This window comes from Oncorhynchus tshawytscha, linkage group LG19 (assembly GCF_018296145.1).
Source record: "Oncorhynchus tshawytscha isolate Ot180627B linkage group LG19, Otsh_v2.0, whole genome shotgun sequence".
NCBI lineage: Eukaryota > Metazoa > Chordata > Actinopteri > Salmoniformes > Salmonidae > Oncorhynchus > Oncorhynchus tshawytscha.
This window is the reverse complement of record NC_056447.1, coordinates 20,307,017-20,547,790: the sequence shown is the minus strand read 5'-3', so window position 1 is coordinate 20,547,790 and position 240,774 is coordinate 20,307,017. Positions and strand designations below refer to the sequence as shown.

The 240,774-nt window shown below is 42.9% G+C and overlaps 4 protein-coding genes across 12 annotated transcripts; 2 read left to right on the top strand and 2 right to left on the bottom strand.

Annotated features, from left to right (window-relative positions):
• Positions 1 to 38,999: 38,999 nt before the first annotated feature.
• Positions 39,000 to 139,714, bottom strand: LOC112218424 (A-kinase anchor protein 13). Of its 8 annotated transcripts, none has more exons than XM_042301445.1 (39): positions 139,403 to 139,714; positions 116,782 to 116,825; positions 106,501 to 106,654; positions 101,955 to 102,278; positions 97,686 to 97,872; positions 93,444 to 93,639; positions 90,822 to 93,129; positions 87,969 to 88,048; positions 70,463 to 70,550; positions 66,813 to 66,937; positions 64,557 to 64,933; positions 63,820 to 63,876; positions 62,994 to 63,053; positions 61,784 to 61,952; positions 61,498 to 61,597; positions 60,418 to 60,528; positions 58,357 to 58,399; positions 58,120 to 58,234; positions 55,893 to 56,049; positions 53,322 to 53,389; positions 52,979 to 53,042; positions 52,460 to 52,613; positions 52,103 to 52,215; positions 51,618 to 51,764; positions 51,160 to 51,413; positions 50,907 to 51,032; positions 50,581 to 50,698; positions 50,149 to 50,400; positions 49,860 to 49,936; positions 49,147 to 49,328; positions 48,641 to 48,723; positions 48,330 to 48,530; positions 44,110 to 44,274; positions 43,932 to 44,002; positions 43,353 to 43,397; positions 43,073 to 43,120; positions 42,480 to 42,944; positions 41,874 to 42,210; positions 39,000 to 41,738 (listed from the first exon to the last, which is right to left on the bottom strand). In XM_042301445.1, the coding sequence occupies exons 2-39, from the start codon at positions 116,812 to 116,814 to the stop codon at positions 41,680 to 41,682; spliced, it is 7,713 nt and encodes a 2,570-aa protein (XP_042157379.1). In that variant the 5' UTR covers positions 116,815 to 116,825; positions 139,403 to 139,714; the 3' UTR covers positions 39,000 to 41,679. The 8 variants fall into 8 exon arrangements, with proteins under 8 accessions (XP_042157379.1, XP_024234972.2, XP_042157380.1 ...); XM_024379204.2 differs by having other exon boundaries at positions 43,073 to 43,123; positions 139,403 to 139,713; XM_042301446.1 differs by having other exon boundaries at positions 43,073 to 43,123; positions 52,985 to 53,042; positions 139,403 to 139,713.
• A 3,796-nt stretch (positions 139,715 to 143,510) lies between these two features.
• On the top strand, positions 143,511 to 180,719 carry sv2bb (synaptic vesicle glycoprotein 2Bb). 2 transcript variants are annotated; one of them, XM_024379195.2, is made up of 13 exons: positions 143,511 to 143,608; positions 170,291 to 171,015; positions 173,379 to 173,559; positions 174,624 to 174,775; positions 175,414 to 175,547; positions 175,755 to 175,844; positions 175,974 to 176,087; positions 176,196 to 176,284; positions 176,485 to 176,649; positions 177,172 to 177,305; positions 177,625 to 177,825; positions 178,160 to 178,319; positions 178,492 to 180,719. In XM_024379195.2, exons 2-13 carry the CDS (start codon positions 170,553 to 170,555, stop codon positions 178,673 to 178,675), a joined length of 2,067 nt encoding a protein of 688 aa, XP_024234963.2. In that variant the 5' UTR covers positions 143,511 to 143,608; positions 170,291 to 170,552; the 3' UTR covers positions 178,676 to 180,719. The 2 variants fall into 2 exon arrangements, with proteins under 2 accessions (XP_024234963.2, XP_024234962.2); XM_024379194.2 differs by lacking the exon at positions 143,511 to 143,608 and adding an exon at positions 155,721 to 155,901.
• Positions 180,720 to 207,116: 26,397 nt separating this feature from the next.
• Positions 207,117 to 208,279, top strand: LOC112219221 (mesoderm posterior protein 2-like). Its single transcript, XM_024380411.1, has 3 exons — positions 207,117 to 207,137; positions 207,354 to 208,037; positions 208,220 to 208,279. Exons 1-3 carry the CDS (start codon positions 207,117 to 207,119, stop codon positions 208,277 to 208,279), a joined length of 765 nt encoding a protein of 254 aa, XP_024236179.1.
• A 2,285-nt stretch (positions 208,280 to 210,564) lies between these two features.
• Positions 210,565 to 237,340, bottom strand: LOC112219219 (aminopeptidase Ey-like). Its single transcript, XM_024380410.2, has 40 exons — positions 236,645 to 237,340; positions 236,397 to 236,539; positions 236,134 to 236,282; positions 235,843 to 235,969; positions 235,470 to 235,624; positions 235,104 to 235,217; positions 234,762 to 234,905; positions 234,511 to 234,576; positions 234,243 to 234,308; positions 232,424 to 232,605; positions 232,140 to 232,216; positions 231,810 to 231,943; positions 231,650 to 231,705; positions 231,390 to 231,537; positions 231,169 to 231,260; positions 230,891 to 231,001; positions 230,335 to 230,502; positions 229,955 to 230,095; positions 229,743 to 229,824; positions 229,460 to 229,615; positions 225,353 to 225,888; positions 222,618 to 222,760; positions 221,971 to 222,107; positions 221,617 to 221,743; positions 221,360 to 221,514; positions 221,143 to 221,256; positions 220,830 to 220,973; positions 217,468 to 217,533; positions 217,176 to 217,241; positions 216,550 to 216,725; positions 215,252 to 215,328; positions 214,981 to 215,108; positions 214,826 to 214,881; positions 214,580 to 214,727; positions 214,374 to 214,465; positions 214,163 to 214,273; positions 213,846 to 214,013; positions 212,319 to 212,459; positions 211,612 to 211,693; positions 210,565 to 211,410 (listed from the first exon to the last, which is right to left on the bottom strand). The coding sequence occupies exons 1-40, from the start codon at positions 237,295 to 237,297 to the stop codon at positions 211,258 to 211,260; spliced, it is 5,784 nt and encodes a 1,927-aa protein (XP_024236178.1). The 5' UTR covers positions 237,298 to 237,340; the 3' UTR covers positions 210,565 to 211,257.
• Positions 237,341 to 240,774: the final 3,434 nt, after the last annotated feature.

Genomic DNA, 240,774 nt, shown 5'->3' with positions numbered 1-240,774 from the left:
GCAAGGTTTTTTGGAACCACACTTCAGTCCATATTTTATTTTGCTATAGGAAAACACTAACTATTGCAGTATGCAACCTCAAATGACTCCTGTACGTGTATATACAATCCTTCCTTCATGAGCACCAATATAAAGACCCCAAGACAAACCTAGCGAAGGCAACGGTAAGTTAGCCTGGCTCTGCCTGCTGAATACATTGTCTGCGTAAATGAATGATTTAAGGTTTTATTCATAACTCAGTTTGCCTAACGATCCTCTCCTCCCCAGGATACAAGGGTCTTCTCCTGTAATGTTTGCATTGCTACAGTGAGAAGCTATTAGCACGACACATTAGGATGGGAGTGACTGGTGTGGACGCAGACCACATCAGTGATATTTCCTGCTTCTTCATGGCCCCTCAGGGTTAAGAGAAACACACGTTTGATTCTCTCAGCTTCTTTTTTTTTAGCTGAAAGGAACAAGTCTAATCCCTAGGCTCCAGCCATAAAAAAAAAAGTTTAAATGGGTATATTCCTTTAGACGTTCACTCATCCTTATGTTTGTCCAAATAACAACCACCCGAAGTCATTTAGTCAACCACCCATTCACCAATCAGTGACAGTATGGCCACAAGGTTGTTGCGTTGCTGTTTTATAGCCCATTACAGACATATTTTCCCCTCCCCTCTAATCAGCCCAGAAGCTTTAGCAGGAGTTCCAAAGGCAGCCAAGGGCACAGGCAGGCGTCGGCAGGCAGCATAGCAAGCCCCCCCCCTGGGCAGGTGGAAGGTGAGTCCTCTGCCAGGAGACTGTCCGACCTGCCTCTCAGCCGTCTGGACAGACCACCTGCTGCCCTTTGTCGTCACTGATATCACATATCATCCAAGATCACCCTCCTTCCAACACACATACAATGCCCTTAGGGTTCTACAAGGGAGTGCTACCATCGCACCCCTTTTACATAATGAACAGTTAAGATTGGATGTTTTCAATTACCTAGTAGATCTCTGGGCTTGTTCTGCATAGCAACTACAGCCAGGTGTTGAATTGGGATGGAACTGATTCTTCCCCCCCCCCCAAAAAAATGAGTTGCTTTTCCATACTTATTTTACTGAGAAAACAATTTGCCCGTATAGGCCTATGCTGTTTTCCATTCTAAGATGATGGCAGAGGTGTATCACTGTACTACATAATAAGCTACTCCACCTAACTGTTTTCAGGCTGCAGCACCTCCAAACTCCTAATGGGATAGTCTGTGTATGACAGTAATAGCATGCTAGCATTCACAGGGAGCTGACTCTCATTGAAATGCAGCAGCAGAGTTGTTCTGTTTTTTTTTCCTTAGCTGCTTCATGATTGAGCAATCTTGGCGCATCCTTGCTCATGTATATTTGAGCATATCCACACCTCTCTTCCCAGTTCACAAAATCCCTCAAGCAATACTTAAATCTCGCTAAACTTCACAGTGGTTCAAAGTACAATGAAGTGCAACAATTTTATTTTCATGAAAGTCTATTACATAGTACATTGAAGTCTTGTTGTCTACTGTTTTTAATAACTAAATATCCTTTAGCCAACAGCTTTTTTACTGTTCCCGAAAAGAGAATAAAGAATGTCTTGTTTTTTCAAGCTCATTTCTTGCATTTTCTGCATTTACACAATCACTTCACATGACAGTTCATCCCCAACAATAAAAGAACCAGCTAGCAATAAATACATATCTCTCGATGTCCAATTATGTAGGAACATTCATCCATATCAGTTCTCTCTTGTCTCTCCTTTAGTGTTGCCATGTGCATCACTTTGAGATAACTGACATCTAGTAAATCTCTTCTGAAATGATACTGTTCATAAGGCTTGAACATGAACAATCCCTTACCCCTGCAAGCTCCATGAAGCTGTTCACAACTCTGGAACTCTGTCGACTAGAGCCATTGAAATTCTGAAATGCTTTGGTGTTTTAAAAGGCTTTTGCTTTCTGTAAACTTGAGTATCTCTCAATGAACAAGGAAAAGGATCCGACGTATACTGTGAGCCACACTGTGTGACCACCATACTGTGAGCTATACTGTACATATAAAAGGCTAATAACCTGGCAGCTTCCCAGAGAGGTCATGGACACAGTACAGTTGAGTGGAGGAGTAATGCATGCTGGACAGAAAATCATCCCATTAAGAGCACAGAGTCATTCACACTCACTTCACGCTGTAATGCCAATCATAGATCAGGGCCTGTCTGATATGCTCCACCAACTCATCTTTTATTTACCGCTGATTAACAGACGTGAAAAAAAACAAGTTCCATTAGCCCCGTAAGTCTGTGTCATAATAGGTCAACAACATGAGCAGCTCATCTCCCTCCCCACCGATGGGATTGGCAGTGGTCTGCTGCTCTTAACCTCAATTGCTTAGCATGCAGTTCTGTTCTGCAGGATGTCTTATCGACCTTCTCTCTGAACGCCTTGGATACACAGACTCTCCTGGGGGGTTGAGAGGTCAGAGGTCAAGCTGATGGTTGGCTGCAGCCGTATTGTGTGTAAGGGGTGGCTGATGTTTCTGTCGTTGTGGAGAAGAGAGCAGCAGGATTGGACTGGCCTGACTGCACCACTGACTGGGACAGACAGCTGATAAACAGGAACTGCAACACACCTCCACTACGAACAGTACTACAATTATAGTGTATTATATAGCTATTATAAGAGTTTATCTTAAATGTACTCAACCTACTGGTACCAAGTTCCCAATGGGTAAAACAAAATATTTAAAAAAAAGGTGTGCTGCATAAGGTTGAAAAGCCTTTGAAAATACAATTGTGCAATCTTTTTCAACTATCCTTGGACTTTAAGCTGAGCTGGAATTCAGAGCTAAATATTATAAACCCAGTCAAAGTTTCCATAAGGACACAACTGTTGCCCCCCTGTATTGTAAATAATGTATAGCAGCATGGTTTTAGATTCTAGATTTTTTCCAAAAAGCTGAATTTATCCATTAGCTCCTATTTGCAGGTTTTCACATATCCAGTTTTCATGAATGTCTTATTAAATTTAGGATCAGGAATGTGATATTGGAATTTTGAGCCTAGTAGCTATTCATGCAGAGGAATGGAGAGGGGAATGTCTAGTGGATGGATGACTGAGATCACCTTCAAAACAACCCAATCAAGCTTGAGAATGGAATTACGATGTGTCAAGTGAAGAGCGATGGGCATCTGTGAAGCCCCACACTGCACGAGCGATAGAACAGCAGAGTATGTTTTGTGAATGCATTTTCTCACAGTGCTGGAGGCGCCTCTCCTACATTTCATAAACAAAACAAAAACAATAAGAAATGTGCTGGAGCAAACGGTGGTGTTTTTTCACTTAATGCAGATTCCAGCTTTAATGGACATTTGTGTAGGGATTGATACATTTTTAGTTATGGCAAATCAACTCAGACATTTTAAAGTAGATATTACAGACTTTAGAATCCTTTTTAAAGGAAGTTTCCTGCAACAACAGGGTGGTCAAATTAAGATCCTACACCTGCACCTGTTCAGCGAATCATTTTATCATTATTTACCGTTATGTGAATCATTTTATGTAAACCTGCTGAGAACATCCTCATCTGACTAATGCTGTACTGTTTAATTCCAAAAAGAGGGGAATGTAGGAGAGAATATTACAATTCTACAGAAATGTGTGTGCTTTCCGGTCAAGCTGAGACACGCTCCACCTAGGTTCTATAGAAAGCCCGACTCCTTAAGATTTTAAGTTTACATAACGGAGTCTGGAGCTGCAGTACAGGTAAGCCCAGGGCTCGCCAACCCAGGTGCTCTGTCTGCATTACTCTGGGGTGATGTCATCTTTCTGTCTGTCTGGTAGTACAAGTGCCAAGTGTAGGAAGAAATATGTGAAAAAGGCTACTGTAAAATCGGAGGTGACCTCCCAGAGCAGTGCTGAAACATGTTAGCTGCAGCAGCAGTGAAAAACTTGGCAATGACAACAAAGCTTGTGCCGGATGCCACAGACACACACTCATAAGCCACGCGTACACACACGTGCATGAACAGATCCACACACACACAAACTACAATATACAGTGCCTTGCAAAAGTATTCATCCCCCTTGGCATTTATTTGTATTTCATGTAATGGACATACATAAAATAGTCCAAATTGGTGAAGTGAAATGAAAAAAATTACTTGTTAAAAAAAAAAAAAATGAAAAATGGTGCATGCATATGTATTCACCCCCTTTGCTATGAAGCCCCTAAATAAGATCTGGTGCAACCAATTACCTTCAGAAGTCACATAATCAGTTAAATAAAGTCCACTTGTGTGCAATCTAAGTGTCACATGATCTCAGTATATATATATAAACACCTGTTCTGAAAGGCCCCAGAGTCTGCAACACCACTAAGCAAGGGGCAGCGCCAAGTAAGCGGCACCATGAAGACCAAGGAGCTCTCCAAACAGGTCAGCACCATGGAGCACCATTAAATCCATTATTAAAACATTTAAAAAATATTGCACCACAACAAACCTGCTCAGAGAGGGCTGCCCTTCAAAACTCACGGACCAGGCAAGGAGGGCATTAATCAGAGAGGCAATAAAGAAACCAAAGATAACCCTGAAGGAGCTGCAAAGCTCTATAGTGGAAATTGGAGTATCTGTCCATAGGACCACTTTAAGCTGTACACCACACAGGGCTGGGCTTTACGGAAGAGTGGCCACAAAAAAAGCCATTGCTTAAAGAAAAAAATAAGCAAATACGTTTGGTGTTTGCCAAAAAGCATGTGGGAGACTCCCCAAACATATGGAAGAAGGTACTCTGGTCAGATGAGACGAAAAATTGAAAAATGATGAAAAATTTAGCTTTTTGGCCATCAAGGTAAACCATATGTCTGGTGCAAACCCAACACCTCTCATCACCCCAAGAACACTATCCCCACAGTGAAGCATGGTGGTTTTTCATCGGCAGGAACTGGGAAACTGGTCAGAATTGAACAAATGATGGATGGGGCTAAACACGGGGAAATTCTTGAGGGAAACTTGTTTCACCTTCCAGCAGGACAATGACACTAAGCATACTGCTAAAGCAACACTCGAGTGGTTTAAGGGGAAACATTTAAATGTCTTGGAAAGTCCAGAACTCAATCCAATTGAGAATCTGTGGTATGACTTAAAGTGGAACCCATCCAACTTGAAGGAGCTGGAGCAGAATGGGCAAAAATCCCAGTGGCTAGATATGTCAAACGTATAGAGACATACCCCAAGAGACTTGCAGCTGTAATTGCTGCAAAAGGTGGCTCTACAAAGTATTGACTTTGGCGGGGAGAATAGTTATGCACGCTCAAGTTTTCAGTATGTTTGTCTTATTTCTTGTTTGTATCACAATAAAAAATATTTTGCATCTTCAAAGCTGTGTAAATCAAATGATACAAACCCCCCAAAAATCTATTTTAATTCCAGTTTGTAAGGCAACAAAATAGGAAAAATGCCAAGGGAGGTGAGTACTTTCGCAAGCCACTGTACAACTCTTTAATCTTTGCCAATCCTTGAGAGATAATCTTCTAATGCACATTTCCTGTAGCTGAGTGGAGGAAGCAGCACGCCAGGGGAGAGCAGTGTTCACATGTCTACAGCACACAGAGGAATGAATCTGAGCACAGGGATTTAGCCACTTTGCTGCACTACCTTTCAAAATAGGACTCTGTTTGTTTGTTGTCATTGTTTGCGTTGCTGCTTCCATTGTCTCGGATGTGAGAGGCACATTACGCAATTATGTTCGCTGGTGAAAGACGGGGAGAGGGGGGGATGTAAAGATTGCAGGAGGGAGGAGGGTTGGAGGGGGGAGTAGTTTCTATCCTCACGCCGCATGGAAGAAAGCTATTTTGGAGGCAGTCATGTCAGGCGTGTGAATGGGGCACAGTGGGGGTTTGATGGGTCCTCCTAATACTCAGAGAGAGCATAACCGTAGCAGCACAGCACAGCCTGCTGTCTTTCTACCCCCCAGAGGAATACTATACAGATAACATGGCATCAGTCATCATTTATTTGTATTGTTCCTTTTTATACTGTAATCTTGTTCTATAGATTCCCCCAACACATTTTGTACTGATGCAATTGTAATACTTTGCTGTTCCATAGTAAATTTATCACTGTGAAATATTTTCTCTAGATACACAAAGGTGGATGGAAGGTCAAAGGCCTCCCACCGCTTCCATTCCTGGCGACATTGGTGTGACAGGACCCGTTGTTAGTCACAAGAGGTACAAGTGTACAGTGCGGTGCAGGGAGCAGGCACCAGGTAGAGCACTGGGGCTCCCAGGGGCCCTATGTACAGATATGGTTAAGACAGTAGAGGGGAGGAGAGGAGAGAGGTGTGGTCCCCTGGACAGATGATTCCTCCCACCCAGGGCTCATCCATTTTAACAGCACAATTAACAGCCTGTGTAATGCTGGAGTCCTGGCCTGTTGGAGGGAAATCTCTGGTGTACGGAGCAGTGAAGAGAGGAGAGGAGAAGAGCATCTACCTGTCTCCTCTCTGCGAGGAGTCGCTCTACCTCTCTCTGGAAATCAATAGCAGGCAGCCATGGGGTCAAAGCACAGGCAGTGTGAGTCAGAGACAGGATGTGCAGTATAATGGACCTTACCTGGCACTCCGGTCCTTTATCGAATCACTCTGCACTTTAGAACCCAACCCTGCTACCCTGCTATATACTGAATCACTCTGCTGCACAGAGGATTAAAGGCACCATGCCTCTCAAGAATACAGTAGGATACCGGGTCATAATACAATATAACAATAAAAGCTCTTTAACTATGTTATATTACAAGTCACTGCAAAGGAAACCTTAGTTTCAAGCTTTGATACAACATATTATCCAGTTATTTCCTAGATATAGTACATGGTAAGGTGTTGTGACAATAATATTAGATTTTCGTTCCAAAACAGTAATTTACTTGTGATTGCTTATCATCGCCTTCATGTGTGTGTAAATATTGCTGTTGTGTTTTAAAATGGGTTATGTTCCAAAACACTATATATCCATTGTTTAGCTGGAATAGAATGCCTGTATCCTGTATATTTGACTGTGATATGTGGATCTCTCACCTAGGTATCTTAAGATGAATGCACTTACTGTAAGTCGCTCTGGATAAGAGTATCTGCTAAATTACTAATATTTTACATACAAATCTCATATTACTATATTGATTTATAAAATTTGAAACAGTTCTTTGCAACAAACTTTCTGAAATGAAACCTTCAAGTGACAGATTTCAAACAAATACATGTCTGTTATCGACCAACCCCATAACATGAATAGATGGTGAAAAAGCACACCAATCTCTTTCAGAAGTTCTTTAAACAATAAAAGCTAATTTACCAACATTTTTGAAAATGGATATATAGAGTTTCAGTATGAAACTGTTATGAAAGGTCACGGTTGGTGCTAGTAATAGTAACTGTTTGCCCTGATATTATACCCAGATAGCATAGCAGCCAAACTTCTGTTATTCTCCAGTCTAGTCTTATCTCCCCTGCTCTCTCCTCTTCTCTGAGTGGCCTTTCCTCTCTCCCTGGTTTCCCCTGACAGGACTGCAAGAAACACATAACCCTGGTTTCCCCTGACAGGACTGTAAGAAACATATAAACCCTGGTTTCCCCTGACAGGACTGCAAGAAACACATAAACCCTGGTTTCCCCTGACAGGACTGCAAGTAACACATAACCCTGGTTTCCCTGACAGGACTGCAGTGAAACACATAACCCTGGTTTCCCTGACAGGACTGCAAGTGAAACACATAACCCTGGTTCCCCTGACAGGACTGCAGTGACAGGACTGCAGTGAAACACATAACCCTGGTTTCCCCTGACAGGACTGCAGTGGAACACATAACCCTGGTTTCCCTGACAGTACTGCAGTGAAACACATAACCCTGGTTTCCCCTGACGGTACTGCAGTGAAACACATAACCCTGGTTTCCCCTGACAGTACTGCAGTGAAACACATAACCCTGGTTTCCCCTGACAGTACTGCAGTGAAACACATAACCCTGGTTTCCCCTGACAGGACTGCAGTGAAACCCACCTGACAGTACTGCCTGAAACACATAACCCTGGTTTCCCTGACAGTACTGCAGTGAAACACATAACCTGGTTTCCCTGACAGTACTGCAGTGAGAACACATAACTCTGGTTTCCCTGACAGTGCTGCAGTGGAACACATAACTCTGGTTTCCCTGACAGTACTGCAGTGAAACACATAACTCTGGTTTCCCTGACAGTACTGCAGTGAAACACATAACTCTGGTTTCCTGACAGTGCTGAACACACTCTGGTTTCCCTGACAGTGCTGCAGTGAAACACATAACCCTGGTTTCCCCTGACAGGACTGCAGTGAAACACATAACTCTGGTTTCCCCTGACAGTGCTGCAGTGGAACACATAACTCTGGTTTCCCCTGACAGTGCTGCAGTGGAACACCTAACTCTGGTTTCCCTGACAGTACTGCAGTTAAACACATAACTCTGGTTTGACCCTGCTGAAACAGGCCTGCAGTACTGAAACACATAACCCTGGTTTCCCCTGACAGTACTGCAGTGAAACACATAACCTCTGGTTTCCCCTGACAGTACTGCAGTGAAACACATAACCCTGGTTTCCCCTGACAGTACTGCAGTGAAACACATAACCCTGGTTTCCCCTGACAGTGACTGCAGTGAAACACATAACCCTGGTTTCCCCTGACAGTACTGCAGTGAAACACATAACCCTGGTTTCCCTGACAGTACTGCAGTGAAACACATAACCCTGGTTCCCCTGACAGTACTGCAGTGAAACACATAACTCTGGTTTCCCCTGACAGTGCTGCAGTGAAACACATAACCCTGGTTTCCCCTGACAGTACTGCAGTGAAAGACATAACCCTGGTTTCCCCTGACAGTACTGCAGTGAAACACATAAACCCCTGGTTCCCTGACAGTACTGCAGTGAAACACATAACTCTGGTTTCCCTGACAGTACTGCAGTGAAACACCTAACCCTGGTTTCCCCTGACAGTACTGCAGTAGAACACATAACCCTGGTTTCCCCTGACAGTACTGCAGTAGAACACATAACCCTGGTTTCCCTGACAGTACTGCAGAACACCTAACCCTACTGCAGTGCAGAACACACATAACCCTGGTTTCCCTGACAGTACTGCAGTGAAACACATAACCCTGGTTTCCCTGACAGGACTGCAGTGAAACACCTAACCCTGGTTTCCCCTGACAGTACTGCAGTGAAACACATTACAGTGCTGGTTTAAACCCCCTGACAGTACTGCAGTAGAACACATAAACCCTGGTTTCCCTGACAGTACTGCAGTAGAACACATAAACCCTGGTTTCCCTGACAGTACTGCAGTGAAACACATAACCCTGGTTTCCCTGACAGTACTGCAGTGAAACACAAACCCTGGTTTCCCCAACAGTGACTGCAGTGGAACACTTTAACTCTGGTTTCCCTGACAGTACTGCAGTAGAACACATAACCCTGGTTTCCCCTGACAGTACTGCAGTGAAACACATAACCCTGGTTTCCCCTGACAGTACTGCAGTGGAACACCTAACCCTGGTTTCCCCTGACAGTACTGCAGTGGAACACATAACCCTGGTTTCCCCTGACAGTACTGCAGTAGAACACATAACCCTGGTTTCCCCTGACAGTACTGCAGTAGAACACATAACCCTGGTTTCCCCTGACAGTACTGCAGTGGAACACCTAACCCTGGTTTCCCCTGACAGTACTGCAGTGAAACACATAACCCTGGTTTCCCCTGACAGGACTGCAGTGAAACACATAACCCTGGTTTCCCCTGACAGTACTGCAGTGAAACACATAACCCTGGTTTCCCCTGACAGTACTGCAGTGAAACACATAACCCTGGTTTCCCCTGACAGTACTGCAGTGAAACACATAACCCTGGTTTCCCCTGACAGTACTGCAGTGAAACACACCCTGGTTTCCCTGACAGTAACCCTGGTTTCCCCTGACAGTACTGCAGTGAAAAACACATAACCCTGGTTTCCCCTGACAGTACTGCAGTGAAACACATAACCCTGGTTTCCCCTGACAGTACTGCAGTGAAAGACATAACCCTGGATTCCCTGACAGTACTGCAGGAAACACATAACCCTGGTTTCCCCTGACAGGACTGCAGTGAAAGACATAACCCTGGTTTCCCTGACAGTACTGCAGTGAAACACATAAACCCTGGTTCCCCTGACAGTACTGCAGTGAAACACATAACCTGGTTTCCCCTGACAGTACTGCAGTGAAACACGAAACCCTGGTTTCCCTGACAGTACTGCAGTTGAACACCTAACCCTAGTTTCCCCTGACAGTACTGCAGTGGAACACATAACCCTGGTTTCCCCTGACAGTACTGCAGTTGAACACCTAACCCTAGTTTCCCCTGACAGTACTGGAGTAGAACACATTACTCTGGTTTCCCTGACAGTACTGCAGTGAAACACATAACCCTGGTTTCCCCTGACAGTACTGCAGTAGAACACATAAACCCTGGTTTCCCCTGACAGTACTGCAGTGAAACACATAACCCTGGTTTCCCCTGACAGTACTGCAGTAGAACACATAACCCTGGTTTCCCCTGACAGTACTGCAGTAGAACACACAACCCTGGTTTCCCCTCACAGTACGGCAGTGGAACACATTACTCTGGCTCACGTTGCCACCCTGTCGCATTGTCTCCTGCGGTGTGCAGGGTAAATACAGCTGCTCCTTACCTCCCTCCTGCAGTAGGTTATATAGGCTGGCAGAGCCAGCTGCTGGGGCCAATGGGAGTGACAGGGTGGGGGTGGGATGGGCTCAGGCGGTCAGTGAGGGGGCTCCGCCACATGCTCCTGTTGCCTGGGAGTCACCTTGTTGCTGTATGTTTGTGTGACATTCTTAGGACACTGTGACTAGGTGGGGGTGGAAAAGGGTATAAACCCCATGTTTAGAGGGGTAACCATCACTTATGTCTGGGAGAGTTATCCCCCTGAGGTGGTGCAAGCTGTAATTTTGGTCCCGTAGAAGCTAGTGAATGACAATGACAGTAATCACAGCCAAGGCTGAGATATTAGGTTTCCATGAAGGGCAAAGGAAGGTGTTTGGGCAGGTGTTGGGTTAAATATATGACACATTCTCATGAGAAAAGGAGAGAATATAGGAAAGGCACACGCAAACATTGAGTGACAAAATAAGGTCGCTAAGAGGACACTTTCTAGTAGAGACTTTCTGTCGTTTCACAAGTTAGGTGTTGAGGATTGCAGCACAGGGTGTTACAAATCCCATTTCACAGCTTCCCGATTAAATCAGAGAGAGAGAGAACACGCTGTACTGTCAGAGGGAGGGGGAAACAGAGAAACAAGGTGAACGATTCACCATAAACCTGTATACACATCAAAGATACTGTATTACTGGTCTGGCATGTATGTTAGATTCCCTCAAAGGTTACTCAAAGGTCATGTAACACAATGAAATTGATGTCTGTCCTCCCTCAAAGCTTACCATCTTTTATCCATGGGGATCAGAAGAGTATATATGATGGATATAAAAGATTCCTGTCATTCTATCATAGTACCATTAATTCTTCATTAATTCAGTGCCATCCATCAGCTGTTACCATTCCAGCAGAAATCTAAAGTACCATGACAGTATCATTGAGAAGCAGTCAGATCTGACAGATGGATGGAACATTCATGTGCAGCAATTATAATCGGCAGTGAAAAGAGCACGCTTCTATGTGTCACTCTGACTGACTGCACAAGAGTGGTTGTGTAGCGTACTGTATATTTGAAATTGTCGTTAACGTATGGCCAAAAACATATTTGCGTCAGTAATACATTCAAATTGACAACGTGACATGTAAACTGTTTGAGCAGGGGTCTGAAAAGGAAGACAGTGCTTTTATGTTGTATTTATTTAACCTTAATTTAACTAAGCAAGTCAGTTAAGAACAAATTCTTATTTACAATGATGGCCTACCAGAAGGCAAAAGGCCTCCTGCGTGGACCGGGTCTGTAATTAAAAATAAAAAAGGAGGACAAAACACACATCTCGACAAGAGAGACACCACAACACTACATAAAGAGAGACATAAGACAACAACACAGCATGGTAGCAACACAACATGGCAGCAGCACAACCTGGTAGCTAAGCATAATGCTAAACATCCAGATATATACAGCACCAGCACAGTAGCTGGGTTTGGCTGTTTCTATGTGGTGAGTGTTCCATCACTGTTATAAACCAAATCAATAATATCATATGCAACAGCAACAGACTGAGAATGACTGCTAGGTTAGCCTTGAGCCCAACCATTGAACCTATCAGTGATCCTTATTGATCTCCAATAGGTCATCATAAATGACCATCAGAAAGATGGATAAAGAATGGGTGGCACTGTATGGGTTCTCTCTCTCTCTCAGGAATTTTGTGGTCAGTGTGCACATAGACTGTCTTCTCTTGAGAGCCAGGTCTGCCTACGGCGGCCTTTCTCAATAGCAAGGCTATGCTCACTGAACCTGTACATAGTCAAAGCGTTCCTTAAGTTTGGGTCTGTTTAGGGCCAAAAAGCATTCTAGTTTGCTCAGTTTTTTCGAAGTTTTGGGAATCGCTTCCTTTTAGGTTGTTGTACAATTTAGGCTCTTTTCTGGAATTTGATCATTAGCGGGCATCGACCTAATTCTGCTCTGTATGCATTATTTGCATTATTTACATGGTACATGGAGGATATTTTTGCAGAATTTTGCATGCAGAGTCTCAATTTGGTATTTATCCCATTTTGTGAATTCTTGGTTGGTGAGCGGACCCCAGACCTCACAACCATAAAGGGCAATGGGTTCTATAGCTGATTCAAGTATTTTTTGCCAGATCCTAATTGGTATGTCGAATTTTATGTTCCTTTTGATGGCATAGAATGCACTTCTTGCCTTGTCTCTCAGATCGTTCACAGCTTTGTGGAAGTTACCTGTGGCGCTGATGTTTAGGCCAAGGTTTTTTTTGTGTGCTCTAGGGCAACGTTTTTATGTGTGCTCTAGGGCAACGGTGTCCAGGTGGAATTTGTATTTGTGGTCCTGGTAACTGGACCTTATTTGGAACACGATTATTTTTGTCTTACTGAGATTTACTGTCAGGGCCCAGGTCTGGCAGAATCTGTGCAGAAGATCTAGGTGCTGCTGTAGGCCCTCCTTGGTTGGTGACAGAAGCACCAGATTGTCACGCCCTGACCATAGTTTGCTTTGTATGTCTATGTTAGTTGCTTGTGTCAGCACAGTTGTTATAGCTTCACGGTCGTTTTTTGTTTATTGTTTTGTATTCAGTGTTCAGTGCTTTCTTTAATTAAAATATCATCATGAACACATACCACGCTGAATGTTGGTCCGCTTCTTACGACGATCGTGACACAGATCATCAGCAAACAGTAGACATTTGACTTCAGATTCTAGTAGGGTGAGGCCGGGTGCTGCAGACTGTTCTAGTGCCCTCGCCAATTCGTTGATATATCTGTTGAAGAGGGTGGGGCTTAAGCTTGATCCCAGTCTCACCCCACAGCCCTGTGGAAAGAAATATGTGCGGTTTTTTTTGCCAATTTTAACCGCAGACTTGTTGTTTGTGTACATGGATTTTATAATGTCATGTGTTTTCCCCCCAACACCACTTTCCATCAATTTGTATAGCAGACCATCATACCAAATTGAGTCAAAGGCTGTTTTGAAATCAACAAAGCGTGAGAAGACTTTGCTTTTGTTTTGGTGTGTTTGTCAATTAGGGTGTGCCGGGTCAATGTGTGGTCTGTCGTATGATAATTTGGTAAAAGGCCAATTTGACATTTGCTCAGTACACTGTTTTCACTGAGGAAATGTACAAGTCTGCTGTTAATGCAGAGGATTTTCCCAAGGTTGCAGTTGACGCATATCCCACAGTAGTTATTGGGGTCAAATTTGTCTCCACATTTGTGGATTGGGATGATAAATCGTTGGTTCCAAATATTCGGGAAGATGCCAGAGCTAAGGATGATGTTAAAGAGTTTAGTCAATTGGAATTTGTTGTCTGTATATTTTATCATTTCATTAAGGATACTATCAACACCACAGGCCTTTTTGGGTTGGAGAGTTTTATTTTGGTCCTGTAGTTCATTCAAGGTAATTGGATAATCCAGTGGGTTCTGGTAGTCTTTAATAGTTGATTCTAAGATTTGTATTTGATCATGTATATGTTTTTGCTGTTTCTTCCTTGTTATAGAGATAAAAAGATTGGAGAAGTGGTTACCTGTGCATCTCCATTTTGGATAGATAACTCTTCGTGTTGTTGTTTGTTTAGTGTTTTCCAATTTTCCCAGAAGTGGTTAGCGTCTATGGATTCTTCAATTACATTGAGCTGATTTCTGACGTGCTGTTCCTTCTTTTTCTGTGGTGTATTTCTGTATTGTTTTAGTGATTCACCATAGTGAAGGTGTAGACTCAGGTTTTCTGGGTCTCTATGTTTTCGGTTGGACAGGATTCTCAATTTCTTTCTTGGGTTTTTGCATTCTTCATCAAACCGTTTGTCGTTGTTGTTAATTTTCTTAGGTTTTCTGTTTGAAATTTTTAGATTTGATAGGGAAGCTGAGAGGTCAAATATACTGTTAAGATTTTCTACTGCGAAGTTTACACCTTCACTATTACAGTGGAACGTTTTGTCCAGGAAGCTGTCTAAAAGGGATTGAATTTGTTGTTGCCTAATTGTTTTTTGGTAGGTTTCCACACTACGTTTCTTCCATCTGTAGCATTTCTTAATATTAATGAGTTCCTTTGGCTTTGATGCCTCATTATTGAGTATTGCTCTGTTCAAATAGACTGTGATCTGATAGGGGTGTCAGTGGGCTGACTGTGAACACTCTAAGAGACTACAGTACTACTACCAAGAGATGAGCTATAGGTGTACCTACCATAGGAGTCCGCTCGAAGCCTACCATTGACTATGTACATACCCAGCGTGTGACAGAGCTGCAGGATTTGTGACCCGTTTTTGTTGGTTATGTTGTCATGGTTGTGCCTATTGGGGCATATGGGGGAGGGAATGCTGTCACCTCCAGGCAGGTATTTGTCCCCCTGTGTGCTGAGGGTGACAGGTTCTTTTCCGGTTCTGGCATTTAGGGCGCCTTTTGGGGCTGCTCGTCTGTGGGGTTGTATAATGAAAAGTCTGGTCTTACCCGCTCGGGGTTGGGGTATCTTTCTCAAGGGAGAGCTTCTCCTGCTGAGCTATTTATTTGATTAGGGGAAAGTCCAGCTGAAACTGTTTGGGGTTGCCCTGTACCAATACTGTTCCAGACTTATCAAGATTTGTATTAGCTGACTCAGAGTCCTCGTTGTCTACTATCCTGAGTTTCCACCAATCGGTAACACCCCCCCTCTTACAGAGGGCTGGTGTGCTAATATAGCACTGTGCCATGCCAGGGGATGGTGTGTGTGGAAGATAAGGTTGCTCATGTTCCCATTTTTATAATAGTCAGCAAAAAGTGTCTCTTGATTTTTCATAAGGAGCTTCCTTTTGTATTCTTTTTGTGTCTTATTATTCTTTACATACAGAGGGTACTGTATGTTAATTAGGCTAGGCAGCTTCTAAGGCCTCTCCATTTGGCTGGTGCTCTCCTGCCATTGTTGGGCTCAAGGGCTTGGACACCTCTCGCTTCACACGTCAGTGCTAATTGATGTTGTATATTTTTGTCCTAGCAAGCTTCGTAGCCTTAGCATTCAGTCCTTATAAAGTAAAATGTATCATTGTAATGTATTTTTCTTCTTGGCTTTTGAAAGTAAAACATTCCAGGTTGGACGGTGTTTTCAGGTTTCTGTTTGTTTGCCAGAACATTCGCTGTATAGCTTGGGAATAATAATCCTTGGGTGTAGGAAGCGTTCCAGGTGATACCAAGTAATTCCTTCCAAAATCAGGTTGATAGCGGGATCTGCTGTTCTGTGAAAAACAGCAGATCCCGCTATCTATCTGAGTTGCTGCCATTAGGATGAATTCTTCACACAACCACAGGAAAGTAAGTATGTTCAAGCACTTACTGTAGCCTACAGCAGCCTGGACAGTATGTGGAACCAGAACCAATATGGCCTACTATATATAGTCTGATCTAGTCACATTTCCTGCGGAGCAGATTAGCCTGCAACCTCACATACAATGTAATCATTAAGAGCAGAATTAGACGTTCACAGCACTTCTCTCAGACGAACATGGACAAATAACACAATTAAACTACAAGCAATGAAAGTATACCCTCTTTTATGAATGAAATGCATTTACCTAAGCCTAACGAGGTAAAGAGAACCAACGGAGAGACCTGAAAACATGTGTGGGGGTAACCAACGCTGTCAGGAAGAGGACAGCTGGTTGAACTACTCAACCACACAGCTGTGTATCACTCACATCAGTCATAAGTCACTGCCTTGACTCTTACAAGGTCAATGGCACATCTAAAGAGTTATTTTGATGCTGCCTGGCAGCCTGACAGCCTGATTGGAACACACAAACATGACCTGACAGCAAATGTTGGGCCCTTATTGGATGTTTTGAGGTTCCCCTCTCCACACTCCAGTGCTCAGTGTAATTACACCCAGCTTTCTATAACTCACCTGCCAACTTCCCTCGGTGCCAGGGACTGTAAGGAGAGCAGGTTGGGGGAGAGAGAGAGGGGTTGATAGGCATGGTACAATCATTTTGGAGGAACAACAATCTAATAAATACAGTAATCCTTCCAATGTGACATGGGGAAAAGTGTTTCATCTTTATCAACATCCAGCATAAAAAAAGTACTCGGGGAAATCAAAGGCTGACCATAATTAAGCATAACGTTTTGACACTCTGGTCTCTGTTTGTACTGAGACACACTCTCTGTCTGGATTTACAGTCCAAGAAGTAATTAAGGGAATGGAAACACATCCGTAATCACAAAGGCACCCAAAGCGAAGAGACAAAAGTGAAGCAGTAAGAGAATGCCATTGTTTAGTAAGGCTCTCCAGAATGAACTCTCGTCTTCAATAGTCACACCATATTAGCCGGCTTAATTACTCCTGTCTCCCAGGTGTAATCCATCACGCTCTGGACACGGCCTGGGATGGGAGAGGACTGGCTTTAATGCCTGTGTGACCAGACTGATCATTGTAGATGATTGTAGATGATCACGTTCTAGATATATGGTGTCAGATGCATTTCAATGTCTACAGTATATGCAACGGACTCACTAATAATAAACTCTCTCAAATACAACGTTTGATTCTGAGCTGCTGCAGGAGCTATAACGACTTGTCTTCCACCTCTGTGGTGAACCATAGCTTATATATAGAGCACATTATAGCATGTACATTTATTACTGTTGGGTAATTACAGCCAGCTCTGGCCTCAGACCAATAAGGGTTTCAGTCAGTAGTTGTGGTATAGTATTGGACTGAACAGTGGGAAGGGTTGGAACCCTCATAGCCTGTGTCTGTCTGGATCACTATAGTCAAGAGATAAATCTGTTTCCACCACAGATCTATAATTAACAAAAATATGAACGCATCATATGAAGTGTTTCATGAGTTGAATTAAAAAGATCCCCAACATTTTCAGGAAGCACAAAAAGCTTATTTCTCTCAAAATTTGTGTACAAATGTGTTTGCATCCCTGTTAGTGAGCATTTATCCTTTGCCAAGATAATCCATCCACTTGGCAGAGTGTCATATTAAGAAGCTAATTAAACAGCGTGATCATTACATAGGTGCACCTTGTGCTGGGGAAAATAAAAGGCTGTTTTATTGTGTGCAGTTTTGTCACATAGATGTCTCAGATTTTGAGGGAGCGTGCAATTGACATGCTGACTGCAGTAATGGTCACGTTTGATGGCCACTGACACATTGGAGAAGTGAGCTCTTCACGGATGAGTCCAGGTTTCACCTGTACTGGGCAGATGGCAAACAGCATTGTGTGGGCGAGCAATTTGCTGATGTCAACGTTGTGAACAGAGTGCTCAATGGTGGTGATGGGGTTATGGTATGGGCAGTCATAAGCTATGTACAACGAACACAATTGCATTTTATTGATGGCAATTTGAAAGCACAGAGATACCGTGACAAGATCCTGGGGCTCTTTGTCATGTCATTCATCTGCCGCCATCACCTCATGTTTCAGCATGATATGGCACAGCCCCACAATCGCAAAGATGTGCACAATTCCTGGAAGCTGAAAATGTCCCAGTTCTTCCATAGCCTGCATACTCAGACATGTCACCCATTGGGGTGGCAGGTAGCCTAGTGGTTAGAGTGTTGGACTAGTAACCGAAAGGTTGCAAGATTGAATCCCAGAGCTGACAAGGTAAAAGTGTGAGTAAAATCTGTTGTTCTGCCCCTGAACAAGGCAGTTAACCCACTGTTCCTAGGCCATCATTGAAAATAATAATTTGTTCTTCACTGACTTGCCTAGTAAAATACATTTTAAAAAATGTGCATGTTTTGAATGCTCTGGGTCAACTCGTACGTCAGTGTGTTCCAGTTCTCGCCAATATCCACCAACTTTGCACAGCCATTGAAGAAGAGTGGGACAACATTCCACAGGTCACAATCAACAACCTGATCAACTCTATGCAAAAGAGATGTGTCACACTGCGTGAGGCAGTGTCACACCAGACACTGACTGGTCCACATCCCTACCTTTTCTTAAAGGTATTTGTGACCAACAGATGCATATCTGTATTCCCAGTCATGTGAAATCCATAGATTAGGGCCTAATGAATGTATTTCAATTGACTGATTTCCTTATATGAACTGAAACTCAGTCAAATCTTTGAAATGGTTGCATTTATATTTCTGTTCAGTGTACTACTGTAACAAAGACACAGACAGTGAGTTCCATAAGCGTGAATACACGGATAAGCGTAGCATATGAACAGAAACAATACTCCTCCAATGGGTGATAACAATGGAGTGCTAGACAAAGGGTAAATAATCAGGGAAGTGATGAAGTCCAGGTGTGTCTAATGATGAGGCACAGGTGTGCGTAATGAAGGTTGCCAGGTGTGCATAATGATGGGTTTGCCAGGACTGGTGGTTAGTAGACCTGCGAGCGCCGGAGAGGGGTAACGGGAGTAGAAGTGACAATTACCTACAGATCTACAGCCTCAGGCACAAGTTCTAAAACACAGGCCTGAGGGAACTTCTGGAGCTTCGGGCAGAACATTAGTTCACCAAACCCTTTCAGGAGTCCAAATAATCATAGCCCTATACATTATATATGAGGACTCCATCTCGTCTGTAGGTTGCTGTGTCTATAAATGTCGGATGTAACTAATAATGTAGTTTCTAAACTCACAGGAGAAACCACATCTTCTTTTTTAAAAGCGTTCCTGTGAGTCTAAGTCGCGAGAGTTCCAGTCAAGTGGAATGGGTGCAGGAACTGAGCGGAGGAGCTATTTTCAGCCAGCCAAGACCCAGCAGTTGTCCGTCCTGAGCACAAGCACTACCAGCCGTCTGAAAACTCACAAGAACCCTGCAGCCCACTGGGACTGATCACTTTTTCAAACTGTTTCAAGATATGCACTCTCCATGCCATAGGGTTCACTGAAAGGAGGGGGATATAGCAGGAGCAGTGTACCCTATAGGGACAGTTTTTAATGACTATGAGACTTACATAACAGAAAAAACTGCCCTTTCCTGCAGTCAAATTACCTATGAGTGGAATGTTATTCATATTTTTCATCATTTTATAATTAATAAGCTTTTTCGTTTTAAACCTGCAGATAATCCGGTGTTTCTATGTCAAACGGCTTTGTTTTAGAGCAGTCTTCTGTGATGTATATAAAGTGTAATATTGGGATGCAAACTCAAAACTACATTTCAACTCCATATCTGACATGGTACAGGTGTCTTCTTTTTTGTAAGCCCATAACCATGTGTGTGAGGTGTATACTTTTGTTCCAAAGTATATTTTGTTTAAGACTACCAAAAAACACTCTGTTTGACCCTGATTTATCCCACTGTAGTAAAATGTAACAGCTAGTTTTGAATTATTATCTAAGGCTATAACTAGGTCACAGAGGTTTTTTCTGGTTAGTTTTCACGTCAAAGAAACACTCCTAGCCCAATGGAGAGACCTGTCCATAGTGGTTGTAGCTGGTCATTAAAGTTCCTGTCTGTGACTCTGGCATAGACCGAGTTGGGACGTCACATTGAGACATCAGAGTCCCAGCTTCCTCCCACAGCTCCCCCAGTGAAGGTGACTCCTCTCCTCGCTGCATTCCATTCCAAAGCATTCAACTGTGAAGTTCAGCAAAGCGGACACTGATTGGCTTGAACCAAGAGCAGCTTTTAACCCTATTTTTTCCCCCCAGAAAGGGCCTCTGAAAGTTTACCAGTCAGTCAGGGAGCACACTAGAACTGATGCTCTCAAAGCAGGGCCAAGTGGGGGTTTTTCTCCTCTAGATTAGCATTTGAAAGAGCTGGAGGAGGCTAGGGCCGAGGAGGGGAAAGCTAGGAGGACTTTGCCGGGTGGTGAGAAGCAGAGGTTTCTCTCACAGCCGAACTATTCTCCTGCCCCAGCCTTTGAGGGTGGCTGAAAAGGGCCTTTTGTCAGTCAGTCTCACTAACCTTATTCATCCCTATTATATAGAGCAGGGGCCAAGGCCTCTCTGTGCATCACTTCATCTCCCCTACTTCATCTACCTGTCACTACATACTGTATAGTACCCACACATTAATCAACAGGTTTCACTTTGAGTTTCAAGATAGTTTGTCGGGGATCCTAACTGCAATTATTAAGCATGAAAAAATATATTTCTTGAAAGAGAAAGGGGAGACTACCAGTGTATACTGTACATACTGTTAGAATTAATACAATGAACAATCCCACTAGTTCATTTGTTTGTGTGGTGACCTTCTGACGTGCAGAAGACAATTTCTCTACCCCTTTCAAAGTAGGCTAAAACACTTTCTTTCTGGTCGAATGCCTCATGATGAGATGTCTCGAGTGGTCAGACCATTGAAATTCCAACTGACTAGTCAAGGTGCCCTACCCTGACTATGGCTCTGGCCTCCAGCCAAGATTCCCCCAAACTACATGTCTTCTTTCCCTCCTCTTTCTCATTACAGGGCGGTATTTGCCAACCAGCTGTCACTGAGGAGATGTCGGCCGCTGTGTGTCGACAGCCTTGTAACCATGGAGGTATGCCCAATAGGAAGCATCTGAAACACAGCCTACAAAATATTCACATTCACCACTTTTGGCTGTGGTCGACAAATGTTTGTTTTAGACAGAGGCCCTACTTACACTGAGCAAAAATTATATACGCAACATGCAACAATTCCAAAGATTTTACTGAGTTACAGTTCATGTAAGGAAATCAGCCAATTGAAGTAAATTCATTAGGACCTAATCTATGGATTTCACATGACTGGGAACACAGATATGCATCTGTTGGTCACAAATACCTTAAAAAAACGGTAGGGGCATTGATCAGAAAACCAGCTGTATCTGGTGTGATCACCATTTGCCTCATGCAGCGCAACACTTGTCCTTCTCATAGAGTTGATCAGGCTGTTGATTGTAGCATGTGGAATGTTGTCCCACTCCTCTTCAATGGCTGTGCAAAGTTACTGGATACTGGCGTGAACTGGAACACACTGTCGTACGCGTCAAGAACATCCCAAACGTGCTCAATTGGTGACATGTTGGGTGAGTATGCAGGCCATAGAAGAACTGGGACATTTTCAGCTTCCAGGAATTGTGTACACATCTTTGTGACGTGGGGCTGTGCAATATCATGCTGAAACATGAGGTGATGGCGGCAGATGAATGGCATGACAATGGGCCCAGGATCTCATCACAGTATCTCTGTGCATTCGATAAAACGCAATTGTGTTCGTTGTCCATAGCTTTTGGCTGCCCATACCATAACCCCACTGCCACCATGGAGCACTCTGTTCACAATGTTGATCAGCAAACCGCTCGCCCACACAACGCCGTACACGCCATCTGCCCGGTACAGCTGAAACCTGCATTCATCCACGAAGAGTACACTTCTCCAACGAAGGTGAGCATTTGCCCTCATTTGCCCGCCGAACTGCAGTCAGTTCAAGACCCTGGTGAGTATGACGAGCACACAGATGACCTTCCCTGAGACGATTTCTGACAGTTTGTGCAGAAATTCTTCAGTTGTGTAAATCCACAGTTTCATGCGCTGCCTGGTTGGCTGGTCTCAGACGATCCCACAGGTGAAGAAGGCGGATGCGTAAGTCCTGGTCTGGCATAGTTACACGTGGTCTGCAGTTGTGAGGCTGGTTGGACGTACTGCCAAATTCTCGAAAACAACTTGATAGTTTATGGTAGAAAAATTAACATTCATTTCTCTGGCAAGAGCTCTGGTGGACATTCTTTCAGTCAGTATGCCAATTGCATTGTCCAAAACTGCACATTTTAGAGTGGCCTTTTATTGTTCCCAGCACAAGGTGCACCTGTGTAATGATCATGCTGTTTAATCAGCTTCTTGATATGCCACACCTGGCAGGTGGACGTATTATCTTGGCAAAGGAGAAATACTCGTGAACAGGGATGTAAACAAATGTGTGCACAACATTTGAGAGAAATAAGCTTTTTGTGCTTATGGAAAACTTCAGGGATCTTCTATTTCAGCTCATAAAACATGGGACCAAGATATTACATTTTGTGTTTATTATTTTTGTTCAGTATAACATGTCTAGACAGAGAAGGAGTTTCTTCATAGAACTACATCAACAAACTGGTGGAAAAAATACTTTCACATAATTAGATTACAAACAATGTCCTGTGAGTGAGGATGAAAAAGCTGACTACAGCGTTTGCGGCACAGTTGTTTTTGTACTCAGTCCATGGACTGTGGCGTTCGCTACTCTATATGCAGCATTCTAGGGGTTTCTATACATCTGCATTAATCCACAAACCCATTACTGAAGCCAGTGCAGCACAGTAGCAAAAAAACAACTTTTAGGGTAGAGTGGGGTAAGTTGAATAAGTGGTATTTTTGCCACCCCCTGTTTCTAGGAAACTATACACAGAATCATGTGACCAAATATTTAGAAAGAGGTCATCCTTTCATGGAGTCTGTAAAGGAAGAAACCACATGGAAAAAGTGGTAAGCAAGTGGTAATGCTTGTATCTAAACCAATGTAGATAATTTGATATAAGCTACAATATGAGGTCCTAAACCTAGAATGAAAGTTCATCCTTGTAGCTGTGTGGGCTAATGTAGTCAAAACGCTTGGGGAAAGTTGAGCTAATAGCCATGGGGTTGGTTGAGCCTATGGCCACAATACCCCATACAAATGATTATTTCATTTTGTCAGTTTTATGCATAATATTTTTACAATGTGTCATGCATATGAACTCAAGATATTGAATTGTTACTGTTACAAAGCCGACACCATCATGCCAGTGTATACAACTGTAAAACAAGCAGGGTTGCAGTCCCCTTGAGACAGCGGCGTAGCCACGGGTAGGCCTGTAATAATAAAAAGTTATTATTATTATTCAATATACATTTTTATTTGAATTTATTTTATTACATTTTTGAAAGAAATGCATGTGAGATGTATTTTCTACGGGTAATTTTAATATAATGTAATAAATAAATAGTCTGCGACAATCAAGTTGGCTTCCGACTATTGGTTAAAAAAAAATTACATTCATACGGTGGTTTACCTGAACAACGTCACGTGGATAAACTTTGTGGCGCATAAGCTAGCTAGCTCTATCTATCACGCTAGCTTACTCGAATTGACTCACCAGCTAAGGTAATTTAGTAGTTCTAGCAATGGCAAACCAAATGTTGATCGCTAGGTTTTTCCAAAAAAAAGACGTCTGGAGGAAAAAGAGTGGGTGCCAGAAAATGATTTGGATCAATCTACCGATAGCTTCCAGAATGAGACATTTAACAGGTGGCGCCAGGATAGAAACAACCGCAATCGCCATCACAACCACCAATACCATGTTGAGCCAGGCATTCTTGCCTACCCCACTGTCTCCTCTCGTTCTTGATGCAGCGGGCGGGGGTGAACCTGCAGTAGGTCCACCGACAGATTTGTCTGCCGTTGATGAACCAGCCTGTCAACCAAAGTTAGCAAAGTTCCCTTTGAGTATGATAAATGGCAAATCACGCTGCTTCTCTTCAAGGTGGTAAGACCAGTTCGTGTGGATTGAGTATAGTAAAGCAAAAGATGCAATTCATTGTAAGTTTTGTAGGCACTTTCCTGGGGCAAATGTGAAATTCAGATTTGTACGAGATGGATTTAAGAACTGGACACTCACAAGAAATGCTTGCTGCAAACACAAGAATAGCAAATTACATGCTAGCTAACTTTTTTAGAAATCTTCAATTTCATCTCAAAGCATGACTCAGAAATACAAAACAGGCTTAATGAGCTACCTCGCAATGCCACGCTTATGAGCCCTGAAATTCAGAACGAGTTGCTGGAGTGTGCAGGATCATTGTTACTGTGCAGGATAAAAGATGAAGTTCATTCTGCTCCTTCCACGTATTTTGCCAAACTAGCAGATGAATATAAAGTTCAATCTAAACGAGAACTTATTGCTGTGTCCATCCGATACATTAATGCTGGAATGATTAAAGAGGTCATAGAAAATCTTTGGAGGGAGTTGAAAGTCTGTGTTGCTCAGCAACAGCCCCAAAACATCACTGCTCTAGATGAGATCTGCATGGAGGAATGGGCCAAAATACCAGCAACAGTGTGTGAAAACCTTGTGAAGACTTACAGAAAACGTTTGACCTCTGTCATTGCCAACAGAGGGTATATAACAAAGTATTGAGATAAACATTTGTTATTGACCAAATACTTATTTTCCACCATAATTTGCAAATAAATTCATTAAAAAATCATACAATGTGATTTTCTGGATTTTTTTCCCTCATTTTGTCTGTCATAGTTGAAGTGTACCTATGATGAAAATGACAGGCATCTCTCATCTTTTTAAGTGGGAGAACTTGCACAATTGGTGGCTGACTAAATACTTTTTTGCCCCACTGTACATTGGATTATGATGAAATCATCACCATATTCAACTCAAAGCCTCGCCGTCTGCACCTTGTGATGTAGGTCACGCCTTATGACACGTCTACTAAAGGTAAGGTAACTTTTTATAGTACTACTGCCCGCCGTGGTATACAGTTGATTTCGGAAGTATACATATACTTAAGTTGGAGTCATTAAAACTAATTTTTAAACCACTCCACAAAGTTCTTGTTAACTAACTATAGTTTTAGAAAGTCGGTTAGGACATCTACTTTGTGCATGACACAAGTAATTTTTTCCAGCAATTGTTTACAGACATATTATGTCACTTATAATTCACTATCGCAATTCCAGTGGGTCAGAAGTTTACATACACTAAGTTGACTGTGCCTTTAAACAGCTTGGAAAATTCCAGAAAATGATTTCATGGCTTTAGAAGCTTCTGATAGGCTAATTGACATCATTTGAGTCAATTGGAGGTGTATCTGTGGATGTATTTCAAGGCCTACCTTCAAATTCAGTGCCTCTTTGCTTGACATCGTGGGAAAATCAAAGGAAATCAGCCAAGACCTCAGAAAACAAATTGTAGACCTCCACAAGTCTGGTTCATCCTTGGGAGCAATTTCCAAACGCCTTAAGGTACCACGTTCATCTATACAAATAATAGTACGCAAGTATAAACACCATGGGACCAAGCAGCCGTCATTCCGCTCAGGAAGGAGACGCGTTCTGTCTCCTAGAGATGAACGATCTTTGGTGCGAAAAGTGCAAATCAATCCCAGAACAACAGCAAAGGACCTTGTGAAGATGCTGGAGGAAACCGGTACTAAAGTATCTATATCCACAGTGAAACGAGTCCTATATTGACATAACCTGAAAAGCCGCTCAGCAAGGAAGAAGCCACGGCTCCAAAAGTGCCATAAAAAAGCCAGACTACGGTTTGCAACTGCACATGGAGACAAAGATTGTACGTTTTGGACAAATGTCCTCTGGTCTGATGAAACAAAAATAGAACTGTTTGGCCATAATGACCATCGTTATGTTTGGAGGAAAAAGGGGGAGGCTTGAAAGCCGAAGAAAACCATCCTAACCGTGAAGCACGGGGGTGGCAGCATCATGTTGTGGGGTGCTTTGCTGCAGGAGGGACTGGTGCACTTCACAAAATAGATGGCTTCATGAGGCAGGAAAATAATGTGGGTATATTGAAGCAACATCTCAAGACAAGCTTGATCGCAAATGGGTCTTCCAAATGGACAATGACACCAAGAATACTCCCAAAGTTGTGGCAAAATGGCTTAAGGACAACAAAGTCAAGGTATTGGAGTGGCCATCACAAAGCCCTGACCTAGATCATACAGAAAATGTGTAGGCAGAACTGAAAAAGTGTGTGCGAGCAAGGAGTCCTACAAACCCGACTCAGTTACACCAGCTTTGTCAGGAGGAATGGGCCAAAATTCACCCAACTTATTGTGGGAAGCTTGTGAAAGGCTACGCGAAAAGTTTGACCCAAGTTAAACAACTTAAAGGCAACGCTACCAAATACTAATTTAGTTTATGTAAACTTCTGACCCATTGGGAATGTGATGAAAGAAATCAAATATTCTCTCTACTATTATTCTGACATTTCACATTCTTAAAATAAAGTGGTGATCCTAACTGACCTAACACAGGGAATTTTTACTAGGATTAAATGTCAGGAATTGTGAAAAACTGAGTTTAAATGTATTTGGCTAAGGTGTATGTAAACTTCCGACTTCAACTGTACATGGTAACATCAGATATAGGCTTGTTTGCCCACCGAGATTAAAATGCGCCTGAAGATGAATTTGATGTTGTTGGCAACTGGTCTAAAGTTACTGTCTTATGTTAATATGCTGGGATGGGTAATTATTTGTACATGTAACGAGGTTACTCCAAGTACTATGCACTAGTATAAAACGATTGTATTATGAAATAATATACGGTGCACATCGCAAATGTAATAAACAAGTAGACAAAATGCCTATCAACAACAACAAAAATATTCTGGCTTTGCCCCTGCCTTGAGGTTCTTGAGAGAGCAGCCAAGGAAGTGAGAGAAGGGAAAACCATTAGAGCAGCAGCAAGGGATGAAAAAATAGACTGAATGACACTGAAGAGGTATATTGACAAAAGATGTAATGGAACTGTGCAAAAGAGAGGCTATGGTAGAGTAGCAGAGGCACACAAGGTCTTATCTGATGACATGGAGTCTAGCTTGCTAAACATATTAACAATCTCGCGCACCAGTTTCATGGGCTTAGTTGTCTCAAATGTAAAGAACTACGAATGGGCACATTGACACAATATCCCTGTCCCAGACAACTGGTCAAGCAATGGAAGGGTAAGTGATATTGAACAGAGTTATCTATATCTGAATGTAGGCAGACATTTAAGATTTAAATATACCACACCCCCATTCCATGAATTAAACTTTGACCTACCAGCACCATCACCCACTTACCCCAAGGTGGCTCAACTTACCCTGTCCCTATGCTCAACTTACCCTAACTAAGTTGTGCCAAGATACCTTTTTTCGGGACAAGCTATGTTTTCAAAAATCTTATGTTTACATGCATTCTGATCCAGGGATACACAACATCCTGAATGTGGATATCTTTGTTAGAAAGAATATTACATTTCCCTTGATGTAGTGATGCTGAATGTAAAAGAATAACTCAACATACCCCACTCTCCCCTACTCTGTGGTTTTGCTTCAAAGACACCAACAATTTTTTAATATCACAGAAACACCTACCAACCGATACAACATACTGTACTGTGACAGGCATGAGCACTTCCTCAAAATACTGTATATTTACCTACAGACAGACAGGCACAGAGGGCTGTGGTAATTGGTTAGAGGACACCCAGTGGGCTGTGAGGTGCAGCTCCCCCAGGAGGCCCAGTCAGATCAATAAACGGTCCGTTTGATCTGTCCAGAGCAGAGCATGGTGGAGCCCCAAGCCCATGGTTGGCATGCGATGAAGTCATCCTCTCTCTCTTACAGAGCAAGTAAAGCATGAGCCCATTGGACTCACATTTTCACCCGGCCCGGCGGCCCCTTTGATCTATTGTTCTGCCAGAGCGATTTCCTGCCTGCTCACCACTAGCTGGCTGCTGGGCCTGGTCAGCCTAGTGCTAATGAAAGCACACACAATCAGCCCAGAACCTTCCACTAGTCCAGCACCAACGGCCGCGTGAGCGCTAAGCTCCCAGTGAACGGGCACATTAAAAGACACTTGTTGACATCCATAATGGAGCAAAAAGGATTTAATTGCTTCAGCTGCGGCTACAACCCATAGGTCCTATAGTGGCCTGTGTCTGTGAATCTTGCGTTATATTCCCAGCCTCCAATTTTGGGGAGGGTGAAGAAGATGCTCTTTTAATTTCACTCCCCTCCCCCACCATGTTCCCCCCCTCACCCTTTGTAGTTGCCGCCTCAAAGCTAGGCGATGTTGGAGGAGAATTAGGAGAGAGCCTAGTCGTGGTAGGCTGGTGAGTAGAAGGTGGTGGTGGAGAAAAAATAACAGCCAAATGACAAAGTATGCTGTGAGGGGCAGCATTTACTGGAGCACAGAAGATGATGACCGCACCCCCCCAACTGCATGCCTGCCCAACCTAGTCTCAGAGCATTTCGTACTTTTCTATACAAAAATTTGCACACTCCATTTAATATTATATGTTACGTTTCGTATGGTATGTATCAATTTGAGGATTTACATCATCCATTTCAAATGATATGTTTACGAATTAGAATTTGTATGATACAGTGCATTCGGGAAAGTATTCAGACACATGGACTTTTTCCACATTTTGTTACGTTACAGCCTTATTCTAAAATGGATCCTCATCAATCTACACATACAACCCCATAACGACAAAGAGAAAACAGGTTTTTCAAAATCTTTGCACATTTATTACAATAAAAAACTGAAATTCCTTACTTACGTATGTATTCAGACCGTTTGCTATGAGACACAAAATTGAGCTCAGGTACATCCTGTTTCCATTGATCAACCTTGAGATGTTTCTACAACTTGATTGGAGTCCACCTGTGGTAAATTCAATTGATTGGACATGATCTGGATAGGCACACACCTGTCTATATAAGGTCCCACGGTTGACCGTGCATGTCAGAGCAAAAACCAAGCCATGAGGTCAAAGGAATTCTCTGTAAAGCTCCGAGACAGCAATGTGTCCAGGCACAGATCTGGGGAAGGGTACCAAAAAATGTATGCAGCATTGAAGGTCCCCAAGAACACAGTGGCCTCCATCATTATTAAATGGAAGAGGTTTGGAACCATCAAGACTCTTCCTAGAGCTGGCCGCCTGGCAAAACTGAGCAAGGGCCTTGGTCGGGGAGGTGACCAAGAACCCAATGGTCACTCTGACAGAGCTCCAGAGTTCCTCTGTGGAGATGGGAGAACATTCCAGAAGGACAACCATCTCTGCAGCACTCCACCAATCAGGCCTTTATGGTAGAGTGGCCAGACGAAAGCCACTCCTCAGCAAAAGGCACATGACAGCCTGCTTGGAGTTTGCCAAAAGGAACATAAAGACACTGAGACCATGAGAAACAAGATTCTCTGGTCTGATGAAACCAAGATTGAACTCTTTGGCCTGAATGACAAGCGTCACGTCTGTTGGAAACCTGGCACCATCCCTACGGAGAAGCATGGTGGTGGCAATATCATGCTGTGGGGATGTTTTTCAGCGGCAGGGACTGGGAGACTAGTCAGGATCGAGGGAAAGATGAATGGAGCACAGTACAGACAGATCCTTGATGATAACATGCTCCAGAGCCCTCAGGATCTCAGACTGGAATGAAGGTTCACCTTTCAACAGGACCCTAAGCACACAGCCAAGACAATGCAGGAGTGGCTTTGGGACAAGTCTCTGAATATCCTTGAGTGGCCCAGACAGAGGCCGGACATGAACCTGATCGAACATCTCTAGAGAGACCTGAAAATAGCTGTGCAGTGACGCTCCCCATCCAACCTGACAGAGATTGAGAGGATCTGCAGAGAAGAATGTGAAAAACTCCCCAAATACAGGTGTGCCAAGCTTGTAGCATCATACCCAAGAAGACTCAAGGCTGTAATTTCTACCAAAGGTGCTTCAACAAAGTACTTAGTAAAGGGTCTGAATACTTAGCTAAATGTGATATATCAGTGCTTTTTTATGTACATTTGTAAAAAAATTCTAAACTGTTTTTGCTTTGTCATTATGGGGTATTGTGTGTAGATTGATGAGGGGGAAAAAACTATTTAATCAATTTTAGAATAATGCTGTAACTTTACAAAATGTAGAAAAAGTCAAGGGGTCTGAATATTTTCGTAATGCACTATGTGTTACGAATTTGACAAACGTACAATATGTTATGAATTTGCAAACATATGATACGTTACGAATTCAAATGTTTTGTTGCAAACGTTAGCAAGGTGGCTAACGTTAGTTAGGCTAGGAGTTAGGGTTAAGTTAGGTTAAATGGTTAAGGTTAGGGAAAGGGTTAGCTAAAAGGGTTAAGGTTAGCGTTAGGGTTACGGGAAGGGTTAGCTAAGTAGTTGAAAAGTTGCTAATTAGCTCAAATACTAAAGTTATCCGTGATGAGATTCAAACACAACCTTTGGGTTGTTAGACGTTTACGTTATAGACCCACCCACCTTACTTACATTTTTTACCTTAAGTAATCTTCTGCCTTATGTAACCGTAACAACCAATAGATATGGGATTTTATCCAAATTTGATTTGTTTTCAAATTCTTTGTGGGTCTGTGTAATCTAAGGGAAATATGTGTCTCTATACATTTGTCAGGAGGTTAGGAAGTGCAGCTCTGTTTACACCTCATTTAGTGGGCAGTGTGCACATAGCCTGTTTTCTCTTGAGAGCCAGGTCTGTCAAAGTCAATCTTTCTCAATAGCAAGGCTTTCCTTAATTTTGGGTCAGTCACAGTGGTAAGGTTTTCTGCCACTGTGTACTTACTCTCTGTTTAGGGCCAAATAGCATTCTAGTTTGCTCTGTTTTTATGTGAATTATTTGTGTGTCAAGTAATATCTTTTTGTTTTCCCATGATTTAGTTGGGTCTAATTGTGTTGCTGGCCTGGGGCTCTGTGGGGTCTGTTTGTGTTTGTGAACAGAGCCCCAGGACCAGCTTGCTTAGGGGACTCATCTCCAGGTTCATCTCTCTGTAGGTGATGGCTTTGTTATGGAAAGCTTGGGAATAGCTTCCTGTTAGGTTGTTGTAGACTTTAACGGCTCTTTTCTGGATTTTGATAATTAGCGGGTATCGACCTAATTCTGCTCTGCATGCATTATTTGGTGTTTTACGTTGTACATGGAGGATATTTTTGCAGAATTCTGAATGCAGAGTCTCAATTAGTTTTTTTTCACATTTTGTGACATCTTGGTTGGTGAGCGGACCCCAGATCTCACAACCAATGAGGGCAATGGGTTCTATAACTGATTTTATGTTTCTTTTGATGGCATAGAAGCCCCTTCATGCCTTGTCTCTCAGATCGTTCACAGCTTCGTGGAAGTTACCTGTGGCACTGATGTTTAGGCCGAGATATGTATAGTTTTTTGTATGCTCTAGGGAAACGGTGTCTAGACTGAAACGGGAAACGGTGTCTAGATTGAAATGGGAAACGGTGTCTAGATTGAATTTGTATTTGTGGTCCTGGAGACTGGACCTTTTTTTGGAACACCTTTATTTTTGTCTTACTGAGATTTACTCTCAGGGCCCATGTCTGACATTATCTGTGTAGGAGATCTAGGTATATATATTTTATAATTGAGAGTCTTAAAAGTAGCCACCCTTTGCCTTGATGATGTCTTTGCACACTCTTGGCATTCTCTCAACCAGCTTCATGAGGAATGCTTTTCCAACAGTCTTGAAGGCATTCCCACATATGCTGATCACTTGTTGGCTGCCTTTTCTTCACTCTGTGGCCCAACTCATCCTAAACCATCTCAATTGGGTTGAGGTCGGGTGATTGTGGATGCCAGGTCATCTGATGCAGCACTCCATCACTCTCCTTCTTGGTCAAATAGCCCTTACACAGCCTGGAGGTGTGTTGGGCCATTGTCCTGTTGAAAAACAAATGATAGTCCCACTAAGCGTAAACCAGATGGGACGGTTTATCGCTGCAGAATGCTGTGGTAGCCATGCTGGTTAAGTGTGCCTTGAATTGTAAATAAATCACAGACAGTGTCACCAGCATAGCACCCCCACACCATCACACCTCCTCCATGCCACACATGCGGAGATCATCCGTTCACCTACTACAAAAATGTCAAATTTGGACTCATCAGACCAAAGGACAGATTTCCACCAGTCTAATGCCCATTGCTCGTGTTTCTTGGCCCAAGCAAGTCTCTTCTTATTATTGGTGTCCTTTAGTAGTGGTTTCTCTGCAGCAATTCGACCATGAATGCCTGATTCACGCAGTCTCCCCTGAACAGTTGATGTTGAGATGTGTCTGTTACTTGAACTCTGTGACGCATTTATTTGGGCTGCAATCTGAGGTGCAGTTAACTCTAATGAATTTATCTGCAGCAGAGGTAACTCTGGGTCTTCCTTTCCTGTGGCGGTCCTCATGAGAGCCAGTTTCATCATAGCGCTTGGTGGTTTTTGCTACTGCACTTGAAGAAACTTTGAAAGTTCATGAAAATGTATTGATTGACTGTCCTTCATGTCTTGAAGTAATGATGGACTGTTGTTTCTCTTTTGTAATTTGAGCTGTTTTTGCCATAATATGGACATGGTATTTTACCAGATAGGGCTATCTTCTGTATACCACCCATACCATGTCAAAATTCACCTGATTGGCTCAAACGCATTAAAAAGGAAAGAAATTCCACAAATGAACTTTTAACAAGGCACACCTGTTAATTGAAATGCATTCCAGGTGACTACCTCATGAAGCTGGTTAAGAGAATGCCAAGAGTGCGCCAACCTGTCATCAAGGCAAAGGGTGGCTACTTTGAAGAATCTCAAATATAAAATATATTTTGATGTAACACTTTTTTGCTTACTACATGATTCCATGTGTGTTATTTCATAGTTTTGATGTCTTCACTATTATTCTACAATGTAAAACATAGTAAAAATAAAGAAAAACCCTGGAATGAGTAGGTGTGTCCAAACCTTTGACTGGTACTGTATATGTTTTTGCCAAAAAAGATTGGAGAATTGGTTTATCCATGCATCTCCGTTTTGGATAGAGAACTTTTCTTGTTGTTTTTTGTTTAGTGTGTTCCAATTCTATGGATACTTCCATTCCATTGAGCTGATTTCTGACCTGCTGTTCCTTCTTTTTCGTAGTGTATTTCTCTATTGTTTTATTGATTCACCATAGTGAAGGCGTAGGTTTTCTGTGTCTCTGCCTCTACTGGGATCAATACAGCCCTAATGCCACAATTTACGAGTAATGTAAAAGGCTAAAAAAAAATGGCCTATTCAGCACATCAGGTATAGAGAATCAATTAGCAGAAATTGAGATTGAAAAGGCAGAGGGAGGAATGGTGGGGAAGGGAGAAAAAGATGGAGGAAACAAGAAGAGAAGGAGAGAGAGCGCTGCAGAGCGGAATCAGCCTAGTTCTGAACCTTTAAGAGTCCAGGTGAAATATGATTTGCCGATGATGAGAACCGCTGAGGGGGTAAATTATGAACCACAGCGCAGCCATCTCATCATACTCACCCCCAGGGAGAGGAGGTCCTGAGATTGATGGAAATGGCTTCAGTCCCTCTGCCTGCCATTTACATCAGACAGTGACTGAGTTCAATATTAACCCATAGGCAGGGTGCTGCCTGCCTGGTGCGTGGGGGGAAGGGGAGAGGCAGGGAGGTAGTGTGAGCCACTGAACTGTGGTGCTTCCAAGGTGAAATACACAGAATGAAAAAAGAATGTGAGACCTGTGAGAGGCACAGGCTTGTATAAACCCAGGCTGGCCAGTTCTACAGCTTTCATCATAAAACAGACATCAGGCAGCCATCCATCTGAGAGGACTGCCTGTCTCATCAATGTTGTCATCAGCAGACTCAATACCAGACAGGCTGTCCTCTTACAGTCTAGGTATGATATATCTTAATATTTGATAGTCTTTCATTGATGATGCCTCTACATTTTCTAATAGCAGGAGGATATGCTTTATCCGGTATCAGGGTGTTTCCCAAGTCATGTAGGCTATAGGCCTATACTCTACTGAGGCAAATCATAAAACACTGTACGGGAGAGTGGGGTAAGTTGAGCCACCCTTGTTTCTAGGGAAACATACACAATATTAATAATTTGACCAAATATTATTAAGGAACCGTTCATAATTTCATGAGTCCGTGAAGAAAGAAACCACATAGAAAATGATTTTCACAAAGTCAAATGAATTTGTGCTAGAGGTTTCATGATGGTTGTATCTAAACCAAAGTAGATCATTTTAAGATTGTTTTATACATCAGTTGGGTTCTCAAAGTTTCAATATGAGGTCCTAAACCTAGCATGTAAGTGCATCTTTGTAGCTGTGTGGGCTAATAAACTCTAAATGTTTGCCTTGGGGTAAATTGAGCCTATGGTTGAGACAATGGCAAGTTGAGCAAAATGACATGTTTTCATCCCAGGGCATTATCACCAAGGCATTATCACCAAGGCATTAAAGGCATTATCACCAAGGCATTATCACTGGCAGCAACCGTGTTAAAAGTGTAATTAAAAAACATTTTTGTTAGGTGTGAAGCACGTGTTAAAAGATGCTGAAAATGATTAAAAGACAAAAAAGTGATTGTGATTGTGTTGAATTGTGTTTGGGAACTAGACATGGTGTTAAAAAGGTAGTGGTAATATTTCATTCAGTACAGAAATTTGGTGACGGCTCAACTTACCCCATACTTAGGATAAGTTGTGCCAAAAGATCACTTTTTTTTGGACAAGCTACGTTTGTAATGTTGTAAATGAATGTAATGTTTACATGAATTCTGATTATTTCCAGAGATATACAACATCCTGAAATATATGTGTCACGCTTGTCATAATGAGTGGACCAAGATGCAGCGTGGTATTTTTCCAATCTTTTATTTAGAAGAGAAACTTAAAGCACAAAAACAATAAAGTGAATAAACAAAACATGAAGCTACATGCAGTGCAGAAAGCAACTACACACAAACATAGTCAAGATCCCACAAATCACAATGGGGAAAATGGCTACCTAAATATGATCCCCAATCAGAGACAACGATAAACAGCTGTCTCTGATTGGGAACCATACCAGGCCAACATAAATCACTACTCACCTAGATGACTCACCCTAGTCACTATCACGCCCCAACCAACATAGAGAATAAACAGCTCTCTATAGGTTCCTGACCGCGGACCGTCGCCGGAAGCTCCGACGGACCGTCGCCGGAAGCTCCGGACCGTCGCCGGAAGCTCTGGACCAGCTCCGGACCGTCGCCGGAAGCTCTGGACCAGCTCCGGACCGTCGCCGGAAGCTCTGGACCAGCTCCGGACCGTCGCCGGAAGCTCTGGACCAGCTCCGGACCGTCGCCGGAAGCTCTGGACCAGCTCCGGACCGTCGCCGGAAGCTCTGGACCAGCTCCGGACCGTCGCCGGAAGCTCTGGACCAGCTCCGGACCGTCGCCGGAAGCTCTGGACCAGCTCCGGACCGTCGCCGGAAGCTCTGGACCGTCGCCGGAAGCCCCGGACCGGGGACCGTCGCCGGAAGCTCTGGACCGTCGCCGGAAGCCCCGGACCGGGGACCGTCGCCGGAAGCTCCGGACCGTCGCCGGAAGCTCTGGACCAGCTCCGGACCGTCGCCGGAAGCTCTGGACCAGCTCCGGACCGTCGCCGGAAGCTCTGGACCGTCGCCGGAAGCCCCGGACCGGGGACCGTCGCCGGAAGCCCCGGACCGGGGACCGTCGCCGGAAGCTCCGGACCGGGGACCGTCGCCGGAAGCTCGACCGGGACCGCCGGACCGCCGAAGCTCTGGACCGCCGCCGGAAGCTCCGGACCGGGACCGGGACGGACCGTCGCCGGGACCGTCGCCGGAAGCTCTGGGACCGGGACCCGGGAGCTCCGTCGCGGAAGCCGGAAGCTCGGCCGAAGCTCGGACCGCCGGAAGTCGCCCGGAAGCGCCGGAAGCTCCCAGGGACCGGAAGCTCTGGACCAGCTCCGGACCCGGAAGCTCTGGAGCTCTGGACCAGCTCCGGACCGTCGCCGAAGCTCTGGAAGCTCCGGACCGTCGGGAGCTCTGGACCAGCTCCGGACCGCCGGAAGCTCGCCGGAAGCCCCGGACCGGGACCGTCCGGAAGCTCCGGACCGGGACGGACCGTCGCCGGAAGACCTCCGGACGGCCGACCGGGACCGGGAGCTCTGGACCGTCGCCGGAAGCTCCGGACCGGGAGCTCCGGACCGTCGCCGGAAGCTCCGGACCGTCGCCGGAAGCTCGGGACCGTCGCTCTGGACCGTCGCCGGAAGCTCCGGACCTGGACCAGGGACCGTCGCCGGAAGCTCCGGACCGGGACCGTCGCCGGAAGCTCGGACCGGGACCGGGAACCAGAAGTCGCTGGAAGCTGGAGGCCGTCGCCAGAAGCACTCGGGAGGCCTGATGCGGAAGTGGGACCGGGGACCGTCGCCAGAAGCTCCGGACGGGGAGGCTCCGGACCGGGACCATCGCCGAAGTCCCGGACGGGGACATCAGCTCGGGCCGGGAACTGTCGCTGGAAGCTGGAGGTGCACTGGAGGCCTGATGCGTGGGACCGGTACAGGTAGCATCGGTCCCACGCATCAGGAGGCGCATTGGAGGACTAGAGCGTAGAGCTAGCACAACCCATCCTGTCTGGATGCTCACTTTAGCCCGGCAAGTGCGGGGCGCTGGCACAGGACGCACTGGGCTGTCAAGAAACACTGGAAACACAGTGTGTAGAGCCGGCACAGGATATCCTGGTCCGAGGAGGCGTACTGGAGACCAGGAGCGCTGAGCCGGCACAACCCGTCCTGGCCGGATGCTCATTTTCGCACGGCAAGTGTGGAGAGCTGACACCGAGTGCACCGGGCTGTGAATGCTCACTGGAGACACAGTGCGTATCACCACATAACATGGTGCCTGAACGGTCACACGCTTCTTAAAGCGAGTGCGGGGAGTTGGCTCTGGTCTGGAACCTGGCTCCGCCAACCACCCCGTGTGCCTCTCGTGCTTGCGAACCCCGGAGTCGTCGTTGATGCTCTCTTGCTGCGTCCGTCTGCTCCCATGGAAGGCGATCCTTTCCGGCCATGATTTCTTCCCACGTCCGTTATCCTTTACCGTCCAAAATATCCTCTCATGTCCATGATGTCTGCTCCTCCTGGCCATGCTGCTTGGTCCGTTTTTTGGTGGGATCTTCTGTCTCGTTCATCATAAAGAGTGGACCAAGATGCAGCGTGGTATGTTGCCAACATAAATCATTAATCACCTAGATGACCCACCCTAGTCACTATCACTCCCCAACCAACATAGAGAATAAACAGCTCTCTATGATCAGGGCGTGTCAATATGTAGATGTCTTTATTAGTATGCTACTATATTTCCCTTGACGGGGTGATGCTGAATGCAAAAAAATTAACTCCAGCTCTCCACTATGTTTACTATCACACAGAGCAGCTCATTGAGGTTTGTCCTAAAATACTGTATGTAAAAGGAGAATAATGACTCATGTCACCAGGCTGCCACTATTGTTCTAGCGAACATACGGACGATATTTATATGCCCATCGTCACGCAACACAACAAAGGCTCAGGTTTCTTTTGATTGTTTGTCCCTTTCCTTTCTTCCCCCAGATGGAGCAGAATGGCTTGGCTCTTTCACATTACACACCAATCTGCACCAGGAGCTGGAGAAAGGTCACTACTGATTGTGAACAATGCATGATAATATCATCCTTCACAAGCCAAATCTTTGCTGATCTGCTCTGCTCACATTCTAATGGTGTGACAGGTTGCCCAGTCATTCTTCCACTGCAGTGGAGGGGGAGAGGGAGGGAGGTAGGGCCAGGGGATTTGGAAACACTTTGAAAAGGTCATACTAGCAAAGATTAATATGTGGTTTGGTGAAGTTACAATGGCAGACATCTTGTAGGCTGGAGCTTGGGGGCCTTTCGGAATGTATATAGATCTGGAACCGAGTGAGTGTGTGACATTTCAGAGAATCTGCCAGAGAGTGCTCATTACAGCCAAAGACAACGGTCTGTAATCCTTATCCAAATACCATTATCAATCTGACTTTAAACGTCAAATATGGATACTAATTTGGACAACATAAAATTCAGTAACACAGAAGCTAAGGGTGGTTAATGGGTTAGTTATACCACTGGTATTTTCATGAGTTAAAAAAATATTTGGAATAACCGTTCTTTTTATGACAAACTTGAGAAAAATGAGTGCACATTCTTCTGTCAACACTTGGGATAAGATGAAGATTGGATCTGATTACAAACCATTTTCTTTTCTTCTTCCCCTCCTCTTACCTTAAAGTCTTGTGTTCCTCCTCTGCGCAGTGCGGTATGGTGCAGGCCAGCTGGGCAGGGTCACTTGTCACGGACAAAGGCAGAGCTAGTCACGTCCAGAAGTGGGCTCCGCCACATCCTCTCCCACAGAATCCCTGCTGAAGCCACTCTCAGCCCAAAGAGCTAGCAGTGAGCTGGATGAAGAAACAAGCTTTAGTGAGAAAAAACAGCATATTTCTAAGAAGAACGGCAGAGAGTGAGAGAGAGAGAGAGTGAGTAACAACAGGTGGCTAAATCAAACATACCCTCCATGCAGTTGGCATCAGTCAAGTCAATTAAGGCATACATTCACCCAATAACTGTGAAACACGATCCTGTTGACTGACTGGCCATTATGTGTGGTCCAGAGGTACACCAAAGCCATTCTATTCTAGTACAAGCTATTAACACATGAAAACAAGGGGAGAAAATAGACACAGACACACATCTCAGTTGACAAACAATAATAGTTATTTATTAAGGGGAAAATGAATGTACATTTTATGCCTCCAAAACAGGGAGGACACTGATAAATAAAGCCTCATTATAAAAAGCTTAAATTGATCCAAAAATCCACAATCAATACTTTAAAAGTTGAATTTGTACATGACACATATTTACATAATTGTTGCTTTGCCCTTTTTTTAATTTTATTTTTTACATGGAATTCAGCAAGAAAATAAAAATTGTACCTTTTTAGTACAAACAACATTTTTACCTTAAAAGCACTGGTTTACAGTATCACTGTCAAACACACTCCAACCCCTCACAGATGCTGGTTAATAGTGCATTTCAATTTGAGCATAATATCTTTGCATTTGCCACAATGCGTCATGTACAACATTTCAGAGCTACTGTAGCACTGCTCAACTTCCACACCATAAGACGGCCATGACAGTTCCTGTTGACGGGATCATTAGCATATATTCCTGGAGGAATATAAAGTGGTAGGGTAGGATCTACTGTAGGTGCGTTCACACCTGTCAAAAGTAGAATCTGTCTATTAATGCAAGTCAGAGTGTGAATGACCCAATCAATCAAAATGCCAAATGATCCCTTCCTATGCTTTCACTTTTCTAAAATCACTAAGCAAGGCCATAATACACCGTGTTAACGTGGTGATTCACGTTTTATATACATGACCAGGGGGAATTGTTGTGAGATATCAAGATGGCAAATGCCACAGAGTGAATAGTGGAGGGAGAAATTGACAAAGCTCTGTCTGATGGTCAAAAAAAAAAGAAGGCAAGATTAGCCAAGAAAGAAAAAAATAAGCAGAACAGTTATGAGTTAGTGATTAGCACCATATTTCAGTTTTACAGACAGTCAGGAGAGGGGATGGCCTTGCTGTGCTTTCGCTTTCAATTCTGCTCATCGGAAGAAAAGAGAAAGAACATACCTCTGCTGAAATATTAGGCTTTTATGCAGCTCTGGTTATACGAATCAAAACCCGAAACTGGAGCGTGGATGGGGGAAAAATCAATGAATAAAATCCAGGGACATTAATTATTCTGGACCATTTGAGAGGCACAAGAGAGTTTATGGCACCACAGTCCATCAATACAAGAGCAGACTGCAGGGAAAATAGGGAAATATGGGGTTGTCCAGAGTAAAGGTTTGGTTTGGTTTTAATAAAAGAACAGCCTGTCCCGCAGGCTGATTTATCAGTGTAATTCCAATGGGATTAACAAAGGGAATGGTTGGTCAGGTCTAGATTAATACATTCCAATATCAGCATTCAAATATTACTATGGGAAGATAATCAGAATTTCGGTCCATTCTTGTAAAATAGCTATTCCTTAGTTTCGACTCAGTCTGGGTCATTTGAATGATTGTCACTCAAAGTCAAGGAGAAAGTCTCTTCTCTTGTAACAGAGTGAATATAATCTAAAGTGCTCATCACCTTCAAACCGTGTGTGCCAGTATTGCATTGCAGTGATTGACAAATAAAATGGTTCACAAATTCAAGTGTGCAGTGGAGGAATACAACAAGTACCGCAAATGTTTCTTCTACCCATTCAGTCTGCTGGAACCGTAACAAACAGTTTTCATCATTACATTCAATTGCAAAGTGGACAATTATCTCCCTTACAGACTCTCTTTCTTCCTCATTTGGCTCTCTCGCTCTCTCTGAGACATGCTCATCTTTCTCTCCTCTGCTATAAGCTATTCTTTCTCTTTGCTTGTCTTCCATTTCTCCCAGACTCATTCATCCTCCTCTAATAACTCTGAGTCAGTCATGTTTCCTCTGCCCGGACCTTGAGTCGCTTTTCTTGAGAACTTTTAAAATGTTACCTTTTAGTCATTTAGCAGACACTCTTATCCAGAGCAACTAGGGTTAAGTGCCTTGCTCAAGGGCAAAACAACAGATTTCTCACCTAAGCAGCTCAGGGATTCAAACCAGCAACCGTTCGATTACTGGCCCAATGCTCTTAACCACCAGGCTACCTGCCACCCATTTGAGTGATTACATTGCATAACTTTTGATGTAGAGTTGATGGGAGAAATTAGCCTTAGGTGGGAGTGAAGCATTATGGGGCCCTGTGTTAAGCAATACCTTAACAAGTATGACAAGAAACACCATTGTATAAGCTTGACTCACTGAACTGGAGTTGTAAAATGGTGTGTATGCTCTCTTTTGTCATTTTGGCTATTAGGGTATACTTGAATTTGCAAAATGCAGAACATTCTATAACAGGTCCCACGGCACCTGTAGATCTTCCCTTCGGATAGAAAATGAATGTTAGCTACTGTATACTTCATGAATGATAAAACTTCCTCTAGCCATGGTATAACTCCTGAAACTGTCCAAATCATATCTGAACACTATCAAAGCCAAGGCAACCAACCCATGCAAGCCAGTCCAATCCATGCCACATCAGACTTGCAGAATCCTAATTCTGTTCATCCAAAAGTCACAACTCGACACTTCAGAATTGCTGGGAAGCGTCTGCATGTTTCCCTATAAAGGTCACAGGAAATGCTCTAGTTGTACTTCCTGTCCATGGCCATCCCCTTCAGGTCAATGGGGTGCATATCTATCTTCCCACGCTAGTACAGAGTCTGGGCAGTCAGCTGATGCAGTCACTGTGAGTGTGGGGCATTGTGGGATAGTGGAGGACCAAGGAATCAGCAGAAGAAGATCTCTCCATCGGCTTGAAGCTCTGTGACCCCAGTGTTCTGGGGATCTGTGGAGAAGAAAGATGGAGGTATAATTGAATTAAGACTACACTGTAACAACATCCCTCAGTGTCTAGCACAGGTAAGTAGACTTTTACCATGGCTCTATTTTCCTTACAAAGACTGTGTGCTGCTTGTTGTACCTGGCTGTGACTGCTGTCCCTTCCCCTTCTTCTTCTTCTTCTCCTTCTTGTCCTTGGTCATGGCCAGCTGCATCAGGCGGTTGGGGATTTGGTTCTGGCCCTCTGTGCTGCTCTGGGCCTTAGAGCTGGCGTTGGAGGAAGAGGACGAGAAGGGGTTCAGGTTCTTCCCTTTCCTCTTGGAGCCCATCCTGAGAAAGGGTTCTTTGGTGGCGGGGGAGGAGGACAGCTCTGCCTCCCCTCCACCAGGCTCTTTATCCAGAGAGGTGGAACTCTGGAACTTCATGGACTCCTCTGAGGTGGAGGAGGGCGTCCGCTGGGTCCTGTGTGCCTGCTCTGCCTACCGATCAAATCAAACACCACGCAACGAGAAAAATAGTTAGCTTTAGGATTAGAAGCTCAGGCTTGAGCCCGGGTGGAGGTTAGGGTAAGCAGTAAGTAAAGGGTTATTCTAAGGGCATCACTAAATAATGTATGTGTAGTCATTTGTGGTAAAAACGCGGTCACATAATAGCAGTTACGTCCTTTCTGGAGCGCAGTAGTATAAGGTGGCAGACGGAGAGCAATGAGCAGCACGGTGGGATTGCAGAACCAACTGTTCTAGCTCACCTCAGCCTTTTTCATCTGCTCCACCATCTCAGCCTCCCGCCGCAGAGTATCCCTGTCTCTGTCCAGCTTCCTCTGGGCGTCCCTCAGCCTCTCCAGATCCCTCTGATACTCCTCCTTCCTCTTCTGCAGCTCCTGCCTCTCCTCCTCCAGCTGCCCGCGCCTCCTCAACGTCTCCTCGTCCTGCTCTTTCACCTGCGCCTCCCTGTCGCTCAGCCCCGACTCCCTCACCTCCCACTCCCTCTCCCTCCTCCTCCTCTCGTCGGCGTGGGCTGCCTGCTGGCGCTGCAGGTTGGCCACCTCCTGCCTCTGCTTCTCCAGGCTGCGCTGCTTCTCCTGCTCGATCAGGGAGTTGGGCCGCGAGGAGGAGGAGGACAGGGAGGAGGTGGAGGAGTGGCGGGAGGCTGGCCGCTCAGCCAGAGCATGACGCTGGTCCTCGATGAAGGTGTCCTGCTGAACCACCACTGCCTGCAGACCACACACGGATGTAAACAGTTTTATCCCCTATACTAATGGATCGCGTGTGTGTCTGTGTGCCTGGTTAGCAGCTCTTTGTGGTCTAACCAGACAGGAGATGTGAGGAAGAGTGTCCGTACCTGCAGTGTGTTGAGGAGATCATGGAGATATGTGACACTGTGGAGGACCTGCTATTAGTCAGGAAGAGAGATGATAAAACACTTCACTTCTGCATATGGTTACACAGTAGGTACACATACAATAAAATACTTCCTATGAAATAACCTACTGCATAGCGCTGTCCAGCAGAGACAAGAGAGCCGTGGGAGCAAGTAGTAATGCCTCTCTCACACAGCCAGTCAGCCAGTCAGGGATGTACAGTATGCTGGTAGTGTAACATAGCGTGGGAGTCAGACCTACCTCACTGTTCCTCTTGAGCAGCAGCAATAGGTTGTTGTTGCCCCCCTGTGGATGAAGACAAGCACAGCTGCAGTTAGTTACTGAGATATTAAGGAGCTACTGAGGCGAGGGGCCATGTTAATCACCCCCTCGGAGGAAGAGCTTGATCCCACCTGCCTGCCGGAGAGGCCTGGGCCTGAGCAGAGGAGATTACAGGCGTTCAAAGCACAGGGCTGCTCCCACACAGCCCGGCCCAGGGGCATCACCTAGCCTAATGGAGCCTTAACGATATGGACTTCCTCAGCTTAGCTCAGACCTCAGTCCAGGGCCCAGGGCCGGGCTAATGTCTGTCTGTTAATGTCAGTGGTGGTGATGGGCAGAAGCAGGCCTATTGAGACACAGCTCAGTTTAAATCCCTCCTGATGGCATGGGTTAGGAGAGTTCAAAAGAATGTAAAGTTCATGCACAAAGTGCACTGTGTGTGCGTGGTGTGTGTGTGTGTGTTTATGTGTGTGCATTTTGGTGGGTGTGTGTTGTGCGTGCATCCTTTACTGTGGCTCACTCACACACACACACATCTCTGAGCTTAGTTGTAATTACCTTCTTCAACACACTGTCTGACTCAGTCCTCCGAAGGTCTAATGAGTCCTCCCCCTCTTCTTTCTCTCCGTCTGGAAAGAAAAAGAGGACACCTTTAGCCCACAGCTACTGTTAACGACAGTCAGCTGCAGTACGACAGCCAGTCATGGTACATCGGGAGAGAGGGAGGTGTTCTTACTCTTGGAGATGTTCATCTGGTGGCTGTCGAAGCCTCCGAAGGTCTCAGCGCGACGAGGCAGACAAACCGGCCCCACACTACCCCCCGATGCATCCTGGGTACTGGACACCTGCTGCCCCACGGCCCCACCTAGACTGCCATTCACCAGCACATGGAGAGTCTCCACTGAAACGAAACAAACAAACCACACCCGTGAAGATAGGTCCTGCACTCTGGTGTAGAGGGCTACAGAGATCATTGCGGCGTGGTTTGCATTTTTCATGCTGAGGGCGGGAGAGGGCAGGCGCTCAGACAACTGCAGGATTAATACTTTTTTTTTTGGTGCAGAATATTTGGAAACGATAGTATTTCTGCCTTGTATGCGTTAGCCTACATATTGTATTAAAATAACATATTTTTCACGTTATTCATACACTCTCAGAATTCGCTGCTTCAACTTCAGTAGCCTACCTCTCCTAGTGTGGCATGTGAGATCAAGTGTGCCTAGTGTATGTGTGGTCTCAATGAAATAGAGTAGGTTGCCTATGCATGGGCTGAACATCAGACAGCGGTTATCTTTCCAAGGAAATTAACTTAACTATGATCAGGCTGTGGTTTACTACAGTGTCTGTAAATAAATATTGATAACGGAAAGAAGTGGACGGCGCTCAGCCAAAGTGAGTCGAGCTGCAGTCAAAACATTTGATCATCCTATTCATGTGGTTTTTCTGCAAGTGGGAGGACCATGTTAGGATTTATGTAAGATGTTCTCAAGACATTTGTTTTACCAGATGTCAAACCATTATAAGTAAAGTAGTGGTATGGTGGTTTTAAAGTAAGTTTATCTTTATCTCATCTTCAAATATGAGGTAATCAGTTCATCTGAATATTCTCTCATCATTGATTTCATTGACTAATTTCAGCAATTTGAGTTTTTCTTGAGTGTATCTGGTATTTTATTAGGATCCCCATTAGGTGTTGCGAAAACAGCAGCTTCTCCTCCTGGGGTCCACAGAAAACATTAATAGACAAGAACAGCCCAGGAGGAGCTGTGCGCAAAGCATGCATATGGGCTACCATGGTGAATGAGTGTTTTCAATAAATATTGGTTACTCATTTATCTGACTCTGGCTATATCCAAATATGCCAAACGTAGCGCAAGTGTCCCGCACTTATCAAACTTGCTGCTTCAAGTTCAGTAGCCGTACAGCACGTGCGAGATCTGGTGCGCGTGTGGTCTCAATCAAATAGCCTACAGTAGAGGCTATAGCCTATGTATGGGTGGAGAAGCATCGGGCAGTTATCTTTCCAGGGACATTAACTTCCTAAATATGATTAGCCTATAGTTTACTACATTGCCTAGACATACATATTAATAACTCACATTTGTCCCCGTCTGGAACTCACTCCGCACCTAAAAGGTTGGCTATAAGACATAGCTCTCGTCTAGCCTATTGGCTGATATAGCCCAGTAATACCGATGGCCTAATATAATAAGCCACGTGAGAATATCTGGTAATTTAACCTATTTCTTTGGTTATTTTTCCACTTTTTGTTTTTGCATATTTTGTATACATTTTATATATATTTTGCCATGGCTGGCAAGTGAGCTGCGTCACATATGCCCTAAATAACATTGCGAGACAGCAGTTGGGTTCGCGACAAGTTCTTGCGGGAGCGGATGGGAGTTGGGCAGAAAGCCAGCAGGAGGGAGCAGGCGGTGCGGGATGAAAAGCAGTGGGAGCGGGCGGTGCGGGATGAAAAGCAGCGGGAGCGGGCGGTGCGGGATGAAAGGGGTGGGAGCGGGCGGTGCGGGATGAAAAGCAGTGGGTGCGGCGGGTGCGGGATGAAAAGCAGTGGGAGCGGGCGGTGCGGAATGAAAAGCAGGAGGGAGCGAGCGGTGCAGGATGAAAAGCAGTGGGAGCGGGCGGTGTGGGATGAAAAGCGGTGGGAGCGGGCGGTGCGGGATAAAAAGCAGTGGGTGCGGGATGAAAAGCAGTGGGAGCGGGCGGTACGGGATGAAAAGCAGGAGGGAGCGGGCGGTGCGGGATGAAAAGCGGTGGGAGCGGGTGGTGCGGGATGAAAAGCGGTGGGAGCGGGCAGTGCGGAATGAAAAGCGGTTGGGAGCGGGCGGTGCGGAATGAAAAGCGGTGGGAGCGGGCGGGGCGGAATGAAAAGCAGGAGGGAGCGGGCGGTGCAGGATGAAAAGCAGTGGGAGCGGGCGGTGCGGGATGAAAAGCGGTGGGAGCGGGCGGTGTGGGATGAAAAGCGGTGGGAGCGGGCGGTGCGGGATGAAAAGCAGTTGGTGGGGGATGAAAAGCAGTGGGAGCGGGCAGTACGGGATGAAAAGCAGGAGGGAGCGGGTGGTGCGGGATGAAAAGCGGTGGGAGCGGGTGGTGCGGGATGAAAAGCAGTGGGAGCGGGTGGTGCGGAATGAAAAGCGGTGGGAGCGGGCGGTGCGGGATGAAAAGCAGTGGGAGCGGGCGGTGCGGGATGAAAATCAGTGGGAGCGGGCGGTGCGGGATGAAAAGCAGTGGGAGCGGGCGGTGCGGAATGAAAAGCGGTGGGAGCGGGCGGTGCGGGATGAAAAGCAGTGGGAGCGGGCGGTGCGGGATGAAAAGCAGTGGGAGCGGCGGTGCGGGATGAAAAGCAGTGGGAGCGGCGGGTGCGGGATGAAAAGCAGTGGGTGCGGCGGGTGCGGGATTAAAAGCAGTGGGAGCAGGCGGTGCGGGATGAAAATCAGTGGGAGCGGTGCGGGATGAAAAGCAGTGGGATGGGAAAAGCCGTGGGAGCGGGCGGTGCGGGATGAAAAGCAGTGGGAGCGGGCGGTGCGGGATGAAAAGCAGTGGGAGCGGGCGGTGCGGGATGAAAAGCAGTGGGAGCGGGCGGTGCGGGATGAAAATCAGTGGGAGCGGGCGGTGCGGGATGAAAAGCAGTGGGAGCGGGCGGTGCGGATGAAAAAAGCGGTGGGAGCGGGCGGTGCGGGATGAAAAGCAGTGGGAGCGGGCGGTGCGGGATGAAAAGCAGTGGGAGCGGGTGGTGCGGGATGAAAAGCAGTGGGAGCGGTGGGAGCGGGTGCGGGATGAAAAGCAGTGGGAGCAGTGGGAGGCGGTGCGGGATGAAAATCAGTGGGAGCGGGCGGTGCGGGATGAAAAGCAGTGGGAGCGGGCGGTGCGGAATGAAAAGCGGTGGGAGCGGGGATGAAAAGCAGTGGGAGCGGGCGGTGCGGGATGAAAAGCAGTGGGAGCGGTGGTGCGGGATGAAAAGCAGTGGGAGCGGCGGGTGCGGGATGAAAAGCAGTGGGAGCAGGCGGTGCGGGATGAAAATCAGTGGGAGCAGGCGGTGCGGGATGAAAAGCAGTGGGAGCGGGCGGTGCGGGATGAAAAGCAGTGGGGCGGTGCGGGGCGGTGCGGGATGAAAAGCAGTGGGAGCGGGCGGGTGCGGGATGAAAAGCAGTGGGAGTGGGTGAAAAGCAGTGGGGGCGGTGCGGGATGAAAAGCAGGAGGGAGCGGGCGGTGCGGGATTAAAAGCAGGAGGGAGCGGGCGGTGCGGGATGAAGATATCAGGCCCGCGCAGACCTCTACTCTGGTGCTGTATTCTTGCAGTGCCGTGACACAAAATCATTCACAGTTGTGTGCTGTTTATCAATGCTATTTGCGAGGTCTTGTGACCATTGCCTGGTTACATGTACGCACACGCACACACATCGTACTGTACGATTTCAGTAAAGACTACTACACACACTACTCTATCAGCTGAAGCAACCCGGTCAGACCTACATAAACTGGCTTACTTAGGGAGGAGAAAAGGAGGAAAATATCAATATCTGGCCCATTACTCAACCTGCAGCATTAAAGCAATCAATTTGTTTTCTTTCTACACAGCTGAATCAGATTACACTTATGCATTGATTCCATCCCTGTCTGCAGAGGAAAAACAAGGATATAAATAACTATGACAAGTAACCATATATCACTCTGATTTAGGTCAAAAACGTGTTTTCAGCAGTATTCTGTAATCTCTCTGCCCTGGTCTTTCAGCTGCTACTGGCATTATATTATATAAAGGGGATTTTCAGGTAATTCCCTGATTACTTCTGATTGGTTATGTGTGTCTTCAGGGGAAAATCACTGGTTGTGCCATGTGACCAAGTAATTCAATAGGTCACCAGTGATTGGATAAAGGGTCACCTGTGTTGTGTGTGTGGTCTCTGGGCAGCCGACCGTCCACTCTTGACTCACCTTCCCTCAGGGCATCCTTCATGATGGGCTCTCCCTTGGTGACATAGTCTGGGGTGGCTCTGAACAGCATCTTGGTCCTGATGGACTGGGCTGGGCTGGTCTCCTCCGCCGGGCCGCTGCCTCCCTCACACATGTCCCTGAACACCTTAACCTTCTCCTCCAACAGACACACGATCTGCTCGTCCTTCTTCCTCAGCAGCTCTGAGAGGAACAGACAGAGAGAGACCCACTGTGGTTATTACCCGTCTATCACGCCACTGACCACCGCTTTGGGACAAATGGTTAGCAGAACAAAAGAGAACAGGTTTTACCTCTCATCTCCCGTGCTTTGGTCTCCAGCAGTCTCTTGTCTTCCTCCGTCTCACTGGGGATACCCTCATCGTCATCCTTCTCTCTGTTCACATACACAACCAGTTATCAATCAAACCATTTACACTGCATGGGAAAAAAACTATATAAAACATTTTTTGTTGTTGTAAACTAACACTCAGGTCTTTACTTTTTTCCCTACTTGCACTGACTTTGCTTATAGCTTCTTTATTGAGGAGAAATGTACTTACAATGACTGTGATATGTGGTTGTCCCACCTAGCTATCGAAGATGAATGCACTAACTGTAATTCACTCTGGATAAGAGCATCTGCTAAATGACTAAAATGTCAACGTAAATGTAGTGTCAAGCTAATATGCTCTATACTGTATCTGTGGATATACAATGTGTGTGACATATTCAAGAATAATAGAATTGCTGTGGTCTGAGGGGCTTCTCCCATTCAAGTATTTCCATATCCATGTGTGTTCCTGTCTAACTGACTCACATGGAGTGCATGGCGTCCTGTATGAGCTGCATCCAGGTGTTGCGTTCCTCCTTGGTGCTGGCCAATACCTCCACCATCTCTGGCTTCTCTATGCCTGCTGTGATCAGGAAGAGACCCCTCTCCTCGTTAGCCACCTCCCGCACAATCAGCTTCTGCAGGGAGATCACCGTCGACCGCTGGTCCTGAGGGATGGGTGGAGGGGAAAGACAGAGGGAGGAATGGAGGGAGAGGCGGGAAGAGAGAGAGGGAAGGAGCAGGAGGAAGGAGAGGGAGGAAGGATGTTTTTAGACCAGAGTTCTATTGAAGGATGTATAGACCAGTGGGAGGTTTCTATGGAAGCTACTTTGGGGAAATGCAATGTTTAGCCCAAGGAAAAGGGAACTGAATGAAAACTCCAATCTCCACTGAACGATTTAAAAAACTGCAGGATAGCAAAATTCTGCCAAGAGTGTAACCATGCCAATGTGATTAAAACGCACATCTACCATACAATAGCCTTGTGTGCCAGTCTTACACAATATAGCTGGAAAAACATAGTTACACCAGTATTGTAACAGCAGAGCAAGCTAATCTTGCAGTAAACTAATACTTGTATTGTAAAAAAAAAACATGTTTTTTTTAAAAATGAATTCTTAGAGGTAGGAATACTACAACGTGTGGCACCATAAGGGAACAATGTGCATAATACATAATGAATAACAAACATAACATACCAGTGAGGCAAAGACATATTTCTGGTCTTTCTCCTGGAGGAACACAAACACGTCAGACAGCAGCATGGCCTGGACATCTGTGGAAAATAACAGAGTCGGGATCAGTGGAGGAGAGAAGGGGGGGGGTAGAGCGATAAAAGAGAGAGAGAGAGAGAAGGGCAAGAAAAATACAGATAGAGAGGAGAGGATGAGAAAGGGAGGAGATGGAGAGAGAGAAACGGATTGAGAGGATAGACAGGAGAGAGCAAGAAAGAGAGGGAGACCGTGATAAATGAGGCTGGTGCCGTACCCTTTAGCCTGCCTGCAGAGTTCTTGAGCTGCAGTGGTCCGTCATGCAGCAGCCGCCTGCCTCGCACCAGGTCCTCCCGTGCAAACATCTGGCCGCTCTTCATCCTCTGAATGGACTTGCTGTCCGTACGGCTGTACACCTCTTTTAACCGTTTCTTCTTGTCGTGTTCGTTCACCTTGCTGTCCACCGCATTTAGAATCTCCTTCACCAGCCTCAGAGCCTGGGTTATATCGTCATGGTCCTCCTCGTTCTCTGCACATGTCAAAGATCAGCATGTCACTTCAATACATATTGTACAGAGGTCAAGACTTCCCAACAATCTCCATCGCGGTTCTTTCTGCTACCAAGTGGCATTCATAGCATAAAGAATAACACTATATAACAATGCTCAGTAGAGGTGCAATTATAAGACTCACAGGTGGTGTCTCTCACCTTTTGTGTGCTGCAGTATCCTCTGTAGTAACACAGGGTACTTGGTTATTCGCTGTGTCACTAATAAGATGCACTCTGGGATGCCTAGTCTTCGGACGATTGTGCTGCTCATCTTTTTCTGATAAACAAATAAAATAGAGATACTCATATAGTGCTTCATACAATGTCTTAATGATGACTTTAGCAGATGTCAATGTGTGTTTAAATGCAACAAAAAAAAAATCACAACAGAGTGTTGGCACCCCCTGGTGGAGAGAGGGATTATTTTCCATACATTATAATGGTGAGACTAGGATGGGTAAACAAACATCATGCTGACACCATACCTTGATAAAGGCTTGGAAGCGTTTGTCTTTGGTGTGAAGCTCCTTATAGAAGTTGACCGCCTCGTTGTGGCGGCTGCAGAATTTCCCATAGACTTTCTTCATGCGGTCGGCATTGGGACCCGAGAACTGAACACCACACAAGAAAATCCCGTGAGATTACTACCAACAAACCGATTAGCCTAATAATCAACATTTCCACAACATTTCCACAGCGTCATCTAAACTCCCGAGTCCCCCCACCCCCCATGCTGACCTGTGAGACGAGCACGTCTCCTATCTTGCGGATGAGGAAGCTACCGTCGTCCCGGCCCTCGATGGACGATTTCCGCTTGAGTTCCAGGAGGTGTGCGAAGAAGTGTGTGTGTAGTTCCAGGAGCTCGTCCAGCATGGGGAACACTCGCTCCACCACCTGGGTATCCAGTTGCACCTCCTTCTGCAGGCCCTTACTGTACACCTCAGACATGATCCTCAGTGTCCGCACGTGGTGCATCTCTGTTTGGACCAGCTCTGGAGAGGATATATGGTTAAAGATGAGGGGTTATAGAGTGAATTCCCAATGAACAGCACCCTACGATTGCGTTTGTACTGAGTAACCGATATCCTAACCCGCCACGCTGATGATATGATAACATCTCAAATAAATTGCGTGAACGAAAACAAAGTGTATCCCGGTGAGATGGCATGAGTGGTAGCGCGACAGTGTCCTCCTACCATAGATGACGTCCTGTCTCTTGACCACCTCCTTCTTGAGCCCCTTCACATACTTCTTGTCCACAGTGAAAGTCCAGGAGTCCGCCTCCAGATCCTTGGACTCCGCCTCAAACTCCCCCATCAGCTGGCTGTCCATCATTTCAGTCCCTACGGCAAGAGACAGGAGCACATGAGGGCTTGCTGTACGGTGTTCACCGTGAGCAGACGAGCACGCTCCTACACATACACGGTTCATTATTGAGCGAGGATCAATACAATGCATTAAAACATTGAAATAAAACAGCTGAAAACATCGGAGGCAATCTGAACATGTATGTGTTTCACATTTGCTCACTCATTTGAAGCGAGCCCTTCAATGATGGGGGAACATGATTAGACAATACAGGCAATGATGGGGGAACATGATTAGACAATACAGGCAATGATGCGGGAACATGATTAGACAATACAGGCTCTGTGACTTGGGGTCTCTCAGGGTAACTCACCTTCATCGGTGAGAGACTCAGTGGACTCGTTGACCTTGGAGATCTTGTGTAGTGAGTCTGTGGACTGGGACAGGTACTTCAGGCCCTTCAGAGGCATCTCGTCCATCAATGGCCTGCGCGGACAGACAGACGAGGTGAGAGAGAAACAGAGTTAGTGAAGGAGGGGCTATGAGAGTGAAAACATAAGTCCCTTACACACTCCGGCTGCACAATTGCGGTACAATGCATTAGACACGACACTTGTGATAGAACAGGTCCAGTAGTGTTAATGAGCGCGTCGGCATGAGAATGTACAAGCCGAGTATGTGAAGGGGGCGATGGTGAACTGGTTGCTGGTTGAGTGGTGTTGTGTCTCACCCTGCAATGTTGCTGATGGAGATGCTCTTGGACAGGTTGCTGGAGAGGATGCTGGTATTCCTGCGAGGCACCACCGGCGCCACCATGACCATGGCCTGGTCGTCAGGGGGCAAGATGGCAGACCACGGACGCTCCCGAGACGCCGCCGACGTGGCTGATCACAAACACAGAAATTAGTATATATATATTTCGTAGAGGTGTGGGTGCACATAAATGCACAGGCAGCCTACTGCACATGGACACAAACGTACTATACTTACAAATATACATGCAGTAGTTGCGAATACATACATGCAGTACTTGAGAATCAGTGGAGGCTGCTGAAGGGAGGACGGCTCGTAATGGACTGAATGGAATGGTATCAAACACATGAAAACCACACGTTTGATACCGTTCCATTAACCGCATTCCGGCCATTATTGTGAGCCGTCCTCCCCTCAGCAGCCAGATCACAGACATGGACACAGGTTTGATCAGAAAGACAGACATGGAATTAGTGGACAGAGAAGTATGTATTACATTTACTTCTCAACATGACTCCGGACACGGACGCAGAATCTACCACGGTCTGCTGCTTCTGCTGCTGAAAAACACAACGGAAATGCAGTGTCACGTATCACGCTAAATCAATGCCAATAACAAGCCTGTTACCCATTCATTCACACGTTAGACAGAGACTGATCAAATCAAATTGTATTGGTCACATGCGCATGTTTAGCAGATGTTATTGCGGGTGTAGGGAAATGCTTGTGTTTCTAGCTCCAACAGGGCAGGCACATTCTGTTCCTGTGTGTGTGTGAGTGAAGACGCATTGTAGATGTGAGTTGAGATGCATGACAGACAGAGCAGAGCCAAACGTTACCTTCATTTTGACCTGGACACACACAGGAAGACTGTCTCTGCAGCCCTTATGGACCTGTGCATTGCAGTCTGAAACGATCAGAAGAAAAACAACATTAGGACAAAGAGTTGGTCAAACAATCGGTCAAACACTGCAGAAAAAGCCTCCACTCATCTCACAGGACAGAATACTGTGATTCTAATGTAAGTAGAAAAAATACAACCTTATACCTGCATCGCGTGACTCATACCAAGTCAACACAGCTTCGTTTCACCTGCATCACGTGACTCATACCAAGTCAACACAGCTTCGTTTCACCTGCATCACGTGACTCATACCAAGTCAACACAGCTTCGTTTTACCTGCATCACGTGACTCATACCAAGTCAACACAGCTTCGTTTCACCTGCATCACGTGACTCATACCAAGTCAACACAGCTTCGTTTTACCTGCATCACGTGACTCATACCAAGTCAACACAGCTTCGTTCACCTGCATCACGTGACTCATACCAAGTCAACACAGCTTTGTTTCACCTGCATCACGTGACTCATACCAAGTCAACACAGCTTCGTTTCACCTGCATCACGTGACTCATACCAAGTCAACACAGCTTTGTTTCACCTGCATCACGTGACTCATACCAAGTCAACACAGCTTCGTTTCACCTGCATCACGTGACTCATACCAAGTCAACACAGCTTCGTTTCACCTGCATCACGTGACTCATACCAAGTCAACACAGCTTCGTTTCACCTGCATCACGTGACTCATACCAAGTCAACACAGCTTCGTTTCACCTGCATCACGTGACTCATACCAAGTCAACACAGCTTCGTTACACCTGCATCACGTGACTCATACCAAATCAACACTGCTTCTTTGAACCACCCTAAACTATAGAAACAGGAAACTCTAATCTGAAAACGCTGAGAAAATGCAGGCGCCATCAAAAAAACAGCTCATCTAACCACATAAAAGCAACACAATGACTAACAGAAGAATCCGGGATTAATGTGGAGTATGAAAAGGCCATTGAGTTCAAAGAGTTCCTCTGCACCTCCAGCCCATCCAACAAACACAACAACAACACATTGGGGAGGGAACAGAAGGGAAGGAAGACAACAATGAACAGGCTGTTGCGCTCTCCCAGATGGAGGTCCTAAACAGTGAGAGGGGATTGTGTTGTGCAACAGGGTGTGTGCCCTTCAATTTTTCTGTGGCCAGCTTGTGGGAGTTGTTTTGATTGTGTGTCAAACACAGATCCTGACAGACTGAATCTCTCAAAGTTAAGCCGAGAGAACAGAGAGAGGAGGCAGGTGTCCATTAGAATAAACTCTATTTGTTTATATTTCAGACCAAACTCCCTCACTCTCCACAAAGCCCTATTTGACTTTCTAGCTAGGAGATAGAGGTGAGGATCTGTCACTGATCAAGGTACCTCTGAATAACTAGGTCAATTGTCAAAACTAAGGGCTTGTTTCAAATCTAGGTCCGTGCTCGTCAAACCCTATGTGGGCCGCAATGCTGTGAAACACTGCATGTCTAAAACTAAGTCACTTCTGAGAAATGTGCCACGTAAACCTAACTTAGGGTTTACCGTACAGGATCCTCCGCTAGTGTGTGAGACAGACAGACAGACAGACAGACAGACAGACAGACAGACAGACAGACAGACAGACAGACAGACAGACAGACAGACAGACAGACAGACAGACAGACAGACAGACAGACAGGATGTTCGTCACCACACAGCAAAGTGCAGAGAGACAGAACCGAGCTGTAAGAGCAGAGCTGACTTCTCCCAGCTGTGTCAGGGGCAGGGTGATGCAACCCGGTGAAAGACTGAGGGGACTAGCTGGGCCGGGGGCCACATCCGTCCCCTGTCCCTGGTTCCATCTAACCACCCACCCCCTCTTCACTGGGACAGACCCACCCAGTCCATCACACTTCAGAGAGACTGACAACAAACAAAAGAGTTTGAGAACTAGGCTTGGGAACTAGGCTCTGCTGTTCTAATGCAAGCTGCTGTCCATACAAAGATGGTGGCAGGAATGTACATACTGCCATGTCAGAGAGGTTCTATACGTCCACTTCTGTTGGCCCCAAAATAAACAACATCCTCTTAAGTTCTCCTCAGACAGACCCTCGGCGTGTAGGATTTCCTGTGTTTTGCTTAGTATGGACTTTCTCAACTAGACAAGCTGACTAGGCCGTTTCAGGGAACTCAATATAGTAAGCAGTCCCCATTTTATCACATGGCTTGGAGCCAAAGTAGGATGTTCCATCACCAGATACACAATGACTGCAAACACAGCTTGGGCCCCTGAAAACCTACAGGTAGAAACCCAAGGTAATTGTCCAGAGCAGCACCAATCATAGGCCTATATAACCACCATGTAAAGAAATAGGGGTTTTGGGGGGTTAATAAAACTAGAGCAGTGTCTCTTACCCCGGAACAAAATGAATACGTTGTGTACTGTGGAGTCTGGTCTCTCATAACACCTGACGTGGGCTGGTTGAGGAGGAGGAGGAGGAAGAAGAAGAGGAGGAGGAGGAAGTGGTTTACAGAAGAGGAGGGGGTGTCTTACTGGTACAGAGGAAGGCTTCTTTAGTGTTGATGGGTTTGTTGCACTGGTGGCAGGTTGTGGAGGGGGCTGGGTTCACAGAGCTGAAGAGATGGCCGTTCAGGGTCTTCTTCTCCTTGGAGTCTTTCTCCTTACCCTGACTCTTATCTTTGTCCTTCTCCTGTTAGAGATACAAAGACAAAACGCCATCAATTATCTAAGTCAAAGCACAGTGATGCTTTCGGTAGTTAAGCAATCAAGGTCTTACAAATAGATCTCACGCTTGGATAATAGTTAGCCAAAGACGTGATGCATGAGTCACTTGCACAAAGATATACTGAGGAAGTATGCTGACATCATTGACCACTAGTCAAAACGGCATGTGTTTTGGCAGTCTCAAAAACCCATTCCTAATATTTCTGTATTTTCTATCTAGAAGTCTCATTCACAAACAGAAACTTAATTCCGACAAACGGTTACAGTATATCAACGTTTTTATTTTTACCTTTATTTTACTAGGCAAGTCAGTTAAGAACAAACTCTTATTTTCAATGACGGCCTAGGAACAGTGGGTTAACTGCCTGTTCAGGGGCAGAACGACAGATTTGTACCTTGTCAGCTCGGGGATTCGAACTTGCAACCTTTCGGTTACAAGTCCAACGCTCTAACCACTAGGCTACCCTGCCGCCCCAACGTAACCACATACAATACACCGGGCTGACAGAAAACACACTATCGGGTGTATTGTACGGATAGACACTAATTCATGACGGGTACAGGAAACAACCAATATCCTATGATTCTGACTCAACCTAAATACGATTCTAAAATCAATTCTCCTGAAAGAGGGAAGAATGTGTGGTGAGAAGAGAGTGTATCATGATGTGTTCCCGTCTGAGCCGTGAGCCAGGCACTAGTCAACTCTAAACAACGAGGCTGGAGACACTTCTTTCCCTTCTCATCAAGACACAAGTCACAGGCTGCCAACGAAAACCCTGCACCGTTCGACGTCATAGAAATAAACTAGTAGATATGATAAACAAATACAGTAAAAAGTGACATTGGGAAAGTGCGAGGCACACCTTCGACATGCAGTAGCTAGTGACTAAGTACATTATGGTGACTAACAACTCCCGGTTTCTTCCTAGAAGTCCCAAATGACCAATATCCCCTACCTCATCCTGTCCTGCCTCAGCCCTCAGCTTCAGGGAGCGACCGTGTGCCAGGAGACGTCTACACAACATTACAGTAACAGTCTGTCTCTTCGCTGGTCTGGAACAAAAGGCGCTACAGCCTCTACAGACAGAACACTGGCGTTCCCATGACGCCAGCCATCAGCCCACCAGGAGGAAGTGAGATACCATGTGTAGGATGAGGGGGGTGGTGGAGGGAGGATCTGTGCTGTGCCTCTGCACTGCTGTATTCTGCCGTCTCTGTTACACAGCAGCCCCACTGCAGCTTCCGGCCTCTGGCTCGCAATCTCAGCAAATATTTCTACAGTATGTACAATGTACATACTTTCAAGTATGAACAAGTCTTAATGGAAATAAAATGTATTTTTGGGGATACAATCACAGGGAAATAAAATCACATGAGAACTGTGTTGATGCATGATCTGGGCGTGACTGTTTTTTACTGTAATGTTATCAGGAAACATGGTAGAATTAAGTCTAAGAGAGTGGTTTGTTTTCGCAGAAGCAGTGATGCCATACAGACGGCTTTTTGAGAAAGACCACAGCATGCCTCTGTTTCCTGTTTGACTTCCCTACTGCGTGCAGAACAGGCGCCTCGCTCTGCTACTCACACCTCACAGACGGATACACTTACCTAACAGAAAGATACTGTAAATCCCTTCTGAATACATGTACTCTGTATAAATGTATGCATAGAACTGTATGTATTGAGAAGCCTTTGAACACCTAATAATCCATTTGATTTAACGTCAGAAAGACCAAGAGGGAACAATAGCGCTAGGGTCAGAGTGAAAATGTACTACTGGGGCTTCTTCAATTCAATTAACCAATACAACTTGATTTATCCTCTCACATACAATTCTGAGCCAGGCTCTGTGCTCTGCTAGTGCAGGAAGTGGAGGAGAGGAGGAAATGGAGGAGGAGGAGGAAAGGAAGAGAAGCAGGAGGAGGAGGAAATGGAGGAGGAAATGGAGGAGGAAAGGAAGAGAGGCAGGAGGAGGAAAGGAAGAGAAGCAGGAGGAGGAGGAGAGGAGGAAATGCTGAATGGACAGACTCACCTTGTTCTTCTTAGTACTCATTTTGCTCTTGAGGTAACTGAAAGTGCGGCTGACCTTGGTCCCTTGTCTCCCCTCAGTGTAACTCCGCAGGGGACCCGGGTCCTCCTCAGAGATGCTGAACCAGACAAGGGAAAATGCACTGAACATACGGCCATTTACACTTGTTCTGCTGGAGAAATAGCAATCAGAGTACACATTGTAAGAAAGGCCCCATTGAAAAGAAAGCCTCTGTCGTACCTGTACTCTAGTGATCCAGAGGTGCTGGAGTAGGATCCCATTCCTACGGTAGAAATAGAGAGAGGGGGTGATGAGCTGGACCAATGGAAGCATGTTGAAATAACATGTTGAAATTACAGACTGGAATTCCTCTGTAAAAAATCATAGACTTACAGTATATAACCATGAAACAGGCTTGTCATATTTTTTTAAATCAGAATTGTGATTCAGTACATGTATAAATGACATATTACATAATCATTACAAGACATTTCCAAGCAGAGGTGATATCACATAACACGTTTGTACAAACATCCAACTGAACCAGTGGGTACTTGGTAGGACGGGTTACATGTGGAATTGCACACTGGGTAATATGGTTAAGGACATCAAGCCCCCCAAAAAATACATACACTACCGAATGTGAACAATAGACAGCATATATTTAGAGTAGTAGTCATGGGCGGCCAGTAATAAAGAAAGTTACTAAGGGCAAAACACAGTCCTCCAGCAAAGCTCAATAAGGCACACATCACGTGACAAACACAGTCCTCCAGCAAAGCTCAATAAGGCACACATCACGTGACAAACACAGTCCTCCAGCAAAGCTCAATAAGGCACACATCACGTGACAAACACAGTCCTCCAGCAAAGCTCAATAAGGCACACATCACATGACAAACACAGAGACATTTTCAAAAACTGCCATGCAACATCTCTTACAATTCTTAAGCTGCAGCTCTGAAACGCTAGAGCCGCGAAAGCCCTCTGAAACGCTAGAGTCGCGAAAGCCCTTCGAAACGTCACGTCATCCCCCAGTAACGGCCCGGCCAGGGATTTTCTTCCTATCGTTCGCCCCCAAAATAATATACAAGCCGTTCTTACGAGGCTCAAAGGAGTGTGAAAGCAGCAGTGAAATTTCCTAAAGGAAACTCAATCCTTTTTAGCAGCTGTGAAGCCCAAAAGGAACACTTTGAAATGTGTTTATGTGGATTTCAAAGAATGGAGGCTAGAGGGAATAAATAGAAGTGATGGAAAGAAAAAGGGGAAGAAATATGTGGAAAACTCACAGGAGGGACATAATATGCATGGCAGCCATGTCAAATACAATAGGAAAAGGGCTACTTGGGGACCTGGGGAAATCTGTGCTAGGAGAACGCTGATTCTTTAGCCTCCGTTCAATACCAATAGTGGGAAATAGATTCTGGGGTCATGGGCGTCTCCTGCAGATATTCATTAAGGGCTGAATGATGAATGATGAATGATGATGATAATGATGATTCCAGATGGCTGACTGGACTGCAGAGAGCTTTTTACTCTGAAGCTGCAGTATTTATTCGTATAAAAGACTCTGCTGCTGTTGCTAGGTTTTCAGCCGTGTACAAATCGTTCAGAAACACAACGCTCTTAAAAGGACAAAAGAGTCAATCTTGTCCTTGACTGTTTCATGAACATTTAATAAATATGGGAACATCTTGGCGGATTTTTATTTATTTATTTTGAATTAGACTGAAATGAAAAACATGGACATGGTTTGGCATAATCCTTTCATTCTTCTTCAGTCCTGGTCTTGGTAACCAAGATTTTCAGAACTAAGCTGTAGGCATTTCTTTCATAAAATAGATGAAGCCATAGTCAGAAAATAACATAGAGCACAATAACTTAACAGACACAATTAGTGCACTGGTCAGACTCACCCAATTTACAAGACCTAATAGTCTATGTGGAAGCAATTGTCTTATTCTATTCACAAACACTTTGCTTGAATTTTCACTAGATCGACTTTCATTACCAGTGCATATCTGATCACCTGTTCAGTGTTGGTGACTGCAGATGAGAACCTACTTCTTTGAAAACAAAGCTATGTACATGTTGAATTTCTCTCAAACCAAATGACTACAACTTCAGAGACATTGACCCTGTTAAGGGAAGGGGACCAAACAGAGATTAGGGTTGGATTTAGAGTTTAGCGGGATGTGATGTCCGTTTAGTGACACGGGCAGAAGAAGAGGCACACTACACAGGAAGCAGCCAGGGGCTAGGTGGGAACTCAGGTCATTCTGGGAGCTGTACAGTACTTACTCACAACCTCCTCCTCATCACTGGAGGAAGAGCCAATAGAAAAGAATGTTCTAGATTTGGGGATGCTGAAGGAGAAGGAGATGCGTCTCTTTGGTCGAGTCCGTCCGCTCGCTATCCAGTTCAAGGGTACAAAAGACATCAAATCACGCGTTAAATGAGCACAAGAACCTGGGCCGAACCTCAATGCCTTCCAAGTGATCAAATGAGCCCTACACAGACTTGACCTCATTCCCTACCAAGTGATTGAATGAGTGACACCCCACACAAAGGGACAGGGAAACCAGAGAAGGGAGAAATCCCCGCCCCCAGTGATAGTGAGGATAAGCTGTAACAGTAGCCTCTGTTAGCCCCAGAGGAGATTGGGATTGAGAGAGTGAACTAACCACCTGATTGGATGCTGTCCCTGTCAACTGTCTGGAAAATGAACAGCAGAGGTACAGAGGGAAAATGGACCTGAAGGATGAGGTTGGAAACAGCAGGTGACAGGAGACTTGATTGTTGGATAGATAGAGGCCTGGCCTTTTGTGCCACCATGCCACCACAGACAGAGAGAAGGCTGTAGGGCAGGGGGGTCAAACTCATTCCACAGAGGGCAGGGTCTGCAGGTTTAAAAAGGTTTCCCTTTCCTGCAGTCACATGACCAACTCGCCCTCTAGTGGCCTCATGGGTGGAACGTTATTCATATTCTCCATAATTGTAAACGTTGTTTTTTTTAACACTGAAAATCCTGTGTTTCTATGTCATATTTCAGTCTTCTGCAATGTATATAAAGTGTAATATTGCAATTCAAACTCAAAATTGAATCCATTTCAACATATTTTTTTTAAGCCCATAACCATATGTGTGAGGTGTATACTTTTGTTTCTAAGTAGATTTCTGTAAGACTACCAAGAAACACTGTGACACTAATGTAGCCCACTTCAGTACAAGGTGAGGGGAGTTCCTTACTAATCAGTGACCTTAAGTACAAGCGTGGAGCGAAACACTCGCATACACCAAGGCCCTCCGTGGAATGAGTTTGACATGTGTGCTGTAGAGGGGAACCCAGAGAAAGTGTTAACGTGTTAGAGTGAGCCTCACCGTCCAGGTCTCTGTGACTGATGGCCAGCATGGACACCGACTTGGTGAGCGCTTGGTGAGGTATGAGGGGACGTCTCACAGGCAGAACTCTCCCTGATAGCTGAAATAGAGGAGAGAGAGAGTGATCAGTGAGCTGTCTGCAATCAAATAAAACACAATTTCACTCAACTACTGTGCATACAGAGAGCCACTCTACACGGGAAGTTGCAAAGATTTGGCGATTGCGCAAGTCTTTGCGCAAGCAAGACACAGGACCCCTATGGTAAAGATAAGCCTGGACACATACCTGGCTGTCGAGGCTGCTGCAGTCGCCAAGGTCTGACTCCTGCTCCTCTGTTAGGGACAGAAGCGAGCCTCTCTCCTCACTGTCCAGGCGGGTCACACGTCCAGCGCTCCCCACGTCGGCGGAAGCCTTCCCAGCATCCTCCTCTCCAGCCAGGCCCTCCAAACTGTAACTGCAGCCACAACACAACAAAACTGTGTGAGTTACTGAAAGCATTTTGCATCGGGACAATATATACTAACGCCCCGAGAGATGTTTAAACCACAGGCAGGCAGTGAATTCACACCCAGCAGATCCTCGTGCTCCAGGCAGATGATCAATCAGCTGGTTCAAAACTGAAACCAGACAAGTGTAGGGCACGAGTACATGCACATGTAGACACTGAACTAGATCCCTGCAGGACGGCAGTGAGGAGGTGATGGGAGGAAGGAAGGAAAGCATGTATAGCCAAAGAGGAATAAATGAACACCAGCACAAACAGGAAGGAACACATACATGCAAACCTAAACATAATATAAAGGGCAAATAACTGAAGTATAATACATATTTCCCCCCAAAGCTTCAAATTTCAGGTTGGCAACCTTTAGTTTATTTGATTAAAAAGTGTAGAACATTTAAGACAACAGAACAATTCATGTTAAATAACAGCTATCAAATAACACACTTGAGATCATGAATGTATAAGAAATCAGCATTCAGTATTGGTGTACAAGAAAACTAGCACCTCGTTCCCGACTGTGTGATGATTGGTCCTCTTACTGAAGCTGCCAAGCGAGGTAACTGAACTAAAACCATAACTCACATTTACGGCTCACTGATGACGATGCTTATACTGGTTGTTTTAAGCTTTGCTATAGTTAACCAGCAGTGTAGCAGTAAAATACGATTGTTCGAAAGATGCTTGATGCTTCCTCTCTAAATTCTAGCTTCCTTGTCTCTGAGAGTGAGCCAGAGCGAGAGAGGCAGAAGAGAAGTGACTGCATCCCTGAGGTCGACCACGACCGACCAACAAAGTGACAAAGACAAAGAGACCACAGTGAAAGCAGCAGTGACACACACCAAGCCAGATACAGTACATCTCGCACAGAGCACAGAACATGCAGGGGCTCCCGTCTCTTTTGTATCTCTCATCTTGTTAATCCTCCTATACTGTCAGTGCATTCTTTCCATCTTTATTTCTCTCCCAGTTAGTTGACACACAGGGATGGCATACCTTCTGCTGTCAATCTGTTCCGGGTGAGGAGGGGGGATGTTGGAGGGACACCAGCTCATACTGACAGGGAGATGCCAGGGAGAGGGATGGAGAGGGACATGAGAGATGGGTGGACAAAGGGAGAAATGGGGTGACGTTATTACAGGGTGAAGGGGGGGTCAAAGGTGAAAGTGGTGGGTTAATGATTAATCCTGCAGTCGGATGTTATTAATATTGTTCATTATTTCATCATTAATAAACATTATTTTCTTTTTTTACACAAGAAATCTGATGTTTCTTCTATGGCAAATGGTTTTGTTATATTTCAGTCTTCTGTGATGTATATAAAGTATAATATTGGGATGCAAACTCAAAATGGAATATATTTCAACTCAACAACTGACATGGTAAAGGTGTCTTCCTTTTAAGCCCACAACCATGTGTGTGAGGTGTATACTTTTGTTTCAAAGTAGATTTGTTTAAGACTACCAAGAAAAACTCTGTGACCCTGACTAATTATTTATTTTATTTATTTAACTAGGCAAGTCAGTTAAGAACAAATTCTTATTTACAATGACAATGATTTAGCCCACTGCAGTAAAAGGTAGGCTTTTTTCCCCCCTTTGGGAGTGGTTTGATAAAGTATTTTATTGGGGGGGAAAAAACTTTTTGCTTGGTTTCCACTCTCTCCAGACATAATTTGACAGTACTCTCATACTGTTTTAGAAAGGACTTTTCCATAGCATATGTGTGATAGAGGTAAAAGTAGTTTTAGCATTTTCTTCCCGTAATTGCAACACACCAGGGAGAGTCAGAATGGAAACATTGAGAAATAACAGTGTGGTACCTTCTCCTATGAAACGTTGGCTTTCGAGGCTTCCCCTCCCCTTGACTTCGCAACGAACTGAGAAGATGAATGGAGAGATGATCAGAAGACAGGAGAGGTGGGATGGACAGAGAGAGATGGGAGCACTGACAGTACAATACATGACCAAATGGGTGAAAATGAGCGAGAAGTAATTGGTAGCAATAAAAACAAAGGCTATTCAAGTCAAGCCTCTGGATAGTGTCTCAGTGTCGCAGACTGAAACATTGAGCAGAATGAGTGATGTTAGAGGAGTGATGGTACAGTACTTCGCAAACAGCTCGCGCAGCTGTTGAAGGAGGTCAGAGGTCAGTGTTTAACCTTTGACCAGGACCAGGCCTTTCCCACAAAGTCCACTTACACAGAGGAGCCTCCAGGCTGACTATACTGTACACAGGCCCTCTGAGGGACAAGCACAGAACACACACACACACACACACACACGGCCGTATGAGGACCACTCCTCTGGGAGCCAGTCTCTGTCCTAGTCTCATCTCTGTACACTGTACTTCCCAGGCTACCAGAGTCTCAAGTGGCTCCACAATAGATATAATCATACTGAGGACAAGTCAGAATACTGTAGGAGTTGGCGGTGTATGGTTCACACAGATGATGACGTTTTACCACCATAGCTATCCTTCCTGGGGAGTACTGTATGTTTATGTGAGTGTGTGTGGGGTACATGTAAGAGGTCAGTGTCTGGGTCTAAGAGGACTCACCTGCGTTGGTTCACGTCTGTTTCTCCTTCGGGATTCTTCCCTGGGCCCCAGCTGTGCCGGCGGAAAGGAGAGAGCGAACGGATACACGGGCGCATGACGGCAGAGCATACAGGCACCTCTGTCAGCTTGTCTTTCCTCTCCTCCTCCTCTCCTCCCTTCCCTGTTGTCTGCCAGGTGTCTCCAGAGCTCCAGCTGGTCCGAGTTCCCACCGCCCCCGCCCCGGCCCAAGGAGGGCCCACGCTGCCCAGGGAGGAGACACTTAGGGGACCTACACTGCCCTGAGAGCTGGCGCTGAGGGGACCCACACTGGCCACGTCGTCTACGGAGGAGAAGGACACTGACACCCCGCTGGTGCTATCCCTTGGCCCATCCACAGCCTGGGGACAGAGAGGACCCAGAGAGACCCTGTTAACCACTGGAGTCAAAGTCAACACAACTCAAAGGCATTATATTTGGGTGCAAAAAAGAGGGAGCGCTTCTTTTGCATCAAGTATGAAGACAAAGAGAGGTGGTCATGGGAGAACGGGGTATGAATTAGTGATCAAATTAAGTTGCAGCTGTGTAAAAACACCATACTTCAAAACCATCCAAGGTAACTTTATTTTAGGGGATATTGCAATTCAAATATAAAACGGACCAACATGTCGGGACTCACAGATCATCTTCAGTGTGTGTGTATATTATATATTAGGGTTTGGAAAGTCTGTAGGGGACTTTTTTGCTGGAACAGACTTATTTTAGCTGGAATTGCACATTATAACCTAATCTAACAAGTCTGGTAAGCATGATGCCAAATGTGTCCCTAAATGTCAAAACAAAAATGTCCTGTCTCATTGTCTCTCAGGCTGTTTCTCACACATGCCAGGCCTGGGAGGTTAGGCCTGATGATGACTGGCCAGAGCTGCCATTAGTCTGAGCTTACTGCGGGCTTCAGACTGGCGAGAGGAAAGGGCAAGGCAGGGAGAGAGACATACTGATGGGAGAGAGAGTTTTTTCCAGCCCTATAAAGGTTACATAACAACTGAAACACACACCCTTTAGGGAGGCAGGCTGGAGATGATCTTCATTGGGAGTGTATCATTAGTTTTCACATTCTCCAGCAGTGCCAGCACTGGGCGGGGTGTTAAGCTAACGGTCGGCCGCAGTGGCTCGGAGCATAATAACCATACAGGCCTCTTTATGAGGAGAAGGCTATGGAAAATCAACTTCCAGAACAAATGACTCAGCCTGCCTGAGATCACGCAGCAGGGAAGCAGTCAGCCAGCTAACACGCTCTACACAAACACACACCTACACTAATCACACGCAGTAACGCAGTCACGCACACACACACACACACACAAACGCACATTTCGAAAATATGCTCTAGAGAAAATTGGACTTGGAATAGGATCGTTTTAAAAAGAGCCTTCGAGGAATGAAAAGGCTAGTAGAATCGAGTCATGTTACTCAGGTCCTTTTTTGGTCACTGCCTGCCTGTCTCTGTCCAAAGTGCTGAGGTCACCCGAAGTTTCAAAACCTGTTGCGTAATGACAAACCTCAAGACGGGAGGCGGAGTGGCAGAGACTGGTCTGGGAGCAGTTAGAGGGGACTTGTGTAGCTTTCTAACATTTGACTCATTAACTTACTCTTTTTTTCCCTTTTTTTTTTTACATACCAACATGAAAACCTAATGAAATAAAACATGTAGCCTACAGACTGAGTTGAAGTTACAGTGTGCATGTGTGGTTGAGTGCTAAGTAGATGCCCGGAGAGGAAATGACCTCATGAGTGCAGAGAAACCAAAGCCTGTTGAAACCAAAGAAATGAGGACCAAGGCTGTAGTGGAAAAACAGCGTTGGAGTGCTGTTATGCCTCAACCGCCCTCCACTGAGTGTACACTATGAAAGAAGGGTGGAGGAGGAAGGGTGGTAAAGGAGAAAACGAGGGGGATGAGGTCATAATGGGGTTTGCTGGCCCAGGAAGGGGTGCTCATGGGAGCCTGCTGATGTCACATGGTAGAGGAAGCTAACCAGTCTGCTGTGGTCTGAAGGTGCATTAACAAACAGACTAGCTGGGAAAATCAATGGAACTACATCACCAAAAACATACAACAGGGAAGACATAGACCGTGTTGCTTGTTTTCTAGAACTGACTCATACGGACTCATAATGTACTCATATGCTATCATGTCACAGCCGATGAAGACTCCTACTCCTCTCCTTACATTGTATTGTGACTGAAAGCGAGTGTCTGGGTCCAGTCCAGTGTGCTCACCTTTCTGAAGACACTGTCCTCTCCCAGACTTTCCACATCACTGATTGAGTCTCTCAGGGCACCAGTGGTCGACAAGGAGCCTCCAACACTCTCAGAGCTTTCAGAGCACGGGGACACAGGGAATTCTGGGAGAGAGAAAAGGGGTATCAAGATGAGTGTCCGATACTCACCATGGCCTTGCCTTGTTTGTGTGTGTGTTGGAGTGTCAGTGTGTGTGTGTGTGTGTGTGTGTGTGTGTGTGTGCAGGGGTGTGGTGGTCACTAAAATTTCATCAGCTGGTAATTGTCAAGCAAATAACTGTCTGTCTCACGGGAATTGACCGTTAATTAACATAAACACATTCAGCATCTCCTGGCCTCCACACATAGCCTTACAAGCCACTGATGCAGTCCTTTGGAACATCTACATTTTAAAAAGTCTAATAAATCCATGTAATATAGCCTACACCATCACAATGAATCCATGATTTATTTTAGACAGGTCTAAAGAAACATGATATGAAGAAAAGAAACAAAGGAACAGTAAGAGGAACAGAAAAGCATGCTCTGCGTTGTCCTTATGTTAGGTCCTGATCTGGCTATGCCATATGGCTGTGGGCTACACTAGCTCATTAAGCTGACAAGATTTGCTTAGAATTCCGTGGCATTATTTTATAGTACGAAGAATACAATTAAACATAGCTGAATAAAACAGAAAGGACATTTTCTCCAAATGATTTGAGGGAATGTGGCTATTCTATGTTGAGCGGTTAATAAGAAATAGGTACTCCTATATGCTGAATTTAGAGTTATTAATGTAACTTTAGTTGTTCTACAAACGGTGGGCTATATGTTTTGATTTTTAATACATTATAAGGCTGCATAATGAGACTCCAAGGATGATTTGAAAAATGTCGCTTGAAAGGCATGAGCTCTGCTCTGTTTTTTCACAGGCTGTACACACTACATCAGTCACTCATTCACAATTTGACAAACACTTGATAATGCCTACAATTTCATGCCAGCATCCCCTGTGTGTGGCCATAATGCACCCTAAAAAACTCTATGCATTTTGCGCTCGTTGTGCCCTCCGAATCACCTCTCAGTCACATGGCTCTCCTTCACGTGATCATGTCTTTCTCACAGGCTACAAGTGAAGACAGACACATCGGTTACGCAACTGAGCGCATCCTAATCTAATTCCGAGGTGCATATTGAAGATATTGGAAGAACTGTCCACATTTACTTTTCGTCAGCCAACAAGATGAGTAGGCCTAACGAACAGCAAAAGTACTAGCCTATGTCAATCTACTATCCCCCATAGCACAAAAATCAACCTATTCTGTTCTCTGAGAGAAATAAATATTAAAAACATAGTCTGGGACAGTTATGGGATGCGATAGATCCCAAATTAATACAACCACGAGCATCCCAAACATTTTTTACGCAATATAGCTGACGCAACAGATCAGAACGTTAAGCTTCAAATGTTGATAAACTATATAAACTATTTCTTCACATTATAAGCGCAGCAATGTGCACACGGCAGTAGGCTGTAAGCACAAATGTTCCATTAGTGGGAAAACACCATTATCAAAAGTGACCACAAATGTGATTATTCATGTAATGCTTTTATTATAAAATGTGCATTTTAATGGTGAAAATGATCTTCCCCAAACTTAACTCACGTGCTGCCAGTTAGGCTCTATGCCAGTTAGGCTCTACAACCCTTGTAAACAGATTAAATGTGCTTCATTTTAAGAAGTTATTTGGCCACTTTAGTTACTTTAGATACAAACCGTATCAAAACGTATAGGCCTATGGGCTAGGCTACATGAGGTCTGTGGCTATGACTGGAAAAAGTTGCAAAAAAAGGCATTGTTTCTTATGCTGGGCATCATTCATACGTGATAATATATAATTCACAATTGATAGGCTAATATTGTCACCCATCAGACTATTCTTGATTTAACCTTGTCTTACATATATATATATATATATATATATATATATAGTCTGTGTGACATTTTGTTATGATTTAGAATGGACCATTATCATTCACCTGTATCGAAACCGGGGCAGCGGAAACATAAATGTAATCTATGCACTTAAATAGCGAATGGAGGACGCTTTTCCTGTGGTTAATGTTCATGCCAGCCAGGTAGGCTATACTCCTGTTGTAAAGAGAAGCAATGTGCTTAATATTAGGAAAGTTGAGAAATAAAGGTAGTAAGCCTAGCCTATAGAAAGCTGATGGGATCTTCCTCTTTTTAGTAGAGGCCATCACTGTTTTCTCATGCAATTGCACAGCCTACAGAAACCTTGTGCAACATGAGCTCATGGGCTCTCATGAAGTGTTTGATTAGATTTTTGATTAGATTTGCATTGATGTCAGAGTGATTAGAGGGACAATAGAGTGCTGAGTACCAGGCAGTTAGCGAGTTTGGTAGGCTACTAATGACCCTCAGCAGCATCAGAGCTTGGAGAAGCCTAATTACCGGGACTAAACGGTCACATGGAGTTTGACTGCATAAAGACAGTGAAAAATAGGGCCAACTCAGATTGTCCATGTAGCCATTTTGTTAGCTATTAAGTTAGAGATAGAAGCTGTTCAGGGGGCCTGTTGGTGTCAGACTTGATGCACCAGTACTGCTTGCTGTGCGGCAGCAGAGAGAACAGTCTATGGCTTGGGTGGCTGGAATCTTTAACATTTTCCCCGTGTCTTCCTTTCACATGATCAGGAAGAAAAACGAGCTGATAGTTGCGATCCTCTTGGGTATGATGTTGATGACGTCAGATGCCGAAAAAATGATAAGCTCTTTTTTTATTTTAACAAGAAGGATTTTATTGTTTGAGTGGGTTGCTGTTTTGTCATTGTTTGGCCTAGCAACCAGAACGATGGGACTGGAAGCATCTCAAAGGGAGGGGACAAAGATACAGAGATGCTAAGGACAATGCAGTGGTAAGGATACCTTTTAAAGCTATGATGGCAACTGATCTCTGCACAGATGTGAACACTATCTTCTTCAGACATCAAAGGTGGTAGGGTTCCACAACATGCTAACCTAGTCTACATGTACGAGATACATTGATTGATACTATGGGGACACATGGTACAGTAGGGATAGAAGTTCAGATTAAAGCAGGTCCATGCCATCCCCATCTTATCTGAATCAATGACCTTGCCATTTTAAGCCTTTCACTACTCTTACAGAGAGCTGCTCTCTTCTCTACAGTACATCTTAATCCTCTGAAATTAAGTTACAACCTGGTCTTTCCAACTGAGATCTTCCAGAAATCAAATTATATTCTGACATGTGCTCTTCCATGATCCAAGCAAGGACCTCCATACCCCTGACAACCCTCCCAATCTTAATTTCTGCTCTTCTCTATCTCATATAACCTGTATGATAACTGACTGCCTGGCAGAAATAAACTGCCTGGGATTGGTCAATACAAATTATTCTGAAGAGTTCTTTTACTCTGCTGTCCCCATAGGAGAACCCTTTTTGGTTCCATGTAGAATACTCCGTGGAAAGGGTTCAAATGGAACCCAAAAGGGTTCTACCTAGAACAGAAAATGGTTCTTCAAAAGGTGCTCCCATTGAGAAAGCCTAAGAACCCTTTTAGGTTCTAGATAGCACATTTTTTCATCATCATATTTTGACTTACCTGTGGATTCTGTTATGGTAGTCTTCACCTGTAATGTAGGATCAGTGCAGGGCTGGGCAGGGTAGAATGTCTCCTTCTCTCTGTGGATCTAGAAACAAAAATACATTTGGGATCAACAAGACCGAACTTATACAACAGATGTCTTTAGTAAAGTAGCGGTAAGCATATTTTTTTGGTGGAGAAACAAAATGACTACTGAATATACACCAACCACACGTTTTCTAAGTACTTTCTATTTTCAAAAACCTAAGAATCTGGGAAGAATTCCTAGTATTCTCAACCATGCTGTCTTGGCAGGTTGGTGTTATAGAACAGTCAGACAGATATACAATAGTATCAGTCTCAGGACATTAATATTGATGGCCTCTACTTTGGAACACAGAAGACCTACCACAGAACACAGAAGACCTACCACAGAACACAGAAGACCTACCACAGAACACAGAAGACCTACCACAGAACACAGAAGACCTACCACAGAACACAGAAGACCTACCACAGAACACAGAAGACCTACCATAGAACACAGAAGACCTACCATAGAACACAGAAGACCTACCACAGAACACAGAAGACCTACCACAGAAGACCTACCACAGAACATAGAAGACCTACCACGGAACATAGATGACCTACCACAGAACATAGATGACCTACCACAGAACATAGATGACCTACCACAGAACACAGAAGACCTACCACAGAAGACCTACCACAGAACATAGATGACCTACCACAGAGCACAGCTTTGCATAGAAGGAGAAGAAAATACATGTCTGCAGGTAGAGAGAATCTAATCACGTGAATGAAAGACCATAAACAGTGTGACTGTGCCTCGATCTGACTCACCAGGCCCACATCTGGCCTATTCCCTGGGCCCAGGTCTGCTACAGTCAACCTTCAGTTGGCTCTCTCTCTGTGTGTCTGGAACTGGCTGTGTTGAGCTCTAACTGCTGCTCACCATACGTGCTGCTGCTGGGAATTTGGACCGGGAGTCGGAGAGGAATTCTGCCCACATGTAAACATCAGGCCTGATTGACATTCAGCTGACAGCTGCTAACAGTCTGAGGCTCTAGGCCACACTGGGCACCCAGGGAGCTGTTGTTGTGGGGGCTTAAGTGCCTTGCTCAAGGGCACAACAGCAGGCAATGGCATCTAGGCGGACCCAGGATTCAAACTGGCAACTCTCAGGTTGCTGGCTCGCCTCTCTGACCTCTGGGCTACCTGCCGCCTCATGATCAGTGTTCACTGTTCAGATGGCAGTAAGAACAGAATGGAGGAGGAAGAACACCACCCAACCCTCAGATAAAAACAAAGAGACTGAACAGAGAAGAACTATTACTTTTTCTAGTAGATGCCCTTATTAAAACCCAAATACATTAGTTGAAGATTTCAAGAGTTACAATATGGTAACTACAACAACTACACCTCTCTAACTACAACAACCACACCTCTCTAACTACAACAGCATCTCTCTAACTACAACAACCACACCTCTCTAACTACAACAACCACACCTCTCTAACTACAACAGCATCTATCTAACTACAACAACTACACCAACTACACCTTTCTAACTACAACTACACCTCTCTAACTACACCAACTACACCTCTCTAACGACAACTAGACTTATCTAACTACAACAACCACACTTTTCTAACTACAACAACCACACCTCTCTAACTACAACAACTACACCTCTCCAACTACAACAACTACACCTCTCCAACTACAACAACTACACCTCTCCAACAACCACATCTCTCTAACTACAACAACAACATCTCTCTAACTTCAACAACCACACCTCTCTAACTACAACAACCACACCTCTCTAACTACAACAACTACCTCTCTAACTACAACAACAAAATCTCTAACTACAACAACCACACCTCTCTAACTACAACAACAACTACACCTCTCTAACTACAACAACATCTCTCTAACTACAACAACCACACCTCTCTAACTACAACAACCACACCTCTCTAACTACAACAACCACGCCTCTCTAACTACAACAACTACGCCTCTCTAACTACAACAACTACGCCTCTCCAACTACAACAACTACGCCTCTCCAACTACAACATCTCTCTAACTACAACAACCACACCTCTAACTACAACAAATACACCAACTACACCTCTCTAACTACAACTACACTTCTCTAACTACAACAACCACACTTCTCTAACTACAACAACTACACCTCTCTAACTACAACAACTACACCTCTCTAACTACAACAACTACATCAACCACACCTCTCTAACTACAACTACACTTCTCTAACTACAACAACCACACCTCTCTAACTACAACTACACTTCTCTAACTACAACAACTTCACTTCTCCAACAACAACTTCACTTCTCTAACTACAACAATTACACTTCTACAGGGAGGGGTTTATTGAGAATGAGGACAGAGAGTAGATTCCATGAGGACAGAGATTAGATTCATACAGCTCACTGTCTGTTCCTCATCATCCATCATCATCCCCAGACATCACACCCATTGGCAGACCACTCATCATGTGATCAGGTCGCCAACTACAGAGCCAATCCTCCCACGCCTTGTACATGTGTTCATGTACGTGTGTTTGTAATAAGTGTGTGTGTGTGTGCCTGCTTGCGTGTGTGTGTGTGCGAGTGTGTTTACATGAGTGCATATGTGAATGTACTCATGCATGCAAGTGTGACTGCGTGTGTGTGTATGTGTATGTTGAGGTGTCTGCGTGTGTATCCAGGAAATTCTCCCCTCACACACACGGCTGCTGATACAGGGCCTTATTGTTCCGCCCCTGCTCAGAGGGACAGGGTCTCAGTGTCGTGACACAGGGGGGTGTGGGCGTCGCCCCTCTCTGTGTCCGTCCAGTCACACACAGCTGCTGCTGCTCAGAACCAGAACAGGGGGACAATACGGACAAGTGACCTAGAGATACTGTCCTCTCAGACCACAATGGCTTTATCACAATTCCCACCCATGGTCAGATAGACAGACGACCCACAATCACTTACAGATTACCCACGTTAGAACATAAGCATGGTTTATCACAAAACAGAGGATACTTTAAGGCCTTTACCATTCCTTTATCGCCTATAGATGGCCTTAGTGTTAACTAGGCTTGGGGAGGTATACTGTATATACCGTATACAGGGGTATTTGGAAAAATGTAAATACCGTCAAAACTATTTATTTTAACTTTTTTACCTGCAGTCAACTTGTGCAATTTCTTAGGAGATAAAGCAGATTTCGTTCTTTATTTCACCTGTCACAGATATTATGAAGCTTACTGTAGTTCCCCAGTTGAGCCAGTCACAGGTTTGTTTGGAAATAGCGCAAGGGGAGAAAGCATTAGCACTACTGGAGAACATGTCAGCGCAACAGGAGAACGCGTTAGCGCAACAGGAGAACGCGTTAGCGCAACAGGAGAATGCGTAAGCGCAACAGGAGAACGCGTTAGCGCAACTGGAGAACGTGTTAGCGCAACAGGAGAACGCGTTAGCGCAACTGGAGAACGTGTTAGCGCAACAGGAGAACGCGTTAGCGCAACAGGAGAACGCGTCAGCGCAACAGGAGAACGCATCAGCGCAACAGGAGAACGCGTAAGCGCAACAGGAGAACGCGTTAGCGCAACTGGAGAACGCGTTAGCGCAAAAGGAGAACGCGTTAGCGCAACAGGAGAACGCGTTAGCGCAACAGGAGAACGCGTAAGCGCAACAGGAGAACGCGTTAGCACAACAGGAGAACGCGTTAGCGCAACAGGAGAACGCGTTAGCGCAAAAGGAGAACGCGTTAGCGCAACAGGAGAACGCGTAAGCGCAACAGGAGAACGCGTTAGCGCAACAGGAGAACGCGTTAGCGCAACAGGAGAACGCGTAAGCGCAACAGGAGAACGCGTTAGCGCAACAGGAGAACGTGTTAGCGCAACAGGAGAACGCGTTAGCGCAACAGGAGAACGCGTTAGCGCAACAGGAGAACGCGTAAGCGCAACAGGAGAACGCGTTAGCGCAACAGGAGAACGCGTTAGCGCAACAGGAGAACGCGTTAGCGCAACAGGAGAACGCGTTAGCGCAAAAGGAGAACGCGTTAGCGCAACAGGAGAACGTGTAAGCGCAACTGGAGAACGCGTTAGCGCAACAGGAGAACGCGTTAGTGCAACAGGAGAACGCGTTAGCGCAAAAGGAGAACGCGTTAGCGCAACAGGAGAACGCGTAAGCGCAACAGGAGAACGCGTTAGCGCAACAGGAGAACGCGTTAGCACAACTGGAGAACGCGTCAGCGCAACTGGAGAACGCGTTAGCACAACTGGAGAGCGCGTTAGCACAACTGGAGAACGCGCTAGCACAACAGGAGAACGCGTTAGCACAACAGGAGAACGCGTTAGCGCAACAGGAGAACGCGTTAGCGCAACAGGAGAACGCGTTAGCGCAACTGGAGAACGTGTTAGCACAACTGGAGAGCGCGTTAGCACAACTGGAGAACGCGCTAGCACAACAGGAGAACGCGTTAGCACAACAGGAGAATGTGTTAGCACAACAGGAGAACGCGTTAGCACAACAGGAGAACGCATTAGCACAACTGGAGAACGCGTTAGCACAACTGGAGAATGCGTTAGCACAACAGAAGAACGCATTAGCGTTAGCAGAACGGGAGAACGTCCATAGCCTTCTATATCTATTGGCGAGTCTCTTGTGCCGAGCGCAGAAGGTGATGAAGTTACAATTGTGCTGTATGCAATTCACAACTAAATGTTTGCCATCAGATGTCTTATATTGGCTTTCTGCCAGAAGTCAAAGCCCTCTGGATCAGTTCTCTCTACAGTTGTCATTTTTTCCCTGTGCTTTCTTCTAGTGTTTTTTTCCTTCAGAAAAGCATACATCACAACTTTGTTAAGTTGCACAATTTCACTTTCGCTTGTAAATGTCCCCACTCACCGAAAATTACATTCGGTAGCTACAAGCTACACTTATATATATATAACTTTATGAGTTGGATTTGCCTGTCTTTGCAATTAGGTCATGTTAGTTTTTAATCTCGTTAGCATTTAGCTAACAGCGTATACGTGATTTTGCAATTAGTTTGTGCTAATTTTCAGAGCGACGGTAATCAAGAGATATGGAATACAGAACACATAAACCTCAGAGGTAGCACAGTATATATTCGCTCCGAAGGCTCAAACAGACACTATGCAGTACATTCTCAAAAAGGGCAGACTTGTAGGTTACGGGGTCAAAAATGATGAAGTATAAAATTCTAGTTCACTGTCTATTTGGTTTCCACCAGCAAGAAAAGAAAGCTCAAGAAGGGTTGGGATATTTTTGTTATAGTGGAAATATATCAGTCAGTCAGTTATCTGTCTGGACTAAACGGTTTAGCAGACAGATTGGCCGGAGAATGAAACAGACAGTACAATGGAACTATTAAGAAACCCTGAACAAGGGATCCATTGGCTACTATGATTTATGACCTGACGATTAAGTTATGGAGTAATTCCACTGCTTTCTTGAGCAATAAAGACAAGTGCACTGACGTTCATTATTAGTGACAACTGACCTGATGGCAGAACTGATTGAGTCTTGTAAAAGTTCATTATATTTAAAAGCATTAAACTCATTAAAGACCATACGCATTTTTGTTATGTGTGCGTAAGAGAGAGAGAGAGAGAGAAAGAGAGAGAGAGAGGAGTGGGAAAGAGAAGGAGTGGGAGAGAGAACAAAGTCTATGTGTACATGTCTCTCGTCTGTAGGGAATGTGAAAACATGTGGATTTCCCTAGGCGTGTGGTTAATTGTCTTTCCCCCACTAGTAGAATGTGGGGGCAGGGGGCTCCTTTACCAGGGTTCTGTACAGTCTTAAAGTGGCTAGTGGACAATGCACAAGGCCTCATTGATGGGCCTGCCTACAGCCCAGTGCAGCACTGAGCAGCCTCTGTGTGCCCTGCAGCGCTGGGCGGAGGGAGAACACTACACTCTTATCCTACAGAAGCAGACACACACACCAGACAAACACATGTAACGTACAATATAGAACACGTGTACATACCGTACACAACATGTTCAGGTACGGACACATTTCCCTTCTTATCCAACAATGGATAATAGTTTGTTTTTGTTCAAATCTATTTTATTCTATTCTACAATTGTCACTGGTACAAACATAGATGAGCACATGCATTTATAAAGTAGATCAGTCTCCTGCGCTGCCTAGTAGATCAGTCTCCAGTCTCCTGCACTGCCTAGTAGATCAGTCTCCAGTCTCCTCCACTGCCTAGTAGATCAGTCTCCAGTACTGCCTAGTAGATCAGTCTCCAGTCTCCTGCACTGCCTAGTAGATCAGTCTCCTGTGCTGTCTAGTAGATCAGTCTCCAGTCTCCTGTGCTGTCTAGTAGATCAGTCTCCAGTCTCCTGTGCTGTCTAGTAGATCAGTCTCCAGTCTCCTGTGCTGTCTAGTAGATCAGTCTCCAGTGCTGTCTAGTAGATCAGTCTCCAGTCTCCTGCACTGCCTAGTAGATCAGTCTCCTGTGCTGTCTAGTAGATCAGTCTCCAGTCTCCTGCACTGCCTAGTAGCTCAGTCTCCTCTGCCTAGTAGATCAGTCTCCTGCGCTGCCTAGTAGATCAGTCTCCTGCGCTGCCTAGTAGATCAGTCTCCTGCGCTGCCTAGTAGATCAGTCTCCTGCGCTGCCTAGTAGATCAGTCTCCTGCGCTGTCTACTAGATCAGTCTCCAGTCTCCTGCACCATCTAGTAGATCTATCTCCTGCGCTGCCTAGTAGATCAGTCTCCTGCACTGCCTAGTAGATCAGTCTCCTGCGCTGCCTAGTAGATCAGTCTCCTGCGCTGCCTGGGAAAAGGAGATGATCAGCTATAAATGGATACATGTGGGTAGAGAAGGAAGCCCCTGGTGAAAAGAAACCCAATATAATGAATGGCAGACTTCAGACTTGCACTTTCCACAGTGACAGCCAATGTCTGGCATGACTCAGAGGTACAGCAAGGGAGAGGAATGTCCTTGGAGAGAGCTACATTTAAGTGCTTTGCTACAGTACTTACATTGCAGACAGAAACAACAACACTCCCAAGCTTAATTTAGGCCCAAACAATCAATACACGCCCTTGGAATAGGTGGAGTTGTTCTGAAGCAGAGACATAGCTGGAGAAAAAACATTTCAGACATGTTTTCTCCCAGGAGTTGGACTCGAGAGACGCTCTACCCTCGTCTATCTGTCACCAAGTTCACTCTGCCCTCCTCGCCCTTCAGGGAACACAACACACAGCCTGAGAGGGAGGACCAAGGCTAAGGAAGGGGAGATTTGATCTGATCACAATTCATCTTCATTTTTGGGGTGGAATTGCAATAGGGCCATCTAATATGGACCATCTTGTCTATTCCCTTTGAAATCTAACAAACCTGTGCATAATGACATCCTTTAGGAGGAAGTCATCTCTTACGCAGATCTCTTCCTCGCTGTATTGAAGCCATCCAAATCTAGTCCAGCCTCATGCCTGTCCAAAACAAGTCTGGCCTGGGTTCTGACACCCAGAGATGATGGAGAGCAGAGGGGAGAATTCCCAGGTCCCATGCCCAAAGATAGAGCCTGACGCCTGGCCCCAGAGATGCAGCCTGGCCTCTTATCGCAAACCTCAAATCCACAGGCCACTCTACTCTGTCCAAGTGCTCCAACATGCTCTGCTGTTCTGCTTTGGTCTGGGCTCTCTCAGATACAGATACAGTGCCCTTCCTTACCAGTACACATATGTATATATATATATTCACCAACCCAGAGCCCACATCCCACATTCCATTGGAATTCCAGTGCTGTTCCCAGTCCCACCCAGCTAAAGTACAGAGAGATGCTCAAAGTGGTGGTGAAGAGATGCTGAAAATATGACTTAAACCTGAGCGGTTTGGTGGAGCACTGATTTGTCACGTCACTGAAACACCTCCCTCGCCCTATGCTGAAAGCACCGCCGTGCCATTGTATTTCGCAGGAAAAACAAATTCAGGGTTTTCCTGAGTTCAGAGCTTGTAGCTGTGTGTCTGTGGAAAAACAGGATCTGATCGAATGAATCGGTTGAGCTAGATGAGGCAGGCTTTGACGTGATACTTGAGGCAAAACCGATCAAAATCAGGTATGGTGCCACTAGTAATAGACAACATTTGGAGACAGAAAACAGACAGAGGAATTTACACAAAGTTTACATAAATTATATACAATCCCGACACGCACAGACAGCAGAATATGCATCACATTCAGAATCCTAGCATTGTATTCAGTGACTCACATTTTGCATACAGACGAAGTGTCATCCAAAGTAAACAGAGGGAGAAAGAGTTTGGGAGGAGGAGGGAGCGAGAGGAGAAAGAAAGAGAGAGGGAGAAAGAGGGAGAGAGAGGAAATGAGAGAGAGAAAGAGAGAGAGAAAGAAAGAGAGAGAGAGAGAGAAAGAGAGAGGGAGAGGAAATGAGAGAGAGAAAGAGAGAAAGAAAGAAAGAAAGAGAGAGAGAGAGAGAGAGAGAGAGAGAGAAGAGTATGGACCACTTCCTGAGATCTGGCCAGCAGGCCTTCATTCTCCATCCAAAGACAAAGTCCACCCTGAGAGCGCACTGCTCAAGGCTACTAACGGCTCAAACACTCCACACCTCCTGAGCACACACTGAAGAACGGCTAAAGATGAGACACATCCGGACAAATACTAACACACACAAAGAGAGTAAATGACTCTTCCGTGACACGAAAGGTGACAGTCATCTTCCCAGTGTAGATGTGAAATCTCAGTTGTTACCACGAGGATACAGCGGAGACGAAAGGCTCCATGAAAACACGTCATGAAATTTGCTAAGATAACCTACAGCCTGTTTTTTTTTGTTGGTCTCTTCCACGACCACATCCACAGGCGTAGAGCACTCTCTCACACATGTGGCAAGTAAAAAGATTCTCTGTCCATTCGTACCTTTATCAAAACGACATCCACTGTTCTCTCCCCCTTTCCACGCAGACTATACCTCCGCTTGTGTCGCTCGTACATCTTTCCAGGCAGTGAAAAGTAGTGGTTATTAACAGAAAGGCGCTAGATTCCAACATGAAGCTCAGGCTTGTGGAGTCCTTTGTGAAGTTTGGGGGAAATGAGCAACTCTTCCCACATCTGCTCGCAGAACCAGCCCCTCAGTCTGACCCTCCCTTCTTTTCCTTCTCCCTCTCTCACACACACACACTCCGCCCTCCTCTCCTCTCTTTCACTGCCATTTTTTCTCTCTTTTCTCTCTCTCTCCCCTATTCATCTCTTTCCATTTTCTGTTCAATTTCAACTCCTCTTATCCTCTCGTCAATCTGCATCTATTCCCCCCCCCCGTTTCTCCCCTGTGACGAGTTGAACAGCTGTACCCAGTGGGTGCTGTGATGCTGAGCGGCAGGGAGAGAGTGTCTATGGAAACAGGCTGATAAGGAGAAGCCACTGTGATGCATGACCTGCATACAGGCTGGCTCCAGAAGAGGGAAGCTCTCCTACACACAGTGAGGAGCAACAGATCAGATAAACTATGACTAGAGACATAGTCAACTGCTGTTGCTTGTCCCATAGGTTTGATGTAATAACACTGCTAATAAGGACAATACCTTTAGGAATTAAAATCATACGTCTTCTATCTAATTACAGAAATTAATTACATTAATTACAAACATGGTCCTCGCGATGAAAAACACCCCAAGCGTATCACGTAGAATTGGAATCTCAATGCGTGTAACATGTTCTCAAACAGTGGGTGTCCCGAAGCAGAGGAGAAAGCAGAAGTGTCCTCTGTGTGAAACACTTGAGCAGGGGAAAAAAACTCCACATCTGCAGACAGTCATCAATGGAACGGACAAACAGTTGGAACCATGGCAACCATTACAAACTGTCCACATGACGCACAGAGAGAGATACAGAGAGAGAGGGGGGAGAGAGAGAGAGAGGGTTGGGGCTCAGTCGGTCCTAACACGTCTGGGCAGCTTAGTGGAATGAAAGACAACCCCTGGAAACAAGAGCAACTTGCCCCAATTCCTACTATTCCCCAGGGCGCACGGCTTGTAACATTATGAGAGGAAAACAACAGACCCAGATACATGACATGCTAATCATGTTTAGGGGACTTTTCTAAAATGGCAATTCTCATTGGTTAAAACCACTACGGCGGAGGAGGGGGGGTTCTTCCAGCCTCTCTTTGTGCTAACCAAGGACTGGCTTCTATTCTCATACTGTACAACCACTGTGCATACCACAACAAACTCTCAACCCACGTCTACAGTAAATAACAACCTATTCCAAATAGTGAAGAATGCAGAATTCTCTGAAAGCTACCTAAGAGTCTCTGAAAGCAACCTATAACGTGGTTGTATGACAAAATGTCAATAAGTGTACCATGTTACGTGCTGCCTGCTCAGTAAACATAGTGGTGAAGCATGTGAGCTCCTCCCCTGAGAGAAGGATCAATCGACATAAAAGGCTGTGGGTCAGGGTGAGTTCAGAGAGGTGGTGGAGGGGAGAGGGGGTGCTCCGTGAAGGGCCCTTTGTAAGGCCCTGATGCATACAAACACAGAGGGTCTGAGCCTGGGCACCTATGGAGTTCTGGGCTGGTATCGGACCTGTAGTCAACAGGACCTAGGTAGGTAGGTAGGGGGGAGAGGGAGAGAGGGAGGGAGAGAGGGAGAGAGAGAGAGAGAGAGAGAGAGAGAGAGAGAGAGAGAGAGAGAGAGAGAGAGAGAAACTGCACGGTTGCGTGTGTCCTCATATCCTGCTGTACAACTACAGAGGGAGGGGAAGAGAACCCAGAGAGGAGGATGAATGGGAAAGAAGAGGGACGTGGGTAAAGAGACACACAGACAGCCAGACCCACCCTAGTCAGGTTCAGTGAGCGATGAACAGACTCACTGAAGAATTCACCGCAACCAACTACCCCCTGCTTCCCCCCAAACCAAAACAATATGGAGGAAAATATCCTTCCTTTTATGCACTGAGCAGCCTCAGGACCTACAGTGCCCAGGCAGCCCATTCCACTGCAGTAGGGAAGCACATTTATAATCATGCTTGGTTTGGTAGCCTGTGAAAACTCAAAAATCATAAACCATGACAATTCCTGACTAGAATGCAGGCTGTCAAGCACACCTCTGCAAGATTAAGACAGGCAATATATTACTGAACCAAACATTCTGGCAAAAATATGTTTTTTATGTCATCTGTATTTTTCTTGTTATTAACCGTTTGAAATGCTGTACACATCGGGAGGTAGTTATACCAGAACACAACACTAGGGGGTGCCTGAGGACACACAGAGCTGGCAGGAACATTCATTATGGTTTTGGCAGGCAGCAGCAGCACAGTCTGTCTGTATGTCAGGACTTCCTCCTTTCCTGGCTGCTCTCTGCAGTACTCGCAGTTCTGTTTTACGAAGATTACTCAACTGTACCTCACACAAACTCATTGACACTGAAAGCTGTGTTGCATCATACAATTCAATTAACCAAACATTCTGCATCACACTTTATAGCAATGTAAATGTCGATGCTAATTCTGAACTGTAGTGCTCTACGTTGTTTTGTATACATTCTCCACTTATTGTTGAAAACTTTGGCCATCAAACACGTTCAAAAAGACCTCTGGTGCCGAGTCTGTGGACCAAAATGCGGCTCCAGTTGATGTTAGACTGCCCTCTACTGGCGACTAAGGCTAGCACCAAATTAGTATTCCATGCAGCTCCTCCCACTCTGTAACAGCTCACAGGTTGTCTCTCTGACAGGTTGTCATAAGCAGCGAGGCGGACACCAATGACGTGATTCCATCAACAGAACAACGAGGAACACTGCCGGAGCAAACTGAATTAGACGGAAAGGATCTGAGAAATGGCATCTGCTTTCACTCTCACTGGCAGATATTTGTTTCAGGTGGAAGAGCACTGAGCGGAGCAGGCCCCGGCATGGACCTTCAACAGCTGCTAATAGGAAGACATGAATGAGTCCTGCACTGCACCCAATCTTCAGCTGTCTCATAGTCAATCAATCAATTGCATTTATTTATAAAGCCCTTTTTTTTTACATCAGCCGATGTCACAAAGTGCTGTACAGAAACCCAGCCTGAAACCCCCAACAGCAAGCAATGCAGGTGTAGAATCACGGTGGCTAGGAAAAACTCCCTAGAAAGGCCAGAACATAGGAAGAAACCTAGAGAGGAACCAGGCTCTAAGGGGTGGCCAGTCCTCTTCTGGTTGTGCAGGGTGGAGATTATAACAGAACACGGCCAAGATGTTCAAACGTTCATAGACGACCAGCAGGGTCAAATAATAATAATCACAGTGGTTGTAGAGGGTGCAACAGGTCAGCACCTCAGGAGTAAATGTCAGTTGGCTTTTCATAGCCAATCAGTCAGTTACGGTATACATCATGTCTACAAACTCTGTTTCTATTTTCTAACTGACATTAAAAATCAGATGTACACTGATCCTTGTACTAAGCACTGTGGTACCCACAGCCTTGGTTCCATCCAGTGTCTGACTCTGATAGACATTCAGAGAGTACACTACATTGCTTCTAACTGAAACTAGACTCAGTACGTTGAAAAAGATCTTCATAAAAAAGTTTTGAAATATTCTTCTCCTCTGAGACTATGTGGTTTACGTGCCACAGACTTCTGGCTGTCTGGCTGGCTGTCTGGCTGGCAGGCTGTCTGGCTGGCTGTTGTGTTTGACCTGGTGAGCTTCTTATAAAAGACAGTCCTCCAGAGTTAGTGTAATTCCTCTCAAAGGCTAATAATGAAGTACAGAGGGAGTCTGGCCAAGAGAGAGCTGTGACAGTGGCCCTGTCTACATGCCACTCTCCAGATAAGCAGCACAGCTTAGCCACATTCACAAGAGGGGGGTGAATTGCAGAACTAAATCACCGCTGAACAATACACCTAATCCTTCATGCATGAAGACAATTATCATACCAGAAGAAAGTTGCCTGCAGATTGCGGCGTGATCACAACAGAGATATGACATGGCCGAAGCATTTCAGTATGACATCATCTCAGTCACATAGGCCCTGTGGACTATGCTGACAATTACGCACCACACAAAACAACCCAGGAAAATTGTAGAGAATCACAAAAGAAAATCACAGAGGATGCCTGCCCACAACTGCACGGTCAGTCCCTCACCATAACGCAAGACCTACTATACAATAGAAGGTCACCTTTCAGAACCAGGTAGTCAGAAACAGAGAATGACAACGGTAGGAAACAATATGGCTTCCCATAGGAAAAGGTGTGCTTCTAGAGCTGCGTGGGAGGGCAGTGCTCTGACCTGCTGGTGTGGATGTCTCCTGCTGCTAATCAGACACTTCCTTCCTTCCTCTCTGTCTTCACACTGCTGCTGCAGCTACTGTCAGTGGGACTGTGTTATCTCTGCTTCCCTCTCTACGGCTTGTTTCTCACCCCTCATATCACTCCTCTCAGGGGAGAGAAGAGACGGTGAGGTCATCTTTTATTTTTCTCTCCTCCTGGTTAAACAGGGTAGGGCACACACACGCACGCACGCACACACGCACGGTGAACCACGTGGCCAAAGATTTCCCATATCTGCCCACCTGACCTTTAGAAACAAGAGTTCAGCTTGTCAGACCGAGAAGTGCGTCATGTTTGTACGGACTTTCCCAAAAGTGAAGGCAAACAACATGAAAAAAAAAGGGTTTATTTAGTGAGGTCAGGTGGGAATGCTTGGCATGGAACAGCGATAAGATAATCGCTTCCCAGAAACAAATGATCTCCCAGTCATGAAAAATGTTACATCAATCAGACTATATGTGACTTCAACTGATTTGTGGGGACAGGAGTCAGAGTTTTACTCATGTTCCAAATCATTAGAGTACCAAGAGTTTTTCGATCTGTAAATTGATAAAAACATGAACGTGATATAATGATAATAATGATTATTGACTAGATGTATTACTGCCATTACGCTGCTGTTCATTGATTATGGATTGCTTTTACATTTAGTATCTATTTATTCTGCTACTGGTCACTATTACTCCTGTTTACATCTACACTACCGTTCAAAAGTTTGGGGTCACTTAGAAATGTCCTTGTTTTTGAAAGAAAAGCACATTTTTTGTCCATTAAAATAACATCAAATTGATCAGAAATACATTGTTTATGTTGTAAATGACTATTGTAGCTGGAAACGGCTGATTTTGAATGTTGTAAATGACTATTGTAGCTGGAAACGGATGATTATGAATGTTGTAAATGACTATTGTAGCTGGAAACGGATGATTATGAATGTTGTAAATGACTATTGTAGCTGGAAACGGATGATTATGAATGTTGTAAATGACTATTGTAGCTGGAAACGGATGATTATGAATGTTGTAAATGACTATTGTAGCTGGAAACGGCTGATTTTGAATGTTGGAAATTACTATTGTAGCTGGAAATGGCTGATTTTGAATGTTGTAAATGACTATTGTAGCTGGAAACGGATGATTATGAATGTTGTAAATGACTATTGTAGCTGGAAACGGATGATTATGAATGTTGTAAATGACTATTGTAGCTGGAAACGGCTGATTTTGAATGGAGGCCCATTATCAGCAATTATCAGCAACCATCACTCCCGTGTTCCAATGGCACGTTGTGTTAGCTAATAGCTAAGTTTGTCATTTTAAAAGGCTAACTGATCATTAGAAAACCCTTTTGCAATTATGTTAGCATAGCTGAAAACTGTAATGCTGATTATAGAAGCAATAAAACTGGCCTTCTTGAGACTAGTTGAGTATCTGGAGCATCAGCATTTGTGGGTTCGATTACAGGCTCAAAATGGCCAGAAACAAAGAACTTTCTCTGAAACTCGTCAGTCTGTTCTTGTTCTGAGAAATGAAGGCTACTCCATGTGAGAAATTGACAAGATACTGAAGATCTCATACAACGTTGTGTACTACTCCCTTCACAGAACAGCGCAAACTGTCTCTAGCCAGAATAGAAAAGGGAGTGGGAGGCCCCGGTGCACAACTGAGCAAGAGGACAAGTACATTAGAGTGTCTAGTTTGAGAAACAGATGCTTCACAAGTCCTCAACCTGCAGCTTCAATAAATAATACCCGCAAAACACCAGTCTCAACGTCAACAGTGAAGAGGCAACTCCAGGATGCTGGCCTTCTTCTGTTGACGTTGAGACTGGTGTTTTGTGGGTACTATTTCTTAAATTGTTCATGTATTTATTTTATTTTATCCCCTTTTCTCCCCAATTTCGTGGTATCCAATTGTTAGTAGCTACTATCTTGTCTCATCGCTACAACTCCCGTACGGGCTCGGGAAAGACGAAGGTCCAAAGCCATGCGTCCTCCGATACACAACCCAACCAAGCCGCACTGCTTCTTAACACAGCGCGCATCCAACCCAGAAGCCAACCGCACCAATGTGTCGGAGGAAACACTGTGCACCTGGCGACCTGGTTAGCGTGCACTGTGCCCGGCCCGCCACAGGGGTCGCTAGTGCGCGACGAGACAATGATATCCCTACCGGCCAAACTCTCCCTAACCCGGACAACGCTAGGCCAATTGTGAGTCGCCCCATAGACCTCCCGGTTGCGGCAGGCTGCGACAGAGCCTGGGCTCAAACCAGGAGTCTCTGGTGGCACAGCTAGCACTGCGAAGCAGTGCCACCCGGAAGGCCTTGGGGGTACTATTTAATGAAGCTGCCAGTTGAGGACTTGTAAGGTGTCTGTTTATTTATTTATATATATATATATATATATATATATACATATATACATATATATACAGTGCCTTGCGAAAGTATTCGGCCCCCTTGAACTTTGCGACCTTTTGCCACATTTCAGGCTTCAAACATAAAGATATAAAACTGTATTTTTTTGTGAAGAATCAACAACAAGTGGGACACAATCACGACATTTATTGGATATTTCAAACTTTTTTAACAAATCAAAAACTGAAAAATTGGGCGTGCAAAATTATTCAGCCCCTTTACTTTCAGTGCAGCAAACTCTCTCCAGAAGTTCAGTGAGGACCTCTGAATGATCCAATGTTGACCTAAATGATTAATGATGATAAATACAATCCACCTGTGTGTAATCAAGTCTCCGTATAAATGCACCTGCACTGTGATAGTCTCAGAGGTCCGTTAAAAGCGCAGAGAGCATCATGAAGAACAGGAACACACCAGGCAGGTCCGAGATACTGTTGTGAAGAAGTTTAAAGCCGGATTTGGATACAAAAAGATTTCCCAAGCTTTAAACATCCCAAGGAGCACTGTGCAAGCGATAATATTGAAATGGAAGGAGTATCAGACCACTGCAAATCTACCAAGACCTGGCCGTCCCTCTAAACTTTCAGCTCATACAAGGCGAAGACTGATCAGAGATGCAGCCAAGAGGCCCATGATCACTCTGGATGAACTGCAGAGATCTACAGCTGAGGTGGGAGACTCTGTCCATAGGACAACAATCAGTTGTATATTGCACAAATCTGGCCTTTATGGAAGAGTGGCAAGAAGAAAGCCATTTCTTAAAGATATCCATAAAAAGTGTTGTTTAAAGTTTGCCACAAGCCACCTGGGAGACACACCAAACATGTGGAAGAAGGTGCTCTGGTCAGAAGGTGCTCTGGTCAACAATGCAAAACGTTATGTTTGGCGTAAAAGCAACACAGCTCATCACCCTGACCACACCATCCCCACTGTCAAACATGGTGGTGGCAGCATCATGGTTTGGGCCTGCTTTTCTTCAGCAGGGACAGGGAAGATGGTTAAAATTGATGGGAAGATGGATGAAGCCAAATACAGGACCATTCTGGAAGAAAACCTGATGGAGTCTGCAAAAGACCTGAGACTGGGACGGAGATTTGTCTTCCAACAAGACAATGATCCAAAACATAAAGCAAAATCTACAATGGAATGGTTCAAAAATAAACATATCCAAGTGTTAGAATGGCCAAGTCAAAGTCCAGACCTGAATCCAATCGAGAATCTGTGGAAAGAACTGAAAACTGCTGTTCACAAATGCTCTCCATCCAACCTCACTGAGCTCGAGCTGTTTTGCAAGGAGGAATGGGAAAAAATTTCAGTCTCTCGATGTGCAAAACTGATAGAGACATACCCCAAGCGACTTACAGGGGGCTGAATAATTTTGCACGCCCAATTTTTCAGTTTTTGATTTGTTAAAAAAGTTTGAAATATCCAATAAATGTCGTTCCACTTCATGATTGTGTCCCACTTGTTGTTGATTCTTCACAAAAAAATACAGTTTATATCTTTATGTTTGAAGCCTGAAATGTGGCAAAAGGTCGCAAAGTTCAAGGGGGCCGAATACTTTCGCAAGGCACTGTATTTTATGTTTTCTATATTTTCTATAATAGTCCATACTATTATTACTATCACTGCATTCTTGGCAATGAGCTCTCAAAGTATCAACTTCACTGTACTGTTTTCCAAATGTGCACATGGCGAATAAACTTTGAAACATGAAACGTTAACTCACCAGTGTAGAGTCTTCCGTGTATGCGAGAGATTCTTTCTTTCCCTTCTCTTCTCCCTGGGCTGGACACACCGTGTCTTTGTCTGGGGAGTGATACAGTGTGACACAGGTATGACACAGGTATGACACAGGTATGACACAGACATATACAGAACCTGACCGTTTGACCCTATGAACAAACTAACACAGAATCCTCTCCATAAATGAAAACTTCATTTCAACTCAAGTTCAAAATATGAACTCAAAATAATGAATCATACCAGTAGTATCTAATGTATAAACAGCATAGGCCTTGACAACCGTTAGAAAAGCAACAATAAACAAGCTGCCATGCATGAAGAGAGGACAATGATCTCTATTTATACTACATCAGTGTAGAATCAGAGGATCTATTCTGCTCCATATTCCCATCCAGACAGGAAAAGGCCTGGGTGTAGCCATGTGCTCACGGACTGCCAAGACAGGGAAGGCTCTGAGTGGAAGGATACCTTTATTTTCAGAGCCTACTGTAAGGTCTGGAGAGATCATTGTACTGCTGCTTGGATACGTAAATACACACACACACACACACACACAACCCCATTCACAATCACACAGCTCTCTAGATGACTGACATGGAGCCTTTGACCTTTTCAGACTGACTCAGGGACGAGAGGCCAGAGATAGGCTTGGGTGGTATACCATATATACCTTATACCGGGGTATATTTCCAAATACCCCGGTATAAGGTATATATGGTATACCACCCAAGCCTATCTCTGGCCTCTCGTCCCTGAGTCAGTCTGAAAAGGTCAAAGGCTCCATGTATACCGTTTAAACAATTTCTCAGAAGTTTTTGAATAAATTCTAATATTTAAAGCTACTGAACTTGAGGTAAATCCCTGCAGTCAACTTGTTCTATAGGTTAGGAGATAAAGAAGATCGCAATCTTAATTTACATCTGCCACATAATCTTTCATTATGAAGTTTACCGGTAATCCCCAGTCATGTGGTGTTTCTTTATAAGCACAGCACGATGAGAGACCGGAGCTCAGTCGCTCACTGTTGTTACAGCACACGTCAGGTGAACTACTTACAGTATGGAATTCACAACTAAATGTTTTCCAGCTAGACATCTTATAACTATTAAGTTAACGGGTTAAAATGTGCTAAATTTTCTGCAGTTGTGCATTTTGTTTGCTAATTTAGTATCTAGTTAGCTATCTAGCTAAGTGGTTGGTTAGCTTCTTCCAAAATCCTAACAGCAGAAAATCCACTCCTGGATCAAGAGCCTTGCTGATTAATATTTGTCTTGTGCTTGGAGTAAACTGTGAGTAGCATTTCTGAGCTCATTGTAAAACTTTATGAGTTGGGAAGTCTGTCCTGCAAATAGTTTAGGTCAGAGACTGTATAAAATGTTCACATTGCGCTCGTTAGCATTTAGTTAGCATCCTCTATGTAATTTTACATGTACTTATTAGCATTGCTAACCTTCGGATTACAGATGCTAAGTGTTGTTTGAAAATAGCGCCCCTTGTGTTCAGTGCTGGTATTACAGCATATCCCGGTATGGCACAAGGTCTCTATGAAGGTATGACAATCTGGATACTGCCCAAGCCTAGACAGAGAGTCTCATATAATGTTTCTCCTGAAAATCAAGCATTCTATAATTGACATGGTGTAGCTGACAAAATGTGTTAAAAGTTACATTTTAATATAATCTACTTCCTGTTTTGAGGTAAATATTCTGTGGTTCAACCTCCACAGAATGCCATGACAAATGACAGCCTATCCCCTTTTAGCAACGGTAAAAGCTCAGGCATAGCTGAACTAAATGGTCACATGCTCAGAGTCATACGACAGTGTGCTCACACAGAAAGGACGGTGCAGTTAAGAAAGACGTCAAAAATGCACACCAGGCCTGAATTTAGCAGCCGGGATATAAAGTAGGGGATATATAGTAAAGGGTTTATGTACATGAAAAGTGAGCTTCAGATTTTCCTCATGACCCAAATCTACTTGAATTTGAGCTTGTACTAACTATGAACAAAAAAATGGATAAATTGACAATTCTTTGGCGATAATGATAAATCAACAACAGTAAACCTGTCATCCCCCACGAATGATGCAGTGCCCCCTTTGGGCCAAGCAGTATCATTTTGTAAATGCCGGCTCTCTATGGCACGACGCGTCATTCACCTAAATTTGAACAAAATCGGCCCTGTGTTGTCTGAGATGTTGTCTGTGGCTAACGTACAAACATGCTAAAGTACTAACGGACGGAGACAGATCCACAATCCCCTAAACAATTTCCTTGTGGGGGGGAAAAAAACTAGAACAACAGTAGCTGGTTTTGAAAACAGTATTTTTCCCGCAATTTCATTTTAAGTAACGGTCATATGCTTGAGTTTCTCCCCTCCTCTGAGCGCTGTGGGTGGCTCACTCACACAGCAGCCGGCAGCTGAACTGGGACAGATACTTTCAGAGCATGAGTCGACATAATGCATAGGCTATTACCGCTGACCAAATAATGGTTGTAGAACAATCCACAGAAGCCCTGCGTAGCGAAATCCCCGACGTGAGCTAAATGCTTCGATAGGAAGAAGGCAGTGTCCATGTCTGTCATTTTCACTTTTTCGTCCCAGCTCTACTAACTCATCAACTCAAATTGTATTTGTCACATACGCCAAATACAACAGGTCTATAGACCTTACTGTGAAACGCTTACTTATGAATCCTTGAATGAAATGTTTCAAATAAATGGTTTCTTCTTATTCATCTGCATTAATGAATCTATAGGTGAGCAAAGCAAAAGCATAGCAACATCAAGCTATGAAAAGGGACAGTTATCATTGTTTTGTCATTGTGTGGCCTTACCTTTCACAGACTTGTCAAGGGGTCTCAAAGCTTCAGAACACTCCACTTTAGTATCCAGCATTCTCTCACTCACTCCATCCAGGCTGGCCAGTGTGTCTGGGGACTGCAGGCCCAAGGACAATCCACCGTCTACTTCCACTGAGAAGCTGTGCTTCTCCTCACCCGGGCCTGTTTCACTGTCTAGCTCCGAGAGGGAAGTCAGCTCTGGACTCTGGGCCGTACCACTGTCAGAGTCACTGGCTGTATGTAAATCTGCAGGTGTGGCCGGTCTCTCTGGAATAGCCTCCTGATGTGTCAGCTCTGAGGATCTCTCTGGGGAGATAGTGGAGGAGGATGTGATGACCTCATCGCTCTGTCTGTCCACAGCCCTTTCATCATGTAACAACATGTCTGTCTGAGGGTGGGAGTCTCCACACTCTCTGCTGGCTTCTACACTCTCTCCCTGGGTCAGACTCAGGCCTGCTAGTCTGGCCTCCACCTCATTCTCATTCCCAGGTCTGGCTTCGGATAGGTCACTGCTCTCCTCTCCTTGTAGAAGACGAGGCTCATCCTCTCCCTTCGAGGGGTTCTTGTCCATCACATCCACCTGTAACTCCCCAGGTGAGACAATAGGACCCCCATCCAAGGTAAGGGTCTCAGTGGCCTCAGAAACAGTGACCCCTGACCTTGGTGCAGTGTCGTTGGGTCCAGTCTGATGCTCACTCTGGTTGTCAACAGCCTCCGGTACACGGCTTGCCTCCAGCATTGAATTGGAGTGGCATTGTTCTATGTTTGCTACAGCAGCTGCTACTGCTATGGCCACCACTGCTACAGCTGTGGCTGCTATCTCCTCCCTACAAGGCAGAGAGTCTGCCTCTTCTAACGATGCCCACTGTATAGACACCTTCTTCTTTGCAGGGGTCTCCTCTCCTGTGACTGTCCCCTCTTCAGTCAGTTTGTCCGCGGAGCAACTATCCGACTGGACGAGTTCCTCCTCACGAGAGGGTTTGAGGTCTGTGACATCATCAGAGTGCTGTGGCCCCATGGTCCACTTCTCTACGCTCGGTCTCTCTCCATCCTCAGTTGTCCTTCTGGCTGAGTCGGTGGACGCCTGTTCCTCCCATTCCTGCCCAGCCTCGTGGCCCTGGCTGTGGGCACCGTCCTGGTTATGCTGTGGTGGTGGTACCACTACCTCCACTGTGCCCTCCGCCGTCTGATCCAGGACCTGCTCACTGGGCTCAAATGGTGGTGTAACGCTACTGGGTCCGTGTGAACGGCTGCTCTCGCTTTCTCCCTCTGTCATACTGGGGCTCTGCTTCATGCTGTTTGTGTCAGTCTCTCCACTTCGGCTGCTGGCTGACTCAGTGCTACCGTTAGTCTGTTGGCCGGGGTTTCCTGCCTCTCTCTTTCTCTCGTGTGTACCGCCAATATCACCAACTCTTTCAGTCTCAGACCCCCGGGTCTGGCTGCTGTTATTGGCCAAATCCTGCTCCTCAGAATAACTCGTCAGCGCTGTGGTGATTTCCTGTCTTTGTTCGGGGTCTTGTGACTGTGCAGCCTGTGCCTGATGGCGGCTCACAGCTCCTGTCATTGTCTGCAGAGTACATTCAGAGGCGGCTTCCGCGTACTCCACCTCCACCTCGCCGCCATGTCCGCCGGGCTGCCCGTTCTCCACAGGAACCCCAGCCTCTATCTGAGCCCAGGGTGCTCTACAATCCATCTCCTCGATGTTGTCAGGCTCCCCCTGCCTTTCCATAGTCTTTTGAGCCCTCGTGTCCCCACAGCTGCTACTGCTGTTGACTGTACTCCTCTCCCCAGTCTCCAGGGGCCAATGCTTGTCTTCCGGGTGTTCCTGGGACTGTGCGTGGCCCATGGCTGGTGTAACCGTCGTCGGAAAAGCAGCAGCCTTATCGCCCGTCTCAGTCTCTGCTCGCCTCTTCTCTCTCTCTTCCTTGTTCCTTTTACGGCGCCCTGCCTTGCTGCTCTGCCTGGCAGTGATTACGCCTGTCCTCTCCCTATCAGCTTCCTCCTGCTGGTTTCCACAGGACGGTGTGCTGACAGCTGGAGTCTCACCCTCCCTCTTCCGCCGCTGTGCTGCAGCTTCACTTCTTTTATCTAACGCCTTCACAGAGTCCTTTACTGCTGCCTGAGCGGGGCCCGCCTCCCCTTCCTCTGGCTGGCCGTTCGGACAAGGCCACGCCCCTCCCGCGAGGTGGGCATGGCTGTGTTGGGGGTGTAAAGCTGTGTGCGCTGACGTGTTGCTGATGCCGCCGGATCCTGCTGTACTGTTTAGCTCGTCTGGTGACTGCTGCTGGAACACATGATCTCCCTACAGTACAAACAGAAACGCGGGGTGAATAATTGTCTCATTAATTAAACGTCAATTACACACATTATACATCACACATTACACACAGGGATCTTCACTTCGAGTCAAGATAAGACATGCACAAAATGTAAACAAACAAAAACCCACAGGTAACTTACAATAGGCTGGCTAGCTAGCCAGAAGATTTGATTCTGGGTTCTGAGATGACTTAGTGTATGAGAATACGGCAAGTAAGTCATAGTTCAAAGCAACAAAATGAGACAGCAGACAGAGTTGAACGCAGACGGAGTTAAATGCAGAGTTCTATAGCTCACCTTGTTGTCTCTGTGTGAGCGGATGAGTTTCTGTAGCTCCTCCACCTCTCCCTGCAGGCTGGGCGGAGTTTTCCCTGGCACCGTGTCCACCGTCAGGGTGTAGGTGTTCAGTCTAGGGTGGTGCTGCAGCGCTCGGCCTCCTGGGTAACACTGCTTCTCCTCTGCCTTTATCCGGGTGTCCGGCGAGGTCTCAACCCTGCTCAACACAAACAGAACACACCTGGTCAGAGCGGAGGTAGCCAAAGCACTCAGCACTGACTCAGAATTCAGCAGCACTACCTATTATAACAGCTATTGTGACCCACAGGTTCATGCCCAGGGTAGGCACCGGAGACCAACCTTTCACCATTCCACCGCTGACCTCACCACCAAAACTGGTCAGTTTCATTGCTACTTCTATCTCAATCACAGAACTGGTATTTAATTAATTATTCTATGATATCGGTGGAATTGAAAAAGTAACCGCCATTTCTCCCTTTCTAATCTCCTCCACCAGTGAAACCAGTTCTACTGAGTTACAAAGAGGAACAAAAAAACTAAGAAAAGAGATCAAACATAGCCGTGCTAAAATGACGTTTTCTGCACGGACCTATTCTAAACGCCTCTTGTAACGGCTAAATCCTGGGAGGGACTTTAGTAGTGTATTGTCCTGCTGACTCTGGGTGTGAGTCTCTCTCTGCCTGGGTTGAGTCATCTGTTCTACTCTCTCACAATGAGTGGAACTGACTCTAATCGACTCAGGGGTGATGATGTCACCACTGGTAAGCTCCGGTGAGAAGGACACAAAACCAAAACAATCTGATGGAAACAAAGGGCATGAGGGAGTCATTCAGTAAATGGATTGGATTAGTAAGATTCCAGCCCCTGGTGACAGGAGTGCAGACCTGGGTTCAAATACTATTTGAAATCATTTCCAATACTTTATTCCATGCTTGATTGAGCTTGCCCGGCTTAACGGACCAATAGAATAGTTCCAAAACCCTGCTCTATATCCCACTCCAAGCAGGCTACAGCAAAAACTCAATGGTTGGAAATAGTATTTGAGCCTTGGTCTGCAGGAGCGATGAGATCAGAGGCTGTTCTCACCTGCCTCTTGGCGCTCGGTGCCAGCACAGGGCTGAATGGGTCTCCATGGCAACCCCCTAACATCATTCACTGGGGAATGAAAGGCAGGACACGGCACGGGGGAAGAACACAACAGAGCCACGTTGTGGGACCTGAGTAGGGAACCTGAATGCAGCCAGGACCCAGCCTCAATCTCGGGAGCCAGGGGAGAGAGCTTTTAACTTCTTGGATATAGGGGGCGCTCTTTTAATTTATGGATAAAAAAACGTGCCCGTATAAGCGCAATATTTTGTCACGAAAAGATGCTCGACTATGCATATAATTGGCAGCTTTGGAAAGAAAACACTCTAACGTTTCCAAAACTGCAAAGATATTATCTGTGAGTGCCACAGAACTCATGCTACAGGCGAAACCAAGATGAAACTTCAACCAGGAAATGGGCAGAATTTTTGAGGCTCTGTTTTCCATTGTCTCCTTATATGGCTGTGAATGCGCCGGGAATGAGCCTGCCCTTTCTATCGTTTCTCCAAGGTGTCTGCAGCATTGTGACGTATTTGTAGGCATATCATTGGAAGATTGGCCATAAGAGACTACATTTACCAGGGGTCCGCCCGGTGTCCTTTGTCTAAATTGGTGCGTAATCTACAAGCTGCACGCAGTCATCCAGTGATTGAGAGGAGAGAGGAGGCTTTCAACAAACGATATATCATGAAGAGATATGTGAAAAACACCTTGATTGATTCTAAACAACGTTTACCATGTTTCAGTCAATATTATGGAGTTAATTTGGAAAAAAGTTTGGCGTTTTGAAGACTGAATTTTTTATTTTTTTTTGGTAGCCAAACGTGACGCACCAAACGGAGCAATTTCTCCTAAACAAATAATCTTTCAGGAAAAACTGAGCATTTGCTATCTAACTGAGAGTCTCCTCATTGAAAACATCTGAAGTTCTTCAAAGGTAATGATTTTATTTGAATGATTTTCTGTTTTTTGTGAACATGTTGCCTGCTGATGCTAACGCTAAATGCTACGCTAGCTATCAATACTGTTACACAAATGCTTGTTTTGCTATGGTTGAGAAGCATATTTTGAAAATCTGAGATGACAGTGTTGTTAACAAAAGGCTAAGCTTGAGAGCTAGCATATTCATTTCATTTCATTTGCGATTTTCATGAATAGTTAACGCTGCGTTATGGTAATGAGCTTGAGGCTGTATTCACGATCCCGGATCCGGGATGGCTCGACGCAAGAAGTTAACAACACACAGTTGCCATGAAGAGAACTGTACTAAAAACGTTGTTTTTTTTATTCCTTTGTTAATGGTATATGACCTAACCAGCTTAGTCCTACAGCCAGCGGGTGGAATGTACACAACTATGCTGTTGGGATTCAGCCATGACACCTAACTGTTCTCCTGTGCCAAATAAACAGCCGGCTGTCCCTGACCTGAACTAATCCTGTCTCAGAGCATTTAACGTCAGAAGCCAGGTGACTCAATCTCTCCACTCCCAGCTTAACTCATTTCAGGAAACTTTCCACAACTCTCCCGAAAACAACACCGAACAACAGCCTCCCCAACGACACCAAGCAACATCAGAGAGATGAACATGGGTTGGTGACTGGTGTAACTGTTACATGCAGACGAGGAAGCGCAGGAAGAGTGGGTACGGAGAAATCCCTGGTCTAGTCTAGTGAAAACAGTTGCTTTGTTCTCCTCTGTAACACACACAGTGCCTCTTGAGGAGCTCCCGCTAGTGCTGCTCTCTCTCTCTCGCTCTCCTACGGTGATCGGGTTTCACAGCCTCCACCAACCCAGGTCGAAAGAGACCGCACAGAGACCGTTGACCCAGGGGACAGTAAAGCAGTCTGTGTGCCGCAGATAGAGAGACACCATGCGGTGTTGGGGCCTGAGAGTGTCCCTATGACCCGGTATCTACTGGTCCACGCAGGTCCAGCACGTCCCTGTCTGGGACTAGGTGACATCTGAACCTCAATGTCATAGAGAGAGATAAGTGACCTCTGGTGAACTCTGTAATGAGGTCAACCGTATGTGCTCAGCTGGAGAACAGATCAGCACTGTGTCACGGACGACACTGATGGTAAAAGCAGGTAAGCAAACTGGTTTGGTGAGGTGCTAGTTGAGGCTGTGGCTGGGAGCAAATTATCTCTATTAGATAAACTGGAAATGCAGTTTCTATAGTAGTTCCATGAAACCACTGTTTCCCACCATCTTCACAACAATTTTTTTCAGTGGTAAATCTATCATCTGTGTTTGGGGGATGTAACCTACTGGGGCTGCCGAGTTAACATTGGTCTAGTTTTGAAACCAAAATGTTGGCTGGGCGATTTTTTTTTTCTTGTGTTATTTTATAGCTCAGATGTCTGAGCACATGTAACCAATCCCATACAGCTGGTACAGCCTGTGAGACCACAGAGTAACGTACGAGCTGTCGTCCAACACGTTAACATCGCCTCCTGATTCTAAAACAGTACTAATTAAAAAGACGGACCTCAAATGTATGCCATCATGAGGCGCCAGCTAGGTACATTTTGTGATTTTTGTCCCACAAAGACGACCAAATACTGGTCTGGCTTGACGTACTTAAAGTGCATATAGCGTTGGACTCTGTGCTGACAGCGGCAGTTTGGAGCGAAGCTGCAGAGTTCATCCTTGGTCTGTCTGCTTGTCTCTGTGTTCCCCAAACACTCCAAACACATTTCAACATCCCCAGCTCCTAACTAACCAGAGCTGTTCCCATTCCCACGGTTACATAAAGACACCTCTCGCTGGTTTGGATCCCAAATCCTAATGAGCTCGCTTGAAATTCTTGCCTATTCATCTGTAGGAATGCAAAAGTATGTTACCGAAAAGGGCGACGAAGAGCTAACTAACGACTTGAGAGCAACTAAATGCTGTGGAGAGGGTTGTGCATTTCATTCACAACATTCACGACAACATTCTGAAAACAGAAGAATATATTAAGAAGACACGGTTTCTTTAACAGGTTCTGCTTTTCTTTCACACGTACCTGAGGTAGTAGAAATGACTGGCTGGCTAGCTTACTCCTATAGAAGCATAGCAATCGTGTATCTGAAGGTTATCACTACTGTAGTAAAGGTTGTTCATATTTAGGCCCTGTGTGAAGTATATAGGATGGGACACGGGTGAGTACTTACCCAGTGAAGAGCTGCTGTAGCTGGCCGTGGCCCCTTTTCTCTGCCACGCTGACTGGTGTGGAGCCCTGCTTGTTGGGCAGTCTGAGAGCCTCTCTGCCTCCTGGCTGCTGGAGCAGAAACAAGGCCACCTTCCGCAGACCGCGCCGAGCCGCAAAGTGCAGGAGGGTCTCGTGTGGACCGGGCTCAGCTGAACGGGACACACAGGGAGGAAGAGTTACACTGGGCTCAGCGACGGTCAACAGTTCCAGTCCTCTCACTAGAACACGACACACATGCAACGATGTGCTGCCAGCAGGCATCCAACAACACTCCAGCTTCTGCTTAATAGCCGACGTGTTTACTCTGCCACTGTGTGATCAGTAACCTGTTTGGCAGTGCAGTATGTTCACGTGTAAATCCCTAAGTGCATTTTCAGGCATGCACGGGCCGAGCGCCTCCCTCTCTCCCCTCTCCCTAACTCCTCCCACCTTTGCTATAAGCCTGAAGTGATAGCCCTGTCAGAGTCCCGCCCTCCTAACCTGTGTGACCCACTGTCCTGTCTGAGTCATGTGAAATAACCCCGCCCCTTTTCCCCTCTCACCCCTCCCACTGGTCAGACTGCTGAGCCTCTGCTTCAATACACACTGAACCAGCCGGAAGGCCTGACACGGAGGTGTGTCTTTTACAACAAACCATACAGCTACAGTCCCATTTCAGTGTGGGTAATTAGTCGTATGGAGACTTTCTCCCAACGCAAGACTACTCACAATGGTGTATTAGGAGATTATCTGCAATGTTACAGGTGGCTCTATTCTGAGAGCAGAGAGCCTCGTCGCCCGGGCGGTCGCCATTACTATCCCAGCAGTACGAGGACACACAGTGGGAGGATTGTTCTACTTTGGTTAATGAGAGTCTGGGAAAGAGACTGCCCTGGTTTCAACGGCCCACTGGGAATTCAACAAACCAATTTGGAGCCCCCATAAAAAGAGGTGTTGCACAAAAAGGAGTCCTACTAGAAACGTAATCCGGTGCTGAGGAGTTGGGGATTAGGTTGTAGCGGAGCTGAGGGTACTAATTTAACACCGTTTGCACCAGGTCTGACACCAGGAGTCTAAATGTGAAGCAGATCATTTGAATGACTGCTGCACATCAGAGCAGACCAGAGTAGTGAAATGCTGTCAGAGAAAAGGCAAGTAAAAGAAGAAGCACGTACTCTATTGCATCACACGGACAGACATACGCATTACAATACAAAACAAATGGCAGGTTAGCTGGTTTGTAACATTGATGGGAAACTATCCAATGTGAAAAGGAAAATCAACCCTTGTCCTGTCCTCTACTAGACTCAGTTCAGTGCATCTGATTTGCAGAAACACGGAGACAATATGAGCATGGGCCGCCATTTCCTCTCCGTCAGCCACATTCTATGGTAGGACTCAGCGTATTCACTCCAGCCACTTACAGGAGGAGGGAGAGACCCTAACAAATCAGATTTTCCACCAGCGCTGGATTCTCATGGCTGCTTCTCTCCCACAAACCCTCAGTATAACTGCTACGCGAAGCTCTGGAATGCTAGCAGATCCTCTGTTGGCATTTAGAGTGTTGGCAGTCGATGTGACAAGGGATAAAATATGCCTTTAGGAGTTTAACTGCATTTTTTCATGATAATAATGGCCCTCTGTGCTTTATTTCAACCAGAATGAGTTGTTGGCTGGGGCTGGGCACTGGGGCCGGGCACTGGGGCCGGGCAGTGCCAGCAGAGAGAGAGAGAGCCTCTAGACCTAAGGCCCGCTAGTTCCAGGGCTCACCGCCTGTCGTCCAGGTACCCGGGACCAGCTTCAGGAAATGCCAGGGCTGGAGAAGGCATTACACAGCTGGCCCACTCAACCGTTGGGGAGAGGAATTTAACCTGGCTGCAGGATCATCTATTCTAACAGACCCCCCCCCCTTTTTATTTTTTCAAACATCAGAGAGTTTTGGAATCAAATATTATCAGGGGCCTCAGGTCACAGTGGAACCGGAGGAGATGCAAAGCACAGAGGAAATAGGCAGAGTCACATGTCCCACCTCATAAAGGACTGCAGTGCTTTCGTCTGAGTGCACGTCAGGCCTAGAACCACTTGAAACATATAAACCAGTCAATCTGACAGGTGTTTCTAGGTTGCCATACATTGTTGGCTAGTTCTGTACATTGTTGCTGGGCAGATATCTCTGCCAAATCACTGAGCTCTTACAAGCTCAATCTCTGAGCAAAAAGGGACAGACGTCATTCAGATACTACAGATCCCAAAAGGTTTAATAGGATATATCTTTCACTGAGAGGCCAAGATCAAGTAGTCCTTTAAAGAGGCTGATGGGATAAAAAAAATTTAAGCCTGGAGGAGGGGCACTCTCAGTCTTTAAGCTCTCAACATTTTTTGTGTTCCTCTTATCTATGCTTGACAGAGGCACATGGTAACATCACAACAGGACATCTGCTAGCCATAACAGCCGTCAGTGGCTCAGCATGGCCTCCATCCTCCACATTCTGACAGCATGCACGATGTGTAACTAACATTAAAGCATTAAACACATTCTGTTAGTATGACAATCTGTCATCAGTCAAAGCAAAATACAAAGACAGTAGACGCCTAGATGCAGACATGCATAAAAAGCATGTGGGCTCTAGATTTCAGTGAGTTGGAATGAGACCGTATGTTTCAACAACACTCAATTTGGTGTTCCAAATGACCTGCAGGAGCCTATAGTTTTCATGTTGGGTCCTGTACTATTAAATGTCTCTATAGGGCCATACATTCCAACCGATCTTTCAAGTGAATGTATGAAACTTAATTCATACAGTCTTTAATTCCCGGTGCAGAGAGAGAGAGAAAGGTAGAGAGAGAGCGAGAGAGAAAGGTAGAGAGAGAGGTAGAGAGAGAGAGGTAGAGAGAGAGAGGTAGAGAGAAAGGTAGAGAGAGAGGTAGAGAGAGAGGTAGAGAGAAAGGTAGAGAGAGAGGTAGAGAGAGAGGTAGAGAGAGAGGTAGAGAGAGAGAGAGGTAGAGAGAGAGAGAGAGAGAGAGGTAGAGAGAGAGAGGTAGAGAGAGAGGTAGAGAGAGAGAGAGAGAGGTAGAGAGAGAGGTAGAGAGAGAGAGAGGTAGAGAGAGGTAGAGAGAAAGGTAGAGAGAGAGGTAGAGAGAGAGGTAGAGAGAGAGGTAGAGAGAGAGAGAGAAAGTGTGAGAGTGAGAGAGAGAGAGTGAGAGAGAGGTAGAGAGAGAGATGTAGAGAGAGAGAGAAAGTGTGAGAGAGAAAGTGAGAGAGAGAGAGAGTGAGAGAGTGAGTGAGAGAGAGAAAGTGTGAGAGCGCGAGAGAGAGAGGTAGAAAGAGAGAGAGGGGGGGAGAAAAAGAGGAGAAAGCACACTAACACTCTACTGACAAGAACAGGCGTACAGGCTCCAAATGTAACAAGCATCAGTCAGCTGTGACCAGAGCCCCCGACATGTATCCCAACAATCCCCTTTGAGCTCCAGAACAAGTCCCAGGCTCTGGTTAATAGACCAAATAAACACTGTTGGTTACTGCCCACTTCTTCATTGGGTGGGAATGTTTGTTTTTAGCATATCTGACATTGCGTTCCTGACTTATGACGACCCAATAGGAGCAGAAAACAGAAACACAGAGGAGGAAATAAAGTGGATCTAAACTCAGCCGGAGAGCCCAGCCAAGAACATCAGGAGGGAGGACTGGAGCTATCCCAGGGGACACTGGGGCATGATGGCAACCTCCCTTTCTCAGATAGCCCTTCCTCTCCTCACTAGGGCAGTCCTCTCTGGTCAGACTCTCACTCCTCTCACTGTCAGGATTCCTGTGTGCCAATTAACAGAATCACTGCAGTGGGATTGAAATGTCAGAGCCCCCCCTCCAAAAAAAAACACAAGGCAACAAAGTGACCTCTGATTGGTCGTTACCACGACCGGCTCTTTCTCCGGAGGCCGTGAGTGGCTGGAGAAGATTTTATGCATGCCCGGGAGGCGGAGCTGAAGTATCGTTCGTGAACCACCAGGTGGGCGCGCTCCACTACTCATTCAGTAGAACGGGAACCCGGCCAAATCATCTCTCAGTTCGGGAGGAAGGGAACAAATGTTTCTCAGTCTACTTAATTACCTCACTGAGGCGTGAACCGAACACGGCAGCACATACTGTATGAAATCTACAGGCACATTAAGAGGGAATAAAGCAGACCACACCGTGAGAAGCACTCAAAAATAGGTCCACGGTGACACACAAAGCGGAGACCCTATCCCTACTCACCTATGCTGTTGTCCAGGTTGGTACCTGGTGGTGTGCCCATGTGTGTACCCAGGACGCTCCACCCCTGGGGCAGGGCCAGGTGTCTAAGGGCCAAGGAGAGGCTGTCGTCTAGCCGCTCACACTCCTGCAGCGGGATCTGGCACTCGTCCAGCAGCAGCGCCCCCTCCAGACCGTCGGCCTGCCCCGCAGCGCTCACCAGGAACTGGGCCATGTCGAAGGCCAGGTCCTGGACGAACTGGAAGCGCTCCTCAGCCACGGGGTCCACGGAGCCGCCGGGCCGCGCCGAGCACAGCGTGACCTGCACCGACTCAGAGCAGTCATGGGCTAGGAAAGAGACGGAAGAGAAGCGGTTAGTTTACGTCTTACATAAAGGCATGGGACCTGTCTGTTACTGTACAGACACATGCTTCAGACATGCCAAAATACTTTACCGCGTGAGTTTACAGCGTGACTTTACAGCGTGACTTTACAGCGTGAGTTTACAGCGTGACTTTACAGCGTGACTTTACAGCGTGACTTTACTGCGTGACTTTACTGCGTGACTTTACAGCGTGACTTTACTGCGTGACTTTACAGCGTGACTTTACAGCGTGAGTTTACAGCGTGAGTTTACAGCGTGAGTTTACAGCGTGAGTTTACAGCGTGAGTTTACAGCGTGAGTTTACAGCGTGAGTTTACAGCGTGACTTTACAGCGTGAGTTTACAGCGTGACTTTACAGCGTGACTTTACAGCGTGACTACAGCGTGAGTTTACAGCGTGAGTTGACAGCGTGACTTTACAGCGTGACTTTACAGCGTGAGTTTACAGCGTGAGTTTACAGCGTGAGTTTACAGCGTGACTTTACAGCGTGACTTTACAGCGTGAGTTTACAGCGTGACTTTACAGCGTGACTTTACAGCGTGACTTTACAGCGTGACTTTACAGCGTGACTTTACAGCGTGAGTTTACAGCGTGTATCAGCCTATACAGCTCAGTTGAGCCTTCGCTTTGCCCAAATAACTTGGCTGGTGTCAACAGGTTTCAGAGTGGACAAACATGAATCTACCCTCCCTCCCAGTGGACCTTTAAACATGCCATTTTAATTCTATTTAAAGGTGTATTATTGTAGAAGCCAGTGAACCAACAGGTAAATATGCTATTCTCACAATCAGAGGAATATCCATTAGCTACAAGTGTCGCAAACAGGGGTGATAACCATCAAAACCTGTTAGCATCTATGAAAAGTGTCTAGCCCTTCACCCTCGTACCCGTATGTGGCTTGAAAATCCCTCCTGGTAATTGGGCAACTTTTGCAAATGTTTTGTTGTCTGAGTGAAGGGAAATGCTGTAAATTAAGAGCACTCGATGTATTCTGAAAGATGAGATGGTGAGGATTATAATAAATACTGCTTTGATGTCATACACTTCACATTTCCATATCATAAAACCCATGTCATATACAGTGTTGACGTTTATGGTCAGTGTTTGATGTACAGTTACAAGATGACATGGCGTCATACCCGGGGTTGTCCTGAACATAATGAGCCTATGTTTGTCTCCTACGAAGAAAACAACCACCTGAATGCACACCACTCCTTTCCATGCGCCCCAACAGTATGATCTGTTTCCCTGTGAAGGCCTAACACTGTAATATCGTATTTTAGAACTTAGCTAGTCATGTTGGCAATAGAACATTTATAATGGGACGTTTCTTGGGGGATTGTGTAAACAACAGTGATTGTGTGATGCAGGGCTGTGTTCCAAACAAAACAGTGGCAAGTGTGCTTGCTCTAGTTCCTCAACGGCACAGCTAGGAGAGCTAAGAAATATACTGTAGTTGAAGTATATACTGTAGCACCTTATACTGTCGTTGAAGACTCTATTTTGAGTCACAAAAGTGCATTGAAATGACTTAGGAACCGTGCACACTTTGGAGAGGTGTGCGCCTGTGTGGCCACGTGGTGACACCAGTTAGTCCTCTCACTCAAACCCTTAGCATTTCTTGGTCTTATGTTTAGCTGACCCCACATTTCCCAGGAATAGTCGTATCATGGTACTGAATGTATCCAGAGTATTTTCAGAATGTGGCGACAAGTACAGTAAATGTAAAATCAACAGTGTAATGTTTGGATTCAGTCTTGTCAGGTGAACTGTTGTGTCCTCAACTTTGGTCTAATAATTTCCCCCAAAACGTTCAATTGCTATCATGGTTATGCTTTTCATATTTCTTCTGTAAGAAACATTTCCATGGAGCCCTATCCATATAGGCCAATTCCCACGAGTGTAAAGGGTTAAGACATGGCTTAGTGACATGATGTACTGTTCTGTTCCTTTACTATGTCCCTCCCTGTTCTGAAAATGAATGGACTCCACAGCAAAAGGCCATGTGAGAGCCATATTTTTATTGATGACACATGACACAGGTCTGAGGGGACAGGGGGGACAGCACGCAAACATTCAGGAGGCCCACCCACTCCTATTCATGGCTCTGCTGACGTCCATACACACAACACAAACACAGATAAATCCGAGCTGGGGCAGCCATCACGACATCATCAATATGCCACATGTCAGCCATGTTTTTTTTTGTCAGCCGTGATCAGGGTGATAACTGAAGCCGGGGTTAAATATAAAAACGACTTTTCTGCCGGACAAAAATATATTTTGGATTTATCTCTCGGACATCTTCTGGTTAAGGCTGCCTAGACAAACACCCCGTGGATGAAAACATGGTTTACTACCAATGACCAGACTGAGACAGATATAATTATGGAGCAAAGTTCTCACATTGTCAACAATGTATTTCCAAGGACTGGGAGAGTGGTGTACATGTAGAAGAGAAGCAGTCATAAACAAAGACGACATTCCTGTGTCAGCTGCCAAGAGGCTCGTCCCATCGCAGTGTAAGCAAAAAGCACACATCATTAGCTGAAAACCCATGTAAAATGTCTCTATTTGCCCATGAAGAGTGGTGTGTGCGGGCGTGTGTGTGGGTGAGTGTGCGTGCAACTATAAAAGATTTGGTTCATCCAAACGGCTCTGCCACACAGACAAACACACAACCAGTACCACCGTCCAGCACCAGAATGCTGTTTAAAACCTCATCTCTCGTCTGACTGTCCCGTGGGGTTAAAAAAACAAAATGTCAATGTTTAAATCCTGTTGATAAAAACGTCCTAGCAACCATCAGTTTCACGATAACAAGAGCCGGGACCACCGGCGGCGGCAGAGCTCTGTGAGGGAGACAGAAGTGCACCTGAGGAGGATGACAGAGCTTTCTGAAGCTCTTCTTCATTTGAAGGTCTTGATGCACTGGCCAAAATCCTTTAAGTGTTCTTACACTGGATTGATTACACAGGCCGTGCCAAGGAGCTGCTGCTGCACAGGGGCCTGTGTTACAGTCAGATTGTCCCAAACAGCACCGTACTGTCTATACTGTGGGCCGTGGTAAAAAAGTAGTGCACCGCTGTAAATAGAGAATAGGGTGCCATTTGGGACGCACATGGAGCCATTCCACTGGAATCTTCCACCCCCCTCCTCCGGCCTCACTAGGACTCTCTCCGTCAACTAGCCGCCCATCTGTCAGAGCACACAGACGTTTATTTCACTTTCACTCCATGTCTTCCCTGATTGTCTGGCACCGCACTGAGCCGTGGAGTTTTGTGTATATCAACAGGCCAACGACACGGTTGCTGCTGCTGTGGCTCTGTCCACAGGACGAAGAAATGTACCGTAGCTACGCTGTGAGGTCATTTTATATTATGTAGATGACACCGTAGCCACTAAACCTCACAGAGGGAATGTTTCAAACAGTCTGCAGCACATCCAGTTCTACCTAATTTAGCGCTGCGACAGCAGGGATGAAGCGTATTGTAGATAGGCTAGATAAGGTATCCCGACATTGGGGGAGAAATGGTTTACTGGATTGGCACGCGGACACACACTGTAAGGCTGACTGATGACAGCAAGGCTTGTGGAGGTATTTATTAGGCTATGGTGTGTTTACTACTTTGGGAAAAGGGATTTTCGAGATAAGGATTGAGTTATTCCATTCTGTTTAATACTAAGGGAAAGGAGTGGAAATACATGTCCTTATACAGGTACCTAGGGTCAATATGCACACACGCTCGGGGCAAGGCTTTCAGGAGCTGAATATATCGGTGTTTACTTCTCTAAAGCCTTGTCAGGTTTTCCTCCACTTCCGACATCCGTTACATTAAGATGGAATGTCTCCGAACATCAACAGCAATTAGAGGTCTCTAGCCATAAGTGCAGTGTGTGTTTGACTGTCTCAGAGTGAATTATTAGTCTAGTTTCAATCTGGAAAAATGCCGGCCATAGTGCCAGGACTCATGGTGGTATGGTAAGTCATTGGGCTGCGGGTGTGTGGGATTGCGTGAACTTGAGTAGCCATGTGTGGTGTACAGTGTGGCAACGGATACAATACGACTCGAAGTGTTGTGGAGACAGACGGCCTGCAGCGTGGCAGTACTCCTGTACTTTCCATTGGCCTGTTCAATGGAATGTTTGGGACCTTTACGCCCTGTGGTGCATTGTGGGACTTACCTGGGCACACGGCCTGCAGGGTGACATGGCTGATCCTCAAGGTGCTGGTCAGGTGCCTCTGGTTGGTGCCAGCAAACAGCAGGTAGAACTCTACATCCTCCTCATCCTCCAAATGATCTTCATCACCAAGCTGCACCGTCAGAAGACACTCACCCTGGAAAAAGACAAGATGGATGGAAATGCAGTTATACTGTACATTTGAGCCACATACTTGGATTGGTTTAACTCAGTTTACTTCTTTAGAGCTTGCATCAGAATGGCAAAGGAAATGACCTACTCTCTAAACTAGGGCTGGGAAATGCCAGGGACCTCATGATACGATATTATCACAATACATAGGTGCTGATACGAAATGTATTGCGATTATACTATATGTATTGCAATTCAGTACTGCGATTTGATTGTGATTCGATGTTCCAAACATATTGTTCTGTATATGTCTGCGGCAGAAAGACAAGAGAGAGCGTGAGGAAATCCGTGTCGGGGATAAAAGTGCTCAAAACATGTTGGCACACTCTTTAAAACATTTCAAAAGAAGACGGAGGATAACCTATCGTTATAACCGACTAGCGCTAGCAAAAAAAAAAAGGATGGGTTTTATTTTTTGCATTTCACAAATGCAATCGGCAAAGATTATATTGCGATACTCTACTGCAGTGTTTCCTCTGCGTTCAATTAAGTGTGGCGCTGCGCCACAGCAGAATCATTCCTGCTACACCAAAAGTAACATAATATATTTCTACCAAACATAGTTTCAATAAAGTTCTGTAATGCACATTCTCTTTTCTTAGTAAATAGATCATCCATTCTGGGTTCAACAGTTCTGAAGGTTATTTAGCTCCGTGCGCTGTTGAAGGCAGCCTGCAACCCAAGAAACACAGCGTGCCTGTGACCAGTGCTCGATACAGACGCTCTGCGGCGCGAAACACAATTCACTTGAATCACCTCAGAGTGCTCCTGCATGAGAAATTGCAAGAAAGGTACATTAGCTTGTTTGTTTGACTAACGTTAGCTAGCTAAGGGCAACAAAAAAAAAATGGTGCATATTTAGTCTGTACTAGTCTGCAGGATTATGTGTTTATTTCTGAGCCAACTCCACCAGGACCTCGACCCAATGGGTCTGGGAGCATTCAACATCAAGGAGGCGGAGGAGAGAGAGACCAGGTGGAGACGACCAAGACCAGGGAGCAGTTCTGGGCTTGGTTCAGAGAGGAGGTGTGTTTTCAAATGCTGTGATGGAACCAATGTTACATCATGTGTGTTGGATTAACTAATTAGGTCATGAATCCATATCTTGTTGGGCTCCAGGACAGCCTAGACCGGAGGTTCCAACCCCTGGAGATTCTGGGGTGTGTTGGGACCTCAGGCTGCGTTCTCAAGTGAGAGGATAAACACCTGTAGTTCAGGGGTTGAAACACCTGTATTTTAGGGGTTGGACCAGCTGACGGCAATGTTACAGCTGGCCTCGCAGTTTGATGAGTGGGGGCAGACTACTCCTGACTATACCCGTGTATTCTGTTAATTCTGAGAGGGACTTCTCTGCAATGAAACGAGTAAGAACATTTAAATGTGAAAGTAGATTGACTCTCTTTGTCCCTCTCCCTTCTCTTATCTTTCTTTCTGTTATTGCAGATCAAAACAGACTTGAGGAACAGACTGCAGGGAGAGCATTCAGCCGGCTCTCCATCAACGCCCCCCCATCAAGGAGCTCAATTACAGGAGGGCATTGGAAATCTTTTCCAAAAGCCCAGAAGAATAAAGTGCTCTGACAAAGGCTGTCAGAACTAGGTTTTTGTCGGAACCTGAAAAGACATTTCCAACGCTCTCCTTTTGTGATGAACATGAATTAGTGGGCTCTAATTCATGTCACTACCACTAACTGCCCCCCACAGCTAACACATTTTCCAGTGGAAACACTGCTCTACTGTATCGATCCCCACCCCCCATCCCTATTCTAAACCAGAGGAGAAACAAACACAGAAATATAGGAGAACAAAAAGACCCACGGGCAGGTATCAGCATCTGTTTATTACGGTAGGAAGAGGCTGTGTTTTATTATAGCACTATCAACCCATCATGTAGGGCAGAATACTCGGCTGAATACATAAAAACAAACCCTGTTAAAACAATAATTACCCTGCCTTACTTAATTACAGCGTATTGCACAAGTGTGTGTGTGTGTGTGTGTGTGTGTGTGTGTGTGTGTGTGTGTGTGTGTGTGTGTGTGTGTGTGTGTGTGTATTATAACGAATGATAATTTTTTTTAGAGACCTCTTTATACTAAGAACTCTTCAAATTGATAGAGCCCCCAGCCTGGAGTTACAACCAGGCTGTGTGCAGTTCTCTGACAGGTCTGTTGTATTTGAGGGACCCAGTGTAAACACATGACTACCTGTCATTCCGCTTCAACCAGCGCATGGTCCAGTGTGACAGACAGCTGCACATATCAGGAGAGGAAGAAGCCTGAGAGGAAGAAGGTAAGATTGGAGGATGACTATGTTTCCTGTTTCCTTATTTCTAGGTTACCCATGGGCCGGTCCAAAGCACTGTACTGCTGGAGCTGTCTGCCTACCGTCTGTTGTTTTCCTCACAGGTCCACATCATATCCACCTTATCACATGCAGCATGAATAACAGATAGGGGGACAGAAAGGTACTGACTAGTCCAAATAACCCATCTCTCTCCTTCAGTGGCAGGATCTTTTCATATAGAAATAAACACTGAAGATGGAAAATGCATGTGGGAAACATAGATGTCATGGGTAAGAAGAATGCATAGTTTACTCAGTCACACGCAAAAAAAAAAAAAATCCCAAATACACGCGACAGGTCCGGAGCTACCAATTGTAGTCTTTGTAGCGGCTAGCTAGCTAGCTTTGTATGTTCAATGACGTACAGTGGGCGTATGTGGACACGACTGTTGACTTTGGACAGACTGCACACATCCTTCAGTGCTGAATGCCAATCAGCTGGTCTGTCTGTGGCTGATGACAAGCGGTTAGAGGAGGAGAGGCACAATACAGGGGAATATAGTATGAAAACCATATAGGCTAACACTGCAGCACATACTTTAACATAAAGCTATGCTTTGAACCAATGGGAAAGCTCTTGCACCGTGTACACTAGCACTGTTTAACATACAGCTGTGCTTAGAACCAACTGCCTGAGGACAGAAAACCCCCAGCCATCCTATGGTTCATCTTGTATACACCACATGACCAGAAGTATGTGGACACCTGCTCGTAGACGCTTGGCATTGCACGTGGTGATCTTAGGCTTGTGTGCGGCTACTCGGCCATGGAAACCCATTTCATGAAGCTCCCGACTAACAGTTATTGTGCTTAAATTGCTTCCAGAGGCAGTTTGGAACTCGGTATTGTGTGTTGCAACCAAGGACAGAGGATTTTAACTTGCTACTCACTTTAGTACAGCGGTCCCGTTCTGTGAGCTTGTGAGCCCTACCAATTCTGTTGGAAAGGTGGCATCCAATGACGGTGCCCTGTTGAAAGTCACTGAGCTTTTCGGTATGGGCCATTTTAATTTTATTTTTTTTCACCTTTATTTAACCAGGTAGGCTAGTTGAGAACAAGTTCTCATTTGCAACTGCGACCTGGCCAAGATAAAGCGTAGCAATTCGACACATACAACAACACAGAGTTACACATGGAATAAACAAAACATACAGTCAATAATACAGTAGAACAAAAGAAAACAAAAAGTCTATATACGGTGAGTGCAAATACAGCCAATGTTTGTCTATGGAGATTGCATGGCTTTGTGCTCGATTGTATATACCTGTCAGCAATGGGTGTGGCTGAAATAGCCAAATCCACTCATTTGAAGGAGTGTCCACATACTTTTGTATACATAGTGTAGGTGCAAAACGTATTTGGCCTGGAGCTCTTTACATTTATGTATGTATCTTAAAAGTCTGTTTTTGTCTATGTGGTAGAGCAGATCATCTGAAAGAAAGACCCTTGTTTTACAGGTAGAGATTAGTAATGGGATCTTTCTGCTGTAACTGCAGCAGCCATTTTCTACATGAGTAGCCGACGGCAACACAAAAAGAGGAGGGTAGCTGGCATGTCTGTCTGCAGCTCCCTTCCTCCCTGTCTTCTGATCGATGTGGAGGACACACCTCCTTAACCTGTTGATGTGTCCTACTCCGTGGTGTTGACATGGCCCTAGGGTGGCAGACGTGGCTTGCTGATTGGTTTACTGGAGCCTGTGCTCTGAACAGAGGCTTCTATTTGGAGATGCCAGTTGGGCGTGATGAGGGAGAAAGAAGTAACTTCATTTTAATTGTTGTTATTTAGAACAGTCAAAAGGTTTTTCCACTATGTAAAAGTGGCTAGGGAGTTAGACAGGTTTTAGACCGAGGTCAAATGACAAAATCCTGTGACACAAAGCTATTAAATCATTTGAGCAGCCAGTATGACTTGTTTGGAAAAGGCTTCAGGACTGTCATCAGCGATATAAAAGGCGATCGGAAGGCCTCTGAGGACAAATATTTTATTTCAAGCAATCAAAAGTACAAAAGGTCACAGTCTAAAACATATCCAAGCAATACAAAGTGAAACCATGAAGTGCTTCTCAACAATGAGAAAGGCTGAAGACAAAAAAAAGACTCGTTGGAAAAAAGAATGAATCACAACATGAGAGTAAAATGCAGTGGTGTTCAGGAGGAAGAGCATGCACAGTAATGGTAAACTGGGCCCTGGGCCACTTCTACTGTAAAAGCCCAATATAGACAACAGGTGTTGAAGCCGAAAGAAAGAGAGCAAGAGCAAAAAGAGAACTAAACCAAAACATTTGCCAATAGACCACCCTGCAGGGGTTTGTGAAATATAATTTTTATGTATCAAAAAGAAAGGAGGACCAAGGCACTCTTCATATAATTCATTAAAATGCCTATATTTGTATGGAATGGAAACCAACTCTGACGTGTTTTGGTTGCATGACCTTTGTCAGGGTGTACTTCATGCAGGAAAAACCCGTAGGAGTTTTTAAACTTCGTTTACCAAAGAGCACCTTGTGTCTACCAAAATCTACTATTGTGTACCTTAGCAGAGCTTCCCTTCCTCCTTTTTTATATACTTTTGATGGATTTGAAAACGTGATTATGAGTTCCAAATTATGTAAGCTACATGTGTACCAGAATCTTGACAGATAAGTTCATAGAACAAATGTCCCAACCATTCCATTAAGAGTCCAACGGTTCCACTGCTCTTGGGTCTGGAGTGGTTTGCCTCTAGTCTAGCGTGTTCTTAGGCATTCTGGGGTTGTTTGTGATGCTGTTCCAGAGATCAACATCAGAGGTAGTTTTAAAAGCTGACTGGAAATAACCCCAGAGAGTGAGTCCAAGGAGGAGCTCCTGACTGGAAATAACCCCAGAGAGAGACAGTCCAAGGAGGAGCTCCTGACTGGAAATAACCCCAGAGAGTGAGTCCAAGGAGGAGCTCCTGACTGGAAATAACCCCAGAGAGAGACAGTCCAAGGAGGAGCTCCTGACTGGAAATAACCCCAGAGAGAGACAGTCCAAGGAGGAGCTCCTGACTGGAAATAACCCCAGAGAGAGACAGTCCAAGGAGGAGCTCCTGACTGGAAATAACCCCAGAGAGAGACAGTCCAAGGAGGAGCTCCTGACTGGAAATAAGCTCCCTGGAAATAAGAGAGAGACAGTCCAAGGAGGAGCTTCTGACTGGAAATAACCCCAGAGAGAGAGACAGTCCAAGGAAGAGCTCCTGACTGGAAATAACCCCAGAGAGAGACAGTCCAAGGAGGAGCTCCTGACTGGAAATAACCCCAGAGAGAGACAGTCCAAGGAGAAGCTCCTAACTGGAAATAACCCCAGAGAGAGACAGTCCAAGGAGGAGCTCCTGACTGGAAATAACCCCAGAGAGAGACAGTCCAAGGAGGAGCTCCTAACTGGAAATAACCCCAGAGAGAGACAGTCCAAGGAGGAGCTCCTAACTGGAAATAACCCCAGAGAGAGACAGTCCAAGGAGGAGCTCCTGCATGGCTGCCTGCTACTGAGGTACTCTAATGACAGACTAACCTTGACACCACTCACACCAAAAAAGACTGGGTGGCTCTCGGGCCCAGTGTGTGTGTGTGTGTGTGTGTGTGTGTGTAAGAGTGTGTTTCCTCCTCTTCAGAGACAGCTGTATTACTCCAAGGGCATAAAGTATCCCGACAGCACACACACCCAGGCTTTCTAGAAGGGCAGGACACAGACTCTGTATTCCTACATTTGCTCTCTTGGCTGGAACAATTACATCAAATCCACGGAGGGCAGGGCATCTGATTGAATTAGCCACACTGTTCCCCTGCTCTAACTTATTTAGCACTTAACCAAGGCCATGACCAGAGTTGTCCCTGACGGCTGAAAATCAGAGCCTTCAAATGAAACAAGTTACAACACACTTATCAGGTGAACAAAACTGCTTTTTCTTGAGCTTGTATGTGCAGGATCCCTTGCTGAAATGGGTCCCTGTACAGACACAACCCAGCCACACTAGCGCACCCCGCACATGTGAATGAGTCACTGTCACGAGTGGCCCCAGCCCTGTTACATTCCTGACTCTCTACTCACACCACACCCAGCGCGAGGGGACCATAGGGCCAGGGGGGGCCAACTCTGAGCTCACCGTCTCATTGTCTAAGGTGAGGAGACAGGAACAGACATAGAAAGAGAGAGTGAGACCAACAGAGGAGAAGGAATGAACTTCTCCATGTGTGTAGCTAGTCACTCCCTCTCTCGTTCTGCAACCCCTAGGGCCTAACCAGCCATGTGTTTCAAAGCGTATCAACTGCTCTCACACCACTTAACTTATAATGTGTTCTTTTAGAACAAGGGGTTACTTGAGTTCAGTTGCTACTTGATTTTTTTTATGTTCACTGTTCAATATTTAGAACAGAAAGGTGGCAGGCGTCACGTAATGCACAGGAGACAGCGGACACACAGGCAGGAAGCTAGCATAAAAGCGTGACCACAGACTGCAGCACATCTCAGTCACGTTGATCTGCAGCTTTCTAGTTCTGAGGAAGGTAAGACAACACCAGGCTGAGTGTAGGAGAGGTACTCCTAGACAATGTGTTAAGGAGGATTCCTGGATTCCTGACAGAATCCTCTAGTTAGCATGGCCCACCACAACAGGCACAAAGAGGGATAGGTCACACGCTTCCAGAGAACGCCGTTTTAGTCACGAGATACACGTCAGTCTTGATTGACGTCAGTAAACTCAGCCAAGTAGAGTTTTAAAGCAAGTGCTGAGCTGCAAAATGAGGTAATACGCAGAGGTGTAAAGTACTAATTACAACTACTCTTGTTAATGTAACTGAGTAGCTTTTCCGAGTATTTTTCCAAATTAGTCATTTTACTTCTACTTGAGTAAAATGTAATTGAAGTAACAGTACCTCTACTTGATGAGGATATTTCAGTTTCCACTCCTGGTGAGTGAGTGAAAGGGGGAGTTTGTGAAATTAGTACTGCACATTAATTTCCTCTTCCTTTTCCGTTGAATGTATGTAACAACATTCAGGTAACCTTAGTGAAATTAGCTAATTATCAAGGTCAATGTTTTTATTTTTAAAGTAACTCAATTACTTTTACCCTGAGTACTTTTTAAATGCTACATTTTACTTTTACTTGAGTCATTTTTTTACTCCAGTAATTTTACTTCTACTTGAATAAAATGTCATTAAAGTCACAATACTTCAGTACTCTTTCCAGCCTTGGTAATACAGCAGGCCACAGATCTGAGGCTAGCTAAGGACTGTATGAATGTATTAGATCAGAGTCGTAATAGCTGATCTCGTGTCTGAGAGCAGAATATCTGTGGTGGAGAGGAGGGCTGGGATCGCATCCTCAGAGTGATCAGGTTCTGTTTGCTTACCTCCCTGTTAATGAGGATGAATCAGCACATATTGCATGAACGACGTCTCCTTCCTAAACCACATCTAGAGTGCTGATTTGACACAGACGTCTCCTGTCTCTGCCCAATTAAAACCCCTGGCTGTCAGAGGAAGACTGGAGCCTGTTCCTACTATATGTCTGATGGCCCTGGGTTTCCTGTTTGGTGTACTGAGCATGCTCAGAAGGCTCTGCCAGGAGGAGAGCCCAGACCTAGCTGTGTGCAGCTGATCCCCTTCTTCGTGTGGCTGCTCGCTGAAATCAGACGCTGCCGGGGCGCACATCACACAGCAACAACCCCCCCCTTCCCCCTCTCTTCAATGTACCCGCTTCCGCTCCACAGGCCGAGCTGAAAGCTCAGCTCAGGGATCCAATGGCAACATGAAGCCAGGCCCCATCCAAAGCCACACCCACACACCCAGTTACAGGCCTCTAGAGCCAACTCATGCTACACACTAACAATAGGCCACGGAGATGGTTGAGATATCCCTAACTCACGCAGGCCTCCCATTCGCATCACCGAGATTGTCACACAGATAACATTGTCCATTGACTCCACTTATGAGCAGGGTTCTAGACCAACTTTTTCAGTTGATGGCACCAGCAGGATTTGGTGGCACCAATTTTCCCCGGCGCTGAACCAGGATAATTTATGACTAGCCATCTTTTAAATTAGCATGCCCGGGAAACGGATGATGTCCGCAACATTTAAACGTTATCTTTCATTTGCGCAAGTAGCCTACAGCCTATAATAGCCTACCCTCCATATACAAATAATTACATTTGAATTAACTTAACAGTATCATATTCACTTTGATTGTTAGGAGGGAGAAAAAAAATAAAACAACGACCACATCAGAAGACCACTTTTGAGCTCTGGGAACAATCATCATAAGAAATTGGAGGGTGTAGTTGCCCTTTAGACTCAATTGCTCGCCTAGTAAGAGACTGTTGTGTTTGGCTAGCTGTACTGTACAATGTACAGCGTAGGTTACATGTGATGGCAGAGTTTGCGAAACAAATGCCCCCCCGCGATTGGTTCAAATCATCATGACATCATTATAGTCCTTATTTTTAGTCAACATTTCATTGGGAAGGTTTTCTGGGAAAGCCTTTAGAAACATTCTTTCAAACAGAGTATGATGACTAAATTGCACACCGCAAATATTCAACCAACTTTTTGAATACCTGGTTTGCATACCCATTGTTGCATACCCATTGTTTTTTGAATACATCTCAATAATAATACACTTTCAAAAAGCGAATTGTGAAGCAAAAACTAACATGACCAGCTAAAAACATTCACTGGCAACCTAAAAACGGTGTCGCACTGCCAAGTCAAAGTGCTTCGGTCACCGTTTTAAGGCCCACTTAGGAATTACTTTCAGTGCCTGACTTGGGCAGGAGCTTACCGGGAACTGAGTCCTGGCACCTCAAATGTTCTACTCCTTGAGTTCCTGCACCTCTTATAGAATATTAGCTCAAACCTATTGTTGGGTTCCTGCACCTAAATATAAACAGTACCCAAAATGAGTACCGGCACCTATTTCAGTGCAAGTCAAGCACTGGTTACTTTACAGAGATGGGTCATATGTCACATTTCCCTCCCTGCCTGGATGCATCAACATGTTTTGTCTTAAAAAATTACAAATTTAAAGAACAACATAACAAAGTCAAAGCAAATCTTTAACTTATTTAACCCACACATTCTGTTCTAGGATACGAGCAGCAATACTAAACTATGTTTACAAAGCAGACTTGGTATCACTAAGACAATAGGGCGAGGACCTCGCCACCAGCACAGACAACACACGGCCATTATATATCCATGTTCAGATAGACCAGACGGTCTGGTTTAACACACAGGGTGAACATGGACAACCAGCTTTACCGGGAGGTACAGCCTGCATGTTTAAACAGAGTCTAACAGGTTTGCCACATAATCTAGTAACAGTGTTATGTCTCCAGCCCAGCCACCCTTGTGACACGTGGGCACCTCATACCCCGTGTAAATCGAATGGAACATGCTCGAACCCAAACAAAGCACCAACATGCAATTATCCAGCACAGCCCTTACAACCCACCCTCATCGTCACAGAGAACAGACAGGCCTCTATCTATCACTCACTCAACCCAATGTTATGTACACATACATCTTATGTACGATCTATCTATATAATGAATGCAATTCTCTATTTTATTCTTAGGTTCCTTTAATCCAAATATTTCAACAACACTATATAATTTACATGTCACCAAAATATAACTTTTAATTAGCAATAGAAAATAGCCATAATATGTTTTGATGCTTTGAATCCATTTCCTCAGATGCAGCAGACAGATTTGGGATTAAAGTGGAGTACTTACATATAGCGGAGCTTGCTGTGGATTTAGTTTCATGACACTGGACACTGTGGAGAGAGGAGAGAGACCATCAGTGTTGCAGTAGTAAACCCAGAAGCAGAGGGCAGCATGAGGTAAGCAGCCATTATACAGCCTCACGCTACCACTTCTCTGTATCAGTCCACACAATCGGCCAACAGCCTGAGTCAGCCCACGGATGGCGGTTTGGCCTGCAGCAACACCAGGCTTGGGATCAGACGAGGCATTTAACAGACAAAAATCAGGCCTAATAACCATAATTAAGAGCACATTACAGTAACTTAGTTGCCTGGGCCTTTAATGGCCACCCTGTTTCTCCCTTTCCCCTTTTCTCTAAACTAAGGCGTCTAGCTGGTGGGTCGTTTCATATGATTCCGTTCACTTACTGACTGCACCCCTTTTGATTCGAAACGAAGCCATCCATACATGTTTGACCATTGTAGAAGTGGTCAGAAAGTTACTTTTTGAACCGAACTGCTAAAACATTCAGGAGATTGAGGTGCTCAAAGTTAGAGGTGCTCAAAGTTAGGCCATGTTGCATAAAACCCACCCCACCATTAGACACCATGTCTTCACCACTGAAAAAGATAAACGGTTGAGTCTGATACCAATGTGAAAGCTTACAAACAGCTATTTGATGATTTATTGAGAAGAGAGAAAAAAAAAGTGTTTTAATGAAACTTGTGTCATAATCTGAGGTGTTTGTGTTGTGCCTTCCATCGGTTGAGACACAGCATACTCTTGAATCCAAGATGGGTGTCGCGTATTGGCTGATAAATGGACTCAAATGTGAATAAACGTTCAAACTTTCAAATGCTACCACAAAGATGGTTGGAGGTCCACACATCAGAGAATGTTGACTTAAGTAGGAATATCCATTGTTTCTAAATCAAAACAGTCACTCCTCCATGGGAACCGTATTGAAATCACAGAAATATAGATAATAGAATAGACATCTCCATTCAATTTGGCATTTGATGGTGGATGGACCAGCGGCCATCTTTCCGGTAGTAATTGGATGTAAAAGTTTCAATTCAATTTATATTTCAATGGTGTACCAGCAAAATTGCAGTGGTCTGAAGACTTGAAATGACACCTTGAACTCAAGAGTATGCTGCATCTCAACCGTTGGCGGTCACAACACAAACACCTCAGACGACGTAACATGGATGATATGGTGGGGTGGGTTTTATGCAAACTGGGTCCATTTGGAGGCTCTCTATCTCCTGAATGTTTTGTCATTCAGGTCCAAAAAGTCCCTTCCTGACCACTTCTACCACTCAGCACATGAAAGGTTTCATTCAAATCAAAAGGCGTGCAGTCAGAAAGTAAATGAAATCATATGGAATGACCCTGCTTTCTTTCTCTGTGTAGAACGCTGCAGACTGAGAGAGAGACAATTCCTGAGGTTTGGGCTTTTGTTGTTGATGAATAAGGTCTAAATAGTTTAGTATTTTGTGAGCTGTTTTTATTGCCTGGCTACCCAGACTCCTTGCTCCCGCCAAACACTACGCCACGCCCACGGACGTTAGTTTCTTCTCTGGCAATGAGTCTGGATCTGAGTACCTCCCGACCCTTCACCGAATGTGAACACATTCTGGGCCATCTGATAGGTCCAGAAAACGATGGGGTGGGCCAGAGCAGAACACACAAGCGTTGATAGGTTAGAGATGATCCAATCGATGATGACTTTGTTTTCTACAACGCCCCTCGTCAGCACAAACAACTTCAAGGCTGGCACTCTCAGACTAAAGTACACTATATATACAAAAGTATGTGGACACCCCTTCAAATTAGTGGACTCAGCTATTTCAGCCACGCCCATTGCTGACAGGTGTATAAAATCGAGCACACCGCCATGCAATCTCCATAGATAAACATTGGCAGCAGATTGGCCTTACAGAAGAGCTGAGTGACTTTCAGTGTTGCACCGTCATAGGATAACAACTTTCCAACAAGTCAGTTTGTCACATTTCTGCCCTGCTAGAGATGCCCCAGTCAACTGTAAGTGCTGTTATTGTGAAGTGGAATTGGTAGGCCACACAAGCTCACAGAACGGGACTGCAGGGTGCTGAAGAGCATATAAATCGTCTGTCCTCTGTAGCAACATTCACCACTGAGTTCCAAACTGCCTCTGGAAGCAACGTCAGCACAATAACTGTTCATCGGGAACTTCATAAAATGGGTTTCCATGGCCGAACAGCCGCACACAAACCTAAGATCACCATGTGCAATGCCAAGTGTCGGCTGGAGTGGTGTAAAGCTCACCACCATTGGACTCTGGAGCAGTGGAAACGCGGCCTCTGGAGTGATGAATCACGCTTCACCCTCTGGCAGTCCAATGTACAAATCTGGGATTGGTAGAAGCCAATTGGTAGAAGCCAAACTTGCCCCAATGCATATTGCCAACTGTAAAGTTTGGTAGAGGAGGAATAATGGTCTGGGGCTGTTTTTCATGGTTGGGCTAGGCCCCTTAGTTCCAGTGAAGGGAAATCTTAACGCTACAGCATACAATGACATTCTAGACAATTTTGTGCTTCCAACTTTGTGGCAACAGTTTGGGGAAGGCCCTTTGTTGTTTCAGCAAGACAATACCTGCGTGCACAAAGCGAGGTCCATACAGAAATGGCTTCTCGAGATCATTGTGGAAGAACTTGACTTGCCTGCTCAAAGCCCTGATCTCAACCCCATCAAGCACCTTTGGGATGAATTGGAACGCCGACTGCGAGCCAGGCCTAATCGCCCAACATCAGTGCCGACCTCACTAATGCTCTTGTGGCTGAATGGAAGCAAGTCCCCGCAGCAATGTTCCAACATCTAGTGGAAAGTCTTCCCAGAAGAGTGGAGGCTGTTATAGTAGCAAAGGGGGGACCAACTCCATATTAATGCCCATGATTTTGGAATGAGATGTTCGATGAGCAGGTATCCACCTATTTTTGGCGATGTAGTGAGTGTAGCGAACGACAGAGCAGCGGAATAATTTAGTGTGAGTCGTCAGGCTACTGTTTTCATGGACTGGAGGTTTAAAACATGTCTGTGTAGATGTGGTGGAACTTCACTCCTTTGAGCAGGTGATTCCTTTGCCTCAGTTTCATGTAAAATCTCAGATCCAAAATGATTGGCACCCTTGATAAAGATGACCAAAAAAGACTATTAAATAAATAATACAACTACTAATCTGTACTGTATGCTACAAAAATGCGATCAAAAATATACAATAATATACTTTTTTTCAATCATATAATATTGCTCAGTATTTGTATTATTTATTTTCTAGTCTTTTTTTTGCTCGTCGTTATCATTGGTGCAAATAATTATGGGCCTGACTGAAGTGCGAAATGAAAACAAAATCATCATCACCAAAATCATAATCATGTAATACCCTGATCCAAAGTCAGCTGGTCTGTGTGATGTGGCTCTGTTCAAAGCAGCAACAGGAAGTGTCTCCATTGAGAAGTGAACAGAGAGGCCTAACAGTCCTGGCTGGCACGAGCCCTGCCATTCATCCCAAACATGTCACTTTGCATTACAAGTAGAGTCTCATAGATATGAACAGGAAGACAGGCAGAGCAACTGTGCAGGGACACTGACCACAACAGACAATGTTGCACTACAGTGAGCAATGAATATCTTCTAAGGAGACAGTCACATTACTTTTCCAACTGCAATGCTTACTTCCTCTTTAACTTTGTTTCCTCATGCACTGTGAACTCACTTTGAACTTGGACCAGTTATTATATTATCTTTGATCAATGCATAAAACCACACAAACACGCTTGAGGCTGCCTGCTTTTGTGCAGAGAGTGACGCAGAAACACGCCTCCCCACAGGTTTATGTTTTGAGAGAACAGAGCAGGCCGTGTTTTATTGTCACATACACCAGGTACGTGCAGTGCAGTGAAATGTGTTTTACAGGCTCAGCCACAGTAGTATGGTGCCCATGGAGCAAATGAGGGTTACGTGCCTTACTCAATGGCCATTCAACCAATTTTTCACCTTGTCGGCTCGGGTATTCAAACCAGCAACCTTTTGTTTACTGGCCCAACGCTTCTGGCCCAATGCTCGCCCTTGCCATGCTGGAGTATCTCACGAGAGCTGGCGAGCGTGATACCCACCTATAACAGGGTGTTGGGGTCTAACCAGCTCTACCCGGGCCTTACACAGACTCCAACAACAACACTGAACTAGTCACAACTAACCTCTTTATTGTATCATTGGGGAAAATGTCCGCTCTCGTCAACCCATTACAGCATCCATTTCATCTGTGAAGCAACCGCTCAATGGGAGCCTAGAGCTGAGTAAATAGAAAACCCATCCTACTTATTGTTATCTTGTCCACCTTCTGTCTACATAAGATGATAATCCACCCCCACTATTGTTTAGCAATCAGCTTCAAGTCACATTCTGCAGGGGGGAGTTTAAAGAGGCAATCTGATTATTGAGTCTCAAGTCACACGGTGTACCCATGTCCACCAACAAAATGAAAAGCGGATTTAAACAGACTTTAAACTGAATTGCAGTCTTGCAGGTGCCGGTCAGTCACATAGAGGGGCTCGCTAATCCTGCACTGTGAAGTCAAAGTTCCAGCTAGAATTCCCTTCAACAACCACCAGCACAACTACACAGACCATAACTCTGCCCAACCCCCACTCTATAAGCCACTTCTGCAGCTCAAGCCCCAGCCCCACTCTGCTCTCGTCAAAGCTCACATCCCAGTCCTAGCTTAACACCAACCACCCTGAGTCCCAGGCTCTGCCTCAGCCCCAGTTTCAGCCCCCGCTCTAGGCTCCAACTCCATCCCCAGCCTCAGCGCCAGGCCAACCCTCAGCCCCAGACAGGAACCAGACAGCCTGGCCTGCTGCTGCTGGCCTCACACTAAGCAGGTGCTGGTTTAACATGTAACTTGGTCCAAATACATCATCCACCTATTGAGCAGTGAAGTGATCACCATCAGCGAGGAGCATCTCTATCTCTACCAGCAGCCAGGACCAGGCAGGGACAGAGGGTGGAAGGAAGGCAGAGTGGTGAACAGTGTACTGCTGAACATGGCTACAGAGGGGAGATTGAGAATGACGAAGGAAAAGAAACAGCAAAAAGAGGCAAAAAACCCTCTAGGATGGGCCAGGAGAGTGACTGTAGCAGCGAACTGCAGAATCAGCATTACGGTTGCGGTTTTCCACACCATATCAATTTCTTAAGGCATTCACACAAAAAAAGGGGTGGGGGAGGGGGTTGTGTGCCTTGGCTAGCTCTCTGGCACCGCTGAAACTCGACCTGTACATTTGGTCAGCTCCAAAACCCCCACAAAAAAACACTATTCTAATTAGGGAGAGGACAGGACAGAACAGGAAGTGGGGGTCCGGACAACAGGAAGCTCAGTGTCAGCTCAGCATCATGAATAAATCAGGAGGAGTGAGGGGGCATCCATCATGGGGCAGGTCCTGCTCTCTATTCCTGGATCCGTTTCTAGTTCTTTCCTCAGTAAATGGGCTACTGTTGGAGTCAGACATACAGACGGGATAGAGGGATAATCAACTGCCTCTAATTATACCCACTGATCTCACCCTGACGCTCTAAGCCCTCACAGCCAGACAGAGGGACGGACACACACAGCCCTATATATCGACTGACTGACTCCCACAAAGAGCTTGAACTCTGACCTATTAAGCATCTGGACATCCCCTGGCTGTCAAAAAGCTGTGAGGAAAGGAGATGCTAGCCAAGCGTGTCTTTCAGAATTTCACACTCTACATGCTTAGAAAAAAGGATTCCAAGCGTGTTCTTTGGCTGTCCCCATAGGAGAACCCTTTTTGGTTCCAGGTAGAACCCTTTTTGGTTTCAGGTAGAACCCTTTTTGGTTCCATGAAGAACCCTCTGAGAAAAGGGTTCTTCATGGAATGTAAAAGGGTTCTATCTGAAACCAAAAAAAAGTTATTCGAAGGGTTCTCCTATGAGGACAGCCGAAGAACCATATTAGGTTCTAGATGGCACCTTTTTTTTCCTAAGAGTGTACCATGCAGAATCTTTTTGTCTAAAAATCCTGAAGTTAAAACTACGTCAAAATAGCACATACAGTATAGCTAGAACAAGAGAGTGATGATAGCAGCACGATTTCCACTGTATCAAGAAACACTGTAACATGTTTCACATTAGTCGTATGTCCCCTGATTAATCCTTAAAAACAGGCCAGGGTACCTATGGTGCATGACGGAGCACTGCCTGGGGATTATTCTACATATCTAGAAAAATACCCATTATTAAGCAACAACATCCTGTGATCTTCAAAGGGAGAGAGGGGAGAGGGCCTGGCTGGGCAACGGGCTGCAATTTTTTCGCAATAGACCACAGAACACAGAAGCCTTTAGCCCAAGCAAACCAGTACTGTTTTCAATCAAAATGGCTGCTACAGTTATGCAAGCAATGCTTTTGTCAACACAACAATTATGCTTGTACTTTTGGTTTTGCAGTCTCTCATCCCAAAAATTAGCGACGGCATTAAAAAAGGACCAGTGACTCGTTCTGCGCTCGAAAACATTTCAGCAAAAGGCTAGAGACTGCTTATTGGTGATAAAGACGACAAGGAGTCTGACAAACCCCGACACAACTAACATATTAACTCTGTGTTTGTGTACATCCTCGGGTTGTTGTCTCCGTCTGTGTGGATGAGAGGCGTGTGTGTGGAGTTGATTTGCTCTGCAACCACAGCCTCAGTGGCCCCATAAGAACTTTAGTTTGATGAACTGTGGTGGTGGTGAACTCAAATGGGTAATCAGCAAACAGAGGACACATACCTCAGTGTCGTAGAAAGAATAGCTGGTCCGCAACAAGAACTAGGTCAGTGAGTTTAACTTCATTCAGCTATCTGTTGAAATACAAAGCAGCAACACGGACTGTTTGGGCAGGTTGCAAAGTCTGTCAGGTTAGAAACCTAGAAGCAGAGTGTTCCACTAAACAAAAATGGAGAACTATGGTCAATCCCAGAACGTGTGGGGAACTGTGAGTTCAGTAGCTAAGGCCAGAGCCAAACACCCATTTGTTTAGTCTGGGTAAATTCGTCAAAAAACACTCTTCAGCTCTACCTCGGCTCCCTGGTCTCTGTTAGGGGGGAATTAACTGCACTTAAACTGTCTCCTCTTAATAAAATCATAAAGCACAACAGTTCTGGCGCACAACTAACATACTGCAAATATAAGGCGAGGGAGGACCCTAGTAGTAAGTCTAGGGAGAAGAGACAGCATTAATGTAGTGTAGTTTCAGCCTAGGTAAGCCAATTCCCTGTTGCACCACACAATTACCAGGGAAGTATATTATTGTGTGGATGTGGATGATGCTAAGACTGCACCATGAATGACATGAAGCCTGAAATAGGATAAGGTGATTACGGATTAGCTGGCTACTTGCTAACCCATTCATTACATTACATTTGATTAGCTTTAACCCTCCGTCATCTGCACACGTAGTAATTATATGAAAAGCATGGCAGCTATGAGGTATCCTGGTGTCAGAGCACGGCTGGAGCCCTGGTGGAGACTTTCAGGCTGTTAAATGTGCATGCCTCCGTCATGGTGGAGACTCTCAGGCTGTTATATGTCCATGCCTCCGTCATGGTGGAGACTTTCAGGCTGTTATATGTCCATGCCTCCGTCATGGTGGAGACTTTCAGGCTGTTACATGTCCATGCCTCCGTCATGGTGGAGACTCTCAGGCTGTTATATGTGCATGCCTCCGTCATGGTGGAGACTCTCAGGCTGTTATATGTCCATGCCTCCGTCATGGTGGAGACTCTCAGGCTGTTATATGTGCATGCCTCCGTCATGGTGGAGACTCTCAGGCTGTTATATGTCCATGCCTCCGTCATGGTGGAGGAATGCGTGAACAATCTGAGCTACAGGGGCTGATGCTCATTCACAAGGGCCTGCAGAAATAGTCTGGATGTCAATGTCCCCTTCCTGGTGGTTTTGGACTGTGTGTGTGTGTGTGTGTGTGTGTGTGTGTGTGTGTGTGTGTGTGTGTGTGTGTGTGTGTGTGTGTGTGTGTGTGTGTGTGTGTGTGTGTGTGTGTGTGTGTGTGTGTGTGTGTGTGTGTGTGTGTGGCTACAGAGCTGACTCAGAGGGATAACAGTACATGGAGGGCTGGATCGCGTACACACACACCCCTTGTGGCACCAACAGGATGTAGCATGTGGGACAGTCTCTAGGGGACTTCCCCCTGGAACATGAAAGCCTTTGTACTGTGGGCCAGTCAGGCCCTCTGAGAGGTCAGGGGTCATGTGCAGCTAAGGTCATCCCCCGAAGGCAGATAGATAGCAGCATTACACAACTGGTTACGTAGCTTATACCAATATGCAGGAAAACAGGCATGACAAAGGATATGGGCTATTTGTGTTTCTCTTAATCAAAGCCTGGATGTGTCTCTATGAACAAGCAGTCATGCGGTAGGAACACACCATTAAGTTACATATGTGCATATGGTTACCTTAAGGAACCATTCACTAGGGAAATACCAGCTTAACTGAACACCTTCAAAGCTCTCCAGCTTATCTACTCTACCATGACAGGTTTCCAATTTTGGCAAATAATGTTTCATGCATTCAATACCTTTTTTTTTTGAACTATTACACTTGTTTACCATCGACTGTGGGATTCACAGTCTACTTAATGCCATGCTAGCGTCTGTCTGTCACTCAAAGAGATATTGAAGCGGCCAACAGTTCATGTAAACTTTCATGTTCGGGAAAGTAGACTCCCTAGCCTTACCTGATACCACTGGCGCCACTGTGAGCCAGGTAATAGCAAGGTCATCTTTCTACCACACACACCAAATAACAGACAGACAGACCATGTATTCTACAGCGACACTTGCGTTGCTGCAAGCAGAATGCAAACGGCGCCGGGCTGAAAAATGACGGCAAACATCTGGGATTTTCTCGTAACAGCTGATCAGAGAGTTATGATATCGTTACGAAGCTTAAAATCTTCTCTTTTCTACCGTATAGATCTTAAATGTGTATTCTGTGGTCCTGTTAATGATAGAGCAAGTTACATATGTTTTACACATTTGTAAATAAAACAGTTATTCTCATGTTCATTCACCTGTGACCTGCTAATTGCAAATGTAAATTAAATCCATTCGTCTACTTTTCTGGATGAAGGGAAAATTGTTTGAGGTGCATATATCCATTTTGTCAGGTTATTGTTTATGCTAACTACCCATTGGGCACAGACGTCATATCAACCTCTAGTTTTTATTTACATTTGGTTCAGCTAACGTGAATTCAACGTGAAATTAACAAAACATTTCACCATGTTATTGGATTTAGGTTCAATGTTGGGTGAAAAAAACCACCAAATTCCTTTACTTTGATGACTATTTGCATATCCAATCCGTTTTCCACATTGATTCAACGTCATTAGATCAATTTTTTTTTTTTTTAATTACGTGGAAACAACGTTGGTGCAACCAGTTTTTGCCCAGTGGGTAGCTAGCTTCGTTAATGTTAGTTGTCACTCAGGGGATGCCAGCGTCAAACTATGTAGAGACGCCCATGACCACTGAGAGGAAGAGCCGAGTATCTCTGACGACCAACCTTTTTAAGGCTACACGCAAGCGCAAACTATGAAATCACTCAATTAAATGAATGTAGGAGTCAGGAATGCGCGTGTGTAACAACTATTTTTATGCATTTCAATGAAGGGGAAGGTAGGCACTGCATACAGCAATGTTGCCTGTTGCCCCTCCTGAGGTTTTGATGCAGTTTTAGCAAATATGGGGATTTTGAGCATACCGACCACCAGAATCTTTGAGGTAAAAACAATGTAACATTTATATATCATTTTCTTTTTTATTTGGCTTTTCATAACAGCTATTTTGATTAAATTATGACAAGACAAAGACTGCATGTCACCAAAGTTTCCTCAAATCTTTTGGAGGACTGAGCAAATTTCAGGTTTGCCCGGGCGCAAACATGATTATTGTTCAAATGTGTTTACTGTGAACACTGAGGCTGTACCCATTTTAAGTTACAGTTTTATACACCTCCTGAGGAACTCTTTTTTTCAAATTTCGCCTAAAATGACATACCCAAATCTAACTGCCTGTATGTAGCTCAGGACCTGAAGCAAGAATATGGCAGCAGTGTATGTGCAAAGTTTTAGACTGATTCAAAGAACCATTGCATTTCTGTTCAAAATGTTGTATCAAGACTGCCCAAATGTGCCTAATTGGTTTATTAATACATTTTCAAGTTCATAACTGTGCGCTCTCCTCAAACAATAGCATGGTATTCTTTCACTGTAATAGCTACTGAAAATTGGACAGTGCAGTTAGATTAACAACAATTTAAGCTTTCTGCCCATATCAGATCTGTCTATAAGATCTGTCTGTAAGATGACTAGAAATACACACATTTTGTGCTCTTGCAGGATGCAACCACTCCCTAATTGTTGACTAGAAACGACCCATAACTGGGATAATAATTCACTAACTAGCAAAGAATATGAACAAATGTGCACAGGTGGGTAGATGCAGCTCTGGTTTTGATATCAAAACAAGCGCATCTATTTGCGACCACTAATGCTTAAAAATCTGACTATGTGACGAGGATCGGAGCTGGAGCGAGATTCCCGAAGGCTGGTGCGTCGGCCTTCTCGCCCAGTCCAATATAAATATTTTCAGCGAGAAACTGATAGAACACACAGGTGCAAAATCAAGGTAACTTACAAAGATGAGGACGACCAAGAGCAAGAGAGGGAGTGCAGTGATGTAGAGTCCACAACTAAAGAATCATTGTGGAATCTGAAAAGACACCTATCCCCAAAGCATGATGGTGTACCTACCGCATGCACATGCTAAGAGAAAGGAACGAGGTTGGTAGATAACTAAGTGTGTCATTGTTGCAAAGCTTTTAGTTTCCTTCATGTTTGTTATATTATCTATACAATAAGCCATAATTGATTTTGGCCCAATAGACCTGGCATCTTCCAACATTCAAGGTGCTCTCCGTTTTGATTGGGTTATTTTGCCTAAAAACCTTAAGGCCAACGTATAGAAGAAATAACAACTCCGCATCCCTGCCCAGCCTGGCAAGAGTGACCAAAAGGGTGTTTAGCATCCCCAGTGGCTCTGCAGGTGTGGAGAGGATATTCTCTACTGCTGACCTGCTCTCCAGGCACCATCGCATGAGCCTGAAGCTACACACTCTGGCCAAACACATCTTTCTAAAAAAACAAGTATTCAAAGGCACTGTATACTGAGCCTAATAATGATTTTTGTTTTTTGTTTCATTTGTGTTTAATTCTAGTTATAAACTGGGTGGTTCGAGCCCTGAATGCTGATTGGCTGACAGCCATGGTATATCAGACTGTATACCACTAAATTTTATCAGCATATCGATTGCGCAACCAGGGGTGGAAAGACCCTGGATCATTGTTACTCTAACTTCCGCGACGCATATAAGGCCCTGCCCCGCCCCCCTTTCGGAAAAGCTGACCACGACTCCATTTTGTTGATCCCTGCCTACAGACAGAAACTAAAACAAGAAGCTCCCACGCTGAGGTCTGTCCAACGCTGGTCCGACCAAGCTGACTCCACACTCCAAGACTGCTTCCATCACGTGGACTGGGAGATGTTTCGTATTGCGTCAGACAACAACATTGACGAATACGCTGATTCGGTGTGCGAGTTCATTAGAACGTGCGTTGAAGATGTCGTTCCCATAGCAACGATTAAAACATTCCCTAACCAGAAACCGTGGATTGATGGCAGCATTCGTGTGGAACTGAAGGCGCGAACCACTGCTTTTAATCAGGGCAAGGTGTCTGGTGACATGACTGAATACAAACAGTGCAGCTATTCCCTCCGCAAGGCTATCAAACAAGCTAAGCGCCAGTACAGAGACAAAGTAGCATCTCAATTCAACGGCTCAGACAGAAGAGGCATGTGGCAGGGTCTACAGTCAATCACGGACTACAGGAAGAAACCCAGCCCAGTCACGGACCAGGATGTCTTGCTCCCAGGCAGACTAAATAACTTTTTTGCCCGCTTTGAGGACAATACAGTGCCACTGACACGGCCTGCAACGAAAACATGCGATCTCTCCTTCACTGCAGCCGAAGTGAGTAAGACATTTAGACGTGTTAACCCTCGCAAGGCTGCAGGCCCAGACGGCATCCCCAGCCGCGCCCTCAGAGCATGCGCAGACCAGCTGGCCGGTGTGTTTACGGACATATTCAATCAATCCCTATACCAGTCTGCTGTTCCCACATGCTTCAAGAGGGCCACCATTGTTCCTGTTCCCAAGAAAGCTAAGGTAACTGAGCTAAACGACTACCGCCCCGTAGCACTCACATCCGTCATCATGAAGTGCTTTGAGAGACTAGTCAAGGACCATATCACCTCCACCCTACCTGACACCCTTGACCCACTCCAATTTGCTTACCGCCCAAATAGGTCCACAGACGATGCAATCTCAACCACACTGCACACTGCCCTAACCCATCTGGACAAGAGGAATACCTATGTGAGAATGCTGTTCATCGACTACAGCTCGGCATTCAACACCATAGTACCCTCCAAGCTCGTCATCAAGCTCGAGACCCTGGGTCTCGACCCCGCCCTGTGCAACTGGGTACTGGACTTCCTGACGGGCCGCCCCCAGGTGGTGAGGGTAGGCAACAACATCTCCTCCCCGCTGATCCTCAACACTGGGGCCCCACAAGGGTGCGTTCTGAGCCCTCTCCTGTACTCCCTGTTCACCCACGACTGCGTGGCCATGCACGCCTCCAACACAATCATCAAGTTTGCGGACGACACAACAGTGGTAGGCTTGATTACCAATAATGACGAGACGGCCTACAGGGAGGAGGTGAGGGCCCTCGGAGTGTGGTGTCAGGAAAATAACCTCACACTCAACGTCAACAAAACTAAGGAGATGATTGTGGACTTCAGGAAACAGCAGAGGGAACACCCCCCCATCCACATCGATGGAACAGTAGTGGAGAGGGTAGCAAGTTTTAAGTTCCTCGGCATACACATCACAGACAAACTGAATTGGTCCACTCACACAGACAGCATCGTGAGGAAGGCGCAGCAGCGCCTCTTCAACCTCAGGAGGCTGAAGAAATTCGGCTTGTCACCAAAAGCACTCACAAACTTCTACAGATGCACAATCGAGAGCATCCTGGTGGGCTGTATCACCGCCTGGTATGGCAACTGCACCGCCCTCAACCGTAAGGCTCTCCAGAGGGTAGTGAGGTCTGCACAACGCATCACCGGGGCAAACTACCTGCCCTCCAGGACACCTACACCACCCGATGCTACAGGAAGGCCATAAAGATCATCAAGGACATCAACCACCCGAGCCACTGCCTGTTCACCCCGCTGTCATCCAGAAGGCGAGGTCAGTACAGGTGCATCAAAGCTGGGACCGAGAGACTGAAAAACAGCTTCTATCTCAAGGCCATCAGACTGTTAAACAGCCACCACTAACATTGAGTGGCTACTGCCAACACACTGTCAATGACACTGACTCTACTCCAGCCACTTTAATCATGGGAATTGATGGGAAATGATGTAAATATATCACTAGCCACTTTAAACAATGCTACCTTATATAATGTTACTTACCCTACATTATTCATCTCATATGCATACGTAGATACTGTACTCTATATCATCGACTGCATCCTTATGTAATACATGTATCACTAGCCACTTTAACTACGCCACTTGGTTTACATACTCATCTCATATGTATATACTGTACTCGATATCATCTACTGTATCTTGCCTATGCTGCTCTGTACCATCACTCATTCATATATCCTTATGTACCTATTCTTTATCCCCTTACACTGTGTATAAGACAGTAGTTTTTTTGGAATTGTTAGTTAGATTACTTGTTCGTTATTACTGCATTGTCGGAACTAGAAGCACAAGCATTTCGCTACACTCGCATTAACATCTGCTAACCATGTGTATGTGACAAATAAAATTTGATTTGATTTGATTTGATGACAAAACATTTATTTGTACTGCTCTAATCACATTGGTAGTCAGTTTATAATAGCAATAAGGCACCTTGGGGGTTTGTGGTATATGGCCAACATACCACAGCTAAGGGCTGGGCACCCCGCTTCGCATCGTGCACAAGAATAACCCTTAGCCATGGTATATTGGACATATACCACACCCCCTCGTGCCTTACTGCTTAAGTAAGTCACAGCCTATGTGCACAATTTATAGACTATAATGATTTAATACAACAAAATGTTGTTGAAATGCTGAGTCCTTAATGTCCCTGACTCCCTACCAGCCTAGTGTGTCGCACTCGCCAGTGTATTTCACAATGCATTTCTTTGTAGGCTATAGCATTGAAATAATTGAAATAATATAGCCTAAAAGCTTGTAGTTCCTTCTTAGGCTCCCTGTCTGTCTCCTGACCTATTTAGATAGTTAATATGCTGTTTAATATAACATATAACCAATTTGAAATGATGAGCGCTTATTACATGCACCTTTTCAAGTTTATTAAAATACCTTTAATTCAAATCGTGTGGTTTGGTTTCAATGCTTCAAAACCTAATGGTAGGTCCAGGTAGAAACAAAAAAAGATGGGTGTTGGTTAAATTGTTATTTGAATTCATTTTAATCTCAATTTGGAGCGTCAGTTCTTTCCTGTGAGCGTGGAGTGGTTTTTAGTGGAGCCGTTGGCCTGAGCATTTGCGCAAACACCGCTTGAACGAGATTTCTGATCACTCAACTATGCTCACATACTCCACTATAAACACAGTCCAGTTCAAAGTGAATGGCACAGATCCATATATGGCAACGGCTATTTGCATAAAGGCCTACTGCCACTCTGATTGGTTATGGCACACCGGTCTGTGTAGAGTACGGGCCTGAGTCCTGCCTGTCAATGTATCCTACTCCAATGAATCCTACTCCAATCCTACTCCAAAAAGAATCCTACTCCAATGCGCTTTGACTACAAGAAAATCTCACGCACAGTTAGTTTTGCATACTAAGCCTTGAATAATTAATTTCGTTTCGGAATGTTTCATTGACAGTGGCTAATATTGCGTTGATTTGAGCACAATTCCCACAGTAAAGGGAAACGTTGATGGTGTTAACTAAAGGGGAAAACTTTAGAAAATTGAGTGAAGTTCAATCTCGGCTCGGGTTGATATTTCTTCTGTGTGGCAGTCCGCAGCTTTAGAGGGAACATTGCACTTCACTTATCATGGAGCTCAACCAATCAGCTGTCTCACTGTTGAAGTCTTCATGCCGACAGACAAAAGCAGCTTGGACATTATAACTGACTGTTTGGAGATCCCTGCTGCAAGTCAATCCCCGGGATTTCTAATTGGAGCCCCAGTCATTCCGAGGTTTAGGGAACTGAACTGCTGGCAAATCAGAAGGGAATATATTATGGCTACAGCTGGGTTGGGATTATGATGTAGAAAGGCCAAGAGTGGTTTCAGATACATTAAATGTCTTCAGAATTACCCAACAATTGGTGATTCATCTCGCTGCGCTGTGAGTGCATTTTGTAAAACAATAGTGTCTAATCAGTCCTCACATCAATAGCCCCATAAAAACACTCAACAGCCAGTTACCACGGAGATAAGAGTCGAGCAGAAATAGCCCCACGCTCGCTGTGTTTAAATCTGTCTAAATCTGTCTAAACAAGCCTTCTCAGTTTGGGGTGAGGGACTGTGTGTGACTGTGTGTGTTCTGATGGGGGTGGGGTACAGGCATGTGTTCAGGTCAGGAGGGTGGAGGAGGGTGGTTTGATCGAGTGGAAGTTTAACCAGAGGCCCGGTTAATGCTCCCCTCAACGGCTCACCTCATCTCTAAAGAGTCATGTTTATATGGGGGGCATTCAGTGTAAAAAATAAAAAACTATTTTAGTTTATAACGTGCTGCAAAAATAAACGGAGACATCTTTTGAAGTAAACCTTCTTAAAAAGGTTTGGCATTTGAGTGGCTCCTCTGAACCAGTGAAGGGTTCTGGTGGAATGCATACCAAGGATGGAGAACACTCAAGAGCAGACGGAGTATTTAAGGGGCCTGATAACAGCTTGGCACTGAAGATGGCGGTGCCCAAATACAGAGATTGCTAAGAGCCTGTTGAGAGGTTTTCATGCATGTGAGGAGCACTAAAGAAAGCGAGACTCTGGGGAAGCTAGAGGAGGGGGGAGTTAAGACCAGAATCTGCCCCTGATTTAAACTGATTTAAGCAGTTTAAACCATCCAAAACGTAGCTCTCCTGCTGTAACAGGTTGTCCTCAAGGCAGGATCGAGGAGCAATAGAGGTTTGCTATTGGATGAGAGGATCAGCCTGCCTGTGCCCTGCTTTAATAGATATCAGGATATGTACCACAACATTTTACCTGGCCTCCACAGATACAGCTGTGACCGACAAGCAGAGCCCGAACAACTCACAGACCCAGAGGGGGGGGGGGTCCTGGTTTCCACAACTTGTTTTAATGAGCAGTTATGTGAAGCTGACACAGCCTTTCTCTGCAGTCTGAACAAAACAAACCCCCATCAGGAGACTCCCTCCACAGCAAGGAATCAAACGTTTGTGGATGAGAGATTTTAGGACACGAGGGAGAGACACATTTTTCCCTGAAACTAAACTTCCAGGCTTTAACTTGAGCCTTGCTCTTAGCAACCATTCTGCTCCGATAAACACAGAGGAAAACCCCGTCCCAAGAGCGGTACATTCAGCCAAGCAGGAAGACGGGCCTATTGAGAAGAAGTAGTGAACTAAATCAGAATATGGCCTGTTGTTTGTGAAAAACAAAGCTCTTCATTCGCATAGTTGTAAAATCTCAAATACCTCAAGTACCTGTCCGGTCAAAGCGCGGTAAACAACGTCATAACTTCATTATCACTTTCTACACCGGAATGACATTTTGCTAGATCATTTCCCAGGAACGGCTGCTCTCCACCAGGATGTGAATAACCACTGTTTGTAGCAGGAGAAAGGATCCCTCAGCTCCATCCACCAGAACTATGACAGTAACACCATCACACCACAACAACCAGATATTAGGGAACCACATCATTGTGCACAGCGGGCCGACCCGGAGTATGAGTAGTGAGGGTTTAGAGACAGGGCTTAGTGCAGTATTGTCTGTAAACAAACCCAGTCTGATAACACAATGACACTCCTCCCGGTCAGTCCCAGGCAGCTAGGACCGCTCCATAGGCAACACTCTGGCAGAAAGACAGAGAGCTGTAGCTCATTCAGAGAAGCACAGACATGCAGGCAGGGGGTCGGATTGACAATCCCCATCCACCTCTCTACACTGACTGTCATCAGTCTGAGGTGAAAAATAAAACACTGGTATCAGAATAAAAAAGCTTCTAGTAACTGATACAAGTGTCAGCCAGCCATAACATGGTGCCCCAAACTGAGCCCTAGCTGCCTGTCTGCCTGCCTTCTTAATGTGGCTTAATGAGATGTGGGAACGAGAGGCTAAAGAAAGAAAGATGTTCTATTACAGGTCAATGTTCTATTACAGGTCCTGACTGAGACCATAATACCTGAAGGCCGGGGTAGAGGGCAGTCTTACATCTTTAACGAGAGGAGAGGATGTTTTATCACCTGCTGCTGGTTCGTCTTATCACACCAGCCTATCAGGCCCTGAAAAGGCCTATTGTACAAACCTGCCACGGTATTTACACTGTGTCTTCTTTACTAGTTAACCAAGGCTTAATAAACATCCATGTATAGTCCACATCAGTAGTTAACTCCAATGTGGTTCACAGGATGTACAAAGGTCATTTGGATGAATGATGACTTCCCAGAAGGACATGACTAAACTCTCCAAACTCCTGATATGAGACTATGATGCCGCAGTGGACCATGAAATGGTGCTAATTAAAAGTAATTATCAACACATAGCCATTTCCTGCGAGGAGAGTAATCTGAAATCTCTTACTAAGCCCATGCCCACGCCCAAACGCTAAATATGGCCTCTGCTCTAATGGACATACCCAAAAAGACACCCAAATCAATTAAAATATTTATACTGTAAAAATATGAAATTGTGTTGCTGCGGATTAAGTAACAAAGTGGGTGTAGTGAATTCATATCATACCAAATAAAAAAGACAACAAAAAAAAGCTCTTTACTGACTTAACCTTTAAGAAAAATAGAAACATGAGTGTTATTACTGATAACACAACAGAAATGGTCATGTCTACGGGGTTCACTGCACACTGGCTACAAAAGGGACACTGTTAACTAATAGCAACAATCCCTTTCAACATGACTTTATTTTCTCTCAAATATAATCATGACCTATGATTACATTAGGACTAAGTAGTTTCGTGTTAGCTACAGAGACCCCCCCCGCCACCACAGTGCATGACAAAGGCAGATAGAGGCTGAGCAGGTGGAGGTGAAGGCTACAGTAATGATGTGGACCTGGAAAGGACAGGCCCAGCTTGCACACTGCTGCTCTCCTCACACGCAGGCACATCATCACTAAAAGTGCAGATGTGGGATCAACTCATACAAGGGATGACAAGTTGGAAAGGAGGACGAAGAGCCTTTCCTCTCAGGGGTTACTGAAGGTTACTAAAGTTCATGGCAAGGTTCTGCGTTGACAGTATCTTTGCACTTTAAAACTCTGGCCACTGGCAGGTCTGAGTGAGTGATTTTCATGACTTGTTTTCCATCCATTTTCACAAAAACCTCAACGAAAATGACTGTATTTGAAATACACATATCGAACGCAGACTTAACTTCCCCATTAAACAAGCAAACAAAAAAAGCAACCAGGCAGTGTTTGAGGAACCTGTGTGAGTGTTTGAAGCAGGCGCGGACTCCAGAGGAACCTGTGTGAGTGTTTGAAGCAGGCGCGGACTCCAGAGGAACCTGTGTGAGTGTTTGAAGCAGGCGCGGACTCCAGAGGAACCTGTGTGAGTGTTTGAAGCAGGCGCGGACTCCAGAGGAACCTGTGTGAGTGTTTGAAGCAGGCACGGACTCCAGAGGAACCTGTGTGAGTGTTTGAAGCAGGCGCGGACTCCAGAGGAACCTGTGTGAGTGTTTGAAGCAGGCGCGGACTCCAGAGGAACCTGTGTGAGTGTTTGAAGCAGGCACGGACTCCAGAGGAACCTGTGTGAGTGTTTGGCCGACCAGGCGGCACTATACTCTGTTTACAGAAGGGATAAATATGTTGATGGTGATGAGGGGGAGATAAATGCTGTGATGTCACAGGGGAGAGGGGGAGAGCAGGCCAGCCACAGGCAGGTGTGTCAACAGCACTGGAGTGCCTGGGACATGTGCTGTTGGTGGCCTTCTCTGGAACAGACTTGGCTTGGTTAACACCTGCTCCCTTCTGAACAGTTGAGGGCACTTCTGTAAACCCAGCTGTAGTTAGAATACTACAAAGGAAAGATTGAAACGGAGGATCTGGACAGAGTTATTCATGTTTATTATGATGATACTGTAGTAATCGAGCAGATCCCGGAAGTGCAGAGTTTAATTCGACGCAGCAAAATGTCAGAGGTAGACCTCGAGCCTCTGTCTGTTTGCAATCAATGTCCTCCACTAGAACACATGGTACAATCCAAGTGAGACACTGACTCAACACAAAAAAAGGCTAATTTGGTTAGCTAAATCCATACTTGACTCAGTGCTATGAATAGATCTGTTGCCATCATGTTTTCAACCCTATCCAACACAGCTTCCATCTGAAGTACTGTGCTTCTATTGTCCTGTCCTTTGTTGGAGGAAATGTGCACTGCGATTGAGGGCGCAACCTTTCACGAGGGGCAGTTAGCACTAAGACAGGCATGCCTCGTATCACACCGAGACAGATGGGCACTGGAAAACCACTTCTGAAGTCGGAGAGCAGCTTAAAACCGGAAAAGCAGGAATGATTGGAATTGTGACCATGCTTACAAAGCAGCAAAACCACAGGCATATAAGGGGAGTGAAGAGAAAACAAATCACTGGGCAGGGAAGACAGCATAGGCCACTGAGCTCTGCGCTCAAAACATTTACTTCCCTGTGAAACAGCCCAACAGCCACACGAACTGATGAAAGTTTATTAAGATTGAAAAACTGAAATATAAATAACTATCCCCAGAGGTGTTGATGATTGAGAAGCGTGGTATGGTCTCCCTCTGTGTCACTGGTCCCCTCTCTACCAGGTTACCCAGTTGGTGCGTCAAGGGTGTTTAGTCAGAAAGGCCTGTGGGGCCCAGTACTATGTTCATAGAGGTCTTTAATGTTGCCTTACCACATTGAAAATGGAGGAAACTCAGGCAGCGAACGCATTCTCCAATCATCCATTACATCCAAAGACCTCCCATGGATTTGATTTGTGTCCTGTATGTCCTCTAGACAGCCCGAGGACACCTACTATTCTACTGCTGCTTACAAGATGCCAGTACCCCATTTCCTTTAGCAGCTCAGTCCTTAAAATCACACTTCAATAAGAAAAAAGGTCATATTTTGATCACTGAGTGAGAAAATTGGTGAGAAAACAAGACATATGGCTAAAACTCAGACAGGATAATTCCCTATACCCCAAATGTTACCCCAATGTTACCCCAATGAAAGAACGTTCAGGTCAATCTGTGCAGGCCCTGTGGTCCGTGAGGAACCACTCTCATAAGGATTTGAAATTCCAACCCAGGCAGTAAGTGGCAGATGGACCCACTTAAGTTTCATTAAACAGAGTATTCCACTGTAAGGAATGTCAGCCACCACTTTCTCCTGTTTGACAGTTCTATTTCCAGAGCTGCAAAACACACGTAGACCTTTCCTGCAGTCAAATGACTAGTGGCCTCGTGGGTGGAACATTATTCATATCTAGCATAGTTTCATCATTAATAAACATTTCAAAACATGTAACAGACAAAAAAATCTGGTGTTTCGTATGGCAAATAGTTATGTTATATTTCAGTCTTCTGTGATGTGTATAAAGTGTAATATTGGGATGCAAACTCAACAATACATTTCAACTCTATGTCTGACATGGTACAGGTGTCTCCTTTTTTTTTTTTTGAAGCCCATAACCATGCGTGTGAGGTGTACACTTTTGTTTCAAAACCAAGAAACACTCTGTGACCCTGATTTAGTTTTTCACAAGAACGGCTGCATTGCTTTGAGCTTCATACACAAGACACACTATTTACAGGATGCAGTGCAACGATTGGTTGTAAGGACTATTATCAAAGTACTCTATCAGTCTTTATGAACCACTATGACCAAGTCCTACACGGAAACATGCATGATAGCTTACAGACAATTGGCCAAACCCTTAGGACAAAGACCTTAGCGCAAATGAGCCAGATATAGAGCCTTGAGGGGGAAACACAAAACATGCATGTGTGCCAGACAGCTAGTCCAACTGTGTGTGATCTCTAATGCATGCTGGTGCTACAGTGGGAAACGGAGACCCAACACCCAGCATACGTTGGGAATTCCCCTGCTCCTAGTCTTAACAACAACAAACTCAAGGCTACAGTATGTAATCAGAGGGGGGTTAAAGGTAAAGAAAAATTCAAAACAATAACAAACTCAAGGCTACAGTATGTAATCAGAGGGGGGTTAAAGGTAAAGAAAAATTCAAAACAATAACAAACTCAAGGCTACAGTATGTAATCAGAGGGGGGTTAAAGGTAAAGAAAATTCAAAACAATAACAAACTCTAGACAGGAAATCCATGAGTCCCCGTTAACATGTACCGGAGGCTGGCTCCCAGGCCTTGGCATGTTTTACCAATCACAAGCCCTTTAGAGAAGTCGCACCGGAGTCGGTGGCGCTGGCCACACCCATTTAGATGCGGCATGCAAAAAGCAGTATCTTGGCCTAGGTATGCATGTTAATAACTGCTGCTACAACTGCACATTGGGTATAAACGTATGTTTCTAAACACCCAGATGGCTTATAATGAACAATATGTTGTTCTGAAACATGTGCTATTATCACAACCCTAATGCAATGAACTAGTAAATGTTACATCTACGTCACAGCTGATTCAATGTGGCTATTTGTTTCAGACCACAATCGGAGCACCATTACTCCTAACAATAATAGCTACTGTACTTTGGTAATATATAGCTATTGAACCAAAGTAATAATAACCACATGAACTAACATCACAATTACATGTAATTACATCAAAGCAACTATGCATGTTATTAATATGGCAGGGGTCTGGGGATGACTTTTAGGGGGTCATTCTATTAATTCCGGGCACATTTTTAGTGGCACAACAGTGGCGTGCAATCCCCCATGTTTTTTGATGGCCGCTAGGATTTAAATCTGATCCGAAGTTAGGGGGGTGCCTGGGACAGGGTAGCCCACTACCGAGGTGTGCCGCATTATTTACCACGGAATAGGCTTTGATTCTTTGGATTCTTACCAGCAAGGCCACCTCCGTGTCACTACAACATGTGTTACATTGTTACAATCATGAGGCCAGACCCGTAGATGATCAATCAAAACGGCTATAATGTGCCATAGCTCATCCGAAACATGTAAATTGTATCTTGTACAAAATAGACCAACGAGAGTTGTTTCAAAACCACACTGTCCTTTTACTTAGCTCGTGCTATTGCCTACAATGTATCTTACCTCGAACTTTGGGGTGTTTAATGCGTGCTTTCCTCTTTCCGAAGCATTCCCCTGTTCGGTCTAACACAAGTTATCGGGACACAAACCGCACCTATCTGTACTAATTGATCTGCAGAGAGAAGTCCAGAAGATCACTTGAGCATCTAATCGTCATATAAAGTCCCCTTCTTCTCAGCGTAATGAATGGCCTCTAGTACGCAATACAGTAGGCCTACTAAATAGTTCGCAGAGCACCTACTTGTTGCTCACGACAACAACTCTCTATTCTTCTGAATCAGTCCACGAAGCATGCATCAGAGGGCGGGCTATACCGTCACTTGGGAGATGAGGTTGAGTTGGAGCTGTGTTCCATTGTCTTCTCTCACCGGTCCAACAAGCTGTCACTCAGCCATCCCTATAATATATCGTTCTGTTTGTGTTGATGTTTTTTTCCCCTGAGATAATGGGGTGGGCGTCGGAATTGTAACGGGTTTCTATCTATGCAAGCCATATTTTGACATGCAGACATTACAGGTGATGAAACAACTGTATATAAAGTTGTCAACTTGGTCATTTTCACATAAACCCTTTTGGCAGCATCAATGCATAAGACTGTAGTAGAATATGCTATGCAACCATAGAGCATTATGTGTTAAGGGAAAACACATTGCATTTTATTAGGCAATAATGTAGGTTACTCCATGTGGGTAAGGTGGACCTCTAGTGGCTATGCGAAGGGACATGGTTTACTAATATCTCTAACCTATTAATACATAGGCTCAGCAGCACTGTGATTGATATGGCAATCATGCATTGCTCTGCATGACCAGTAGATCTAGCAGCAGGTCCTAGAATGAGCTCTTTAGCAGCCCGCATGCAAGCTACCCAGTAGCACTCTGGTCCTTTTCCTGGAATCCGAGAGGAGGGCAAACAGAGGCTTAGCTGCTCCCAAGCTGAAACAACACCGTCCACATATACACACACACACGCAAGCACACACACACATACGCAAGCATGCATGCACGCACGCACAAACACACATGCACACACTACCATTCACTTATGTCCACTTGTGCACAGTGACACACTTCATTCATCCCGGTGGCAGAGAGATGGTGTGAATGCTTTGTGGTAACTCTGAGAATACACCCCAGTTTTATGTCCTCAGGAAGTGTGGCAGTCTGTCAGGAAACATGCGAATGAGGCCTGGTCTCCAGGAACACTGGCCCCCTCTATTTGGACACCTATAGGAGATAACTGTTCATGTGAATCCTCCTTGAGACGGCCGTATAGTCATTCCAAACCCAGCCGGGCTGCTACAAGTCATAATCACAATAACCACATTATAATCATTAGTATATGTTTGGGTTTTGTGAGTTAGAAGAATTTAATTCAGCTGAGACCTGTTCATACCATCCAGGACCATGTAACTGGAAATGGATCACGCATCCTCAATGGTTTAGCAGATAATACATGTTATCTGTGTGGACCTGACCTGTGCTGTGTGGTCACTGCATGTAGGTGGGAGTGAGGCTCTCAGTATAGGCAGGGTACTGCTCATTGTTCATATTTGGGGTTTTCATAATGTAGAGACAGGGTTAGGTTTTATAGAACCCTTTTTACTTCCAGGTAGAACTCTTTTGGGTTCCATGTAGAACCCGCTGTGTAGGGTTCTTCAAAGGGTCCTCCAATGGGGACAGCCGAATAACCCTTTAAGATTCTAGATAGCACCTTTTTGTCTAAGAGTGTAGAGTCTCAGGTTAGCGTGCTGTAGTATGATGCAATATGTCATATTATTTTGGTGAATGTGTCTGCTCTTTCTGCCATTTTCTTCCCATTCTGCCTCCCCCTTTTCCTGCTCCTCCGCCCTCTTCTCCTCCACCGTTCCCCCCAAAATAAGAGCAGGGTCCCTGGAGTCCATTCTGGTTCCATGGTTACCACGTGTCAGTGGGCTTTGAAGAACTCTAATGTTTTTCTAGGCTGAGAATGCTCCGCTGTCTCTTTTCCTCGCTCTCGCCTGGTTCTTCAGTGAGAAACCCAGAGGTTAGATAAATATGAGGCTGGGCGTGAGGAGGTGCAGCTCGGGTTTCTGTCACGCTGGGCTGCTTTGAAACACATTTGTCCAGGGCTGCATCCGGCATGATGCTGGGGTTGGAGGAGCGTGGAGGGAATCACAACAGAGGTGCTGTAGGACGCTGCTACTGTAGGCTGGCTGGGAGGATGGATGGATAGAGAGAGACACAGGGGGCCACTGACCCGTTAGGACACAAATAAGCGACAAGTAGATTCTGTGTTACTGCACCAGTGATTTTAGGTTAGATTACATCTTGATATGGATTACATGTGTATAAAATTGCATTGTAGTTTTCAATCATCCATTTTATAATATGATACTTACACAAAGGCAATAATATGTACTTTCAACAGATAAATAAGAAAAACATCTTACTGAAATCCACTGCATATCACCTTCACCAGGCAGGAGACCTACAGGGAAGGAACTCCCGTGATATGTGTTACAGAGATTCCTGCCAAGACCAATAGTCAGTAATGACTGAGGTTGACAGACAGAGGTAATAAAACTTCTAAATGTAGTTTCTCTAATCCTGCAGGAGCTCCAATGTGGGTTCATTTACAATATGCTGACCCTAACAACAATGAGATTCATTCCCCTGGAATCTTTTAGCTTCAGCATTACTTTGACCACACTTGATCGATTGCTAGGACTTTGCATGACCTGTAAGTGGTAATCCTCTCAAGTCAATGCATATGAGGTATTTCTAAGCAATAGAAATACATCAAGTTTTGGACATTGCAAAGTAGATATATGTCAAATTAAATGAAAATGTGTTTATCCCGACAGTGCGGGCATTACCAGTGAAAGAATACTGCTTCATTTGTCAAGTAGAGGGCACTGTTGGCATAGTAATTCAAACAAATTTACAATGGATGTTTTGGCTGAATGAACAAAGGACAATTTAAAAACCACAATGTACATCTTTTGGCTTGCCACATTACATTTTTTTATTGCTTCTATTCAAGTGATCAACCCATGATAAATTCATCTAATATAGTTTGTTGCTGCAATACTGTAAAAGGGCCTACACAAGACTGCACACATTTCATCTTTTTGTGTAAAAGGCAGCATACACCTTAAGTTAATGAAGTGAATCTGTTCTCAAACAACAGCCTTTCTCTGTAACTTATTCTGATAACACTTTACATTACAGGATAGTGGCTATTACATGGTAATAAACAGGAAACCAGTTGAAATTGGCCCAAGAATCAGAATTAAAAATGTACAAGATAAGGGGTGTGCCACAAACATTTCCATATATTTTCATTCTTTAGTATGGTGCTGGTGTGTGGTGTGGAATGTCTGCCCATGCTGCATAAAATATGAAAGATGACTGCTGCAAGCTGCGCTCTGAAATAATGCATGACAGACTCCAGCCTAGACAGGCAGCAGCTAGTGTGTAATGTCACGTCGATATTGGTAGATTATTTAGCTGTGAACTGCATGCAGTCAGAGACAATGGGTTTCTGGAGGTGGTAACACAACAAAACATGGGTTTGTCCCCTAGAACAACAGTTAGCTAATACAGATGTATTTATTTTTCATTTGCACAATACCATTTTCAGATTAGTTGAAAATATAAGTGTGCTGATGGAAGTGTGAATGGTTTAGGTTGGATCCTGTTTGTTCCCATACAGCAGGGTTTGCTCTGTAGGGGCAGGTTGCCTGGCTACCTAACATACGATACATACAGCCCCTCCAGTCATGAGTTAGAGGCAGGCTGGCGGTGGGTCTATAGTCTGATCCAGCTAGTGGATAGTGCTGATTGTGCTGGTTCCTGGCTGTGAGTGGGTGTTGCAGGGAGCCTGACAAGATATATGGAGGGAGTCTGCTCTGCACTCCTCCACTCCTGGGGAAAGGCCTCCACTATCTGATTAGCATTCAGCTAGTACCCAGACTGCATCAAGAAACTCTGCTGCTCCACACACCACACCATACTCCCTCCCTTAGACCTCTCTCTCACTCTCTCTCTCTCGGCCTGCTCTCTCTCTGTCTTGCTCCCTCTCTCTCTTGTTCTCTCTTGTTCTCTCTTGCACTTCCGCTCTCTTGCGCTCTCTCTCTCTCTTTCTCTGCATCATTCTGCTGGACTGGGAGGACCCTCCAATACAAAGGGAATGCCGTGCAGGGGTCCTCCGGTCTCCAGGATGAAGGTAAACAAAATTCCATCTTCCTTGTTTTTACAACTTGGCTGAACTCAGAGATTATTGTAGGGGTTTTTTAAAAGCAAATCTATACTTGTTGGTCTCACTGGGTGTACACTAAGTTCTGCATGCTGATTTTACCGAGGATCCTCATCACTAACTGCTGTGGGAATATCAGTGTACTTATATGGGAAACATGCTACAGCATAATACAGTGTCTTTGAAGATTTCCCTCTTGTCCTGTTAGTCTATTAGCATTACTGAATGACTTAACACTGACTCCCCAGAAAGATAATGTCATAAATTGATAGGTGAACAGGTGTTTATATACATATGTTGATGTATTGTTAGTTTTTAACGAAATGATACATAAAGACAGTGCTGTTACAGTTGATCATGAGATGAGCAATTCCCTACTTAGACCGTGCTAAGGTGGGGCAGCACCTGTAGCTTATTGCAACTTTTGATTTGTTACTATTCTCTGTTGTATTCTAATTCTATTTTTGAATCGTCCTTTTTTTCAGTCTTGCAAAGCTCTCCATCTAGTTGTGGTGTTGGTTGTGCTCTGATGCAGTAGGGTTGGGGTTGCAGTATTTCAGCATTTCATGAATCTTGATTTATTTAGATTTTTTTTATTTTCACATTATAACATTACCATCTCATGATTGTGGAAATAATTAGATTAAAACCGTGTGAAGTTTCTTTGTCACTTTCTCTAAACATTTCGAGGTGTCTGAAAAGAATATTTATTGAAAGAAGTGTTGTAGCCTTGAGATTATAATGACGTTTGTGATTAGAGCCTTCATTTCCTCAGCGCATCCACAATTTCCCATTTATTCAAAGGAAAATTAATGAAACATATCCATTTTTCAGAAGGAAATATTCCATCCACAGCCCACTATTCTGACAAAGGGTGTGGACATGGATTGATGATACCCACTTGGATATACAAAACTAATACAAATATACAATTAATTTGTTCCCAAGACAGTTGTTTTTCTAGAGTTAATTGGGAGAGCTGTCTATTGAGTTCCAGCCCGCCCTCCCTCCCTGTTCTCTGCAGACGTTGGCCCAGGTGTAACTATGATGCCATTACCCATGGTCTAGGTCAGTCAGTACAAGGTAATTCATCAGAGTAATGAGGGTTGAAGGCTAAGACGGGGACACAGAAGGCACTGACACTACAGGGGAGCTAACACGACTCATAGATACGCAGCACATCATTATCATAGCTTTCATTACTCACACACGCCCCATAACATCACCAGGGATATGGCCTTGTATAATTATAGGGATTACCAATCAAGAACAGGGCAAGAGCTGCAGGCACTGGTGGTGCATCCTTACATCCCATTAGTGATGAAGGGTTATGCTCTCAGGATGCCTAGCGCAGTGAATACGCCAAGTGTACAAAACATGCTCTTTCCATGACATGGACTGACCAGGTGAATCGAGGTAAAAAGCTATGATCCCTTATTGTTGTCACTTGTTAAATCTACTTCAATCAATGTAGATGAAGGGGAGGAGACAGGTTAAAGAAGGATTTTTATGCCTTGGACAACTGAGACATGGATTGTGTATGTGTGCCATTCAGAGGGTGAATGGTCAAGACAAAATATGTAAGTGCCTTTGAACAGGATATTTAGATTTTTTTTACATTGAACCTTTATTTAACTAGGCAAGTCAGTTCAGAACAAATTCTTATTTACAATGACGGCCTACCAGGGAACAGTGGGTTAACTGCCTTGTTCAGCGGCACAACGATAGATATGAACTTGTCAGCTCGGGGATTCGATGCAGCAACCTTTCGGTTACTGGCCCAACACTCTAACCACTGGACACACTGGGTATGGTAGCAGGTGTCAAGAACTGCAGCGCTGCTGGGTTTTTAACGCTAAACAGTTTCCCGTGTGTATCAACAATGGTCCACCATCCAAAGGACATCCAGCCAACTTGATACAACTTTGGGAAGCATTGGAGTCAACATGGGCCAGCATCCCTGTGGAACGCTTTCGATACCTTGTAGAGTCCATGTCCTGACGAATTGAGGCTGTTCTGAAGGCAAAAGGGCGTAGGGGAGTGCAATTCAATATTAGGAAGGGGTTCAAATGAAATCAAATGTTATTGGTCACGTACACATGGTTAGCAGAAGTTAATGCGAGTGTAGCGAAATGCTTGTGCTTCTAGTTCCGACCTTGCAGCAATATCTAACAAGTAATCTAACAATTGCACAACATCTACCTAATACACACAAATCTAAGTAAAGGAATGGAATAAGAATATATACATAAAAATATATGGATGAGCAATGACCGAGCAGCATGATGCAATAGATGGTATAAAATACAGTATATACATATGGGATGTGTAATGCAAGATATGTAAACATTATTAAAGTGACTAGTGATCAATTTATTAAAGTGGCCAATGATTTCAGGACTGTATGTAGGCAGCAGGCGCTCTGTGTTAGTGATGGCTGTTTAACAGTCTGATGGCCTTGAGAGAGAAGCTATTTTTCAATCTCTCGGTCCCAGCTTTGATGCTTTGTTCCTAATGTTTGGTATGCTCAATGTATATCAGAGCAACGCTATAACAAGATCCTAGTGACATGGGCACGATTCAAAATAGGTTTTTGACGTGGTTTTGATATTGAAATAAGACTGTTTCTCCTAACATGTTTCAGAAGTACGTTTGGTACTGTGCTAGTAGTATTTGACAAGTATGACATAATATGTATTAGGAAGATCTGCCTTTGTACTATATCAAAGATTACTTAAACATTACTTAAACATGTAGTGGTTGAAGGTAAATGACTGCGGGTGTCCCTTACTGTGTAGCCATTGCAGTAAATGCAGTGGGTGATGTCATACATTTGCCTGCCACAGTGCCTTTCAACTGTGTAAAGAGCAGGAGAATAGACACTCCGCCCCCACACCTCGACACCTGGCTTCCATCATGGATGCCAGACAGGTAGCTGGGTTGTTCCACCAATTCGGTGCCTTTTGAGATGTGTAACTTGGTGGGGGGAAAACTTTTGGCTTCACCTAATTTTAACATTCCGTCACAAAGAGCACGTTTAACATAATAAAAAACAAGCTTTCCCATCTCAAGAGGTTAAATAAACAAACGACTATAGTAAGTGCCTATTAAGTGCCAAATAAAGTAACAGGGTTGATCATAACAATCGTAAAAATATTTTTAAAGGAATATTTTCACCATATTAAGATGAGAGTTCAGTTATCGTAACAGGGTTGACCTTAAGGATCTGCCCATTTTTTTCAATTTTCACCTAAAAATGATTTACCCAAATCTAACTGCCTGTAGATCAGGACCAGGATATGCATATTCTTGATACCATTTGAAAGGAAACACTTTGAAGTTTGTGAAAATGTGAAATTAATGTAGGAGAATATAACGCATTAGAATTGGTAGAAGATAATACAAAGAAAACAGCATGCATTTTTTGTACTTTGTACCACAAAGTATTATTCCAGCCTGGGTGCAATTTAGATGTTGACCACTAGATGGCAGCAGTGTATGTGCAACGCTGTAGACTGATCCAATGAACCATTGCATATCTGTTCAAAATATTGTATCAAGACTTCCCAAATATGCCTAATTAGTTTATTTGAGTCATATGTTATGTTAGCTTAACCGTCCCGTGGGTGGGGGACCCGAATCTGTAGAGGTTCAAATTAGTTTATTTTTAAATTTGAACCTTTTTTACCTTTACCTGAATGAGAGACAGTAAATGAATCACTAATCACATGAAATAAATAATAATCTTCAGAAATTACTTTGTCAAAGCTACAACATAAGTGGAGCTTTACAATGATGTGGAAACTTTGAGAAATGTTGGGGTTACATTTTCCTGGAAGTCATAGTGGGTGCACGGGGGGAAATGTCAAAATGCTGAATCTTGGCACTTTAGCAAGTCTTTATTCATCTAAAAAAATCTGCTTCATTGAATTCTCCATGTGATTTATATTAAAGGGAACTTAATTGAATATAACAGGGTTTTAAAATGCATATTGGTGCACATTTTCTGCTTAAAATATTAAAGGGCCACAAAGAGGCACTCATTTCGTGGAATGACCCAGCTCTCTGTTATCCTTTGTTCTCCTTTAGGCTTTTTAAGCATCCCCCTCTATTCCCTGGGCTAGATCAAGGGGAGGCAGACACAAGCCCTGATAATTATTTTTGTGGTGTGCAGAGAGGGTTATGAACCAGGAAAATTATTCAAAGTTAGGTAAGGTAATTAATTGTGTTCTAACAGAGAAACACTATTAGCATAGTGTAGGATACGTAATCTAAATTGGCTGTACTGCGTTTGGTGGTCATCGTTTATTCGCGGATATTAATGAACTTGTGTTAATTAATGATAAATACTGTGGTGGGTGTTAATTATCCTGTGTTCAGGGGTTGATGCCAAATGAGCCTGTGTTGTCTGGTAACTGCCATCTGTTTGTAGGTAATTATCATATGTTGGGAAGGAGGTACAGTGCCACTGTGTGAGTGTGTTCTACAGCCCACGGTAGTAAAGCATACGTTATCCCTGTTTAGCGGCGGTTGATCCAGGAGAGAAGACAGGCTCAGCAGAAAAATGGAGAGACACTCCTCTGGGTCCAGGCTGATTTATGAGAGAGAAAGGGAGGGAAAGAGAGAGCCAGAGGGCCCATCCATCCCATTCTTCCAGGGCCCTCCCTTACAGTGCACAACCAGTCACTGATAGAGGGTGCTGAGAGGTACCATCACTCAAGCAATGCAGCATTTTCTCATCTGCATATAAACGTATGGGAAATTCACTCCCTGTTCTATGGCAGAAAGTCCTGAGGTGGTGGGTAGAGCAATCCCTATAAGGTTTAAAGATCGGCTGAACTCCCCGATTCCACGTGTTTTCCTGCAGCTCATTAAGAAAAACAATATTTGCATCATGGTTCGATGTGGATGTGTTATGTTCACTATATCTTACACAGGTAGTTATTGTTGTTTGTCCCCCTCGAGCCACGGTAGCAACATCTCGCCCTCAAAATAGTCCGAACGAATCAAGTTCATTAATGAAGATACATCAAGAAATCTGTAATGGAGTGGTCTTAGTTGCGCAATTTTTGATTTAGGTAAGGTGTTTGTTTTTTCTCCAGTATTTCGCAAGTAAAACAATGTGCATGAAAACGAGTAATTCACTGCAGACAGTTGTGTGTCAGCTGCTGCCGAGCAGGACTGATTTCTGAGAACACGTCTACAACTTCATCAGCAAGCTGTCAAAACATGATAAATAAAGCAGAAGCCATACACTGTTTTAACAGTAACAAAAATACCTGGCTTGGTAAGCTCCATCTCTGTGTTTGACAACGTAGCTAGCAGGCACATTGAGCAGGCAGGCCATGTGAGCTAAATTCGTTTTTTAAGTCACTGGCAAGTGCTAAAGTGCTTCAGTGTTTTTACAACTTTCTCACCATCTTTTACTGGTGTGTGTCTGTCTGGCAGTATTTCATGTTAATCATATCACAAAGCAGGTTGTGGTGGGACACAAGATGCTCGCCAATGGGTTTTGAATTTTGGAATATTGACAAGTGGCAGTTGGGGTACAAGTGTGCATTGTCAAAAAATGTATTTTGCCCAAAACAGTGGCAGACTGGTGTGATCCCTATCAAACACATAATCAAGTGGCCACTCCATATAGGGCTTAGGGGCCAAGTGTTCTTTCAACATAACATTGGCAACGTGTTGTCTTACGTAAACAAGTACGAGGCGCTGGTCTGTCTCACTGTCTGTAGGTTCTGCCATACGATTGGAATAGAACACAATCAGTGCAGCTGTTTCTCACATAGGTGTTAACATTCCATGTTAGTGGGCCTGATGGTAACCAAAACCCAACCCTCAAATGTCCAATACCTTTACGAATGTAACAGCTTCCACAAATCCCGCAAATATCCATTTAGGAAGATGCTGACTTTATGGCCCAAATTTGTCTATTTACACATTGTAGTCCATTTTTACACTAGAATAAATGTTTCTGACTATCGATGAAACATATGCCGTTTTCAACCAGAGAATTCGCTTTTTTAGTTCAGCTGCCCTTTAATGAAATGCAGCCGCACTGATATAATCAAAGTGGTTATGCATACAAAGGAGGTTGGATGGCCACTGGAGAAATATAAACCAGCCAGGGCTTTACGATTTGAACTCAACAAAATCACATCACAGACAATAATATAACGCAGCTTTATTCCACGAGCCCAGTGGAACCCCTAGCTCTATCTACTTCAGAGAGCCTCCTCCCTGAACCTCAAACACACACACGGGGTCAGTTGGAATCAAAGCTTATCGATCCCGTGTCGACGGTTACAACAACTGGACGCCTCAGTTATGCATGCCGATGTCACCAAACCTTCGCAGTGCAATGATTCTAATGGTGTGTGTAGTTAATTTAAGTCTTAAACAGACAGATATGAATGGGATTGGTGAGTGGAGGAGGATAAGTGGTACCATGGTAATGGTCAGTGATGATGAAGACAGATAGTCTATGACCTATATTTAGTTGATGATGGTTCTTCTGCCTGACTGACTATTTGTGGGAGTAATCCTCTTTTGAGCAGAATTATATGGCATGGGGATTAGGTATCTTCCCCCCCTGTTCTGTGTGGGTCATCTACTCTCCAAAATGTTCTAGCAGACAGCAGCAGGACAGACCAACTGGTCCTCTCCAGGGGTGGGCCCTCCTGCCTGGCCACAGGGAGGGGCTCAGGGGGAATCACCCACGTCACAGCTGTGCAGTTAGGGCAGAACTCCATTTTAGGACTATAGCAGAAATCCTACTACACCATTTGAGAAGCATATACATATTTCATCGTAAACAGTTATTATACAGGGGTTGTATGCTGATTGAAAAAGAGCGCCACCTACTGGCGGTGGACTCCGATAGAGGTGCCGGTTTAGATACAGTTGAAGTCGGAAGTTTAGACATTAAAACTAGTTTTTCAACATTGGAGGTGTACCTGTGGATGTATTTCAAGGCCTACCTTCAAACTCAGTGCCTCTTTGCTTGACATCATGGGAAAATCAAAAGAAATCAGCCAAGACCTCAGAAAACACATTGTAGACATCCACGTGTCTGGTTCATCCTAGGGAGAAATTTCTAAACGCCTGAAGGTACCACATTCATCTGTACAAACAATAGTACGCAAGTATAAACACCATGGGACCACGCAGCCGTCATACCGCTCAGGAAGGAGACGCGTTCTGTCTCCTAGAGATGAACGTACTTTGGTGCAAAATCAATCCCAGAACAACAGCAAAGGACCTTGTGAAGATGCTGGAGGAAACAGGTACTAAAGTATCTATATCCACAGTAAAACGAGTCCTATATCGACATAACCTTGAAGGCCACTCAGCAAGGAAGAAGCCACTGCTCCAAAACCACCATAAAAAAGCCAGTCTACTGCACATGGGGACAAAGTTCGGACTATTTGAATAAATGTCCTCTGGCGTAATGAAACAAAAATATAACTGTTTGGCCATAATGACCATTGTTATGTTTGGAGGGAAAAGGGGGAGGCTTGCAAGCCGAAGAACACCATCCCAACCGTGGAGCACGGGGTGCCAGCATCATGTTGTGGGGGTGCTTTGCTGCAGGAGGGACTGGTGCACTTCACAAAATAGATGGGATAGAAGGAAATGTATGTGGATATATTGAAGCAACATCTCAAGACATCAGTCAGGAAGTTAAAACTTGGTCGCAAATGGGTCTTCCAAATGGACAATCACCCCAAGCATACTTCCAAAGTTGTGGCAAAAAGTACAACAAAGCCCTGACCTCAATCCTATAGAAAATTTGTGGGCAGAACTGAAAAAGCACGTGCGAGCAAGGAGGCCTACAAACCTGACTCAGTTACACCAGCTCTGTCAGGAGGAATGGGACAAAATTCACCCAAATATTGTGGGAGCTTGTGGAAGGCTACCTGAAACGTTTGACCCAAATTAAACAACTTAAAGGCAATGCTACCAAATACTAATTGAGTGTAAACTTCTGACACACTGGGAATGTGATGAAAGAAAAAAAGCTGAAATAAATCATTCTCTCTGCTATTATTCTGACATTTCACATTCTTAAAATAAAGTGGTGATCCTAAATGACCTAAGACAGGAAACTTTTACCAGGATTAAATGTCAGGAATTGTGAAGATCTGAGTTTAAATGTATTTGGCTAAGGTGTATGTATGTAAAAATTCCAGCAATGGCATAGTAATGGGCTAGCACACAATAGTAATGGCTATAGTAGCGTTAGCGGTGCTAGTATGTTAATACTATTGGCTGGTAATAAATATACAGTAATACACAGAGCGTAGAAGGCTAAACTGCTGGAGTAGTAATGCAGGCCAACAAGCCACATAGCACAAATGATAGCATACTGTAGTAAGGGATAGAATAGCATAGGCAGTATAAACCAGGATGCAATTAGTGACTAGCACAGTATACAATACATACAGGGGGAGCTAGCATGCTAAACTAGCAGGCCAAGAGCTAGTAGGCCAAAGGCTGTAGGTTAGCATCAGGGCAAGTTAGGATCAGTTTTGGCGGCTATAAAGGTTAGGATGCAAACATGCTAACAAGCGGCCATGATGGATGTGGCTATGACCATATCAGGAAGTGACCGGGCCGTGATGATGTCACTGGTCGGCCATTTTAGGTGAGGATGTAGAATGACATGACTGGCAGCCATCTTGGTTCATAGAAAGCAATGGGCTGAGATTTTCCCTAATGGCTGAAAATAAAGGTACACAGACCTATGCTAAAGGGAAAACTGTGTGAAGTATGTAACATGGGATTACAGAAGGAGGCAATCCTGTCATATACACATTTTAAGGAAGCATACAGTATATAAGTATATAAGCATACTAACAAAACAATAGAAGGAACAATGCCACCATTGTTCCTGTACCCAAGGCCGCAAAGGTTGACTATCGCCCCATAGAACTTACTTCTGTCATCATGAAGTGCTTTGAGAGACAAGTCAAGGATCATATCACCTCCACCTTACCTGTCACCCTAGATCCACTTCAATTTTCTTACCGCCCCAATAGGTCCACAGACGATGTAATCACCATCACACTGCACACCTATGTAAGAATACCTATGTAAGAATGCTGTTCATTGACTACAGCTCAGCATTCAATACCATAGTACCCTTCAAGCTCATCATTAAACTTGAGACCCTGGGTCTCAACCCCACTCTGAGCAATTGGGTCCTGGACTTCCTGACAGGCTGTCCCCAGGTGGGGAAGGTAGGAAACGACATCTCCACTTCGCTCATCCTCAACACTGGGGCCCCACAAGGGTGCGTGCTCAGCCCCCCCCGTTCTCCCTGTTCACCCATGACTGCGTGGCCATGCATGCCTCCAACTCAATCATCAAGTTTGCAGACGACACAACAGTAGTAGGCTTGATTACCAACAATGACGAGACAGCCTACAGGGAGGAGGTGAGGGCTCTCGGGGTGTGGTGTCAGGAAAATAACCTCTCACTTAACGTCAACAAAACAAAGGAGATGATCGTGGACTTCAGGAAACAGCAGAGGGAGCACCCCCTTATCCACATCGACGGGACAGCAGTGGAGAAGATGGAACATTTTAAGTTCCTCTGCGTACACATCACGGACAAACTGAAATAGTCCACCCACACAGACAGTGTGGTGAAGAAGGCTCAGCAGAGCCTCTTCAACCTCAGGAGGCTGAAGAAATGTGGCTTGTCACCTAAAACCCTCGCAAACCTTTACAGATGCACAATTGAGGGCATCCTGTCGGGCTGTATCACCGCCTGGTATGGCAACTGCACCGCCCACAACTGCAAGGCTCTCCAAAGGGTGGTGCGGTCTGCACAATGCATCACCGGGGGGAAACTACCTGCCCTCCAGGAAACCTACAGCACCCGATGTCACAAGAAGGCCAAAAAGATAATCAAGAACGACAACCACCCAGGCCACTGCCTGTTCACCCCGCTACCATCCAGAAGGCGAGGTCAGCACAGGTGCATCGAAGCTGGGACCGAGAGACTGAAAAACAGATTCTATCTCAAGGCCATCAGAATCTTATCTTAGCCTATGCCGCTCTGTCATCGCTCATCCATATATTTATATATTCTTATTCCATTCGTTTACTTACATTTGTGTGTATTAGGTATCTGTTGTGCAATTGTTAGATATTACTTGTTCGATATTGCTGCACTGTCGGAACTAGAAGCACAAGCATTTCACTACACTCGCAATAACATCTGCTAACCATGTGTATATGACCACTAAAATTTGATTTGATAACATGTATACGGATCAAATGCACACTAACCCCTAAAACAGTCCACTTACATGTTCAGTGACGCACTAACACACAGTTGGGGAAGTCCGAGGAAGGCTTGTCTATTCAGGAAAAGTCCAGTAATGAGTTGTAAATGAAGGACAGGAGTTTACAGAATCTTCTCAACTTGCCCTCCTGGAAACAACTAAAGGACAAGTAGGAATGGTGGTCTGTTACCCCCTAGCAGGTAGAGCCTGTGATTGGCTGGCCCTGGTCAGCTGACTGAGTTCCCTGGCAAACTAGTGCCTAACACATAGGGGTGATGTGCCCTATGCCACTAAACAATAGAGTCTGATGAGGCGGGGGATGGTAGCCAACCTCAGCAGTAAAAGGCAACAAAGTTTGTGTCTTTCCAAATCAAATCATATCCAATTGTATTGGTCACATATACATGGTTAGCAGAAGTTAATGCAAGTGTAGCGAAATGCTTCTGCTTCTAGTTCAGACAGTGCAGTAATATCTAACAAGTAATCTAACAATACCACAACAACTACCTAGTACACACACATTTAAAGGGATGGAATAAGAATATGTACATATAAATATATGGGCCCGAGGCCAGAGAGAGAGTTAAGGAGAGAGGGTTTTAACACTGATGTTTGAATTATTGATGCGCAATCTGAGGATAGTCTGAGGACATGAAGTACCAGAAGTTTCATCCTAATTCTGTGCTTTTCATGGCTCATCAGAGAGAGAATGTCATTCTATCCATTTGATAATTTCAGCAAATGTTCAGTTGAATGTCACTGGCAATAGGAAACAGATAGTGAGCACTGACATACTGGCCAGTTTATCTCACAGATGAAGGCCACTACAGCCATTTCCTCCTAAAATGATTCATATTGAACAAAGTACATCAGGTAATCTAAATTTGCGGGACAACTTGGCATTCTGACTGACCATCTCATGAAAACCATATCATTAAGTCAACTTTTTTAATCTTGGAAGACAACCACCTTAGTTTTCAGTATAGTGCCTCTGGCAGAGGAAACAACAGCCACAGCATCTGTCTGTGAAAGTCCAAGTCAATCTAATTCTGACAGCAAACTTTTATCCCATTATAATAGCAGGTTATTTATCACTCAACAATTCCACCCAAGGAACTCTCATCAATTAAGATGAACGAGGATTATGACAGGGTTGCTTCAATTACCTGTCATTTTATCATACAAACAGCTAAAAGATTACAGTGTTTTTAGGTGCTATTATGAAACATTCAAGGTACAGTGGAGTGTGGAAGCCTACAGTTGTATTTGACAGTACACTGCCTGTTGCATCCTCCTGTGTGTAAAATCACTCCATCTTTGAGAGGAAACTGGAACAGCACAGACAGTCTGCAGTAACTCACCTGTCCAGTGTGACACTACAGAGCCCCTGCTCCTGAAAACCCATCTCAAAGTGTCAAAAGACTAGCAGCACCTCTGAGCTGCCTCTCCTCCCGCTGTCTATTGTAGAAGTACAGCAGCAACATCCACTTCCACTTTGACCTAAATCAACGCATCTGTCATAGAGGCGGGCTACCCACCACCCACCCTTCTTCCCCACAAGTCCCCCATCTGCCAGCCTCTATCCTTCCTCCCCATCTCTGCTCTCGCCTCATTTTCACTCTCACTCCATCACGCACACACAAACACGGAGATCAGCGCAGCGGTGTGTCTCTTCCTCCTGCCGGGGGGGTGGAGCTTGTTGTTGCAGAGAGGCTGGGTGGACGCTACCATACCATTGTGAATGTGGTGGGGTGGGCGTGATCAGGGATAGGAAGCTCCTCCTTTGATGAGTGGGGCGGATAACAGGCACAGACCCTAATCTGTTCCTGAGCCGTATACTGGAGCTAGAGGAAGGCATCCTCTGTGTTACTTAGCTACCGTAGGCCCCGGTCCTGGGTTTGACCCCTTTCATGGGTTGCTTTGGTCTTTATCAAAAGGAGGAATAACTGTTTTGATGCCAACTCTGGTAAGATAACAGATTTCTGCATTCTAATCTCTTGATTTTAAAATAGATTCTGACAAAACATAATTCATGGTGTTTTCACCCGTTAAAAAAACAGAGGAAAAGGCTGAAGATGCTATCTCAAAGAGCCTTGTGCGTTTCAGAAAACTTTTTATATCTCAAAACAGAAATCATCACAGGGGTGTTTTTGAGAAACCTTAAAAGATAAGCTAATGCAGTAAACAGTGTATAATAATTGTAAAACCCGTCTTCAAAATGAATGAGGAGGTCCATGCATTTTTAACACGCAAGCATGAAACTCCAATTTCATCAAGATAGATTACGGGTGACATTACACAATCAATAGATACAGTTCAGATGCACTTTGCCCTGAAATGTATTGATGCATCAATGTAGCATTGCCGATGAAAATGTATTTGATACCACTGTAAGAAATCATGACCAGAATAGCAAGGATGCAAAAACAAAGTCTAAAGGGAGATACATCCATTGACCTTTTCTTGTACTGTAATTTCACAAAGATACTCATGAAAGATGGATTGCCATAGATTCCTTGCACGATTCATTTTCACGGTAGTGTGCATTGAAAATAGCTATGGATGAGAGCATTTCGAACCAGGAGTTTGTTGATGTGTTCTATGCTACTTGGATCACAGAAGTGATTTGATGCCGCGTCTAAATGGGTGTAGGTTCGGCTGCTCTACTTAGCTGGACTGTACTGAGAGAGTGTGTGTGAGAGAGTGTGTGTGAGGGGGCAGGGTTCTTGCTGCACTGGAAAGGAACATGTGGTACTTATCCATAATAAATGTCTTGCCTACGCAAGCCAAAAGCCAAGCGTGGCGGTGTGTTACCGTCTTTAGATCCCACAGCCAGAACCGGCCTGTTAGCACGTCATCCCCCTCCTAACGAGACAACAGCCAGAGATCCCACTTCCATTCTACCTTACCCTGCTGTCACGAGGAGAGTGTTGACAGATGGGAGTGGAATGGGACACCCATCCTAAGGACTCTCCATGCCAGGTCACAGAGGCCAGTGGGCCCAGAGTGGTCCTTAGGTAATTCAGTCAGGTTTTTGTCTCTATTCCACATGAATCTTGATCACGATCAGACAGAAGAGGTTATGTGGTTAACAGCTACATGAAATCCTCCTGAACAATAGCTCCAACTTTTAGATGTTGACAGGGTCACTTAGATGATTATATTTTTAGGATGGTTGTGTGCTTTGAGATAGGGCTTATATGGTTTGTATCAATACAGTACATAGTCTGGCCGGGGAAATGTGTGTTTGATCAAAATAGACAGGTTGATTGGAGACTCCATATTGAGCAATAGGACAAATCATCAATGCTTTGCTGCTACAAGTTCTGTAGTTAACTTAGATGCCCAAGGGAAATCACACAATCCAAGGTCTACTTTCACTCTGACGATTTCTCCACTGTTGGTCGATATAGGGACAATATGTAGATTCTAAAAAGTGAAAATACCAGGACTATGGTAAAATCAGGAATGAATACTTCAGGCATAAAATAAAAACCACAAACAAATAGAACTAAATAGATCAATATGAAATATTCATAGAGGTAATTTCAGGTCAATCTATTGTATTCATAAACAAATAGCTGAATTAAAAGCCAAATACTTACACAATGCTTTTTGAATGTACCAGGGGCATTATGTGGTTAGTTCAATATACTGGGGGTTGAGAGCCAGGACCAGTAGTTTGTTTTTAAAGTGGGCCCTCCCACAGTAAGTGTCTGATAGAGGGAGTAAAGTGACTGATATGTTATGCTAATGCTTGTACACATACAAAATCACTTCCTGCAATCAACGCAGAAGAGTCATATCCATTCATATCCATTCATATCCATTCATATCCATTTTCAATGAAAAGTGGACAACTAAAAAAAGCTACACTAATGATGCTATACATTAGAGCTCTATCCTCTAAATCATCAAAACATTTCAAAATGGTTGAAACTGTACTCGCATGCTAATTGCTTAAGAGTCTATTGATGCTATTTAGTTGTACAGCCGAGAGGTTTGGCGGCTGAAAATACTCTTGTACAGACTGTCCCTCAGTATGAATCTTTAATATGCTGCACTTTAAAGCTTCTCTCTCTTTCTCTCTCTTTCTCTCCCCTGCTCTGGCACTCTCCCACGTTTTCTCTTCCTTTTCATGCCCCTTTCTCTCTCCGTAGTCTCATCGAACACCTCAAAGGTGTGTTTTGACGCTTTGTAGTTACATTTTATCTGTTGACACCATTCCTAATGTTTCTCATAATTTAAGTACATTTTCACAATTACAACAAAATGGTCTTCCAGAACAATACCGGCAATAAAAAAGAACATAACAATGTGCTTCCTGAGACCCGTCTCAGAGAAAGTGTCTCCTGCTGTAGGATGGATGGTTACAGGAGGCAGTAAATAGAATGTGGAGTCAGATGCCAGTGTTTTAATATGTAACCATGAGTTACAGAAGCACAGCGGCACTTCTCCTAATGACACGGTAGATCTCCCACTTCATCGTAAACCCACGGCTCGGCTGGCATCACTGAACCTCTTCCAGCAGACCTGCTCTCGCCTCCGCTCTCCCTCCCCGGGTCACAAAGGCTGTTCAGACCCATGCCATCATATTTCTCATAACATAATGTCTCGCAGCTCAGGCTTCCCAAATGATTCGTTGGATTTTAATCGTCGACAATTTGAATGTTAGCTGCCAAGGCATATTGGTCATAGGAGACATGTCCTATGTGTGCCTGAACATGCACATAGTGATTCGTCTCTCCCTACAGCCGCTGCTGTGGGACAACATGTTAATAATCATGACGACTTAGGCTATTATCTCAGATTGTAATAATACTACAGTAATACTAATTCATACCATTTGACTTATTCCACATTTTGTTGTGTTACAGCCTGCAGTCAAATGAGATATTTCTGTATTTCATTTGTAAAAAAAAAAATCTAAAACCATATTTTCAGTTTGTCGTTATCGTTATTGTGTGTAGATGGGTGAGGGAAAAAACTATTTAATGTATTTTGAATTGAGGCTGTAACCCAACAAAATGTGCAATATAAAATAAAAGTACAAATAAAAGCCACACAGGAACTATGATGTGAGTTAAAGAAACACGATAATGCGAGGATATACAGGTCAGTGCCACTACCTTGTTCAATGTGCAGGGGTACTGGAGTGGTTGAGGTGGGTTTAAACATAAAAGGTGACTGGTTGGCTACATTGTTTACATGTACTGTATGTCCTGTCTCCTGTGCTGAAGCATTGTTCACACAGCAATGTCATTGGGAGACTTGTTGAATGAGACTGATGAGACTGATGAGACTGCCCGGAAATGAACAGTGGTTTCAATGAGCAACAGGATATGAGATCCATCCAGTAAATTCCAGTTTATCCGTAAAACGGTGCTCATAGCAATTTCTCTTCCTACTGGTACTGTGTTTTACGTCTTATAAGTGTTTTATAACCTGGGGCCAGAGAGGGAATCGATAACAAAACATTCTTGAAGCTAATGTGTGATCTGCTTTATGTGCCTTGAAGCAAAGCTGTACACACTGCAGGGCCAAGTGCTAGATGTTGGCCTCCCCCTCTCCGTTTAATGGACCTCTCATTTTTATTTATACCTCTCCATTTGCCAGCACACTGCCATCCCTCAGTCTGGCCCCTGACTGGCACGACAGGCCTTTAAAGAGATGCTATATTCACCTACCTACAGATGTAGGATCTTAATTTGAGCCAGTTTGCTACAGCAGGAAAATAATCCTGCAGCAATAAGGATAATGTGAATAATTTTGTAGATTATAGTTAATGGACTTTTTCATAGGGGTTGATACATTTTACATCAGGGAAAATCAAATCTGACATTTTTTAAGTGAAACCTTGAATACTACAAGTTTCCATTTCCTGTTGTGCAGGAACATTTGCATAACTAAACAAATGAAGAACCTAAATCTGTAGGGATGGCTTGGTTTATACACTATACAAAAATATGTGGACACCACCTCAAATTAGTGGATACGGCTATTTAAACCACACTCGTTGATGACAGGTTTATAAAATTGAGCCCACGGCCATGCAAACTCCATAGACAAACATTGGCAGTAGAATGGCCCACACTGGGAGCTCAGTGACTTTCAACATTGCACCATAATAGGATGCCCGGTTTCCTACAAGTCAGTTCGTCAAATTTATGCCCTGCTAGACCCGGTCAACTGTAAGTGCTGTTATTGTGAAGTGAGCAACAATGGCTCAGCCGAGAAGTGGTAGACCACACAAGCTCACAGAACGGGACCTCCGAGTGCTGAAGCACGTAGAGCGTAAAAATTAATCTGTCCTCAGTTGCAACACTCAATACCGAGTTCCAAACTGCCTCTGGAAGCAACATTAGCAGCAGAACTGTTCATAGTGAATTTCATGAAATGGGTTTTCATGGCCGAGCAGCCACACACAAGCCTAATATCACCATGCGCAATGCCAAGCGTCGGCTGGGGTTGTGGAAAGCTTGCCGCCATTGGACTCTGGAGCAATGGAAACGTGTTCTCTGGAGTGATGAATCACGCTTCACCATCTGGCAGACGGACGGACGAAACTTGGTTTGACGGAAGCCAGGAGAACGCTACCTGCTCCAAAACATAGTGCAAACTGTAAAGTTTGGTGGAGGAGGAATAATGGTCTGGGGCTGTTTTTCGGGCCCCTTAGTTCCAGTGAAGGTAAATCTTAACGCTACAGCATACAATGACATTCTAGACAATTCTGTTTCCAACTTTGTGGCAACAGTTTGGGGAAGGCCCTTTCCTGTTTCATCATGACAATGCCCCTGTGCACAAAGCAAGGTTCATACAGAAATAGTTTGTGGAGATTGGTGTGGAAGAACTTGACTGGCCTGCACAGAGCCCTGACTTCAACCCCATCAAACACCTTTGAGATGATTTGGAACGCCGACTGCGATCCAGGCCTAATCGCCCAACATCAGTGCCCGACCTCACTAATGCTCTTGTGGCTGAATGGAATCAAGTCCCTGCAGCAGTGTTCCAACATCTAGTGGAAAGCCTTCCCTGAAGAGTGGAGGTTGTTATAGCAGCAAAGGGGGGACCAACTCCATATTATTGGCCATGATTTAGGAATGAGATGTTTGACAAGCACTTTTGGTCGTGTAGCGTATCTCGGATATTTACTATACCACCTAAACAGTGACAGGGTATCCTAGTGGTTAGAGTGTTGGGCTAGTAACCGGAAGGTTGCAAGTTCAAATCCCCGTGCTGACAAGGTACAAATCTGTCATTCTGCCCCTGAACAGGCAGTTAACCCACTGTTCCTAGGCTGTCATTGAAAATAAGAATTTGTTCTTAACTTACTTGCCTAGTTAAATAAAGGTAAAATAAACAATGTGTCTGTATCTCACTTGTATGTGAGATGTTGATGAAGTACAAGTAACTGCCAAAATAAGGGAAACACCAACATAAAGGGTTTTAAAATGCCAGAACAGCTTCAATGCACATTGGCAGAGAAGATTCTACAAGTGTCTGCAACTCTATTGGAGGGATGTGACATCATTCTTACATGAGAAATTCCTTCATTTGGTGTTTTGTTGATGGTGGTGGAAAATGTTGTTTCAGGATGCTCTCTAGAATCTCCCAGAAGTGTTCATTTGGGTTGAGATTTAGTGACTGAGACACAGACATTTTTTAAACCCCCTATGTTCCTTTCAGACGCCTCTTTCAAAGTCAGAGATCTCTTCTCTTTTTATTTAACTAGGCAAAATTATTTAAGAACAAATTCTGGGCCTCCCGGGTGGCGCAGTGGTCCAAGGCTGCTGTGCCACCAGAGACTCTGGGTTCGAGCCCAGGCTCTGTCGCAGCTGGCTGCGACCGGGAGGCCCATGGGGTGGCGTACAATTGTCCTAGCGTCGTCCGGGTTCGTGAGGGTTTGGACAGCAGGGATATCCTTGTCTCATTGTGCACTTGTGACTCCTGTGGTGGGCCTGGTGCAGTGCGCGCTAACCAAGGTTGCCAGGTGCACGGTGTTTCCTCCAACACATTGGTGCGGCTGGCTTCCGGGTTGGAGGCTCGCTGTGTTAAGAAGCAGTGCGGCTTGGTTGGGTTGTTTTTCTGAGGACGCATGACTTTTGACCTTCGTCTCTGCCGAACCCGTATGGGAGTTGTAGCGATGAGACAAGATAGTAACTACTAATAATTGGATACTATGAAATTGGGGAGAAAAAGGGGGTAAAATTCCTGGGTGCGAACCCAGAGTCTCTGGTGGCACAGCTAAGTGCCCTAGACCACTGCGCCACCTGGGAGGCCCCTTAAATTCTGTTTTTAACTAGAGTATTAGTCATTGCCTACATTCGCAAAAAGCACACAATGATGTAACTACACTGAAAAGCACGTATTCTGTCACGTTCATGAGGAGAGACAGACCAAGGCGCAGCGGATGTAGAGTTCCACATATTTGTTATAAAGTGAAACAATAAATCAATAACCTAACAACGAAACGTGACTACGTGGTGCACATGCACAAAACACAAAATAATATCCCACAAACACAGGTGGGATAAATGCTACCTAAATATGATCCCAATTAGAGACAACGATTACCAGCTGCCTCTGTTGGGAATCATACAAATCAGCAACATAGGAAAATAAACTAGAACACCACATAGAAACAATAAACTAGAATAACCCCAGTCACGCCCTGACCTACTACACCATAGTGAAAAAAGGGCTCTCTATGGTCAGGGCGTGACATAATCTTCCCTTTATAATTAGAATTACTTGAGCATCAGATCTCAATCTGATACACCAGATGTTTGATTCAGCCCTCATTAAGACCAAAATAAAGAGATACGTATCGCTAATGGAGAGCACAGTAAGACCCCAATTAGTGAGAAGAGGGGATGAGAAGAGATGACAGGACAGCCAGTTACACACTCTGACGTGAAGAGAACTCTTTCAACTTGTGCAAAATTACAAGACATCATTAACTGTTGAGCGAGATGTTTCAAATGAACTTCAGAAGCATTAAAGTACTGCATCTCTTCGAACCAAACAAACGTCATAGTCATAATAGTAGAGTATGTGTAGTGTCCTCAGTATTTTTCTATGGTCTAGTAATAGATAGAGTCAGAGTCATAGATATAGATATAGATATAGATATAGATATATATGGCTTGAGAAAGAGTGCTTACCAAATGTGAGAAGCACAGGTTGGCGTTATGTAACACCCAGCTGGGCATGGCATCATCAGAGAGAGAGAGAGAGTGAGAACCACGGCAGGACGGGCGGGGCAGTGACCTGAAACCCCCAGGATCATGGGAGAAGTGCTGCCCTCTGACCAGAGCAAGAGGGATGTTCATATGAGACATTGTTTCGATGAGATAAGTTACGAATGGCCTCCTATGTCACCTTTCAGGGAAAGATTTCACATTTCCCAGGTTACATTTCTACTGTGTTATCCTCCTTTCCAGACAACTAATGCCTAGATTAGATCCAGTCAAGAAGCAGAGATGTCAACATGGTCTCATAAAACCAGAGAAAGGAGAAAGGAGAAAGGAGAAATGAGAAAGGAGAAAGGAGAAAGGAGAAAGGAGAAAGGGGAAAGGAGAAAGGAGAAAGGGGAAAGGGGAAAGGAGAAAGGGGAAAGGAGAAAGGGGAAAGGGGAAAGGAGAAAGGGGAAATGAGAAAGGAGAAAGGAGAAAGGAGAAAGGAGAAAGGCAAACCAAGGAAATGGAGGAGGGTTTCTTCATTCAGCCAGACATTCATTTCCTTCTCAAACACATCAATAAAAACCAGGTCTCCTCCTGCTATCCTTCAATCCTGACTTTATCAGTGCTGTGTCCTGCATGCCACAGTGAGGGTCGTACTATAACAGGGCAAGGGAGGATGGAGTACTGATTTTAAAAAAAATATTTGGCCCTTTTTCTCTGCCGCTGAAAAAGTAATCTAAAGCTTTTGGAGCAGCTCTGGACGGAATGCAATTTCTGCAGTCTTAAGCAGGATTAAATTGCGGCTTGCATCTGTCGATCTCAATGGCTGATTTCTCTCTCTCTCTTTCACACACACTCGCTCTCCCTCTCTGCATAAGTGTAAGGGTGTGGCCCTTCCCTGTGGAGAGAGAGAGAGAGACAGAGAGAGAGATGGAGAGGTGCTATTGACCAGCCTGAACACGGATCAGATCAGCCGGGGGGGCTGGCTGAGGTTTAATCTCAGTGCAAGGGGATTACAGATTGTTCATTGTGTATGAACACTGCACAGCACGTACTGCATGTCATTTAGTTCCAGCCAACCGCCGATCTCATTGCTCAACATGTATTCCATCAAGCAAATGTCAATAATCACCATGACTCACAGCCTCTCATGTCTTCTTGGTTTGATTGAATAGGGGTCTGTTGGGCCTGTCAATTAGCAACTAACCTCTCAAATGAACTTTTTGAAGCTCGTTACAATTGAGAATTGTACAAACTGAGAATTCTATCATGAAATGTGATGCCTTTCTCCCTGTTCGTGAATATGTCATGTATGACATTAGGCTTTCCACGGGTTATGTTAGCTGCCGAAACTTTTCCCCGGATAACAGCTTGGCATGTCAAGGTCAGACAGAAGGGTTGTTACAGAGGTTGCTATTATTACAGGTTCAGCAATTACGTAAGTGTACCGCAGGCCTGACGCAGCACCCAGGTGCTCTTTGCCGTACTCTAGCTCCCTAATGGTTCTCCTGTGTCTTTCTACCTGATTACCTGCATTATGCCCGTCTCTGTTCCTTTGATCACTGGAGTAGTCATGATGTACTACCGTCTCAGAAATAACCACCTCATCACCATACACTCCTTAGAAACACAGAACCAGCTATAATAAGGGAGACGATAAGAAGCAAGGTACTGAAAATGAACCGCTGGCCGGATGTGCAGATCCAGGCGAAACCGAAAGAAACCTGACTACAGAAACAAAGACCACTTCTACCAGGTTGACCCAGATTTATGCCTGCAAAACCACCTGCAGTCTCCCTCAGATGTAGCCTACGCGGGCGGATGCCAAGGGAGTGACGGTCCATAGCCTCGGTACGTTGGTATGAAGAAGGCATGTTAGAGAAAGGTAAAAACCTAATGGTTACAGATGCATCTGATGCAGGCTGAAATCACTACATCATCTCATTACGTGATTGATTGAGGGCAGAACACATCTTTCCTTTTGTCAAGACGCCAGCTGATCAAAATCTCTGCCCAGGCGTAGCCTGGTGACTCATCTAGCATGGCTGATAACGATGTTACGATGTTATAGAGCCCAAACAAAATGGAGCTCTTGCCGCAGAGACTATTGGCATCGCCGTTGTTACTCAGAGATCTGAAGATCAGGTTGTGACTCGTGCCCAGAATTCCATCCTCAGGATATCTCTACCTGGTGTTGTCATGATACGCCACACACTGTGCCAGGAAACAGAGGCTATGCCCACCAATGAGGATACACATGGGGGGGGGCTGGCATACACTCACAGACAACAGACAGGAAACAAATGGTGTTGCAAGGCAAGCATCAATGTAATGGTAATCGGGTCCAGTTCAGTTCGATCAAATTGCCTTCACAACAATGTCTGGTGGAGAAATACTGTAGGAGGCTATATGAGTCTACCCCGTCTGTTTGCTTATGCCGGCTTCGTCAAATGTAGTAAATCTATGCCGATATGTGTTAAATATTGAGATTTTACCGAAAAGGAAAAGTAATACATATTTAGTCTGTAGCCTTGAGAGTGTCTGCCTCTCAGAAAACACCACAATATATAATAAACCTCATATTTCACGCTCAAATTCTCCTGATGAGCATTGAGCTCATGAAGCTGAAATGAAAATACATTTAGCTGGATATTCCCCTATGATTTAAGCGAGCTCCTTATTCTCTTCTCCGCTGTCTACACATGCACACACACACACACACACATGAACACGCGCCCACACACACACACACCTTTCCTGAGTTGCTGTTAATGAAGCAGAACCAGACTTCCAATCCCACTGTACACAGTAATCAGCATCAAGGTCATCAGTAATGGCCCTTTATTTTCCACCGTGCTCTCCTTCACTATAGAAAGGCATTTCCCTTCTGTTCCTGGAAGGAGGCCTAATATGCGTGAAACGATGTCTGTGTAAAGAAACTTCTCGTGTCATGCTCTCCTCCAAATAATGAGCTTTGGATGTTTTGAAAGCAAATGGTAGCGAGATCAGTTTGAAAAACATCCGTTCAACTAAATAGCACAGGACTGGGTGGGCTCACTGCTTCTCATCACATCTTGCAATTTATTGCTGTGGACCATGAAAGATTCAGAAAGCTATGTATTACTATCATCCACTCTCCAACAACAAGGAAGAAAAGACAGATAGGGTTGAGTAGGAATGGTTTCAGAGTTCAAACAGGTGCCATTAATACAGGTAATGAGTGGAGGACAGAGGAGCCTCTTAAAGAAGAAGTTACAGGTCTGTGAGAGCCAGAAATCTTGCTTGTTTGTAGGTGACCAAATACTTATTTTCCACCATAATTTGCAAATAAATTCATAAAAAATCCTACAATGTGATTTTCTGGATTTTTTTTCTCATTTTGTCTGTCATAGTTGAAGTGTACCTATGATGAAAATTACAGTCCTCTCTCATCTTTTTAAGTGGGAGAACTTGCACAATTGGTGGCTGACTAAATACTTTTTTGCCCCACCGTATATATATATTTTTTAAATGTAACCTTTATTTAACCAGGCAAGTCAGCTGAGCACAAATTATTTTTTACAATGACGGCCTACCAGGGAACAGTGGGTTAACTGCCTTGTTCAGGGGCAGAATGACAGATTTTTACCTTGTCAGCTCAGGGATTTGATCCAGCAACCTTTTGCTTACTGGTCCAATACTCTAACCACGAGTGAAAAGCCTGATCAAATTCCTTATATGCCTTTTGTTGTCACGCCCTGATCTGTTTCACCTGTCCTTGTGATTGTCTCCACCCCCTCCACGTGTCACTGATTTTCCCCAGTGTATTTATCCCTGTGTTTCCTGTCTCTCTGTGCCAGTTCGTCTTGTATGTTTATTCAAGTCAACCAGCGTGTTTTTCCCCGTACTCCTTTTCTATTCTCTTTTTATAGTCCTCTCGGTTTTGACCCTTGCCTGTTTCTGGACTTTGTACCCGCCTGCCTTGACCCCGAGCCTGTCTGCCACTCTATACCTCCTGGACTCTGATCTGGTTTTGACCTTTTGCCTGTCCACGACCATTCTCTTGCGTACCCCTTTTGGATTATTAAACATTGTAAGACTCCAACCATCTGCCTCCTGTTGTCTGCATCTGGGTCTCGCCTTGTGCCTTGATATTTGTATGTTAAACATGCCATGCATTTGTAAAAACTTAAAGTTTTGGCTGTACTATGCTGCAAAACACAGCCTACAGTCTTTGTACAGTAGTGAATTCCACCATTTACACCTCGTTGTACTGGTCAATTGGAAAACAGAGCATAGGTTAACACTTCCTTCTCTCTCTCTCTCTCTGTCCCACTCTGTTCTGTTCTCAGTAAGGAGCTCGTTGTGTCTCTGGGTTCTCAGAGTACAGAGGTATCAGGTGGAGTTGGTAAACATGCTGAAAGTGATTCCCTCCCTGAGCCAAGTCTATATGGACGCTATCTGTGACCTTCACTTGTCTTAGTCAACATATAAAAAGTGGCACTGGAGCAGGTTCAGCAGTTTTCAGGCATGGTCATGGCTTTCAGGAGGGGACAAAAGTGCTGCATTTTCACACTTTATGAAGGGAAATAGATGATAATGTCAGGGTTGTTGAAATGCAGGTCTGAAGGTCTGCGGAGTTGCTGGTTTTCAGCTCTACCTGATAGACATACTGTAGAGTACAGTATCATCCAATGGTAAGATATATTGTATTTAGCAGACACTTGACTTGCATCCGTTTTACATACGGGTGGCCCCAAGAATCGTACCCACAACCCGGCAGTGCAAGCACCATGCTATACCCACTGGGCCATGCAGGACCGCTGTATCTGTCCATTAAGAACCTAGCGGGACAGGAGGAAAACCAGCATAGCTGCAGAACTTCAAGGCCCGTATCGTATGCTTTTAATAGTCTTGCCTCTTCAATATGAAAGAAAAAAATTAATGTGTACTGTACCGTACTGTACTGTACCGTAATGTGTACTGTACCTCAACAACTCTAGCTGATTGTGTTGCATTCTTTAATCTAAACATAGACGGACAAACAACATCATTCCGAGAGCTATGGAATTAGGCAGGGGGAACAGCTGCTTTGAAATGTATTACAAATTGATTTTACTCAGACACCCATCTTCAAACTGGATCGCAGTGAGACCAATGCCTTGGGGAGCCGTGCATTACTGATGATACCATACCTTGTGGCATATTCACAGTCTTCTTCCCCTGACCCCCTATTCTATTCACTCAGGGTGATTGTGTCACTCAAGGCAACCTTCCAGTCTGTCACAGACATAACTTTGCTCTGTTGGAATGAAGCCTGTTCTCATTCAAATTACCATGAATTTCATCTTTGTAGTGAAAAGGCCCTTGGTAAGAGCTGTGTGTAGAACAGAAGTACTGTACTTGGCGAGGGAAGGCTGCGGTATGCGTGGAGGAGTCTTGGGAAGACGTATGGCTGAAGGCAGGCAGGCTGGGTGTGAATGAGGTTGGGAGGCGTTAATGAGATGCCGGAGAGGAGGACAGAGATCCCGGAGGACAGAGATCCTGGAGAGTTACACACACACATGCACACACTAGCACCTGGCTTGGCTGCATACCTCTTGGGTCTCTGTGTTTGTTTAATGAATCCAAGAACATGCTAATGTCCCTCACAGTGTCTCTCTTTACACCATGATTCAAATTAGAATGTTAATTAAAGTTTAGTCCCTCGTATACAGATGTAGAATCTTAATTTGATCACTCTTTTGTTGCTGAGAATTTTCCCGCACAACAGGAAATGCAAACTTGTAGTGTATTCAAGGTTTAAAAGGCTTCTAAAGTTAGTAATTTCCACTTTAAAATGTCAGACTTGATTTGCCCTAACAAAAATGTATCAATTATAACCCACATAATAGTTCACATTGCCTGTTGCTACAAGATTATTTTCCTGCTGTAAAAAACTGTCTCAAATTAAGATCCTACATTGGTGTGATCATTGGTGTGATCATGTCCAACAGAATGTAGGCTATTACATCCTCAAAGGTTGGCTGATATAGAATATTTAGAGGAATAAGGAATAACTAAACATTGTGATTATTCTCAGTGAGACACGTGATTTCTAATGGATTGACGATTAAACTATGATACCCATGTAACTCCACTTCCTCGACAGCAGCCACAGTGTGGTGACACAATGGTAGTAAGTGATGGAGAGGAGGGGGTGTAGTTGAGTCATCCAGAGAGCCAGTAGAGACTAGTGACAGCCAGCCAGCATTAACCCGGGCGAGACAAATCTCATTTGCAGCATTACCAGGCTCTTTGTTGTGTGAGAGGGCCGAAGAAAAGGCTTACTTGTGAATGTGACAGCGTGGCTTCCCTCCTTTACCACGCTCAGGCTGTAGAGATGCAAAGAAAACTGTTATGGGGTGGATTAGTGGGGGAGATTTGTTTGACTGGTTATGTCATTATCATAGTTGTCAAAGACGTGAAACTGCTTCATCTGAAATGGAACAATAGAAAAAAGAAGACAAAATAAAACTGAAATAATTACCCTTCAAATTGTATTGTTTGCTCGGGAAAAGAGTTGGTACAGAATTACCTAGATGTGATCTATAGGTTTAGAAGTTTAAACTAGAATCTAGATTTCAATCTGCACAAATTAACTACAAGTTTGGCAAGTGATTCGTATCCAAGAAATAATAAAAATATGTTTTTTACGCTCAATAATTACACAATTATACGTCTCATTGGGTATGGTGTGTGTTAATATTGATGTCTACTGTATTCCATTTGTGTTGTAGTGTGAGCTGAATCTGAGAGGGTATGACATTATACATCAAGGCTATGGCCTAAGGTAGCATATTACTACAGACATGTTTTAGGTAGCAGTAGGAATTCTCTAAGGAACCTATTAAAATGGATAATTTCAAGGAATTAATTTATCATGCCAGTGAACCTCCGGTGACATTTTCATGCAATCTGAAACTGCATCCAGCTGTTTCAGTATTGAGTGCATTAGAACTGGGAAAAGGCCCTACAGTAGATAGAGGCAGTAGATCCCAATGATCTACAGTATGTCTAGTTTCAGCTCCTAGTCAAATCTATACAAAATGGATGAAACATTCCCAAGTGTTCTGAGTAAATCAACAGAGTATTGATTTTGTTATCAATCATAAGAAATATGAATAGCATAACTGAATAAACTTTCTCTTTCAGGTTCAGCATGAGGCCTTGTGACGAACTGAACAGGCAAAAAACACTATTGTTCCAATACAGGTACTGCTAAAAAGAGTAGTTGAACAACAACCTCCTCAGAACAGGAACAAGAAACATCTACAGCATAGCACCTGGAATACAAGAACACACACGGAGCAAAGCACCAGAACAAGGTGTCCAGGAGTATGCCAGTCTAGTCCAGAATCATCTGAAGGATTTCACTGCAACAGTGCTGACTTGGCTGTAGCGTCTCAGCGGCATCATGGCTGACCCTTATCAGAACAACGTGTACCACCAAGGAGGAGGTGACCCCTACGGCACCTACGGAGAGGGAGGAGACCAGGGGGGCTACGGTTACCAGGGCGAGTCCTATCCTCAGGAGGAGGATGCAGCCAGCGATGCCACGGAGGGCCATGATGACGAGGACCAGATGTACGAGGGGGAGTACCAGGGGATCCCCCACCCTGACGAGGTGAAGGCGGCCCAGAGAGCAGCGAGGGCCAAGGCCAGGCAGGCTCAGGCAGGGGCCACGGAGCTGGAGGAGCTGGCTGAGCAGTATGAGGACATCATGGAGGACTGTGGGCATGGACGGTTCCAGTGGACCCTGTTTATAGTGCTGGGTCTGGCCCTCATGGCTGATGGGGTGGAGTGCTTTGTGGTGGGGTTCGTGCTGCCCAGCGCGGAGAAGGACATGTGCTTATCCAATGGAGAGAAAGGCATGCTAGGTGAGTCATGGCTAAATGCCATTACTTGTTAGAAGACATACTAACACGTTTACAATGTCTGGGTCAACAGATTCCAGCCAATAGCAGCCTGGCAATCAATACTAGCCAGGAGGTACTTAAGTACTCCGTAAATTAGAAATGCTCTCAAATTAGCTAATGGCACAGTCGATTTCAAGATGAATCTGTTTGCTTGTCATGCACTACTGGGCGTCAATATATTCCTGCTTAGTGAAGCAGGTGGGAAATTTATGATCCGTATCCCCACAGCAAATAACACATTATTTTTGGCAACCGGAACGGGTCTGCGGCACGCCACCAATCACACTGATTGAGACCATGCAGCATTTTGCAGGTCCATGTCTGAGGGAAATGGGTCCTCTTTCCATTCCACTTTAACAACAGCAGCTAGCTAAATAAGCACGTCAGACGAGTTCCCAACATTTCTGAACGGTTCTTCTCAGAGACTGACGTAGAATATTTGAACACATAGAAGGGCATTCAAATGTTCAAGGTTTTCTACTCAAAGGCTTGATAAATGTCCGCCTATCTAAAAGAAATGGCCTATCTAAAATAACTGACGGAGATAAATCAAACTAGACATGGGAAAATTAGGTTGAGAATAGGACATCTTTGAAGAGTGGAACACATTGTTCTAGTGCAGTGGTGAATGAGTAATTCAGAGTTAACAACGCGAGACAAGTCCTTCACTTTGAAGCCTGTGGGTGGAAGCTGTCCAAGGAGACAAATATCTGGGATGAGAGGGCAGTTTTCTTTCTCCCTCTCTCCAGCCAGCAGCCTCCTCCCAGCGGCCACAAGCAGGCTGTACTGAAAGTACTGAGTCAGCAGGTAGCTGAGGAGAGGAGATCGATAGCTACTCTACTGACCTTGCGTCTAGGATACGTACTGTTCGCCTGCTGCTTCACTTTCCTTCGGCTAACTTATGCTGCAGCGATCACAATCACAATCACAATCACAATCAACTTTTATTCACTGCACTGTACATTCTGCAGCCCTCACATCTCAGACTGACTGACATGCCCAAAGTAATGGCACTTCATTGGCAGCAGTGTCACTATCCTTCGGGGAGAGGAGGGTGGGGGATTGGTCGTCTTCTCCTTATCCGGTGATGGGCGGGCCTTCGCTCTCACACCAGTCATCACCCACACCCCCCATGGCAGTGCCATCTGCAGTGACATCGTGGCCCAGAGCGTGATACCAGGCTTTGGCGCTAGGCACATTGATACATTTAGTTATTTTGGGAAGATTCCTCCCCAGTGATAGATGGGTATGGTTGATAGGCTACATGTAATCTGAGGGAAGCTTTAGGCGTACATATACAGTGCAGTGCATAGAAAAGTGTCACAGAAAAGTACTGGAAGGGTCACATACGTTATAGGTACTTATCTGGGGCTTAAATAGTCTTTATCTGAAAATACTGTACTTGCTTGCTGAGGCACAAACACAGTCAACTACAGGATTCTATCAAATGTCAGCATTTACTTGAACTAAAAGAAAATTATACTTGATGCAGGCTTTCATTATATGCTAAAAATACTTGTTCCAGCCAAGCTTTGCAAGATGGACAAAGGTACACATTAAACAGTATGTTCTAAAAAGAGACACCCCACTGAGAAGTAAAAACACAAAAAAATCATTATGACATCTAAATAGCATACCTGTTACCTGTTAAGGCTTTACAAAAGACCACTCAAGGCTGTTAAATATGACCAAAAACACAGTCTGTTGTTACCTTAGAAACACGGTTTTACCTCTCTGACCTAGCCCTGGTGAGAGTAAGAATGCAGAGTACAATAAAATGGGTATAAACATGTACAATTATTCCAATAAATGTTTGTATTTGTCTTTGAGTGTGTCCAATTAAACATGGTTTTTATTACACTAATTATTTCACTAATGAGAGATTTCTCAATACTGTCCATAGGACAGTGTCCTGCATTTTGTCCGGGGTAGGCCGTCATCTCTCAGGAGAGATGGACAAGCCTGCCCCACGGTGGACAACATCAAAGTGTCACCAATGCCCAGCTATCACGATGTGCTGGGGCTACTGGGGCTCGCTCTTTTAGTAGTTGAGCAATTCAAGAACAACTTTGTATATTGTATGTTTCCTAAAATACAACGCTGCGATCCATAACAACACAACCAGAATGTAGGGTCACAACCAGAATGTATGTTCACAACCAGACTGTATGGTCACAACCAGACTGTATGGTCATCTCAACAGTGTGTTGAGTGGAATCTGCCTTCCACTTTATTCACAGAGCTCAAATCACTAGATACATGTCTGCTAGTGAACTGTAGCTGTGCTGGCCTCTGACTGTGTCTTGCCTCTCTCTCTCCTGCAGGTTTGATAGTGTTCCTGGGCATGATGGTTGGGGCGTTCATCTGGGGTGGAATGGCAGACAAACTGGGCCGCCGGAAGTGTCTGATCTGGGCCCTCACCGTCAACTGTGTCTTCGCCTTCCTCTCCTCTTTCGCCCAGGGATACGGCTTCTTCCTCTTCTTTAGGCTCTTCTCTGGTATCGGGTAAGAAAGAGAAAGTGGAAACAAGGGATGAATTGCTACTCAAAGGTATTTGGGTTGTAACTAGGATTGGGGCTTAACCTGAACATGATCCTCTCCACCTGATAAAATGTTGACAATGTTACGTATGTGTCGCACGACGCAATGCTTACACAGCACGACGCGATGCTTACACAGCTTCTAAAGAACTACAACAAACAAGAAATAGTTACTGCAGGACAACACATTCAGAGCCTTCCTCCTCCTACAACAACGCAGCACTGTGCTATCTCAGAATAGCGTTGTTCCACAGGGATGTAAGCCTATGCATACTGACTCCAGAATCAGGTCAAAGCTACAGTACGCAAAAACATTGTGTTGTGTAAAAAGAAAAGCTCAGCTGCAAGAGCATGGTGTATTAGTTCCGTGTGTATCCATGTATGTTTGGATATTTGTGGAAGCTCAAACTACTGACAAAAATCTGCAAAAAAATACTATTCTCCTTTATGTCTCCTGCTCCAAAAATATATTTCAGTACCAGTAATTTACTCTCTAGGTTTGCATTGAAATACATCTCAGTGCAGTCCACAATGTGATTTCCCTGTGTTTTATATATATTTCCACACTATGAGGTTGGAATAATTCTGTGAAATTGTGAAAATTATGATAATGCCCTTTTAGTGTAAGAGCTGTTTAAAAAGACCGCCTGACATTTCTGCCTGTTTTGGTGGGATGGAGTTTTGGCCTGTCTAGTGACAGGCAGTAAATTACTTAACAGACCAATAAGAAAGAGAGTTCCAAACCTCTCTGCCAATAAAAGCTTTTTCAGTTGTCCCCTCCCACTCAGACCACACCCAGACAGTCCTAGCAAAATTCTTGCTTGAGAAATTGCTCTTTGCTAAGAAGCCATTTGTCTTTCTTTTTGACCATTTTCATTGAAAACAATCACAGTAAGGTAATTCATTGTTACCCCAAAAAACGGCTGTGTTGGACCTTGAAATAAAGATAATACTTGCAAGATTACACATCTGTTGTGTAGTCTACAATCTCGGTGAGTTCCTATACTAATCCTGTGTTTCTCCCTTCAGCATCGGAGGCTCTGTCCCCATAGTCTACTCCTACTTCTCAGAGTTCCTGCAGATGGATAAGAGAGGGGAACACCTGAGCTGGCTGTGTATGTTCTGGATGGTGGGGGGCATCTACGCCTCCTTCACTGCCTGGGGCATCATCCCTCGCTACGGTATAGTACACACTAAGCACTCAACAGGAAACTCTTACTATGGCCTGGGATCAATATTATCTCGCTGACATAAGCAAGTTTAGCTACAGTGGTTTGTGTACTGGATGTTGTGTAAATGTAACCAAATTATATAGTTAATGAGTTCATTAACTGGCTGATTGATTTTTTAAGATATTAGTCTGTAAATGCACAGTAAAATATATTTCAGTACCAATAATTTACTCTCTAGGTTTGCATTGAAATACATCTCAGTGCAGTCCACAATGTGATTTTCCTATAATACTGTGAAATAATACTGTGAAAGTGTGAAAATGATCATAATGCCCTTTTAGTATATCTTACTGTGATTGTTTTCTAGACACATTGACAGATTTGGTTGTGTTGTGTTCCAGGCTCTTGAGTCTAGACGTAGAGAATGAATAAGGATTGTGTTGTGGCTGTGTTGTGTTCCAGGCTCTTGAGTCTAGACGTAGAGAATGAATAAGGATTGTGTTGTGTGTGTGTGTTGTGTTCCAGGCTCTTGAGTCTAGACGTAGAGAATGAATAAGGATTGTGTTGTGGCTGTGTTGTGTTCCAGGCTCTTGAGTCTAGACGTAGAGAATGAATAAGGATTGTGTTGTGTGTGTGTTGTGTTCCAGGCTGGGGCTTCAGCATGGGGACAGAGTTCCAGTTCCACGGCTGGAGGGTGTTTGTGCTGGTCTGTGCCCTGCCTGCCATCACCTCCCTGGTGGGGCTCATGTTCATGCCTGAGAGCCCCAGGTTCCTCCTGGAAGTAAGATCTGTTTTCTCCAATTAAAAGATTGTTCACAGATGAACAGTTCAGGAACGTTATACTCTGGGTTTAACATATTGTGTCAATCCTTTTTTCCCTGTTCATGAATCAACACAGATTTTGTTAAATAAAACAAAACTGATCGATAAAAAGAGTGAGGGCTACTATCCTGAGGTTTCACTCAGAGTATGTGGTTGTCTTTGTTAGAATGCCAAACATGACGAGGCGTGGATGATCTTGAAGAATGTCCATGACACCAACTGGAGGGCTAAGGGCCAGCCTGAGAAGGTCTTCCAGGTGAGTGGCGACACGACAACAGTTTGACAATAAATAACACGCTCTTGAAGGGCTGCTTTGCTGTTTCTCAGCATCACAGAATATCATGAAACCTAACTAGAGGAGTGACCATCATTTCATTCCCGTCAGGTGACCCACATCAAGGCTCCGAAGACCAATGAGGATGAGTTCATTGAGATCCAGAGTGCCACAGGGACGGCTATACAGCGATGGGCCGTTCGAACCCTCACTCTGTGCAAACTGGTAGGCCCCAAAATGTCCTGAAAACAAACGTGTTACCTAATGAGACCAACATTAACAGTAACAGGCTATTAGTAGGTGACGTGTCACTATGCCATGTTTTCATTGCAGATGCTAAGGAACGTTGCTTCTCTCTTGGGACCTGAGCTGAGACTGAGTACGCTGTTCATGGCCATCATCTGGTTCACCATGGCCTTCAGGTAAATATATGTACAATATATGTGATGCCAAAGAGGTAAGAGTGTATATATAGTGTGTGCAGCTGATTGTAAATATATCAAGACTGCATCACAAATGGCACCCAATCAGGATGCAAAAATACTGTATGTGTATTCTAACGTTGGTTGTCAATGTTCCTTTTTACATTGGTCCAATAACTCTTGTTACCATTGTGTTTCAGTTACTATGGACTGGGTGTGTGGTTCCCTGACATGATCAAATACCTGCAGCAAGAGGAGTATGAGTCCAAAGTCAAGGTGTTCCATAGAGAGAGAGTTGAACGCTTCCACTTCAACTTCTCCCTGGAGAATCAGATCCACAGAGAGGGAGAATACATCAATGACAAGTATGGCACCTCTATCGCCCCCTTCTGGGCCTTCTCATTACTACACCTAAGTACCACGTGTAGTAATATTACAGTCATTACATTATCATGTCTCTTTAATATGACAGTGTAACATTTCATTCTATGTAAGTATGGTGCCCAGGGGCGCAACTTTGGTTTTAGAAGTGGGGTGGACATAATTATAATAATATATTTTTTAAATGATCCAGTCAGATAAACACTCCAAACATCCTCCTGACCGCTAGGAGGTGTCCGCATGGTCCTAAAGCACACCATTGCCTCCATTTGTATCACATTCCAATTATAAAACTGGGGGGGGGGACAAAAAAGCATTTCTGAATGTGGGGCCCCATCCCCAGTGAAAGTTGCGCTCCTGATGGAGTGTATAATTTCTTTCAAAATTCGACAGACAATTTTGAAGAGGGATAGTGCTGTCTGCCATTCTAGCATGTAACCATTAGTTAGCTGTGTGCCACTTGGTCAAAAAGTCAGGAATCATGCTTTTGTGTTCCATCCCTTTAGGTTCATCAACATAGAGATGAAGTCTGTAAAGTTTGAGGATTCACTGTTTGAAGATTGTTATTTTGAGGACATCAAGTCCACTGAAACAATGTTTGAGAACTGCACCATCAGATCCACCGTCTTCTATAACACAGGTGGGAGCCGCTGGAGGTGTTACAGTAGGCCAACCAATGCATCACATTGTTAACAAGTTTAACCCTTTGGAAAGTTTCCAAAAGCAAAAAAGGTTAAACGGAGATTGAACTTTTGCAATAATCAAGTCCTGCTCAATATGAATGAAACATTGTGACCATACAGTGTCTAATGCATGCCAGCATCATCAATTACTATTGCTATGTTTCACTGTAAAACGACAGTACATATTGACCAATGGACTAAGAATTGCAAAGCCATGCATGTTGCTCCGTGTATACTATATATGTATTATCAATGCCATTGTCACATGTCCTCCAGACCTGTACGAGGAGAAGTTCATAGACTGTAAGCTGGAGAACACCACGTTCCTCCACAACAAGAGGGGCTGTCACCTGGACATCGACGAGGAGAACGACGTGCTTATCTACCTGGTCAGCTTCCTGGGGTCCTTGGCTGTTCTGCCCGGCAACATCATATCAGCTCTGTTCATGGAGAAGATAGGCAGGGTCAAAATCATAGGTGAGTAGGTCTGCATTGGACAAAGTACAACGGTAAAAGCTTCCTTTCGTTTGAGGTGTATTAGCTCTTACAATGGACAGGTAGGACAAGTGCAGATACTGTGTAGAGCAGCAGCTCAGCTATTGCTCCCCTGGGATTCTGCTCTGCAATTGTCAGATGAGAAAGGTGTTATGAAGTTATATCTATGGGTGTGAGCCTTGAAATATGATCAAGGAACATTGAAGTGTGAATGAATCGTACCGCACACCTCACGGCTACATCACCCTCTGTACACGACGTGCCACTGAGCTAAGCGACATCCTACCGTGAGCCCGCTCTGCTCCTCTCTCTGCAGGCCTCTCCATGCTAATCTCAGCTGGGTGCACCTTCTTCCTGTTCCTAAGCTTCAGTCAGGCGGCCATCATAGCCTGGCAGTGTCTGTTCTGTGGGGTCAGCGTGGCAGCATGGAACGGCATCGAGGTCATCACAGTGGAACTCTTCCCAGCCTCCAAAAGGTACCGTACAGCAATTTCTTAGATTAGGCCTATTGGATATATAGCTAGATTATTCTATATTGTATGATTGATTTTTATACTCTTAGAACTACGTATGTCAACCCATTATCAGAAAGTAATAAAGTTGGTTTCCTGTGGTTACTTAACCTGTGTCCCTAACCTCCTCCCACAGAGCCACAGCGTTTGGGGTGTTGAATGCCCTGTGTAAACTGGCTGCTATCCTGGGTAGCTCCATCTTTGCCTCCTTTGTGGGGGTCACCAAAGTCGTCCCCATTCTCCTCTCCTGCGCTGCTCTGGTATGCGGAGGCCTGGTTGCCCTCAAGCTACCCGAGACCCGGGAGAAGATCCTCCAGTGAGGTGGTCATACTGGCCAAAAGGTCAAAGGTGCCAGGAGCAACCTTTACAGGTGGAGTTACTCTGAGAGACACACAGGCATTAAGCAAGATTGGCTGTGACCAACAGGAATTGACAGGAGTTTTTTCCAGCAACATATTGAGAACCTTTAATAACATGCAGTGTGCTTCATTGTCTGTTCTGTCTCACCAGTTATGATGTGTTTGGAGTGAAATTCTTTCAAATCTACTCCGTATCTATAAATTATTCTTGGGACCAAATGGACATTTTCTCTAATTCAATCGCTTATTTATCAGTCTATGAATCCTAATTTGCCCTACTAATGTATGATACTGTACATCTGAGACCAGACGAAACATCTGAACATGTATAAACCTCGACGGCGACTTCGGTAACCAGAAACAGATTTCTGGTCGTGGAAATCTTTCCCCAGTGCCATTTTGAATTCACATACTGTTGTTTTGTTCTGCCAGAATTACGTTTTTTTTTTTTTTACTTGTCCTCAATGAATAGCTCTCAACTCATACCCTCTACTTTCTCGCCAAAATGTAAACTCTGTAGACTGTAGCACTCCCTCCCTGTTCTTGTCTTGTGTTACAATCAACCTACGGTGTATGGAGTGGGAGAACAGCAAATATCCTTCACCACATCTGTACTGTATTTTTGAATGTCTAACTTTAGTTGAGTGTTAAGAAGTTATAGTCCAGCAGTAGGTCGCCACAAGAGAAACAACATAGAACTGCAATTTACTGCAGTATTTGACCGTTCCATTCTAATATTATTTTCCTGATGAATAAGCCCTTGGAAACCACGATAAATCGATTTCTTTTGTCAATTTTTGTGGTCCAACGTCACAATTGAATCTAACTAGCAACTTCATTTAGCAAACTGTTTGGTCCATGAGTGTGTTTATGTGCTTGCTTGTAAATGTTATCAGTTTCAGCCTCCACATTACTGCACATGATGCTCTTGGCTGTGCTTTATTTGTGTTGTCTATGCGACAACATCTTTAGTTTTTCTGTTTAAGTGGTACCACATAGAAATATGAAGGAAAATGTATTTTACAATATGTGGGGGAAATGCTCTTATTGTATTGGGGATGGGGGATTCACTGAAGCACACCATGCTGTTACTGATAACTGTCGACTGAGTTGCATGTGGGTGTGTGGGTGTTATCTACCTACCAGGTAATGTTTCTGTGTCTTTTTCATGTGTTGTTCAAAAAGCAAGTCTTCTGAATGATGTTTGCTGTCTGTGTCAATGTAAATAACTGACTGGATTGTAGCCTGTACCGGCTTGAATTAACAATCACTTTAGTTAGTTTAAGCATTCATAAGCTGTTTCTTGTCAAGTATTGAGGAGTCAATTGCATTTATTTTCCAATACAAAACAATGCATTTGCCAATTATTTTTGTCATACTAACAATCAAACAGTTACATGCTTTGCTGTTGAAACACTATTTTACATTTGACTATCGGTTTTGTATCTACACTATATTCACACAATAACGTAAGACATTTTTAAATAGAGAAAGTTACAAAGCAAGAATGACGGTGATATTGAATTATCCTTCTTCAAAGTGGAGCTTTGGTTTCCTTTAGCTAGTCTATCGAGCACTTGTACCACCCTCCGGACACAATCACATTATTGCCGATACATTATGTAGTAATTAATACTTGTTATACCTCTCTTGAAAACATACACGGAGCTGTTATCAACTGAGCTGCAGGAAGTTATCCGCCTTACCTTATGCAGTCGTAAGGTACACAGTGTTTTTTCAATAAAACCTGGTTTCTTTCTCAAGCACATGTTTGAACTGCATCACCGCGGTTATCAAGGGATCGGCTTATGAATACAGTTCTTGGGCGGTTTGTTTTTCTGAGTTAGTTTGTGTGTCCGTCATTGTAAAACAGAAAAAGCCATGCTTTGTTCTTTGATGTTTCTATTTTGATCTCAAAATATTGTCTGTCACGGTAAAAGACATTCATTTCACATACATGTTTCGTTTTGTGACTGTGAAAAAAAATAAAACCAATCTATCAGTGTACTGTGAGCGATGTTTGGTTTCTACTTGGCATCAGCGCTGTAATATGGCACTCGGTGATAGACAGACCTGGTTTGTTCAGGTTTCTCCTGTGATATGAAAGGTGTAAAACACGAGCATGAGGAACTACACAACTCTCATAACGCATTCATTCTGAGTTGGAAACATGCTCTCTTTACGCTTGGTTGAGATGTTTCGAGTCAGACATAGAACCCATTCAGGGCTTCCCGTCATTTCACCTGTTTTGAGTGGGGGGACATTGGAGGCGTGGGGGATGGTCCTCAACAGAGAGCATTGAAGGGGGGTAGATTTGTGGGTGGTGATGTTTACTCTACCAGAGGTGTGAAACAACTCACTTCCCCAGGGACAACATCAGGACACTGGGTCCAATACAAGAGTAAAAATGGGAGCTGTGGATATTTATAGGTAGGGCAGGACAGAATACTAACAGTGAATCAATCATATTCCTTGGTTTGCATATTGTATGAGGAATTGTAAACAATTATACAGGACATAATAGAGGTTCACTGCTATACAAATATGAATCTGGTGAAAATCCATCACAGCTCTTCTCTAAAACCACAAACTGGGTTCTAAGGCAAAAACTAGACTCACTGCTTTAAACAACTGTGGAGTGCTGAGTGTGCGCCCCTGGGAAGGCTTGGGCCATGTCAGGCAGGCTGAAGGTTCTGGTTGCGTGGGGGGTGGACAGGACAGGTGCCAGCTCTGTCTCTAGCTGTAACTCTGAGGTGCCAAAGGCCACCACAGGCCCACTGGCCTCACCCCCGCAGTCCCACTGGCCCCTCTCACCCCAACCAGGGTGAGCCTAGGGTCACTCAGGGCCAGGGCAGCTGGGGATGGGGATGGATGCCAACCATTGTACAATGTGTACAATAATGGAACACTGCAATACAGATACACTACTGGCTCCACTTAGAAATGTGACTGAGGATAATTGGCAAGCATGTTCAAGTATCCAGTAGCTCAACTCTCAAATGAAATGAACACATTTTCTTTTGTGGTTTGAATGTTTAGTCACATAAGGAAATGCAAAGTTGTGTGTACAGCACAGTGATCTGGGTCATTTTTTTCTCTCACAATGTCCAGATCTAGACATTCTATTCACAGCTATATACTTGATCTATCTACAGAGGGAAATTCAGTGATCTTGACCTGTTCACCAAGGGTCGAGATGGGTCGTGTAATTCCGAATCCTGCACTGTTTCCCATGGAGATGTTCACGAGTTAACAAAACCAGGCTTCAGGATAAACATAAACGTGTGAGGAAAACCCCCACGGACCTCCCCCAGTCTCAGTCCCAGTGCATCAGGTGGGCAATGCATCCATTGCTCATGGTGCTACTAGCAGTTGCGTAACTATCAATAACATTCTCTTTGGCTCATATTTGAATTAATGTCAATGTATAGGAGTGTGTGTTGGTGTGGAAGGGGTACAGATGTCTCATTCAGGGTGAATGTACATATCTACTATGGCAGCCTAAAACCACAACATGACAGGTCAACCGGTCACAGAGTACACCGATGGTCAGTTTAGGTTCAGAGAAGAGTCAGGAGTGACTCTCTCACAGCCGAGGCGTCACTTGGCACCTCTAATGAGCTCAGCTAAAGACACAACCACTGTGTGAATCTGTAATGGAAAGTCACGCCACACGTGTAACTGGGACTAAAGAGATAATCAAACATAATTAAGACCTTTCATAGTGGGCTGTGATGACCAAAATGTACACATAATGCCATGCCCAGGGAATGGTATGCTGTAACTGACTTACATTGTTAAAAATTATATTACGCAGCAGTCTTTCAAATTTTCCCTATGTTATATCAATGATTAATGATCAAGTGATGGATTGATTGACAATTATTATAAATATTTAATAATATTTCATTTAATGTGTAATAATGGTTCTATATGCATAAACATTTGTTTCAGTCATTGACATTGGAGCAATTATTTCCCGCCTCATGAAAAATTAAGGCAGTCAATGAATCTGAAAATTCAGCCTCTGAACCACTATGGTCTAAATGAATAACTTGTGAACAGTGGCCTTTTTCAAATCATTGGCTGATGTAACTCATGAGGGAAATGATTACAAAACCAGATGATTTCAGACCACAATGGCAAAAACATTATGAGAGCAAAAATGTTTATTGTTTTGGTCAGGGGTCAAATTTGACACGTCTCTCTCTGAGCAGCAGTAGTTGTATGATTTCCCAGCAGAGGACTGCATGGTGGAGCCTCTCTCTGTCCAGTAGGGCTGAGCTCTGGGAAGCTCTGAGAAGCTCTGGGAAGCCATGTTGATGGCCTGAGAGGGCCTGCAGAGGTGTCACTTCACACCTCCGACTCCTGCATAAAACCAGGGCTCTCCTCTTCACCAGCCCACAGGCCAAGCTCTTCAGTTCAGTCCTACCGCTCAACACGCAGGACAGGACACAGACAGACAGCATGGATATATCTGCCCCTCTTCTCAGCAACTATGGTGTTGGTGTTCAGTACCACTGGAGTTATCCCAGTTCGGACTCTGAGTTTTATAACGTCTCCTCTCCAGAGCCCTGCATCCTCTCCCCTTCTGCCTACATGGACTTCTCATCCTCCTGCCTGCCTCGGGGGACCGCCACAGAACCTCACAGGTCCACACACTCTGGAGGAGCCAAGGCGTCCGCTTCCCCATCCTCCAGCGATGAGGGAGGACCCTCCGGAGGGAGGATTAGAAAGAACCGCTCCAAGAACCCCAGCAAGCAGAGACAGAGTGCCAGCGAGAAGGAGAAGCTGAGGATGAGAGACCTGACCAAAGCCCTCAACCACCTCAGGACCTACCTGCCCCCGTCTGTGGCTCCGGCTGGACAGACTCTGACCAAGATCGAGACGTTGCGCCTCACCATCGGCTACATTTCCCACCTGTCGGCCCAGCTAGAGCTCAGCGAGGAGCCTGTGTGTCAGAGGAAAGAGCTGAACCTCACCGTGTCAAGACACCACGTATCGCCTCAACAAGACTCTGTGGGCCTGTGCCAGTTCAACAACTCCTCCTCAGGGTACTGCTGGGGTGAGGAAGCAGAGGTGGGGAGACGTGCAGGGCAGGAACAGATCCTCCACACAGCTACGCCCACGTACCCGCTCCACAACACTGGGATGGAGAGGCACCCACTCAGCAGTGAGATGGACACGTGTGCTTACGACAACAGCTTCAACTCCAGTATGGATTCGCTGTTGGAATCGCCAGAGTATGCAGAGGCTGCACAGTCATGTCAGGTATGTACAGATTCAATGTACAGTATTTAGATGTTCAAATATTTTTCCATTTATATGGTCAATGACAAGTTTTATTGCTGTTAATTTTGTTTACTCACAATAATTGGTATCACTCATTGCAATTTTTCAGTTTGATGGTTTTAAGGAAATGAGAAAATCTGTTTGAACCAGTAAACAAAATAAAAAAAATTCTCCTTCAGATATACAGAAAAGATGTCCACTATCAGAACATTCCTCAAGACTTCTGGATGTAACAGAAGTCCTCATCAAGAGAATCTACTGTCCTGTCATAGACGTTTACTTTGATCTACAGAGTATTTATATGTTAATATAACTCGTTTCTATTATTTCCAAATTCTAGATTTTATACAATGTTCATTGTAAATACAAAACTTTTTTAAAGTATATAATAAAATATGAACTAATAACTAACTAATGTGTCTTTGGCTATTCCTGTATTTAAAAGTAAGGGTTTTGTAAGTAAATTAGCAAGTTTGTCAGTAAAGGAGCATTTTAAGTTGTAAGTAACAGTATTGAAATATTAATGGAATATTCTGTACTTTTAAGAGAATCTACTGTCCAGTCATAGACATTTCAATCTACAGAGTATTTATTTGTTAATATAGCTAGTTTATTACTTTCAAATTCTAGATTTTATACAACGATCATTGTAAATACAGAACGTATTCTAAAATGTATAATAAAATATGAACTAATAACTAACTACTGTGTCTTTGTCTATTCCTGTATTTGATTCTTAAGGGTTTTGTAAGTAAATAAGCATTTTAAAATGTAAGTAAACAGTATGTAAATATTAATGGAATATTTTGTACTTTTTCTGTCTAGACGGTTTTACTTCCTCCATAAAAGTCAGCCCACACCACCAGACATTTACAGAGGCATATGACACGGAGTGCATTTTGTGATTATGGAACACAGCATGGTATATTTGCCAGCATTATAACTGCTTTGATAGAAATAAACTCAAACAGTCCGGCTGCCAGCTAACATAACCACAGCACCAATTGAATGAAAGCGAGCGCTCTGTAGGTCAAAAACGTCATTTTCAAACCAATATTTTAAATGCATGAGTAGCCTATACCTTCCACATCAGTACACACACTGAGGAAAGAATAACATAATCAAGAATGACTATGAAACACAGGATCAAATTAAGATCCTACATCTGTACATACCAAAGCTTCAATCGTTGGTCTATTGTATGCTTCCACACAATCTCCTTAACTTCAGAACACTGTTTATCTTTCACAGAGAAGATATAAGTCAGGACCCACACTCCCCTCTGACATTAGCATTCTAATGACCCCTCTTATCCTAGACCAGATAAAGAGCTTAGCACTCCCATGCTAATACAAGGATGAGAGAGTACTGGTTAGAGCCCTGGTGGGCACAGTAAACAACAAGCTATTTTTGCCCTGGATCATAAATCAGATGCATGGAGGATAATTAATGAACTCCTTCACTTATCTAAAATCTTTAACTTTGACTGAAACCATGGATGCTGGTAACCTGTTGGTAGAAATGACTATATTGTAGCGATAAACAGATAGATCAAGCTTCGATCAAGTGCCATGTCGTGGTCAGTATGCCACGATGTGGCAGAGACTGGAAGTGCTGCCATTCCACACACGTGTCACAATAAAGCTATGTATCGGCAATGTATCAGTATCAACTATGCATCAGCTATGTAAAAGTAGCAACTATGTATCAACTATGTATCAACTATATATCATCTATGATTCAGCTTTGTAACAGTATCAACTATGTATCAACTACGTATCAACTATGTCACAGTATCAACTATGTATCAACTATGTATCAACTATGTCACAGTATCAACTATGTATCAACTATGTATCAACTATGTGTATCAACTATATATCAACTATGTATCAACTATGTAACAGCATGAACTATGTATCAACTATGTAACAGTATCAACTATGTATCAACTATGTAACAACTATGTATCAACTATGTAACAGCTATGGAACAGTTTAAACTATCTATCATCTATGTATCAGAGTTGTAACATTATCAACTATGTATCAACTATGTAACAGTATCAACTATGTATCAACTATGTATCAACTATGGAACAGTATCAACTATGTATCAACTAGGTAACAATATCACCTATGTATCAACTATGTATCAACTATGTATCAACTACGTAACAGTATCAACTATGTATAAACTATGTAACAGTATCAACTATATTTCAACTATGTAACAGTATACACTATGTTTCAACTATGTAACAGTATCAACTATGTATCAACTATGTATCAACTAAGTAACAGCATCAACTATGTATCAACTATGTAACAGTATCAACAATTTAACAGCATCAACTATGTATCAACTATGTATCAGCGTTGTAACAGTATCAACTGTGTATCAACTATGGAACAGTATCAACTATGTATCAACAAGGTAACAATATCACCTATGTATCAACTATGTATCAACTATGTAACAGTATCAACTATGTTTCAACTATGTAACAGTATAAACTATGTATCAACTATGTTTCAACTATGTAACAGGATTAACTATGTATCAACTATGTATCAACTATGTAACAGTATCAACTATGTTTCAACTATGTAACAGTATCAACTATGTTTCAACTATGTAACAGTATCAACTATGTATCAACTATGTAAAAATTATGTAACAGTATCAACTATGTTTCAACTATGTAACAGTATTACCTATGTATCAACTATGTATCAACTATGTAACAGTATCAACAATTTAACAGCATCAACTATGTATCAACTATGTATCAGCGTTGTAACAGTATCAACTGTGTATCAACTATGGAACAGTATCAACTATGTATCAACAAGGTAACAATATCACCTATGTATCAACTATGTATCAACTATGTAACAGTATCAACTAAGTTTCAACTATGTAACAGTATCAACTATGTATCAACTATGTTTCAACTATGTAACAGGATCAACTATGTATCAACTATGTATCAACTATGTAACAGTATCAACGATGTATCAACTATGTAACAGTATCAACTATGTATCAACTATGTAACATTATCAACTCTGTTTCAACTATGTAACAGTATCAACTATGTTTCAACTATGTACCAGTATCAACTATGTATCAACTATGTATAAACTATGTAACAGTACCAACTATGTATCAACTATATATCAAATATGTAACAGTATCAACTATGTATCAGCTATGGAACAGTATAAAGTATGTATCAACTATGTATCATCTATGTATCAGCGTTGTGACAGTATCAACTATGTATCAACTATGTAACAGTACGAACTATGTATCAACTATATATCAGCTATGTAACAGTATCAACTATGTTTCAACTATGTAACAGTATCAACTATGTATCAACTATGTTTCAACTATGTAACAGGATCAACTATGTATCAACTATGTATAAACTATGTAACAGTATCAACGATGTATCAACTATGTAACAGTATCAACATGTATAAACTATGTAACAGTATCAACTATGTTTCAACTATGTAACAGTATCAACTATGTATCAACTATGTTTCAACTATGTAGCAGTATCAACTATGTATCAACTAAGTAACAGCATCAACTATGTATCAACTATGTATCAACTACGTAACAGTATCAACTATGTATCAACTATGTAACAGTATCAACTATGTTTCAACTATGTAACAGTATCAACTATGTATCAGCTATGTATAAACTATGTAACAGTATCAACGATGTATCAACTATGTAACAGTATCAACTATGTTTCAACTATGTAACAGTATCAACTATGTATCAACTATGTTTCAACTATGTAACAGTATCAACTATGTATTAACTATGTATCAACTAAGTAACAGCATCAACTATGTATCAACTATGTAACAGTATCAACTATGTATCAACTATATATCAACTATGTAACAGTATCACCTATGTATCAACTATGTATCACCTATGTAACAGTATAAATTATGTATCAACTCTGTATCAACTATGTATCAACTATGTAACAGTATCAACTATGTATCAACTATGTATCAACTATGTATCAGCGTTGTAACAGTATCAACTATGTATCAACTATGTAACAGTATCAACTATGTATCAACTATGTAACAGTATCACCTATGTATCAACTATGTATCAGCGTTGTAACAGTATCAACTCTGTATCAACTATGTAACAGTATCAACTATGTATCAACTATGTAACAGTATTACCTATGTATCAACTATGTATCAACTATGTAACAGTATCAACTATGTAACAGTATCAACTATGTTTCAACTATGTAACAGTATCAACTATGTTTCAACTATATAACAGGATCAACTATGTATCAACTATGTATCAACTATGTAACAGAATCAACGATGTATCAACTATGTAACAGTATCAACTATGTTTCAAATATGTAACAGTATCAACTATGTATCAACTATGTTTCAACTATGTAACAGTATCAACTATGTTTCAACTATGTAACAGTATCAACTATGTATCAACTATATATCAACTAAGTAACAGCATCAACTATGTATCAAATATGTAACAGTATCAACTATTTAACAGCATCAACTATGTATCAACTATGTATCAACTATGTAACAGTACCAACTATGTATCAACTATTATCAACTATGTATCAACTATGTATCAACTATGTATCAACTACGTAACAGTATCAACTATGTATCAACAATGTATCAACTATGTAACAGTATCAACTATGTATCAACTATGTATCAACTATGTAACAGTATCAACTATATATCAACTATGTAACAGTATCGACTATGTATCAGCTATGGAACAGTATAAACTATGTATCAACTATGTATCATCTATGTATCAGCGTTGTGACAGTATCAACTATGTATCAACTATGTAACAGTATCAACTATGTATCATCTATGTAACACTATCAATTATGTATCAACTATGTAACAGTATCAACTATGTATCATCTATGTAACACTATCAATTATGTATCAACTATGTAACAGTATCAACTACGTAACAGCATCAACTATGTATCAACTACGTAACAGTATCAACTATGTATCAACTATGTATCAACTATGTAACAGTATCAACTATGTTTCAACTATGTAACAGTATCAATTATGTATCAACTATGTAACAGTATCAATCAACTATGCATCAACTATGTATCAACTATGTATCAACTACGTAACAGTATCAACTATGTATCAACTATGTATCAACTATGTAACAGTATCAACTATGTTTCAACTATGTAACAGTATCAACTATGTATCAACTATGTTTCAACTATGTAAAAGGATCAACTATGGATCAACTATGTATCAACTATGTAACAGTATCAACGATGTATCAACTATGTTACAGTATCAACTATGTATAAACTATGTAACAGTATCAACTATGTTTCAACTATGTAACAGTATCAACTATGTATCAACTATGTTTCAACTATGTAAAAGTATCAACTATGAATCAACTATGTAACAGTATCAACTATGTATCAACTATGTTTCAACTATGTAACAGTATCAACTATGTATCAACTAAGTAACAGCATCAACTATGTATCAACTATGTATCAACTACGTAACAGTATCAACTATGTATCAACTATGTATCAACTATGTAACAGTATCAACTATGTATCAACTATGTAACAGTATCAACAACTATGTAACAGTATCAACTATGTTTCAACTATGTAACAGTATCAACTATGTATCAACTATGTTTCAACTATGTAACAGTATCAACTATGTATCAACTATGTATCAACTAGTAACAGCATCAACTATGTATCAACTATGTAACAGTATCAACTATGTATCAACTATATATCAACTAAGTAACAGCATCAACTATGTATCAAATATGTAACAGTATCAACTATTTAACAGCATCAACTATGTATCAACTATGTATCAACTATGTAACAGTACCAACTATGTATCAACTATTATCAACTATGTATCAACTATGTATCAACTATGTATCAACTACGTAACAGTATCAACTATGTATCAACTATGTATCAACTATGTAACAGTATCAACTATGTATCAACTATGTATCAACTATGTAACAGTATCAACTATATATCAACTATGTAACAGTATCGACTATGTATCAGCTATGGAACAGTATAAACTATGTATCAACTATGTATCATCTATGTATCAGCGTTGTGACAGTATCAACTATGTATCAACTATGTAACAGTATCAACTATGTATCATCTATGTAACACTATCAATTATGTATCAACTATGTAACAGTATCAACTATGTATCATCTATGTAACACTATCAATTATGTATCAACTATGTAACAGTATCAACTACGTAACAGCATCAACTATGTATCAACTATGTATCAACTACGTAACAGTATCAACTATGTATCAACTATGTATCAACTATGTAACAGTATCAACTATGTTTCAACTATGTAACAGTATCAATTATGTATCAACTATGTAACAGTATCAACTACGTAACAGCATCAACTATGTATCAACTATGTATCAACTACGTAACAGTATCAACTATGTATCAACTATGTATCAACTATGTAACAGTATCAACTATGTTTCAACTATGTAACAGTATCAACTATGTATCAACTATGTTTCAACTATGTAAAAGGATCAACTATGGATCAACTATGTATCAACTATGTAACAGTATCAACGATGTATCAAATGTTACAGTATCAACTATGTATAAACTATGTAACTAGTATCAACTATGTTTCAACTATGTAACAGTATCAACTATGTATCAACTATGTTTCAACTATGTAACAGTATCAACTATGAATCAACTATGTAACAGTATCAACTATGTATCTATGTAACATTATCAATGTTTCAACTATGTAACAGTATCAACTATGTTTCAACTATGTAACAGTATCAACTATGTATCAACTATGTTTCAACTATGTAACAGTATCAACTATGTATTAACTATGTATCAACTAAGTAACAGCATCAACTATGTATCAGCTATGGAACAGTATAAAGTATGTATCAACTATGTATCATCTATGTATCAGCGTTGTGACAGTATCAACTATGTATCAACTATGTAACAGTACGAACTATGTATCAACTATATATCAGCTATGTAACAGTATCAACTATGTTTCAACTATGTAACAGTATCAACTATGTATCAACTATGTATCAACTACGTAACAGTATCAACTATGTATCAACTATGTATAAACTATGTAACAGTATCAACTATGTATCAACTATGTTTCAACTATGTAAAAGTATCAACTATGAATCAACTATGTAACAGTATCAACTATGTATCAACTATGTTTCAACTATGTAACAGTATCAACTATGTATCAACTAAGTAACAGCATCAACTATGTATCAACTATGTATCAACTACGTAACAGTATCAACTATGTATAAACTATGTAACAGTATCAACTATGTTTCAACTATGTAACAGTATCAACTATGTATCAACTATGTTTCAACTATGTAACAGTATCAACTATGTATCAACTATGTAACAGTATCAACTATGTTTCAACTATGTAACAGTATCAACTATGTATCAACTATGTTTAAACTATGTAACAGTATCAACTATGTATTAACTATGTATCAACTAAGTAACAGCATCAACTATGTATCAACTATGTAACAGTATCAACTATGTATCAACTATATATCAACTATGTAACAGTATCACCTATGTATCAACTATGTATCACCTATGTAACAGTATAAATTATGTATCAACTCTGTATCAACTATGTATCAACTATGTAACAGTATCAACTATGTATCAACTATGTATCAACTATGTATCAGCGTTGTAACAGTATCAACTATGTATCAACTATGTAACAGTATCAACTATGTATCAACTATGTAACAGTATCACCTATGTATCAACTATGTATCAGCGTTGTAACAGTATCAACTCTGTATCAACTATGTAACAGTATCAACTATGTATCAACTATGTAACAGTATTACCTATGTATCAACTATGTATCAACTATGTAACAGTATCAACTATGTAACAGTATCAACTATGTTTCAACTATGTAACAGTATCAACTATGTTTCAACTATACAACAGGATCAACTATGTATCAACTATGTATCAACTATGTAACAGTATCAACGATGTATCAACTATGTAACAGTATCAACTATGTTTCAAATATGTAACAGTATCAACTATGTATCAACTATGTTTCAACTATGTAACAGTATCAACTATGTTTCAACTATGTAACAGTATCAACTATGTATCAACTATATATCAACTAAGTAACAGCATCAACTATGTTTCAACTATGTTTCAACTATGTAACAGTATCAACTATGTATCAACTAGGTAACAGTATCACCTATGTATCAACTATGTATCAACTATGTATCGACTACGTAACTGTATCAACTATGTATCAACTATGTAACAGTATCAACTATGTATCAACTATGTATCAACTATGTAACAGTATCAACTATGTATCAACTATGTATCAACTATGTAACAGTATCAACTATATATCAACTATGTAACAGTATCGACTATGTATCAGCTATGGAACAGTATAAACTATGTATCAACTATGTATCATCTATGTATCAGCGTTGTGACAGTATCAACTATGTATCAACTATGTAACAGTATCAACTATGTATCATCTATGTAACACTATCAATTATGTATCAACTATGTATCAGCGTTGTGACAGTATCAACTATGTATCAACTATGTAACAGTATCAACTAAGTATCAACTATGTAACAGTATCAACTATGTATCAACTATGTTTCAACTATGTAACAGGATCAACTATGTATCAACTATGTATCAACTATGTAACAGTATCAACGATGTTTCAACTATGTAACAGTATCAACTATGTATCAACTATGTAACAGTATCAACTATGTAACAGTATCAACTATGTATCAACTATGTATCAACTACGTAACAGTATCAACTATGTATCAACTATGTATCAACTATGTAACAGTATCAACTATGTTTCAACTATGTAACAGTATCAACTATGTATCAACTATGTTTCAACTATGTAAAAGGATCAACTATGGATCAACTATGTATCAACTATGTAACAGTATCAACTATGTATCATCTATGTAACACTATCAATTATGTATCAACTATGTAACAGTATCAACGATGTATCAACTATGTTACAGTATCAACTATGTATAAACTATGTTTCAACTATGTAAAAGTATCAACTATGAATCAACTATGTAACAGTATCAACTATGTATCAACTATGTTTCAACTATGTAACAGTATCAAATATGTATCAACTAAGTAACAGCATCAACTATGTATCAACTATGTATCAACTACGTAACAGTATCAACTATGTATCAACTATGTATCAACTATGTAACAGTATCAATGATGTATCAACTATGTAACAGTATCAACTATGTATAAACTATGTAACAGTATCAACTATGTTTCAACTATGTAACAGTATCAACTATGTATCAACTATGTTTCAACTATGTAACAGTATCAACTATGTATCAACTATGTATCAACCAAGTAACAGCATCAACTATGTATCAACTATGTAACAGTATCAACTATGTATCAACTATATATCAACTATGTAACAGTATCACCTATGTATCAAATATGTAACAGTATCAACTATTTAACAGCATCAACTATGTATCAACTATGTATCAACTATGTAACAGTATCAACTATGTATCAACTATTATCAACTATGTATCAACTATGTATCAACTATGTATCAACTATGTCAACTAGTATCAACTATGTATCAACTATGTATCAACTATGTAACAGTATCAACTATGTATCAACTATGTATCAACTATGTAACAGTATCAACTATGTATCAACTATGTAACAGTATCGACTATGTATCAACTATGGAACAGTATAAACTATGTATCAACTATGTATCATCTATGTATCAGCGTTGTGACAGTATCAACTATGTATCAACTATGTAACAGTATCAACTATGTATCATCTATGTAACAGTATCAACTATGTATCAACTATGTAACAGTATCAACTATGTATCATCTATATAACACTATCAATTATGTATCAACTATGTAACAGTATCAACTATTTAACAGCATCAACTATGTATCAACTATGTATCAACTACGTAACAGTATCAACTATGTATCAACTATGTATCAACTATGTAACAGTATCAACTATGTTTCAACTATGTAACAGTATCAACTATGTATCAACTAGGTAACAGTATCACCTATGTATCAACTATGTATCAACTATGTATCGACTACGTAACAGTATCAACTATGTATCAACTATGTAACAGTATCAACTATGTATCAACTATGTAACAGTATCAACTATGTATCAACTTTGTATCAACTATGTAACAGTATCAACTATGTATCAACTATGTAACAGTATCAACGATGTATCAACTATGTTACAGTATCAACTATGTATAAACTATGTAACAGTATCAACTATGTTTCAACTATGTAACAGTATCAACTATGTATCAACTATGTTTCAACTATGTAAAAGTATCAACTATGAATCAACTATGTAACAGTATCAACTATGTATCAACTATGTTTCAACTATGTAACAGTATCAACTATGTATCAACTAAGTAACAGCATCAACTATGTATCAACTATGTATCAACTACGTAACAGTATCAACTATGTATAAACTATGTAACAGTATCAACTATGTTTCAACTATGTAACAGTATCAACTATGTATCAACTATGTTTCAACTATGTAACAGTATCAACTATGTATCAACTATGTTTCAACTATGTAACAGTATCAACTATGTATCAACTATGTATCAACTAAGTAACAGCATCAACTATGTATCAACTATGTAACAGTATCAACTATGTATCAACTATATATCAACTATGTAATAGTATCACCTATGTATCAACCATGTATCACCTATGTAACAGTATAAATTATGTATCAACTCTGTATCAACTATGTATCAACTATGTAACAGTATCAACTATGCATCATCTATGTATCAGCGTTGTGACAGTATCAACTATGTATCAACTATGTAACAGTATCAACTATGTATCATCTATGTAACACTATCAATTATGTATCAACTATGTAACAGTATCAACTATTTAACAGCATCAACTATGTATCAACTATGTATCAACTACGTAACAGTATCAACTATGTATCAACTATGTAACAGCATCAACTATGTATCAACTATGTAACAGTATCAACTATGTATCAACTATATATCAACTATGTAACAGTATCACCTATGTATCAACTATGTATCACCTATGTAACAGTATAAATTATGTATAAACTCTGTATCAACTATGTATCAACTATGTAACAGTATCAACTATGTATCAACTATGTATCAACTACGTAACAGTATCAACTATGTATCAACTATGTATCAACTATGTAACAGTATCAACTATGTATCAACTATGTATCAACTATGTAACAGTATCAACTATATATCAACTATGTAACAGTATCGACTATGTATCAGCTATGGAACAGTATAAACTATTTATCAACTATGTATCATCTATGTATCAGCGTTGTGACAGTATCAACTATGTATCAACTATGTAACAGTATCAACTATGTATCAACTATGTAACTATGTAACTATCAATTATGTATCAACTATGTATCAACTATGTATCAACTATGTAACAGTATCAACTATGTATCAGTATCAACTATGTAACAGTATCAACTATGTTTCAACTATGTAACAGTATCAACTATGTATCAACTATGTATCAACTATGTATCAACTATGTATCAACTATGTAACAGTATCAACTATGTATCAACTATGTATCAACTATGTAACAGTATCAACTATGTATCAACTATGTATCAACTATGTATCAACTATGTATCAACTATGTAACAGTATCAACTATGTATCAACTATGTATCAACTATGTAACAGTATCAACTATGTATCAACTATAACAGTATCAACTATGTATAACAGTATCAACTATGTATCAGCTATGGAACAGTATAAACTATGTATCAACTATGTATCATCTATGTATCAGCGTTGTGACAGTATCAACTATGTATCAACTATGTAACAGTATCAACTATGTATCAACTATGTAACAATCAACTATGTATCAACTAACAGTATCAACTATGTATCAACTATGTATCAACTATGTAACAGTATCGACTATGTATCAGCTATGGAACAGTATAAACTATGTATCAACTATGTATCATCTATGTATCAGCGTTGTGACAGTATCAACTATGTATCAACTATGTAACAGTATCAACTATGTATCATCTATGTAACACTATCAATTATGTATCAACTATGTAACAGTATCAACTATTTAACAGCATCAACTATGTATCAACTATGTATCAACTACGTAACAGTATCAACTATGTATCAACTATGTATCAACTATGTAACAGTATCAACTATGTTTCAACTATGTAACAGTATCAACTATGTATCAACTAGGTAACAGTATCACCTATGTATCAACTATGTATCGACTACGTAACAGTATCAACTATGTATCAACTATGTAACAGTATCAACTATGTTTCAACTATGTAACAGTATCAACTATGTATCAACTATGTATCAACTATGTAACAGAATCAACAATGTATCAACTATGTAACAGTATCAACTATGTTTCAACTATGTAACAGTATCAACTATGTATCAACTAAGTAACAGCATCAACTATGTATCAACTATGTATCAACTACGTAACAGTATCAACTATGTATAAACTATGTAACAGTATCAACTATGTTTCAACTATGTAACAGTATCAACTATGTATCAACTATGTTTCAACTATGTAACAGTATCAACTATGTATCAACTATGTATCAACTAAGTAACAGCATCAACTATGTATCAACTATGTAACAGTATCAACTATGTATCAACTATATATCAACTATGTAATAGTATCACCTATGTATCAACCATGTATCACCTATGTAACAGTATAAATTATGTATCAACTCTGTATCAACTATGTATCAACTATGTAACAGTATCAACTATGCATCATCTATGTAACTATCAACAGTATCAACTATGTATCAACTATGTAACAGTATCAACTATGTATCAACTATGTAACAGTATCAACTATGTATCAACTATGTAACAGTAACAGCATCAACTATGTATCAACTATGTATCAACTATGTAACAGTATCAACTATGTATCAACTATGTAACAGTATCAACTATGTATCAACTATGTAACAGTATCAACTATGTATCAACTATATATCAACTATGTAACAGTATCAACTATGTATCAACTATGTATCACTATGTAACAGTATAAATTATGTATAAACTCTGTATCAACTATGTATCAACTATGTAACAGTATCAACTATGTATCAACTATGTATCAACTGTAACAGTATCAACTATGTATCAACTATGTATCAACTATGTAACAGTATCAACTATGTATCAACTATGTATCAACTATGTAACAGTATCAACTATCAACTATGTAACAGTATCGACTATGTATCAGCTATGAAACAGTATAAACTATTTATCAACTATGTATCATCTCTGTATCAGCGTTGTGACAGTATCAACTATGTATCAACTATGTAACAGTATCAACTATGTATCATCTATGTAACACTATCAATTATGTATCAACTATGTAACAGTATCAACGATGTATCAACTATGTTACAGTATCAACTATGTATAAACTATGTAACAGTATCAACTATGTTTCAACTATGTAACAGTATCAACTATGTATCAACTATGTTTCAACTATGTAAAAGTATCAACTATGAATCAACTATGTAACAGTATCAACTATGTATCAACTATGTTTCAACTATGTAACAGTATCAACTATGTATCAACTACTATGTAACAGTATCAACTATCAACTATGTATCAACTATGTATCAACTATGTAACAGTATCAACTATGTATCAACTATGTATCAACTATGTAACAGTATCAACTATGTATCAACTATGTATCAACTATGTAACAGTATCAACTATGTATCAACTATGTAACAGTATCAACTATGTTTCAACTATGTAACAGTATCAACTATGTATCAACTATGTTTCAACTATGTAACAGTATCAACTATGTATCAACTATGTATCAACTAAGTATCAACTATGTATCAACTATGTAACAGTATCAACTATGTATCAACTATATATCAACTATGTAACAGTATCACCTATGTATCAACCATGTATCACCTATGTAACAGTATAAATTATGTATCAACTCTGTATCAACTATGTATCAACTATGTAACAGTATCAACTATGTATCATCTATGTATCAGCGTTGTGACAGTATCAACTATGTAACAGTATCAACGATGTATCATCTATGTAACACTATCAATTATGTATCAACTATGTAACAGTATCAACTACGTAACAGTATCAACTATGTATCAACTATGTATCAACTATGTAACAGCATCAACTATGTATCAACTATGTAACAGTATCAACTATGTATCAAATATATATCAACTATGTAACAGTATCACCTATGTATCAACTATGTATCAACTATGTAACAGTATCAACTATGTATCAACTATGTATCAACGTAACAGTATCAACTATGTATCAACTATGTATCAACTATGTAACAGTATCAACTATGTATCAACTATGTATCAACTATGTAACAGTATCAACTATATATCAACTATGTAACAGTATCGACTATGTATCAGCTATGGAACAGTATAAACTATTTATCAACTATGTATCATCTATGTATCAGCGTTGTGACAGTATCAACTATGTATCAACTATGTAACAGTATCAACTATGTATCAACTATGTATCAACTACGTAACAGTATCAACTATGTATCAACTATGTATCAACTATGTAACAGCATCAACTATGTATCAACTATGTAACAGTATCAACTATGTATCAACTATATATCAACTATGTAACAGTATCACCTATGTATCAACTATGTATCACCTATGTAACAGTATAAATTATGTATCAACTCTGTATCAACTATGTATCAACTATGTAACAGTATCAACTATGTATCAACTATGTATCAACTATGTATCAGCGTTGTAACAGTATCAACTATGTATCAACTATGTAACAGTATCAACTATGTATCAACTATGTAACAGTATCACCTATGTATCAACTATGTATCAGCGTTGTAACAGTATCAACTATGTATCAACTATGTAACAGTATTACCTATGTATCAACTATGTATCAACTATGTAACAGTATCAACTATGTAACAGTATCAACTATGTTTCAACTATGTAACAGTATCAACTATGTATCAACTATGTTTCAACTATACAACAGGATCAACTATGTATCAACTATGTATCAACTATGTAACAGTATCAACGATGTATCAACTATGTAACAGTATCAACTATGTTTCAAATATGTAACAGTATCAACTATGTATCAACTATGTAACAGTATCAACTATGTATCAACTATGTATCAACTATGTAACAGTATCAACTACTATGTTTCAACTATGTAACAGTATCAACTATGTATCAACTAGGTAACAGTATCACCTATGTATCAACTATGTATCAACTATGTATCGACTACGTAACAGTATCAACTATGTATCAACTATGTAACAGTATCAACTATGTTTCAACTATGTAACAGTATAAACTATGTATCAACTATGTTTCAACTATGTAACAGTATGAACTATGTATCAACTATGTTTCAACTATGTAACAGTACCAACTATGTATCAACTATATATCAACTATGTAACAGTATCACCAATGTATCAGATATGTAACAGTATCAACTATGTATCATCTATGTATCAACTATGTATCAACTATGTATCAACTATGTATCAACTACATAACAGTATCAACTATGTATCAACTATGTATCAACTATGTAACAGTATCAACTATTTAACAGCATCAACTATGTATCAACTATGAATCAACTATGTAACAGTACCAACTATGTATCAACTATTATCAACTATGTATCAACTATGTATCAACTATGTATCAACTACATAACAGTATCAACTATGTATCAACTATGTATCAACTATGTAACAGTATCAACTATGTTTCAACTATGTAACAGTATAAACTATGGATCAACTATGTATCAACTATGTAACAGTATCAACGATGTATCAACTATGTTACAGTATCAACTATGTATAAACTATGTAACAGTATCAACTATGTTTCAACTATGTAACAGTATCAACTATGTATCAACTGTGTTTCAACTATGTAAAAGTATCAACTATGAATCAACTATGTATCAACTAAGTAACAGCATCAACTATGTATCACCTATGTAACAGTATCAACTATGTTTCAACTATGTAACAGTATAAACTATGGATCAACTATGTATCAACTATGTAACAGTATCAACGATGTATCAACTATGTTACAGTATCAACTATGTATAAACTATGTAACGGTATCAACTATGTTTCAACTATGTAACAGTATCAACTATGTATCAACTATGTTTCAACTATGTAAAAGTATCAACTATGAATCAACTATGTATCAACTAAGTAACAGCATCAACTATGTATCACCTATGTAACAGTATCAACTATGTATCAACTATGTAACAGTATTACCTATGTATCAACTATGTATCACCTATGTAACAGTATAAATTATGTATCAACTATGTATCAACTATGTAACAGTATCAACTATTTATCAACTAGGTATCAACTATGTATCAGTGTTGTAACAGTATCAACTATGTATCAACTGTGTAACAGTATCAACTACGTATCAACTATGTAACAGTATCAACTATGTAACAGTATTACCTATGTATCAACTATGTATCAACTATGTAACAGTATCAACTATGTAACAGTATCAACTATGTTTCAACTATGTAACAGTATCAACTATGTACCAACTATGTTTCAACTATATAACAGGATCAACTATGTATCAACTATGTATCAACTATGTAACAGTATCAACGATGTATCAACTATGTAACAGTATCAACTATGTTTCAACTATGTAACAGTATCAACTATGTATCAACTATGTATAAACTATGTAACAGTATCAACTATGTTTCAACTATGTAACGGTATCAACTATGTATCATCTATGTTTCAACTATGTAACAGTATCAACTATGTATCAACTATATATCAACTAAGTAACAGCATCAACTATGTATCAACTATGTAACAGTATCAACTATTTAACAGCATCAACTCTGTATCAACTATGTAACAGTACCAACTATGTATCAACTATATATCAACTATGTAACAGTATCAACCATGTATCAGCTATCGAACAGTATCAACTATTTATCAACTATGTATCATCTATGTATCAGCGTTGTAACAGTATCAACTGTGTATCAACTATGTAACAGTATCAACTATGTATCAACTATGTAACACTATCAATTATGTATCAACTATGTATCAACTATGTATCAACTATGTAACAGGATCAACTATGTATCAACTATGTATCAACTATGTTTCAACTATGTAACAGGATCAACTATGTATCAACTATGTATCAACTATGTAACAGTATCAACGATGTATCAACTATGTAACAGTATCAACTATGTTTCAACTATGTAACAGTATCAACTATGTATCAACTATGTTTCAACTATGTAACAGTATCAACTATGTTTCAACTATGTAACAGTATCAACTATGTATTAACTATGTATAAACCATGTAACAGTATCAACTATGTTTCAACTATGTTTCAACTATGTAACAGTATCAACTATGTATCAACTATGTTTCAACTATGTAACAGTATGAACTATGTATCAACTATGTTTCAACTATGTAACAGTACCAACTATGTATCAACTATATATCAACTATGTAACAGTATCACCAATGTATCAGATATGTAACAGTATCAACTATGTATCAACTATGTATCATCTATGTATCAGCGTTGTAACAGTATCAACTATGTATCAGCTATGTAACACTATAAATTATGTATCAACTATGTATCAACTATTTAACAGCATCAACTATGTATCAACTATGTAACAGTATCAACTATGTAACGGTATCAACTATGTGTCAACCATGTCTCAGCTATGTATCAGCGTTGTAACAGTATCAACTATGTATCAACTATGTAACACTATAAATTATGTATCAACTATGTATCAACTATTTAACAGCATCAACTATCTATCAACTATGTAACAGTATCAACTATGTAACAGTATCAACTATGTAACAGTGTCAACTGTGTATTAACTATGTAACAGCATCAACTATGTATCAACTATGTAACAGCTTCAACTATGTATCAACCATGTATCAACTATGTATCAACTATGTAACAGTGTCAACTATGTAACAGTATGAACTATGTATCAACTATGCAACAGTATCAACTATGTGTCAACTATGTAACAGCATCAACTATCTATCAACTATGTATCCGTTTTGTAACAGTATCAACTATGTATCAATTGTGTAACAGTATCAACTATGTATCAACTGTGTAACAGTATCAACTATTTGTCTACTATGTATCAACTATGTAACAGTATCAACTACAGTTGATGCCGGAAGTTTACATACACCTTAGCCAAATACATTTAAACTCAGTTTTTCAAAATTGCTGACATTTAAACCTAGTAAAAATTCCCTGTCTTAGGTCAGTTAGGATCACCACTTTATTTTAATAATGTGAGAATCAGAATAATATAAAACTTAGGTCAAACGTTTTGGGTATCCTTCCACAAGCTTCCCACAATAAGTTGGGTGAATTCTGGCCCATTCCTGACAAGAGTTGGTGTAACTGAGTCATGTTTGTAGGCCTTCTTGCTCGCACATGCTTTTTCAGTTCTGGATGGGGCCATAGGATTGAGGCTTTAACTTCCTGACTGATGTCTTGAGATGTTTCAATATATCCACATTATTTTCCTTCCTCATTATGCATCTATTTTGTGAAGTGCACCAGCCCCTCCTCCAGCAAAGCACCCCCACAACAAGATGCTGCCACCCCCGTGTTTCACTGTTGGGATGGTGTTCTTTGGCTTCCAAGCCTCCCCCTTTTTCTTCCAAACATAATGATGGTCATTATGGCCAAACAGTTATATTTTTGTTTCATCAGATCAGAGGACATTTATCCAATAAGTAAGATCTTTGTCCCCATGTGCAGTTACAAACCGTAGTCTGGCTTTTTTTATGGGGGTTTTGGAGCAGTGGCTTCTTCCTTGCTGAGCAGCCTTTCAGGTTAAGTCGATATAGGACTCTGTGGATATAGATACTTGTGTACCTGTTTCCTCCAGCATCTTCACAAGGTCCTTTGCTGTTGTTCTAGGATTGATTTGCGCTTTTCGCACCAAAGTACATTAATCTCTAGGAGACAGAATGTGTCACTTTCCTGTGCGGTATGACGGCTGCGTGGTCCCATGGTGTTTATACTTACGTACTATTGTTTGTACAGATGAACGTGATACCTTCAGGCGTTTGGAAATTGCTCCCAAGGATGAACCAGACTTGTGGAGATCTACAATTTGTTTTCTGAGGTCTTGGCTGATTTCTTTTGATTTTCCCATGACGTCAAGCAAAGAGGCACTGAGTGTGAAGGTAGGCCTTGAAATACATCCACAGGTACACCTCCAATTGACTCAAATGATGGCAATTAGCCTATCAGAAGCTTCTAAAGCCATGACATACTTTTCTGGAATTGTCCAAGCTGTTTAAAGTCACAGTCAACGTATTGTATGTAAACTTCTGATCCCCTGGAATTGTGATACAGTGAATTGTAAGTTAAATAATTTGTCTGTAAACAATTATTGGAAAAATTACTTGTGCCATACACAAAGTAGATGTCCTAACTGATTTGCCAAAACTACAGTTTGCTAACAAGACATTTGTGGAGTGGTTGAAAAACAAGTTTTAATGACTCCAACCTAAGTGTATGTAAACTTCCAACTTTAACTGTATGTAACATTATCAACTATGTAACAGCTTTGTAACAGTATCAACTATGTATCAACTTTGTATCACCTATGTATCAACTATGTATCACCTATGTAACAGTATAAATTATGTATCAACTCTGTATCAACTCTGTATCAACTATGTATCAACTATGTAACAGTATCAACTATGTATCAACTATGTATCAACTATTTATCAACTATGTAACAATATCAATTATGTATCAACTATGTAACAGTATAAACTATGTATCAACTATGCATCAACTATGTATCAACAATGTATCAACTATGTATCAACTATGTATCAACTATTTATCAACTATGTGTCAACTATGTAACAGTATCAACTATGTATCAACTATGTAACAGCTAGGTATCAACAGCTATGTTTCAGTATCAACTTCTGAGTGGCGCAGCGGTCTAAGGCACTACATGCAAGAGGCATTCCTACATTCCCTGGTTCGATTCCAGGCTGTATCACATCCAGCCATGATTGGGAGTCCCTTCAGGCGGTGCACAATTGGCCAAGGTTTGGCCGGAGTAGGATGTCATTGTAATAAGAATTTGTTCTTAACTGACTTTCCTAGTTTAATAAAAACTATGTAACAGCTATGTATCTGCCATGCATTAGATATTTAGCCATAATCTATGCATCAGCTATGTATCAGTTATGTGTCAAGCCGCAGAGAGACAAACTGATCCTCAGGTCAATAGAGACACCGCTTTGGCACCTCTCAGTCTGGAGAGAGAGTATGATCCCTTATCTTAACAACCCTAATGTGAGAGAGGATGAGCTAGGATATGCATATCACTGGAGAGGTGAGGTGTTGGATATTTGAGGAATTAAAATGAAGCGCCTGTTTCATCAGCTTGCCAAGGGCATTTGATGTGTTAATAGAAAGCTTAAACCAGCCAAACACACCAACAAAGGAAAATAATTAGACTTATGTTGTTTACCTGAAATATACAATTCACCATGCAAGCTGGGAATAAAACTAGTTCACGTTGATTTGCTTATCAACCTAAGATCATAAAGATGGCAAGATTTTCTTATGCTTATCCCTTATTCTGGTTAAAGGGACCATCATCACATGTTAGAAATCTCCTGTAGAGTTGAGAAGTATATACAACAAAAGAAAAGAAAACATACAAGAATAATATTTCATCATTCAAAATTGATAATACAAAAAAGTTATGAGTGTTAGAAAATGTAACAACGACAAAATACTACTACGATACAAAGTCATGGCAAAGAACTATGTCTCATATTTTGGCTTCACTAACCTCGATGAACTAGCCAGTAGCTAAACACTCATAATATTACATTTGCAACACATTCAGAAGGGTCAGATTTAGAGGTTAAGCTGAGGTTATGAGAGGAGACGGGAATGCTACCTTCTGACCTGTTCTTCAGTACATCTGTCAGTTCTGTCAGTGCCACAGAGGTGTCTCCTCACTCACCATGCTTCCTTTAAAAAATAGAATGAAATCAGTCAGTGGAGAGTCAACTACTCTAGTAGTTTTAATTCTACCCATTCTCCTTCTTTTATTACCAAATTTGGCTCTACTGTGGAATGTGGGCATTATATTTGTACTCACTGTAGAAATTTAATAAGAACCATTGGTTGTGTTGCTGTGAGACACGCTATGTGTGTGTGTGTGTGTGTGTGTGTGTGTGTGTGTGTGTGTGTGTGTGTGTGTGTGTGTGTGTGTGTGTGTGTGTGTGTCTGTGTGTGTGTGTGTGTGTGTGTGTGTGTGTGTGTGTGTGTGTGTGTGTGTGTGTGTGTGTGTATTCTGGCCATGTTTTAGGTCTCATCAACACAGCTCTACACCTATGAGGGAAGGAGATAAATGTGACTCTCTTCTGTGGGAACATTCTCTTATGACAGGTTCCACAACCACTGCAATCCACACTCCCGGGGTGGGAAAGGTAGAGGTGCCAAATAGCACCTCAGGCCCAGAAACACAGCTAAGACCACAAAAACACAATGTTATTTCTGTGCACAGGGGTTATGAATATGGAAAAGGAGTTAGAGGTTGTTTATGATCAAATTACTCTTTCCAAAAGTTGTCATTAGAGCCCAGTTTCAAGTTTTGTATACAGACAATTACTATAGACTAGTTTTCACCCACGTGTGATATCGCATTGAGACATCCCCAGACAATTATTTATTTTTGCATCCAGTGACTAATTAAATTGCTGCATAGAAAGTCACCCATCACCTTGATCTTGGCAGAGCCAATCTCTTCAGAACAAGACTCGCTATAAATTGTGATACAACATTTAATGTACTCAGCATGAAGGGAGAAAAAACAAACAATATGGTTGGCAAATAATAGTCAAAACAGCTATATTCCCTCTGTTTCCCAAGGCAGTGTAGGAGTTGTCTGCTTGTCTAAACAGAGGAGAGGTGTGAACTTCACACATTACAGCTGGCACACTTCTTTTACCAGTGAGGTCTGCTGAGAGCCATGGGACTATTGGTCATTGAGAATGACAAGATTCTGCTGAAGGCCGGCAATGTGTTATGTAGATATAGGATAGTTTTGGGGTTTTTATAGTTATTTGCATAATCTGCATTCCAAAACACAAATATAATAATTATAACTGTTTTTAACAGTCCCCACCCACTGGGCACAGACGTCAGTTCAACGTCTAGTTTTTATTTACATGTGGTTACGTTGTCAAATAATTTCACTGTGAAATAAAACAATAAAAAAATGGTTTAAAAAAAAGAAGACTTTTTGCAAATCCAACCAGTTTTCCACATCGATTCAGCGTCATCACATTGCTTTTTTTATGGTGTGGAAACAACCTTGAGTCAACCAGTTTTTGTCCTCTGTCCATATTAATTCATCAATACATCTGTCCATATTAAATAATCAATACATTCCTATCCGATACTACCCAATTTAGTGAATTGTTAAAAACAATAATCTCTCCCACCATGAATTCTTGAACTTGATGCATATTTCATTCTAATCTGCCTGCCACCTAACACATGGCTCTAGGATGGTGTTTCCCAGGAACTCCGTAAGTCTAGTGTGATCTGTACTTGGGCACTTTGAAGTCCAGGCACCCTGATGGTGCCATATCACACCTGCCTGTAGGATAAATTGGGGAGCAGCTCTGGGGTCCTCCAGTACTCCTCACAGCCTCTCCAAGGACAGACAAACTGAAGATATTCATAGCTCAGAAAACACTGCAGTAATGGATTCTGTTGATTTCGCTAAACTCTTGTTTCTCCAGGCTGGAGAGAATCTGATGGACAGTGATGGCTTTCTGAAGCCGAGCTGTCCCAGCTCCGACCCTGGTTATTACAGTGCCTGTAGTAGCCTGTCACCTGCCTCCTCCATTGACTCCTTCTGCCTCTCTCCCCCTTGTTTACAGTGGGGAGGTGGTCAGGAGAAGGAAGATTCCGACGCTTCCGGCTGCATCAGCCATGTTGCCAAAAGAAAGAGGATAGAAAAACTCCCAGCTCAGGAGAAGAGGTCTAGGTCCAAGTTCCCTGGGAAGAAGCGGGAGAGCGCCAGCGAGAGGGAGAAGCTGAGGATGAGAGACCTGACAAAAGCCCTCAACCACCTCAGGACCTACCTGCCCCCCTCTGTGGCTCTGGCTGGACAGACTCTGACCAAGATCGAGACCCTGCGCCTCACCATCAGGTACATCTCCCACCTGTCAGCCCAGCTAGAGCTCAGCGAGAAGGAGCCATGCCTGAAAAGAGAGATGGAAACCACACCACGCCAGTATATTCCACAATGCCCTCAGGGAAGCTCCATGTCTGGACAATGGTATCAGGAGAGACTACAGGGTAACATCCAGAGCAATGATCAATACTGTCTGCCACTGGTCACATCATGTACCAACAACACAGAACCACAACCGAACTACCTGACGTCAGCGGTCTCCTATCAGGACATGATGTTATATCCGGTAAATATGCCTCTATATCACCTCTATAATATTGTCTGTAATCTTCTAATTAATATTATCTAAAAGCAAACCATTGCTTCTGTTGAGAAAGAGCAATTTATAAAGCAGATAGTTTATATCCCATGTCCTCTTTGAATTCTACATTTGATCTGAAACTAATAGGAATGTACTCTCTTCTACAGATGCACAACCAGGTGTTACAAAGTGACGTCAAGTCATTTGATATGGCCTACTACCAATAATGAGTGAAGAGGTGAAAACACCTGAAGATACAGTGCCTAGATAAGAGACATTATGGACACATTTTTTTACCTAAATATCTATTTATAAACTGTGATATTGACAATTGTTGGTTGTTTCAATGAAAGTGATAATATGTATGCAGCTATTTATGAGATTATATTTTTCTAAATCTAATTTATGCGTGTCTTGGATCATATTTTTAATAAAAACAGACAATAATATTGCTTTGTGTATTTTATTAATTGAATAATTAAACAAACTCGAACATGTTTTGACCTTCAGTAAGCCTAATTATTTATTTATGAAATATATCCATTGACTGATGAATATGAGGAATACTTCAAATGTGGCTACCTTAGTGAGATTAGTAAACAGGCCTACAACATTGTTTGTTTCAACTTTATAAACGAGTGGTATACCTTGACATCTGATAGTTAACTCTAACACATTAGGCCACCAATCCCGTGCAAGGACTAACCTAAAGTAGGCTAATTCTGCACAAATATTATGCAATTTGTAATCGTATAGTATCCCTGAATCGTCCTGCATCGCCAAACAACCTTCGCGCTCAGCTCACCTCAGCCTCGCCCAATCTATATTTTTTAAATAAACATTACTGTAGCCATATATTCGATGAAAATGCTTTTTTTCTCAATAGATCGTTTTATTTAGGACATATATGATTTTCATTGCAAACCAGAGATGAGATTTTTGCCAGCTGGGCTCCCGTGTGGCGCAGCGGTCTAAGGCACGCAATCTCAGTGCAAGAGGGGTCATTACAGTAGCTGGTTCGAACCCAAGCTGCATCACATCCGGCCGTGATTGGGAGTCCGATAGGGAGGCACTCGATTGGCCCAACGTCGTCCGGGTTTGGCCGTCATCGTAAATACCAATGTGTTCTTAACTGACTTGCCTAGTTCTTTAAAAGTTTTTTAAAAATGTTTTATCAGCAGACATGCTGAGGGATGCTTTTTAAAAAATACAGTAGGCCATATTCCTATTGTATCCGACAAAAAAAAGGAGCCCGGTAAGATGAAAATAAACTTGAGTTAACTATTGACAAAGATATTTACACAAATATATACAGGTAAATGGGAGCAGATCAGCATATTAGGCTACAGCAGGTCGCATATTGTAACCTAACCTAACGTAGCGGTCGCAAAAGAAACGCCTGACCCTAGTTTTTGGTTTTCAGCGGAAAAGGAACCTAGGTTGAATTAGCTGAATCCAAGAAAAACGAATACATCCGGTTGTTGGAAACGAATTGTAACTGCGTTTCTTTCTCACGCGTTGAAGTCGAAATGAAGCTGACGTATCACTAGACGTACAGGCGGTTGGAGAGGAAACGGTATAAACATCCCATGACAAAAACTTTTTTACCTTTTTATTTTTAACCTTTATTTAACTAGGCAAGTCAGTTAAGAACAAATTCTTATTTACAATGACGGCCTACCCTGGCCAAACCCAGGCGACGCTGGGCCAATTGTGCGCCGCCTTATGGCACTCCACATCACGGCCGGATGTGATACAGCCTAACATCAATAGCTATAGGAAATATATACAATAATGTCTAGTCATAGTACAAAAGTCAAATTTGCTATATTATTATATCACTCCCCTCACAACCTTTTTAGTATGTAAAATGTTAGAAGGCTAACTAATAACTTTGTGTATTGGATGGTAGATCAAACACATATTCAATCTTCCTTACACAGGGGTGTTAATTGAACCATCATGGGGCTTGTAAGGGTTTCAGAGGATTATCAGGGGCTGGAAGTTGAGCTAATTGACAATAAAGCTTAATTTCTTCCTGGCCTGAGTAAACAAATGAGACCTATAAGCCCTGCAAAAGCCCTCTTTTGTTATTCATTCAGTACAGACAGCACCATGTTTACTCAAACGAGTAGCTTTTTCTGGGTGAAATATCTTCATTTCAGATTCCACAAGACTGATCTACAGTAGCCTACATTAGTCCAATATCAAGATGGCAGTCATGAGGTATGTTTTTCTGTGCACAGCCATGATATACTGTAAATTGCTTGTAGAGTAAACCTTAAAGAAGGGGGTGGGTGGTCAGACTAAGCAGGTAAAGCTTAAATCTCTGCATGTGCTGTGGGTGAGTCAAGGTGACAGCTAGTCCCCCTGCTATCCATGTGTCCTGATTCCCAGACAGTCAGTGGCAGAATGTCACACTCTGCATCTGTCCCTTTCCCATCTACTTGCTCTTGCCAACACTTTGAAGGCCATTAACATGACAGCTTGACAACCGTTTTGTAATGGACAGGTTTATTGTTTTTCAACAAAATAGCATATAATCAAAATTATTTCTCTGAAACTCTAACATAATAGAAGTTCATAGACACTCATAACATTATTGTGCTCTGGGAAATTGCAGTATGGTCCACAGAGAAAAATATATTTATTGACTAAATGTTATCACCAGGAAGTTAATGACCTTACCCCAACATTTCTGATTTAAAAGCCTGGTGCAGTCTAAAACGTGATTTCCCTGTGTTTTATATTTCCACACTTTGAGGTTGGAATAATTCTGTGAAATTGTGAAAATTATGATAATGCCCTTTTAGTGTAAGAGCTGTTTGAAAACACTGCCTGAAATTTCTGCCCGTTTTGTTGGGAGGCGGTAAATTAGTTAATCGAGCAATAAGAGAGCTCCAAACCTCTCTGCCAACAGCTAGTTTTCAGTGTTCCCATCACCACTCCCAAGCACTCCGTCAGTCCTAGCAAAATTCTTGCTTGGGAAATTGCTCTTTGCTAAGAAGCTATTTTTATTTTTTGACCATTTTAATTGAAAACAATCACAGGAACGTACTTAATTGTGACCCAGAAGTGATTTGTTATTTAGATTTTTTTTTAAACTACTGCATTAGATGTTTAGCATGCAAATAATCCAAGCACTTTGTCTGCCATAGTAAAATAACATATTTAAGCCTGTTGGACAACCAAAGCATTGAGGAGTTTAGGCAATCTCACTCAAGAACCAGTCCCACACTTTCTTCTTGTTCTCATCCACCCATTTGATATTGGCTGTAGTTCTCTCAATGGCCTGCTCCAAAGCCAAGGTCCCTGAGCCAAAACCAATCTTAGAGTTGTCCTCCTTGAATTTCTGGAGCTGACATCATGAAAAACAAAGTTACATTTTAGTCTTAGTAACTATTCCCCAGGTCATTGGTGTGAATGAGAATGTGTTCTATATTTGTCTAAATACAAATATAGTCAGTACAATTCTTAATAAAGTAAGCTATTTATTAACAGTACAGCTAAAGAAAGTACTGTACACCCAGTCATTGAAACACTTCAATTAAAACATTACCTGCTCGAGTTCAGCTTTAGTTGAGAATCTCATTGTCACACCACTTATAAGATTGGCAAATGAGAAGGATCCAACACCATACCTAGGAATTATGACAATTACAAGTTAATAATGTCCATACACAAACCAAGTATACACTGAGTGTACAAAATATTAAGAACACCTGCTCTTTCCATGACTAGGTTTTCACCTCGTCAGTCTATGATCCCTTATTGATGTCACTTGTTAAATCCACTTCAATCAGTGTAGATGAAGGGGAGGAGACAATTTATAGAAGGATTTTTAAGACTTCAGACAACTGAGACATGGATTGTGTATGTGTGCCATTCAGAGGGTGAATGGGCAAGACAAAATATGTAAGTGCCTTTGAACGGGGTACGGTAGTAGGTGCCAGGCGCACCGGTTTGTGTCAAGAACTGCAACACTGCTGGGTTTTTCACGCTCAACAGTTGTGTGTGTATCAAGAATGGTCCACTATCCAAAGGGCATCCAGCCAACTTGACACAACTGGGACGCATTGAAGTCAACATGGGCCAGCATCCCTGTGGAACGCTTTGGACACCTTGTAGAGTCCATACCCAGACGAACTGAGGCTGTTCTGAGGGCAACAGAGGGTGCAACTCAATATTAGGAAGGTGTTCCTAATGTTTTGTACACTCACTGTATTTGATTTACTGATATAAGTGCCTTTTGGGGGTACAACTTACTGTGTGAACATGTACTCCCAGTTCTGTGTCACAAAGTCCCAAGCCAATGTTTGGCCTTGAACATTACTGGAGATGTACACGATGACAGACGTTGCATCCTGCTTACGGATTTTGTCTGAATCCAAAGTGTATCTCAGGTACCTGAATTGAGTCCATAGAGTATTGATACGTTTAGACAGATTGTTATAATTTACTGTATTTGTCAATATGAAGACAATGGAAAGCAAAAACAGTTCAATATGATACATTGTATTCGGAAAGTATTCAGACCCCTTGACTTTTTAAAAATTTTGTTACGTTACAGCCTTATTCTAACATTTATTAAATAAATACAATTCCTCAGCAATCTACACACAATAGCCCATAATGACAAGGCGAAAACATTATTATTATTTTTTTAAACAATTTGATTGGAGTCCACCTCTGGTAAATTCAATTGATTGGACATGATTTGGAAAGGCACACACATCTGTCTATATAACATCTCACAGTTCACAGTGCATGTCAGAGCAAAAACCAAGCCATTAGGTCTAACGAATTGTCCGTAGAGCTCTGAGACAGGATTGTGTCAAGGCACAGATCTGGGGAGGGGTACCTAAACATTTCTTCAGTATTGAAGGACCTTAAGAACACAGTGGCCTCCATCATGCTTAGATGGAAGAAGTTTGGAACCACCCAGACTCTTCCTAGAGCTGACCACCCGGCAAAACTGAGCAATCGGGGGAGAAGGACCTTCGTCAGGGAGGGTTTTTTCAGCTGCAGGGACTGGGAGACTAGTCAGGATCGAGGCAAAGATGAATGGAGCAAAGTACAGAGAGATCCTCAATGAAAACCTACTCCAGAGCGCTCAGGACCTCAGACTGGGGCGAAGGTTCACCTTTCAACAGAACAACGACCCTAAGCACACAGCCAAGCCTGTGCAAGGGTAGCTTTGGGATAAATCTCTGAATGTCCTTGAAATCAAATTTTAAATCAAATTTTATTTGTCACATACACATGGTTAGCAGATGTTAATGCGAGTGTAGCGAAATGCTTGTTTTGGTGGGAGGCGGTCCTTGAGTGGCCCAGTCAAAGCCCAGACTTGAACCCGATCGAACATCTCTGGAGAGACCTGAAAATAGCTGTGCAGTGAAGCTCCCCATCCAACCTGACAGAGCTTGAGAGGATCTGCAGAGAAGAATGGGAGAAACTCCCCAAATAGAAGTGTGCCAAGCTTGTACATCATACCCAAGAAGACTTGAGAGTGTAATCGCTGCCAAAAGTGCTTCAAAAAAGTACTGAGTAAAGCTTCTGAATACTTATGTAAATGTGATGTTTTTATTTTGAATACATTTGCAAACATTCCTAAAAAAACAATTTTGGCTTTGTCATTGTAGGGTATTGTGTGTTGATTGATGAGGGGAAATAAACATTTAATGCATTTTAGAATAAGGCTGTAACGTAACAAAATGTTGAAAGAATCAAGTGGTCTGGAATACTTTCCGAATGTCTAATAGTACCCTCACAAAATAACCAGATGTACCCTACTTATTCAGAAGTTCATGGTCCTTAGTACATGCCAGAGATGACATCAGTTTGTCTGCATCGCTGGCAATAGTGGCAGTCTTGAACATGTCCCAACCAAAATCCCACTCTGCAGCCCCGCCTGCTGCAATGGCACTGCAGTACACTGTCATCCTCAAATTAGGATGTATCCTGATATCAAATGTTTTACATTGTTGTTACAGAGTATTATTCTTTGTTGTTGAAAACCACGCAAAAATTCCAGATATACGGTAGTATACGCTAAATTATTGATACCAGACACTTCCTTATAAATCAATGGATAACCAATATGAACTCACAGATTGTTGTCAGGGTCAGCCTTCCATTGACTGTACCAGCTTTTAGTCAGATTCTGACACTCAACCAGTCCACTGCTACAGGCCATCCTAATGGCATTCACCTGGTTGTACCTGGAAGTGAAAGGTATTCCTTCTTGTTATTATAAAGCCTTATACTCATTTCAGACCACATCAAATACACCATATCAATGCACGGGATCATTCCACTCACTGCTCATTATGCCCATCAGGAACTTTACTCCAGTCTGCAGTAATGGTCTTGAAGTGTTGAAAAAGGGGTGTCACTAGATTCCTCACATAATGCTATGACAAGGACAGAGAATAAGATGCTAAGTATGTATTAAAGTGAGATCAGTATATCTATATCAGTCTCGAAATATCTCATGTGTAATTGTCACAAATTAAATGACATTCTACCTGCATAGTCCCATAGACCTCAGTGCGATCAAACATGAGGTAAAAATAATCCAAGTTGTTCAGAGCCGACTCCCACGGTACATATTCAATTTCTTTGGAGAGGTATTTTGTCGTTTTCAGAGCTAATGTTGTGGGAATTAACTTTGCCCTGTGTAGAGAAATAAGGTTTAGAAATACAATCACCAAAATATGATGCACACAACACTTTGTGACATTGTGGTGGTTCAAAAACGTCAAAACCCCAACCTTGCTAGATTAAAAGCATCATCCACAAGTTGTGCTCTGTTGATAACTGGTATGACCTGCAAGAAGAACAAAAATCTGACTCTTATCAATGTTGTATTGAAGCAAAATAACAGTAATACCCTTCGAACATGTGATGAGTCCATTTTTCCTTTTACCTGGTGATTAGTGCTCAGTTGGAAGAGGAGACGTTCCCAGTTGCCAAGGTCATAGTTAACCCTGTAGTATCCAGTCACATTGATGTTTGCTAGTACCCAGTGACCACTTGTCAATTTATTGTTTAGGGCTGAGGGGGGAAATGAATTCATGACAGTGAAGCTACGGAGAGTAGATCAAATCTGCATGTTATTTCATAGGACTATTTTATGTGTTCATATTCGTCCACAGTTTTCTACAGACGGCACTAGTTAAAAGGTTCTGTATCCGTACCCTCTTTCTCAAGCAGCCATATCTCTTTCTGAACCACTCCTGCTTCCATCCATTTGATTGGTACTATCCACTCGTACCTAGGCACCAAAATGAACTGGGCTTTTTTATTATATATATTCTTAATCATATGTAATACATGAAAATGCTATGACCATTCATTACATATACAGTGCTTTCGGAAAGTATTCAAACCCCTTGAGTTTCTATTTTTTTAGTTTACAGCCTTATTCTGAAATTGATTAAATGTTTTTTCCCCCTCATCAATATATCATAATGACAAAGCAAAAATTAAATATCATATTTACCAAAGTATTCAGACCCTTTACTCAGTACTTTGTTGAATTACCTTTGGCAGCAATTACAGCCTCAAGTCTTCTTGGGTATGACGCTACCAGCTTGGCACACCTGTATTTGGGGAGATTCTCCCATTCTTCTGCCCAGATCCTCTAAAGCTCTGTGAGGTTGGATGGGGAGCGTTGCTGCACAGCTATTTTCAGGTCTCCCCAAAGATGTTCGATCGGGTTCAAGTCCGAGCTATGGCTGGGCCACGCAAGAACATTCAGAGACTTGTCCTGAAGCCACTCCTGCGTTGTCTTGGCTGTGTGCTTAGGGTCGTCCTGTTGGAAGGTGAACCTTCGCCCCGGTCTGAGGTCCTGAGCGCTCTGGAGCAGGTTTTCATCAAGAATCTCTCTTTACTTTAATCCCAAGAGTCTTGGTGGTTCCAAACTTCTTCCATTTAAGAATGATAGATGCCACTGTATTCTTGGGGACCTTCAATGCTGCAGAAATGTTTTGGTTCTTTTCCCCAGATCTGTGCCTCGACACAATCCTGTCTCGTAGCTCTACCGAAAATTCCTTCGCCCTCATATGGCTTGGTTTGTGCTCTGACATGCACTGTCAACTATGAGACCTTATATAGACAAGTGTATACCTTTCCAAATAATGTCTAATCAATTGAATTTACCACAGGTGGACTCCAATCAATTTGTAGAAACAGCTCAAGGATGATCAATGGAAACAGTATGCACCTGAGCTCAATTTTGAGTCTCATAGCAAAGGGTCTGAATATTTATGTCAATAAGTTATTTCTTTTTTTAGTGTTCTATACATTTAACCAACATTTCTAAAAACCTGTTTTCACTTTGTCATTATGGGGTATTGTGTGTAGATCTCTGAGGAAATTGTTTTATTTAATCCATTTTAGAATAAGGCTGTAACATAACAAAATATGGAAAAAGTCAAGTGGTCTGAATTCTTTCAGAAGGCACTGTATATCTCTCCAGACCAGTCAGACGTACTTGAAGTCAGATGGTGGTACACTCCCCACAGAATCAGGGTCCAGTAAGAAGTGCTTCTGGGTGATCAGTCCAGTGGCTGTGTTTATGGTGACCACTGGGAAGCCCATCTGAAGGACCCAGCGGTTCATGATGTCATGCACTGTACCAGGAAGTTCCATGTCACTGGCATCTACTGCCTAGAGAGGGAGACACACAGGAGAATGATTAGAGATAGTATTATGTTCCCTGTACCATAGGAGGGCAGCATTTTCATAATTCAGAAGTCCACATTCTCATTGACATGACTGTAAATAGAATGTGAGCTTGGTCAGTATCATTTGCTGCTGTAAAGGCACACATAATATCCAGGCTGTATCACATCTGGCCGTGACTGGGAGTCCCATAGGGTGGCGCACAATTGGCCCAGCGTCGTCCGGGTTTGGCCAGGGTAGGCCATCATTGTAAATATGAATTTGTTCTTACCTGACTTGCCAAGTTAAATAAAGGTTAAATAAATACATTTTCTCCACATTCTGGCGGAATGTGTAGTACTGCCACAGATGAATCATTAATTCCAACAGTACAAAGTAACTAGCTGAAAATAGGATTAGCCAATGCACGCTATTGATTGTTTCTAAGGGACTTACTCGTTGTAGATGATCCCAAAGGTCTGTCCCCACTGTGTTGTCGTAGGCAAAGTGATTCAGGTAGCTCTAGAGGATAAATATGTATTCTGCACTTAGAACAATTCATCATAGGCAATATATTCTACAGTTAATAATGAGAAATTCACTTTCAAGGGGTCTACTCACTTGTTTTCCTCTCACACACTATGCAAACAGCATTCCTTAATGCTTAACATAACTATGATAAATGTGTATCCTATCAAGAGAAGATCCTGGGCTGTAGCAGTGCCTTGGGACGGTAAGAAATACATACACTTAGTCCTTGGACGAAGACTGGTTCAGTTAGAAAATCTGACAGCATTCTCAACACTGATGCCCCCTGTAGAGAGAGTAGAAAATGGCTGAAAACTAAAATGCTTTCAAAACAGAAATAATTAAACAGAAATTGAAGAGTATAGGTTGTAGAATACTATCATTCACAACACTACATGAACACATTTATTTTTATTTATTTATTTTTATTTAACTTTTTTTTTTTAAGTATTCACACCCCTTTAATTTTTCCACATTTGTTGTGTTGCAGCCTGAATTTTTTTTTTTTTTTTTTTTTTTGTGACTGGCAAAAGTCAGATGGTGGTACACTCCCCACATATTCAGTGTCCAGTAGGAAGTGCTTGTGTGTGTGTGTGTTTATGGTGACCACTGGGAAGCCCATCTGAAGGACCCAGTGGTTCATGATGTCATGCACAGTACCAGGAAGTTCCATGCCACTGGCATCTACTGCATAATTCCACAATGTCAAAGTGGAATTATGTTTTCATAATGAATATGAATCATATGTGAATTTTTTCAATTTAATTAAAAATGAAAAGCTGAAATGTCATGAGTAAATAATTATTCAACCCCTTTGTCATGGTAAGCCTAAATAAGTTCAGGAGTAAAAATTTGCTTAACAAGTCACATAATAATTTGCATAGACTCACTCTGTGTGTGGTAATAGTGTTTAACCTGATTTTTGAATGACTACCTCATTTCTGTACCCCACACGCAAATACCGTGCATTCAGAAAGTATTCAGACACCTTGACTTTTTCCACATTTTGTTACATTACAGCCTTATTCTAAAATGGATAAAACAAAATGTTTTCTCGTCAATCTACACACAAAGGACATAGCAAAAACAGGTTTTTAGAAATTTTAGCAAATGTATTAAAAATAGAAAACTGAAATGTCACATTTACATAAGTATTCAGACCCTTTACTCAGTACTTTGTTGAAGAACCTTTGGCAGGGATTACAGCCTCAAGTCTTCTTTGGTATGATGCTACAAGCTTGGCACACCTGTATTTGGGGGAGTTTCTCCCATTCTCCTCTGCAGATCCTCTCAAGCACTGTCAGGTTGGATGGGGAGCGTTGCTGCACAGCTATTTTCAGGTCACTCCAGAGATGTTCGATCGGGTTCAAGTCCGGGCTCTGGCTGTGCCACTCAAGGACATTCAGAGACTTGTCCCGAAGCCACTCCTGCATTGTCTTGCTGTGTGCTTAGGGTCGTTGTCCTGTTGAAAGGTGAACCTTCGCCCCAGTCTGAGGTCCTGAGCGCTCGGGAGCACAAGGATCTCTCAACTTTGCTCCGTTCATCTTTCCCTCGATCCTGACTAGTCTCCCAGTCCCTGCCTCTGAAAAACATCCCCACAACATGATGCTGCCACCACAATGCTTCACCGTAAGGATGGTGCCAGATTTCCTCCAGACGTGACGCTTGGCTTTCAGGCCAAGGAGTTCAATCTTAGTTTCATCAGACCAGAGAATCTTGTTTCTCGTGGCCTGAGAATCCTTTAGGTGCCTTTTGGCAAATTCCAAGCGGGCTGTCGTGCCTTTTACTCAGGAGTGGCTTCCGTCTGGCCACTCAACCATAACAACCTGATTGGTGGAGTATTGCAGAGATGGTTGTCCTTCTGGAAGGTTCTCACAGAGGAGCTCTGGACCTTCTCCCCCGAATGCTCAGTTTGGCCAGGCGGCCATCTCTAGGAAGTGTCTTGGTGGTTCCAATCTTCCATTTAAGAATGATGGAGGCCACTGTGTTCTTGGGGATCTTAAATACTGCAGACATTTTTTGGTACCTTTCCCCAGATCTGTGCCTCGACACAATCCTGTCTCGGAGTTCTACGGACAATTCCTTTGACCTCATGGCTTGGTATTTGCTCTGACAACTGTGGGACCTTATATAGACATGTTTACTTTTCCAAATCATGTCCAATCAATTGAATTTACCCCAGGTGGACTCCAATCAAATTCTAGAAACATCTCAAGGATGATCAATGGAACAGGATGCACCTGAGCTCAATTTTGAGTGTCATATCAACGGGTCTGAATACTTATGTAAATAAGGTATATCTGTTTTTTTTATAAATTTGCAAACATTCTAAAAACCTGTTTTCGCTTAGTCATCATGGGGTATTGTGTGTAGATTTATCAGGATAAAAAAATATATATATTTTAGAATAAAGCTATAATGTAACAATGTGGAAAAAGGGAAGGGGTCTGAATACTTTCCGAATGCACTGTATCTGTAAGGTCCCTCAGTTGAGCAGTGAATTTCAAACACAGGTTCAACCACAAAGACCAGGGAGGTTTTCCAATACCTTGCAAAGAAGGGCACCTATTGGTAGATGGGTAAAAAAAAGGCAGACATTGAATATTCCTTTGAACATGGTGAAGTTATTAATTACACTTTGGATGGTGTATCAATACACCCAGTCACTACAAAGATACAGGTGTCCTTCCTAACTCAGTTGGCCAATGGTGACGTTAAAACAGTTTCAGAGTTTAATGACTGTGATAGGAGAAAACTTAGGATGGATCAATAACATTGTAGTTACTCCCCAATACTAACTTAAATAATAGAGTGAAAAGAGGAAAGCCTGTACAGAATACAAACATTCCAAAACATGCCACCTTTTTGCAACAAGGCACAAAAGTAATACTACAAAAAATGTGGCAAGGCATTTAAGTTTTTGTCCTGAATACAATGTGCTATTTTTGGAGAAAATCCAATAAAACACATTACTGACTACCACTCTTCATATTTTCAAGCATACTGGTGGCTGCATCATGCTACGGGTATGCTTGTAATCGTTAATGACTGAGGAGTTTTTCAGGATAAAAAAGAAATGAAATGGAGCTAAACACAGTCAAAATCCTAGAGGAAAACCTGGTTTCGTCTGCTTTCCACCAGACACTGGGAGATGAATAAACATTTAATCAGGACAATAATCTAAAACACAAGGCCAAGTCTACACTGGAGTTGCTTACCAAGAAGACAGGGAATGTTCCTGAGTGGCAGAGTTACAGTTTTGACTTAAATCTACTTGAAAATCTATGGAAAGATGGTTGTCTAGCAATTTCCAACAACCAATTTTACAGGGCTTGAAGAAATTTGGAAAGAATAATGTGCAAATGTTGCACAATCCAGGTGTGTAAACTCTTAGAGACTAACCAAGAAAGACTCACAGCTGTAATCTCTGCTTTTCACTTTGTCATTATGGGGAATTGTGTGTAGATGGGTGAGATTTTTAAAATGTAATTCATTTTGAATTCAGGCTCTATCACAAAATGTGGATTAAGTGAAGTGGTATGAACACATTTCTGAAGGCACTGTACATTGTCTTATGTTTACCTTGCTGTAAGAGATGACATCAAACTGTTCACTGATTTGCTCAGGCTTCTGGATGTCATCGTCTTTGGAGGACAGGGGGTGAGAGGAAGCCAAGGCATCCACTGCAAACACCCTGTGCACCTCATCAAGAACTATGAGATCTTTCTGTGGATGAGAAAGATAGGGCTGTAGTATACTGTACATGTTGTGACTTTGTGACTGCTTGTACACAGAAAGTTAGATTACTAGTCACATCTGGCACCACTATCACCTTTTTATCAAATGCTAACGGGAGGGGATGGATGTGTGTCTTGTCTTTAATGTGAAACCTTACCACGTTCCAAGTGGATTCAGCATAATCCGCCCCAAGATATGACACGTAGGATGCAAAGCCCTCATTCAGCCAGACTTCATTCCACCATCTCAGGGTCACTAGATTTCCAAACCACTGACGAAAAGAAAGACCATGACAGATGAAAATTAAATGAATGTTTGAATTTGTCTTTTTAAGAACGAGCAATGATAGTCTGATTCCCTGGACTGTATCCTACCATGTGTGCAAGTTCATGTGCAATGATGGTGGCTGTTCTCTCCTTGTTTCCATTGGAGGATGTTAAAGGATCGTAAAGCAGATTTGTTTCCCTGTAGGTAACTAGTCCCCAATTCTCCATGGCCCCAAAATAGAAGTCAGGAAGGGCAATCTGGTCTATACAGGAATGTTTGAAAAGAAATTCAACAATTATTTTATTTTCCAAAACAAATCATGATGATATCATTTGCAAATCACGTGGTCAATTTAAAATCTTACCTGATTTGGAGAGAGGGTAGGTGGTATTGTAATACACCTCAAAAAAGGACAGGATTGGTCCTGTTAGATTGAGCGCATATTCTCCATGACCTTCACTGATGGATTTTCTACGAGCCCAGATCCGAATCTGCGCGGACAGGCCAGGAGATTTATTCCAATCACAACTCTTACTGATGTAAACACTTACAGTACACTTTGTACTGTAAACACCCACCCAACATGGACAAGAACCATCACTGGTTAGATTACGGTTGAGAAAGTACACAATACATCCACTGGCTCAGCAAGAGCGTACCTTGTATGATTGTTGTTACTGCAGTTGAAATTATGCAAACATTGAGTTGATTTCATTACCAGAATATCTCCCTCCCGAGCGCTGATAAAGGAATAGTCACAGACAATCAGGGCCAGTAGGTAGGTTGACATGCTCTTGGTTGGCTCAAATCTGGTCTGTGTGACAGCCTCTGTGTATACGGTGGCGTTAACTATTTCTAAAGAAGATCAGGAACAGATTGTCAGGACAATATGATCCCTTGAAAGAAGGGCTGTCAAATGGTTTCAGTATAAACAGTAACATAATACAGTATTTAGTTTAAAGGTGCAATATGAAGAAATCACTCCGCCATTTCCTGGTTGCTAAAATTTGAATAGTTTGCCTAATTTCCGTTTATGTGACGAACAAGCAATGCATAGTGTAGAGAATCATTGTACCATCTAAACCGCTGTGAAATATATTTTCATTAACCAAAAATATTAGATTTTCAGCTGATTGAAGCTGGTGTATAAAACCGAAAGCAAAAGACGCAAAAATGAAATTTAAGATTGGGAAGCATAGAAACAGCACGCATAGAACATATCTACAGCTTTTTAGACCTGCTTTCATAACTTATATTTCTATGTGAATTTGGTCAGGTTGCCCAAAAAGCTACATTTTGCAGCTTTAAAATGCCCTAGTTTCCTGGAAACGGAATGTTTGGATGGATATAGCCGTTTCAACTAACCTGGCTCCTTGCCATTTGACAGGGCCACAGTCCCACGGGGATGGAGGAGTGTGATGTGGAAGACTGCTTTCCTCGCAGGCTCATCAAAACAAGGGAAAGTTTTCCTGGTGTGAGTAGGGTGCATCTGAGAGGTAGCTACAACCCTGTGAAGGACAAGCATAGTTTGATTATTACTGAGTCTGTGCGTGGAAAAATCAAGAGTATAAGGTGTACCACCATTGAGGTTACACCATTTAGACATACATTCATATTGAATACAAGATTCATGATATGCATAATATTACGTAGCTGAGTATCTGTGTATTGTTGTACAAAGGTTGGTAAACAAACAGCGTCTGGGACATTTTAAAGGGAAGACTAATCACTCACTCCTCTAAAGCTACTTCCTGTTTCACTGTGGGAGAAAAACTTCAGGTTCCTGTTTTTCAGTGGAAACCCACCTCTTGATTTGTACATATTTACGATACACAATTTTGCTGAATGTAAATGATTAGATATGACTGAGTTTATTTAACCTATTAGAGTTTTCAATGCAGTATGACACTGAGTACTGATACGTTTTGTGAGAAATGGAAGAAAATATTAAACATTTAAGTCATGTAGCAGATGCTCTTATCCAGAGTGACTTACAGGAGGGGGGTTACTAAGCTATATGGAATTGTTTTAAGAAGGTCATATCAAGGATCATTTAGCTCTTTGATTATGAATGTTAAGACCCCTTGAAGTATCAATTTATTTATGGCCTTACTGCTATTAGCCCATAGAAACACATTGAATAACAGATAACAGTCCCCAAAAATATCAAAAGGAAGTTTGTTCTGAAGTGTCTCTCCTATATCTGAGAGACATAAGACAGATCAGGAAACATTTGTTTGTTTTTTACATGTATTTAACCCCATATGTTTGGCATTAAACAGTCTCAATATATACAGTGCCTTCGGAAAGTACTCAGACTCTTTGACTTTTTCCAGCCTTATTTCAAATAATAATGATTATTTAATTTTTTAAAAATACTCTAAACACAATACCCCATAATGATAAAGTGAAAAACTGTTTTTTACAACTTCCAGAAGGACAACTGAGATGGTTGTCCTTCTGGAAGGTTCTCCCATCTCCACAGCACTCCACCAATCAGGCCTTTATGGTAGACTGGCAAGACGGAAGCCACTCCTCAGTAAAAGGCCCACTTGGAGTTTGCCAAAAGTGACCTTAAGACTCTCAGACCATGAGAAACAAGATTCTCTGGTCTGATGAAACCAAGATGGAATTATTTGGTCTGAAAGTCAAGCGTCACATCTAGAGGAAACCTGGCACCATCCCTACAGTGAAGCGCATGTTTTTTTTAATAGTTTCGCAAAAAAATTATAAAAACCTGTTTTTGCTTTGTCTTTATGTGTCACGCCCTGGCCATAAAGAGGCTTTTTATTCTCTTTTGGTTAGGCCAGGGTGTGACTAGGGTGGGCGTTCTATGTTATTTTTTCTATGTTTTTGTATTTCTTTCTTTTTGGCTGGGTATGGTTCTCAATCAGGGACAGCTTTCTGTCGTTGTCTCTGTTTGAGAACCATACTTAGGTAGCTCTTGCCCACATGGGTTTTGTGGGTAGGTATTTTCTGTTTAGTGTGTTTTGCACCTGACGGAGCTGTTTCGGTTGTTTATTTTGTTCCTTGTTGTATTTAGTGTTCAGTTTATTAAAATAATGATGAACACTTACCACGCTGCATCTTGGTCCTCACCTTCTTCCACCAATGGCCATTACATTATGGGGTATTGTGTGTAGATTGATAAGGGGAAAAACTATTTAATCAATTTTAGAATAAGGCTGTGATGCAACAAAATGTGGAAAAAGTCTAGGGGTCTGAATACTTTTCGAAGGCACCGTACTTCCATTCATTTTTTCAGACTTTCAGATGAGTCTTGTGAGGCCTGTGGGCAACCTAGAGCAAAACAACTGACATTTCACCTTTGCACAGAGGGGTCATATTAATGTGTAGCCCAAACGGTTTGGACGCTACAGACAGAAGTTGTTGTACCAACTCCTGATACTTGTGGAGGTCGTAGAGCAAAACAGAGAACACCATCGTGTTTGAGAGAGTCTCGGCTTTCCATAAATGGGTCATAACAGTTTGTAGGCCAAACCAGACGCTACAGACAATTTTGTGAGAAGACCGATTTCCTGGATGTCTCATGGTCTGACAAGCATCGTTCTAACTCTGTCACCTTTTACCGCATATGTTTTATTTATTTTACCTGTATTTAACTAGGCAAGTCAGTTAAGAACAAATTCTTATTTACAATGACGGCCTAGGAACAGTGAGTTAACTGCCTTGTTCAGGGGCAGGACGACAGATTTTTACTTGTCAGTTTGGGATTAAATTTAGCAACCTTTTGGTTACTAGTCCAACGCTCTAACCACTAGGCTACCTGCCGCCCCAATGCAGAAGATGCAGAAGTGCGACATAGACGGATGCGGTCGATTGAGACAAAAATGCAAAAATATCTCGAACTTAAACGGACAGATTTTTATGTTGATTGTTGTATTATGCTAATGAGATTTCCGTGCAGGCGCAGACATCAACCTTAGGGGTTTAAGTGTCTTGCTCAAGAGCACATCGGCATACATTTAATCTAGTTGGCCCCGGGATTAGAAACCAGTGACCTTTCGGTTACTGGCCCAACACTCTTAACCACTAGGTTACCTGCTGCTATTATCATAATGAAGGTTCAATTGACTCACTTTTTAACTCCATCTTCTTCATATTCACTCCTGTAGAAACCTGCTAGGTCATCAGCCAGCTCCCCAACAAACACTGTGTCCAGCTGGTAGGATTCTCCAACAGCTAACTTGCCATTCAGTTCCAATACCAGGAACTGAGTTGTTGGCTGTAGCCAGGATTTCTTTATGGTTGGTGCGGGTGTGCTACCGAGAGCAGACAGTTTAGCCAGATGGTCATCCCCCCACTTGGTGTAGTTCAGCTTGTTGGAGTGTATGAGGATCAGGTCCGTCTCCTTCACACATTGGAAGACCACATAGGATTTCCCTGTGAAGATGTAGAGGCCTTGTGCGTTGACGGTGAGTCGGGGCCACAGGGTTAGGTTGTAGTGGTCAGGCTTCAGAGTGTCTGGGAGACGGTACTTGTCCCATGGGGCGACGATCTCTACGCTATCTGTCAGTGCAATAGCCCACAATGTAACGATGGTCGCCACAGAGAGGACTCCCAGCACAACGCAGAGAATAAAGAACTTGCTGATTTTGCAGGATTTCTCCATGTCCTAGAGGAGTCTCAGCACGCACTAAGTGAGAGGGCTGAGCTGATATCAGTGCTTCCCTTCAAAATTAATGGATGATCTATTTAGTAGTAGCTTTTGTGGGTGGGGAGTTGCTGACAACTTAAAGAAGATGATAAGAGAGAAAAATGGGCAGTAATAACTTTTTATTGTGTTGTTCCATAAGCAACTGGCATTTTTACACATTCATCGATCACCATTCCAGGGATGACCAGGGTTGGGTAGGTTATTTTCTAAATGTAATCTGTTACAGTTACTAGTTACCTGGACAAAATTGTAACCAGCAACGTAACCTTTGGATTACCAAAACTCTAATGTAATCTAATTACATTCAGTTACTTTTAGATTACTTTCATTTTAAGAGGCACGAGAAGAAGATAAAAATGTAGGTTACCAATTGAATGACATCTATTGCAGGATAAATCAATGTTAAAGTTTACATAGCTGGCCATATATGAATGTTAAATTGTACTTGATGGGTTGGTTATGTAGGCTTCTTCTAACCCATAGCTTTCTACTACATTAAATGATATCTTTACATTAATATGTATAATTTTTAAGTCCAAAAATGGATGTAGCAACTACAGATTGCAGTCTATCAAAAGTCTATCAAAAGTGTGTGAGTTTGAGCATGTGTCCATTAGGCCTATGGATGTATTTTTTTATGAGCATGAATTAGATTGAGTAACAACAGCCCTACATTTATTCCAAAGGCTGGGATCCGCACTATGCAGCTGTTGCAAGAGCTCATTTTTTGCTGTCCACTGGTTTCAAAACCAATGATTGATAGGCAGCTTAAGTTTCTTGAATTCAACCATTATTGGGTTCAAATACACATTTAGATTTGTGAACAGCCATCCACAACAATCACAATCCAACCAAAGGCGCAAATAGCTAAATCAGAGAGTAGCAGTATGATTTATATCAATGCTCTATGTACATTCAAAAGATTGCACACGCCTATTCATTCAAGGGTTTTTCTTAATTTTTTACTATTTTCTACATTGTAGAATAATAGTGAAGACACGAAATTATGAAATTACACATGGAATTATGTAGTAACCAAAAAAGTGTTAACCAATTTAAAATATATTTTATATTTGAGATTCTTCAAAGTAGCCACCCTTTGCCTTGATCACAGCTTTGCACACTCGTGGCATTCTCTCAACCAGCATCATGAGGTATTCACCTGGAATGCATTTAAATTAACAGGTGTGCCTTGTTAATTTGTGGAATTAAGGGGTGGGGGTGTAGGGGTGGTATACAGAAGATAGCCCTATTTGGTAAAAGACCAAGTCCATATTATGGCAAGAACAGATCAAATAAGCAAAGAAAAACAACAGTCCATCATTACTTTCAGACATGAAGGTCAGTCAATCCGGAAAATTTCAAGAACTTTGAAAGTTTCTTCAATTGCAGTCGGAAAAACCATCAAACGCTATGACGAAACTGACTCTCATGAGGACCGCCACAGGAATGGATGACCCAGAGTTACCTCTGCTGCACAGGATACGTTCATTAGAGTAACCAGCTTAAGAAATTGTAGCCCAAATAAATGCTGAGTTCAAGTAACAGACACATCTCAACATCAACTGTTCAGAGGAGACTGTGTAAATCAGGCCTTCATGTTCGAATTGCTGCAAAGAAACCACTACTAAAAGGACACCAATACAAAAAAGAGACTTGGTGGAAATTAGTCCAAATTTGAGATTGTTGGTTCTTTGGTGGCTACTTTGAATAATCTCATATATAAAATATTTTTTAAATTGGTTAACACTTTTTTGGTTACTACATGATTCCATATGTGTCATTTCATATTTTTGATGTCTTCACTATTATTCTAAAATGTAGAAAATAATAAAAAATAAAGAGAAACCCTTGAATGAGTAGGTGTGTCCAAACTTTTAACTGGTAATGTAGATATCAATAGTAAGTGATATCTGTATCGCCGTAGACTACACCACTGCTGTCATCATTACCTCCAAGCGTTTATTCAAGTTGGTTAATCTTTGGATGCCGACAGCAGTCGCACCATTGGAAGAAATGTTTGGACTGTAGCCTAAAAAGCATATTCATGCTCTTTTTCCGTGATCCATCAAACACATTTGGTGTGTCATCATAGTGGTCTCTGATTTGTGGTCAGATTCGCTCAGTTGGAACAAACTAAAACTTGCTCCTTTTTTCAATGATGATTTGAATGTCATTGAGAAAACAGAGAAGTGTCAAAGATTTTTTTCCACAAACATCCTTTCTGAATTTAAAAGTAGTCCTCGACATAATCATCTAGTTTTTCAAAAGTATCTACAATCTGATTACAATATTTTCTGTTGGAAACGTAACAGATTGCAGTTACCGTTTTTTAAAAATCCCTTACATTTTACTCCCCAACCCTGGGTATGACAGACATACTGTCACGGATCCCTCGGGAACTGTGTCATTACGCACACCTGGTCCCCATTTCCCTGATTGTAATTGTATAAATGTGCCCTTTGGTTCACCATTGGGCTGTTGATTAGTGGTCAAATGTCCGTTGGTTGTGTGAGTACCTGGGCCTTGTTGTTTTGACTTTCATGCTGCTTGTAATTGCGCAGATGATTACGGGTCTCGTCCCGTGTATTGTGCAGATGATTACGGGTCTCGTCCCGTGCGTTAATCATTGTGCGCTGGTGTTATTTATTCGAGGTATTCCTCGCTCTTTTGTTTGCGTTTCAACCCTGTGTTTTGTATACGTCTTTGTCCCGGTGCCTTTACATGGCACGCCGTAATTTGGGACATTTAAAAAAATAACACACAAAAACTATTACGCATTCCTGCGCCGGTCTCTCGATCCTTCATACCAATAGTTTTGGAGGAAAAGTGCAAAATACTTCTAGGCAACCCATTGAATTTGACTTTTTTTTTTACACTTTCTGTTACTATTTCTGTAATTACAGTGTAACAAGTATTGTAAACACTCTACTTAGGTTAGAGCTAAGGTTAGGGTTTAGAGTTTTTGCTGTGAGTACAGTGTTGTAATGAGTAATTACAATACGTGTTACACTGTACTTAGATGCACTTGACACCATATCTACTGTAATCAAATGTTTGTCCAGTGACTATTTCAGAATGTCCTCTGATTATCATAGAATGATGTATTACCTTGTTATAAGGAGAACTGTTTATTTCCAGTAATGTAAAAGCCCCAAAGAAGCAAAATTACATAAAAGATGCAGCGTAAAACAGGTGTATTATTTCCACAACAATAAACCAGTGTTTTATAACAAATCAGCATTGTAGATAGTTACTGTCTTCAAATATCTACAAATACTGACTTAAGCAAAATATACTATGATAAAAAATAAACTTCCCAAAAAGTTATTCAGGATGCAAGCATGTATCAAAATGTCTTTAGTCTTTGTTAGAAAAAGCACATTTCAATTCATACATAGTATTTCTGATTAAACGGCAGGATAGCTGTAGAATGAAAATGGCCCTTTAACCGTTAAAGAGACAACTCTCATAAAAACCGGGAACATAGCTTTTGGATAGGTGTTTTGTTTCTCCATGTGACCCTTTATTCTTTAGGAACCTCTGTTGTAAACCATGTCTGCACTGAGTCCTTGTTCTCTGCCACCCATTTGATGTTAGCTGTTGTCCTCTCAATGGACTGTGAAACTGCCAAGGTACCTGAGCCAAAGCCAACCTCAGAGTTGTCCGCCTGGAATTGCTTGAGCTGTGACAGCGAAGAGAAACATGAACTTATATTGTGAAGAAACTTAAATATTCAGGGTCCACATATTATTCCAATACAAACATGTTGAGCAGTACGTGCTGAAAAATCCCCTAAACTTTTATTTTACCTGTTTGAGCTCAAATTCTGTTGAGAACCTCTTGGTCACACCATTGATGAGATTGGAGAAGGAGAAAGATCCACCACCGTACCTATGACAGAATAAGAGGTAAGGCTAAAGAACAGCATCTAGTGAAGAGTTAGATCAAATATCAGTGTGACAAATAATGACATTGTAAATTAAACAATCAAAACAATATGTGTTTAAAAGCTCAAACTCACTGAGTAAAGATGTAATTCCATCGGTCTCTCATAAAGTCCCAGGCCAGAGACTGGCCCACCACGTTGCTTGCAATGTAAACAATGGTAGAGGTAGCATCCTGCTTGCGAATTTTGTTTGCGTCCAGGGTGTATTCCAGGTACCTAAATGTGGCATGGAGGTACAAAGACAATATGAGGCATTGAAGCACCTCATATTCATGTCAGACACACAAGGCTCTTTCAAGCTTTGTTTTAATAGGTCTCCTTTTGACGCCAGGCAGAGAATCAATGCTTTGCTGCTTATTGAATACTCTCTGACACTTACAAGAGGGCAAATAACAGATTGCAATTTCAGGTTAACATTACTATATTTAGTCTGGCCTGGATAAACTTGAACTCACTTGTTGAGTAGCCAGGGCTGCTTGGTACAGGCCAGGGCAGATCGAAGCTTGTCTGCCTCAATAGCGATGGTGGCAGCCTTGAACTGATCCCAACCAAATTCCCACTCCGCAGCCCCCCCTGCAGCAATAGCACTGCAGTACACTGTCGTCCTCAAGTTGGGGTGTATCCTAATAGGATATAAAATATATAAATATTTCAGCATCTATCATGCTGTGTGGTACTCAAAACATTTTGATATTTACTGTTATAGGTGTAGGATCTGACTTTGTAATGAAGAAAAAACAAATTATAATTAAAACATTTACTAATTTACACTTAAAATTTACACTAAATGCTTCTGAAGTTTGTAATTTCCATTTTGAAATTTCAGGTGTCATTTTCCCTTAGGAAAAATGTATCAACCCATACAAAAATTATAATCTACATAATAATTTACATTTCCTTTTGCTGCAGGATTATTTTCCTACTGTAGAAAACTGGCTCAGATTAAGATCCTACATCTGTAAGGGTATTCAGAAATGAATCTGAATTGCATTCAAATCCTACTGAACTCACGGATTGTTTGCAGAGTCTTTCATCCACTGACTGTACCAGCCTTTAGTCAGAGTCTGGCACTCTTCCATACCAGTGCTGCAGGCCACCCTGATGGCATTCGCCTGGTTGTACCTGAGGGTGGAAAAATACAAGTAAAGGGAGAGTAGAGTAAGGGGATTGTCTTGGCCTTCAAATAGTGATATTGTGAAAAGGATACTTTTGTTTGGACATGGCTGGGTAAAAGCAAAAATTAAATGTTATATTATAATCAAGAAATGTAAGGCTATTGATCTACTCACTGGTCCATATGTCCAGTGGGTACTTCTGTCCAGTTTCCAGTGATATTCCCAAAGTGCTTAAAAAGTGGTTCTATTTGATATTTTAGGTAAGTCTAAAAGATCAAAACAAACAGGAGAAAAAGTATAATTTCCAATACTATTTTGTTTAGTATACAGCCCATAATATTATTTGTAACATGCTTTTTATTTTTTAGCATTGCTTTTCTAGATAATAAACCAACCTGCATAATCCCATAGATTTCACTCCGATCAAACATGAGGTAGAAAAAGTCCAAGTTGTCAAGAGCTGACTCCCACGGCATATATTCCCTTTCACTTCTGAGATACTTCGTTGTTCGCAACGCTAATGTTGTGTTGATATATTTTGCCCTTGACAGAGAAAATATACAAATGAATTGAGAATCCTTCTAGGCCTACTATTTATGAATCAAATGCCAAGTATTACTATTTAAATCATGCATAGAGTAAACTATGTACTCACCTTGCAAGGTTAAAAGCATCATCCACCAATTGAGCTCTGTTGATAACTGGAATAGACTATGCAAAAACATTACCATCAACATTAGCATGAATGACTGTTTCTGTATTTTGTGTAATTTGACGTTTATTTGGAGAATCGGTTGTTTTCATCCATGTCTGACCTCATGATGGCTGCTCAGTACACCGAGGAGACGTTCCCAGTTGGTGTTATCATAGTTAACCCTATAGTATCCAGAGACGTTAAGGTTGGCCAGTATCCAGTTGTTCCCAGTGACTATCATGTCAGGCTTATGAGCTTAATATTTAGGGACAAAAGCAACATGTCAGTTTCCAAATCATCATATATCTAAATAATGCTCTTTGATAAGATTCTCTTGGCTGTACTGTAATCCCTAGCTTTTGCTCATCTCCATCTGTGAACTGTTAATTGCGTTAAATATACCACAATACATTTGACAGGTTCCCACATCGTCAGTGGTTGTAATGCATACCAGTTTTGTCCTCTAGCCATGTCTGTTGCTGTACAACTCCTGTCTTCATCCACCTGATTGGTACTATCCACTCATACCTGGGGAAAGACATTATCATTAAGTTATTGCGCGCTATACAGTTTTTAAATTAGTATTAAGGTTGTTATGAATGATACTGAGACACTCATAAAGGTGTCATGACTGGTTCAGAAAGGTTTTATGTATACCCCCCTATAGTAAAGTGTTAGCATTTGTTTAATCCTCAACTTAGTTTGCAATTATTCATCATTTACATTCCGACTTACTTGAAGTCAGATGGTGGTACACTCCCTGCAGTGGAAGGGTCCAGTAAGAAGTGCTGCTGGTTGATCAGTCCAGTGGTTGTGTTTATGGTGACCACTGGGAAGCCCATCTGAAGGACCCAGCGGTTCATGATGCTGTGCACAGTTTGGCCTGTGGGAAGTGACGTGCCAGTGGAATTTACTGCCTAGAGACGAAGGAAAGAAACGTTAAGGTTAAAACAAATATATACAGTACCAGTCAAAAGTGTGGACACACCAACTCAATCCAAGGTTTTTCTTTATTGTTACTACGTTCTATATTGTAGAATAATAGTGAAGACATCGAAATAACACATGGAATCATGTGTTATTTCAAAAAAGTGAACACCAAAAAAGTGTTAACCAATTCAAAATATAATATATTTGAGATTCAAAGTAGCCACCCTTTGTCTTGATGACAGCTTTGTACAAACTTTGCATTCTTTCAACCAGCTTCATGAGGTAGTCACCTGGAATGCATTTCAATTAACAAGTGTGCTTTGTTAAAAGTTCATTTGGGGAATTTCTTTCCTTCTTAATGCATTTGAGCCAATCAGTTGTGTTGTGACAAGGTAGGGGTGGTATACAGAAGATGACCCTATTTGGTAAAAGACCAAGTCCATATTATCGCAAGAAGAGCTCAAATAAGCAAAGAAAAACGACAGTCCATCATTACTTTAAGACATGAAGGTCAGTCAATCCGGAAAATTTCAAGAACTTAAAGTTTCTTTAAGTGCAGTCGCAAAAACCATCAAGGACTATGATGAAACTGACTTATGATGTTCGCCACAGGAAAGGAAGACCCAGAGTTACCTCTGCTGCAGAGGATATGTTCATTAGAGTTAATTGCACCTCCCAGATTGCAGCCCAAATAAATGCTTCACAGAGTTCAAGTAACAGACGCATCTCAACATCAACTGTTCAGAGGAGACTGTGTGAATCAAGCCTTCATGGTCGAATTGCTGCAAATAAACCACTACTAAACCAATAAGACGATATTTGCTTGGGCCAAGAAATACGAGCAATGGACATTAGACCAGTGTGATGGTGTGGGGGTGCTTTACTGGTGACACTGTCAGTGATTTATTTAGAATTCAAGGTGCACTTAACCAGCATGGCTACCACAGCATTCTGCAGTGATATCCCATCTGGTTTGCGCTCAGTTTGACTATCATTTGTTTTTCAACAGGACGATGACCCAACACACCTCCAGGCTGTGTAAGGGCTATTTGACCAAGAAGGAGAGTGATGGAGTGCTGCATCAGATGACCTGGCCTCCACAATCACCTGACCTCAACCCAATTAAGATAGCTTGGGATGAGTTGGACTCCAGAGTGAAGGAAAAGCAGCCAACAAGTGCTCAGCATATGTGGGCACTCCTTCAAGACTGTTGGAAAATCATTCCAGGTGAAGCTTGTTGAGAGAATGCCAAGGGTGTGCCAAGCTGTCATCAAGGCGAAGGGTGGCTACTTTGAAGAATTTAAAATATACTTTTGATTTGTTTTACTACATGATTCCATATGTGTTATTTCATATTTTTGATGTCTTCACTATTATTCTACAATGTAGAAAATAGTAAAAAATAAAGAAAACCCTTGAATGAGTAGGTGTGTCCAAACTTTTGACTGGTACTGTGTATGATGTGTGTGTGTGTGTATGTATGTGTGTGTATGTATGTATGTATGTATGTATGTATGTATATATATATATATATATATATATATATACACACATTTGTTGATAGAAGTTTCAAGTTATCACTACTGTTTCAGCGTTTGATTATGTAATAATAGAGAGAACTTACCATTTGGAGGTGATCCCAGAGGTCAGTATACACTGTGTTATCATAGGCAAATGTGTTCAGGTATGTCTGGGAGAATAGGGGAAAGAAAGGTTATTCAGCAACACAATAAACATACATAATTGCTTTGGACTTATAGATGCATTTTACTATATCTACCCTGTACTTACTCTTCTCTTATGACAGCCAGAGACAACCATTTCTGTTCTACCACCTGCAGTACAGTGTTACTCAGGATTATATTAATAATATGATAATATACTGTACATACACTGAGTCCTGTGGAGAAGACCTCTTCAGACAGGAAATCAGAGAGCATTCTCAACACTGATGCTCCCTGTGGACGCCACAGAATTCAAATGACGATACATGATATAGCTACAACTAAAACAAATGTATATTAATCAAGGATAGATATTTCATGTCTGCAACACAATTAGTCACATTTTATGATTTTATTTAAGTTGACATCAATGTTATTTGTTCTTCAAAGATCATGGCAGAGAAAACACTTGAGCGTACCTTGCTGTAAGAGATGGCATCAAACAGTTCACTGATTTGCTCAGGCTTCTGGATGTCCTCCTCTCTGGATGACAGGGGGTGAGATGAGGCAAGAGCATCTACTGCAAACACCCTGTGCACATCACCCAGAACTATCAGGTCTTTCTGTGGAGGGAAAGGACATGATTATACACTGAGTAAATGAGGGGAAACCTCTCCAGTCCACTCCATGTGGACAATTGATATGCATCGTCTTCATAATTTGTTCAGCCAAAGAAAATAATATCAATGACAGAAAGCTGTCCATATGAAGATCTGAGATGAATAGTTGAAACACTTAGTTGAAATAGTTGAAACACTTACAATGTTCCAGTCAGGCTCTGCTTCATTTGCCCCAAGATATTCTACGTAAGACGCAAAGCCCTCATTTAGCCACAGGTCATTCCACCACCTCAGTGTCACAAGGTTTCCAAACCACTGAACAGAAGAGATTCATGTTACTTACAAGACCATTCAAAATAAAACAGGTTGACTTCAATCCAAAGTAATCAGCAAACACAAGACATTAAGATAATTTACAGTAGGTTATGAATTGCTAAAACATACAGTAACTGCATTTACTCATAAATGTCTCAAGTTAGCCAAAGTACATGACCCAGTTAATCGTTTTATGAAAACACAAGGAGGTACAGTATATTGTATGTACAATACTGTATGTAGTTCCCATACCATGTGGGCCAGTTCATGAGCAATAATGGTGGCGATCCTTTCTTTGTTTGAATTGGAGGACATCTTAGGGTCGTACAAGAGGGCTGTTTCTCTGTATGTAATGAGTCCCCAGTTCTCCATTGCTCCAGCATTGAAGTCAGGCAAAGCAATCTGGTCTGGAAGAAAGAATCGGCAAACAAAAAGGATGACAGTTTCTCAGCCATATACGGTACTATAGAGCTACAATAACTCCACGAATAAAGACTTAACAGATGCCATATAAGAGTTTATTGACAGCATACGGCTTCCCATAAAGTGTCTGAAACCTATAAAGAAATCCACCATCTAAAACCTTATTAAGATGTAAGAAATTAAACTTTTATAAAACCCTTACCTGACTTTGGCAGAGGGTAGGTGGCATTGTAATATTTTTCGAAGAATTTCAGGATGGGTCCTGTTTTGCTGAGGGCGTACTCGCCTTGTCCATCAGCGATAGCTTTTTTGCGGGCATAGATCCGGATCTGAAAACAATTTAGCAGCATTGCACTTCATACTGTACATCACAAACACAGCTATATCTACATGGACTTTATGACACTTGAACATTGAGCTTTTTCCTTGAATGTGACAAATAGAAAAGTGGGACTGAACATAGTTATTCTAAAGAATAGGTCAAATACATTACCAGAACATTGTCATTTGTGCTGTTAATATAGTCGTAGTCACTGACAATAAACGCCAACAAGTATGTTGACATTTTTTTTGTTTTGTCGAAAGATGTCCTCCAAACTCTCACAGGCCCCTTGGGCCCCGCCTCAGTGACTTCAACAGGAGCTGAGCAAGAATTAGGAAAAGAGAAGAGCGGACAATAAGATGTTTTGATAAGAATCATAATGCAGCATTTCTAAATTATGACCAAAGCCTTCTTTAAACATTCACAGTACTGACCATGCTCCATGCCGTTGGACAGGGCCACTGTCATCGGGGGATGGAGGAGTGTGATGTGGAAGATGGCTTTCATTGCAGGCTCATCAAAACAGGGGAAGGCTTTCCTGGCATCTGTGGGCTGCATTTGAGTTGTCGCAACAACTCTGAGACAAACAGTACAATGGTTCAGAATTGTTTCGTCAAATGTTGGTGTAATCTATCAAGTCAATCTACATCAGCATTACAGTTTAAGCTTCATTACAACTTACTTTTCTTCTCCTTCCTCCGTATATACACTCCTATAAAAGCCTCCCAAGTCATCAGCCAGCTCCCCAACAAACACTGTGTCCAGCTGGTAGGATTCTCCAACTGCTAACTTGCCATTCAGTTCCAATACCAGGAACTGAGTTGTTGGCTGTAGCCAGGATTTCTTTATGGTTGGTGCGGGTGTGCTACCGAGAGCAGACAGTTTAGCCAGATGGTCATCCCCCCACTTGGTGTAGTTCAGCTTGTTGGAGTGTATGAGGATCAGGTCTGTCTCCTTCACACATTGAAAGACCACATAGGATTTCCCTGTGAAGATGTACAGGTCTTGTGCGTTGACTGTGAGTCGAGGCCACAGGGTTAGGTTGTAGTGGTCAGGCTTCAGGGTGTCTGGGAGGCGGTACTTGTCCCATGGTTCATTTGAGGGTGCAGTTGTGGGTATGACAGGTGTGGTGATCTGTGGCTTGACAGTTGACCCTCCAGGTGTGGTGACCGGTGGCTTGATAGTGGAACCTCCATTAGTCGGACTGACAGCCTCGTTTTTGGCTACCTCTTGAGAATAAACGACTGCCAACGCAATGACGGTGGCCACTGCCCCTGCACCAAACACAATGCCCACCACCCCAACAAACTTACTGATATAGAAGCCTCCCCCCATGTCCAACTGGCATAAAACTACACAGCAAAAGAGATGATGTGGTGTCTGTGCAGTTTTTTATATAGCGGTACACCAGTGGACTCTCCTCCCACCAGGACTAATGGCTAAACCATTAACAGGACATAGCTCTGGTGGGCAGAGACACACAGTTACTTCTAGGGGTCACAGATCTAGGTTCATTTGATTTATTTAACCAGGATTGTCCTCTTAGTAACAATTGCCACTGCTTGACAGGAGGTCTTAAAAAATGGCGGAGAAAGAGAATTGAAGGCAAATTTTGAGACGGTACACTATTCATGGAATAGCAACTCCATTTAATAACGGTCGAACAAAATATTACACATTGTAAATAAACCACTTAATCCAATTCCTCTTACGTAGAAATGCAGTCTTTTCGATGTTGAAAGCACGTTGTTGTGGGTATTAGATTTCTTTAGACATGCTTGGTGGTAGTTTCATTGCACAATCAAGCTACATTACCTCACCAGGTAAAGTCTTTACCACAGCTTCAGTAGAACTACATTTGATTGGTATACATAATAAAACTGTTAAAGAATAACTTGTTATTCGTTACATGCACAAGTATTATCTTGTGTTGTTAGTGATAGAATTAACTCACGTGGAAGGCCTCCGACAAATGTCATAACAGCTCTTGTTCGTCAAGTTATCACATAATCATTACAGAACATCATATGCAGTGAGCTGATTAGATGAAGAGCAGAAAGGCTTAGCCAAGTCTCAGACCTAGAGGACACTAGCTACTACTAGTGATGTGTAGGTGTTTAATTTGTTCAACTTGTTCAACTGTGCAATCAAGGCTCATAAGCACTATACAGGCCTTTGTTTTCTCATAAAATAGAAGTATTAGAATAAATGAATCACCATGTAATCAAACCAGCTCAAGGACAATCTGTACAACACATCTTTATGATGCATTCTATGACACCTGATTTCACAATAGTTTGAGATATTAAAGCCAGGTTATTCCAGTTGAGTCCATAAAACCTCACCTTGGGTATCGTTTAATATCTACCTTGGGTGTTACACATCTCAGCATTAATTTGATAAAGGGAATTTCAAAATGCAAAGAGATCAAATTTTCCAAGAAACTACATTTAGACAGGAATCCCAATTCTGACCAATCAGATAAGCTCTGAAAAAGATGTGATCTGATGCGCAGACCAGCTGGCTGCTGTGTTTACGGACATATTCAATCCATCCTTATCCCAGTCTGCTGTCCCCACATGCTTCAAGAGGGCCACCATTGTTCCTGTTCCCAAGAAAGCTAAGGTAACTGAGCTAAACGACTACCACCCCGTAGTACTCACTTCCGTCATCAAGAAGTGCTTTGAGAGACTAGTCAAGGACCATATCACCTCTACTCTACCTGACACCCTAGACCCACTCCAATTTGCTTACCGCCCCAATAGGTCCACAGACGACGCAATTGCAACCACTCTGCACACTGCTCTAACCCATCTGGACAAGAGGAATACCTATGTGAGAATGCTGTTCATCGACTACAGCTCAGCATTTAACACCATAGTACCCTCCAAACTCGTCATCAAGCTCGAGACCCTGGGTCTCGACCCCGCCCTGTGCAACTGGGTACTGGACTTCCTGACGGGCCACCCCCAGGTGGTGAGAGTAGGTAACAACATCTCCACCCCGCTGATCCTCAACACTGGGGCTCCACAAGGGTGCGTTCTGAGCCCTCTCCTGTACTCCCTGTTCACCCATGACTGTGTGGCCATGCACGCCTCCAACTCAATCATCAAGTTTGCGGACGACACTACAGTGGTAGGCTTGATTACCAACAACGACGAGACGGCCTACAGGGAGGAGGTGAGGGCCCTCGGTGTGTGGTGTCAGGAAAATAACCTCACACTCAACGTGAACAAAACAAAGGAGATGATCGTGGACTTCAGGAAACAGCAGAGGGAGCACCCCCTTATCCACATCAACGGGACAGTAGTGGAGAGGGTAGTAAGTTTTAAGTTCCTCTGCGTACACATCACGGACAAACTGAAATAGTCCACCCACACAGACAGCGTTGTGAAGATGGCGCAGCAGCGCCTCTTCAACCTCAGGAGGCTGAAGAAATTTGGCTTGTCACCAAAAGCACTCACAAACTTTTACAGATGCACAATCGAGAGCATCCTGTCGGGCTGTATCACCGCCTGGTACGGCAACTGCTCCGCCCACAACCGTAAGGCTCTCCAGAGGGTAGTGAGGTCTGCACAACGCATCACCGGAGGCAAACTACCTGCCCTCCAGGACACCTACACCACCCGATGTCACAGGAAGGCCATAAAGATCATTAAGGACAACAACCACCCGAGCCACTGTTCACTGTTCACCCCGCTATCATCCAGAAGGCACTGGTATCGACCAGTGCCATGTGAGCTTCTGTGTACCTCTGAAGGTACGTTGTGTACCCGTCACAGTTTAATATGAACCCCTTTTAACGCCACCCAACACAGGATTTAATGTTCGAGCACACAACCAACACAGAAGACCAGGACAGGTAAGTATGCTCAAGGTAAGTTTTATTTTAAATTCGTGGGCATAACATGGATCAGACCCCGTTACCCCACCTCCCACAGCAGACTGTACGATTTACCTGACTTTTTCGACACAGAGCTTCCCCTCAGGTTGGTTACCCTCCCCCTTAATCCCTCAGGTAAATATAAGGCATGTGAAAGTGACCCTGCAACACACAGAATTATTCTGATACAGCACTGCAACAATATGGTAAAAAGCACTACAAATCTCACTCACACTGAATTATTCTGATATGGCACAGCAACAATAGTTATTCGAAGGGAAGGCACTGCAAACAATAATGTGAAAGGCACTACAATTTCACTCTAGTGCTGCACACAATATGGGACCAACCCTTGGCCGTGCTCTACTCCGCCAACCCCTCTAAAGGACCCTCTACTGCTAATGGACAAAACAGGCAGGGAGAAAGCCAGCAACATATAAAGAGGCTGGGGATAGGTTATTGATGGCTTTTTTTATATACCCCAATTTCATAGTATCCAATTGGTAGTAGTTACAGTCTTGTCTCATCGCTGCAACTCCCTTTCGGACTCAGGAGAGGCGAAGGTCGAGAGCCATGAGTCCTCAGAAACACAACCCAACCAAGCCGCACTGCTTCTTGACACAAGGCACATCCAACCCGGAAGTCAGCCGCACCAATGTGGAAACACCGTACACCTGGTCAGCGTGCACTGCGCCCTGCCCGCCACAGGAGTCGCTAGTGCGCGACGAGACAAGGATATCCCTGACGGCCAAACCCTCCCTAACCCGGACGACGCTGGGCCAATGGGCCGCGGCCGGCTGCGACAGAGCCTGGGCTCAAACCCAGAGTCTCTGGTGGCGCAGCAGCCTTGGACCACTGTGCCACCTGGGAGGCCCCTGGTTATTGATTTCTAGGGCCCAGCGAGAACCATATCCCCACAAAAATAAAAT

Coding starts and splice junctions, on each gene's coding strand:
- LOC112219219 (XM_024380410.2), bottom strand. CDS start 237,297: ATGGGGGGAGGCTTCTATATCAGTAAGTTTGTTGGGGTGGTGGGCATT. Junction 235,625..235,842: donor CTACCCTCTGCCAAAGTCAG/GTAAGGGTTTTA, acceptor TCTTTCTTCCAG/ACCAGATTGCTTTGCCTGAC. Junction 222,761..225,352: donor GAAGAAGATGGAGTTAAAAA/GTGAGTCAATTG, acceptor TGTCCTTCACAG/GGTTGTAGCTACCTCTCAGA.
- sv2bb (XM_024379195.2), top strand. CDS start 170,553: ATGGCTGACCCTTATCAGAACAACGTGTACCACCAAGGAGGAGGTGAC. Junction 176,285..176,484: donor TGGTTCACCATGGCCTTCAG/GTAAATATATGT, acceptor ATTGTGTTTCAG/TTACTATGGACTGGGTGTGT. Junction 177,826..178,159: donor AGGCAGGGTCAAAATCATAG/GTGAGTAGGTCT, acceptor CTCTCTCTGCAG/GCCTCTCCATGCTAATCTCA.
- LOC112219221 (XM_024380411.1), top strand. CDS start 207,117: ATGGTGTTTCCCAGGAACTCC. Junction 207,138..207,353: donor TGGTGTTTCCCAGGAACTCC/GTAAGTCTAGTG, acceptor TTGTTTCTCCAG/GCTGGAGAGAATCTGATGGA. Junction 208,038..208,219: donor AGGACATGATGTTATATCCG/GTAAATATGCCT, acceptor TCTCTTCTACAG/ATGCACAACCAGGTGTTACA.
- LOC112218424 (XM_024379204.2), bottom strand. CDS start 116,814: ATGAAACTAAATCCACAGCAAGCTCCGCTATAT. Junction 88,049..90,821: donor CCTTGACAAGTCTGTGAAAG/GTAAGGCCACAC, acceptor ATCACTCCCCAG/ACAAAGACACGGTGTGTCCA. Junction 64,934..66,812: donor AGGACAGTGTCTTCAGAAAG/GTGAGCACACTG, acceptor CTCTGTCCCCAG/GCTGTGGATGGGCCAAGGGA.